This window comes from Stegodyphus dumicola, chromosome 6, assembly GCF_044657685.1.
Source record: "Stegodyphus dumicola isolate Sdum_Otavi_A_Nest chromosome 6, ASM4465768v1".
NCBI classification, from domain to species: Eukaryota; Metazoa; Arthropoda; class Arachnida; order Araneae; family Eresidae; genus Stegodyphus; species Stegodyphus dumicola.
In genome coordinates this window covers 39,683,875-39,972,232 of record NC_140773.1, presented here as the reverse complement: position 1 = coordinate 39,972,232, position 288,358 = coordinate 39,683,875, and the positions used below count along the sequence as shown (strand labels likewise).

At 33.3% G+C, this 288,358-nt stretch overlaps 3 protein-coding genes across 12 annotated transcripts; 1 reads left to right on the top strand and 2 right to left on the bottom strand.

The window, feature by feature from the left end:
• Window positions 1–14,858: 14,858 nt before the first annotated feature.
• MBD-like (methyl-CpG-binding domain protein 2) lies at window positions 14,859–51,240 on the bottom strand. Its single transcript, XM_085818247.1, has 6 exons — window positions 51,028–51,240; window positions 41,554–41,851; window positions 30,379–30,469; window positions 25,111–25,265; window positions 22,494–22,597; window positions 14,859–15,700 (listed from the first exon to the last, which is right to left on the bottom strand). The coding sequence occupies exons 1-5, from the start codon at window positions 51,129–51,131 to the stop codon at window positions 22,499–22,501; spliced, it is 747 nt and encodes a 248-aa protein (XP_085674373.1). The 5' UTR covers window positions 51,132–51,240; the 3' UTR covers window positions 14,859–15,700; window positions 22,494–22,498.
• Window positions 51,241–78,766: 27,526 nt separating this feature from the next.
• On the top strand, window positions 78,767–275,290 carry LOC118179676 (solute carrier family 15 member 2). Of its 10 annotated transcripts, none has more exons than XM_085818242.1 (23): window positions 78,775–78,863; window positions 85,412–85,451; window positions 86,596–86,661; window positions 87,181–87,218; window positions 214,839–214,932; window positions 217,411–217,552; window positions 220,722–220,808; window positions 224,649–224,748; window positions 225,399–225,489; window positions 228,767–228,847; window positions 230,851–230,933; window positions 237,220–237,297; window positions 237,458–237,547; window positions 239,119–239,163; window positions 240,544–240,665; window positions 243,014–243,095; window positions 247,289–247,414; window positions 252,275–252,442; window positions 259,512–259,708; window positions 265,846–265,969; window positions 268,135–268,266; window positions 268,372–268,479; window positions 271,430–275,290. In XM_085818242.1, the coding sequence occupies exons 2-23, from the start codon at window positions 85,424–85,426 to the stop codon at window positions 271,601–271,603; spliced, it is 2,256 nt and encodes a 751-aa protein (XP_085674368.1). In that variant the 5' UTR covers window positions 78,775–78,863; window positions 85,412–85,423; the 3' UTR covers window positions 271,604–275,290. The 10 variants fall into 10 exon arrangements, with proteins under 10 accessions (XP_085674372.1, XP_085674368.1, XP_085674367.1 ...); XM_085818241.1 differs by having other exon boundaries at window positions 214,836–214,932; XM_085818246.1 differs by lacking the exon at window positions 252,275–252,442 and having other exon boundaries at window positions 78,767–78,863; window positions 214,836–214,932.
• A 2,094-nt stretch (window positions 275,291–277,384) lies between these two features.
• LOC118179731 (transmembrane protein 223) lies at window positions 277,385–286,026 on the bottom strand. Its single transcript, XM_035348896.2, has 2 exons — window positions 285,495–286,026; window positions 277,385–278,047 (listed from the first exon to the last, which is right to left on the bottom strand). The coding sequence occupies exons 1-2, from the start codon at window positions 285,895–285,897 to the stop codon at window positions 277,746–277,748; spliced, it is 705 nt and encodes a 234-aa protein (XP_035204787.1). The 5' UTR covers window positions 285,898–286,026; the 3' UTR covers window positions 277,385–277,745.
• Window positions 286,027–288,358: the final 2,332 nt, after the last annotated feature.

Genomic DNA, 288,358 nt, shown 5'->3' with positions numbered 1-288,358 from the left:
GAAGGAGGGGTGCAGGTGCAGCCAAAGTGACGTCAGCACGCATGGATCTACGCATCCGCCGACAAGCTGCAGCAGTCCCGCAAGTGACTTGTACCGCGATTCTGCAACATGTGCAAGATACCCTGGATTTCCCGTGTCGATCAGAACCATTTCCCGTCGATTGGTGGAACGTGGCCTGCACTCACGGCGTCCGTTAAGAAGACTGCCATTGACCCCACAGCATAGATGCCAACGCTTAGTATGGTGCAGGACTGGAGCGATGTGGATGACAGAATGGTGAAATTTCGTGTTCTCAGATGAGTCACGCTTCTTTTTATTCAGTGACAGTTCCCGAATACATGTGTGGCGTTGACGGGGAGACAGATCTAATCCGGCAGCAACTGCGGAACGCCCCACCGCGGGACAACGTGGCATAATGTTTTGGGGGGGTGCTATTGCCTACGATTCCAGGTCACCTCTAGTTCGTATTCAGGGCACTATGATGGCCCAACGATACTTAGATAATGTACTGTGGCCGGTGGCAATCTCCTACCTTCAGGGGCTGCCTAATACAATTTTTCAGCAGGAAAACGCCCGACCACACAGTGCTCGCATCTGCCAATATGTTCTGCAAGGTATACAGATGCTTCCCTGGCCACCGTACTCTCCTGACCTGTCACCCATCGAACATGTGTGGGATGTGATTGGACGCCGTTTGCAGACTCTGCCCCTGCCTTGTTCAGAAGATGAACTGTGCAAATGGTTGAAAGGGAATGGAGAGCCATCCCTCAGGACACCATCTGCATCGCTGTCCGCGGTGGTCCTACATTCTACTGAGCCGACGCCGTTCTCGCTGTGTATTCTGACTATCATTTTGAAACAAAAATCACTTATTGCTGCTTGCTGTCTCTTTTTTCCAAATTTCATCACTTTCTGACCACTCCTTTTTGATGTTGCATTTTCAATGTCGAGCAGTGTATTAAGAAGGAAATATTTTCTTTCTAATTTCTTACTTAAAGAAATATTTTTATAATATTAACTGTAAAGTAAATTGCATGAAAACAATTTTAATAATGTAAGCAAGGGGGAAAAAAAACCACAACTTACTTTGCTATTTGATTATAATGCAAATTAACCATATTATAAAGTTAAATGATTAAAATTGTTTATTTCTGAAAAGATTTGAAATAAGCTTAATTCATTTACTCTTTACGTATTTACCGTTGTTTTCATGGTAAATTTTATTTATTTTGCTTTCATGGTATTTACCGTTGCTTTTGTGCCATTTTTTTCGAACTACAAATGCAGTGTGTGAGTTCGTGAAATAATGGGAGAATATTCTTAGAACTTCAGCCAGCGCGCGCTATAAATTTCGTCACTCGTCTGTACTGCGATTGATCTAAAGCTCCTTGAAGCTTGTCCCCTTTCAGTAAAGTCAAATGAATCCGTCCGCCCACCAACTGAGGACCACAGAATGGCTTTCTCCGATACGTTGTAATGGCTGTCAATACCAACAACTTCATATAACAGGTATATATCTCGTTGGTTCATACCGGTTTTTTTTGAGTCAATATTGTTCGCTTAAGTTGTATACAGATCCAGTAATCCTAGAATAATCCAGCTTCGCTGAATGGTATTGAGTTCCATACGTACTCCTCCGCTCTGCGACCCCAAGCCGTAATTCCATACATAACAATGGGTATAAAAACATTAGTATAAAGAAGTCTCAAAATATTCTTTTATTCAAAATATTGGATGGGTAATTTCTTTTGTACCATACTCCTCCGCTCTGCGACCCCAAGCCGTAATTCCATACATAACAATGGGTATAAAAACATTAGTATAAAGAAGTCTCAAAATATTGGATGGGTAATTTCTTTTGTAAAAATTTAAAATTAGATCAGTTCGTTTTTGGATATAATTAAAATTTAGTTTTGATTCCAAATAAACACTTAAATATTTAAATTCTTGATTGATTTTCAAAATTTTACCGTTAAGTCTTAATCTAGGGGGCCAAACGTGGCGACCGGACGGGGAAAAAAAAATTAAGTTTTGGCAGCATTTGATTTCATTTGCTCCTCAGAGCACCATTGATTAAAAATGTTCATAGTCTTATTAAATTTATTTTCAACTTTTTGTAATGATTCAACTGTAATTAGGAAAAACAAATCGTCTGCATAAGCAACCACGTCGACCCCCAAATTAAATTCTGTCTTTAAAATTTTTTGGACTATGAAGCCCCAGAACAAAGGAGCACTACAAGGATCCTTGTGGACAACTTTTGAAGATACTTCTTTTATTTCAATTATGTTATTCGGTTTATAGACTATAATCTTATCATTGAAAAAATCCCTAATGAGTCCGAAACTATTTGAGCTAATACCAATATTACACAAGGAGGGCAGAAGAGAAGGTCAAGAAACGGCGTCAAAGGCATCGGAAATATCGACGGAGACCACCGCAACGTGTAAGTTAGGTTTATTATTATATCTTATACAATCAACCACCCGGTAGAGAGCGCCCTCTGTTGATCTACCAGAGACAAAACCAACTGTCTTTCTGAAATTAAGTTATTGATAAGTAAATAATAATAAATCCTTTTTGTAATCAACTTATCAAGATTTTAGCAAAAACTTTCTGTAAACAAATAGGTCAAAAACGATTCTCTTCCTTTGGTATTAAAATAATCTTGGCCATTTTCCAAGCATTAGGAAATGTGTGTAATTCTAAACATTTACTAAACAGTATTAAAAGAAAATCAGGGAAGAAATCAAAAAATATTTTAAGAAAAGTCGGGGTGATCCTGTTGAGACCCGGTGTACTCCTTAATCGAATCGCGGAAATAACAGAAACGATTTTGGACCTAGTGAACTGTTTTTCCTACATAGCCAGCATAATCATCAAAGCAAATTGTGTTATCACAAAAAACAAAATCAAGAGCATTATCCAATATATTTTCGTAATAAAGTTGAGGATTCAAAAAAATCGCTTGCCGAGTAAAAAATACTCTTATTAGTAGCATTTTTAAAGGTTTGTCATAATAATTTTTTAAAATTGAATGTATTTAAACTCCCATTTAGATTTACGAATTTGTTTACTGTATAATGCAAGTCCCCTCTTGTATTCAACTTTTCTCTTAAATCTTTCTTCGCAATCAAGATCCCTGACCTGAGATCTGGACTCTCCTACGAGTACGAGCCAGTCTGTCATTCCACCAAGTAGCTAAAGATTTATTTTTCTTCTTAGATTTTAAAAGTTTTTTCATATTTGAAGTGAAAAACTCTTCCAGATCAAAAACAAAGTTATTTAAGTCTTTTTTAGAGTCAATATTTCCAAGAAGATATTCAAATTTCCTAATTTTTTTTTTTTTTTTTTTTTTAGTTTATTACAAAAGGAACGAATTCACTTGCTATCAGCCGAAATAATATAGTCATCAGAACTCAAAATTTCAATTTTTCTAATATCAATCAAAATAAATCGATGATCGCTATGTGATCCTTCATCAAGAATATAGAGCTGAATGTCAAACTGATTCTAGGAGGAGAATTCGATTACAAAATCGGTCCACCCCTGCCCAACCGAGAAAAAAATGTAGGAGGGGAATTCGGCCTATTAAAAAGAATCAAATTCATTTTAGTTATAAAATTAAGAGTTAGCAGCCCCCGGGAATCATTCAATTTAGCTCCCCACATAAAATTTTTTGCATTAACCCTCTGACTGCTCAATTTGTGGACCGAAATCGCTTCCAAAATTGCGTTTTTATTTTTTCCAAAATTTAAATCTATCTATCTATATATATATAGGAGAATTGAAAAATGCACTTTTTCTTTTTAAAACATATTTTTTATATAGATTTTTATCATGAGAAACTTAGTTGCCAGAAAAACCAATTTCAGATGTTATCACAAAAAAAAAAAAAAAAAAAAAAAAAAAAAAAAACACCTTTTAAAATAAATTTCAGTCGAATTACAGTTAATTTCTATTTATTGCATAATATAAAAAAATAAAATGTATAAAATTTAAGAAAATATAAAGCGCTGAAAGAAAAATATCTTAAAAATGCAGTTTCGTATGATAGAGTTCAAACTTCAGTCTTTCCACCAGATTCAATAAATCTAATTAATAATCAAATCAATAATTTAATTAAATAATCAAGATAATAGCTGAACGTTTTCTAGCAGCCATTTCTGTAAGAAAAAAGCGGCAAAAAGTTTGAGCACTAATACCACGTGTCTTCAAATGGCGCAATTTAGTGGACAACTAACGATATCTGTTGGCCAAAACGTAAACTAAACACCTAATACTGTATATAATTTATTTCAATAGTTATGGATGCGCTCCTCAATAAAGGAAGAAAACATATGCCCACGGGATGAGCAAATTTTGCTACATTTGAGTTGCCCGTGGAAATCACGGGATGATTAGCCAGAGGTTAAAACCACAAATTATAAAATTATCAAAAACCCCTTCCAGTTTCAATAAATGTGGGTAAGGTCTTCGGCAGGAAAGAAGTAGACCGAAATTACACCAAGATCAACCCCCTAGCCATAAATACGTACTGCCACTACAGTATCCTCCACATGAACTACCAAAAAAATTAATAGAGCTATATGGAAAAAAAAAAAAAATGGCAGCTCTCCTGCCCTCCAATTATCTGGTAGAAAAGCAGGGAGCTTCTGTACCAAATAAGGCTCCTGGATTAATAAAATATCAATCTTTCTTTGAATTAAATTTTCGACCACTGGAAGCTGACAAGCAGCGGTGCTACAGTGGTTAAGATTAATGTTAAGTATATACATCAAATAAATTAAGATGAGGGTGTCCCATCCACTCAATTTTTTTTTTAAATTGTGTTATATATTAGTGTAAAATACAAATAATCCCTAACTCATTAAAATTTTTAATAATAATAATTAATTTGAAATTTAAACATACAAATTATTAAAAACAAATATACAAGAAAGTTAAATAAATGAACATATAGAAAGTTCATTACACACCTAAAAATCCTCTGTCAAAATTCATGTGTACCTTAATGAAATCTAACTCCCTTTTATAAATAGGACACTCCTTTGAATTGGCATAATGAGCAATATCAGTATCAATGCGAGTCACATTATTACCGTAATACAATTAATACAATGATGTGATTCTTATTTTGGCATTCTCTTGAATTGTGTGTTCCAGCACACCAGCGACAGATTGGAGCATTTCGACAGAATTTGGCAACATGGCCATATTCCTGACAGTTTAGGCACTGTTTAGGTCTTATAAAAAGATTAACTCATAGGTACGCCATCCAATGGAGATACTTGGGTAATCCAAGAAACCAACTTGGCAAGGCAAAATCTGAAGAATCTTGTGGCTCAAATCATTGTCTCTCCTGTTCTGAATTTCAAAAAGAAAACATGCACATTTCTCAGTACCTCATTTGCAGTCACCCTTAGGGCTTTTATTGGGCTTAGGGCTTTATATTTAAATCATCATTTGAAAGATGCTTAGGGACATTATAGATGACGATCGTAGGAGTAATAAATCTTCTTCTCCTTGTACAAATGACCTTATTACATTCTTTTCGACAACGGATTTGTGCATCCAGCATTGAAACCTCTTTGCTGGAGCCTAATCTTAGTACATGATCACCTTTTCTCCTAATATCCACCATTCCTCCTTCACATAAAATAATTTCATCATTACCCTTTGATACTTCATTCGTATCCATTGCCCCGTTCGGTCTCACAAATTCTTTAATTAATAGAATTTCATCATGCAGAACTTCCAATTTCTGCATCTCTCTAAGTTCATTCTGTTTTAAAAAATCGTTAGTAGTTGTTACACATCAAAAGTCTCCTTTGCTGACACTTCCGCTTCAATAACTTTCAAGCATCAATTCGCTGCCAAGGCATTAATATTTTCAAGATTTTTGGATATGGCATCTAAATATTTCCTCCCTACTTTCTTTTCTCTTAGTTCGTTCACAATCTGGAGAGTTTGTCGAACCAATGACATAATAGCATTGACAACTTTGATTCTTTTATCAAGCGATAGAGTGGGCATAACATTCTCATCAGACTCCACTAAACAGTCGGTCATAGACTCCTCTTTTTGTTTCATAGTTGTCATAAGACTGGCAACAGAAATTGACACACTACAAAGTGTACCGATTTCAATTTTCAAACAAGGGATGCAAACAAATACAAATTATATTTCAAAATCAGAGCAAGAATTCAAAACATTTCTAAATGTTTACAAATTTAAAGAATTTGTATAAAAATTATTAAAATACAGAAAAATAAAGCGATGGACTCCCTGTAGAATCTCAATCAAAAGAAAAAAAACATAATGGTATGCAAAACAAATCCCATTGATGAACAAATACACAAGAAATCAAATAAAATGTAAAAAATAATTCATTTAGAAAAGTAAGCTCCAATGCAAAAATTCACCGGCGGGCGAAAAGACTGGTACTGATGCAAAACTACATACAAATGTAAAGAAATGAGTCTTAGTAGGCCGTATTTTGTTAAGATTCAATCACTCACAGAATAGTTTCTAATGTGCATTTATGCGTATATCTTTAAAGTAATGAGAAAATGCACAATAAATCTTAAGATAGAAAGCAAAAACAATTTACACATCAAGCATGTATGCAAAGCAAATTACTATGTATCAACTGTGTAAGCACAAAAACGCAGAATACGTGAAAATGTCAAGATAAAGGATGAAGGGTATGCGAAATTATATAAAATTGTTTGCACTTTTCAGAAAATCATATTCACAGTATAAAGCCAATTAGCAGTTTCACTCACAAAGATACATAAAAAACACAATATAGCCAAAATAATCTGTGCACTAAGCTTGAAACTACAAATAATTCCTCAAGAAGCCAGTTATACAATCTTCACAACTTAGAAAAAAATATGCACAAAAATTAATTTGTTTATACCGGCAACCTAAAAAAACACATAATTACATAACAAAATGAGTGTGCATTTACACTAAACATATAAAAACTGATAATATTCCACAGAAAAAACAAAAGCACACACTTTTCAACCTCAAACATGGGAAAATTTACAAGAAATACAAAGTCGTATCAAACACGCATCAAAGCAGCAAAAAGTATATGCGAATGATATAATAAATGCCGAAAATCACTTCCAGTGCACAGAATAGGAAATAAAACAGAACTTACATACTTTGCACAGTAAAATACATCCAAAACAGATATGTACAAAGTATTGATAGAAAATAAACAGTATCATTAGGCCTACGTAGCAGAGGCGAGTCGAAACATCAGATAATCGAAGAAAAGCCGTATAAACAAAAAAAAAAGTAAACATCAGATAATCGAAGAAAAGCCGTATAAACAAAAAAAAAGTAAACATCAGATAATCGAAGAAAAGCCGTACAAACAAAAAAAAAAGTAAACATCAGATAATCGAAGAAAAGCCGTACAAACAAAAAAAAAAGTAGTCTTCAAGTAGCACAACACATAAACACAATAAAATAGTCATTTGTAGCACAAAATATATAATTTTTACTGAAAAACGAGCATAATTTTAAGAGCTCATCAAAACACGCCCAAGATGTTTGCTGGTGAACGTTGCCCTAATATCGAATATTTTAAATACAATGATGAATAGGTTTCTAGATTTAAGTCAAGGCACAATATTTCTTATCAAACTATACGTGGCCAAAGCTCTGATGTAAATGAATACATATGCACTAATTTCAGTAGGAAACTGCAAGGGCCTTTTTCTCCTTATCTGGCCAAAGATATTTTTAATATGGACAAAACTGCAGTCTTTTTATTAACTCTTGCCAAACAAAAGATTACATTTTAAAAAGGATGCTTACATAGGTGGTAAAAGTAGTAAACAGAGGATTACAGCTTCAGTTTGTGCTAATATAGATGGGAGAGAAAAGCAGAAATTATTAGCGATTGAAAAGTCCAAGAATCAATTGAAAAGTCCTGTGTTTTAAAGCAATTTTAACAATGCCAGCTGATTATATATCCAACAACAAAAGCGTAGATGACATAAGACATCTTCAGTAACTGGTCAAAAGGAACAGATAAGTAGTTTTTGAGGGAAAAACATAAAATTCTGTTATTTGTGGGTTACACAACCTGCCACAATAACTTTTCCATACAAGGTGAATATTTGCCGCCAAATATAACTGCAAAGCTACAACCAATGGATCAAGGAATCACCCAGAATTTTAAATTATCGTAAGAGACTCTTACACAACAAATACTTTTTTTTCTTTAGATTGTGGTGCTACATTACTCAGCTGACAGCTATTAATGATCTATGCACTGCATGGGATGCTGTTAAAGAAAGCACAGTTAGTAACTGCTTTCATCATTCAGATTAAACCTTCCTCTGAAGACGAATTGAAATGTTTACTTCAAATCGAGAAGCTGGCTAAAAAACCTAGGCATAATAAACAAAACCAAACATCCATTTTACAGTTTTTCCCAAAAGCGTAATTCATATTTTTAATTAAAGTTTACTTTCTACTGCATATTTTCTTCTTCATTATATGATTAAGGTAAGTCTTTATTGCTTTTTAATATATTTAATTTTAGATAGCACAATATATTTCCTAGGATTACACATACTGGATTTTTCTTCTTCGATACACCTTTTAAAGTTATAGTTTAACATCAGATAATTCAAATTCTTTTCTGAGAACCTAAGAGTTCAAATTAATGAACGCCCACTGTAGTTCTGAGCAGCACAAAAAATAAAGCCATTTCTGAGCTCTGTATAATTTTTTTTGCTGTGTTTATCTGCAAGTAAAAGAGAATGCACAATTTTTGTTGTTACTTTTTTGCCTTTGAAACCAAATGTTTAAGGCTGAAAACGCCTAACATTAACTATTGATAATTACATTTTATTTCTAAGCTACTAATAAAACATTTCATTGAAACTCTGACAGTTTACTATCTCCTTGTTAGAATTCCTCAAACTTTAAATCTTAAATAAAACACATAAGTTTTAAAAATGAAGTAATTTTTAATGCAAAACTGACAACAAAATTCAACCAAATTTGGTAGCAGTTCTGTAGAACACTGATAAACTAAAAAATACTTCACATCACCACAAAATGAATGTACATAAACATCAAATTTTCTTTAAATGCAAGTACAAAAATCACCGTAATAAAGCATGACTGATAAATATGGCATAAGATGAAATATGCATAAAGCAGTTTAGAAATTGTTACAGATAAAAAGTAAAGTATAATTTATACCAATAGTCTCAAACTCAAACTGGATGCACGAACTGAAGGCAGTTGGCGAGTAAGATTTTTTCTTTTAACAAAATTTGAAAGAAATAACTACATTTTAACTTAAATTTCTGTTACTAAATATTTATTAAAATATACATGAACAATAATAAAGCAAAGGAAAAATTCAAATTTATTGTGCTTATTTTCTACCTGTAACAAATTTTTATTGGCTACATTTTATAATTAGCTAATAGGATAATTTCTACTAGCAGCTAACTATTAAATTTTTTATGATTATAATATTATACATAATATTTATCTGATACTTATTTCAAATAATTCTAATATGTTGAATTAATTAACTTACTTTTAATATAAACATAAAATTATGAAAATACTTACTGAAAGAAAATAAATGGATCAACTCATTAGAAAAAAGAAACCAACACACCAGGATATGAAAGTTCTGCAAACTGTCCTCTGGTGAATAAATTTATTGATTGTATGGACATCCCACCTTAGCCCAGTCATGCCCCCTGCCTTGTGAGCCTACAAAGTCCATAATTTTTTCAATCAATTAATTAATCAGTCCATAATTTTATCAATTAACTAATGCCGTAAATCTATTTTTTAAATTTTTTTATTCAACAGCATTCGTACGTATAAACACAATCCATAGGTCTCTAATGTTCATATTTAAATTTTTAATTATTTTTTGAGATGGGATGACTAATGCCCTTTTTACTCATAGCTTTTATAATGAAGTGCTATTATATGTGTTACATATGCACTTTTGGCTGGGTGCCGGCGTAAGCTTTGAACTCAATTAGGATGTAATGACCGCTGAAATGTTTGCTACCACTTTTTTTTTTTTATTTTCTTAATAAACACTATATTGTAATTCGCTATGCAATGAATTTATGCTATAACAAAATCTATAAGCACTATATTTAAACAACTGAAATGTACTGGTGGGATGTTTACATAACTTAAATGTATTTGTGGGCCACATAAAATACCTTCAAGTGCCACCAGTTTGAGACCACTGATTTATAAAGGAAAATTATGTGGGTAAAATACAAGTTAGACTTTAAAAAAATTTGAAAGTACATAAAATAATAAAAGATGGAAAAAAAATCTGATGACAGATTTACTAAAGCATCAACTGTTTGTTACAAACAAAAACATAAGGTACTTTAAAAGAACAATATAAATAATATGCATCTTAAATTCCATACATAAATTTACTTAAAATTTTTCTAATTTAATAATATATAATACTGTCATACCATAAATAATTTTGATGAGCAAATTCAACTATAAAAGTTCCTCCCTCTATTCCCTCCTTTGGGTACATGTGTAGGTAGTGGTAATGGAGGTTGCATTATGCAGTTAGCTAGCTGCAATTTTAAATCAGACAAATACAGTTCTTTCTTAAAACTTTTTCAAAAAAACAATCTTGCTTGCATTTACTATTTCAATTCATTCGGTTGATTTATAAAAATGTTTATTATTTTACTTTTCATAACTTAATGCAGGGCTCCTTTCTCAAAAGATATTTAAAAACAAACAGAAATATTCAGCTTTTTTAGCTAAATTTAAATTAACAGTCTGTTAATTTAAAACAAAGCAGAAAATAAAAGCAGTTCCTAGATTGTCAGAAAAATCTTAATGGAATTCATTTTATTTTGGTAAATATGACTATTCTACAGTGAATAGTTTAACTTCATGAAAAAGATGGACACTCTCTTACGAGAAAGCACTCAAGAATAAAAGATTTGAGTGATATTTAATATTAAACAAGCACGTTAATGTGACTATGTTTAATATTGTTATACTATTTAAAACTTATCTCTTATGATATATTACTGCAATAAGATATAAATTTGACACAACATAACCCTCTTCTCCCCCTCCCAAAACAAAAGTGCACAGACAGGAGGTGGTGGTGGTGGTGTATTTAATTACGGCAAAGCACACTAGGGCTATCTGCCAAAGGGGAGGGATGCCTTTCGTGGAGGACTTTCTAAGGGAAACTGGCTCGTATACATGTTACACATGGGGAAAACCACGAAAACACCCGTTCGCGGGATTCGAACCTCGGACCGAACTACCAGTGTTCAGCGACTTTACCACTCGGCCGCTGGTGGGCCCGCACAGACAGGAAAGTGGTTATATAATTTTGACTGTTAATTTCAGTTTCAATAGTTAATCCTTTAATGTAAAAACTTAAAAACGAAATATTACTAAAATGAAATCATAACGAAAGAATCACAGCAAAATTGAACAAAGTTTATTACAACTGAACAATATTGATACTTTTAACATAAATTTAAAATTAAAAAGAAATCTGCCTTCAACTTTTTTTATTGTTTTATTAATTAACTTCGGAAAAGGATTCTAGGCAAAGTTTGCTGGATTACATAACATATACAATACAGATACAAGGGGTGATCAAATGAAAAGGTACGACACGACATAAATACGTAACAATTAAATATTTGCATATTCCGCCATGGGAGAACGTAGCGAGACATCTCGGGATGCGATTGGAGTCTCTGACTGGGATCGGAGCATGCGCGGGCGTTCACATGCGCAGGAGAGAGCAAAGGCTCTTATCAAAAGCGGCGTCCAAATGATGCGGCTGTCCGTATGAGGACAGGATGGCGTTCGCGTTGCAAAATTCGACGACTGAGGAACAGCAAGATGCTATCCGATTTCTAACAGTGGAAGGTGAGAAACCGGCAGCTATTTATTGCCGGATGGTGACAGTTTATGGGGAGAAATGTGTCTCTGACTTGTCTGTCAGAAAATGGAGTGCCCGTTTTCGTGCAAGCTGTGAGAGTGTGGGTGATGATCCGAGACCAGGCCAGGCAAACACTGTCATCACGAGCGATCTCATCGACAAGGTGGACGACCTAGTGAGAAGTGATCGGCGTGTTACATTGCGAATGTTGGCTGTGAAGGTGGATGTCAGCTATGGAACCGTGTGGACAATTGTTCACGACAGGTTGCCATATCGGAAGGTGTGTTCCGCTTGGGTTCCGAAGCAGCTCACCAACCAGCAAAAGGAACTGTGCATGGGGCTAGCACTGCAATATCTGTTTCGGTATCAGGAAGACCCCGCTTTCATGGAGTGGATGGTCACAGATGGTGAGACTTGGTACCATCACTACGAGCCAGAGACAAAGTGGGACAGCATGCAGTGGAAGCATGCGTCGTCACCTACCCCTAAAAAGTTCAAAACCATTTCGTCAGCAGGCAAGGTGTTGCTCACTGTCTTTTTCGACATTAAAGGTCCGCTAATTGTGGAATTCCTCGAGCACAGAAAAACCATTAACTCCAATGTGGACTGTGAGACACTCCGATGCCTATGCAGGTCCATCAAGAACAAAAGACCTGGGCTGCTCATGGAGGGTGTGGTTCTGCTCCATGATAACGTGCGTCCACACGTCTCCACACTCACACACATGGAACTGGCCACGTTCAAGTGAAAGACGTTGGACCATCCGCCCTACAGTCCGGACATGTCGCCCTGCGATTTCCGTATGTTTGGTTGGTCCACTGAAGAAACACCTGAAAAGGAAGCGCTTCAACTCGAACGACGCACTCAAGGACGCTGTGAAGGACTGAGTCTCGTCACGGCTACAGGAATTCTGGGAACAAAGAAGCTTGCGGCTTTTTCATCAGTGGAATCGTTGTGCTCAGGCCTATGATGTATATTTTGAATAAAGTCTACATTTGTACCCACCGTGTCGTTTCGTACCTTTTCATTTGATCACCCCCTTGTATAATAAATTTACTAGCCAAACTTCACCCTGAGTTCATTCTAAAGAGTGAAGTTTATTTAGCAAGACACCTGATTTTGTTTTTTAAAACCTGCATAAAGGATTTACTTTTCAAAAATGGAAGAAAAGTTCTAGTTAACAGTTAATGACATTTAGAACACTAGCTGTAACAGCTGTAAAAATAATAAAATTTAATGGAATTATATATAAATACTTCATAAAATAATTCATAAAAATAAAAAATATTCTCATTAAAATACTGTGAATGCTGATTCAGAAAACTTCACAAAATTACATTTCACAGATATTTAATCTAATTTTCTAGAATGGGTTTCATTTTTATAAACATTTTCATACAAATGTGCATTTGAAAATGCACAACTCGCAGCTGAGGTAGGCATTAGAGGCATTCCTCCACCTAAACAAAGACAACGTATTGAAAACAAATGACAAATTTTCTGCATTGGAAAGATCTTAAATATGAAAATTACAGGTTTATGTACATTAAGCTCAGTTTCCCTTAAAATTATTACAGCCTAAACACAAGAGGCTTTAGTGATAAAAAATAAATAAAAAAATACAAAAAATATGACTAGCTTAAAAAAATAATTTACTATTTCAATTTGGAATAAAACAAGTAATTTTTCATGAAGAATGCTATGATAAAATGTTTCCCTACGAACAGAATTTAAAATTTTTTTGTATTCCAAATGTATACGCAAACTGTCAAGTCAAAGAATGCAGTTCATCTACAAATTAACAAGAACTCTGAAATACCAGGATAAGTTTTTTTTTTCCCTTATGAGTTTATGAAAATTTCATATCAATCAATTTTAAAAGAACCAAAAAAGTCTGAAAACCTCTTCTAAAATCAGTAAAATGTTTTTGATATATTTTCCTTATTAATATTTCTTTCTACTTGATTTTCAGAATTGTTCATATGCTTATTAAGTTGACAAAATTTGCATGTGAAAATTCTTCAAATGTATTTAGTTTTTGTTCTGATGTGGCTACTGTTATTTAACTGGGGGGGAGGAGAATAAGAATATAAAATGAATGGAATATAATAGTTAAACATGTTTTAAACCCATACTAGAGCACATAAAATTAGCTACTCAATGTCATTAAAATTACAGTGCACATACACATTTTTTACCAGTATAATTTTGACTGGCAAATATTTAAAATTGTTTCTTTAATAAAAAGTGCATTTCTAAACTAAAACTGATTAAGTATAATTAATATTCTTATTACTTTTAGCTGAAATTTTCAGAACAGCAATTTTAAAATTGACTTTATTATTGCCATTCATCAAACCAGATTTTAAATATATGTGAATTTTTTTATAACTGTAATTTTATAGGTTGGAATAATTGCAGAAGAGTGTCAAAAGCACTTTTCCTGAATTTTATATTTTACTTTCTAAGAAATAATATATACAGCAACTGTATTCATCTTACAGTCAAAACATTCAAGCCTTTTTAACCCCTTGGATAGCATGACCACTTATCCAAGTCATGAGATTTTTTGTTTCTTGGTGTATATTTAGTTTAAAAGATTTTGCTTTCTTACTTTCTTTGATGATGTAAATATCATCTTAATGAATAGAAGTTTATGAAAACAGAGACTAAAATAAGTAATTATACATGTTTAGCTATTAAATGTGGTTTTAATACAGGTTTTCATGAGCAGATCAAAAACCTTTTGCCACTTAGAGGGTTAAATGTGGATATGCTACGTCTGAATGATTTTACTGAAGCTATGAATAATAAAGAACAAAATTTTGCAATTAATAAAATCATAATATATTATAAAAACAGCTGTTTGGAACAAAAGTATATACAATACAAGTTCATAAACTCCTTCAATTTTTATTACCTCTAATAAACTTTGATGTTACATTTTTGAACCAAGGATCACAATAAAAACATATTTTATCCACAAAATAAGATAAAAATGTAATACTTTTTTAAATTATAATAAAAATGCAGAAGACATTTTGAATCCATAACCGTAAACAGAAAATACCTTTTTTTAGTACAGTAAAATACTTTTCCACATAATATTTCCCTTCTCCCATTTGGATATCAATCATAACTGTCATTTTCATATATGATTAACAATCAATCTTTACCATTATCTTAATGAATTGCTCAAAACTGCTACAACACTTATACAAACTGTTGTATATAGAATGCTGATATCCTATACTACACTTTTTTCACTGCATAAAAAATTCTGTAAACTTATATACATTACAAAAATAATAATTACAAATTAATAAATATAAATGCTTTTTAATGAAATAAATACAATGGTAAATTTGGGTTAGTCACAAAATGTAATCTATTACATTACTTCAGAAATAAGCCACTCCTATGAAAAATGTCTTTGTGACTTTTAATTTCTAAATTTTACACAAATCAGTAAATACAAGACTTCCAAAGTCTAAGCACAATTTTAAGCTTATGAACATTAATTAACTGAAGCACAATAACTATTTAATTTTGCAATTAATAAAAATCAAAGAAAATACTAAACAAATGCAGATATACAAAATTTAATAAAATGAAAATTTGCAGTACATGACAAAATAATAATATAATACCACAAAAATAATTCCTGATTTTTAATCTATGAAAGGAAGAATATGGTAAAAACTGATCTAATCCTTATCTGCACTTTCAAAAATCCTGAAAGTATAATTTCAGAAAAATTAACATATACATTTTCATATATACAGTATGATAATAAATTATAATAGCAGTTAATTTTACATTTATTTAAATGGATTGAATGAAAATAAGTACTTAATTATGGAAGTATTTAATTATTTTTAAATTACATTACTCATAAGGGGAGGGAGAAAAGTTAGTTAACAGTTCCAACATGTGAATTCACAAAATTTATACATACACATACACGTCTCTGTACAGAATCAAAATAGAGATTAAAATTTAAAAACAGGAAGAAAGTATTATCGAATTTGAGACATTTATAACCCTTTTTCAGAATGATTTTTAAAATGTGTTAGGAATTTATGCCCAACTTCAGTGTTCTAGATTGTTTACAAAATATGTTTTTTAATTTAATAAATTTTGAAATTAAAAATTAGCAACATGTAAAAAATAATCCACAATATTTCGACATCTAATACTTTCATTTCATACAAATTAAAAGCTTAATTTAAATTGAACAAAGTATTTAGATAACTGCTTGTCATCTTAATATACTGTAACACAATGGTCTCAAACTCAGATTTGCACACATGCCAAATGCACAATCTAATAACTAAGAAGAAACCCTCAAAGACTTTTTCTGAACAAAACAAAATTTGTTAATTAAATTTAAAAAATACTAGAAATTTTTCAATACATACATATAAAAGTGACAAATGATGCAAAGAAAAAAATCCTAATTTATACTTATTTTATGCCAGAAATCTAACATTTGGTACGTGCAAGAGTTTTATTGGTCATAATTTGTAATTCAATCATATTCACAATTTAATATTAATATTTTCAGATTGATATTTATTCAAACAATGGTAATGCAATGAAGTAACCCTAAATGCTTACTTTAATTTAAACTAGAAAGAAATATAAGAAAACTTCGCAAGAGACACAAAACTTCAGAATGAAAACCTATTCTCTTCTATTTACTACATTTTTCTATGAAGCATACAGAAAAAATACATATTTGTATGTAAATAATTATAAACTTCTTTGTTTCTTACTACACTTTTCAAACACCTTGTGACATTTTGATTTTCAATGAGTCTGTAACCTTGGAAGAAAATTACTATAAAGTATTTTTATCACCAATTTGTAGATACTCATACCAATTTCTAGGTCAATGAGCTTCTTTATGCAAATTTAATAATTTCCAAATACAGTAAAAAATGTATGTAAATACACATGAAAACAAAGCTATTATTCTTATTTCACAATTAGTAACTGAAGATATTTATCTTTTGACTATTACTAATTTATCTTTTGACTATTACTAATAAATGTTAATCAAATTTGTATATCTTCACATCCTTGAATAAGATTTATATCAGGATAAATTACAGAGCTCCATTTCTAAATTTTCTGGAGCATTACTCACATTTGTTTGTAGCACAGAAGATTACGTGAAACTGGATTCAAAACCATTAACCTTTTCGCGACGGTGCACCTTTGTTTAAGACGCTCGTGCAGTGCGAAAGGGAATCGAATGCAGTTACCGTACAGGATGGAGGTTTTGCATCGCTAAGCCTAATTTTATAAAAAAAAATCAGAAAAAAAAAAGTTTCACTTCTAGCCTCGTAATTTTTGGTTTCATTTTAGATTATTACTTGAGGTCTTATATATGTTAAAATTAGCACTTAATAACATTTTTTTCTTTATTCTACATGAAAATATACTTCAAAATTTCCTTATCTTGTAAAGTAATTTTCGGAAGCGCTATTCAAATTATTCCAAAGTTTTAATTGATAAAATCCATCAATACAATCTAAAATTAATAAAAAAACACAATAAAGCCTATTTACAGTAAGAAGTAACAAAATTTAAAATGAAGACTGAGTGTGGTAAATCTCGAAGCACGGAGAAGTATCACTTTCTAACTCTTAGAAAAAGTATCACTTTTTAAATCTTTAGAAAAAGAATCATCACTCTCATCTGCGTTAGTAAATGGTTTATTAACCATACGAGGGTATTCTTCCTCCGATAAATAGCGCCTTCGCCCCATAATAGACAAGAGGTGAGACTTCCAGAAATAAAAAGAGAAAAAAAATGGGAATATATCTGAAGTCAATGCAAACTGGCTGTCTAGTAACCCTGAAAGACCCTATGTAGTATAGGAAAAAATAGAATTAAAAAAGTAATTGGATATAAATCAGACACGCGAACATTTACATTAGCATGCGGCGTATTAAAGAGCCCACCTCTGTTTACGCTTTCGCTCCCCCCCACCCTCGCAACAGTTGATGAGTAAAATACCAAAGTCAGACAGAATATATCAAACTCAAGGTCAGGAACCTAAAACTGTGTTCATTTCAAAAGTAATGGACATAGAATGCCATCTAGTGGCCTTCAGAAAAACATTCCAGCTTAAAATGCGTATACGCATCACCCGTCCTCTGAATGCAGTCTCTAGCGATGCATGGATGGGACGCCTGGCTGTAAGAGACGTTTTTAGGAAATGCGTATATGGGACACCCGTCCTGAAAGGGTTAAAGTCTTAAACGTTTTCTTCAAATTCTAGTCATAGTAATGCTAATTAAGTTACAGAAAATATATTTGTGGGCAGCCTAAAATTGATTTGGGAGCAACATGTGCCCACCGGCTGCCAGTCTGAGACCACTGTTTGAGACTACTATGACAGACTTTTAGATTAAATGAAAAATAAAATATGTTTTGTGTCATACACTTATAACTCAAATTTCAGAATAGTGTTAGAATGCTAAATACCTAGACATGTTTTGCATAAATGCTACATTCTTTTAATCACTTTAAATAACTATTACTTTCTGACCATCATACATCTGACTCGTAAAAAATAATGAAAGGAGGGAATTTAAATTATAAGATACAACTGAGAATACGGTATTATAATAGTCCAAGCTTAATTTTAGCCTGTCCTAGTTATGCATTTCACAATAAAAATATATTTTCATCTTCATACTATAAAATAAAATATAACTGAAAGAAGAACATAAACAAGAACATTTAGTATTCATTACACATCCTGATATTTATATCATTATTTTATCCCCCAAAACAAATAAACATATTGTACTGCTATTTTTATTACTTACATTTTTCCTATCAGAAAAACCAAAAAAGCTCAGTTTCTTAGAACCATAATAAAAATGAAATTCTCGTTATTCTAATCCATCAGTGACTCAAAGAATCTTAAAATTTGCATCATACAGTTAGCTATTGTTATCTACTGAGCATACTTTATGTATAATCATAGTTTATTTATTTAAGGACAACCTAATAGTTCTCCTTACTTATCAAAATGATTATCTTTGATTATCAAAAGCAATTCTGGTAATCATGTGGTATGGGAAACTGTTAGTTTATCCTGAAACTAGAATTCATATGAAAACAACAAGAAAAGTACCCCCATTTACATGCTTCAAATTTTCAGAAAATCATGAGCTGCATTCAGTGAGCATTCAATCACTTATAGTGACAACATTATGGCAGCATGAGCAATCTAATAAACACCAGGATTTAAAAAAAAAAATCTACTTTGAAAGTAGTATCCCCTTATTTTGTATAAAATTTATAAGAATTCTGTGATAAGCAGAGCTTTTATTCTCATCACTTCCAGTGCAATAAAGTATTCCAACTGCAGATGACAATTCTTTGTTTTGATCAATATTTTCCATTGCTACCACAGCCAAAAAACACTACATGCACAAGAATTAAAGTAAATGCTCTAGGTCACATGTATGGTAAATTCAACAACAAAAAATTGTGATCATGTTGCAAAATGTGCTATCTACATTAGCTATTGACCATATTTCAGATTACAATATCAGTTATATAAAATTGTACAACATTCTTGTTTCATACTACAACAGGAGTCAAGTCTGAATATCATTTTCATTAATTTCATCATTACGTTACTGTTGGGATCAATCAAAATTCAGGGAAAGAAATTTTCATAAAATGATTTTACTCTGATGATTTATACCTGGGGGAAATTGTTGCTTTATCTGTGATGATGCAAACACTATAGTGAATAGTGTAAAGGAAATTCTAGCTTTCATTAGCAAAGTTCAGCTTTCTATACTTCTGCATGGATGTTCTTGACATTTTCTTCAAATAGCTGCTTAAAATATCTGAAGTTAATGGACTTGAATGCTGAATAGCTTTTGATTCAGATGTATTACTTTTTTTTAGAAAAATCTGAAGCATAAAAAATTAGGCAAAACTGACGGTAGAACCTTAAAAAATGTTGAATAAGTCAGCACACCCTAGCTCTACTTTTTTTAATAGGATAATTGTACTATTAAAAAAAAGTAGTTTGAAGCTTTACAGTATTCTCTTCTAATAAAAATGCTTATTTTTCCATTTCACAAGTTCTTAACATTAAGTCACATAAAGAAAAGTTTGATGCATAAAACTTATTGTTTATTCTTCAGTAATATTCCTAAAACTGATGTAAAATAGCATGACATTTCAAGATTGCAAGCAGGCTGTACAAATTTGGAGAGCTTAGCAAAATATATATATTGACTATTTCATTAGCAACTCATAGTTAACTTGTGCAGAAGAACCACTCAGTTTAAATCCAGTTTATTAACAAACAAGCAGAAAGTCAAATTATTTACTCACAACACTACTTATTACTATTATAAGTTTAGCCTTGAAGCAGCTAAACTTACAAACTTGTTGGCTGCAGCTAAACTTACAAAAAAGTAACACATATCAGGCCTGGGACAATAACATAGAAAAGTATCTTAATTTTCTACCTTTTTAATCTTTTTGTTTCTTGTGCAAAATTGTAGACAACATTTCTTTTATAAGGTATAATTTATAGTTTATGCTGCTGAGGTCTTTCCCTCTTCTGCAGAATATTCAAGAATTACAATCATGATTCAGTTGAGAATTACTGACAGACTTCCTTAAAGATGACATTTCTAAGCGTCAATCAAAATTTCAGTCCATCTTCACTCTCCTTCTTCATTTATGTCACACAATTCCAGATAGTGGATTCCAGGATTTACAGTGTTTCATAACAGTTCCTTCAGACAAGCTTTTTGGTTTTATCTGGCATTTTCCCTTTGTCTATTATACTAGTTACCAAACATATGTTTGAAGAAATTTCAAAGTTTTATTGTCATCCAGTTGAAAATTTTACATTTTGTTTTGATAAAAAAATTCCTACTGTTGGTGTTATTGACTGTCAGTATATACTGACGGTTCTGGAGTTGATGGGAAGTATGGTGCAGCCTTCTGTGTTTTTTATTATGGAGTCGAAACTGATAGTAGATGTTTCAAACTTAATATGTATAATTCCATTTTACAATCAGAATCAGTTTTACTACAAGCCTTGAAATGGATTAAGGAAAAATTAAAGTGTTGAATTGAAATAGATATTTATTCTGATTGTTTATCACTCCTTATGTTACTGACTGCTCCTATTACAGAAAATTACCTGGTTTTAAATATTAAAGATATTTTGAAATCCCTGCAGAAAGATTTTTGTATCAGAATTCACTGAGTCAAATCACATGTAAGATGGTTTGCTAACGAGAAGGCGGACAACCTAGCTAAATTCATCCTTTTTCCCAAATTCGAGATATACAATATGCAAGATACAATAAAATATTATCACTATATTAAGAAATAATTGACAACCTCGAGATTAACTAATCTAGCTTTGGTGTTCTCCCCCCTAAATTCATCTGTTCTCCCAAATTCGAGATCTTTCCAAATTACATAACACTGCTTGAAAAAGGTAATTAAAACTAAAATTAACCAATCACGGCTTAGATTGGCTTAGATTCACATATGCACCTACACAGTATAACTACTGCTTCGCGAGGAACTACGCTCACTTTTTCCTGACTTCTGTGATGCAAACAATTGTACCCCGTTATGCTTCTCTGCCTCAAATGCATCGTATCTTTTTTCTGTTACATAAAAATTTATTGTAGTTGATAATGATTGAAAAGTAATTTGTTTGCCAAAGAGATGATTTGAAATATGTAAAAATAAAGATGGTGATTTGCCGAAATTGGTTTTGTCAACGGCTTTTTCCTGCATTTTTTACTCAACCATAATGACTATGCATGTAAAATATTACATACATACATATTTTTGCAATTAAAATTTCATAATTAATTTTTAATTTATATTAGCTTTTTACGAATAGAGAATATTTGTTAAATTCAAACTTCATTCCTTGCAGCAATGGCACAAGAGAATTATTTAAATTTAGTTTAATTTTACTATATTCTCGTGAAACAATTTTGTTTGTATCTAACAGCTTTTAGTGCTAATTACCTTGTTTGATTTTCTTTTTTCAAATGTAACTACATTTTCAAGTTCTAATAGTTTGGTTTCCTTTTAAATAATTGTTCACTATTTTTTTAAAAAAACTTTATTAAACAATTTTAACTGACAGTATTTTTTTAAATAACAATAGTTCATTTTAAATTTTAAAATTTTAGTGAGTTAAATTAGCAATACCATTTACATTCCCAGTTTCTTAAAATGTTTCTGTCCAAAAATTGAGTTAAGAATTTTTACTTTAAAAATTCACTGTATTGTAGGCTAATTTACATATGCTCTTAGAATTTAAATGATATTGTAAATTAGCTCGCAACAATAATTAATCTTTTATTTTTTATTTTTGCAATTAAAATTTCTTAATTTTAAATTTATATTAGCTTTATACGAATAGAGAATATTTATTAAATTCAAATATATATATATATAAAGAAGTACAAGAATTTATACAGAAAATGTCATTTCATACCTTTATCAAATGCATAATTCTTTAAGACATTCTTGCAGCTTCTTCCTAGCAAGCTGAACCTTTTCTTCCTGCTTTTTAATATCTTCTTCAGTAACTACAAGGGCCTGAAAAGAAATTTTAAGTTCACCCTCTACACTCTGCTTAAAATTATTATGTTGAAATATAGATATTGAAACTGACATGAATTTTAACAACAGGTTTAAACTCTATTAATATTTCTTGAATACTGCTGTTGAAGAGGGAGATATAACATTACAATACGTTTAATTTTGCTCAAACCTAACACCAATTTCAATACTGTCTTGAAACATTTATTAAAACCACAATACTTCAAATTTGTTATGAATTATATACTTCGTGTTTTGTATTATAGAGAAGCAGAAAAATCTCTCTTATATATATGAAAAATTTTTGAAGTAAAGAACTCTTTTTGTAAAAGACACATCAAAGAATTTTCTGCAAAAATATTGTGTAACCATTCAAGAACTAGTTTAAAATTTCTTCAACAGTTTCAAATCATCAAAAACAATTCTTTGTCACAAAAAAACTGCCAGCAAATTTGGAAGACAGCTTATCTCTTGTTAACATTCAGAATAGGAACTACAAACAGTAGTTTTGAAAGTATTTTTCTTATTGTTGTCAACCAAAGCAAGCAGTGTAGATAATGAATGTTCTAGCTTTCTGAAGTGATTATTAAAAATCACTTTGAAGCATTAAATGCTACTGCCAGGAGTTGTTATGGAAAAGAAAGAAACCCTTTGAAAAAGAGTTTTTAATAGTTTGTCAAGTTATCTTTTAGCATTACATGCATTTACACGCTGCACTTTTTTTTTGATATTCAAATTAAAAATGTGCGCTGCAATTGAAAATCCCACCAGTTGTGAGTTGCGGTCTCTGATAAGGTTTTTGTTGGTAAAAAACCTAAAACTTATGGAAATTTATCGGCAAGTGTGTGAAGTGTACGGAAACAATGTAATGAATGAAAGTTCAATCAGGAAATGGTGCATTCAGTTTAAAAATGGCTGAACTAACGTTCATGATGAAGAGAAGAGTGGACGCCCTAGCATTGTGACCGACGAACTGGTCGCTAAAGTTGATGAAAAGATTCGCAAAAACCGCCGTTTCACAATAACGGAGCTTTCGCTTATTTTTCTACAAGTTTCACAGACTTTGTTGTTTGAAATTGTCACACAAAAGCTAGGCGACCACAAATTTTTTGCAAGATGGGTTCCGAAATTGCTTACAGACCACCATAAAGGTCAGCAAACGGGGGGCAGCTTTGACATTTCTGGAGACCTATGACAGACATGGTGATTCATTACTGGATCGAATCGTAACTGGTGACAAGACGTGGGTGAGACAAAATTACAGTCCATGCAGTGGGGGCACACAAGTTCTCCCAAAAGACCAAGAAAATGTTTGCAAACCTTGTTACCAAAGAAAATTATGGCGATTTTTTTTTATTGATTTTCTCGAACGTGGTGCCACAATAAACTCTGAGCGGTACTGTAAAATTTTGTGCGACCTTAGGAGAGCAGTTCAAAACAAGTGCCGAGGAAAGTTGACGTCCAAAATTTTGTTTTTGCACGACAATGACCAGCCTCACATGGCAAACCACACTAAAGAACTCCTTAATTCATTCAAATGGGAGATTTTCCCTCATCTGCCCTATAGTCCTTACAGCTAGTGATTTTCACTTGTTTTGAAGAATGATTAACTGGCTAGCAACACAGCGCTTTGATGACGACAAGGAGCTGTGGGTGCACGTCACTGATTGGCTGAGATCACATACGGCAGAATTCTATGAAGAAGGAATTTCAAAGCTTGTTCACCGCTATGATAAGTGCCTCAATTTGTTTGGTGACTATGTAGAAAAGTAGAATTTTAGTCGCTTTTTCTGATGTATATATAATATGTTTTTCCCTTGTACTTAGTTTCTTTTTAATTCAAAAACTTTCCTTACTTTCTGAATAGCCTACGTATTTACTCATAACATGTGGGGTTGTAAAAAAAAAAAAAAAAAATTCTATGATAAAAAGGGGTCATAAATGAAAAAAGTTCAAGAAGAGGTGTGCTAAACCATCAAATGTGGTAAACAGCTTATTTCACTTCATCAGCAGTTATAGAGAAATGTCATCAGAAACAGGTGACAAGAATGAACATCATTAATTTTCTTTTCAATGTTTTCAGTTGAAGTGATTTAAAAAAAAAGAAAGAGGAGATAAACAAAGTAATCAATACAGATTATGCAATTAGACAGCTGGTGAATGATTTTGAGTCATGATTAAATTTTTGCATTTCAACTGCAGTTAGGAGTGAATTATTCTACAGCTGTTTATTATTCATTCTAATTACATACATTCTTAATTGTTAGCAATTTTATGAATAAACATTATGTACTAATATTGTGATTTTTAATGTTGACAAACTTTTGATAATACATAACAATTATTACAAATTCTGTACCTAAGCCAGGCTTTCTTCCAACGCAATATAAATGCAAATTATTAAAACTAATTTCACTAATGCTTGTATACAAATTTCCATCACTTTTTTAGCCTTAATTAGCTACTATTTCAATAAAATCCATGCTATGCTACATAATATTAAAGATTACCTGAACTAAGGGTTGCTCAGGATTAATATATACACTGGGATTTTTATCTAAAACAACTCTTGAATTTGTTTGCCCAACTATTGGCTGTCCACTGACATGTAAAGCAGTAGCTATACTTCTAAGTAATGTCTCTTCAGTTAGATCTGGTCCAACACCTAAAAATACATTTTAATGAATTGTTCAACAGTTTCATTCAAACAGGAAAATTCAAATAGTTGATTCAAATAGGAAAATTATGTTGTTATAAAAACGGTCCACAGATTCACAAATATAATTACATGTTCTTGATAAAACCATACTTAAAATTTTGATTATTATAAAAAACAAATTGAAAGAGGACATGATGACTAACTATTACATTTATACCAAAATAATAGTGGCTATTTAATGTAATTGCTATGATCACATATCACTTTAAAAAGATTACCTGTGCATAATAGTTATACATAATACTTTCACAATAACTCAATTGAACAGAATCATACAATCAGACATGTCATAAATTTTAACATTTATAGCTATTGCTATATTTTATCATTCTTAATTTTCATTAAGCAATCATGCAAGAAAACTTACATTCTTTTGTTATTTTCAAAGCTAAAAAACATAAAAGTCGTAAATTACCAATTTTATATTACCCATCTCTGAAGATAAAAATTTTCAATCCTGGTAAGAAATAATGATAAATTCTAAAACTAGCAACAATTTATATACTTCGTGTAACTTAAGACAATTACATGTTTTGTTATTGAAAACAAACATTCTTTAGAACATTTTCAGCAACATCTGGAACTTACAGAATCACAAATGAAGTGATTCAGCATTTCCATGCTGTTTGTCCATCTATCTTAAGTAAATTATTTAATGCTTGTTACTTTTCGGCAATGTGGTAGAAAACTAGAATTATTACTATTCTTAAAAATAATGAAGTTAAGTGGCCCAGTATTAAAAATATCATATGTATGAGGAATCTACCATAAAACCTTAAGTAAATGCCTTGGACAAGTTTATATTAATAGACTCAAATGGCACTTTGGAAGCAGAAATATTTTGGAAGAAGATCAATATGGCTCTCAGAGTTCAGGTGAAGATGCATTCTTCTCTTATGTGACATAGTAAAGCAAGGTATACAGAAAAATTATGTCAAGATTTTGATTTTGGCTCATTTTCAAATTTTGCTTACATATGCTGTCCCAGAAGAAAAGAAAGAAAATTCAAGATAAATTATGTTTAAAGTTTAACTTGAGCAACACAATGCATACAGATGACTATAAATATATTTCTACAATTTAAAATATAAAAAAATCAATTGAAATTTTTCAGACATAAATCTTAAAAAATGTGATCATAGGCAAAAATGCCTGCCCCTTTCAAGATTATGTTATTAAATCTCTTTGTTTTCTAATCTAATTTATATTTTTAAATAAGGAAGTTTAATAATTATTTTAAGTGCAGTCAAAAGTTGTTAATCCGGACTCGTCGGGACTTCGGCGATTCCGGATTATCGATTTTTCCTGATTATAGATCATCAGTTTAAATCTGGTAAGATGGCATGCAGAAATTACAAAATTAAAAATATGAAACCGTAATTTATGAAATAAAGAACAATTATGATCTAAAGGATATCAAAATTTACAAAAAGAAAAAGCTTAATATTTGTTTACTTTATTAAACATTTCTTTCAATGCAAGTTGTTTAAGTTGCTTCATTTCATGTGATAATACTTTCTCTTTAATTCTATTAAACAGACATAATTTCTCGTTTAGTTACAAAGTTCCGCTGTTCAAGTCCTATAATTGCTGTGTCGAGAATACCGACTTAATTTGTCAATCGAAATTTTTTCGTTTTCAATAACCTCTGTGTCACTTTCTTCACTATCGGAAGCGAATTATACTGACGAGAAACTTGATTTAAATCATATCAAAGATGGAGTACATCGAGATGAAATACTACATTTAGTAAGGAATTATAAGCCAAATAAAATAAAAACATCTGCCCTGAAGATAAGGATAATGCTGACAGATCAACTTCCAATTCATTGCGCGCCGCGGCGTTTCCCCACCCCCCCTGGCCGCACAGCAGCGTGAAATTGATAAACAGATTTCGGAATGGTTAAGAAACAAAGGACATGCCTTTATCCACTTTTTGCAGCAATTCCACTTTTTGTTTAATGGACTTCGAAACATACTTTCACTTTGTAGATCCTTTACATATTAGTAAATATATATTGCAAATTCAGACATAATCGAAAGTTCAAGCTTACTTTTATAAAATTGCTCTAACAGTTTGCAAAAAATAATAAGCCGGATCCAATTCGAAGATTAAGGAACAACGCAATCTGCAACATTAACTGAATTAGATAATTTTAGCTTAGCTTATACCGTCCGTTATACATTAAACGCGCATGCATAAACGTATTATGCGCATGCGTTCACGCATATTTGCAGCCGTAAAGGTCTTACGTGCACGCGTAAACGCCTATGCGCAGAAAGTTTGTAGCTTTGAGGACCGGATTATGGGTGTCCGAATTAACGACTTTTGACTATATAAACTATTAGTGTGTTATATTCATGATAAATTAATTACATAAGAGTTTTTAGTACTTTTCCGTTTCGCCGGCACAAATCTCGCCAAGCAGATTTTATTGGCCACAACATACAGCATACAAATAAAAAATGTTAACAAATGTTAGTTCTAAGAATTTTTTATTTTGAAGGCATAAACATTTTAATATCGTTTAAAATTATTGTAAAAAAGTCAATAAATAAAGACAATAAATTTGTAAAAAGATAATTATTTAAGAGTTTACTATGCTTTCATGGTTCAATATCCTGATTCGCCTTTTCATATTACGTGACCCCAAGTCTCACGTAAACTACAAAAATCTCTCTCAGTAATTATCTACATTAATTTCAAGTTGAATCTTAATTTGGAATACAAGTTTAAATACTTACTCAGAAATTATGTAAATCTGCAGTGCTTTACTTCACTAGTGCATTTTCACTAGAATTGATGAATTTAACCTTTCACTTTGCCTTTTCTACATTTTTGCCTTCGGGTGAACGGTGTGATCCTAATTTACTTAATTACCACGAATGGCCATAGGGCATAAAATTGAACTATCTGGTAAAAATTCTACGTAATTGTATGCCAGTATTGAAAGAAACAATCAATCTGATAAAAAAAAAAGGGCTGCGAATTGTTTTGAAAATAAGGTGTAAAAGGTTACCAGCGAGGATATTACGTTTGCCATCAGTTGTACCATTATTGGAGACTTTGACGCCTGCGCCAGCAAAAGAGAAAAGTACAGAGTTTTTCTTTAAAAAATTAATAAAAATAAATAAATAAAATAAAATAAAATAAAATTGTCTTCCACTTCATCTCAAGTCTGTTACCTTGAGATTATTTTACCTACAATTAGTTTGTAAATCTGCCTTAAAGGAGCAGTACATATTCAGTGACATTGATAAACTAGTCAAGCTAAGTTTGACTACTTTGAATATGTACTAAAATGAAAAACCATAAATACTAAAATACAGACAGCCATAAAAACTAAACAAAACCAGGAATAAACTACCCAAAACTGGTAACTTAAGATGCATGCTACACTAGGTCTAAAACAGTACAAATAAAAAAACGCACCTGCTAAATCAAATGAAAGAATTAGGTATTTATTTCTCATTGTGCACAAAAATCACATATTGTCATCAGATGAAAAACAATGTCTCGACCACATAATTTGCACTGTCCAGTTTTAAATGTAAAATTTTTTAAATAATTTTATTTATAATTATTGCTCTCCATAAATTTAACCAAGAATTATTATCATTTTGTCAACTTACATTTCTTTGCAGCATTATTATCCACTGTAATTGTAATAACATGCTCATAAAATATAACTTGTATTGATATCTCATGCAATTAGTATTTCAGTATTTAAGCTGTAATTTGTATATACAGTACAAAATCCCTTATCCGGACGTCCATTATCTGGTGTTGAAAATATGACTTGCAATATGTAACCCTTTTTCTGCATCGTCTCTCCTCCTTGAAATAATTCTAATTTTTACACGAGGTTTAGTTTTTCTTTTCTTTTAAAGGGATACAGCAATTACTTCTACTTCTTTTCCCACTGCCACTGTTTGTATTATGAATGGACTTTTCCGGCCTAATTAAGATGCAAAAACAAAACTCGAAGTTACGTCATCTGGAAAGCTGAGTCGTGCCGACAGCTGATTGGCTACTGTGATGACGCCATGCCTACTTCATGTATAAATATCTCACATCGCTCTGGCGTAGCCCTTCTTGTTCCTGTTTTCATTGCACCTGGTGCGCTGTTCTAGCGATCATTGGAAGACGTTATTGTGATGCGTGTCATCCAGCGATAAGTACCGTGGTTCCGGGCCATGTTGGCTTTTCCAAGGTTAAGCGACGTCAAATCTCAAGTTGTGGTTCCTGGTGATCAACTGTCGTGGATGGCATCCTGTTTCCAAGGTTAAGCGACGTCAAATTTCAAATTGTGGTTTCCGGGAGCAACTGCCGTGGGCGGCATCCTGTTCCATGGTTAAGCGCCGTCAAATCTCAAGTTGTGGTTTCCAGTGAGCAACTGCTGAAGGCGGCATCATTAATACAAGTGTTTTTCAGGTCTAGCGGCGATGTTTTTACTAAGCTGTGACTTCCCGTGAGCAACTACAGTCAGCAGCATTTACCAATTAAAGTATATTCAAGGCTTAATTTTTCAGGTGCCTTCTTGGCCAAAAGCATAGACCCCCCTGTTTTTTAGTCAAGTGAAATTCAAATTAATCACATGCACGTAATGTATGCTTTACGCATGCACACGTTGAAAGAAATGTTTAATAAAGTAAACAAATAAATATTAAGCTTTTTTTTGTAAAATTTTATACCCTTTAGATCATAATTGCTCCTTATTTCATAAATTACAGTTTCATATTTTTAATTTTATAATTTCTGCATGCCATCTTACTAGATTTAAAGTGATGATCTATAATCTGGAAAAACCCTAAATCTGGAATTGGCGAAATCCCGATTACAGACTTTGTACTGCATAATAAATATTAAATCTGCTGCTTGAAGAATTATATCAACATTATATAAACAGTAAATAACTTTTACTATGACATATATACACACACATACCATAACAGCAATATTTTACGCTTAACCAACGGCAATATTAACGAACTGTTGAACAACTATCTAAAAATCATACAATCACAAAAACATACAAGAAAGAAGTACATGTCATACCTTTCATATTTCGAGGAAGTTCAAAGTTATTGAATGCTTCTTCATCCATGTCTGATGCCTTAAGTCCTTGTAATCTTTTTTCCCAGAATAACTAAACAAGAAAAGCATTCAATACTGCATTCAGCTTACAAGACAAAAAACCGATTAATTAATCATCTACAAATTAATAATAATCTGATACAGAACAGCATAATGGAATTTTCACATTTTATCTTTTAATAAATATATATTTATATTCTATATTGCATGTGCTTCTCTGAAAATGCTAATACAGTAGATCAGAAATCCACAATGCTTGGGATCAAGAGGTTGCACAGATTTCAGGACAGAAAAGATAAATAGTAATATTTAGACTAAAAATACACTCACTTCCAAAAGTTAAGCACAGAGAGGACAATGCTGATTTCTGGAAGCGGAATTGAAGAGGATGCAATTCGCTGCACAGGTAGATGGAAGTATGAAAATACGTTAGGTAATAGCCAATCGTGATTTCTTGTCATGAAATATGCAAAAAAGGCAGTCTTATAAGAAGCAAGCTTTATGAAGTGTTACAGAAGTTGATTGTAAGTGTTGATTAGAAGGTTTTTAAAACTTTCGTACAATTTATTTTCAAGACATACATGTTTCTATGACTTCTAGAAGACGAATGGAAGATTCTGAGCGCTGGCATGCTGTGGAGCGCGTTGAAGCAGGACAGTCGATCACAGATGTTGCTCTTTTCTTCGGCGTTCATCATTCTGTAATTTCACGTTTATGGAAATAATTCCAAACCACACAGACAATTATCTGAAGGCCTATAGCCAGTCGCCCAAGGATTGCTACTCGATATATTGCTATTGAAGATCGATATATTGCTATTGTAGCCAAGTGGAATCGTAGAGCGACCTCCACACGTGTGACATCTATGATTACAGCGTCCATTGGTAAGGCGATATCTGCAGCTACTGTACGTCGAAGATTGCATATGAGTGGACTGTACGCCTGGGTACCTCAAGTTTGTGTTCCTCTATCTGTCCAATCAAGAACAGCACGACTACAGTGGTGACGGGAAGATGTCTGACTGGGACAATATCATGTTTATTGATGAGTCAAGATTTGCTCTGGAGCCAGATGACAAGCGTACAAGGATATGGCGTGAACAACGAACACACAGTTCAGTGCCAAAACATCACGCATTACGAGGTGGAAGCAGTGTGGTGTGAGCAGGGATTTCATTAGGATACCTCACCGACCTGCAAATCTTTAAATGGGGTTCCTTGACGGCTGTTCGGTATCGAGATGAAGTTCTAGAACCCATGAGATTGTAAGCTGCAGCAGTTGGCCCTACTATTGTTTTAATGGACTATAACGCATGTCCCCATAGAGTTGACATCGTTGATGACAACCTGGAGAGTGAAGGGATTGCACGTATGGCGTGGCCAGCATATTTGGCCGAACTTAATCCCATTGAAAATCTTTGTGATGCTCTCGGCCATGCTGTATCTTCACTTTTCCCACCTCCAGCCACTCTTATTGGGCTGGAAACTGCTCTACAAGAAGAATGGTGATTGCTTAATTCTGCAGTGGTTGACCACCTAATTGAAAGCATGGTCACAAGATGTAAACTTTATATACAGATGAGGAGGGATCACATATGCTATTAATGTCCTTTTTTCTTTCATTTTATGCTGTTTATTTTCACTTTATACATAATTCTGTTTAAGTCTCCAGTATGCCATTATATGATAACTTACAAAAATTTAATATTGTTATTTCTGTATATAATTATTGATTTTATTTTATGCATAAATATAGATGCTACTTTCCTGCCAAATTTTGTGTCAATCAAAGCAGCATTTGTTAATTTTTTTGCATTTTACGAGCTTAAGTTTTGGAAGTGAGTGTACAAAATAAATAAGGACATTAAGGGCATACAGACCAAGACATGGGACATTAATAATGGATAAAAATTTTTTTAAAGAAATTTTTTGGCATCATTTAAGCTTTTTCTTGATAGAAGTTTGTTTTAAAACTTTACAGTGTTCTAGAGTAAGTTTTCTTGTAAATTATATAGAGTCGTAATCTCTTGGTCTATTACACAATTCTACCGTTCTAAAAATTTTAGGTATTTTTCACCACATTCCAAACCTCCATTAAAAGGTATTTTCTCATTCCTATCAATTTCACTATCTATGCCAGTGTTAGAATCGTTATATTGCTACTTTGACTTCAAAACAGAGTTAATAATTTTATCATTGGTCATCTGATATGTGAGTATTGGCTGATCTGGACACCTCATCCATTCAATAAAATCTTATTCTTGCAAAGCCTCCTCATTTGTTCTTTTTTTTTAATACAGAAGCAATTCGCTTTCTTTAACCTTTGCTACACTGACCCTAAAATCAGAAAATTCGCTGTCATTGCACTCAGTTTCAATAAACAGAAGATGACCATACATTATGCCAGCCATTCAGTAATTATATCTATGTTAGACATTCACTACTGCTGTTTGGGAAACAGAATTCCGTGATTCTGCTAATAAATAGATGCAGTTTTTGATGGCAATTTTTAGTCCAAAGAGACTTTGTCTCTGAAGGACTACTGTTTTCGTTTTACGTTGAATCACTATAAATGTCCGTTTCACTTTTCAAACTGTTGCCACCAAATGAAAAGCTGTTAAAATTTTACAGCAACAGTGATTCTAACACCGGAATCCAAAACTGGGAATATTTGCATAAGGTGAAATCAGCAAATCTCGATTCTATTTTGTACAAGTGGCATTATATTTGAAGAAATTTAATAATGAAAAATCTGCATAAATGTATGTATATTTTTTGCACTGTGATAAAACAACGGTACATAGAGCCATCGAATTTTGAATGACATAATCCTCCTATGAATATGGGCATGTGAAGACCAAATTTGAAATTTGTTTTATTATCGAAATAGAGTGGCCTCTCAAAAGAATTTTTTTCAGAAACTCTGATTTATAATGGCATTTCATACAGTGTATTATATATCCTAGTCCATTGGTTGGATCAATGATGTGGTATATTAAGGCAAAAAAGAACAATGACATTATCATATGTTAAAATGGTTACATCTGGATGTGCACAGCACTTGTCTAACAGTATAAGGTATTTCTCCCACTTCCCAGCATGCCTTTGTGGTGTAACGGTAGTACGCTCGGCCGGTATTATAGAGGTTCGTGGTTCGATTCCCGGCAAAACTGTTTGCTATTTTTCATCTTCTCTGCTTCCAATTAATCCTAATGACTCTACAAGTGGCGCCCGAACTAAAAAAGGGTTGTGGATGATGATTCTCCGCACCCAGGATTTGGCGACTAGGTCCCCTAAAACCCTAGTCGCCCTTTAAAAAGGGGAGTATATAAGGTATTTCTCCCGCTTCCCTAGCATGCCTTTGTGGTGTAACAGTAGCACGCTGGACCAGTATTCCAGAAGTCCGTGGTTCGATTCCCGGTGAAGGCGGCTGGTAATTTTTCATCTTGCTTGCTTCCAATTAACCTAATGACTCTACAAGTGGCGCCGAACTAAAAGGGTTGTGGATGATGATTCTCCGCACCCAGGATTTGGCAACTAGGTCCCCTAAAACCCTAGTCGCCCTTTAAAAAGGGAGTATATAAGGTAGTTCTCCAACTTTCCTAGCGTGCCTTCGTGGTGTAACGGTAGCACACTGGGCAGGTATTCCAGAGGTCTGTGGTTCGATTCCCAGTGAAGGCGTTTGCTATTTTTCATCTTTTCTGCTTCTAATTAATCCTAATGACTCTACAACAGTAGTAAAATCTTGCTATTTGATGGTAATGATACACTATTACAATGCCTTATAGTCTCTTTAATAAAATGTTGCATGAACCATTTTATCACAAGTCATTTCGTGAAACAGGAATTTTATTATTCCCATAAATCACAGTATTTTATTCCTTTCAGAGCTCTGGGATTTTACCCACTACCATTGGTTTACATTTATAAGAGTTAGATGCATTGCATACTAAAATAGTATTTTTTTCTTTAGCTTCTTTCACCCCTGATGGTGCACTTTCTTTGCTTGTCACAAATATCCTTCTTGGTAAACATAGCCAAGAAAATTCAGGCTCATCCACATTAAAAATTGGCTCTGAGCTGAGATTTTCTTCCGCCACCAGTACCGAAGATTCATCAATAAATTCCTCTGCAGCATCTGTTTCTGCTGAAAGTCCCCCCCACACACAATTTGAATAATGGATTACCATGTCACTACTTGAATATGCTCCGCCAACTGCAGCTAAAATTGCACATCTCTATTTTTAAATCGGCATGAATTTTTTTTCTATTTTCTCTCAGAAGCGGCCCTGAAATTGGTACTTCATCACTCTGCTGTTGGAACCACTTGTACAAAATAGAATCGAGACTTGCTGATTTCACCTTATGCGAATATTCCCAGTTTTGGATTCCAGTGTTAGAATCACTGTTGCTGTAAGATTTTAACAACTTTTCTATAGATCATATATGGTCCATATTGTAGTTCCTATGATCCTGCTATAAACTGAAAAATAATACCTTCCTCCATCTTTTCCAGATTTCAGCTTTTTTTAATTGCTGTCATTTCCACCTCTTTACATTTTTCAATGTTACAAGCAGTAAAATCGCAAACAAATTTTTTATCTCTTTATTAAGATGTGCTGGAATTAATTATTTTTTTTTTTAAATTTTACCTACAAAAAAAAATCTGGATTAAAAAAAAATGGCAGTACGAAACAATCTCATAAAATAACAAAGCTCAGGAAATACAATCACATGAGTAATGAATTTAAAACAGTTTGGTTAAATTGCATGCTTCTTTACCACAACGCAGATTGGAGTGGGAGGGGAACTTTTATCATGATGTGAATGACTTGGTAAGTATTTCTATTACGATATCATTATTTGGTAAGTTATTTCTCTTTTCTTCGGTATTTTGCTCTCCAAGTTGTGGATCCCTGAACCTATAAAAACTGAATGCTTACATTTTATAGGTAGAATGGATTTCAGGAGTTGGCGGATTTTCGGCATTTGACTGTATTATGTCATTAGAAAGCATATTTGAATTTCTTCCCCAATATTAAAAGCAATAGACAGTATTTTGCAGAAAGTTATTATTATAAGAAATGTGCCAAATAACATAATGTAAAATAATGAAATAATATGTTTGCAATTTATTACATTAAATAAAAATTGTTTATTTCTTTTTCAAAAGGATTACTAAGTCAGTAACAATAATCATAACTGTATGATTATTGCTATCACTGTCAAGCGAGAGCTCATAAACAATATTTGGTGACTTTTCATTTGTCACAAGCTTATACAATGTTTAGATTTTGCCATTTAACCTCAGCAACTGTATGCAATAATAATGTTCATTAAGACATAAACCACACATAAAAATTAGTTGCTGATGACTGGAAATAACTGCATAACAACTCTAAACAAATTCTACAAACAGCAAAAAGAACAAATTATTTCCCTTGAAATGAAGCATGGAGAGTAGACACAAAATATTTGCTTGGATAAATGATTAAAAATTAATATCCTAGACAATACTAAGATTATGCTATTATTGAAAACTCCAGGTTCATAGAGATTTAAATAACAGATCAGACGAACATTGGAAACTTGAAACCTGAGAGGCATAAACAATAGTTTTAACTAGGAAGATAAAGAATTAGAATCAGAATACAGAGATAAGCAAAAATTCTCATTAACAAGTAAGGAATATCACAAATTACAAAAGCTACTAACAGAGAGAAGTTAAAACAAGTAATCATTCAGCAGAAAGCTCAACAATGTGAATATTCTAAGAGCTTTAATACTTCTGACACCACTTGAACTATACTTATATTCCAACATCAATGAAATCCGAATTAAAAGCTCCTAAAAATAATGCATAAGATAAGAGCATATAAGTGTATTCCATGGCCATAAAATCAAGATTAAATAAAATACACAATAAATAAACAAACCATTACCATACAAAATAAAGCAAATAAATAAACAATACACAAAATTAAAATTACAAGCAAATAAATGGAAATTTTTATGAAATTCATAACACTATCAATTGTTTAGTATATCCAGCTACACAAATTAGTAAGTGAAGAAATGCCAAGTCAGTCCACTTCCACAAGGGAAAAAAAAAGACCAGTTTTGTCCCAATTTATCCACATATATATAAAATAATAATAAAATAAATAAATAAATAAAATAAAAAAACCCACCCACATAATTTTCCAAATTCATAATATATAAAAATTTATGGGATATTATGATAAGAGTTAACCCTTTCAGGGGTGGTGGTTTCGCCTTGAAAACGCATTTTCAACATTTTTTTTAACTTAGAAAATTTGGTTTCATTTTCTCAAAACCGCTGCTAAAATTAAATTACGTTTTAAAGCTGATAACAGATGGCAGCACTAAACCTTTTTGCGCATCCATTAATTGATACGAATCGTTCAAAAATAGCTTGTTTTTGTCATTATTCATTTTGGGCTATTTTAAGAACAAAAAACCCAACAATTTTTAATTTTTCCACAATATATTTTATAAGCAGGCATCAATGATTAATGAAATGTCCTTAGTTCACAAAAAAAAGTAATGGAACCCTTTTAATTTTGAATGTTTTCAGCGCGGTTTCATTGTGAAACCACCGCCCCTCTGAGACATTGAAAAAAGGATAAGATGACGCAGTCGTAAGATTTTTTACAGCTGTGCTTATTGCTTTCGGATCACTGCTCTGTAAGCAGTTGCCTCATATCATCGTTTGAGTGTCTTCAAAGATGAGGATTTATGGAGCTTTTGAGAAAGGGAAAACATTTCTTATTTTTTACAGAGACACAGAGCACACTGAAGAACACTCACAGTTGCGTTTTTATTCTGCTTCTCTTAGCCGTCGCTTTTCTCATTCTTCCAGTTCATAGTAAAATATTTGTATACATCTAAATTTATTTTATTTCCAGATATAATTGTCTTAGTTTTTAACATAATTTTTTTAAATATTTCATAGTTTTATGTAAGTAATTTAGTGCATTATTAGTTACTTTTTGTCTCTTCCTGTTTTAAATTTTTTATTTATAATTAAAAATGTGTGTTTATGCAAATATTACTTACTTCATTAGTTGTTCAGTAATTTACTAGTATAATCTGCAATGTAGGTTATGTTCAAATACTTTCCAGTACAGTAAAGATAAATAAGCAAATGCTTAGTCTTAAATGCTCTAGACGGGCGCTGGTTTCAAGGCGAAACTGGTCCCCTTTCCATAAAGGAGGATGAAAAAAATTTTTTTACACTCATTTATGTTGTCTATAGCAGCGGTTCCCAACCGCTGTTCCGCGGCACACCAGTGTGCCGTCTGAAGCACCGTGGTGTGCCGCCGGGTCTCGGTGTCACAGTGCTGTTCGCCCGCTATAACTCCTCCCGTCAGTGTCATAGGTGGTCACGGCGCTGTGCAGTGCTATAACTCCTCCCCCTGCCAATCCTGACAAGTGTCCGCCGTGTCCCCGCCCCCATGAGACGCAGGCAGACGCCTCACACAGTGTCAGAGAGACAATGGCTGCTGTGAGGAGAGAGACACTGATACTGCAGTGATGGACAAGTTTTTGAAAAGGAAAGAACTGTACTCTGAACAAAATCTGGAGCCAGATGAGAGCCCAAGTATGAGTGGGGGTCAAAAGAAAGCAAAGATGGTTAAATTCTCTGGCGCAAGGCAATATAGCGAAAGCTATATTTCAGTTGGATTTACTTTCACTGGAGATGAACACAAACCAACTCCACTGTGCGTGGTGTGTGGTGAAAAGCTAGCTAACAGTGCTATGGTCCCAAGCAAACTTAAACGCCATCTCCAAACGAAACACCCTTTGCTTCAAAACAAGAATGTGGACTATTTTGTTAGCCTGCGTGACAACATGGAGAAACAGGCAACTTTTATGAGAAAAACAACAAACGTAAATGAAAGAACTCTTAAAGCTAGCTATCAAGTTGCTGAACTTATAGCCAAGACAAAAAAGTCGCACACTGTGGCAGAGACATTAATACTTCCTGCCTGCAAAGCTATTGTAGAGGAGATGCTCGGACCTGAAGCAGCAAAGGAAATAGCCAAAGTCCCTCTCTCAAACAACACAATTTCCAGACGTATTAATGACATGTCTGCAGACATCGAAAGTGTGGTTTTGGAAAAGATCCGTATCAGTGAGAAATTTGCATTGCAACTTGACGAGTCTACTGATATCAGTGGACATGCTCAACTCTTAGCTAATGTGCGTTCTGTTGGTGGTGATGCAATTAGAGAAAACTTCTTTTTTTGCAAGGTATTGCCAGAAAAAACAACAGGAGAAGAAATTTTTCGGGTCACATCAGAATACCTTGAACAAGGAGGAGTTAAGTGGGAAAACCGCACAAGTGTCTGCACCGATGGAGCTGCAGCCATGGTCGGGCGCACCAAAGGCTTTGTAAGCAGAGTGAAGGAAAGAAATCCAGATGTGATTATTACGCATTGTTTTTTACACCGCGAGGCCCTCGTAGCCAATACTTTACCATCAGCCTTAGTTCACGTGTTGGATGATGTTGTGCGCATGGTAAACATTGTAAAGTCACGACCCATGAAAAGTCGCATATTTGCAGCTTTGTGCGAGGAGATGGGAGCAAAGCATAAAACCTTGCTGTTTCATACGGAGGTCCGGTGGTTGTCGCGTGCCAAGGTCTTGGTTCGTGTGTATGAGCTGCGGGAGGAACTTAAAGTGTTTCTGACAAATGAGGGGTCAGATTACGCAAAGCAGCTTGCAAGTGATGAGTGGTGTGCAAGGCTGGCATACCTGGCAGATATATTTCATCATCTGAATGAATTGAACACCCGAATGCAAGGCCGAAATGAAAACCTGCTTACAAGTACAGATAAAATAAATGGACTCCGTTCAAAGGTGCAACTCTGGCATCAACACGTGGAAAGTGGCAATCTTGAAATGTTCACACTCACCATGCAATGGCAAGGTGTTCACACTGCTGCACTGTGTGAGATAATAGTTAAGCATTTAAAAACTCTTGAGGAGAAGTTGTCATTTTATTTCTCTTCAGTCTCCACTGAATGCCTTGACTGGGTTAGGGACCCTTATAAGCTCAGCATCAGTTGTTGGAAAGGAAATGACTTTACAGGAGCAGGAGGACTAATTGAACTGAGACAAAATCGTGGTTGCAAGCTAAGATTTGCTGATCTACCTTTGGACAGTTTTTGGTTGGATACTGCCAAGGAGTTCCCCCTTCTGGCAAACAAAGCTATTTTGACATTGCTCCCTTTTTCCACTACATATCTGTGCGAGATTAGCTTTTCAAGCACGATTGCTATGAAAACCAAATACACAGAGAGACTGAGAACTGTTGACGAAGAGCTACGTGTGTGTCTTTCTTCGATTCCAGCCAGAATATCAGCTTTGTGTTCAGCCAAACAGGCCCAGGTTTCGCACTGAAAGTATTTTATAATTTTTCACTATTCTGTTTACTTAATATTTCATAATAAAGTAATTATAAAATACTTTCTTTGTGCTTATTTGATTCCTATTCAACAGAATTACTTTATTATAGTCAATATAGGCAGAGAGTTAATTTTTTAACATTTTCTAATGGTGGTGTGCCTCGTGATTTTTTTCCCCGCGACAAGTGTGCCTTGGCCAAAAAAGGTTGGGAAACGCTGGTCTATAGGACCATTGCATGTCATTATGATTACTTTTTCAGAACTTTTAAAAAAATCATAACATTGCACCTCTGAAAGGGTTAATTCATTTGGACCTTATTTATCTGTTTAATTTAAATGAGCAGGTATCCAACACATTAGCTAAAAGCATCTTTATTAGATGCTCTGAATGCTCTTTTGGAAACTGACTTACCAACCACTCATGTGGCAGGCCAAAAAAGTAAAAAAATATACTCTGAGATTGATGATTTTCAATTTTACAACTGGCATAAAACATTTTAAAACTTAATTCTGAACCAATTCCTAAGAAACTGAAACTTTCCCAAACCAATTGAGAAAAACTGCCCATAAATTAAAATACTTATTCTGGAATTTTTAGATATAAAATGTAAGACTTTTCACGAAGCATTGTGTCAAGATGGCAAACGACAAATATCACTAAGAAGAACAGAATTATGGCTAGAGAAAGACGAAAATGACTATCCAATGTTTTAATGAAGCAGAAATGAAGACAATATGATAGCAGTCATGAGATTCTTTGAAAAGGATGGAGACAACAAGAACAATGATGAAGAAACAAAACTGAATGAACTAAATAAGCAGTAAAGTTATGTCTTTCAGTAAATGGAGAATATGTATATAATCGGCATATTACAGATATTTAAGATAAGAAAGTAACTTGAATGCAGCCTAAAAAGAACATCAGTGTCATCAGTGTCTAATTAGTTGTATACATGACGATTTGGAAAAATCACTACAAGTTTTAAATAACTGCGATTTTCAGAAAATAACATATTTTGTAATAAATGACTTAACATAAAGTTTATGTAAATATAAAATAAAAATAATAGTGTTTCGATAAATACTGTGCATAGAGTCAAACCCATTTTAAATATTTATTCCTGTATTTATATTTTATATACAAGATGTCATACATAACTCTTAATCTAGCACAATTTAAAAAAGCAATAAGTTCTTTTAAGCTATTTCACTTGAGCATTCTATCAACACCTTACAGAGGTAAATTCTGTAAACTTAATTCACATGTTGGCTTTTCTTCATGTTTCCCTCCTTCCTCCTTTTTTAAAAGCATCTTGATATGCAGAATTATTTGTTTTAGACTAAATCTAAATTATGCAAAATTATCTTCTCCTCGATACAAATATGAAAACAACATTAGCAAAAAATGTCATTTATCATTAAACTGTATGCTGTTCACATTTTAATGAACTAAGCGCTTTGTTTATGTGTGAAAATTCATTAGATATGACAAGATATTTACTTTTTGGATAAAACATACGAGCAAAAATTTTGAAATAACATATTACGCTTTAAAACAACACTTTAAAATCATGATGAAAATAATTATGGAAATCTAATATTTAGAGAAACATATTAAGAAGTTTAAAATAATATGCATGAAAAATCTGAAATGCCTAACAATAAAGTGCAATATAATTACTGGCTTCTTTTCTCATACATACTTGTTTAGGTTTATCTTGAGGACCATGTTTGAAATCTGTCCTAACTTTGCCATCAGTAGATCTAATAACTGTCACAGGCTGCTTGAAAATAGAGGCAGTCTGGCGTATAGGTGGAACTAATGATGCATCATTTCGAATTCCACGGTTATAATCAAACTGAGTTCCTCTCTGACGTTTACTTTTCCTGAGTAACAAGGAATTAATTTTTCCTGTTCGGTAATCAAACGTACTAAGATCAACAGCATCTCCCAAAAACCGAGCCAACTGTGGTTTACTACGAAATCTCTTGCCTGATGGACTGAAATATAAAATAAGTGTATTAAACCAAAATACTACGTAAACAGCATAAAAACATTTAAATATTTTTAAAAAAGCACAAGTATGGATTCTACTTAAAAAAAAAACCTATAAGCACAAGTATGGATTATATTTAAAGTATCCTTTTATTGAATCTAGGTAAAAGTATATTTTAGAGCACCCCATTGCGATATTTGGCGGTACATGGATACCGAATTTATGCAAGTCTTTGACTTATTTTGGCTTGTGTAGTGGTGATTTTTGCGCCAAAAATTGCCGCTACACAAAGCCAAAATGAAAAGACAATGAATTGCACAAACTCAGTACCCATGTACACATCGACATATTTTCACTTTAAAAAAAAAAAAAGAGAATTGCACAAACTAGGCTTTGCGCACTCCCTTGAGTTTGTCCATGTACACATCGATATATTTTCCCTTAAAAAGGCAAAGAAACCCCCAATTCTACAGTACAGACACACAAAAAGTACATAATAAACTACATTTTACACCAAACAATAAAATAACATAAAAAAGGATTATGCATAAACTCATTAGCCGCTGGTGTTGTGTTGACGCAACGGTCAAAATAAATGCGTATATAAATATAACTACCTAAGATATTTTATACCAGCAGATGATTTTGTGTAAGGAATATTATGAAGATTATTTCTGTCAAAAAATATTTGTTTTCAACAATCATTTTGTTTATAATAATTAATCTCATACTTTAAGCAAAATTTTCGACCGGGTATTTTTGCTGAAAATATTTAACGAAAGAATAATCGCCGTCTTTATGAGTGATCTATTTTTAGTCAAGGTCACCATTTATCAGAACATTACATCAATCAGATGTTTATATTTGTGTTGGGAAGGAAGAGAAAACAAGTGTTGCGTTGACGCAACATCAGCAGGAAACGGGTAGTCAATCTCTTTTTTCACTCATTCTTTTCGATGTTCTGGTTGTTTAAAAATGCCTAGAACGAGGTATCTTACATAAGAAGAAGCCCTTCAAAGATATTTTGATGAAGAAACAGATGATGATAATGTTAATAATGACCAAAATGAAACTGATATTGTTGTTGTTCCTCCAGAAATTGCAGAGGCTAGTGACGAAGAAGAAAGGAATGGCAATGTTTTAAATAATGATAATGATATTTTACCAAATGATAATGTTGGGGAAGTTGAAATTCACGTAAGAATTAAGTTTCAGCCTTCTAAAAGCAGTTATAGTCATACTATCAAAATTTTAAAAAGCTGAAGACTGGAATCTTGAAATGGATAAAAAAGGAACTGTTAGTTGTGTCTCAGGAAGAACATGAAGAAAGAGATAGAAGATAAATTCTAAAAGACAAAACACAAGGTAAAACTAGTGCACATATTTTTGATTTTCTTTTTGGTTTAGACATTTACTCTCTTCTCGTTGAACAGACAAATATATACATTCAGCAAAAAAAAAAAAAAAAAAAAAAAAAAAAAATGCCCAGAATTTATTGCATCTGAAGCCTATATGAAACGATTTATTGGAATATTATTGCTTACAGGATATCATTCTTTACCTCAAGAAAAATGTATTGGTCTTTTGATAAGTACATTTCTGTTCCTGTTGTACGAGAATTGATATCACATTTGCAGTACAGGACTATGAAGCAGAATTTGCATTTGACAATAGTCAAATTGACAATACTTATAAATTATATGAGGTGAGACCGTATCTAAACTTACTAAATATCACCACTTTTTACTACTGGAAATATAAAGTCTGTTTTAGATTTCAGACATGAGAATGCATTATTCCTTTTGCAAACTCCTTTTGAAAGTGTAGAATTAGCCAGAAATAGATCAGCAACACGAAGACCTATTAAATTCAGCATTCAAAAACCATTGCATAGAGATGGTAGACATTTTATCGTAAAGTCCGTTGATAAAAAAAGACTTTGTTGTAAAGAGTACCATAGCCAGACTGTTTATAGATGCAAAGTATGTAATATAGCTTTACATCATGATTGTAATCACGCTTTTCATTCTTGAATCTTTCAAATGAAATAATCTGTATTTGTAAAAGAAATATAAGGTACATTTTAATATTAAATTGATTACACGTAAAGTGATTTGTAGATTTATAAAACGTTATACATCTAAAAAGTAATCCTGCGCTTCACTCAAAAGAAACATCACACAAGTACAATCCTACTCACTAAACATCTGTAGTCTTATTCCGCTGATGTTGCGCAAACGCAACACTCGCGTTTTCCACAGGTACGAGCATTTTTTTTTAATTTTCAATGTAAATTTATGTTATAAATGCTTAATTTAATATTTGTTATTATTTTCACGAGAAAAGAAACATTCCTTGTAGTTTTGGCAGTTAATGGGTTAACATATGCATTTAAGCATTACACAATGTATATGTCCACTTACCTCTGTGGTACACAGAATTTCTTAACAGCATCCAGAAACTTCCTAAAATTATCTGAACTAGAATCCGTGGTTGATCTTTGGATTATGGTAACTTGGCAATTTTTTGGCGAAAATTTGGCAACCAACTCTGCTACAGCAACCCTCTATTTTTTTTTTTTTTTTTTGCCACCATTTTGTTTTCATGAAGTAAAGATATGTTTCTTTTCTTTTTATTTACTCAACACTTTTTCCAACAATCTACTAGCCGAATTACACTTATGCTAGAAATTTTATCTAACAAAAATTTGATTATTTAAAGACATCACATGACAAATATTCACTGCAAAATTGGGAAAAAGTGCACAATAGCAAACTCCTTGCGTGTTTTTCAGAATAACACATACACATAAACCATGTACACGTCGACTTATTTTTACTTAAAAAAAATCCCAGAATTGCACAAAAATGGCATTGCGCACACTCTTCACTATATCCATGTACACTGCTTTTTTCTCATAAATTAGAAAAATTTCACGAAAATACATTACAATTTTCTGAATCTTTAAACCCGGTAAAAAGAACATATATGAAATTACCTGATCGCGAAAAAGTATATACCCTTTCCAAATATGAACATTTCCACATATAAAATAAATAAAATATCCAAAAACTTTTACCTCTAAATCATCTATTACATTATACACGTCACCAACGAATTCATACCGCAAACATTACAAATACTTAGTGTCAGATATTTAAATTATTTCCATGCACGTTTACTTCAACTAAAACGTACACCAAATTCCTACAAACATAAAATTCATAAAATAACTATCATTTCATTAAAATATAATTAAATTCAAAAACACTACTTAAAATATAAATGAGCACATACATTAAATTAATAAAAATTACCTTACAATCCTAATTACTTTAAACTAAATCATTGCTAATAAACAATTTTCCCAATAATACCAAATTCCTTTCCACCTTTCATTTAGAACAATGCATAAAAATAATATCCTCAAATAATTAAAAATACTAACTTACCTAATCTTCTTCAGAATCTTGATTACGTGGCGGATACACTTTTCTAATTCATTCAATAAAATTATTGAAAGATTTTTTCTGCGAATTTTTCCTCCATACTTCCTCCGCTAAATAAAAAGCAAACTTCTCTTTATCACAATGCCTAAATACCCATTTCGAATTCACTTTAGTTAGGGCCATGGGATCCAAAAATTAACCAACACTGTTTCACACAACACAGAATAAAGCTAAATACAAAATTTCCAGATTTTTTCCCGATTTCCCCCCTTTTCCGATTAAAGAACCGTAATTCGTCCATTAATATCACATGACATATCCCATGATCTCTCATTTCCCTCACGCAAAATAATGCGTAATCGGAACTGAGTACTGCTCACATTATTACCAAAGTCCCAGGCAGTAACCTTTATCGCCTCCAAAATGTCGCCAAACTACCAGTTACCATATTGTAAAGATCAACCAAAGTATCCTTTGATGGATTTTATTTTAGTAAGCGCAAGTGTGGATTCTATTTATAAAAACCCTCTAAATGGCAATAGCTGTATTTAAAATTAAATACAGTTATTCAGGGTTCATAGCCACATTTTAGTTAAAAAAATAAGCACCTATAAGCACTTTTCAAGCACATTTTAAGAAAAAAAATAAGCACCCGTTTAATTACATTATACACAACTGCATAACCTTAAAAATTAGACTCGTAATTTAAAATATGAGAAATGCAGTATTTATTAAGAGAGAATAAGCATTACCTCAACCATGGAAAATAATTACTTTTTTTTAAATTTTAAATAACAGTTCAATTTACAGAACTAGTTTACAATGAGAGAAAAAACACTATGCAGAACTAAACTATATTACAAGATTTAATGATGAAATTTCAGTTCAAAATAGAGGAAATAAATAATAATTAGGCATATTTATTCTATTCGCTTGGAACTTAATAATAAATACAATTAATTTTTCCACTCTTATTGATATTTAACTAATTTAAATCTAAATTCTGAACATTTTCTAAATTTTCATCGTATATCAGTTTTCCCTTAACAGATATTGCAAGCAAAGTAATTTAAATAAAAAAGAGGAACATTTCTGAAATCAGAAGACAGAAATTTGCTTCATGCAGTCATCCTTTAACAGTAAAAGCTTAACTACCCGCAGACTTGAAAATTGGCGAATATTCGGACAGCGGAGCGTAACTTGAAAAAGAGGAGCGGAGGGGGATAGACTGTAGCCGTTCTTTAGATTTTTCCGCTAAATAAATGCTTTTGACATATCGATATGTGCAAGTTCCGTTGGTTTATTTCATATAAAAACAAACAAACCAACGGAACAGAAAAATATTCTGCTCTGCAAGCACAGGAAAACTCTTTTAAGTGTTCATAAACAAATCTGGGACCGAACATCAAAATTATCTATCTCTGCAAAATATCGCAAACGTGCAATATGTGCGCCGTAATTCTTCCCTACATGATATTACGCAATCGGATTCAACAGCTGCCGGTATTGGAAGAATAAAGAACTAAAGAAAGAGACTTACCAATCTGGGATTTTTTCATTCTGATTTTCAACAGACTGCGCTAAATTTCCGGAATAGAATCATCCTTTGCTTGGGTTGGTAGACCGCAGAACTTTTAGTCCTATTCAATCCAGATTGGAAAGTGACCAAAAAAAAAAGTCCGTTGCTTGTTTTGCAGTGAACTATAACAGTTTCAATATTAGAGATTTTGCGGAAAAGGGGAGAACCTCCCAACATTCGTACTGTATAATGTATTGGCCAAAAAAATGAAATTATTTTGACTATTAAATTACTTTCCCTTTATTTAAGCCATTCCGAATATTATTCCTTAGAAAGATAATCTGTGTTAAAACACAACCATTTTTGGAAGTTTACTATACTTCAGTTACTGCAACTATGTTATTATAAACATCCATACATATGCTCATAATAAACAGGAATATGAACTGACCAAGCGGAACGAGAATGCAAATTATTAAGATCTTGATCAAAATTCAAACGTGTGTAGTATTTGGGTGGGAGGAAAAGAATGCCGAATGTACTGGAATTTTCAACTGCTTTTGCAATTCTTTGACCAACAGAACGACGGGCACCTGTCTGTACTCTCCGTGTAGACCAAAGGTTATGTTAATGCAGAAAAATGGCGAAAAGCTATTTCCGGGAGTATGATTCACCATCTGACATTCCATATTAGGAAGAAAAGTTGTTTATTTAGTTTCGGCTTTGGTACGGGGAAAAATTGCGCTTTCATTTAAAAAAAAAAAAGCACTGAAACAAAAAATAAGCACTAAAAACAAAAAAATAAGGGCTTTAAAGAAAAAGTAAGCACCTATAAGGGCCTTTATATTTTATTTTCAAATATAAGGACTTATAAGGACCACTACGAACCCTGTTATTATCATTTTTTTAAGACTGGAAACTTACTTTATGTTGAAATTGGATTAAGATTATTTCTTAGAATTCTCACATTATTTTTGTCAATAAAACAATCTCTTGGAAAAACTTAAAACAATTATAAAATATTTGCTGCTAAGTGAATAAGAAAATTAAAATATTGGGTTAGCAACTAAGTAATTGCGGACTTTTTTTAAAAAATCAAAGACAATTTTTTCATGTAACTAAATAACTTTATTCTGTAATGTATTGCCCATTTTGATCAATGAACTTTTGCCATCTTTCAGGCAGCATCATAATCCCATGTTCATAAAACTTCTAGTTTTTATTAGCAAAAAACTGAATCCGGTACGATTTGACATCATCATCATTACTGAAATTTTTACCATTCAAGGAGTTTTGTAAAGATCGAAACAAAGAGTAATCAGATGGTGCAAGGTCAGGACTATATGGTGGATGTGGCAAAACATCCCAACCAAGCTCTAATAATTTTTGCCGAGTGACCAAAGATGTGTGTGATTGTCATGTTGTGTGACCTTGCATTGTCATGATGGAATACACCACCTTTTTGATTTGTCAATTCGGGCCGCTTTTCTTCAACTGCATTGTTTAATTTCATTAGTTGTTCAATGTAGACATCAGATTTGATCGTTCGGTTGGGTGGTAAGAGTCCAAAGTAGACAATTCCTTTGTAATCCCACTAAACTGATAACAAAACCTTCTTTTGATGAATATCAGCAGCTTTTGATGTTGTTTGAGTTGGTTCACTTGGCCTGCTCCACGATCTTTTCCACTTGATATTGTTGTAAACGACCCATTTTTCATCGCTAGTTATCAGTCGTTTTAAAAATGGATCATTTTCATTACGTTTCTTTAGCAAATCGCAGCTGTTAATGCGTTGCGTTAAATGCGTTTCTTTCAGTTCATGAGGAACATGTATTGAGTTTTTGAACACAGCCAAGTTGTTTTAAGTGATTTTCAATGCATGTATGTGATACATGAAGCTTCTCTACAATCTCACGTGTTGTACGGTGACGATCCGAATCGATTATTGCTTTGATTAGGTCGTCATCAACTTCAACTGGACGACCAAAGCGTTTTTCATCTTTGAAAAATCACCAGAACGAAATTTGGCAAACCAATTTTGACACTGCGTTTTTTTAAGGCTTCGTCACTATAAACAGCACATAACTTTTTATGAGCTTGCAATGCGTTTTTCCATTTGCAAAAATAAAAAAGCAAAATATAACGAAAATGTTCCTTTTGATTTTCCATTTTTCAACGAACGCCAAACGAAAACTACGCAACCGATCAAAACACTTTTTTTACTAATTGACAGTTGAATTGCCAACTATCAAATAACAAAATGTGTTTGTACTACGTCTGCAACCCTAAAAATTCAACTGAAGCCATCTATGAGTGAAATCCGCAATTACTTAGTTGCCAACCCAATAATTAAGAATATCTATTCATTATTCCGTTCATAACAGATCATTCAAAGTCAAATTTCCATTTAAGATAGTAGTAATGTATTTAGATCTGTTGTAGTAACAAACATTAAATAAAATTTAATCACTAACACAGCATATGCACCAGGGAGTAATATACTTTTTTATGATTATCAAGGGTAGAGTAGACTTTAAGGTACCCCTTGTATTATGGCGAAGTTGTTGTTTGATTTATCACCAAGTTGTTGTTTCATTTATGGTATCCTGAGTAGTTGAATGTTATGGAAACCCTATTGTGACGTAATTGGGTGCATGATTCTGGGAAATTTTGAATCATGGGATGCTTTGTAAGCGTTTTTGTGTGTTAAAACCATTTAGATGGATTTGAATGGGTTTGTAGGAAGAAAGGTTCAGATGGTCACTATGTGAAGCGTTCGATCAGAAAGAGTACTTGGTTTGAGAAAAGTCATTTGAGTATGATTGATATTTTGATTTTTACGTGGCTCTGGGTGTACGAAGCGAACTCGAAAATCATGGTAAGTGAATATTTGCTTTTGGTAGTGCTTAAATGTATAACATGTTTTTCCTTTTTTATGTTATTTTATTGTTTGGTTTAAAATGTATTTTATTGAGATTATGTATTTTTTTGTTTGCCTATATTGTATATTGTAGAATTTGGTGCTCCTTTGACTTTTTAAGTGAAAATATATCGATGTGTACATGGACAAAGTAAAGGGAGTGCGCAATGCAAGTTTGTGCAATTCTGGGATTTTTTTTTAAGTGAAAATATGTCGACGTGTACATAGATAAAGTCAAAGGAGTGCTCAATGCCATTTTTGTGCAATTCGGGGGAGGGGGGGGTTAAGTGAAAATAAGTCGATGTGTACATGGATACCGAGTTTGTGCAATTGTTTGTCTTGTTATTTTGGCTTTGTGTGGCGTCGAATTTGCAGTTTCACCAATAATGCCAAAAAAAGGGGACGTCTTCCTGCTGGTCATTGAATGATTGACACGATTTAGCAAATTTTTAAACAAAAAGCTGGACGCAACGTTATCTATCGTTTCACACATTTTTTTCCTTCCATTCTCTTTGTTCAACAGTATTCATATATCACAGCGTAAATTTTACAATATTACTTCTCGAAATGGTAGAACTATATTCTACGGCGGACGCATACACTTTCTACTATATCTAGTGTTCTCAACTTAGGTTGACCTAAGTATAATGTACACCAACTTTTCATACGAAAGACGAATTCTATAACTTTAAAATTTTAAACTGACAAACTTACTTCATATAACAATGAAGGGCCGGAATATTATGAGTATTTTAAAAGTATGTTGCATATTTATTCACAGTAATATAGTTTCTACAATAATACTACTGACTGATAATAAAAACACAATATATTCCATAAGCATACAAATATATTAGTTATAATAATTTTGCTTCACGGATATAAAATAGTTCGCATACATAAAAATTCTTGAATTTCTGCATAATGCGACGTCGTGTATAGACTATAAAACTTCATTTTCCCGCAATTCCTTTACGAAGTGCCAAAAGTAGGTTTTCCACATTTTAAAATGTTATTATATGTCAACTTCCCATTTCATAGAGTACTTAAATGAAATTTTGTTTCTTACAAGTATGATGTTCAAAATATTCTGCACGGGCATTACATGAGCAACTGTTAAAGCGGGAATATACAATGTAACAATAAGTAACTATCAGGAGTTTTGATTTCTCAGCAAAACAGAATTTCAGGAATCATAACATATCACACAATTTTACAACACTCAACAGAAAGAAAGGAAATGTCTTGAAAAGAAAGAAGTTTCATTTTTAAAATCATTTACATAAACACACCTGTAATAAAATACGTCAATTTTACCCGACGACAAACCATTTTTACGAATGATTTCTTCTCGCTTCCAACCTTTTGGCAAGGCAGGACAGTCCGTTGCAGACATTTTTACCTTCCACAAATCCTACTGCTCCACTCGAGAAACAGAAATCACACAGTGAATAATAAATAATAAATAAAATTCGATCATCAAAAGTGTTGCCAATTTCAAAATTCTGGTTGAATCTAAAGTACTGTATCTGGTGGAGAGATACTTGCTGTAAAAAAAAAAAAAAAAAAAAAAAAAATATTTGCAAAATTAAATTTTTTTGGTCATTGTGAAATCTTGCACCATTAATACAAAACTTTTTTCACCTGTAATTTTTATTTAAAAGTGAATTTATGAAGTTATATTTCTTGAACTGTTTGATTCATTTAAATAATAGTAATTCAGAATTAAGGGAAAATAATAATTCGCATAAAAAAATGTCGCCCACATCCTTAAAGGAGCCAATTTTTCGCCACCAAGGTTGTCTTCGAATTATTAATATTAACTTACGCAGATAGACTCTATCTATTCTTTCAAGATACGGCGTAAATTTCCACTCGTAAGAAATTACGAATATCTAACACAAAATCGGCTGTTACAAATAAGAACGCCATAGTAGTGTACCAGTGGAGCAGGATCGATCTTAACGGAGGGGGGCAATGTTGTGCAAGGCTAAATGATTATCAAACGTATATTAAAAAAAAAAAAAAAAAAGCAGCCAATTTTAATTTGTACGTGAAAGGCCGACGATCTAGGATTGGCATTGAAGTGGAGTATGCCTACTTCGGTTTGCCATGTGAAACTAGTCAATATTTTTAAAAAGTGGGGTAAGGCCAACTAGATATCTAATTGCCTTGGGTAAGGTTTGGAAACATGCATCACGGCTAGCAGATATCTGCTAAAATTGCCTGATTCAACAGGACTTGCGTATGTGCCTTGCCTTGAAGCCTAGGTGATATACATGTATACAAGGAGGTTAGAATAGCCTCCTTGTTAGAACAGCTTGCCTTTTCTAACCTTCTTGCACGTATATCATGTTTATATCACGTAGGCCTTGGCCTTACTTATTTAGAATTTTCTGCACACCAACTTTGATTTTTCGATTTATAGGCAAAAACACTTATCGGATGCAAAATGCAATATATATCTTCGTAGCCAATGGATAGTTAATTGTGAATCCGTGTTATGTATTGTTTAATGAATATTTGAATCTCAAGTATTCTCCATTAAATTTTCGGGTATATACTTGTTGAATATTATGTATATTGAAATCAAAAGCATATCTACTGCCCAAATAGAACAAACTGATTTCTCCATGCCATTCACAAGTCATGCCTTGAAATTGTCAACCACTGCCTTAACGACGTTTAAAGAATCGAATGCACTTAGATCATGTTTTTGCGAAATAATGGCATGATTGTAAATTAATGGTTCTCTCTCTGTCCAGAAAATACTTTTCAAATAATTCTGCGTTGAAATGTAGAAACTGTTTAGCATTTTTAAATAAGTAACTTCTCCAAACTGTTTAGTGCTAACAAATCTGGAACACTCGAAACTTGATGTAATCTTAATGAAGCATATATGATATATCGCGTAAATTTACAATTAAGTACTTGAATATTCTTGAGCAAGACATGGTATTTCTGTGAAATGTAACAAACTGATTTTTACTAAAATGTTCCTGGAAATCAAATCATACTTATGTAGCACATTAGATAAGTCTCATTAACAGTATATATTAATATTTTTATCAAACCATGCTTATGTAGTGCATTAGATGAGTCTCATGCACAGTATGTGTTAATATTTTTATCAAGATAATCATATGTATTTGTGCAAGACATATGTATTTATCATATGTAAATATCATATGTATCATATGTAAAAAATCATATGTATTTTACAACACTCAACAGAAAGAAAGGAAATGTCTTGAAAAGAAAGAAGTTTCATTTTTAAAATCATTTACATAAACACACCTGTAATAAAATACGTCAATTTTACCCGACGACAAACCATTTTTACGAATGATTTCTTCTCGCTTCCAACCTTTTGGCAAGGCAGGACAGTCCGTTGCAGACATTTTTACCTTCCACAAATCCTACTGCTCCACTCGAGAAACAGAAATCACACAGTGAATAATAAATAATAAATAAAATTCGATCATCAAAAGTGTTGCCAATTTCAAAATTCTGGTTGAATCTAAAGTACTGTATCTGGTGGAGAGATACTTGCTGTAAAAAAAAAAAAAAAAAAAAAAAAAATATTTGCAAAATTAAATTTTTTTGGTCATTGTGAAATCTTGCACCATTAATACAAAACTTTTTTCACCTGTAATTTTTATTTAAAAGTGAATTTATGAAGTTATATTTCTTGAACTGTTTGATTCATTTAAATAATAGTAATTCAGAATTAAGGGAAAATAATAATTCGCATAAAAAAATGTCGCCCACATCCTTAAAGGAGCCAATTTTTCGCCACCAAGGTTGTCTTCGAATTATTAATATTAACTTACGCAGATAGACTCTATCTATTCTTTCAAGATACGGCGTAAATTTCCACTCGTAAGAAATTACGAATATCTAACACAAAATCGGCTGTTACAAATAAGAACGCCATAGTAGTGTACCAGTGGAGCAGGATCGATCTTAACGGAGGGGGGCAATGTTGTGCAAGGCTAAATGATTATCAAACGTATATTAAAAAAAAAAAAAAAAAAAAGCAGCCAATTTTAATTTGTACGTGAAAGGCCGACGATCTAGGATTGGCATTGAAGTGGAGTATGCCTACTTCGGTTTGCCATGTGAAACTAGTCAATATTTTTAAAAAGTGGGGTAAGGCCAACTAGATATCTAATTGCCTTGGGTAAGGTTTGGAAACATGCATCACGGCTAGCAGATATCTGCTAAAATTGCCTGATTCAACAGGACTTGCGTATGTGCCTTGCCTTGAAGCCTAGGTGATATACATGTATACAAGGAGGTTAGAATAGCCTCCTTGTTAGAACAGCTTGCCTTTTCTAACCTTCTTGCACGTATATCATGTTTATATCACGTAGGCCTTGGCCTTACTTATTTAGAATTTTCTGCACACCAACTTTGATTTTTCGATTTATAGGCAAAAACACTTATCGGATGCAAAATGCAATATATATCTTCGTAGCCAATGGATAGTTAATTGTGAATCCGTGTTATGTATTGTTTAATGAATATTTGAATCTCAAGTATTCTCCATTAAATTTTCGGGTATTTACTTGTTGAATATTATGTATATTGAAATCAAAAGCATATCTACTGCCCAAATAGAACAAACTGATTTCTCCATGCCATTCACAAGTCATGCCTTGAAATTGTCAACCACTGCCTTAACGACGTTTAAAGAATCGAATGCACTTAGATCATGTTTTTGCGAAATAATGGCATGATTGTAAATTAATGGTTCTCTCTCTGTCCAGAAAATACTTTTCAAATAATTCTGCGTTGAAATGTAGAAACTGTTTAGCATTTTTAAATAAGTAACTTCTCCAAACTGTTTAGTGCTAACAAATCTGGAACACTCGAAACTTGATGTAATCTTAATGAAGCATATATGATATATCGCGTAAATTTACAATTAAGTACTTGAATATTCTTGAGCAAGACATGGTATTTCTGTGAAATGTAACAAACTGATTTTTACTAAAATGTTCCTGGAAATCAAATCATACTTATGTAGCACATTAGATAAGTCTCATTAACAGTATATATTAATATTTTTATCAAACCATGCTTATGTAGTGCATTAGATGAGTCTCATGCACAGTATGTGTTAATATTTTTATCAAGATAATCATATGTATTTGTGCAAGACATATGTATTTATCATATGTAAATATCATATGTATCATATGTAAAAAATCATATGTATTTTACAACACTCAACAGAAAGAAAGGAAATGTCTTGAAAAGAAAGAAGTTTCATTTTTAAAATCATTTACATAAACACACCTGTAATAAAATACGTCAATTTTACCCGACGACAAACCATTTTTACGAATGATTTCTTCTCGCTTCCAACCTTTTGGCAAGGCAGGACAGTCCGTTGCAGACATTTTTACCTTCCACAAATCCTACTGCTCCACTCGAGAAACAGAAATCACACAGTGAATAATAAATAATAAATAAAATTCGATCATCAAAAGTGTTGGCAATTTCAAAATTCTGGTTGAATCTAAAGTACTGTATCTGGTGGAGAGATACTTGCTGTAAAAAAAAAAAAAAAAAAAAAAAAAAATATTTGCAAAATTAAATTTTTTTGGTCATTGTGAAATCTTGCACCATTAATACAAAACTTTTTTCACCTGTAATTTTTATTTAAAAGTGAATTTATGAAGTTATATTTCTTGAACTGTTTGATTCATTTAAATAATAGTAATTCAGAATTAAGGGAAAATAATAATTCGCATAAAAAAATGTCGCCCACATCCTTAAAGGAGCCAATTTTTCGCCACCAAGGTTGTCTTCGAATTATTAATATTAACTTACGCAGATAGACTCTATCTATTCTTTCAAGATACGGCGTAAATTTCCACTCGTAAGAAATTACGAATATCTAACACAAAATCGGCTGTTACAAATAAGAACGCCATAGTAGTGTACCAGTGGAGCAGGATCGATCTTAACGGAGGGGGGCAATGTTGTGCAAGGCTAAATGATTAATGAAAGCTAGAGTAGAGTAACCAAGAACTGCTTTGGTAAAAATCAGTTAACCATCCCATTTTATATTCTTGCAGACCACAAACATCATCCTGATGTATGTAGCAAGTAATGTAAGATCAGAGCTTACATTTATCTATATAGGGAAGAAACTTCATGTCTAGTGCTATGTGACCAATCATTTAGAGGTAGCCATATCTAAGAAGAGCTTATGGATATCAATACAATAGAGAAACATTATGTATGTGAGGAATGCAATCAGTTATTCAGACAAAAGGTTTATTTAAGCAAACACATGCTTATCCACACAGGAGAGAAACCTCATATGTGTGAATTATGTAAGAAGTCATTTAGAGAAAAGGGTACTTTAAATAAGCATATGCTTATTCACACAGGAAAGAAACCCCATGTCTGTGAAGTTTGTAATAAGTCATTTAGGCAAAAGGATAATTTAAACAAGCATATGCTTATTCACACAGGAGAGAAACCTCATATCTGTGAAGTATGTAAGAAGTCATTTAGTGACAAAGGTAATTTAAACAAGCATATGCTTATTCACACTGGAGAAAAACCTCATGTGTGTGAAGTATGTGAGGAATCCTTTAGCGAAAAGGGTACTTTAAACAGGCATATGTTTATTCACACAGGAGAGAAATCCCATATATGTGAGGTATGTAAGATGGCATTTAGTCATAAGAGTAGTTTAGACAAACATATTCTTATTCACACAGGAGTGAAACTTCATATGTGTAAAGTATGTGAGATATCATTTAGTCGAAAGTGTTATTTAAATGTGCATATGCTTTTTCACACAGGAGAGAAACCTCATATATGTGAAGTATGTAACATGTCATATAGTCGTAAGAGTAGTTTAAACAAACATATTCTAATTCACACAGGAGAGAAACATCATATGTGTGAAGTATGTGAGAAGTCATTTAGTCAAAAGAGCAGTTTAAAGAAGCATATGCTTATTCATGTAGGAAAGAAGCTACACATATGTGAAGTATGTAAGAAGTCATTTAGTGACAAGAATTGTTTAAACCTACATATGCTTATCCACACAGGAGAGAAACCTCATGTGTGTGAAGTGTGTAAGAAGTCATTTAAACAAAAAGGTAATTTAAACAACCATATGCTTATTCACACAGGAGAGAAGCCTCACATGTGTGAAGTATGTAAGAAATCTTTTAATCAAAAAAATCATTTAAACAAGCATATGCTTATTCATGCAGCTGAGAAACCTCAAGTATAAGTCTAAAACAGATATACTATATTACATATATAACGGAATGGTGGATTAAACATATATAACTACATAGGTGAAAAATCTAGCAAGTTAATTGGATAGAAGATGAATTTGTAAACAAATATTTATCTACACAGAAGAGAAACCTCTTGCCTTTTGAGCAGTAATGCATTTTACTGACCATTACCTGTCCGTGCAGTAAAGAAGCTTCATCTTACAAAGACAAGGCCATTTCAATCACACCAAATGGCAGAATTTAAAAGCAGGAAAATTCTTTGAGTTTAGAGAGGTACTCCGTGACAGAATTTAGGATTTTGAAAGATTACGGTGGGTGACCTACAGCCTTTTGCTGATCCTAAGTGAGGTATCTAAATTCTGATTTGATCAGAAGAAATAATAAAAAATAGTACTTTTTCATTTTGCCGGCACAGGTGATAAAATCACCAAAATGATACAACCTACCCAAACGGTATGTAGCGGCTGGTAACCTTTTACCACCACACTTTCAAAACAAGTCGTGCTATTTTTTATCAGTCACGTCTTTTCCCTAATACGTCAAAAATGGATGAAAAACCAGTGAAAATTTGGGATTTGCTCAGAATCTGTCAAATTTTTGAAGTGAAAGACATTTTGCTTAAAATTGCTACTTGTGATAATAATCATGAAATGAAATTGTATTTCGGAGACAAAATTCAATGGCGCTGCAACCTTTCAATTTGTCACAGTAAAAGAAGCATACTTGCCAACCTATGACACTCAAAAATCAGGATTTTTTTTTTAAGAAATCAGGAGATTTTTCGCAAAATGATAAAAATATAGTTTTTAATAATGAATTAACTTTAAATAGCTACTAATTCTTAAATGCAAGCAACACAAAAGTACCTTACACATAAAAAACATTTTTATTACTTGCATCTTAAAAATAATAACTTTAATCAGTTTTCTTACAAATCTTATGAACAGTGGCAGATTATTATTTTGAGAACTGCCAGTTGAATTGCTGAAGGCTGCAGAAATTACTTTACTTTTCTCAAACCTATTTTTAACAATGGAAGTAGTAACTACACCTCCATTTACTTTAGGTATTTTATAACTTTCAATAGAGCCTTTTATCTTAACACATTCCCTGCCGCGTGGACGTATGCCTCCCACGCTAAACTTTCCGTTCAAGCCATTTGGTATTATCATTGTAAAATGAAGAATTTTTTAGCACTCAATTATGGGCATCTTAATACTACTGCTGATGCCCTCATTTAATTGTGCGGCGTGATGGGCACTTTAATTCGATAAGAAGGCGCTGTAAAATTTGTTACGAAAGAAATGTTAAAAATTTGAGTTCCCAATCGGCAAGAAACTGTACTGTAAAAGTTGCGACATTCTGCGATAGTTGTGTGGATAAAGCACACTTATGTTTGCCATGTTTAATAAAGTTCATAGTAACATCCCTTTGTAATTGCATACAAACTTGAATTTAACTAAAATGTTTTATTTCAAACTGATATACGTACGATAAAAAAAATTACATGTGAAGATGCAACTTGCTTGGCATAGTAATGTTCAGCCAGGTATTTGTTAAACTAATTCCTAGAAAAATAAATTTATTGGTTTGTTGTGTTATGCATGTTAAACTGTACAACCTTTCCTTGATAATTATGATTTTTACGCTATTTTAATTATTGTAAGGCATACGCCAGAAACAAAATAATACAAATGTAAAGCGTGGGGCATTTCCGCCCCACCCGGCCTGAACGGGAAGTCTTCAAAAAAACGGTCTGGCAGGGAACGTGTTAACTCTCGAAGCATTTACTTCTTTAAAAATGCAAGAAGGTTCCATTGATCGAGGATTCTAGATAAGCACTTCTTTAAAGACAGCCAGCGTCTACACACATATTTCAAAATTTTTCTCATTTCAGTATTATGCAGCTGTTGGAACTGTTTCAATTTTCCCTTCCTTTTAGAACTAATTTCAAGATAATAATAAATATCAACAATGTGTTCATCCATATTTATTGATAAAGAAGCTGCACCTTTTTCATCTGCTAAATTTAAGAGGTGACAGGTGTACCTCATAATCTGCAAATCTGAATTTTCCTTTCTTAAGATGCCTGCAACACCAGTCTTCAAGCCTACCATTACTGGTGCATTATCGGCACCAAGTGCTATGCAATTATCCAGAGGGACTGCATTTTCTTTTAAAGTTTTAATAATTAGCTGTGCTATATTAAAGCCTGTCGAATGTCCTTCTAAAGTCGGGTCAGAAAGTAAACTGAACTCAATTTCTGAAGACTCTGGGTTAAAAAAAAAAGAAACAACAACTGGATATAGTTTTGAATCGGTATTATTGCTTCCATCCATAGAGAGGCAGAACTGAGCTGTTTTAATGCAATCAATAACTGAAAATTTATTTCTTAAACCCATTTCTTTAACAATTGCCCCTGTTTTTGTCCTTGCAATTGATTTTGATCCTATGCATTCAGTGGCAGGTTGTGCTCCAGTAAAAAGGCAAAGAACAGACATTCTGCATTAATAACTTTTTGGTCCTTTGTTTCCGAAGAAAAAAATTTTTTTTTTTTTTTTTTTTCTCAAAAGAACTTGCGTTGTCCCTGTGTGTTTGTGTACACATATGATTGAGAACATCTGCCCTTCCACCATGCGAAATCAAAAAATCGCAACGACAGACGGTACACATTGCATATTTAATTACATTTCTTGAGAAAATAATGGAAGGAAAGTCAACTGTGTACTATTTTTGAAACGTACAGGAGTATTTCACCTTTTTTGCAGACATAACAAAAAAAGATAATTTCTAAACTATTTGTCGAAGGCACGTGTACTAACACAACTCAGAACGAGATGAACGAAATAACTAACGAACATCCAAATAACAGCCTTGAGCTTGCTTTGTGCTAATATATGCCAGACGACACGTAGTGGAGCTTGATGCCCATTGGAGAACGACGTTTCTGGATATGTATGCTCTCATTCACAAAGCAGAAATTCTCATCTGATTCGCAAGGTTTTGTTTTAGATATAATCTAGAGAAAATTCAATTGCTTTCAGACATCCAAAATCAGTTTTTTCTTGTTCATATAACAAAGTATTAAGCCAAGTTCCATAAAAATCGTGAGAAATTTTAAGAATAAGAAAAAGTCGGGAGAAATATATTGTAAATCGGGTTGGCGGGAGAGCGGTTGAAAATCGGGAGTCTCCCGCCTAAATCGGGAGAGTTGGCAACTCTGAAGAAGTATCCGGAAAGGCAGATGGTTTAAGTCATCAAAATTGAATTTCTTGAAGTATGTGAGGTTTATTTATGGTTGTGAAGTATGTGAGGTTTATTTATGGTTGGAGGGAACAATTAACTTCAGCCATAGAGGTAGGAAGTAAGATGGAGTAGTCCTAAACAAGTTTCTCCCGTATCCTGCTCAGAAGCGCCGGCGATCCCTACGTGGTGACCAAAACATTGGGTCTGTTTTAATCGTATTAAATTTTATTGATCTATAATTAAGTCATTGCAACACGTTCACATAGCACATTGTTTATTCCACACTAACATTCACTGACTATTATATCACTTCAGTTTGACCAGCAACTAGTGTGTTGCCACATATATGTAACATCTCCCCTCTTTTGGGAAACTCATAGGAATCAATGCATTACATAATTATCATATTTGGATGGTCGATATACATTACGACCACTTCTTGTTTTATATACGCAATCACGATTAATATTATTGCTATTATTTTGATGGTGAGGATCATTATGTATTTTTGGATGTTCACTACTTATATTTTCCTCATTTTCATTACATAGATCATAATAGTCTAATGTCACTAAATTCTGATTTTTAGTTTTTCTTAAATGGAATTTATTCCGTCTAATTACCCTATTATCTTTTGTTCTAATCCAATATGATCTAGGAGTTGAATGCTTTTTTAAAACTATAGCAGGCTCTCATTTATTTTCCCATCTCAACATTACCTTTTCCCCAGGAATAGATTCAGGTCTTTCCCTTGCATGCTTATCATAATAGATTTTAGCCTGTTTCTGCTTACTCCTCACCTTTTCTCTATATTGATCTTTTACAGTTGGTTTCAATTCTGTTTGCGTAATTGGTAATCGTGTTCTTAAATTCCTACTTAATAGCATTTGACTTGGTGATAAATTTATACCTGAAATTGGAGTATTTCTATATTCCAGTAAAGCCTCATTTAATTTCTCTAATCCTGCTTTTCTAAATAAACTCTTGGCTATACCTACCAACCTTTCTGCAAATCCATTGGATTTAGGATATCGAGGACTGCTAGTGATTATTTCAAATCCCCAATCCCTTGCAAAACTCTTCATTTTCCAACTATTAAATGGTACGTTATCACAAATTAAAGTTTTGGGTATTCCATGTGTTGCAAATATCGATTTCAATTTACTAGTAACTTCCACTACACTTTTATTTTTTAGAGGAATTATGTCTACCCATTTAGTTAAGTAACAGCCTATTACTAGATAACTTTTCCCTGCATACTCACAGATATCAGCACCAACCTTTTCATAAGGTAAACTGGGAATTTCATGAGAAACAAGAGGTTCTTTTACTGTTTGAGGCCTGAACCTATCACAAATTAGGCATTTAGAAATCATATTCTCAATGTCACTGTTGATTCCTGGCCAAAATAGTACTTGTCGAGCCCTAGCTTTTGATTTTTCAATCCCACGGTGAGCTTCATGCAATAATGTTAACATACATTTTCTTAATGTAACAGGTACTACAATTCGATTATTAAAAAAAAACTAAATCTTGTTCAACACTCAACTCATTTTTAAATTTAAAATAAGATCTTGCTTATTTAGGAACTTTATCAACACTCAAAGGCCATCCATTTTGCCAATATTGTTTCACTAGCATTAACCCTTCATCTTCTAATGTAGCTTTCTAAAATTCCCTTTTCTTACTCTCAGACATTTGCAGTTGTTTTGTTAGTATATGAACAATCTCTGTCATATCCATGTTTTCATTTGTGTCTGTATCAATAAAGGAACGTTACAGTAAATCTGCAATATACATATGTTTCCCAGGCAAATATTTAAGTTTTAAGTTATATTTTAAGAGCTTAATTTTTATCCTCTGCAATCTATTTGACAACACGTTAGCAATATTTTTGTTCATAATTGAAACTAATAGTTTATGATCAGTAAGCAATTCTACCTCTCTACCATAAATGTAATAGTGAAATTTATTAGCAGCAAATAAAATACTAAGAAATTCTTTCTCAATCTGAGCATAGTTTTTTTTCTGCATTATTTAAACTCCGAGACGAAAAAGCAATTGGTTGCCCATTCTGCAATAAACAGCAGCCTAACCCATCTTTAGAACTATCTGCCTGTATAGTTATAGGTTTACTGCTATCAAATATTCCTAACACAGGTGCATTGGAAATTAATTTTTTTAATTCCCTGAATGCTTTAGAATGTAGCTGTAACCACTGCCATTCTACTTTGTTTTTCAAAAGTTCCCTTAATATGGCTGTTTTCTCTGAAAAATGTAGTACAAATTTCCTCAAATAATTACACATTCCCAAAACACGCTGTAATTCATGCTTATTCTGAGGTTCCTGTAACTCAGTAATGGCTTTAATTCGATCAGGATCAGGTCGCATGCCTGACGCATTAAATAAATGATCTAAATATTTAACCTCACTAACCCTATATTGAAGTTTTTGCTTGTTGAATTTAATATTGAGTTTTTTAGCTCTGTTGATGACCTCTGTTAAAATTTTATTATGTTCTTGTATAGTGCTAGCAGCAATGAGGATGTCATCAAAATAGACCAATACTCCTGGTATATCACCAAAGTTTTCAAGATTGCGTTTTTGAAAAATTTCAGGTGCACAGGAAATGCCCATTGGAAGCCTTAAGAATTTATAGCATCCAAATGGTGTGCTAAAAGTACAAAGATCACTACTATTTCCATCTAACGCTATTTGAAAAAACCCATCCTTTAAGTCTAAAACAGAGTAAATTGATTTATTACATAGCTTTGGTAAAATCTCCTCAATTGTTGGAATCAACACATGTTCTCTTTTATAGCTTTGTTAAGATCTTGAGGATCAAGGCATATTCTTAAGGAACCATTGGAGGTAAAACAATTGTATACTGATCTAACTTACCTTTAATTCATATTCCAACCTTATTTATAAACTGAATTAAATTAAGTTTAACACATGCATCGATTCCTAATAATGGACGTATATGCTTGCTAGAAACAATTAAAAACTCTAGAGTATGATCCACACCATCTGAGGAACATTGTAACATTAATGACCCATCAGGTTTAACCTTGGACCCCCCAAATGCTTCTAATACAACATTACACTTGTTTAAAATAAGTTTAGAGTTCTTAGCACTCAGTGTTTCGTAAGTTTTCACAGGCAAAACATTCACTTCAGATCCTGTGTCCAACTTAAAAGTCACAGTTGTCCCTTCAACAATTAAAGTTTTAGTCCACTCTTTTGTAGATGATGTTGAGCACACACTTTTAGTTTTTTGAACATTTATGGAATTCACGAAGAATTCATTATCAGATTCCCTATATACATCTGTGTTATCATGCTGAGAAACATTTTGGATGTGCTTCAGTCTGCACATAGTCGAAAAGTGATTTAGTTTGCCACAATTAAAGCATTTTTTTCCATATGCCGGACACTGTCCCTTAACGTGATGTCTGTTGCATTTTTTACATAAAGATGTCTCAATATTTGAAGTGTCATCACTCCATCCTCTGTGCTTCCTCGCTGCTAAGGCTGCATTGGCTCCTCCTGTCCGATGTTGCTTCACTTTTTCTCTAGTTACGCTGTCAACATTGTGTTCTGTTAACGTTTGAGCACGAGCTTTGCTCAATTCTGCTGCTTTCCCTAATTCAATTGCTTTTTCCAAACTCAGATTATTTTCTCGCAGCATCCCTCTCCTGTAAACTGGCATCTGATACTCCAAGGACAATGCGATCACATATGACAGAGTCACTCTGCTCACCAAATTTGCAAGATTTTACAAGTTTTTTCAGGTCAGTTACGAAACAATCAAAAAGTTCCCCTTCTTCTTGTTTTCTCTTATTGAATAAAAATCTCTCCACCACAACATTTGTTCTAGGTGTTGTGAAAGCTTCAAACCTCTCAAGCACTTTTTCATAGTTACCCTGATCTCCTGTTGAAAGATTGAACGTGTTGAACACTTCAACTGCTTCCTCACCAGCGGCATTTAAAAATAAAGCAACTTTCACATCTGAATCTTTTGAAGCATTTCCTGAAGCTTTCATATAAATCTGGAACAGCTGCTTGAATCTGTGCCAGTTTTCAGCCACATTGTCGTCGAAACTTAGGCCTTGTGGTGGGCAACAAAATTCCATCTTGCGTCTGCTGAGAGGAAAAACAACCAAGGGGATTGATTGCCTGGCAATTAGTTGTAATACTATTCCACACGACTACGCCATGTTTTAATCGTATTAAATTTTATTGATCTATAATTAAGTCATTGCAACACGTTCACATAGCACATTGTTTATTCCACACTAACATTCACTGACTATCATATCACTTCAGTTTGACCAGCAACTAGTGTGTTGCCACATATATGTAACAGGGTCATTTACCATTGAGTTCAATGGGCTTTGATGCATTCGGATGTAAATATTTTGTATTTATATTATGTCGCAAATATGCATATAAATGTATATATTTTCTTTTTCTACAACACTTCAGAGTTCTAAGTATATGAAAACAACATATTTTTAAACAACATTTCATTCTAAATGGAATTAAATGCTATACTTTTCACAGGACAGTTTTCTCAGAATGGTTTAATTTGAATGAAATATTTTCACAAGTTTTCGTTAGTTACATTAGAAAAAAAAAAGGTAATTCGATTTTATTTGGTTAAAGTACAAAAATTAAGATCAAAGTTTATTGTATTATTAATATTAAAATTATGCATTATTTCTTTTCTATTTATTATTATTTCTTCTTCCTAAATACTTTCTTAAATATGACATGATTTTTTGGCTTCTGAGGCATCTTTTAAATCGAAAAATGTAAGTCAATTTGTAATTAATGCTCTATTCGGTTCATTTTAAATTAGAAAATTATTAGGAATTAGCGAAATACTTTAAATAGTACTTGACTTTCTCTGAACATTTCTGAAAGGGAATAAAATAAGTTTTTTTTTTTTTTTAAAGTATTATTTAAAACTTGTAACTGAGTTATTATAAAATGTAAGGGGAATAATTCTTTTAATAATACTTATCAGAGTTTCTTTACCCTTCATTTAAACAATACATATTCCAAAACTCTTTATTACGTTCTTAACTGCACATCTCGTAGCATTTGCTTTACAATACCTTTTCACAGATTGCTTTCCAATATGAACAATTCTTGCTTAAATAGTTTTATAACGTATTTGTCAACAGGATTTCAATTTATGTTTACAATTCGATATTAAGGTTATATATTTAGATAACATTTATAATCATTATAAATTAGATACATTTAATAATTAGATTTCTTCACAGTACTTTCACAGTTGTTTATAAGTGAATAAATTCTTCATTTCAAATACATTTATAAATAATTTAATGAATATTTATGTATTTTGTCAAAGGCAGATACATGCTTTTTGCAAGCACATGCATAAATACCCATACATATTTCCTATTTTTCATTTCTGGCATGTGCAAATCTTTAATTTCTGTGCATTCACTATATTTTTTGCGTAAAGTAATTTACACTAATTTAGCATACACCCGAAAGTTTTACATAAAAAATATATATGAATATAATTTGAATGAAAATTATATGCATTATTTTTAATACCCACTCAAAGGTCAGTTTTTCTTCAAAATTCCTCCACGATGGCATCTCTCTCTTTAGGCAGATAGCCCTTGCATGTGTTACTCTATTTAATAAAAACTTCATCTGACCTAAGTGCCTAATTACAAATATTTTAACATACATAATTTTATATTTACATTTAGCCATCAAGTTTCAAACTTTTCAAATCTTCTAGAAAATAAATTTTGGCAGAGCACTCAGTATCTCTTTTGGCAATTTTACACAGTTTAATAATTCTTTGATAATATAATAAATAATAACTATTCAATTCCATGTCTATGAATAAGACCTGCGTATGTTAAGAAGCCAGCATAAAACTCGAATTTCCGAGAAAAAAAGACTTGCGTGGGAAACATTTAACAATCTGGAATCAATAAGAGGACCATTCATGATCGGACCTCCTTTGGCAGGATATACAAATGTTTTCACCTCCGTCGATTACCCTATTTTAAAATTCTTAATAAGCTGTCTTGATGATGTAGCACGTCCACATGGTCACATCATCCTGACCGCACATGGTACTTCCGCCAAATTCCCAAATGTATCCCTCTTCTGTTCCACACATTTGTGTAAAACTGTACATAATTTTACACAAATGTGTGGTTCCAAATCAAGGGAAAGCTAACTTATTGGCATATCTGTGTGTATATTTATTAATTTTGACGAGGATTGCAGCATTTGATGGTAATTTTATTTTTAATTAACCCAAATAAGTAAAACGTGTAAGCCCAAAGTGATTATTTTTCAGATATATAAAATTAAAACGATGAGTTTAAAATGAGCAGCAGTAAAGCCTCTCCTCTAAAAAATTCCAAAAGGTACATGTTACAATAATATATGGATGTGAAAAAAATTTGTTTTATTTAAAACATTTTGGCGTTTGGAAAATAAAAGTAGCAAATACTCTATCAAGGGTATTGAAAGACGTATACAATTTTAGATGTACCGTAAGGTATTTTTCGTTCTTTAAGCATAAAATTTTCTTAAAATCTATATTTTTGTAGTTCAACAGCTTAGAATTTTATAAAACAAATTCATAATCAAAATCGCTGTTGTTAGTTATCGAAAAATAACCAAGATGTGATTTTTGCATAAATGTCACTAAACTATACAAATTGCTATTATCCATCACACTATGAATGTTTCTTTCATGCGAAAGTGTCCCTTTTTTTATTTGTATGGAACTGTCGTGTGTCGAAATACTATCAGAGCCCTGTCAAGCGAGCTTCTGAATGTAAACAAAGAACACCCCATCTGGTGACCCAAGCTTCAAAGCAGTGCTTCACTTCTAGTGTCGGTTGGCCCCTCCTTCCTTTCCTACCTCCATGACAGCCAAATAGTGTGAAAATTGGTCACAGAACCGTTGTGGAGTGGAATAACTACATGTGCGAGATTTGTGTGGATTTTTGTTTAAACATAAACAACGGAATATAAGAAGACCTGGTATGATCATCCAAGTGGATGAAAGTATGTTCACAAAGCGCAAAAACAATGTGGGACAGATTCTAATGACAGCAGTGGATCTTTGGTGCAGCTTGCTATAAAACAAACGAATGTTGCCATGTGAAGCTGCCAAACCGATCCATGAGCATTATATTAGAAGCAATTAAGGAAAATATCGAAAAAGGAACTATAATATATTCAGATTAATGGAAATCATACTGTACTGAAAAACTGGAAGAGGAATGTTTCGAACGTTCTCCAGGCGCCCTCTGAAAACCTCAAGAAGTCTAAAGGCTTGCTGAACTTGCCGCCTCTACTGACGGGGATGTTTCTCCCCGGACAACCATGAATATCTGACTATGTAGCTCCACCACAAACAACGGAACAGACAAGACAGTACAATATGGTCCCTGCTGAGCCTGAACCAGTCTTTACCAGCGGTGACTCTAGTTCTGTGAAGACAAATTTTATACCCTTGTGGCCGAGACTGCCTAGGTACAGATTATAACCAGTAGCATCCAAGGTTTTATCTGAGTCGACCCCCCGGGGGATGTTCAAATAAGACAGTGCACCAGAAGAAAGGGGCATCCTGACCTGACATGCTAAGGCAGCCCTTTACACGGTTCAATTGCCCCAGCTCCTGCAGCCCGTCCAAGGAGGCACCATCCCCCTGGTCTATGCAGGAAAATTTTAATGATTTACATAGAACATGGTCATAGTTAGACATCAACCGTCCTCCAGTTTTCAGCAATGGGAGCCCATCCCCCAAGGGCAATCTTCGATATCTGACCATTTAATTCCCCCATAACAAAGAGGCAGACAATACAGTACCAGTAAGCTCCTTGCTGAGCCTGAATTTGCCACCGAAAAGCGATGTTTCTAGTCATTGTGAAGACAGTTTATTTACTCCAGAAGTCGAAGCTATCTGATATTGATCTAGCTAGTCGCTGGGATTGCCAAGACAACCAAAACTGCAGCGTGAAGTCCACTATTTTGCTGAAATTCCTATAGGAGGGATTTAATCTGCAATAAGAAGGGTGAAAATTTTCACAGAAGTGTTGAATCATTTGGGGAATGCTGCATGCTATCTGTGATGCCACATGAATACATTTTAGTATCATTTTAGGCAATGAACTGGAAGTTTATCTGTCAACACTATTCTCATCTTCAGGGCAGATATTTTTATTTTATTCGGTTTATAATTCCTTACTAAATGTAGTGTTTCATCTCGATGTACTCCTCTTTGATATGATTTAAATCAATTTCTTCGTCATTATAAATATCACAAATACACATCAAATAGTTTTCTGGTTGAAATTTTCTAATTTCGACTATGCGTAATGTATGCTTTATGTATGCACGCGTTGAAAGAGATGTTTAATAAAGTAAACAAATAAATGTTAAGCTTTTTTTTATTGTAAAATTTGATACCCTTTAGATCATAATTGCTCTTTATTTCATAAATTACAGTTTCATATTTTTAATTGTATAATTTCTACATGCCATCTTACCAGATGATCTATAATTCGGAAAAACCCCTAATCCAGAATCGCCGAAGTCCCGATGAGTCCGGATTACGGACTTTGTACTGTATTTAACATTAAAGACAAAATACATTTCTATACATGTCAGTTGATTAACTACAATTAATCCTCCATGTTCAGTGGTCCCATCATTAAGTCGATTCTGATGCATGTTAGGGTCTTAATAAAACAAGACCTTGATATCTTTCATCACATTTTTCTAAATTAAGCTTAACAAGAAAATGATTTAAGAATGTATAAACTTCTGTGAAATTTATGAACAATTTATTGTACATACTCACACATGCACTACATATATATTTTATAAAATTAACACATACACATCCTTTAAACTAGCAAGCATGACCAAAAACAAAGGATGTTTGCAATTAGAAATAACAGATCAGCAGTAGGTACTTATTTGGATAATTCATTGTAATATATAACTAACAATTATCATTCAATTATGATCAGAATCTTATTAAAAATACGTATATACATAAGCTGTTTATATTTTCTGGTAAAACTCTTAACTTTTGATCTGGAACATTCAATAACTTTAGTTTAAAATGCATTCTGAGTCAGAATTACCTAAATGCAATGCCTGTTATGTATATCTTTTTCTTTGTTGTCTAATTCCTCTTCAGTTTCATTAGATTATAAATTTCTTTGACATAAATTTATTGCTAAGCAGAGTATCTGTTTGAAGCAATATCTGTATAATACCTGAAACAACAGTATATTCAGCCACTTAATCAGGAAGTATTGTTTATATTGCATGATGCTGCCCTGATTTTGTCAAAAATGCTTTATGGTAGGAATACATATTAAAAAGATGAGGATTTGCCAGCACGTTTGCCCTAAGAACAGAAAAGAAAAATTAAATCCTGCTTCAGAGAACATTCCAACTGGCAACTTTATACTGTTGTGAAACTTTTACTGTTGTGAAAAGATGGCATAGATTAGATCTTTTGAATGAAATTAATATACTACATATCGCATTTATCACCTATATTATCTTCCAATGCACATTTTTGCTTCATGCTAAAAGAATATGAATATAATAAATACAAAACTGCTGTAACCTATGCACAAAAGAATTTCAAAAGCAACAGTAGTGAACTAAAAAGGGAAAAGTTAAGTTACATTTTGCTATCTTCCTACTATCTTGGAGATTAAATACAGATGTATTATAAAATGATAAATGAAATAACTGTACAAAAGGCAAAATTATGTCGCAGGCTGAAACAAAAAGCAGAAACGTTTGCCAGCAGCCTTCTTCCTTTATCAGCCAGAATTTTAGTGAGTGACTCTCATATTCACATCATTTAAGGGCTACTTGTTTTTAAGAAATGATGTGAAGATATACTGCAGACTGAACGGATGTTACTTTATTAACACTTTCTTTCAATTTCAACATGACTTCAGGATGATTTTGATAATTTTCCAACTTTCAGGCCATCTTTATACAAGTTTCCTGTTAATTCAACTCTGTCTCATTTTATCACAGAATATGGATATATTTCAATAAATTTCACTACACATGTGCTTCTTTCACTGGTGTAGTAATTATTACAGAATTTGAGTTCGGCAATTTTGGTTGTTAAATTCCGGGATATTTAACAAATATGATGTGTATCATTTCCTGTAGGAAAGTGTATTAAAATGTTCCAGGACTACCTTACTGTAAAATTACTTATTTACTTTGTTTAATAAACACAAAAAACTGCAGAAAAAAAGAAGATTCTCCAATTTCATGTATTTTGGTAGAAAACTATTAATTACTTAAAATGAAAAATATGCAAATCAAACGCATTCACAAGTCAAATCTCAAATAATAAAATAAAAAATTCCTTGTATAGCCTGTTGTGGGCATTAGTTACATAGCATTTTGAATTGCACATGTAGAATTGAGAGTGCTAATTTAAGTTTAAAAACTGCGAAAAAATTGGATAACAAGGTGGCCAATGTTGTCTTTTAATGCTATGTGTGCTCTAGCTTTAGCTCGAAACAAGGAGAGATAATATCATTTCGACCTAATTTCGACTATGCGCAATTTATCCTTTATGCATGCACGCATTGAAAGAAATGTTTAATAAAGTAAATAAATAAATATAAAGCTTTTTTTTTTTTTTTTTTTTTTTTTTTTTGTGTGTGTGTGTGTGTAAATTTTGATACCCTTTAGATCATAATTGCTCTTTATTTCATAAATTACAGTTTCATATTTTTAATTTTATAATTTCTGCATGCCATCTTACCAGATTTAAACTGATGATTTATAATCTGGAATCGCCGAAGTCCCGACGATTCCGGATTAAAGACTTTTGACTCTATTTGTTTCATTTTGAATTTTATCTCCAATTTAATGAGGCATATTGTTTTGAGTTTCATTAATGTACACACATGATAGGGGCAAATTTTGCGATCATTTCTATACACTTTCAAAAAATCATTATTTCTTTCGAATTATTTGTTACCGAAACCACGAAAGGCTAAGTTTCGTTTATATATAGTACAAAATCAGCTCAACATATTTCAAAAACTGCAAAAAGCGTTAACTTATATAAATGAAAGCGATATAAATAGTATATAAGCATGAACTGCAGTTTTTTCAAACTTTTGGAAAATATGTAGCATTGCCGGTTGTAACTCTATATCATTGTAAACAACATAGAAGTGGGCCGAAAATAATATTGGACATGAACCCTAAAGCATTTTTTGTGCCCTACTGTAATCACAGCTTGAACCTTGTCGTAAATGATGCTGCGAACAACTTATTAGATATGTAAATTAATTTTTTTTTAATTTTAAGAAAATAAATAGTGTTAAGCAGTATATTTGTTATTCAATGTGTTTAGTATATTATTTCTCTTCACTTGCAATGTTATTTTTTGGTATAATTCTTCAATAAATATGTTTGAGTGTGGGTTTTAAGAAAGCACAAAATGTTTTCACATTTAGAAAAATTAAAAGAGAAATTGTATTTTTTTTATTGTTATGTTAATAATACTTCACTTTAAGTATTAACCATAAGCAGTTTCTCTTTAATATGATCACTGCATAAAGGCGCTCGTTAGACATTTGCACGACAGTGCCGATTAGGCTTGGCCTGATGAGTGGTTTTAAAATCATTTCATACCAGAGGCTTGCCGACATTTAAGACTGGTTGCTTTACCGACAATGAAAATATTTTCCTGATTAGGGGGTAACGTTACTCGTATCTGTGATATTCCTAAAGTCACACGTAGCCATTGGTGCTAAATGGGTAACAGGGTAAATCAGAGGCTATGGCTGCTTGATTTTGAAAGTTGCTTTGCAGTAGCATAGCTAGGATTCGCTGCACCTGGGGACAGATGTCCCCCCTTGTCCCACCCTAGCTACGCCACTGTTGCTTTGGTTACATATCTTATTTACCTTAAGTCTTTAATGGAATGCAGGTGGCTTTTTTAAACTAAGTTCCTTAAATTAAAGATCATTGTGGAGAAGGATGTGAATGCCCCAGTTGTCCAAGATGCTAACATCATGGTACAAAGTATAAAATATTATGATATTAAAAACTATAACATGTATGGAGTTTATAAGAAAAGACAGCCTGTGGTATACTTGTTGTGATTAAGTAGAATTTGACATGTTCTTTTTAAATTGTAAAAGAGATAAATGACCATGATTTTGCAGAGATAGTGGATATTTTCCTTTGGAAAGATAAAGTGCCATTTAAGACACATGGAATCTGTTATGCATATTATAATCGCTTCAGAGAAATAGTGGAGGATTATGTGGATTCAAATGAACTTGTTGATCTTATATAGTGAAAAGGATCCTACGACTTTTACAGGGAGTTCGACAAACCCAGACCTGGCTATGATTACTTCACATATTACTGACAACCGTGAAAAATTTGTGCTGAATAGCCCAGGTGGTAGACACAGAATGACTTTAGTGACCTACACTTCAAAAGGGATGACCAATTTTTCCCACCCAAGACCTATGTGGAATTTTACAAGAGCAAATTGACCTGGGTTTTCAGCCGATTTGAAAAAATTTGTGATAGATATACCCCCATATGTTTTATATCCGAGAATCTACTAAAAAGTGAAAAGAAGAATACTCCAAGATGTTCCTTCAAATGTAAACTTTTTTGGAATGCTGAGTTCAAGAAATATGGCCAGAGTAGAAGCAGAGAAGACGGAGAGGAAAACCCCAGAGGAACAGAGGCAGGCTGTTATTAGATGCAGAAGGGAGTGTGCATTAATAAAGCAAAAAGTTAATGAGGCTAGAAGACCATCTTGGAATGAGTTACTAAATATAATGGATAAAAGAACAGACAGAGAGTTTATAGACTTTTGAACACATTTAAACAATAGGAAAATAATTAAGTTAAACCACCCTATGAGGACTGGAGACATGGTGCTAACAGATTCTAGCGACATAGCAGAGAAATTTAATAAAAACTTCCTGAATAAATATACCCACATACCACAGAAATGGTGCAATGAAAATGATAAAAGAGTGACGGTTGATCTTTGGATTATGGTAACTTAATGATTTTTTGGCCACCAACTCTGCTACAGCAAACCTCTATTTTTTTTTTCCGCCGAAGACTTGTTTCTTTTCTTTTTATTTACTCAACACTTTTCCAACAATCTACTAGCCGAATTACACTTATGCTAGAAATTTTATGGAACAAAACTGCTTAATCATGACAAATATTAACTGCAAAATTGGGAAAAAGTGCAGAATCGCAAACTCCTTGCGCATTTTTCAGAATAGCACATACACATAAACCATTTACACGTCGACTTATTTTTACTTAAAAAAACATCCCAGAATTGCACAAAAATGGCATTGCACACACTCTTCACTATATCCATGTACACTGCTTTTTTCTCATAAATTAGAAAAATTTCACGAAAATACATTACAATTTTCTGAATCTTTAAACCCGGTAAAAAGAACATATATGAAATTACCTGATCGCGAAAAAGTACATACCCTTTCCAAGGATGAACATTTCCACGTATAAAATAAATAAAATATCAAAAAGCTTTTACCTCTAAATTATCTATTATATTATAAATGTCACTAACGAATTTATACGCAAACGTTAAAAATAGTTACAAATACTTAGTTTCAAATATTTAAATTATTTCTATACGCGTTTACTTCAACTGAAACGTATACCAAATTCCTACAAACATAAAATTCACAAAATAACTATCATTTAATTAAAATATCACTAAACCATGTACACGTCGACTAATTTTGACTTAAAATACATCCCAGAATTGCACAAAAATGGCATTGCGCACACTCTTCACTATATCCATGTACACTGCGTTTTTCTCATAAATTAGAAAAATTTCACGAAAATGCATGAAAATACTCAACGTATACTACTCAAACGTATTCCAAAATATTACAAATATATAACTCACAAAATCACGATCATTAAATTAAAATATAATTAAATTAAAAAACACTACTTAAAATATAAATAAGCACATACATTAAATTAATAAAAATTAGATTACAATCCTAATTACTTTAAGCTAAATCATTGCTAATAACAATTTTCCAATAATACCACATTAATTTATTTACTCCTTACATTTAGAACAATGCATAAAAATAATATCCTCAAATGATTAAAAATACTAACTTAGCTAATCTTCTTCAGAATCTTCATTACGTGGCTGCAGTACTACTGCTAATTTCTAAATCCTAAATCCAGTAGTCAACAGGGAGTCTATTCACCAAGTAATAAGAAATTAATAAAATTTCACCTATACTCAAACTACTTTCAGCAAACCACGTACCCTTCCTTACACTCCTTTGTCCGTTTTCACCATATTTCTTGCACCGCCATTTAAACTTAACTGTAATATCCTTCCTTCCACACAATCTCAACTTATTATTATTATCAGATAAACACATTAAAAATTTAGAATTCACTTTACATAGTGCCATGCAATCCGAAAATTAATCAACACTATTTCACACAACACACAATGAAGCTTTTCCAAATTAACCCCCTTTTCCGATTAAAGAACTGTAATTCGTCCATTAATGTTACGTTTCACACAACACAGAATATAGCTAAATACGAAATTTCCAGATTTCCCCCCTTTTCCGATTAAACAACTGTAATTCGTCCATTAATGTCACATGACATATCTCATTATCTCTCATTTCCCTCACACAAAATAATGCGTAATCGGAACTGAGTGCTTCTCACATTATTACCAAAGTTCTAGATAGTAACCTTTATCGCCTCTAAAATGTCGCCAAACTACCAGTTACCATATTCCAAAGATCAGTCAAATAGTTGTACAATGCTCAATCCACTTTTTAATACACTGCATTAGAGTTTCCTTACTTCTATCATGCACAGCCACTAAAAATAATCTCCCAGACCCTCTTGCAACCACGTGTCTCATTGCAACATAGGCCATTTCAAAATATGCATGATGCGAACCAACAAGCAATTAAAACACTCCAACAAAAGAGTATTCAACATCAAAAGAGTTGCTATACAACATGCAATCGCGTCAAAAATCAGCGCAGAACACATATCGCCACATTTGGTGATTTTAGGGTGCATATAAGAGAAGAGCCAAAACAGGATCTTTAATAACTTTTAAATAAAAGAATTAAAAGGGGCTATAAAAGACTTAAAGGGAAAGAGGCGAACAGGTCGAGACAATATATTTCCAGAATTTTTTAAAACATCTTGGACCTATGGCCCAAAACACTCTTTTGTCAATCTACAATATATTTTGGAGTAAAAATATATTGGCGAAAATTGGCAGTACAGGGACACAGAATTTGTGCAATTCTTTGACTTTTTTTTTTTGGCTTTGTGTAGCGGCGATGTTTGGCGCTGCTACACAAAGCGAAAATAACAAGTCAAAGAATTGCACAAATTCAGTATCCATGCACTCATCAACCTATTTTCACTTAAAAAAATCAGAGAATTGCACAAACTAGTTATTGTGTACTCCTTTGATTTTATCCATGTACACATCGATGATTTTCACTTAAAAAACATCAAGGAATTGCAGAAACTTGGCATTGCACACTCCCTTTGTCTATGTACACATCGATCAATTTTCACTTAAAACGTCAAAAGAGCACCCAATTCTACAATAGAGCCAAACAAAAAAAATACACAATCTCAATAAACTACATTTTAAATCAAACAACAAAATAACATAAAAAAGGAAATTCATCTCTTGCATCTAAGCACTACACAAAGCAAAGATCCACTTACCTTATTTAGAAATTTCTGCGTCTTCAGTCTGTGGCACACAAAATTCCTTAACAGCGTCCAAAAACTTCCTAATATTATCTGAACTAGAATCTGTCTGTCTGTTTCACAAATACAACAAGTAATATTCTTAGGCTGTTAAGTTTGTTCCTCAATTTTCATATAGTTACCTATTTCTTTTTTTACGAGTATAGTTTTCTATATTTATGGTGCTGTTATTATTCTTATTTGATTTTTCATTAATGATTAGCATTGATTCATTACTTATTTTATAATCCTACCATAAAATGTAATTATTTTTTATCCTTAAAACAGAAATAAAAATTATTCCTATTAATTCTTAAATTATTATTAAATATGATGATTTAAGAATAAAATCGATATGCAAAATCAGAAATTTAAAAGGAAAAAAGGAAGCACTTCCGGAGAGAACCCAGTGAATGTAAACATTGCCAAATTTGGCGATAAGAGTTAAAATCTGGGTATTCATCTTGCGTCCATTTTGTTTCGTTATCACTATGGTTCTTCGCATTTGCAGATTTCTATTATTCTTCTTTTATTTATTACTTTTTTTCTTAATTTTTTAACAACGAATAGATAGAAATATTTTCGTAGATCCCGGTTCTCGGTTCGGGATGAAAGGAAGAAAATAAAGCGGGAGGGGTGAATGCTAATTTGTAACACGGCTGTTCACGTTGTGTTCTTAATTATTAACAGCTGTACGCACGCAGAACCATGAGGTTCGAAACGCTCAAATAATTCGTTTTCGTACTCCGCAAAAATGTGCGTTTTAAATAATTAAGTAATGCTTTTATTTTTATTATTGTTTATTCTCACCTAAAACTATGATAATAAATCAATTTTTATGGCGTAAAATTGTAACAATATATTGTTAATGCTTTTCTTACAATAACCTTTCAGAGGATGGCAGGTGTGACATAAATAGATTATTAAATTTTAATAATAAATACTATTTATTACTGATTATCTGTGACAGAATAGTTTGATGTATTCCCATGGTCATCAAAATTAGCAAACCACTGCTGGTGTAAGGAATATAGTTCAAATGACTCTTGAAAAGTAATGAAATGTGTAATGTTCAAGTTTTATTAACAATGCTACTGAAGAAAATTTGATTACTGTTGAAGGTTATTAGTATTGTGAAATAAATTATGAAAAGGATGGGTATTTGTTTCAATGTAAATTGCTTTAACCTGCATGCAAGTAACATAAAAAAAAAAAAAAAAAATACTGAAAACTGTTAATCAGAGTTCATACACATTTCTGCACACAGAAATTAAGGACCATTAATGAAAAAAAATTCAGGACCTATGAGTAAACGCGAACTATTATTAATAAGTTTGAAAATGAAATAAACTTTAAGTAATTGATCAAGTAGCATTAAATATTTTACACTTATAATAGTTGGGCATATTTGAAAGAAGTGACATTTACATTTTACTAACTTTATGTAACTTTTTTTTTGTCTCATAATGTCACATACTTGGTCAGGCTAGCGGTTTAGTAAGTAGCAGGTTGATTTTATGTCAAATGGCATAGGTTAAAATGAGAAGTATCATAATCAGCAAAATTCATAACAAAAGTTAATAATTTAATAATTAATTTCTGTTTAAATTTAATACCAATTTATTTCCGTATATTACGTTTAACCTGTTAGTTTTACATCTACATGCTTATTATCTGTGAATTTTTACTACCATATGCTTAATATATTGTTTAGTCTGCTAACTAGAATTTACATGCACTAAAAATCACGTTTACAAAGTATCACGTTTACGACTCGCCTCAAGCGTCGATGAAACGCGAGCTTGGCGAGTAAAAATGGAACGGCGCCAACGGGTTCTCTGCGGATAAAAACCCGGAAAAAATGACGCATTTCTTTATGCAAAAATATATTAGGAAACAACAAAAAAAGATATTTACAAAAATGAAGGAACATCATTTACACTTTCTGAATATCAATGAGGGGGAAAAAAAACTTTGATTCTGTAGTAGAAAAAAACTATTTCTGCAGCATTTAATATGCAATACAAACAGTATTTACATATAGACATAAACAACATTGATACATAGCCTGCATAGGGGAACAATATTTACATATCCTGTGTTACTGATAATGAAAGAAATTGTGTTACTGATAACTGCGATACTAATAACTTCTAATAACTTTAAAACTGCGATACTAATATCTGTATTCACATAGTGATAAATCTATAATTGTCATAAATATTTAACTAAATGTACAGATATTTGATAAAGCATCATATAATTTGCAAAATGTAATGTTAGGACTTAAAGCATAACCATATTATTGCAGTTATAAACAAATGTTATGCGCTATGATCACGCTAAGTGTTTGACACTGATTTAAAATCAAAAATTAAAAGGAATATAATAAAACGTATTTCTTACTTTGAAAAATAATCCTTACATAATATTTACATGGAATATACAAATTCAGCCATTGGACGGCATATACCAATATTACGAAATTAATATCAATATTTAATATTAATCTAAGCATTAAAATTACTAATTTCTTAGTCAAATCATTTTCATCAATTAGATTATACAAAAAGAAACAGAACTAACTAGAATTTTTACGGTTTATGTGCAATAAACTACCCGCTACACACGTACATGCAAACTACCTGGCAATCTGCTAGACAACAGTTCAGCATTAAGATAGTGGTGTACAAACATGGGATAACAATCTGATTGAGTTACTGGAAGAAAAGTAAATATAAATTTATTTTTATGAGAAATCATTCTACTTGTTTTTTTAAGAAGGTTTTTCTTGGTATTTTACTACATTTAAATTCTACGTTCAAACTTTACTTATTAAAAATATGTATTTTGATTCTATCTGTACCATATTGCTTGAAAAGTTTTAAATAACTGAAAGTGTACGTACTGCAAATAATATTCATATTCTCTGTGTTTAAGTTAATTTAGTTTTTATTAATTACATTAATCATAAGTTTCTTAAATTACGCTATTTTATCTCGAAAATATAATACGCCTACCTGTATCTGCAAGTGTCAATGCCAGTTAGTACATTAATGTGTAACGCAAATTTAAAAGAAATGACGGGCATTTAAAAATCTCAAACAATTTACTAAAGCAGAAAAATCTAGTTTAAAAAGTATCTTAATAATACTTTTTCTTAGCACGTTGCTGATAAATTTGCTTACCGTATGCAGAAAAAATGGACTTCGAGGGACAAGTAACCAGAAAATAAAATATGTATGTATATAATCTATGTAAATCATCAATAATGACAATTATATTATTTTAGAAAGCATTGTAACTGACAATAAAACGAACTGGACGAACGAGAAGAAATGACCCCTTAAATTTTGGAAAGAATTTGTGATACAATATAATACATGATTTCCTTTCTTGAAGGAATTGAATCTGCGTTGGAGATTAAATCTGCGTTTGTTCGCCAAATGTGTTTCATGCACATAATTTGCGGCTTCGGCCCTATCGAAAGATAAAATGTCAAGTTGAAATTCGCGTGGCGTGCCATTTGTGAAGCTTTCCAGTGTGAAGTTCGCGGTGAAGATGTCGCTCATATGCATGAAGCAAATAAAATGGAGATCTCTTGATGGAATTCTGCCTCGTGGTATTGATGGCCAGTAATTCGCTGGGCAGTAATACATGCCAGTTATTTGAATATTTGTCAGTCACTTGTTTTAATTGACGAAGTGATGCCACTGTTACACGATGCTGTTAACTTGTGACGAACAAAGCGGCATCGTTGCCTGTGCGGTTTGTGGCGATGTACTCCGACAGATACTTTAGCTTCTATTCATGAGATGGCGCCACCTGTCAAATCCAGTTCGTAATCGGAGCAGTAAAGCGACGTCATTACTCACTCGGACTTCTCGTGAGACAACTATACGCGATGATAGCATGAACTGTGTTCCGAGCTCTGCGTTGATTCCTGCAATGTAATTTATAATTGTAATTTTAGTACTTAATATATTCTTTTGTTATAGGAGATTGTCTACTCTTATTTTCTTTAATTATATCATGCATTAAGCACACGATCACCAAAAGTTCTATATTTTTGCGTAAACCGGTATGTGTGATGTGCGATGAATGTAGTTCCTCTTTGATAAATACATACTCAGCTATCGTATCGAAGTATTATGTTGTGATACAGGACATCAGTCACTATATAAGCGGCGAGAGATGCACTGGACAAACATGTTAATGTTTCTGGCTGCGTTTTGTGACAAGTAGATGATATGATCAGCTTATACAACTTTCCACGGTGTTGCTGGAAAACTGCTGCAATAAGCTGTAGGCATTAGCGATTCGGGGGTTGACAATTAGATATTTCTGACATCTTCGGAAATATATTTTATAGTCCCTTTGCATATTAATCATCCATAGCATTGCTTTAAGAGTTTTCGGCGTCTATATGTCCAACATCGTCATGACAAGCGATCGAAGTTTGTTCTGGTATTGTCTTTGATGTCACGACTACAGATTTCGATCCATTGTTCTTTATTCGCACAAGGATATTATTATCGATGTAGTCATTGCGTTTTACCGACATTTACATTTTACAATGGTTTTTCTTCTTTAACTTAACGAAAAACATACTGACAAAAATAATCCCGCTTCTATTTCGCACAAATTTACCTTCCATTAAACATTCAACAAACCGAAGTGCTGGAAAACGTGAAACATAGTAAGCGATGAGATTTTGCTTGCCAGATCGGTGCAGAGTCGTAAAACGCAAATTTCGATTAATTGCGAATTCTGCGAGCTTATGCGGTTGTATAGTGTGTGTAATAACTTGGAACGTGTGATCAAAAATATATAGGCGGAAATTTTCATTGAGTGTTCAATGTACAGCAGTACGCTCAAATTCATGGCTTTCACAGTGTGTTTCAGCATTTTTAAAGCGCGTGATGCAGATTCATTCATGCGACACTTTCCATCCTGATCTTCAGATAAAACTGCATCTGGTCAAGAATGCGTCAGGTTCTACAAAATTTGGTAGTCAAATTTGGTTCAAAGTATGCTGTTATAATTACAGTTTTTAAGGTTTGCAGTGCAGGCTGTTGGTCATCTGTTAAAACAACGACAGCATTGCTGGTATTCTTATTTAATCCTTTTGAGATGTTTATAAGTGGTTTAGCAAAAACAGCATATTTACGAGAGTGCTTTCTGAATTGACTGGCAAATCAAAGGCAACTATGGATTTCCTGAATTGATTTCAGAGTCTAGTAGCGTTCAATTGATGCTATGCGGTCGAAATGGAGACGTTCACCATCTTGAGAAAGAATTCGACCAGAAAGAGTGATTTTTGATATAGAAAATTGCAATTTTTCTGGTCTCAGGTTTATGAGTTGCTTTGAGGACTTTGTGAAAAGCTTTTAAATGGTAAGTAAAGATATCACGTGAAGTTGAGATATCGTCAATGTATGTGTTTATATAAGGTGCTAACTAAATGTAGGCTAATTTAATCGTTCTCATCATTGTAGATGGTCCATTAATGAGACCAAAATGGCATTTGAAGAAATACATAATGACCATTGGGAGTGACAGCTGGTTTTTGTGGGTGTCATCTCTCTTATGCGAATGGTATGAAATGTAGATATTACGTCCATTTTAGAACGGTAGTGCTTGCCTGCGATTAGTTTAATACATCCTCCATCTAATCGATTAGATTCGAATCAATCTTTGTAATGGAATTGACAGTACATGAAAGATCCACTACAACTCATCTTGGGGTACTTTCATAGAAGGGCTGCTCCATGATAAAAACAAGACTGGCGTAAGGCTAGTTGAAAGGCTGACAGATTCCTTGTTTTAAACTGATCTTCCATATTCTAAAAATTATGCAAATATGCATTTAAAAAATTCAGTTATATTAAGATGGTTTTATAAATAAATGACTTACGAATTAGTTGGTTAATCTATAAGTTATTATATATCTAATTTTTCAGGTAATTCACTGTTCGTTAATTAGTTAAGAACCTTAAAGATAAGGTGCGAAAAGAATATCGTAACTCTTACGTGAAACCAGTTCTGCACAGAGCAGTATAATGTACAAGAAAATAAATGCATTTGCATAATTCTATTAAATGCAATATTAGCAACTAGATTACAACACAGAACAATGCAATTCATGTATGGATATTCAATTTTATTTTCCAAAATGTGCGTTCTTCCCCCCCCCTTTTTTTATGAACAGATGGCGTATCTGTAGAAAGGAATTTATTAGTGGCAGTAATTTCTGCGTTAAGACGCTTTCTAATCGAAATGGCTCTGGAGAACTCATTCATGCTGAAAAATCGGGAAAAGGCCAAATTTTCGAAAGATGCTTTAACTCCTTTTGTACTGCAACACAAATTACGCTATCCTAAAAAACCTACTTCATACAGTCTTTCTTTAAGAGTACGTTAATAGTCGAATTAAATTATTGCAATTTGCACGTGACATATGGCTTCCGCAAACATTTTAAACAAAGGAATACATTAACTTCCAGAATAAATAAATCACGGATGATTTAAGGCTGTGTTCAGACGGGGGTGTAATGGGCATAAGTGATTAAAGCCGAGCTGCGTTGCCAAGGCAACCAGTCTGTGCTACGTCACATAATCTGGTTTCACAGGCGACTGTATCAGCCGACTGTTATAGAGTTGGCTGTGATCTGGTTTAGGGCTCGTGGTACAAGGTTCCAAGTTTTCAACTTTACGCCGAGTTTGGGATAAGCGTAATGCAGCGGTTTTTTTAGACGATTTCGCTGCTACATCGAAAGCAACATTTTTTTTTTAATATGGGCATCGTATCCGAATGAGTTGTAATCGTATCCGAACGAAATAAAGAGTTGATCTCGCAAGAAATCTACGATGATGACATACCTTTTTTAATGAGTTTTCACAATAAATTGAAAAATATGGATGAAACTCGTAAAGCGAAAGTTAAGCTCAGGATGATGCACGCTGTGTATGATCCTGTAGATGATTGATCCCATCCATTATTTTTCATTTTATTATCAAAAATCTTTAAAAAATGCATGCTTGCAAAAATTTTATTTTTTCTGTGTAAATTATTATTATTACTTTCTTTCTGCTTATTATTTTTCTATAAATTATTACTATCATTTTCTTTCTGTTTAATTATTTTTGTATTTAAGAATAAATTTATTGAAAAAGCTGGAAATGGAAATATTGTATTGCTATTTGCTTCAAATGCTGATTTTCTCTCCAAACAAACTTTATGAATTAATTTTACTAAAACTTCAAATCAATATCAAGAATCTGCTGGGTTTTTTTTTTTTTTTTTTTACAGTAAAAATAATACTTAATATATATATATATATATATTCACTTATTTAAGAATAGTCACAATAGTCAATTTAATGGTGTAAGCTTTATTAAAAGATTAATCTTTTGAGAAAATAATCTTATGAATTCCAAGAAGGAAAAAATGTAGTGAAATATGTTTAAAACAATAATCAACAGTCTAGACAGTTTTCTCTCCTGTTGATGTTCTGTTCTGTTTTTTAATTACGTTCTCCATGAAAGGAATTTACTTTTAATGAAACTGAATAGCATACATAATTCATAACATGGACTATAATTTAATGAAAAGTATTTGTTTTTATTATCCACTCTTTATTGCTATCATTTGAATGGAATTTTGATCATTAAAATCATGCTATTTCTCTGGTAGAAATTCTTGGATAAGGTATGAATGTTTATAATAATTTTGTTGTATTTGAAGACTTGGCTACCTAAAATTTGTCAATGTGAAATTACTTTTGAGATATTTGTCGTAAATAGAAATGACAGCATATGTTGAAATTAAACTCTTTTTGCTGCTTTAATATGCATGTCTGCCAATGAGTGAAGAATTGTCATAATCTCTCAACAAATGAAAAATAATTAAAAGTAATTACTTCTGACAAGAGACGTGGATAAAACTTACATCTATGACATCTCACAGCCGAGTAGAGTTTAATTTGAATTACTCATATGATGTAAACATACCAGTTTGCAGAATTATCCAAAAAAATTTATGAAACTTAGTGTTTACTATGTACTGTAGTCTCTCGAGTGTAAAATCTTTTTTTTTTTTTTTTTTTTTTTTTTTCAGAAAAAAAGCATATGAAATTCAGGGTTGCGGCTTATACATGCAAATTATTAGAAATAGATATATGCAAACAGCTGGCAACACAGCAAAATGTATCTAATGATTGAGCATAAAATGCATTGTTGGTGAACGTTTCATAGTATTGTACTAGTTGTGGAATACTAGTACTAGTGATAATTGATACTGGTAGTGCAGCCAACTACTGTAGCGATCGACAGTGATAGTGAATAAGGAGTGCTAAGCACAGAAACATGTTCCTTTTGATTAAAAATAATAATAATAATAATAATAATAATAATAATAATGCATGGTAAGTACTGTTTTCCGCTTAACTGCTTTCACACCTGCAAAATGGGATAATATTATAAACAGGCTATCTGTCACTTATCCTCAAGATTTTTTTTTAATTAGGCATATATAGAATATCGTATTTCTCCTAAGAGAAATTATACATAAAAATTGAAGAAGGTTATATATATATACATATGCATGTGTATGTTTATAGTATAAAGAGTACTACAGTACAATGCAGAAATATGTGCCAACCAAGTATTGGTCTTTCCAAAAAAATATCTCTAGACCATTTCGTTCTTTTTCTTTTTTTACCTTCTTCCGTTGCCTCTTGGCTTATAAGAAGGGCAGATAAAAGAACATTCTGTTGAACCAGTAAAACTTTGTGGTGAGCTGGAAAAGCCATGACACAAAATAACGAAAACAAGCAGAACGAGCGCGGGAAATTAATCGAGCTAGAAAACAGCACTCGAAAGGTGTAGACACATCCACGCATGCGCAAATTGGCTTCTCTCATTGGCCACAGCTTAGAGCCCCATCTCGCAGGTGTGAACGGAACTCCCATATTTTATGCGCGCCCTTATAACTATGCCTCTATGCTCTTTATGCCGCCGTCTGAACGCAGCTTAATATCCACAATTTAAAAAGAATTTGTTGTATAAAAATTTACGCAATTTTCAATCGTGTCTGATTGTGAAGCAGAAAATTTCATATTTTAACATGATTTGACGAAGATTATAATTTATTTAGCTTACAAATAATGAAAAAAAAAATATATAATCAAACACAGAGATTTTTGTTGCTTAGGTATTACGTACACTAAAACAGTTACAACCATGTATTATGTATTAATATTTCTTTTTCCTTTCGCAGGAATTAAAGATCATGGGTGTTTCAAGTGGTTCAACTGAAAGTAAGAGGTTTTAGTATTTTAAAATTTTTAATGACTGATCCGTATGTATCTAATCTGTATAAGTCTCTAATCTCTAATGACTGAATCTTTATGATGAACTTAAAACTAATATTGAAATAAAGCAACAATTATTTTTTAAAGTTTTCTGCATGAAAGGATTCAGATGGCTTATAAAGTTATTACTGTTGCAATTTAGATTTAAAATATTTACATTTTTTCATCTGTTAATTAATTATGTTAAAGAATTATCAGCCGGGTATTATTTTTTCTATGCCGTATGAAAGGTAAATTTTAAGTATTTTATTACTATTCTATTTATTACTATATTATTAATTTTATTACTAATTTTAAGTATATTATTACTATTTATCAACCTGTTTGGAATGTATATGAGATATTTTTTACTTTGTTAACTTATTGAAAGACTATTATTATTTTCAGTGATTTCATCTGGCGTAAGTAGGGATTAAAAGATTTTGACAATCGATGGAGTCTAAGCTCTTTGTTCATTTCCCGTATTTATAAAAATGTATTGATCATCATTGCCACAGAGTGAATAATTTAAAAAGGATTTTTTTTTCCTGGACTTCTTAATAACATTTTTTAAACAGATATTATTGTAGTATATCATTAATGCGAAAACTAAAACTGGATTCTAGTGCCTCGTAAAATTTTTTAACTCTTGTGTCCATTGTTATCCTGCATTTAAAATGATATCTAACGGTAATTATAAAATGTTTTAATAATATATAGATTGCAATCCCCTCTTCCTCTATTTAATTAAAAAAATTCTTAAATATTAATATATTTATAGTATTTCGATATTTTATTTTTTATACCATTTTACGTTAGAAAAAATATGCAAAGAACAAAAACTGAGAATTTACAATTGAAATTTCCCCCCTTCCAACCGAGATGAATTTAAATTCCTTAATTTAGATTTAACAATTGACAGTATTGGCTATTATTTTTACTAATTTGATGGTAATACGAAGTTTACGAATTTATGCTAATTAATAATGATGAATAATAATTATTGACAATATGAAGTTTTCAGATTACAATTTCTCAAAATGTCGTTTTGATTTTTGCAATGAGAGGAAGCGTGTATAAATATTTTCTAACATATATTTATGATAATCAGGCACCTGTGAAAAGCGCCATTTAGAAGGAGATGCCTCAGACGTAGACAATTTCACATCTGATGAAGGTGGGTTACAGGATATTTATTTCTTGCATGGAAAATATTCAGGTGCTACATAGCATGCAGTAGCATTTTATGGATAAAGTGTTATTGTAATTTATGTATGTATCTGTAGTCTGAAATTTGCTATGATGTGGATATCCACTTAAAATATTGCTCTTGTTCAAGAGAGACTTGCATCGCATCGTCTTTGAAAATGCAGGAGATATTTTTATTTCAATTAATAACGGTCTATTTTTTCAATTTTCTTTGTTTTAAAAGTTGATTTAAATATATTAATCATCAATTTTCATGTTATCATGTCTTATGTACCATTATTTAATTATAATTAAAACGTGGTTTCAAATTGTTTTAGAGACGTGCTTATTTTTGCCTATTAGTCGCGCAAAAGTATCGATTACTTAGTTCTATTTCGTTTTTGAAATAAAATATTGTTCTTCATAAATAAGTCTCCTTAAAAGTGATAATAATAAAGGAAAATTATGTTTATACTTATGCACTGCATTTGTTTTTCATTTTGCTTAGAGACAAAGCTGCTGAAAGACAGAAAAAAGTCATATTTAGTAAGTTATTTTAACCATTATTATTATTATTTATTAAACTTCTAAAATAAAATTTCATAATATTGCTTAACATTTTTAAAAGAGAAAATGCTGCTTTAGTTACTGACAGATTTGATTGCTCATAGGGAATGTACTTCTCTTTTAACCCGGGGAAATCACAACGCAGGGCGCAGTGTAGATATATATATCACTTTTCGTTTTAAGTTACGTAAGTGAGGCACAATTATGACCTTTATATTAAATTATTTTGGGCTTAAGATTAAAGGCGTAGAACATAAAAGACACTTTAAACAAAGGCAAAATTCAGCCAGAGTTTGACGCTGATGTAAAATGAGGGAGTGAGCCGCCCTGACGGCACAGTGGTTAGGGGAGCCTGACTGCGATACCGAAGAGTCCCGGTTCGAATCCCTGAGAAGGCATGAATGTAAATTGTCTGTCCCTTCATAGGAGGCAAAGGTGGCCCACCTATAAGGTGCCTCCTCCGTAACAAAGAGACCACCACATCTGGCCTTAGTAGTGGCCAATGCCAACCTAAGCAAGCGCCCGCCATTAGAAAAGAAAAGGAAAAAAAAAAAAAAAAAATGAGGGAGTTAAATATATTTTGTTAAGGGATTTAATGCAACTATTTTTTTTTTTTTTTTTTTTTTTTGTTTGTTTAGATCGAATTATTCTGCAAGTTCTTGTTCAGACTGAGTTCTTTATATCTATTTCACTCTTCTTAAATAGTAATTTACTTGCAATTAAATAAGGCTAAGTCAAATTGTATATTAATTTGGAATTAATACCAACTTTAGTAGAAGTTTGCGTATATTTATCTACGGAAAAGTAGCACTATTTGGTATATCTTACATTTACACATTTGTAAGATACTAAAAAAGTTTATACTGAACTTTTCTAGTTTTAATGTTTCTAGTTTAATGTTATGTGTTAACCACTACACAAATTTATGGACAGTGTAATCAGAACTGTATAAAATGAGAAAGATCACACAACAAGTTTCTGCAGAAAAGTCAGTACTCTTCTGCATGTATTGCTTTAATAGGAAATATAGTGACAAATCAATGATTTATCTCCAGTTCTTCAAAGCGTGTCAAGGGTAATGGAGCAAACAGCATATTAGGAGATCTGAAATGTGTCCGATAATACACTGCCTGCCCCCCCCCCCAAAAAAAGCCACCCATGAAAGAATGATTGAAAAAAATAATTTTATCAAGCATTAAACAAATGATTTAATTTCCAATGACATACAGTAGTAAGACATATGCAGAGAATCAATAAGATGTACATCAATGAGATTGCCCCATTTTGAATGATATATTATTATGAGGGTACACTTTTAGCTTTTAGAAACTATTTATTTACAATCTTAGAATGTATAATCACAGAGAACTGCAATACCAGCATAGTTCTATTTTCATATCTGTATCCAAAGTGTTGCCAATTACAATTTACTAAATATTAAATGTTACCATTTACAAATTATTAAATATTACATCTTCCGTTTTTTTAAAGAGGTCAAAAGTTTTAACAGTCTAATATCAGTCCAAATACCTGGCCGGCTTTCTAATCACTCTCCCACTTCTAGTTCTTAGCTCACCGTTCCTTGTTTCTGAGTTAGCAGAGTTTGGTAGTTGATTTTCTAAACTTTGCCCTTGAGAATATCTGGAATCATATCCTTTTATATCTGTTTTCTGTGTATTAACTCCTTGTTCTGTTCCTCTGATATTCTCTTCAACAGCTGAACTGTTTTCTCTAATATCTTTTCTATTTCTTCTCAATACTGATCCACCTGATCTAAGTATATATGATCTAGGCGTCTTATGCACTTCTTCTACAACTGCTGGTTTACAGCGATTGTCTTGATATACCCGAACACAATCTCCTTTATTTAGCGATGGTAATGTTTTTGTATGACGATCATAATATGACTTCTGTTTAGTTCTTTCTTGGTTGATTTTTTCTTTTACATTTTTCACAACTTGAGGTTTAAGTAATTCTTCAGATGTAGGAAGAATCGTTCTTGTTCTTCTACTCATAAGTCGTTGAGCTAGTGATCCTAGCATCTCATTAGTTGGAGTGTTCCTATGAGCTAACAATGCTAAATAAGGATCAGCATGATCTGCTTGAACTTTCTTTAACAATTTCTTCGCCGTTTGTACTGAACGCTCTGCTAATCCGTTCGACTGTGGATGGTATGGACTGCTTGTTATATGTTTAAATTGGTATTTCTTTGCAAATTCTGCAAATTCTTTACTTGCAAACTGAGGTCCATTATCAGATATCACTATCAATGGTATACCGTATCTTGAAAAATGAGATTTCATGTAACTGATCACTGTCTGACTTCGAGTATCCGGTAGTTTGGAGATTTCAAAAAAGTTGGAATAGTAATCTACAATTAATAAATATACATCTTTGTTAATCTCAAATAAATCTGTCGCAACTTTATACCAAGGTAAATTGGGAATTTCATGTGGTATCATAGGCTCTCTTATGTTTTTGTTCTGGTATTCATTACATATAGAACATTTTGAAATTTAATTTCTATCTGCTTGTTCATAAGTGGCCAAAACAAAATATTTCTAGCTCTTTTCTTACATTTTCCTATACCAAAATGACCTTCATGAATTAAATTTAACATTTCCTTTTGCATAGATAAAGGAATAATTACCTTTCCTCCTTTGAAAAATAAGTTATTTTCCATTGTCAACTCATCTCTGTAGTCCCAAAATACTTTGACTTGAGGTTTTACCTGATGTTTCCTTTCTGGCCAGCCTCTCCGAATATATTTCTTTAAGCACTGTAGTGTAGCATCACATTCACTTTCTTTCTTCAATTCATAAATTTTGTCATAAGATGCTGGAATCAGTGTACAAATTTCTGTATCTTCATCATTATCTTCTTCTGTTGTATTCAAATATGCTCTACTCAAAGTGTCTGCTATTAATAAGTCTTTCCCCTTTTTGTATCGTACATTTAGATCATATTTTTGTAAATTTAACAGCATTCTTTGCAATCGCTGTGGTGCTTTAAAAAGAGGTTTCTTAGTTATGCTTTCTAATGGTCGATGATCAGTTTCAACTGTAATACGTTTGCCATATATATATTGATGAAATTTAGAACATCCAAAAGGTAATAGCTAAAAGCTCTTTTTCTATCTGAGCATAATTTTCTGACTTTTTGTTAGAGCTCTGGAAGCATAAGCAATTGATTGGTTTTCTTGTAGTAAAACAGCACCTAATCCTTCAGAACTTGCATCTACTGAAAGAGTTAGATCCTTATTAACATCATAGAATTTCAATACGGATGCTTTTGCAATCAATTCTTTAAGTGTTTCGAAAGCTTTTCGATGCTTTTCAGTCCAGTGCCAGAGAACATTTTTCTGAAGTAACTTTCTTAATGGTGCAGTAATAGTAGTTAAATTAGGAATAAATTTGGCTAAATAATTAATCATTCCCAAAAATCTTTTTAGCGAAGGCACATCTGTAGGTTCTGGCATTTTAACAATCGCTTCCACTTTAGAAAAATCAGGTTTTAGTCCATTGTCACTTAATTCGTGCCCTATATAATTCACACGATTAACTTGTATTTTACATTTAGCCTTATCGAACTTCAAATTATTTTCTCGTGCTCTCTGGAGTACTTTTTTAAGTCGTAGCTCATGTTCCTTTTCATTAGATCCCCATATTAAGATATCATCTATAATACATTCAACGCCTTCTAGACTTTCTATTATTTGGCTTAATTTTCTTTGGCAAATTTCTGGAGCTGAACATATGCCAAAAGGTACTATTTTAAATTTGTATCTGCCAAAAGGTGTATTGAATGTGCCCAAATTCCTACTTTCTTCGTCAAGCTCGATTTGCCAAAAAGCACTATTAGCATCTAAAACAGAAAATATTTTTGCGTTAGGCATTCTAGTGACAACTTCGTCAATGGTTAACATCGGATAATGTTCTCGTTTCATAGCTTTATTGAAATCTCTAGGATCTAAACATATTCTTATTTTGTTCGGTTTGACAACTGTGACCATTGAATTTACCCATTCAGTTGGTTCTCTTACTTTCTCAATAACATTTAAATTTTCCATTATTTGCAATTCTTTCTTAACTTTATCACTTATAGCTATGGGTATTTTTCTTGGAGGATGAATGACTGGTGTTACATCTTGTTTTAACTGGATTTTATATTCTCCATTCAAACAACCTAAGCCTTCAAATACATCTTTGTATTCCTCCAGTAAGTCTTCAGTGTAAATAGACATTACTTTCTGAATCAAACCTAGTTGCAAACATGATTTTAATCCTAATATAGAAGGTACTTCTTTGTCAATAACTTGGAATTCCACTACATATTTATTTTTTCCATATTGGCAGTTAAGTACTACTTTTCCTAAAGTATCCATTTTATTCCCAGAGAATGTAACTAATCTTTTAATTTCAGACTTCTGTATCGGAACATTTAGCAATTTCACTTTGCTTTTAGAAATAACATTGCACATTGCTCCAGTATCTAACTGCAAATTTAGTTTACTTTTATTTACATTAACGTCAACAGTCCATTTCTCTTCCTTGTTATCTGAATTAAGGTTTAGTGTGCCAACATAAAATTCTAACTCTTCCACAGAGTCGTGATTTATTAATTTAACGCGAAATGATTTGCCTTTTTACATTTATGACAGATTTTTCCATATGCTGGACACATTCGATACTCATGAGATGTTCCACATTTAGAACAAACTTTTATCTTTTGTTTATCGGTATTTACCTCTTTGTAAGTATTTTTATTATGTTTACTTAGTTTCTTTTTCACTAAGTTTACAGCAGTTTCCTCACCTTTTATGATTTTCATTTGATGTGCACTTATTTCAGCAGATCTTCATAAATCAAGAGCTTTTTCTAATGTTAATTCTGTTTCATGTAACAATCTTGCTCTCACTACATCATCTTTAATACCACAAACAATTTTATCCTTTATTAAACTATCCGTTAATTGTACAAACTCGCATGTTCTAGCTTTATTTCGAAGGTCAGTTACGTATTCATCTATGGTTTCTGACGCGGTTTGATTTCTAGTAAAGAATAAATGTCTTTCATATGTAATATTTTTCTTAGGAATACAATATTCCGTAAATTTTGTTTTAATTTCACTTAATTTAATTTCTTTACCCTCTTCTATAGGAAATGTATTATATATTTCAAGACCACGAATTCCTATTACATGAAGAAAAGTATTAACTCTTACCTTCTCTTCTTTATTATGTAATCCACTAGCTACTTTATATATTTCAAACGATTGCAGCCATCTCTGCCAATTCGAAGCTAGATTTCCATCAAATTTCATCGGCTCTGGTGGTTTTAAACTTTCCATTTTGAAAGCAAAACACTCCTGACACCATATATTATTATGAGGGTACACTTTTAGCTTTTAGAAACTATTTATTTACAATCTTAGAATGTATAATCACAGAGAACTGCAATACCAGCATAGTTCTATTTTCATATCTGTATCCAAAGTGTTGCCAATTACAAGTTACTAAATATTAAATGTTACCATTTACAAATTATTAAGTATTACACACCCTTGAACACGTCTTTGTATCCTATCAAAGAATGTTCGAATAATGTAGTATGGTATTATGCACTACATTTTGTTTATGTGACCCCGCAATTCATCTTCATTTCGAAAAGCTGGCAAGATATTCATTCGTCGCGGCGGGCTAAAGGATCACGCGTACAACTTGCAAAGCACTCAGGATAAGCCGCGCAGCGCGTGGTTGAGATTATCTTGTTGGGAAATGGCACATAGATGCCCTGAACATAAGGAAGAAGACGAGGCAGCAGCATGCTATCAACATAATGTCGTCTTGTTCCAATCCCTTAACGTGCTCGAGATGAATGGCTAATCACTAATAGCGACCGACTCAATCATTATTTCATGTTGACGGGCCTGTTTCACTCGAAAATGGTACAGGCATCCCGCGCATGGCTACCACACGTCACTCTCCGCTTGTCAGGTAGAAGCAAGATTCATTGCTGAAGTCGCACATTTGGAACCATTTGGAACTCCGCGCTTCTCAGCTGCGACACCATTGGAAACATTCATGACGATGATTCCCTATTGATAGAAGACTTCATAGAGAACGGCTGGGCACCAAACCTGCATCGGTTGCCAGAAAATTATCTACATCGATATTGGAATAGTAAAAACATCGCATGAAGTTTGAAAAATGTTATAATTGTGGACCGTGGTTCATACAGGACATGACATTGTATGTGGCGATTAGTGTTCTTTGACTTCCGTGTCTTTGCTCTAGACCTTCTTTGGCGCTGCATATTTCTTCCATGGGTCTATTGTCTCTAAATACGATCAACAGCTTTAATATCAATCTGTGTTTCATCTACAATATTTCGCAAAAATCAACCGGCGGTACTTGAGGTGAAATCCTTCGTGAATTCATCCATTTGCTGATATTGAGTTCTACGATATCTTAACAGGTTATAAGCCTAGACTGTTTTCTCTTCCTTTCCGTTTGTCGCGCCATATCCGATTTCATCGATATGCTGTGCGCGGAAATTTCTGCAGAATATGGCAGAAGATAGCTATTCCTGCAAAAATTTGCTTTGCAATATTTTTTTCTTGCCTGAGGTAGTATGTGCACTGTCAGGCAGTGTAAAACTCCGGTTTCCTGAAACATGTCAGGGCTACGTTATTTCATGTTTTATGTATAGTAAATACGTTGTTTCAGGTTCCATAGGCTTTCAAGATGATGTCGTGTTGACTTTCCAAGATTACGAAATCGATGATTCATCACTGTTACTAGAAAGCATGTTACCATAGGATTATAGGATAATAGATATGTTATAGGGTTTTTCAGGCTCTCTGACTTATATTTAGGTTTTTTGCATCATGCCCGTCCTGTCAGTTCGTTCGCTAATCTAGCTCCTCTGAAGCGTATCATGGATACGTTGTTTCAAATAAACTAGTTTGTAAATACATTGTTTCATATGTTTAAGATGTCCGCTTCTTTTGCCTAGACTGGACTTTTATATACCGAATCATGAAAAAGGTAGGTTTAATACAATACTGTTTATAATCTGACTTACAACGGAAACACTGTTAACTTCGAAATTTAATTATTCAATTTTTTCACTCAGTTTAAATATTTATTAAGTTATCTAAGTATTGTTGTTGTTATCGTGTCCATATTACATGGAATAATTGCTGCCAGAGCCTACTCCGACGAGAGGTTGGATTTCTATTTTCCACCCCCAATTTTGAGGGAGAGCACCCCGGGGAAATGCGTGGGTCTCCCTTCTCTTTCCATTCCCACCAATCCACACGAGGGGACTTTCCGCATATTTATTTAGAGTGCTGCCATACCGCACCGACACTATACATTTACAAACATCCATGTCTTCTCCGGAAGTCGAACCCGGACCCTTCGGTACCGTAGTAGTATCTAAGTATTTTTCAGAATTAATTACTTCACTTTCAACATCCGTTTCATCAGTTAAGTTCAATATTTCATCATCAGTCAATTTCAAATTATTAATTTTTTCAATTAATTGTGAAAAAAGAATTTTCAAAGCTTTCTAATCATTTTTATTGATATTATGGTCAACATTTCTAATTAGTGATGAATAATTAGTTCTAATTTCTAATGATGCTCTTTTGGGCAGATCTCTTCTTTTTAAATTTATAAATAGCCATCTTGAACAATGAAAACAAAACTTACCTCTTTTTTCACGTATCCAAAGTAAAGAGAAGACGATAGTTTAGATTCGAAATTCATTCATCGAGTTCCGTTTTTGAAAGTTAATAATAGTTCAAAACACGAATGCGTCAAATCGAAAGCCTTACCCGGCCGTTATGCACCATTGTTGAAGATCAAAACTTCAAAATTTTAAAATAGATTATATAGCAGTTTTTACAGCAGTGTTCCCCTGAACTTTTCTTTATCAAAATTGGGGCGGAATTGCAGAGCTAGTGCGGCGGGAGTACACCTGGCTTAGGCAACGCCGTCGCACGCGTTTAGGCTCCTGCACGAGGTCAAACAGATGCGTGTAACAGGTGGAGAATTACATAGCATTTCTTTATGGCGAGCATGAATGTACAGAAAATGAGGGAAGAGCCCTAAAGCAATTCACCATGAGCCGTAGAAAGGCAAATCGAGTCAGTCCTACGAGTTCCACGAGTCCTACGAGTACTGCTGAATCGAGTATGTGGCAAACTTCTCGTCGAGCACAACTGCTAAACAGGAGCGGTGGAGTGGCGTAGGCATCAGAAAACATCGGAACTCTGTGGTGGTTGGTGGTTAATCTTTTACTTTTGACTGGAAGAGAGAGTAAGTGAACATGCCAAATAAACAGGTTTAGAAGTGGGGCAGAGGGGAACTGAAATGAGAGTTATTCTTTTAGAAGGGTAAAGCCGAAACGGAGAGCATAAATAACTAGGAGCGACAATGAATTTCTGCAATTAACTTACAGTGCTTCAAATGGATAAGTACATAACAACTACTGCTCAGATAAGAAATTGGTTAGTGACTCTGACTGCTATACCGAAGAGCCCGGATTCGAATCCCGGAGAAGGCATAGTGGTAAACTGTCTGTATCTTCATAGGTGGTAATGGTGGCCGCCTATTAGGTGCCTCCATAATAAAATAAGACGGCTTCTGGCCTTAGTGGCCAAAGCCTAAAATGGCTAGCTCTCGCCATTAAAAAATTTACATTATAGTTAGTTAAGCTAAATTATATATTAGAAGAGAAAATGAAGTTCAACAATTAAATTGAATTTAATAGTTCAATTAAGCGATAAATTGCTATGAATAAATGCAAAATAATCGATCAGATTAGGTAAAATTAAATAAAAAAAGTTATGTTAGAGAATTTAATAAATTATTTACAGGCGTTGTAATTAATTTCGTTCATGGTTTCAAAGAATATACAAAAATGTCATGAGGATTATTACAGTTTTTCATGTATGCCCTAAATATACTATTCGTTACAAAAATATAAATATTACCAACCATTTTGTTTATCTCGTTAATATGAAGTAGAAATTTCACAATTTCTCTTATTTTGCGAGAGTAGTTAGTTTTACCGTAAACTTTAGCATTAACTGGTTTATCAGTATTAGTTTTTTTTTCTGTAAAGATTTGTGCAGCAGAAGCCTGATACTGATTACTAGCATTTTGAACAATATCTGCTTTAGGTTTTCCTATCTGATTTTTCAGTGCTTGAGAATAGCTGATTCTTTTTCTGGCTGGACTTTCATTCCTTTGTTTGTTGATTCTTGATTTAGGGAACTTAGGGTATCCACGAAAAGACGCAGGATATTCAACCAGTCTGGCAATTAGTACACTAATTAGTAATCTTCTGTTTTTCCTTTAATCGGGCAATCTGCGGTACTGTAGGGCAGAGTTCTACTATTCTTCGCACAACGTGGCTCAAAGAAACAGTCCGATGAGGAATGTTAGCAATTTTGGAAACTGTGACATTGGAGTATCTAGTTTTTAGAAGTGAATTATTCTGCCATGCTTGAAAAGTACATTAGATCCCTTATTTCGTATGTTTTGTTAGTATTTTCGTTTAATATTAGTTGCTAGTATTTTCTCACATGAATAAGAAATAGTGACACTAGAGCTTCAGTTTTATTTCGTGTTAACTGTACTATTTTCTGTACTGCAAAAGCACGTTCCAGAAGAGCTGTTTTGATTCTTTTTCATTGCAGTTGTAGTAAGAAAACCGCTATACTATATTTATTAGTCTGTATTTGAATTTATTTTATAATTTTGTGTACTTTTGTTCCCGCGAAATACCTTACTGATTACTCTGAGATCATCTTTCGAAAATGGTTGTATTTTGAAATATTCGCCTGTAATATTTACTTCGAAATTTATTTATGATGCTTTGTGCCAGCTGGCTAACAAATTCAGAGTCGTAGCTAGGGTTTTCAGCGCCCAGGGACAACTGAAGATTTCGCGCCCCCTACTGCTTGCCAAGGATGGAAAACATTTAATTCTAAAATGTCGTAACATCAGTTTGGCGCCCCTTGGTTTCTGCGCCCGGGGACAGATGCCCCCCTTGCCCCCCTCTAGCTACGCCCCTGAAGAAAATCCTCGAAAGGAGTATGTGCCAGGGTTTACCACAATTAGAGGGATGCTAGAGGTTTTCGCATCTGGATTCAACTGCAGAGCCTGAATATCTGGGCTTATTTCAACCTGATCGCTTTTTAATACATCAAATTTAATTTTTAGATGTAGCGTTTCTTTGTTTTTATCAATTTTAAGTTGCTTTGCAGTTTTAATTGCCAGCTTAAATCCATCTACATCGAGTTTTTAATCATTATCAGTATTTTAAAAATTAGATATTGTTTGCTTAAGAGTATTTGAATTGCTCCTAGTTAATTCTAAACCTGAATTATAAATAAGACAAATTCAATTTACTCCGCAAGCAGCTGGTTTCTTTCTTCACGCTGAGCAAGCTGTTAGCTAAGATCGTCTGTAGCTCTCGTATCTGTTGAAGAACCCGAACTCTTCTTTTTGAGGAGCTGGAGTACGTATTTTGTATTATCGCTGTCGAGATTAAGTTCTTCAATCCTTTCTGTTTGCGATTTTTGTTCAGCCAAGGCCAGCGGGTCCCAAGGCCCAAGGCCGGTAGGCCGGTATATATAACATCGGCCGGAGCCGAATTATCATCCACATACATTATATTACTTTCACTTAACAGTGGACAGTCTTCCCTTAGCTCTGTCATAAAGACAGCTTACATTTATGCTCGCAGGGCAAGGCATGATTGTGGGACTGTACCTATACGACCAATGGTGAAATTTTTGGTATCTCGCCCACTTTAATTACGCGTATTTAATCTTCCTTTCTTATCTTATATTTAATTTCTGCCGTAATTCTCACTATACATGGAAATGAGTAGAAGGAATCTGACATGATATGAATGTAAGGGTATTGTTGAAGAACACACGACTAAATAAATATAAGAAATAGATTTTATCACACGTAAAATAATTAGTCGTTGGGAAAAAAATTCTTACATACCGCTTTAGCGTTTCTGACTATGTTTATCTTTCTATCAAACCCATTTTCGCTTGAACAATAATGCCTTTTACGAAACCCGAGTTAGTAATTGCAGTTACCTTTAAACCTGTAATCCTATTTTATTTGATTAATTATGAATGGGCATATTCGTAAGAAGTAAGAGAGATTCATTCCATCCAGCATGGAAACGGAACAAAACTAATGGGAGTAAAGTTTTATCCTTTCAGTTGTTCCAAAAACTTTGTAAAGTGAGTATCATTTTTTTTTTTTTTTTTGTCAGATATAGTTCCTTGATTATTATTTTGATTTCCTTCTGTTTGAGTTTGTAAAAGTCATCAGAAGATTTTATCGTTGATTTTAGAGAGGAAATTCTGAATGGAAGGCCAAGTTTAGGCTAGAAGTAGGAAAAGAAATTTTTTATGTATAGCGTCGGGATAGGCCACTGGTTTCGAAATTTTTAAAGGAAACTGGACTGATTAAATTTCAGATATTTTGTGTGAAATGCAATGAAATGCGTGAAATATTTTGTGTGGAAGTAAAAAATTGGAAGGGTAGAAAATTCTTTATTATTTGGTTTTGTAGAAAATTTGAATATAAGGAAGTTTGTGGAGATCACAGTCGAATAGCCATGTTTCTTACTTCCCTGTTGAAAGTTAAATTTGAAAAAGATTTAACTTCTAAAACTGTTAAAGGGGAAAAAAACTGGGAAGACTGAGAAATTCCTATGATTAAAATTCATGCATTTGCTGTTAATTGACACGCTTTACTTCTAGTCAAGACGTTTTCACGTTTAATAAAAACATCATTTATGCATTTTTTTTGTATATCTGCTGTGACCACTATTTTTGTAATTAATTTCATGCTTCTAATTTTTGGTGATGTTATCTGATATCTTAAAAATGCTTCTATAAATTTCTTCGCATTTGAGATGGGCATATTTCAAGGCGATACGGGACTCCGTGAACTTTTTTGTCAAAATTCAGGAACTACGAAACAAACAAAACTACTACTACAAAAAAAGTCATTATGCATGTATCATGGTAATTAATGTTTCTATTTTACTAGAGTGAGGATGACTAGAGTTTTATTGTACTTAATACTCGTATAACCGGCTCGAATCTTACATGTGCTTTGATTGGGCAGAAAGAATAAAATATCTGCTGCCATCTGTGAACACATATGGCAAACAAATAAAGTACCTAGAAATATCTTTTTTATTTAAAAAAAAATTTCCTTTTCTTAAAGTAGTATAACAATACTTAAAAGAAATTTTTAAATGAGAATCTAAGAATTTTGCATATGACTGTAAAAAAACAGCAGAGAGAGATAAGAATACTATATGCTTCTAATTAAAAAAGACATTTTCTTATTAAAATTTTTACATAATCCTCAAAAAGAGATATTTTTCAGCATTTAACCCAAAGCTTTAAATCTGATTGAGCAAAAAAGTTATAGACTACACTAAAGATAAATTAAACAAGAAATTTGACTTTAAGTTAGTTACATATTTGAAACATTGATATTTAATTATGAGTAATAACTATAATTAAATGTTAAATAATTTTAATCTTCCACGCATATTTAAGACATATTTTATAAATAAAGATGAGTTCTCAAAGACTTTGAGCTTCCGACAAAGCAGAAAAAGGAAATCAAGAAGTAAAATCATGAGAATTATTTTAAACGAAATATACTATTTTGATACACACTAGCACTTCTGAAAGCAAATAATGAACAGTTTTAGTGCTGCCATCTATGAGCACGTTTAGAATAGAGAATAACAGACAAAACTGAGACATGCGAAAATGTCAAGCAACTACGGAGAAACTAGAATGTTATGAAAAACTACATCTTTCTTGTTTCTAAATATTCCGTTCTCTTAATTTCATTTTTTGTGTATACAGTCATGTGCCATCTAAGTATATGCATTTATTATTTTTGATGGTGAATATTAATTTATCATTTCGAATGACGGTTAGAACACGAAACATTCAAATAAGTATAAAATGAAAGAAATCAGGAAATATAAATAGCTATGCGATCACATTTATATTAAAAATGATCAAATCAAATTTAAGCATGTTGAAAATTTAAATTTTGCTTAAAAAAGTGTATCGAATTTACCACAATTCGTGGACTTTTTCTGTAGTTGAATGCAAGAAAACCAGACGAAAGTACGAGCAGTTTTTTTTTTTTCGTTATAAAATGCATATTTATTAATTCTATTCTTTAAAGCTCCCTCAGGGGGCTCACTTTTGTGAGTACGGGTGTGGCAATCCCGAGGTACCCTAGCCCTTCAGGGGATTTTCTTCTTGGTGAGACGGGTGTCACGATCCTGGAGCCCCAGTGATCTGTCCTCTTTTCCGTCTCCTCTCCTCTTTGCTGGAACTTTTTCCCTTCTCTTCTCCCTCGTGGTTTCTCTCTACGGAGTTTGGGGCTCGTCACGAGAGACTGGAACAGCCCTTGTCTCTAGTCTTCGAGTGGCGAGAAAACTGCCCACGTGTTTGCCGTGCGTGGAGACCCGTGTCGCTGGAAAGGAGGGTCCTGGTAGTTGAGGGGCGAGGTACTGTCCCCAACACACTACTTTGGCCTCTGCTTCAGCTAAACGGGAGGCACCTTAGTCGTCCTCACGGGTGTCAATCGGCTGGTCACTAGTCCTTGTGTCAGTGGCTTGGGGTCAAGCTCTCGGGAGTACCTGCTTTCGGGAAAGCCGACTGTGGGGCTTCAGTTTGCGTATAGGTCCGGCTAGCCCTAACACAGGAATCTGTGTTCCCTTGTTGGGCTCCGTGGTGGGCGGGGCCGTCGGACCCCAATCTTTATTCTTTCACTATGGCTTCTTCTCATATCTACTTAATTAAAGATTTCGAGGTAACTCCAGTCATTCAAACTAGTTCTGAAACGTCTACAGCTAAACCAGTCACTCAACCTAGTTCTGAAACGTATACTGCTAAACCAGTCACTCAACCTAGCTTTGAACCATCTACTAATAAACCAATCATTCAACCTAGCTCTGAAACGTCTACTACTAAACCAGTCACTCAACCTAGTTCTGAAAATTCTGCAAAAAAATTACGGACAGATGCAAATAAAAAAAATCATCACAATAGTCCCCGTTTCCTAGTCATCTCTAGTCCTTCTGGCGAAATGCATAAGATGTCCCCTTTCGTAATAAATAAATACATCCAGTCTTCTATTGGTGAGCCGAGAAACATAAAGCGTCTCCGCTCCGGAGACTTGCTTATTGATACAAACTCAGCCACCCAGTCTGCTTCTTTACTTCAGATTACTAAACTTGGGCAAGCGAATGTCACTGTAACACCCCATAAGTCACTGAACTATTGTCGTGGTGTAATCTCAGAATTCGACCTTCTGTATGTTTCTGAAGAAGAGATCGCTTCTGAGTTATCCGAACAAAATGTCTGCGGTGTAAGGCGGATCAAGAAGAAGGTAAGTTGATAGACACGAAACACGTGATCCTTACCTTCAACACGCCTGATCTGCCTAAGAATATTAAGGCCGGATATCTAAATATTCCTGTAAGACCTTATATTCCAAACCCTATGCGATGTTTCCAATGCCAGCGTTTCGGCCATTCTAAGACGTCTTGTCGTGGCAGCCTCACATGCGCCCGATGCTCACAGATTGGCCACGATTCTGATAATTGTACCGCTGCGCCTTTATGTATAAATTGCAAGGGTGACCACCCAGCATTTTCTCGCTTGTGCCCAAAATGGAAATCGGAAAAAGAAATCCAGACTACAAAAGTTACTAGGAACATCTCTTACGCCGAAGCCAGAAGACTAGTCCAGAGCACACAGCTTCGACCAAATTCATCATACGCCAGTGCTGTTAAATCATATCGTACAGTCGCCACCCAAACATCAATAGGCACACAGACCCTACCAAATAAAACCCAACCGTCTACATCCAACAAGAAAAAAGAAAATGCAACTCATATAGTACAAAAGAAAGAAACAATTATTCAAAGTAAGCCGAAAACTGCCACACAAAAAATATCAAATAAAAATAGAAGTCGCAGCAATAGCTCTCTTGATGACATGATTTCTGAATCTGCGGATTCAGACTTTATGGAAGTGGAAGAGGGTCTGGAATTTCCCAGGCATCTACTTCCACGAAAAACAAAAGAACAGCACAGGAAAAACAAAAACCATTCATAATGGCCACCCTCGTGTCATGGAACTGTCGCGGTTTCCACCGAAATTTGCTTGACATCAAATCTATAATAAATGCGTACCATCCTGTGTGCTTAGCAATACAGGAAACAAATCTGAAACCAGAACACCATGCAAAACTTCGGAGGTTTTCTTTCGTCAGGAAGGATAACCTTGCAGGTGAGCGTGCCAGTGGAGGAGTAAGTCTCCTCTCCTCACTGGATTATCCCTCAAATGTACTTCCTTTGACGACATCCCTCCAAGTTGTCGCTACTCAAATAAATTTTGATATTGTTGTTTCATTTGTTTCTTTGTATTTGCCTCCAAATGAGCACATTTATCAGCAAGATTTAAATAATCTAATAGAGCAGCTGCCTGAGCATTTTATTATAATAGGAGATTTTAACGGCCATAGTCCACTCTGGGGTAGCAAACATACAAATTGCCGAGGAAGACAAATTGAGCAGATGATCGAAGATCACAGCCTTTGTCTCCTAAATAATGGGCAAGATACATACTTCCATGAGCCTTCAAGGACATTCCACGCTCTCGATCTTGCCATCTGTTCACCATCTCTGTTGCCATTTTGCACTTTTAGTGTCGGAAATGACCTGTACAACAGCGATCATTATCCTATTTTTGTGTCTCTTGCACGAAGAGGAGCAAACCCCATGTCGAGATCCCCTCGATTCATACTAGACAGGGCACACTGGGAACTCTTCTCTTCCATTGCAGAGCTCACAGATGAAATGGTAGAAGATGCGCATATCGATGACGCTGTTGAAGCTGTTACTAATACTATTATTCAGGCAGCTATGCTCTCCATTCCTAGAACATCAGGAAAACTACTAAAATATTCAAAACCATGGTGGAATCGCGACTGTCATGAAGCACTGAAAAAACAGAAAAAAGCATGGGGTATTTTTCGTAGATATCCTACTCTGCGAAACCTCATAGCTTTTAAAAGAGCCAAAGCAAATGCACGGAAAGTAAGAAGGCAGAGCCAGAGGGATTCCTGGATTTCATATGTGTCCTCAATAACATCCTCTACGCCTAGTAAGCGGGTTTGGGAAAGAGTTCGAAAAGCATGCGGAATGTATAAAGACCACTCACTTTCCTTTCTGGAAAAAGATGGCCGAGTGATTAGCTCCATAGAAGAAATTGCAAATACAATTGGTGAGACATTTGCTGCCGTTTCTTCCAGCCGAAATTACTCACCTGCATTTCTTTCTATCAAGCAACGCTCTGAGAAAAATCCCATCGCTTTCAACTCTTCCAACTTTGAGCCGTACAATAGAGACTTTACTATGGTTGAACTAAAGAGAGCTTTGTTGCAGACACATAGGTCTTGTCCGGGTCTGGATGGCGTGTATTATGAAATGCTAAAGCATCTGTCCTATAAGTCACTGAGTGCCCTTCTCACACTTTACAATAGAGTGTGGAAGGAGCGTACATTTCCCAGTGCATGGAGGAGAGCTATTGTCATTCCTATTGCGAAGCCAGGGAAAGACCCGAGGAATCCCTCGAACTATCGGCCAATTGCCCTTACCAGCTGTGTTTGCAAACTGTTTGAAAAGATGGTAAACAGCCGCCTAGTCTACTTCTTGGAAAAGAATAATATTATATCGCCTTATCAAAGTGGTTTTCGAAAGGGGAGAACAACCGTAGATAATATGCTCCTCTTAGAGACATCCATTCGAGAAGCTTTTGTAAGAAGAAATCACCTTGTCTCAATTTTCTTCGATATAGAGAAAGCTTATGATAAGGCATGGAGATACGGTATAATTCGCGATCTTCACGAGAGTGGCTTGCGCGGCAACCTACCAATTTTCATTCAGAATTTCCTGAACGCTAGAACTTTTCAAGTAAGGATAGGCTCTGTTTTGTCTGATGTTTTTGAACAAGAAGAGGGTGTTCCTCAAGGCTGTGTGCTCAGTGTAACTCTTTTCAGCCTAAAAATAAATTCTGTATTAAAACAACTTCCTCCCACCAGTTCAGGTTCTTTGTATGTTGATGATCTACAAATTAGCTGTAGAGGTGTGGATATGAGACATGTAGAGAGACAGCTCCAGATCGCTTTGAACAGGATCCAGGAATGGGCAAAAAGACAAGGATTTACGTTTTCGAAACAGAAGACTGTGTGCGTGCATTTTTGTAAACAGCGAGGTCTCCATCCTGAGCCGGAATTATACCTCAATGGGTCTGTAATTCCAGTTGCACCTGAAGTAAAATTTTTAGGGGTGATGTTCGACCGAAAATTGATTTTTCTTCCTCATGTCTTAAACTTGAGAAAAAAGTGTACCAAAGTTCTAAATATCTTAAAAGTCCTGGCGAACACCTCCTGGGGTGCAGAGCGTTGCTCCATGCTTCGCATTTACAGAGCTCTAATTCGCTCTAAACTGGACTACGGCTCAGTTGTTTACGGATCTGCCCGGTCTTCAGTGTTGTTAAAACTAGATCCTGTTCATCATCAGGCTCTGCGGATTTGTTCTGGAGCCTTCAGGACATCTCCTGTGCAGAGCCTTTATGTTGACTGTCACGAGCCATCACTCCGTTTGAGGCGTGAGGAGTTGTCTCTTTTACGCTATTTTAATATTTTATCTCAACCTGACCATCCTTATAACTTGTGTATATGTGAAAATAGCTGTGACCTTTTATTTGAGGCACGTCCATCCTGTGTGCCTTCTTTTCCTGTTAGAGTTCGTCCCCTCATTGAAGAATTCTTCCTGTTTGATATTTCCCCACAGGCAGTACAGCATTTTGAAATTGCACCTTGGGAAAATGCACAAATCCACCTTCTTGACATTTTCCACAATTACGGAAAAACAACTACTGATGAGAGCATCTACAGACAAATTTTTGCTGATCACAGGCAGAGTTACAGGAGTTATGTTCCCATATATACGGATGGCTCTAAGTCAGCTTGCCATGTTGGCATGTCATGTATAATTGGTGACCACATGGAAGGCAGACGTTTACACGACGCTTCCTCTGTCTTAACCTCCGAACTGACTGCCATATATTATGCGCTTTTGTACATCTCAACGCTGCACCATCGAAAATTCATTGTATATACGGACTCCTACAGTGCATTGAAAGCTTTAGAATCCTTTTCTAGCACTGAGAATCCTGTGATAGTGGATGTTCTCAAGTTGAATATTAAATTGACATGTCGTGGATTTGAACTTCTGTACTGCTGGGTCCCCGGACATACAGGAATAAAGGGCAATGAGCTGGCGGATATCGCAGCGAAATCTGCTGTTGAAATGTCCGGCCGCCTCATCCCTTTTAAAGATATCCGTTGTGTCATAAAAGAGAAGATCCGAAAGAAATGGCAGCAACTTTGGGACCTTCAACTTCATAACAAGTTGAGAAGGGTGAAGCCTAAAATAGAGCATTGGGATACTACTAGCAATCGCAGGGAGGAAGTTCTTTTGACTCGCCTTAGAATTGGTCACAGTAGAGTGACACATAACTACCTTCTGAAAGCTGAGAACGAGCCTATTTGTGCAACTTGTAATGTTTGTCTTTCAGTTTATCACATTTTAATTGAATGTTCATATTTTAATAATCTTCGTGAGAAGTATTTTAATAGCGGCGACCTGCCTCTCGACCGTTTAATCGGAAGAGAGGTCAATAATAATTTGTTTCACTACCTCAAGGAAACAGGTTTCTATTATTTAATTTGATTTTTGTCCTGAGATTTTATGTTGGAATTTTAATTAATCAGATGTTTTAGGATTTTATATCTATACTGCATCTCTCATTATCAAAGTTATAATCAGCATTTTCATCCCATCATTTAAATATCTTTTTACTTGCCTCGATTTTAAAAGTGTGCTGTTGTCTTTATATTTTTTGTTCCTTTAGTTTGTATGTTAAAAAAAGAATCCTGTGTTTGGCGCATATGGCCTATTGAGCTTTGCGCCATAAAACTACTACTACTACTACTATTCTTTAAAGCGTTATTTTACAGTCTCATGAATCAGCTAAGACATTCTAGTAAAGATTTTTATTACAGAATATCACCGAAACCGGCTCATATTTGGTTTTACAGGTATGTTTTCATTACGAATTATCCATGCATTTTTCCATTTCGTAATTTAGTGAAACTAGTGTTTAGAAGTATTCGGGAATGGTTCCATAAAAAGAAAGATTTCAAATTATTCATTAATATCCATTATATTCCCTCCCAAATTATCTCATCTAAACGTGAAACCTTTAACAAATATCAGTGATTGCGCTTGGAAAGACACATTTCTGGGAACCTCCACTTTCGGGATAACTGACCAGTTGAATCAGTTCTTTGGCGAAAACCAACGCGAGGCGAAGCTGAAAGTGAGCATTTTTCGCCAGCATGGAACATCACTTCCAACTGGATTGTTTCAGCACTAGCGTCTCGCCCTAGCTTAGGTTATTCTTCGCTGGCTATGAACCTTTTAAACCATTGTTGCGAGGAACTCCTTTCTGGGAAGAGTTTCTTCTAGCCTCTCGCATTGCTACATATGATAATCTCACAATGCAGTTATGCTAGCATTTTTTTCAGTCCTCGAAACAGGTTTAAAGTCTTTTTTATGAAGCGCCTTCAAGATTCGCAGTGAATTTTCTGTTATTGCATCAAGAAATTCGAAGCAGTGAACATATGGTTTATTTGGTTTATTAGATTACGGCAAAGCACTCGAGGGCTATCTGCCTTAAGGGAGGGATGCCTTCGTGGAGGACTTTTTAAGGGAAACTGGCTCGTATACACGTTACACATGGGGAAAACCACGAAAACACCCATGCAGCCAGCCCGTTCGCGGGATTCGAACCTCGGACCGAACTACCAGTGTTCAGCGACGTTACCGCTCGGCCGCTGGTGGGCCCAGTGAACATATGATTTTAACTGTTGGAGCAAAATAAGTCGCATCGTGTCATGTCAACAGACTGTCGAGCTCACGACACCGCAGATATTGAAATTTTGGCCAAAAATTCATAAACAGCAAGAATATTGTGAGTAGGTGCGTTATCATGGTGCAACGTTTATGAGTTATCTCCTTACAGTTTAAATAATTTTCCGTCGATTGTTTCACTCAAACGTTGAAAAACTCAAGCAATGTTCTTTCCTAAGACTTTAGCTAGTTCGTAAAAATTCACAGCGCACAGAGCTACGACAAACGAAGAAAATAATGAACGCTATAGTGACTGTTTGATCCACCATGACGTGATCTTTGCAGTCTTGGTTCTCCCCCCTTTCAAGTAGAATTCATTTTATTTTTGAGTTATTTCTGTATCAAAGGCAGGATCAATGTTTTAAAGAATACATGAGGAGAATTTGCCATGAGAATTCATCTCCTGCTACACTTGAACACATAATTGTTTCGGGAAAAAAATCCAGCGTTTTCGAAACAACACGACGCGCCGCAAGCCCGAATGATTTCAAAATTACTTAGAATCCATATTTTATGGATATATAATGTAGGAACCTATTCAATAATATCCCAAATGTCAAAATCATGTGCATTCGCTAAGCACCGGATCTCTGTCTTGATGGATATGTTGCCCTGGTAGTTCTGTTCGGGGTTCGAATCCTGGCGAACAAGCTGGCTTCATTCGCGTTTTCATGGATTTTCCCACGTGTAACGTGTATACGAGCCGGTTTCCCTTTGAAAGTCCTCCACGAAGGCGTCTCTCCTCTTAAGCAGATAGCCTTCGAGTACTTTGCAATAATTAAATAAACCAAATTAATGATCGACATGTTGCTCTGTCAGGTGAAGTGGTAGGTCTGCAAGATCTTAATTCTTTTTCTATGCAATTTTCCCTTTATTAAACATTTTATACTGCTTAAAAATTCTCGTTTCTGATAATGTGCAACCTTCAAAGGCTTTTTTGCAACATTTTAAATGTTTTTAATATAAATTTAATTGCGAAAATAATAAAATACATTTTTTTCCCAAATTATATTCGTCATTTTGGGAAATAGCGAAGCAAAAATTTGTTTGAGTAAAGATGCGCTACTCATTAATTGAACCGAAAAATGTGCAAGATCTTGGTTCTTCTTTGAAGCATTCTTTGTCTTCCTTAAACATTTTATACCACTTATAAACCTTTGCTTTTGATTAAATGTAGCCCTCAAAGATTTTTTGAAAATTTGAAACGTTTTTATCATAAATTTTATTGCGAAAACAAAACTGAATGCTTGCTTTGCTCAGTTACATTTGGCATTTTGAAAAACTGCCAAGTAAACATTTTTTATTCATTGGAAAGGGTTACAGCCGAAAACATCGCGGCAAAAACATCGCGGACGATAACGTCGCGGAGAAAACAACGCAAGGCGAAAACGTCGTGCTACAAAACATCGTGGGAGAAAACATCGCAAAGAGAAAACATCGCAGTTCTAAAACATCGTGGTACAAAACATCGTCGTCGAAAATAAAGCGGTTCAAAAACTTCGCAATTTAAAAACATCGTCGTCGAAAATATCGTGGTAAAAAATAAAGTATCTACAAATCATCGCTTGACGATAACATGGCAGACATGCTTTTTTCATATATGCTTTTCGCAAACATGCGTTAATAACTGTAAATGGATATTCCCATAATGATTTGTGAGCGTAAAATGGAAAGAAGGATAATTTTTACTTTCACATTTTTTTATTAACTGATAATTTTTTTCTGAAAAAGTAAGAAGGAAACTTAAGCATAGGAAATTAATGCAACTTATAGCAATTAATAGAATTTTAAACCGACATAGTTAACTAACAAAGGCCATTAATAAATAATTTTTTATAAAGTTTTTACTGGTAATTTTTCGTGAAAAGTATAATCTATAAGTTGCATTTAATTTTCTATGCTTAAGTTTCCTTCTTACTTTTCCAGAAAAAATTTATTAGTTAATAAAAAATGTGAAAGTAAAAATTATCCTTCTTTACATTTTGCGCTCACAAATCTTTATGGGAATATTCATTTACAGTTATTAAAGCATGTATGGAAAAAGCATGTCTGCGATGTTATCGTCATGCGATGATTTGTAGATACTTTATTTTTTACCACGATATTTTCGACGACGATGTTTTTAAACTGCGAAGTTTTTGAACAGCTTTATTTTCGACGACGATGTTTTGTACCACGATATTTTAGGACTGCGATGTTTTCTCTTTGCGATGATTTCTCCCACGATGTTTTGTACTACGATGTTTTCGCCTTGCGTTGTTTTCTCCGCGAGGTTTTCGTCCGCGATGTTATCGGCGGACACCTTGGAAAGGAATTTATTCGTAAAAGTAAATGAAATATGGATACTAATCATATGTCGATAAACGTTGTAACAACTTCTGAAAATCATCTTAAGTGAATTTTTGTACGTGCATATTTTAAACAAACCTCTCCTAATATTTTTTTATCGTAGTAGTTAGTATTCAGTGTTTCATGGGAGTTCGCAAGTATATTTATTATTTGTTATTAATTTTATGGTTATTAAATTATACCCATATTTACTTATTTCCTCGCGTATTCCTTTTTTTATAACTAATTTTATCGTTTGAAAATCGAAAGGGGAAAATTATGTGAGTAATTTAATTTCCGAAGAACGCAATTACAGTAAAAACAGAACAAGGTAAGTAATCATGGAAAATTTCCTGACAACTATCACAATATGATTTCGTTAAAAGAAACCTACATTTCATTAAGAATACATAGTTATATTAGCATTACGATATCTGTCGGATATTGAACCGATATCTGAGAGTGTTTAGCGACGTGTCCGCTTCGATTATCTTGTTAAACCCCAAAACACCTCATATTGTTAAGTCTTGACCGCAGTTCTCAAGAGGAACATCCGAGTGATCAAGAAGAAGGGTTTGACGAACAATAAGACCCGGATTTCCAAAGATCGAATACATCAGCAAATAGATAAGGCTACTATGAGCTGGAAAGAAAATAAACGAAGTAAGGTGAAATCACATGTTTGGAAAGTTTCTTAAGTCAGAGAATACTTGCCACGTCCGTGTAGCTTAACAAAGAATCTGCACAAAATATGGTTCAAATAATAAATGAGAAGCAAAATAAAATGGATGAAATGCTAATGTAAAAATGGAAATACAAACTGAATGCATCAAACAAAAATAAAAATAACCAAGCAAATACAGTTTATTAATAAACCAGCTCTCAGACAGAAAAACTATTCACAGTAGAGAAAGGGAAAAATTATGGCAATATTAAAAAGACATTAGAACCTAGCACTAAAAAGCTGGGGAGAAAAATATAGAATTAAGCTAAGCTTACTATTATGCTTTGTGATATTTTAGTTGTTAGAAATAAAACTTGACAAGTTATTCTGAAGTATGAATTAATTAGTTTGGTGTTTTTCATTCTCTTATAACTGCTGCTATGCTAGCCACAGATAATCTTCAAGAAAACATTACCTTAGGCGCTGAGTACCTGGAAATATGAAAAAACATTTTTATATCCTACTGACCTACATTAGTAATAAGGAGAGAAAAAATCAGCAGTCGGGAGGTAGAACAACAAACCGCTCGACAGCTGATAACTTTATAATCAACCCCACTTCCTAAATCGTTCCATTTCGTAATTTGTTTCTAAATTCTTTGAAATGACATTTACACTGATCATCAAAATTAAAGGATAATGACCGTAAAAAGTAACTGCTACTTAATGAAAAATTTTTAATACAAATTTGTTCAAAATCATTAGTTAACATAAATTACAATGTTTGACAGTTGATTATTCTCAAAATATTGAAATTAAAGCCAAATTTATGGAAACTGGAGTATGAAGAAGAAATTAATTAACCCCTTGTGGCAAAGAGTTTTTTAATATAATGTATGGTCACTTCGAACACATATGCATACCTCACATCGTAATTTCATGGACTTTACAAGACAAGTGTTGATCAAGTCTTGTGGAATTGCACGCCACTCTTCTAAAAGTGTACTTTCAGCTCCTGGAGGATCCAGGAGGGAATTTGGCACTTCGAAATTTAGCGTCCTAAGGCATCCTCCACATGCTCAGTCAGGTTCAAATCGTATGAGTAAGGTAGCCAATCCATTCGAGTGATAACTTCTGTTTGCTGGTATTCTGACACTACACATGCTCGATGAGGCAGCACATTGTCATCCTGTAGCAAAAACTCTGGGCCAACAGCATCCCTCAACAGTGTAATTTGGGGTTCCAATACCTCGTTCACATACCTCCGAGTGGTTACAAAACCTCCTTGAAAATTATGCAGCGCGGGGAGGCCATTTGTCATGATTCCTTCCCAAGCCATTAAACCATGGTCATGGAAAAGGGATATTTCACGGACAAGGGAAGACAAGTTACGTATTCCTTCCTCTCTGCGGATCAAAACACGTCTAGAATCACTGTTCAGACTATATCTGGACTTGTCGGTAAACAGTACTAAGGCCCAGTCTTGGCTCTATTGAACATAGAGCCGGTGCCAGTTTAAACGACCGCTCAGGAAGCTGGAGCGAGTGGAGCACAAACCATTCGTTTTCTCGCATACAGTCTAATCTCCTTAAGCCTTCGTGCAGCAGTAGAATGGCTAGTTCGAGTTCTGTCTCTCTAGATTGGCAACAAATCTACTATTCTGCTGTTTCAAATGTAAACAAACATGTCCGCCATGTTATTTAAAAATTACGCTTAACCGTACTTAAAAGCTTTAAAATTGTTGATAATTCTACAAATATTGCTTGCAGAATTACGAAAGGCATAAAAACTTTAACCGGAAGATTAAAAAAACATAATTAAATCATTTTTAAAGCAAAAAATGTACAATTTACAAACATATAAGAGTAAAGAAACTGAGATCACTGAGCCGGGTAACAGAGTGGATATATATATAAATATATTTATATAAGTTTGGTGCTGCCGATTGCAACCAAAATATGAGGTGCACATCTACATGTTATAGCAGTCCTATATACGAAATTTCAACGTTCTGAGGCTACTCGTTTTTGAGTTATGCGAGATACATACGTACGTACGTACGTACAGACACCACGAAACATTCTCTTCAGAATTCATTTTAAAGGAGTTTTATATTTTTTTTTTTTTGGAGGAAAAGAGTCTTTTATTCTGTCTTTACGTACAGATATCACGCAATAACATCGTTAAATTGCATTCGATAGCGGTCAAAATGGATATTTTCGTTGAAATATGCTGCCTGAAACGTTTCGCGATTACAATACTTCCTTTTTACTTCGTACAAGGAAGTAATAAAAAAATTAAATGTTTTTTAAGTTGTTGAAAAAATTAATAGAGATTGCAGTTTAAGATGACTTAATCAAAAAAAATCTGATGTGGATACCACATGACTTCCTTTTACGGTATATTAAATTATACAGATATTTTGGTGCATATCATGTAAGCTTGTTTCCTCGAATTTCATTAGATATGCTGCCTGAAACTTTTCGTGATTACAATACTTCCTTTTTACTTCGTACAAGGAAGTAAAAAGGGCTCAGTTTTTCTTAAAAGGTGTTCCTATGGTATAGTATTTGTATGTTTTCCCTCAATGAAGTAATTCAGATCCATATTTCTGTCGGCGAACCTTATGAATACACGTTTTTACTTAAAGTTACGCTTATATAATTGTGTGAAGAAATTAGTTCCTGTAAATACATTCTGCTTTTAACTATATTTTTCTTATTTATTTACTGAAAATAAGTGGAATATCTATTAAGGACTAGTTCGTAATTTATGTTGAAATAAACTTCAGAAAATGCAGAATTTAAGCAAGATGATTCCAGATGGAAAATACTGATATTTCTGTTACAAACCATCCGTTTTTAATTATTCGACAATTGTTATACATAACGGCTAATCATTTCGGATATACTGAGTTTTTGTATAAATTTTGATTATGATCACGTTTCTAAGGTTGTGTGATCGTTATTTTTAATTATAATCAGGATTTAACAAGGTTATATAATTACCAGGGACAATTTATCTAATTATGTAATTATATTTATCTGCCGCAATGAGATATATAGTTATATTGTAATTAGAATGTAATTGCAATTACCTTTTGCCCAACAATGGCCAGCCAGGTGAAATAATTCCTTTCTCTTTCCGATTCTTTGCCGTCAAGTAAAGAGAACTGTTATGAAAATACGCAATTAAACTTGGAATACGTAATTAAAGTAACACAAATTAACCTTACCCAGCATTTGTAGAATACTAGTCACTTAGCCTTTTAAGTGATGTGTAAAAGCGAATCGCCGCGCATCATAGCAGAAAACTGTGCGCATTCTGGTTTTAAAGACAATTTTGATTCAATATCGTAGGCGATAATCTTGAACGATTTTCAGCTGCGTTTTGACAGTATTATTTGGCTGAAAATCATGAGTATAAGCTAGCTTATCCATCAATATAGATACAGTAAAAAAATATCTTAAAGACTGAAGTGTCATCTTAATGCGTGTAATGTGCTTTGAAAGATTTTAAAACCATGCCCTTGCTGCATAATAATATTGCAAGAATTTGAGTCCCTAGGTATGTTACGCCTTCTTCATATTTGTAAGTGGCTTATTTTGTTCCGGACAACGATGGTATTCTATATAAGACGATTACGAAAGAAGCCTTGTTTTACCTCAAAGAATATATTAATGGAAAAAAATACTGCATTTATTGACCAAAAAGTGTTAAAACTCATAAAATGGTTAAGGAATTAAAGTAGAAAAATAAATAATTTTTCATATAAATTAATAGGAGCAAGAAAATTATTTAATCTCTTGCTTTCACTAAATTTTGCTTCGATTGATCTCCATTATCAGTTCCAGTGATACATTAGAAAATGGTTTTATAACTTAATAAAGAATTATTAATTATTAAGTTATAAAACCATTTTTAAACAATAAAATAAACTCTTTTAATTCCAAAATTATTTCCGCCAAATGATCGAAAACATCTAGTAAATTTAAGGAAAAAATAATAAAATAAATAAAAACCCAGATATTACGTTAAAAATGTCTTGCAGACTTTATTAAATTTTTTTTTGGCTTTATTCGATGGTGCAAATAGTAAAACTCTGAAATTTTTAGTTTGTTACCTTAAATGAAGATATGTACGAAAAATCATTTCAACATTAAATTAAAAAAATGTAAATAGAGTTTTGGAAAAAAAAATCGCTTCATTACATATTGTTGCTTCTAAAAACTAACGATATTCGTAAGTATTCAAGACTGGGGATCTAGTATTTTTACTTTACAAAATTAATTTTACAAAAAAAAAAAAAAAAAAAAATCTGAAATGTTTCAGATTTTAAATTACGTCCAAAGGGGCGTTTTTTTAACGTTTTGAGTGTTACCTTTATTTATTAAATATCATGTTCTTTGCACTTAAACCATAAAATTCAGTTCAAGAGCAATACGCAAAATAATGTTAAATTAAGCATATCTTTAGAATTTCCGATATACACAGTCTCGCGAGCTGGAGATAAAAGTATTTTTTTTTTCTATATAACGTTGCGATTTCTCGCTTTTAAAGCATTGAGTTTGTAAATCAAAAATTCGTTAAAGTTTTACAAAATATAAAATCTATAATAAAACAAATTCCAAATTTGGGATTTCAGATGCCCATATTCGCAGTAGGATTTCGTCATTCAAAATTCGATGGCTCTATGTACCATTGTTTTATCACAATGCGAGAAATAGACAATCATTTATTCAGATTTTTCATTATTTAATTTCTTCAAATATAATGCAGGACTCTAACATTTTGTGGCAACAGTTTGAAAAGTGAACCGACGTTTATGAGTCCGACGCAAAATCGCAAAACGAAAACAATAGTCCTTCAGGGACAAAGCCCGGACTAAAAATACAAAATAGTAAATTTACAAAATTAATTTACTTTACAAAATTTTGGTAAATCCCGTTCTATCTGTCAAACTGGCTGTTAAACCGTGGTTTTACAGATGGCATATTCTGTTTCTCTGGCAAGTAAGTTTTACAGATGGCGTATTCAATTTCTCTGGCCAATGTTTCTGAATATTTTAGTGTACATATCAATTAAGCAGGATAAATATGAATTGAAAGTAGACATTTTTTTTACCATTGAAGATCGACTGGGAATTCAGTTCAACAAGATATTGAATCTCTATGTCTATTTCTGTCTCCTATCCCTTTATTGAAACAGAGAAGCTAAGCGAAGTTTTCTTAATTTATCGCTTACGTAATGTAAAAAAAAAGGGCTCATCTTCCCTTAAAAGGTTTTCCTATGTTGTATTTGTATGTTTTCCCTCAATGAAGTAATTTAAATCCATATTTAAAAGATATTCAATATCACTGAAGTATTACTGAATAAGTAACGCACTTTAATAGTATGTATCTGTGACAAAGCTGCTGGTCGAAGATGCCGGACAGCTGGTGGGCTCCAGAGCGGCATAAGTGCGTGTTTAACTGAGGTTATGCATTACAAATCGAAAGTTGCTAAGTAGAGAAAAGAAAATGAAACAGAATTTCCAACAGAAGTTTGATCAGAGATGACAATAAAAACTCCTAAATTTATGATTAAATTTGTCATCAATATTAGGTGCAAGGTGTGAAGATACTTGCATGTAAAAATATGTGTCTTTTTGACTCTTTGTTTGCAATGACCACGCGTATACTGTTTATAACAAATAGAAACTTATTAACTTTCGTGTGTTGATAAAAGCAGATAAATTTTCATTAGTACACCGTTTATTATACTAAATAGAAATTCTCTTCGCCGATGTTCGTATGGTAGCCAAATGCTTTGCTTTCGTACGTAAGTAACAGATGTGTATTCGCATAGTAAATCAATATGAATATAAATTCAGCTATGATTTATTACTCGCAAGTACTAACCTCACAGTCAATTATCTCAAGTTCATTGAAAGTTTGTTAATGTAAATGTTGCTTTTTCATAAATGCTTTTTCATTATTCAGGGGATGCAACGCAAAATTTGGACATCGCCTTTATCACATATTTCACATAATATTTATCACACATACTGCCAAGCTGATACAGAAAGCCTAATCTTGGAAAAAAAACAAAAAATATGTTCTTCATGGATGTTCATTCCGTTTAATGTCCACGCTGTTATTCAGGTAAATATGGTGATCATCTCTCCAAGTTTGATTTCGACGGCCGTGAAAAAAATTCGGAATGCATAATAGTCCATTCACGTTCTTCCCGGCGAGAGAACCGAATACTAAACAACCCCTTGAGGCTGCAAGCTCCTGCTCCACATAATCACTTTGAGGTCACTGACTTTCTTACCTGCTCAGTCAGAGTAGCAGTTGTCTGCTCTCCGAGTAAATGTTCTAGTCGCCCAATTTGCGCTGGAGAAACGTGAAGAGAACCGAAATCTGTCGGCATAAACTGTTACGTTTCCTGAGCTGACTTTTAACTTGTTGTTTCCCGTGGACTCATTTCTTGTCTTTCGTTCTATCCTCAGACTTGCAGGCTATGCTTGTGATGACGGCTGAATAAGGTCACTTGAGATGAAGTTACCTCATGTGATATTTAGGTGATAATAAACTAAATTCATGGAACAGAATAAAATCCGTTTGCTTCAAGCTTTACTAGTGTATGTCTCTGCATTGATATTTATTATTCCGTTGGATAATAACATGTAATTAATTCATTCTCAGGAAAAATTGCTAAAAATATCTTCCCACCCCATAGTTTCTATCTATACAAGATCCAATGATTAAAGAGTCAAAGATTCGAGGTTCCAACTCGTTTGATTAGCGTGAAACTGGAGGTTTCACTACTGATTTTCCCCTTATAAATAACTACTACTGATTTTCCCCTTATAAATAAGGGGAAAAAAGTACAATTATACTTGTATTAACATGCTGTCGACCAAATTTCCATCGGAGGTCATCTGCTCTGTTATTATAGAGCAGATGATGATGATGTGTGTCTCTGAAGGACAAATGACAACTCATATGATATATTTATACAGATGCACATATTTTATTGGGAAACCATTGCTCTAGTCAAATTCTGAACTTCAACTTACTACTTCCGGCCAGCACGTAGTTTTGGAATCTTTCTGAATACTTAATGAGGAGGAGCGATATTTCAACCGCGAAGTCTACTTGCAGAGTTAGAGAGAATCAGAGTTTCTGATTTACGCGCGTCTGCCTTTTGGCTACTCTCTCTCTCTCTCAAGCTGTTATTACGCTCAGCCGTACTCAGGCCCTTGATAAGCTTCGTAGTCAAATAGAGTTAAGGGGCCAACTCGATTAGAATCTGAATAGCATCGGCTATATTTAGTTAATCTTAGTTTTAGTTTAATTTTTAGTCTTTTAAGTTCAAGCCCGAGTGTCGACTTTGATTGTACACTCCAAGGCGGAGTTTTGTAAAATCTTATTGGAATAATAAAGGGTTAGTTACCCTTCCATCTTGTTGTTTCTTGTTACACGATTATTCGCTAACTAGTTCTTAAGGTTCGTCACTTTCTTCAGTAACTGAGAAATACACTAGTGAGAATCTTACATGTACTTTACTTTGTGTAAAGGCAATTAAAGAAAAGCACTGTATTTTTTATTAAAATAGTTTTACGTAAAATTGATGTAATTTACTAATTTCTAGCATTAACTCGTACTTCAAGTGTCACCTACACTTCCTTAGAAAAGTTATTTTAACATAATGCTTAACGTAGCTCAATATGTTATAGGTAATTTACTTTATGTAAAGACAATTAAAGAAAAGTACTGTATTTTTTATTAAAATAGTTTTACATAAAATTGATGTAATTTACTAATTTGTAGCATTAACTCGTACTTCAGGTGTCACCTATACTTGCTTATATTTACTAACTCGGCTGTGCTGGCACATTTTATGCAAACTGTTGAGGCTTAACTCTACAGATGTTTACGGGGTTTAACTGTACAGTCGCATTTCATACTCTGCCTTTAATTTGTTTCAATATTTGTTTTTGTTGCCATATGCGATGAGAAAAATTTTCAAGGTCTTCATTCAGAATGTTTGTTATATTTCTGAATTTATGAGAGTTTTTATTGGACTGCACTCACACCTAAATATAATCACTATTAAAAGTGATAAAAATGCATTATTTTGGAAATTTTAAACAAAAAACTTACATCGAAATTAACAAAAACATCAACCATCGCTGACAAGAAAATAATGATGATAAAAACATATTTTTGACTTTATATTACATAAACTAACCATAAGCATGCAGTGAATTAGAATAACTGGAAAATATTGACTCACTAGTAATATATCGCAACATGTATTAGGGAACATTCAAATATATATATATATATATATACAACATATATATATCATACAACATATATATATCATATAACATATATATATATATATATATATATATATATATGTTGTATGATCTTAAATTCATTTAGTGCGAAAACAAGTTACAACTACTTGCGCAATTGCTGCAAAGTTAAGTTAATAATAATTTATTTCTTAAACAATATTGATTAATTGATTATATTATCTCCTAAGTTTAATTAAAGTAGAATTATTTTAAAAGAGTGAATCAATACTAGTAAGTTATATTTTGAAAGATGTTTTGAAGTAATTTGAAATTAATGTTAATAATGTTTTAACGGGGATTGGAATTAAATCATCAAGAAGAACAAAATTTCAATTGTAAAAGGAAAAATTAAATTAAAAGCATGTAATCATTGTCGTTGATCGGAAATTAGTTGACTTTTCAAGGGGAACAAACCAACTCCCGTTAAACGAACAATAATTAATAAATAAATACGTAAATTCGAAGGTGTTTCGTCTTTACTCGAGTAATAAGGTTAAGCCAAACCGGCAATTCTAGTCAAGCCAAATATTTCCGCGAATAGAAGGAATTATGAACCAATGTTGATACTCAAAGAACTTATTCCTATGAAACATTTAAGCCAGTTCAATTTTGAGTGAAAAGCAATTTCTGTAGAGAAATCCGAAAAAAATCGAGTAACCGTCCCCGACACCCCCGTGTTTATGCATTTAAGTTCTATATTATTTGTAAAAATTAAACATTGGAAATTGTCATTATGAAATAGAATTCAAAGTATAAAGTTGAAATAAACATAGAAGATTACAAAATAGATAAATAATGCAAACTTTGTAAAAACAAATCATAAATATAAAAGTAAAAAATATTAAGAACAGTGAATGTACATGAAGATATAAAGGCCAGAAAAAGTATTAAGTAACTTACATTCTTTCTAGTGGGGAGTCGGCAAAGTGTTCTCTTCGTGTCTGACTCAGAAGTGTAGGGTGTCCGAAAAATTCTTAGCGGCAGTGGGGGCTTTGATTAATATCAGTCGGTAAGACTTGCGTGAAGTAATTTATGGTAGTGGGTGGGACTCGGAATTCTTGAGGGATGTATTATGTGGAGTTCTTATTTTAGTGAAACTGTCTGTTAAGATTTTTTTGAAGATACTAGTGAATGGAAATTAATTAATTTCTGGTTAATTGTCGTGTCGCAATGATTAAGAATTTAAGAAAGGGGTGAGTGTGTATTGAGAATACGGCAAAGCACACTAGGGCTATCTGCCTAAGGGGAGGGATGCCTTTCGTGGAGGACTTTCTAAGGGAAACTGACTCGTATACACGTTACACATGGGGAAAACCACGAAAACGCCCATGCAGCCAGCCCGTTCGCGGGATTCGAACCTCGGACCGAACTACCAGTTTTCAGCGATTTTACTGCTCGGCCGCTGGTGGGCTGAATTTAAAAAAAGGAAAAAAAGGGATTTTCACTGTCTAAGAGCTATTAGACAGACTAAAGATTATGAAATAGGCCCATTTTTTTAGTAACAGCATAGCAACAGCATAAGTCTGAATACAATTAGCTTTTTAAAATATATACAAATGGGTAATTACACTATATACAAATCTTTCAACTGATAGTCATCCAACTTATACCGCCTTCTCAGGTTTAGGAACAAATTATCATATCTCTATCAGTTAAATGATTTAGAGTGAGTATTTAACGCCTGCTCTTTTAAGGCAATGGTTAATAAATTGAATGGGTATTAGATTATTTTTGAGAATTTTAATAAGGAGCAAAATTTCGCATTGTAAACTTATTGTATCTGTGCAGATAATTTTAATTCGTTGTATTTGATTTATTATTGTATTGTTAATTACTTTTTTGGAGATGTTGGAGTTCCAATTTATTAATTTGTTAGTATTAAAATCGATATATATATATATACATACGCTTTTGAAGGAAACATTATATAATTTAAATTCTTCAAGGTTAATTTTTTAAGTTCTACTCTGCATCATGCATAAGAATGTACAAATTCTGTGTGCAAAATTTCAAGTGATTCTATTGGAAATTTTTAGAGTTATCCAGAGTTAAACAGAGGGACTAGTTCATTCTTTTGTGTGACTCCTCGTAGACGCGATTCTCATGGGAGGGTTAACAGGAAGTGTTGCATCTGCTGTGACTTTGCTTGTTTAAAACTAGCAATGTGCACATCCCAAATTAATTTTAATCACATATATTGTTTTCTAGTAAAGCAGTGTCAAAGTCAAACTGGCGTCCCTCAAAGTAATTTTATGCTGCCTACGAATATGTTTCCCGTAAATTAATTAACATTATTACTCGTACGAGAAGAATTTAAAGAAAATGTTTAAGATTTTAATGGTTTGGAGCCCAATTTTAACTTATTTTCCTTATTAAAAACGAATGTAATTCTTCGAAAAAGGTAGAAATAGTGATAACTAACTTACATGGTGATATAAATCTTGTTCAAAGACTTTAAGTTACAAACTGGATTAACTTTTATTAGTACTTGCCAAAAGATAAATATCTTTAAGTTACGAATTTTTGTAATAAGAATACTCGCTTTGCTTTTGAGCACATTTACATGAGAACAGTTTCTTTTTGTAGTTGAAAATTAAGAAGTCTACGAAAAGAACCAGACTGCTGATGAGTATCTACAATTTGTGATGATACGCTTTGATAATTTCCTTCCAAGATTACAAATTTCATGAAAATCGAAATTTGTAGCTGAAAAGTGTAGTAAAAGTCAAAGATATCTAAAGTAATTTACATACAAATGTTATTTTTTCTGTTTTGCGCCAGAGAAAAATCTAATAAATAAAAGAGAATAGGTTGTCATTATTTATTCTCAAGTTTTAACCCTCTTGGAAAGCTTTCGTATATTTCTTTTTAGAGTAAATTAAAAGTAAATTACTTAGTAATACAATATATTAAAATTAGTTAAATAAATGCCAGTATGAAAGTTTTAATATTTAGCTGTCAAATTTCAATATTTAGCTGTCTGTTTGAATTCTAAATTGTGTATTAGACAATTATTTTTAAAATATTTGTTATTATATCAAATAAGAAGAGAAATACATCAATGTAAAATTCATAATTAGGTCAAAAAAGCAATTTCAGATTAAATTAAATTTTGAATAAAACTATCGATTTCAAGAGCAGTCAAACATAAGTTCCTCTTCTTTAGCTGCAGGGGGGGGAGTCGTATATATTTAAAATTACGCCAAAGTAAGTTTTTTTTTTTGGGGGGGCGAACTTTAAAAAGTCGTGATTATAGTTATTTTAGAAACAGTAATAGAATTCTCTCACTTAATATGCAGTTGGGGCGGAGAAGCTGTATGAACTAGCGCTTCTCTTTTTAAGTCCTGAGAGTTATCATTGTTACTGTGAATATAAATCGTTAAAAATATTAACCAAAAATCGCATTTTAAAGTTTTTAGATTAACGTTAAAGGGCATATATGCACAACTATTTATGCTGTCAAACGAAAATGGTGTGTGTGTATTTAATTATGGCAAAGCACACTAGGGCTATCTGCCTAAGGGGAGGGATGCCTTTCGTGGAGGACTTTCTAAGGGAAACTGGCTCGTATACACGTTACACATGGGGAAAACCACGAAAACGCCCATGCAACCAGCCCGTTCGCGGGATTCGAACCTCGGACCGAACTACCAGTGTTCAGCGTCTTTACCGCTCGGCCGCTGGTGGGCTCAAACGAAAATGATAAAATACGTAATAAAAATACTTTGCCAAATTCTCCAGACATATTGAAATGCTTAAAACTGTTTAGTTAAAAAATAAAATAAAAAAGGAGGAAAACTGAATCTTTAATTTGCCCTTTAAATTTTGACTTCCGGATGGTCGTGTCTCAGAAAAACTGGTATATCTCCACTTTTAATCAACATATCAAGAAAAGAAAAGTTGTTTTTGATAGCTAAGAATACGGCTTTTGAAAATAATAAATTAAAAAATTTGAAATTTTGAGCTAAAATTGGCCTTTGTTTTGGCGACTGTGTCCCCAAATTTCGCGAGAAACCTCCGAAAGTCGTCAAAGTTGGCGAGCATTTGGTGACATTTTTTTTGGTCTGGTCCCTGTATAACTGTAATTGAATAACTAACATTGATCCCTATGTGTAACTGTAACCGTATCCGGCACTTATACATAACTTTAACCGTATAACCTTCCAGTAGTTTCAAGAAGTAGAAGGTACTAGAGATTTATCAGCAGCCGGGGAAAACCCCGGACCGGAGCGAGCATCAGTTCTCAGTTTTTAGTTCAGAGTTGAATTCGAAGTATTGAGAGATCTCCCTGAGAGATCTTCGCCCTCTAGATGGGCTTTGCATTGAGTTGTGTCTAACTTTACTGTTAATTTGAAGTAGTAATTACTGATACTGAGAAGAACTATGCGAGTACTTTTGTGGAAAGCTCCAGGTCTGTAAAGCTGCTTTTGAGAAAATAAATTTTATAAATCTATCATCGGTTTTTGTGCACATTCAATCCATTACAAGCCTGTTGCGCAATTTATTCCGCAACAGTATATTTATAACAATACTATCAACCGGACTACATTTGCTATGATGTAAAAGCAGTCATTTTCACTGGTTGTTAGTGAGAAAATAAATAAAAGATTTTCACGTAAGACTTAAAATATACTTTATCTTAAGAAGGTTATACAGATTTTTTAACTAAATAGATTTACTTTTAAAATTACCAAATGAAAGCCAACAAATGAATTCTCTGGCTTCAGAGGACGCTAAGGCAGGCAAAAGTTTCAAACTAAAAAATTGATATTCGCCGGCTAGTTTAATTTAAAGGCCAATTACGTTAGATAGTTGTATCTAGCTTCGGCTAAGTCTGTTTTAGTTAATTATAGTTTAGTTTCTTTTTTCTTATTCTGAGTTAAAGCCAGCCAGCTCTAGAAGGGGCCGAATGTTATTCTTATTTGAGGAAAAGGATATTTTAACCCTTCTCGAGTTTACGTTTTAGTTGTTTGAACTTAACGATACTTCGCTACACAGTTCATTAGGTTCCTTGATGTTGCATCTTAGACCAGGAGTTAGGAACCCTACATTCGGCGCCCGGAAATGTTTACGGATTATTGCGTTAGAACGTGGAAAATTTGCACTGAACCCTCCCACTTTTCAAATCCCTCAGGCACCAGTAAACCCGATGGAAGGGTTCGGTTTCATATTTGGGCGGGGGCTATGCAGCAGAAATGAAGCCAACTTGTATGTTCGACGGCAAAGGTTCGGTTATGACGTTTTTGGAGCAGTTCGAGTTGTGTTTTACATTACATCTCATCAATGAACTTCAAAAAATCACAATGGCAACAGCCGACTTAAAAACCAAGCCCTAACTTGGCTCAAGGGTATCGGAAAGTTCCTGCTGGAGGATCCAGGCTCCATAGGAAAACTTCAAAACCACACTAATAAAAGCGTTTCCGGTAGTCAACGACCGACCAAAATTGGAGTCAGAGCTCTTCAGTAAGCACTAGGTGAATGTGGAAGAACTGACCGATTTTATCTTGCGAAAACTTCACCTATTTAATTTACTATATGGAAAGAGGACAGATAATGAATTAATTAAGGTAGTTTTGTCACGTCTATTTCCTACGATTCAGCATTGCATGGAAATGAGAAATCCACAGTTTATTTCAACTCGCCGTGAAGTTCTAAAACAGATGAGCAGCTGAAAACGCGTCTACGGCAAATTTTTGCCAGGGCCAGTATTCGAGGTTTTCGTCTCAACAAAGACCTCAAAGCAGGCAGTATCCTGTCGGCAGTCGGAGAAGTCAAGCGAAGTCATTTGGCGATCGCCCAAAGAAGCAATAGAAACAAGGCGGCTGATAAACAAAATGATTTAAACTAATTAGGGTGTCTGAGAAGAGGATCCGGTCACACCCAGTGAAGGGAAATCCCTCAGACATCAAGTTAAATTCCATAGTGGTACAAAAATTTGGCCTTGCCAGAAATTTACATAATGTTAAATAACGTGCCTACCACGGCCTTACTCGACAATGGAGCTTTTTGATGTAGGATTATTTTAAAAAGAATCTCGACGGTTTAGACTAGTGCTCCGCAACCGGTGTGCCACGGCACACTGGTGTGCCATGAGTAGGATATAGATGTGCCGCAATCAAATGCATGTATTTGACATTTTGCAATTTTTTCTCATGTATTTAATACACAATGACAATTTTTTTCCTTAATAATGTCTATTTTAAATGTTTTTTTATATTTCACTGTTGTGTGGTTGTGTGTGTGATTGTAAGTGTGTCAGCATTTGAATGTTTTCGGCACTTCCTTGATAACTCGGAACTCTTTGGTGTGCCACGAAATTCCAGAAAGATTTTTTGTGCGTCGCAGGTGAGAAAAGGTTGCGGAGCACTGGTTTAAACTATTTAAAACCACAATGCAGAAAGTAATTGCCGCCCAAGGTAAACAGTATGTGTACACTGGAAAAGTAGAGAGCTAAGTTTTTCGGAGAAGACTGTGGAACGAACTGTGCTGTATAATGACAATCAAGTGCATTTAGTGAAAAGTCCAGTTCGTCACTTTTGAACAAAACATACTGATACTCGTTTTCATTTCATTAGCGAGTTATATGACAAAAAGGAAATTGACATTAAAGATGTATTTACCGCAAAAAGGCTCGCCGATATTTTAACAAAAAATCGTGGCAGGAACAAACGTAGAAAATATGTGAATTTATTAGACCTTGAATTTTAATTAATGAATGCTTTCTCTTTTCAGCTCTGCGAGGCAGAATGTTAGGAAATTTACATTCTCCCTTGCGGCTGTGATGAAGAAGTGAAAAGTTCACGCTATACTTAAAATTCCGCGATAGAAACCAAGAATGTGCGAAAACTGTCCTCACGACCTATTCGGGGTGTGTGTCACCCTGGTTATCGACGTGGCTAGTAGCCGTAATTCTCTCCAGGATGGGCAGCGATTTGATGCAGGTAATCTTGATATGGAAAACAGCTGTCGAAGACTAAATTAAGAATAAATATCTAGAAAAATGTGCTAGACAGCATTTACACTGGTGTGCAAAAATTAAGGACGAGACGGTTTTTTCAATATTACTTTGTACAAAAGCTTTCCAAATCAACACATTTAATACCGTAAGATCCCCAATACGTAAGGACATGAGTAATGTAAGCAACACTTACTAAAAGAGAAATCAGAGGGATAAAAAGAAGCTTTATTGAAAAAGTAGCATGGAGCGCAATGCGACTGAAGGCCGAAACATCCCTGTGATGGGTGTGCAGCAAGAAACATCCGGTCTTTAATAGGGGATATGAGCTCCCCTGACTGCTAGGCAGGTTTCACAGCGTCTGCATATGCTGAGAATGAGGGTGTCAATGAGTTGTTGAGGCATTGCTGCCCATTCGTCTTGCAGCGCCAATCGAAGCTCCGAAATCGTTACTGGTGGTAAGGTACGAGCTGCCAAGCGTCTGCCTAGAAAATCCCATACATGCTCGATGGGATTGAGATCCGGAGATCGTACCGGCCAATCCATACGTTCAATATCCTCACTCTCTAAGAGCTGTTCGGCAGCTACTGTGCGATGACATGGTGCATTGTCGTCCATGAAAAGGAACTGCGGACCCATAGCGCCTCTAAAACGACGCACATATGGAAGAAGAATCTCTTTACAATAACGGGTCCCGTTGACTGAACCTGCGTCGAAGATGTGAAGGTCTGTACGACTACCAAGCATGATGCCTCCCCAAACGAGAACACCGCTACCTTCATACCTGTCCCTTTCAATGATGTTCGAGGGATGATTGCGGCTTCCCCGCTCTCTCCAGATGAGTATGCGATGAGAATCGCTACTCAGACTGAATCTGCTCTCATCTGTAAAGAGTACTCGTCCCCATTCATTGTCTCTCCAATTCCGGTGTTCCCGGCACCACAGAGAACGCCTTCTCCGATGGGCAGGCGTTAGAGATACACACCGTACAGGGCGTCGAGCAAACATACCACCACCGTGCAGTCTTCTGGCCAGGGTAAAACGCGATATCGGTCTTCCAGTAGCCTGTGTCGTGTGTCTAGCGATTTCTCCCGATGTCTGCCGCCTGTTTCTTCTGGCCTGTAAGGCAATATACCGGTCATCTGCGGGTGTGGTTCCTCGTGGACGACCACTACTAAACCCCCGGATAGCTGTTCCTGTAGTTTGAAATTGTCTCCAAAGTCGTAAAACGATGCTGTGAGCAATTCCGAACTCTGCAGCCACACTTGTCACACTGCGGCCTTCCTCCAACTTCTCAATGATTCGACCTCGGGTAAAAGCATCCAGATGTCGTCTAACAGATTGATTATTCGCCATTTCTCGCTGAGGCAGCAACTCGGTGTGATTTTAACTGCTATACGGCGTGCAATCTCTTTGCCAGAAATACTGATCTTACACCGACAACGTGCTTTATACTACTCAGACACTCCCCCATTACGTCTACCTGCATATCTGCGCATGTGCTACCGTACGTCACCTTACTTAATCTCCTGATTGGTCTTTCTGTCCGCTATACCTCTTCGTTCAGCTGATATGCTAATTTTTCGACTTCGTCTTTAATTTTTGCATCAGTGTATATGAAGTATCGCAGGGAATGTTTGCTGTCAAGTAACCTGTCGACCTAAATCAATACTCAAGAAGGTTCTGCTCACATAACGTAGCATTTTATACCACTCAGGTTAATCATTTGTTCTTCTTCATATGTTTTTCTTTACATGCCATAGGTTAACATATCTTGTTCATCTATTTTGTTAAGCTGCAGAGGCATGATTAAAGTTCTTGCTTCGCTTACAGCAGGTGTGTTTATTTGATAGGCACTACGCAAACAATCTCAAAAGCGTAAGAAACTAACTCAAGATCGATTAAGAATTAAAATAAGCAAATGCTTTAGAACAAACATATCTGACAACAGCTTATTATTTCAAATGAGAAGTATTATCTTCTACTTTTAAATTTATTTTTCTTTCATAATATCGCATGTAAACAAGCTGTGGGTTGCAGGATAGGTCTTTGCGGCTTCCGAAGAGAAATATTACTATTCCATAATTTAAAAACGTCGTGAAATGCATGGTGTTAAACATTTATAAGTACAAAAAAAAAAAAAAAAAATCTGAAATGTTTCAGATTTTAAATTACGTCCAAAGGGGCGTTTTTTAACATTTTGTGTGTTACCTTTCTTTATTAAATATCATGTTCCTCGCACTTAAACCATAAGATCCAGTGCAACAGCAATATCGCAAAATAGTTTTAAAACGAGCATATCTTTAGAATTTCCGATACAGAGACTCACGCGCTGGAAATAAAAATGTTTTTTCTGCACAACGTTGCCATTGCTCGCTTTGAAATCCTTGAGTTTGTTAATCAAAAATTCGTCAAAGTTTTAAAAAATAGGAAATCGATCATAAAACAAATTTCAAATTTTAAATTTGGTCTTCCACATGCTCATATTCGTTGAAGGTTTACGTTATTCAAAATTCGATGACTCTATGTACCGTTATTTTATGACAATGTGAGAAATATACATACATTTACGCAGATTTTCATTATTTAATTTCTTCAAATATAATGCAGGACTCTAACATTTTATGGCAACAGTTTGAAAAGTGAACCGACATTTATCCGTCCTACGCAAAATGCCAAAACGAAACTAATAGTCCTTCGGGATTCAAATCCCTTTGGACTAATAAGTAAATTTATTAATTGGATAAGGGAAAACCTTCAGTCACTATTTCTGCATGGAATGAAGACTCTAAACGAATACCTTTGAAACATAGGTGCTATTTCTAATGTTTAATAACTGGTTACAAGAGAAAATCCACTGTTGCAGATCTGAATTGCAAAGTCTTCAAATACATCTGTAGTAACAATAAATAAAATAATAAACCAAGATTTACAGCTTAAAAAAGCTAAAAATCAGGAGATTCACCAGCTTTTGCCGAAGCATGTGGTTAACGTAGAACAAGTAGAAACCTGTATAAAAGCTATTTAGCAGGAGATAAATCGAAATATATTGTGACCTCTGGTAAAACATGGGTTTACCTAAATGACTGCAATAAAAGATGGTCCATTTATTATCGAAAACGGAAAGAAAAAATTTAGAAACCTGGTTTCGTCAATGCGAAGAAAGTTTCAGTAAAGGGTTTGTGATTTTCGCAGGATCCTCTTACAGTGTGAAATTAAAAATAAAGAAAGTGGGAAAAATGTTAAAATCAACTCCACGTTCTATCAAGGGAAGGTTTTGTCCTCCATGTTTTCAGAATAAATTCCATTTCTTTATCTCAATGATTTTCAAAGAGTGAAACTTCATCGAGACAAAACACCAAGTCATACCTCAAAAAGTATTACTGCATTTCTTGAAAAAATGAAGATTGTTACAAGTTTAGTTTTTTGTATGATTTTTTTTATTTTACGCTAGCATGTTTTCTCTTCCGACCTCGTCCAAATCTTCAGCAGGGTATGAAATCCAAGATTTTGATATCAATGTCTTTTCCTTCTCTCATTGTTATGTTTAAGTGTTTCGGAATTACTTAAAGAGCGGAAGACGGACAATCCGTATTCAAATTGAGATAAATATTTGCTTTAAGATAACGCATATTTACTGATAATGATAAAAGCTATCTCTTCTTTTGTATAGATTTCCTTTCAATGATGATACACAAAATTTGTGGCTTTTATAAATAGTATCTTTTAATGTGTCTGGCATTGCAGTTTCCTGATGTTATGAGTTCTTGTGTTGAAACTTCTGTGTTTGTTTATTTTATCAGAAAGCTAAGAAGATGATTTTTATTATCGAATCTTATCAGAACTTTATTGTGTTCCTGAAATATCTTGTAACATTTTCTTCTTTCTGTAGAAGAAACAATTTAATGTTTGTGTTTTGTCGCTTGCATTTTAAGAAGACACGATTTATGTTCGTCTAACCTCGCGTTATTATCTTTACAAGCTGACAAAAATTATCTAATTCTTTTAGAGGCAAGAGTAAAGGTTTATACATTTTTTATCAGAACGAAAAACATTTCTGGACTTTGAAAAATATGAGAAACTTAGCTTCATTTTCGTTGTCGCATATGAGTTTCTTGTGATGTAAAATTGTAATTTCCTTCGCCAGTCGCACATTAAATATAGCGAATGGTGTGGACACAACTTAAACTGTATTGCTGAGATTCCAGGTAAAGTTGTAAGGTATTTTCTTTCTCCTTGCCGCATACTTTCGTGATGTGATTGGACGACAGCACATCCGGCTAGCAACTGGAGGTCCGGTGTTTGAATCACGGCGAGGACATTGCATATTTTTCGTCCTCTGTTTTTTTTTTTTTTTTTTTTTTTTTTTTTTTTTTTTTTTTAGAAAAAAACCTAATGACTGTATAAAGTTTATACAGTCTGATTTTCCCATCAACACTTTGGCTGCCTTCATATAAAATAGCAACGATTACCTAAGGCATTTTCTTCCTTCTTGCCGCATCCTTCGTGGTACAGTTGAGTAGTAGGTCCGACTGGTAGCTGGAAGGGAGGGCACTGGACATTTTTCATGTTTTCTGTATTTTTTAAAGAAAAAAATCCATAATTATTCTTCAAAATTTATGTAGTCTATTTTTTCCCATCAATACAGTGGCTGTCTTCATATAAAAGAAAAACGGTTATCTTTGGGACACAATAACAATTTCAGGCAAATCTACTTTTGTCAACTGAAACAAATGGCAGAGCATATTTACAAGTACACTAAAATGTACATAAAAGCTTTTAATATTATATGGCCTTAACTTAAGTACACGAAAGTGAACAAAATTTTGTTTTGTATATGTCATAGCATTCTTGCTCATATGCGCCTAAAAATAAAATTCTTTGGCAACCTGCATTGCCGGATTTTAAATCAGTTACCAAAGAGAAATTTAAGAGAATTAAATGTAATAAATGCTATCACTTCTATTGTTACTTAACTTTTATTATTATCCCATTACCATGTATTTATATGTGCCCCGAGTGTTTATTTGTGCATAAGTTAGAGGTTATTGTAATAGCTTTAGCTATGGCAGCTTGTTAGCCATTCCAAGATCATTATTAGCAACTCGATTTTAAGAAAATCTCAAGAAATTGCTAAACGAAAAAATTCTCAATGAACTTCCCTTTTAAGATTATTTTACGTTGAAATTTACAATTATTTACGTTTATTACTGATAAAAAAATTAAAGGGAAAAAATAATGAATAAAAATCTGAAAGGTTTCAGATTTTAAATTACGTCCAAAGGGGCATTTTTTTAAATATTTTGTCTCTTACCTTTATTTATTAAATATCACGTTCATATATTAAATATCACTTAAACCATAAAATTCAGTTAAAGAGCAATATTGCAAAATAGTTTTAAACTGAGCATATCTTTAGAATTTCCGATACAGAATCTCGCGCGCTGGAGATAAAAATGTTTTTCTGTACAACGTTGCCGTTACTCGCTTTGAAATCCTTGAATTTGTTACTCAAAAATTCAATAAAGGTTTACAAAATATGAAATCGATAATAAAACAAATTCCAAATTTCGAATTTGGGCTTCCACATGCCCATATTCGGAGTAGGATTACGTCATTCAAAATTCGATAGTTCTAAGTACCGTTGTTTTATCACAATGCGGGAAATATATATACATTTATGCAGATTTTTTATTATTTAATTTCATCAAATATAATCCAGGACTCTAACATTTGGTGGCAACAGTTTGAAAAGTGAAACGGACATTTATAATGAACCAACGCAAAATCGCAAAACGAAAACAATAGTCCTTCAGGGACAAAGCTCCTTTGGACTAAAAAATTCAGAATTCTGCGAAAATATTCATTTACAAAAAACACTAACATGGATAAAGTCATTTAGAAACACATGGTATGCTAATCAAAAAGTGTTAGCTATAGATAAGATGTTAACAGAGACAGTGCAACACCATCTGTTATCAAGCGTAGTTCGTCCCGAGTTCGGCTTCTCGCGAGATGACATATAGGATATTCTGATTTTCCCATTTCTAACAGTAAAGCGAGAGAATTCCTTTATAAGGATACTCTCTTACAAGGGAACAGGAATCTTTATACAACGACGCTATAATACAAGCACTCCATCAAGGTATTCCATGTAAGACAAATAGCTCTTGTTATCCCATATAAGGCAAATAGCTCTTGTTATAAAATAATTACAAACCAATAAAAATTTTTAAAAACAACCTTGTATTTAGCGTAGGTATAATGAAACACTCAATCGATTTCGAGGGCAGCTAAAGGTCCCTCCTCATCAGCAGAAAGAAATACTCAGAAAGAAGAAAATAAAGGAGAATGAGTCTCAGAAACACGTGGTCCTTATCCAGCACTGCACGTGGTTATAACTGGATTTTTAATCTTAGTTGCACTGGCCGCCTACTTTTACTGAGCCAGGCTATCTGATCAAGCATAAAGGACAAGAAAAATTAGCGAAGTTAAAATAGGGAGCGAGGGGCAAATGCACCTTCACGCTCAAAATCTGAACTTCAAAAAATAGAAAGCAACCACTGAACGGATTTTTATACCCTCTGGTAGTACCAAACGCGAGGAGGTAACGCCATCTATCGGAAAAAATAACTGAATTAAGATAGTAGAATTTTAAAGGCATTAGGAAGGACTGGATTGGACTTCAAATCATTAACTAAACCTGCTAAATCTTTGTGAATGTGAAAAGCCTCAAGAAAATCCAATTTACCTATGGAAGAAGCCTTTTGGATAATTTTTGCAGACCCAAAGTCAAAATTATGGTTAAATGTCCAACTATGATACACTATTGAAGACTTGTTAATTTCGCCTTTTCTGACATAAGATTCATGTTCCTTGATACGAAACTTCAACGCTCTTTTTGTTTGGCCCAATATATCTTAAACCACACTGACACGATATACTATAAATTCCCCAAGAATTCGACACAGAAACGCAATCTTTTAGAATCGAAGGGTGAATTTTATTAATAGGGAAGAAAACAACTTGAAAATTGAATTTCTGAAGAATCCGTGCAATTTTATAGCTAACAGAAGGATAAAATGGAAGCACGACAAGGTCATTAATATTATTTCTAACAGTGGAATGTCTTCTTTGATGGGAATCTGAAAATTTTCTAACGGCTTTATCAGTAATCACGGGAGAAAATCCACGGTCAATCGCAACTGCTCTCGAATAATTAAGTTCATTGGTAAGCAAAGATTCAGAGGAACAAACTTTAAGCGCGCGAAATACATAATAGTAAAAAGAAGCCATTTTTTTGCTTAACAGGGTGGCATGACTTGGTATGGGATGGTAAACAAACTGCAAAGGGTTTACGGTACACAGTGGTGCTAAAACAACACCTTCTATAAGGAGGTGTTGGCTAAAATCAGTTTCATTGCGGATTATAAGAATATAAAGGAAGGGGAGGGAATTGTTGGATTCAATTTCAAGTGTGAAATGGATGGCTGGATCAATTGAATTCATAATAGATAGAATCTCGGATAAATCCTCTTTATAACCGTCAAAAAGTGCGAAAGTGTCGTCAGCATACCGAATCCAAAGACGAAAAGATAGTTTATCAAATAATTTCATCTCAAAATAGTGCATATAAATATCAGCAAGTATCGTACTGAAAGGATTACCCATAGCCAACCCTTCAACTTGACGAAAATATGAATTTTGGAAAACAAAGTGGGTTTCCCTTAGAGAAACTTTAGTAAGCGAAACCAACTCATTAATTTAAGTATGTGTGAAGTGAAATTCCCAAAGCCTAGTTTCAAGACAATTTAGTTCTCCTTCGACCGGAACATTAGTAAACAGTGATTTGACATCAAATGAAACCATAATGGAACGAAGTGGAGAAATATTTTAAAGTTTATCAATGACTTCAACAGAATTTTTACAGTGTGAATATTGTTAGCAATTAGAGGAGAAAATCTGGAAACTAAATATTTGGCCAAAGGATATGAAGCAGTACCTATGTTGAAAACAATTGGTCGAAAAGGAATACCGGTTTTGTGGACTTCTGGAAGAGCATAAAGCCTAGCGCAATTAGTAATAGGTGAAATAAGTGATTTCTTCACCTGAGTTGGCAGAATATGGGAAGATTTAATAGCACTTTTAACTTTCGTGAGGTCCGAAGTTGAAGGATCTTTAGGGATCGAGCAGTATGGGCCTTCATTTATCAGTTTAGAGACTCCAATAATATATGTGTGTTTGTCCATAACAACGATCTGTCGGCCCTTATCAGCTTTAGAAATAATGATATTAGTATCAGAATGAATTTCACGTAAGATCTCATTTTCCTTTTTGCTAAAATTCGAACCCAAAGATTTGTTGTTAAAATTAACGTTATGAGTAATTAGGTGGCGGATTGTATCCTTCTGCCATTTCGAAATTTGGGAGAATTTAAAGGCTTTCTCTATAGGGGCGATGATTTGAGGAATTGAAGGTTTAGATGTCTTTGAAAAGTTGAAATTATATTTTAATACTTTTAACTGATCCTCCGAAAGATTCCTATTGGAGATATTAACGATGGAGTACTGCTTCATATCCTTTGGCCAAATATCTAGTTTCCAGATTTTCTCCTCTACTTGCTAACAATATTCACACTGTAAAAAATTCTGTTGAAGTCATTGATAAACTTAAAAATATTTCTCCACTTCGTTCCATTATGGTTTCATTTGATGTCACATCACTGTTTCCGGTCGAAGGAGCACTAAATTGTCTTGAAACTAGGCTTCGGGAATTTCACTTCACACATACTGAAATTAACGAGTTGGTTTCGCTTACTAAAGTTTCTCTAAGTGAAACCCACTTTGTTTTCCAAAATGCATATTTTCGTCAAGTTGAAGGATTGGCCATGGGTAATCCTTTCAGTCCGGTACTTGCTGACATTTATATGCACTATTTTGAGATGAAATTATTTGATAAACTATCTTTTCGTCTTTGGATTCGGTATGTTGACGACACTTTCGCACTTTTTGACGGTTATAACAGGATTTATCCGAGATTCTATCTATGTTGAATTCAATTGATCCAGCCATCCAATTCACTCTTGAAATTGAATCCAATTCCCTCCCCTTCCTTGATATTCTTATAATCCGCAATGAAACTGATTTTAGCACCACTGTGTACCGTAAACAATTTGCAGTTTGTTTACCACCCCATCCCAAGTCATGCCACCCTGTTAAGCAAAAAAATGGCTTCTTTTTACTATTATGTATTTCGCGCGCTTAAAGTTTGTTCCTCTGAATCTTTGCTTACCAATGAACTTAATTATTCGAGAGCAGTTGCGATTGACCGTGGATTTTCTCCCGTGATTATTGATAAAGTCGTTAGAAAATTTTTAGATTCCCATCAAAGAAGACATTCCACTGTTAGAAATAATATTAATGACCTTGTCGTGCTTCCATTTTGTCCTTCTGTTAGCTATAAAATTGCACGGATTCTCCAGAAATTCAATTTTCAAGTTGTTTTCTCCCCTATTAATAAAATTCACCCTTCGATTCTAAAAGATTGCGTTTCTGTGGTGAATTTTTGGGGAATTTATAGTATATCGTGTCAGTGGGGTTTAAGATATATTGACCAAACAAAAAGAGCGTTGAAGTTTCGTATCAAGGAACATGAATCTTATGTTAGAAAAGGCGAAATTAACAAGTCTTCAATAGCGTATCACAGTTGGACATTTAACCATAATTTTGACTTTGGGTCTGCAAAAATTATCCAAAAGGCTTCTTCCATAGGTGAATTGGATTTTCTTGAGGTTTTTCACATTCACAAAGATTTAGCAGGTTTAGTTAATGATTTGAAGTCCAATCCAGTCCTTCCTAATGCCTTTAAAATTCTACTATCTTAATTCAGTTATTTTTGCCGATAGATGGCGTTACCTCCTCGCGTTTGGTACTACCAGAGGGTATAAATATCCGTTCAGTGGTTGTTTTCCATTTTTTGAAGTTCAGATTTTGAGCGTGAAGGTGCATTTGCCCCTCGCTCTCTATTTTAACTTCGCTAATTTTTCTTGTCCTTCATGCTTGATCAGATAGCCTGGCTCAGTAAAAGTAGGCGGCCTGTGCAACTCTGATTAAAAATCCAGTTAATACCACGTGCAGTGCTGATAAGGACCACGTGTTTCTGAGACTCCTTCTCCTTTATTTTCTTCTTTCTAAGTATTTCTTTCTCCTGATGAGGAGGGACCTTTAGCTGCCCTCGAAATCGATTGAGTGTTTCATTATACCTACGCTAAATACAAGGTTGTTTTTACGATTTTGATGGTCACATTAGCGTGTTTCTCTTGTAGTCTAATTACAAACCAGTTTCCTTCATGGACAACGCGCTATCTTTAACTATCCGTTATTTTGCATTTGCACTGATTTCGTGTTTAGGGTCGTGGAAGGGTCTTGCACGTATTACAAAGCAACTGAATTATTGATAGACGTTAACTTATTTCTAACATTTCGTAGTATGTCTTTATTGGTTCATTATTATGTGCATTTTATTTCATATTTTGCTCTGCTTAAAAATTCTTCACCTGAATGAAATAAGCAATATCCCTTAATATAAATATTAATTATCCTAATAAATAAATTAACCAACTTCCCGTTGCCTTCTCTCAATAAACGTCCAGTATCCAAGGAAAACATGAAATTTAAAAATTGCACAGAATTATTGCCCTCATTTTTCCAAGTGGTAACAGTGCTTATTTTTAACAGTCAGCAGTCCAGTATACAGATGAATGAAAAACTGTTGCCCAAACCACATTTCTAAAAGAATGAAACTATTCAAAATGATGCGATAAAATCGGAAAAGTAAAATAATAATAAAAAAAAACTGATTCGAATTTTTAAAAAATCGCTTGGAGACGCACTGGCTGTTGTCTAGATGCACCTGTATACCAAATTTCGTAGCCCTGAGTCTGTGAACTAGCGCACAGTACGAACGAAAAGACACACAGACTCTTTCTTTTATTATATGTAGACATTACACAATACAATGAAATTGAATTATTGACATATATTAATTTATTTGCAGGTTTAACAGTATATCTTAAATGGTTCATTTTTACGCACATTTTATTTTATATTTTGAATATTCGTAAGAATTCTTAGCGCCAGTTTTTATTGCTACTTGTTATTTTGTTTGGAATATAATTACTTTACACATCACGCATAATAATATTTTGTCTATGCAAATGCGAAATCCGGTTCAGCCGATGTTGTCAAAATTTCAAAAGCGTGCTTTGTGCGATTCTTGGAAACGTTTCTTTTCTTGACTTGGATTTCATTCTTTGTACGTGGAATGAAATGTTTTTAGTATTATGATTAGTATACATAACTACCCCAATTTCTGTAAAATGCAGGCCATTGCTGTATATTTAACCCAAAATTCAATTAATTGTGAATTGGTGCTTTTAAAATTATGACTTTTGAAATAGAATTTCAAGATCTTATTCACAGGAAATACATTTGTAAATAATCTGGTTCAAACAGACATTATTATTAAGTTTATGCTGTAGAGTAAAACTCAACGATCATCTGTTAGCATAAATTCTGTGAAAAAAGTGTCCTGGGTTATTTCATTTCGTCAAATGTTAGCGTAATATTATAAAGAAATTTTCAAGTTTATTTCTCAAAGAATGCTGGTGGCTTGTTCCGAGTTCGGGACATAAAGGATTCAAGAACTGTCAAAAACAATAGGAGAGAAAAGTTCTTGGAAAATTTTGCTACAATTTTTTGCTCTTCCTGTTGTCATAGTTGATGTCCACATCGTCCTATGAATAATCTTGAACGGAAGGAATGGTTGCATCTGTATTGGTCATATAGCTAGGGCATAAGTTAGTCATAAACAGTTTTATGCCCAGTAAACTGCAACTTTTCAATTATAATGTTCTTTGCAGTCTGGAGAGAAAAATCTATATTATTTTTTAAGGTAATTTAAATACTTTTCCTGCATCTTGTCCGTCTCTGTTGGTAAGTTTCGACCTTTTAACTCCAGTAACGTAAATTTGCAAGTCTTTCTCTGCACTCCAATACTTCACTATATGCCAGTTTAAATATGAGCTTTAAGTGCAGAGTGGCACACGAAATGTCATATCCTTTGTTTTGTTTATTACACATTTATTTATCATAATATTACATAATCGATGCATAGTTAACTGTCTGAGCTTGAAAACTGAGTTTAGTGCAAAATGTGCTTAATAAGTCCATCACTTTCATAACCTCTTTCAAACGAACAACCTCTTTCATACGAACAACCTCTTTCATACGAACAACCTCTTTCAAACGAACCTTTACATTTGTCACAACCTCAGCACACATCTTCCGAAGCTGCATTGCATAACTGTACGGCAATAGGTTTGAGTCACGCTACATTTGCAGGCTTCTTGCGAATAACTTTCAAAAAAATCCTATAAAAGGAATCATATAAGTTAATATCGAGACTATGCAGAGCCAGTATCTCCGATCTCCAATCTGGCATTACACGCACATTAAATATTTCATACAAGAATTCAAAAACAATATTTGAAGTGTATGGGAGGGCTCCGTCTTGCATGAATTCCTGTATGTATATAGGAAGACCTGTTCCCATTTTCAAGTGTATGGCCACTTGACGGTCTCCGTGGATTCTTCTCCAACACAGATACAATAACTTCCAGTTGCTGACATAATTTGTGAATGGCTTGTTTCCAAGGAGCACATCTTGTACCAAACTGTGCACAAAGCGTCTTTGTGTCTCCATCAAACTCTTTGTTCCTTCAAAGAATATATTTTCTGTTCTCCTACATTGGTTGGGGGTTGAGTAGATCTTGGTAGTAAGTTTTCTTCGCACTCACAAAGCTGTACCCGGTAGTGGGTACTCTGTTCTGCGTTGGTGATGCTCGTAATAAGATCATCTTGTCGGGAAGGTCTGGGTGAGTGGCATTTGCACCGGTGATAGGACGTACTTTAGTATTGAGACTGGTTATTTCCATTTGGCGTTCAACACTCAACTCGCTGTTATACTCCATTCTGCAAACTGCTGTTTTGCGGCAAATTACAGTCAAATACTGTCTTCTACTGGACATTTTCAACATCAATTCCTGACATCTATCGGATTTTCTATGAACAAAAGCACCAGAATAGAGTTTTTAGTTTCAAAATATAATGTTAAAAATTTTATGAGAAGATTGAATTATATGATATTTCGTGTGCCACCCTACATCTTCTTTGCTATGCATGCACACTCAGAAAAAACCTGCGCTTGGGGGGGGGAAATCAAGAAATGTTTAATTTTCTTATTTTCATATTTTCATCTTTATTCCTTTCATTTAAATTTTTTCTAATTCTATAGTTCACCACTTATTACTATCTTCCCCTCTACTCAGTGTAGATTTTTCAGCCAAAGTGAAGGTCTTCTACATTAAGCTTATCTGTTTGTGTACTGTCTGCGGCAAAGCATTCCTCTGACGGTACTTTATTGTTCTCAGCCTTCGACACAGCTGGAAGCTCCAACTTTTGAGTCCAGGCACTTCTGGGAGTAAAACGAAAACATAGTTGTGGTTTGTGTTCTTGGGAGAGTGTTCCATAAGTATAGTGAAATCTTCCTAAGAGTGAAATCTTCCTATCTTCTTTATCGAGTTTTTCTGAGAATATAAATTAAATAAAGGTATCGAACATCACTGATAGCCAGGTTCTGTAAGATAACAACTTCATCAGAAGACCATATAAGAATAATATAAGTGTATTTAAGAAGTTAAATTCAACTTAATTGATAGGCAGAATACTTACGAATTCCTTCCATCTCTCCCGTTTAATGAACGTTCTTTAGTAATCAATATTCGATGACGAAATGTGAATTCACATTAGCTTGCTATTTTGGAAGCGTACAGAATCTATCTTTCTGAGTATTTTTCTTAAACCATTAAAATCATTCTTTCTAATAATCTTATTAAAGCCCCTAGCATTGATATCCCATTCATCTTTATGCGTTTTATAAAAACTTTTTATTACTCTCACTTGAGGAACAAAACGTCACCAAACAATGTGATTTATCCGATTAACGGATTAGTGTGATGTCACAGCATACTTATAATATATTTGCCTCTATTTTACGTACTTCCAATCAGTTTTTTATACCCTTTACCCGAATTCGATATCTGTTGCTTATTTAATTGAATGAAAAGCTATCTGTTTCTTCCACATTTCCGCCGGAATGACTGACCTAAGTTTGATGGGATCTCCGCCATCTTTCATAGTCCACGAGAAAATAAGTACCGCAAGTAATTTTTAAAATGTTTGGCGCAATTTCTCATTTCGCATTGCTGTCCGTAATATGTGATGAGAATTCGTTTCTTTCTTCAGCATAGCTGAATCCAAGTTATCAGTTATTGGTTCCGTGTTCTTGGTAGATTCACATATTACTATTTTAAGTTATCTCGCTGAGAATAATTCGCTACCATCAGACGCAGAGTTTCTGTAAACCACACTAATGAAAGCGTTAATGCTAAATTTTCGGCTCACTTGAACTTAATTATAACTTTAAGTGAAATTTAAACTCTAAGTAATACTTTGCCACCTACGATGATAAGATAAAAAGACATAATACCGCTAGATTAAATTATAACTTTTAAAGTGAAATATAAACTCTAAGTAATGCTTTGTCACCTACAATGATAAGATAAAAAGACCTAATCCTCTAGATTAAGTGTTTTAGCTATTTGTACCCTAGATTAAGTTTTTTAAGTATTTGTACCGCTAGTTTAATTTTTTTTTAATTATTTGTTTACTGAGGAGCCTTCTGAGATAGGTAAGATGCTTGATAATACTTTTTCAATCAGATGTAATGAATTAAGAATTCTGACAAGAAAGGCAGTTTAACAGGACAAGAAGGTGACTTTTAGTTTAGACGTCAGGAGAGAGGTTTAGAATCATTTCTCGGGGGAAAAAAATTACTTTTGTTTTGCAAGTCTTTTTTTTTTTTTTTTTTAACTATTGAACAATGCTTTTGAATTCTACCTTCAATCCCGTGACGTAGTGCTTTTTTCTTTTCCTTTCATTCATTGCTATCCTATGCCTAATCTTATCTTATCTTTATATAAATAAATGAAAAATATATAATCAAACACTTTTGTACTGTTTAACATATCAGTCAGTACAAATCTTGTGCGAATATTCTTCTACAACCTAGAGAAAATACTGCTCGAGTTTGTCATCTAACTACCCCTAAAATCCCACTGGATGTTCGAGAAAATGTGTGTGTGTGTAATTTAAAAAGTGTGTGTGTAGATATAATAAAATAAAAATTAAAAAAAAGTTTCAGTACAGTTTTTTTTAATGGACGACCCACAATTGTATTTTTAGACACATGCAGGCAGGAATTTATTACATTTTTATAGCTTTCAGTGTATTTTCATTTAAAACCGTGTAACTTAAAAAGTGTTTGTGTAGATATAATAAAATAAAATTTAAAAAAATTGTTTTTCACTTTTATCGAAATTATAAAGTGGCTGTTTGCACTGTTTTGATGAAATTTCCATTTTGTTTTGCTTTGCTATACCTGCATATGTTTCCTGAATTTATTATCAATTTGAATTATGATTTAAAGTTTTGACATAAAATAATTTAACATTTAAAAAAAACTTTTAATTTATATCAATGCCGTTTATTAATTGTTTACATGGAACGAATTTCTTTCTTTTTTTTTTCTTGCCTTACTTTTTCTATCTAAATATATATATATATTTTTTTAATTTGCTTTTTAATTTAATTGTGACTTACATATCTAGGGTGTTTCCAAAGTTCTAGGAACTGAATTTTAGTTCAGGTCTTAGAATACTGACAACGCTATTGGCCAGAGAGAAGTTTTGACGTCATTTCTGTAGCTGTCCCATGCTGTATTCTTTAGTCTGATTCAGTTGTTTGACTGATACAGGCGCATTTTTTGCAATATTTTTGCATCCGTAAATTTTTGCAATATTTTGTGGAAAGGGAGTGTGAAAACTTCAAAAATTGTTCAACTCGTGCGGGAAGTATTTTGTTACAACATTTGAAGTAAATTTTAGGGAGTGCTCAATTTGCGAATTTAATCATGCCATAAATAGGTGAATTGAGTTAGAAAACATTGTTCTTTAAGGACGGCTTAAAAAAATTAGGTTTTCTATGGAATGAGTTCTATGGAGTTTCTATTGAATGGATTATGTCGAAAACTGCATTGTAATATTGATGAAAACTGACGAAGTAAAAACATTATATCTAATTTCTAGAGGTTTGGAAACATCCTTCTTATATATACACTCTATAACCAAAAAAAAAAAAAAAAATCGACGTGCCAAGAAGGAATCATCCAATCGCTTTGAAATTGCGTATGCATAAATGTTTTATCAAATATCCAAATAATTAAAATTTGGTTATAAAATAAATTATCCAATGAATGTATAGTGCGATCTCCAGCGCATCGGAACTGCGCATCCAGCAGATGTGTATAAGGAGCTCTTCTTGAACTGTTGAAAATTTTTTGTTGCAGATCGATTTAGGATATCTTTCAACGACTGAAAAAATGCCTCGCCGCGGAATTCGAGCTCATTACGAGCAATTGTCAGAGTTTGAAAGAGGTCGTATCATTGGATTGAAAGAGGCAGGTTGGGCGAATCGGAGAATCGCTCGTCATATGAGTCGAAGCGATGCGGCGATTAGAAGATGCTGGCAAGAATGGGTGGACAGTGGTAGATTTCAGCGTCATGATTGTAGCGATCGACCTAGGACCACAACAGATCGGGAAGAAAGAGTAATTGTCAGTTCAGCTGTCTCAGCGTCTGATTCATCGCTATCAACCATTAGATATGCGATCCCATACGAGTGTTTACCATGACTATTCACAGACGGCTGATAGAGCGAAATCTACTCTCGTACCGACCGTTACGCCACCCTGCCACTCACGCCTACACATGTCGAGCCAGATTACAGTGGTACTTGGGTCGATCAGGTTGGAATGATGCTGATTGGGGACGTATAGCCTTTAGCGACGAATCCCGCTTTCAACTGTGTCGTGACGATCATGGAAGCCGTTACTGGAGAAGCTCAGAACAGCATGCCGATCCTGCTTTCACTGCACGCCACACAGGCCCTCAACCAGGAGTTATGGTCTGGGACCTTGATATTTTCCTTGATAGCTGGACTCCTTTGGTCGTCATTAGAGGCACGCTTACAGCACAGCAGTACGTCGACGACATTCTGAGACCTGTTTTACTACCGTTCCTTTTGCAGTACCCTGGGTTTATTTTTCAGCAAGATAATGCCAGACCACATACGGCACTTGTTGCTATGAACTGTCTTACAGCGTGTTAAACACTTCCTTGGCCAGTCAAATCAATAGCAATCGACAGATCTCTCTCCCATCGAGCATGTCTGGGATATGATGGAAAGGCGACTGCATCTACTAGAGAATGTTGATGACCTACCCCGAAATTGGAGCAAATTTGTCAAGAAATACCGCAGGAGACCATCCGGGAGCTTTATCAGTCTATGCCACGCCGTGTGGCAGCTTGCATCCAGGCTAGAGATGGGTCAACACCTTATTGAGCTCGTTACGTTGTAAATATGTAACTCTGAAATAAATCATTCAATTGTTCTGAAATTTTAATCATTTTTTATTCTGTACATAATCTTCCTATCCACCAATTTTTGTCTTCATCGGACAACTCCTTCTTGGTGCGTCGATTTTTTTTGTTATAGAGTGTGTGTGTGTAAGATAAATAATATATAGGTCAAAATTATAACCTAAATTAGCAATAGCTCCTTAACTACTCATTGTAATTTGGGTATTTCCCCTCTATGTTTTAAAAACAGAAATTGCTGATTATAATTTTTTTCTGGCCTGCGTCATTTCTGTATTAATCCGTATTATATGACTTTTACATAACGCTGGTGACGTAAAAGTAACTAAAACTCAAACAGCCAACAGTAACTTTTGAGCATTATTAATTATCCAATCGAAATATACAAAATGTATTGAAACTGAAACTAATCCATTCTGAATTAAGATTTCATCCTAAACATTTCACTTTACCTCTTCTTTTCAGCCTAGCTAAACTGCAGCTGCGCTGCTTTCTTCTTACCGCGAATGTATCAAAAATGTAAATGTTATGTTCGGGAACGGACACGATGCAAAATTATTTGTGCCGCAAAATGTTTAATTACTATGAAAAGAAATATTAGTTAAATATGCTTAGTATTCTTCAACATCTATATGCGAGAATTCCGTTAGAAATTCTGGTAAACATTTTCTTGAATGATAGCGATTTATCTTTTCGTTGATGTAGGGATCTAAATCTCGTCATGATTAGCTTGATCGTTATGCAAGATTATGCGGAAAACACTGACCTAAATTTTAAAATATTAGAATAGAATTTAAAAAAAAAACTCTCTGGAATATTTTTTTGTTACATTTACATATGAATATACAACTTCAAGGAAACTGCTGTATAGCAGAGAATCAAAAATTAATTTGGAAACTTGACCCAAATGAACAAACGAAGAGATATGAGAGGCTAAGTTAAATAAAGCTTTGTAAAAATATGTATCATATATACGTAGTACTTCATGAATTGAAGCCTAGAAGAAATAAAGCTCATTGCTTGATATGCATGATCCTCGAAATTGTGGTCTTTTTCCTTCTATCTAATAATTTTTTTCCCTCTTTTTTTCCGGTATTTTTTCAATCACATGTTTAATACTGAATTTGCCTTCTTCATGTCTCTGACAATGTTTCCTTTCAATCTTTCATTATGAGTGAAGAAAATAATTTGATTCGCAATGTGTATTAAAAAGTTTTAAATATTCGTGTTAAATAAGGAAGAAAATTACGGCTTGAAAAAAAAATTTTTTTTTTCATGGTTTGTCAGGGACTTGTACAGCGAGTTGCATGAAATGTTTCTCTTTTGTTTTTACTTTTGCGTCTTGGTCTTTGAATGGCGTTTCTTTTTACAATAATGTAAAATTTCACTTTTTTTATTTTATTTTAGTCACTGCCTAACTATTCGATCCTCTGCGTGTATCTGAATGAAGTACGTTTCATTTCTTGCACACAAGATTCTAGTTTAACTAAATGAAATAAATGCTATAATATTTATAATAAATATTTTTAATCATTTTAAACAAATGATATTCAGTTGTACTGAATTTTTCTGAATAATTTTATGGTTTTATGGTTTTCTGAATAATTACTTTTATGGTTTGATTCATATAAAAAATGACATTTTTCGTTGGTTGGTCAGAAGGATGTTTTAGGTGATTTTGAAACAATCGTATACCTATTAATCTTCCATTAATTGTGGATAAATTACTTGAATCGCTTAAGCGAAAGAAGTAGTATTCATCTCTATTATGAACTAGTTGCATATCATCTGAACGCATTATGTACGTACGCACACTAAATAATTACAATAATTAAATCAAAAATAAATAATTAAACCAAATGGTTAAATAATTAAACCAAATTTTATGTGCCATATAATTCCATCTTTCCTGCCATTAGTGCAGAATTTTAGCTTTAATGGCGAAGAAAGATTAAAATTACCTTCCATTGCGTTACTTTCAGGGTATCCTAAAAGATACTGATGAAGGGACAATAATGTATTTTAGTATGGACTATAAATCTTTTAATAGTTCAAAACCAACATAAAAATATGTTAAGAAACAATAAAGCTATAAATAAGACCTTAGAACACTTGAGAAAAAATTCTCTCGATTTGGGTTACATTCTAAAAAACTGGACTACTACTACTGAGAATCTTTGATCACGAACGCCTCACTTCACGAACAAATTATGTGAATAAAAAACGCTTCGGATGACAAATAATGTTTCGAGCTGCATACGCTCAAGTCAGCATTATATAATTTTCAAACTACTTTAAGGTAACCTTGTAGAATCTATTTGAGTTATTTCTGTGAAGAAAAGGAGAGAAAATCTGCCCTTGTTGGGATTCGAACTCCGAACCATGATTGCTAGCCGAACGAGGTTCCAAGAACACCACGAAGGTGCATCTAAAGAAGGAGAAAGTACCTTACAACAACTCTATGCAACCAATATTCAGAACTTTCTGCAAAACTTACACTTGTACTTACGTCTTTCTGCAAAAATCATTTTAATAATTTCCATTGCTTAACTCTCATCAACAAAGCCTGGCAGCAAGTAAATTACAGGACCATGACTTCGGACCAAAAAAGTGATCTGAACAAGAAGAAACTGCGACTTCAGAAGAGCCACTAAATGCGATTGCACACAAGATATCTTCAGAAGAAGAAGAAGAAGGAAGTAAAACGACTCTAGTTTTCTGATCCGCGAAATTTGTGTAAATTGCGGTAAGATGTAAAGTTTGTCACTTAACGATAAAGCCGAAGCAAGATACAGCATAAACATTTCCAATGATAATATCACGCTTCACTTTAGAAACATTTTAAAATGTAGGCAACAACAATTCACAGTGGGCAAATTTTATGGGAAATAGATTCCCAGTGAGTCACAAGCAGTGTTTCTTTGCGCTTAAATACAAAGAAAAGGTGAAAGAAGATGACGCAAAGACAGTTATCTGATATTTTAACGGAAGGAAATTTCATATCTGAACCATAACATTTTTCTGTTTTTTCAGTTCTATAGTTAAATATAGCTTTCGGTTATTTTATCTGTTTAATTTTTTTTTTTTTTTTTATGTATTTAATGATTTTCATCTGTTTTGGGTTGTGAATTGTGCACAAAGTGCTGCTGTGAAGTTTAAATAAGAAATCATCCGTGATTCATTCGAATTAATCTATTTTACGTTGTTTTCCTATGGAGAAATTTCTTTCGGTTTGCGAATATTTTGTTTGACGAATAGGCTTCAGAAATGGTTTAAGTTCGTGAACTGAAGTTTCACCGTAAAAGATTTACATTTTTTTTTTCACATGATAATTATTTGATGAAAATGTCAATAGGGTTACGCGAAAACAAACAAAAAGTGAAAAACATATATTATCTTTTACCTTCGATTTGGTAACTTTAGCGATGTTCATCCACTGTATATCGTAACTAGAAATTAACTGAAGTTATCAAATTGTGCATATAATTTTATTTGAATTATTCAAAGCGTATCAAATCATGCCTAGTGACTGGATTTCTTCACAGTATTGTTAAATGTTTAGTTCAAAAGCGGAAAAAATCGAATGAAAAATCCTCTTTTCTGTTTTTATTTATTTTTTTTTATTTATTTTTTTTATTTTTTAAACAACATGTAATAAATTATCTTTTCCATTTCATAAAAAAAACTTTTCAAAGCAATCGAACTACGTTCATTCTTATTCCACAACAGACAGGGCATTGAACCTTACTAACTCTCTAAAATGAATAGCTTTGGATTTTGTAAACTTACTACGGTTATAAATAATCCTTCAAATTTATTGAAATTAATATCTTAGCACACGTGTTTAAAAAAAAAAAAAACAAATAACATGCTTAAGCGTTTTTATACATTTCTTTTCTTGGAAACTTATAATTTAATTTTGATAATGGCAACGATTATAAATTACGGCTGCGTTTATAATATCTTTTACTGATTATCCATAAAAGTTTACGTAATAATGGTTTCATATGGAAGATGAAGGAGATGAATTTGCAATTGTGAAAATAGCCATGTTTCATTTTTATATCCAGGTTTCTATGAAGAAATTTTTGGAGTATAAGATTTCAAGAACTTGCATGACTTTGAATCTAGTTAGACTGAATCTTTGCTTCTAATTTGTTGTTTTTACTATGAATTATGAGATCGTTTTGGAGAAAAAAATCATTTTGCATTTCTGCAAAAAGAAATGATCCTGAATTCTCATTTCTTCACGCTTTTTTTTCACCCAAATACGACCTTCTAAGAGGCCACTTAATAAAACGTTAACATCTGCAGAAGAAAGGTCGACGAATTCGGTGTTAAACGAAAAGGAAAAAGAAGAAAAATTTAAGCAAAGTTGTCATTCGCAGCGCCCTCTGTAACAGGTAAACCCGGTATCAGTTTTGCAAAGTTGACAGATGAATTTTCGTTTTCCTTTCGCTCGGATGATCTTTTGCGTATGGTGGATAAAATTAATGTCATTGCTGTAAAACAGCTTAACTTTTGAAGATGACCGCAGAACCTGGGCATAGCTGTAAACAAGTAAGCTTTTTTTTAAAGTCATCACTTAAGCTGTTTTGTAAGTCAAACTTCTTCTTTAAATATGTATTGTCTTTAAGATTGCATGTTCGAGGTTAAAACAGCAAAACAAACACAAATGAAAAAGATCCATTTAGTGTTATGAATTGTATGGACATTTTTTAGACAAGAAAACTGGGTTTTAAATTATATTCAGAAGCTTATCTTTCAGAGAATGTAGAAACTTATTGAATAAAGCGGCAGAAATGTTTGATTACTATAGATCAACAAAGTGTGTGAAGAGAAACCGTGGGTCTGCATGCAACTTATCTAAGGGTATTTATCACAAGTCAAAATAAAAGTTTGGAGGAATATTTGAATAGTAGTATGTGTATCAGCAAAACTAAACACACAAAAAAAATTAAAAATTAAATAAAGTTTTTATTTCCGTTGCTACTGTTACATAAAATAATATGAAATAGATTTGTTTCTGTGAATAAGATTATAATGAAATAAGGATTTTCTTTTCATTTTTACTCATTAAGTGAACGTAGCATTAATATATTTTCAATGCTTTTTTAGGATAGTAGAGTTACAATGAAAGAAACAAAAAGAAATTATGGGCTCCTATAGTCGATAAATTTTAGCAAACACTGCCTTACATCCTATTAATATGCAGTATTATGGATATAAACTCATTATAAGAAGTTCATTTTCAAATAAATTATTTATATTTCTTTCTAGAATTTCCGCCATCATATTTACGTTCGTAAAGTTAGTAATTTTAGGATATGTTTAAAACTTAAGCATATTTTATTTGAGAACTTACACTTCCTTTGCAAATTATAAAAATCTGTATTTATAAGGTATTCCGCAATTCATGACGCAACAGGATAATGCAAAGATGCGAGGATCAATGACTTTTACATTATGAGATATATTTTCAGACTAAAAGGGCCATTAATCCTGAAACAGGATTTTGCGTATTCACTTTAAATATCGTTCGGTATAAATGCGTTGTTTCACTTTTCATTCGAGTGTATTGCTATTCCATAAAGTATAAGATATTTAGCTTTCAATTTGAATCTGTTATTGAGTAACAGACTAAGCTATTTGAAAGCAATAGATACAGTTCTTGATAATATTAATTTTTAAATTTTGAATCCAATTGGTGTAAATGCAAATGCATTAAATTCATCATATATCTTTTAAAAATATTGGAATGACGTTATGCATTTTTTCACTTTTCAAATAAACAGACGATATATAACGTTTCTCTGTTAGTCTAAATGTATATTCATGTAGCATCCTGTAAAATGTTTCGCTGTATCACCTGGCCATCTGTGCTGATAATCTCTACTAAGAAACCATATTAAAGTTTAAGAAAGCTCCTTTTGGCGACCGTTAAAATCCGAACCTTTTTAGATTTTTATTTTTTATTTCATTTTTTTACACTCGTTTATGAATTAAGTGTTAAACATCATAATCTTATTACATAGTATTATTAATTAATTCTTTTTAAATTTGTCGGCGTTTCGGAAACGCTGTAGTTTTTTTAATACCAAGGCGTTTGGGAAATGGATATTTAGTAAAAAATGGTGAGAGAATAAGATCTGTAGATTGCGTCAGCCTTCATTTGTAGAGCGTCAAAACAACGTTCTAAAATAATTACATTATTATGCCGTGTGTGTTTACATAAATCTACATAAGACAGCTTTTTAGTTATTCAGTGTTATAGTAATCTCCATCGTATCTTACTTAATCCAACGGTTGAAAGACCACGTGTGTTTTGCCAGACCTCTGAATATTAAACTTGCATAATACTTCTTACTATCATTTTCATAATGAAATCAATTCTCGCAGTGTTCCTCTACGAACGCAGCGGGAGTACCATATATATCTCTCTATATATAGATAGGTAGATAGATAATGATGTTATATAACAAATAAAATTTTAGCGTGAAAATTCACTTGCTCGAGGATAATAAATTAATTACTAAAATGAAAATTCACTTTAATAATTAACTTATGTTCCTCAAACCATACTTTAACAGTTTCTATCGTAATCGTTTACTACGTAACATTCCCAGTTGAGAACATGTATCAAACATTATTTAAATTATTTTATTAGAAAATTTTAAACAACGACTCATTTATTTCAATCCAACTCATTTTTAATGTAATTTGTTTCATAATAATAATAATATAGTATTTATAGCTAATAATCCTTTGAAGGCGTTTCTAACTATAATTAACTATACAGAATAATTTTAATGTTTAAATTTAAAAATAAATTGGAAAAGTTAAGGAAATTTTAAAACTTCTTAGTGCAGGAACTACAGAGAAAAAGATCAAAATTTCAAAATAAAATTATTCGGTTTTTGAGTAATGATATGCGCCCTATTCTGAGTACTGATAGGAAGTTCCCGGAGATGGCATAGATTTTTTTTAATATACGTATATATATTTGTATATCTTTGTGGCACTTAAAATACCGTCCAGTCTAAATTTTTTTCAAGTGTTTGGTGTTAGGGAAAGGTTGTGTGAAGACCTTTGGATTCGTCCCCTTGGGGGTTCTCCATCCAAAGCAAGACTTATCAACTCGTACTGCCATTTTCAAGGAGCCCAAGGCGTTGTCAAATACAGGTTCTATCTTCTCCCTCTTGATGATCTCACGATGAATTCTGATTTAGACTACACTCTCATCAGGAGGATTAGTTTCAAGAAAAGCGTAGTAATATGTTAAAGGTTGATTTATAGAAATGAATGCAATTAAATTTGTTAATGCAAGAGTGCATGCGAAGGGTCACTAATTTATTAATGAAAAATTAGAGAAAATTTGGTATACCGAGATGGGAACATGAAAAGAGAACCGACAGAGTATGCTTTTTTTTTTTTTTTTTTTTTTTTATCAAGATAGATGTATTTTCCTTCAAAATAATGAATAGTTAAATGAGCAGCAGATATGACATTTATCTTTTAAATTACAGAGATTTCAGTTACCTATTTCAGCGGTTTGTTCGATTAATTGAGTACGGCAAAGCGCATTAAAGCTATTTGTCTATGAAGAAGGATCTCTTCGGGTAAGACTTTATAAAGGAACCTGGCTGGTATTTATGTTATTCATAGGGATAAACACGAAAATTTCCGTTTAGCTAGCCCGTTCGCCGTAATTCGATCTACTAGTCTTGACGGTCTTACCCACTTGGCCGTTTTTAGGTGTGGATATGGAAAAATAAAATTTAAATAGACATATTTAAACGAGGGAAAGATCAATTTAAGATGAGTTAAATTAAAACAAGACAAATTTAGAAAAGTGACTTCCGTGTCTCATTTATATAAAATATTTTAATGTTCTAATACAGTATGATTCGCAACTGAATTTCCCCTGGGGTTACGAAGTTTATAGTAAATTAATTTTTGATAAATAAAGCAAAAAGGGGTACATCAGTGTATAAAAATCTGTCAAAGTTTTGTAGCATTAAATATGTATACACTCTATATGTACATCCCTTTCTTATGCGACAAACTTCGATCTCAATTTCAGTCGATAATTCCCACCTACCTGATAATTTTGGATCTCGCAGGCAGTCATGAATTTACTGTGGCACGTATGAACTGCCTTGTCTGTAAGTGATTCTATTCGATATTTCGTACAAAAACTTACTCAAACTTGGTGAATTCTTTGGTGCTTTAAACTTTGTATTCACTAGTGAATGCCATGCTTTCGCTACCCTGAGCTGTAACAAATAAAGTTATCATCATGTGATAAGGTCTGTTACGATGGCAAATCTGGAGAGATTTCTTATGCAGTGCTATGTATCTTTTCACTGTATTTGCTATAGTTATTTTGTAACATAGTTTTGGTGTCCAGGAAGAAGAGGCGATTCTGTATTTTATCATGTAGAGAAAAATGCTGACTTATTTGCTGCCTAGTTAAATATTTCCAAGTTTTAAACTACAGAAGGATTAATTATTGTCAATTTCCTGAAGTAAAATAACACTATAAAATGAGATTCCTTTAAGGCACTTCGAGATCCTTTTCAAAAGATGTGTCAAAGTTAACTTAATTTTTGTCCTTGGTGGTGTAGCTAGATATTTTGCCATTCCCAATGGTCTTTGAGTTTGCCATGTGGGATGGTCCCGAGATTTTCCGCCCTTTTTGATAAACAAACATATAGTTATAAGGAATATCAAAACTACACGCGGGGAAATAAATAAAAATTTTACGTTTTTTGAAAAAAAAAATTAATTCAAAATATTTAAAAAATATATTGTTAGAAATTTTGCATAATGTAACATGAACCGTCTTAAGAAATGAAACTTTGCCGGAAAAAGCAGATTACAGGGCAAGTCTATTCAACATTGTGGTAAATGGCTATGTCATAAGTTGGCGAGATATCGCCAAAAGTCTCCAAACTTGGCGACATTATGGTCCGGTCTTAGTATAGTTGGTAATGTAACTGAATAACTGTAATTGATCTCTATATGTAACTTAACCGAATACGGCCCTTATATGTAACAATCGTATATGCCTTCCTGAAAATTTCGCGAAATGAAGAGTACTAGAAATTTTTCGACAGCCATCGAGAAACCATATAAGACCGGAGAGATCATCAATTCAGAGTAGACGTCGGAGTATTGAGGGATCTTCGATCGAGCTTTACATTTTTAGGTGCGCTTTGCATTGCGTAGTGTTTAAAATTCTTAGTTGTTTGAAGTGGTAATTACTGATTGTGCTTTGCTATATTGGGAAGAACTGTATCAGTACTTTTGTGGAAAGTTTCAGTACTGTGAAATGTTCCTTTTAAAGACAGATGGAAAGGGCAGCCCATCATTTCTTTTAAAGAAAAGATGGATAGGGCCGTCAGATCAATTCAAGAAAATGTGCAAGCTCGCCAAGGAAAGATTGAACAGCCAAGAAGGAATTAGAATAGAAATTACTGCCGTAATGGAAAACAAATTCGAGGCTATGGAGGGCAGAATAAACATAGGTGAAAATAAAATTGGAGAAACTGAAGAAAGATTTTTCGCTGTCAAACAACAAATCCAAGAAAGAGTTTCTACTACTGTTGAGCAACAAATCGACGACAGAATTTCTGCTGCTGTCGCAAGGTAGTTAACAACTTCTAGAATCCCATAGCGACAGCTGGATACAATTCCGATGCCTTTAAATCCGTACCTGTATCTTCCCGACCCTCTCTAAAGCTGACCACATATCATGGGAAGACCTCCGGTAAGTGTGCAAGATTTAGTTCTCTATGTTGGCAATGCAAATGAATGTGTTTCCGAAACTAAAGCCTGCCATCTCGCCGCTTCTCTAAGAATAGACGCAGCGATCAGCCTTCGTACTCTAACCAAAAATCAGAGGTTAGACTTCAAGGCTCTATTTGGCGCGTTGGAACTGCGCTTTCGCGAGAAGCGTTTAAAAGACTTCAGTCAAATTCTCACCAACACAAGCCCACCGAAACACTCAAAAAGCTACCCACGGATATTGAAAGGCTGTTTCATCTCACCTTTTTGAACTGCCCAACAGAAATGAGTGAAAAATCCTGTCCCTGCAGAATTTCATCAATAGCATCCGGGATCCTGAGATACAGAAAGTCCTGAGAGTGGGGGGATGTCAAGGATCTGGAAAGCAAGCGCTTTAATTTATTCCATGAAATTTAAGACAGGCCAGCAGGAGCCAGTGGATCAAGTGACTGCTTGTCTAGAATATTTAACCAGGTAATTTAATGTTTTAAAGCGAAATATGATTTAATTTATCCGTATATGTCTTCCAGTAAATTCGAGAAATGGAATTTACTAGAGATTTCTTGGCTTCTGGGGGCAGACTATGAAAGATCGAGGAGAGTAGCAGTTCTGAGCTTTTCAGTTCAGTGTAGACTTCGGAGTATTGATAGATCTCCGTGCGAGCTTCGCACTTTAGATGCACTTTTGCATTGTTTCTATTTAACGTTGTAGTTTGAAGTGGTAACTACCGATTGTGCTTTGTAAGGCTGTACGAATACTTTGGAAAGTTCCAGAACTATAAAATATTTCTTTTGGGAAAGTAAATTATATGAAGCTATGATCGGTTCTACGTGCATTGAATCCATTAGGCACGCAACTATATTGTTATTCTTTTCCTTGTTTCTGGTTCACAGAGCCACGTAGGACATTGTAGAGGTCTTTTTTTGATTGCTTTTGTTGTTCTGTAGCCAGTAGAGAGGAATTTCTTAAAAGCAAAATATACATTTGTATAATCTTTAAACACTCCTTAAATGATTTTTATTTAGGAATCGTTTCTCACAACTAGGTAGCAATAACGGAAGTGAAACCTCTGAAATACTTCATTCTTAGCAAGGAATTTTTCACCGGGAATAATTTTGTTGTTCGTAATTTGCATTCGATTGTTTTCGACGGAGCGTAAAAGGTATAATATAAATGTGAATGTGTAGCTGTTGAAATCAGTTGTGATATCTTTGAATACATTATCCAAAGTAAAAACTATTCCTTCTCAATTTAATTCTATATCGCAATTTAGAATGAAATTATTTTTCACCGGCTTCTACAATCCACCTAATTAATCCCGGAGATCGCATGGATGTTTGTAAATGTATTGTGCCTGTGCGGCATGGGGGCAATGTAAATATATCGCGAGCCGAAAGTTCTCTATTGTGGTCTGATTGGTGGTAGGGGAGAGGAGTGGGAAACCCTTACACCTCCCGGGGGTTGTTTGCCCTCGAAATTGGGGTAGAAGTTCAACCTCCTTGAGACTCTGACAACCATTCTTCCGTGAAATTCATGAACAAGACAACAACAACAATCCTGAGTAATGTTTCATTCAAAACATGGCGCCCCTAAAAATGTCTCGCCCGGGGCTGACAGCCTCTCTCTAGCTACGTCATAGAGGTAGGAATTATTCTTACCTTCATGAGCAACATCTCTATTTGTGCCACGACTCTAATGCATAATGTATTCTTTCTGAAACGCACTTACTTTTATTCCATGCAGTATCACACCATTCATCACTGCAGCTTGATAAGGGCTAATGAGTTTAAACTACCAACTAATAGTTTTTTCCGGGTTTGATTCCGGCAAACGATCGAGAGCTGATATCACATGCCAGCTTGTTGTGATCATTGTGAGTGCGCTTTATAATTTCCATACCTTTCTTGTTGGGTAGGTTGACAGCAATAAATTACATTCTATTTTAAAAAATTTTTACAACGTTATTTGTATGTATAATTTTTCTTTCGTGTGAAAATAGAATCTAATGATAATGTTATTCTAAGTAACCATTCTAGAATGCACTTTCTATCAGTGATTTCAAACTGGCAGCCTCGAAGTAGTTTTATGCGGCCCGCGAATACATTTCGATGATGTAAATACGGTACTACAAAGATTTCAAGATTTTAGTTATTTCGTTACTTTCAACACCATTAAAATTGAATATAAACAATGCACAAAAAATTTGCAAATACGCTAATTAATTTACAATGTGATGTAAATCTTATTAAAAGGTTTGAAAGTACAGATTTTATTAAATTTTATTCGTGCTTGTTAAAATATTAATGCACACAGCTATACATTTTTGCACTAAGAATAAGCTCTTTTCTTTTCTTTTTTTTTTTTTTTTTTTTTTTTGAGAATCCATTTATATGTGAATAGCTTTTTTCACAGTTGAAAATCAATAAGAAAGTAATCCGATTGGCCGATGTGCATCTACAATCCTTGATGAAGATATAGTAATTTATCTCCAAGGCTACAAACTTAATCAGAATCGGAACGCCATCAGTTGTCAGTAAGAAATAAAGATGTTTATATTTACATGTAAAGATACGCATTTTTACTTCCTTGTACGAAATTAGAAAGGAATTATAATCATCGAGAAAAATTTCGACTATCATATTTCAACAGGAATATCCATTTTGACCATTCCCAAATCCATTTTAACTATATCCAAATCCATATATATTGTTACGAAATGTCCAGGCCTGGTAAAATAGCTTCCCCGCAAAGCAGGTTTAGGGTTGCCAGAAAATGGCAAAAAGGAAGTCAGGTTTGCCATATTTGGCGAGAAATCGCCCATTTGGCGACATTTGACGACAAACTTGGCGATATGCTATGGAAGGATGGAGAACCTTCTGGAACAAACCGGTTTAGCCCAGAATGTTCTCGAAAACAAGGTAAAAGCTATATAAACCCTGCTGGTATGCGGAGTGTGAGTGTTTCGTCAAGTTTGTCCTATCTGGAAAGTTTTCATCGATTTATTTTAAATCATTTTTAAAAATGATTTAAAATAAATTGTATTAAATAATGAATTGTTTTAAATAAATAAATTGTTTAAAATTTTAGTTAGTCCATGCGGAGTCGATCGAGTTGACAGTCGGTCAGCGAGTGCCGAGTTGGTCGTCGAGTGCACCGAAAGAGTCTCTTAGTGTATCGCGGTTAGTGCATCATCGAGAGAGTGTCTTGAGTTCCGGGAACGACTGAACCAAGGAGTCGGGAGCTGTACTCTAGTGTATCGCCGAGTGCTACGTGAGTTGTAGCGTGGAGAGTCTCGAGAGTACGTGGAGTTCCCAGAACGACCGATCAGAGTTGAGAGCTGTACTCTGGTGCTTTGCAGAGAAGCTGTCTTCACCGTTATAACCTGATTTCCTGAAGACTGTGTCCCTGATCGTTGTTGCGTGTTTATTGTAGTTCTTCGACGACTGTGTAAACGTGTTATTGGAACTTTCTTGAGAACACTGGCCAATAAAGTGTGTTTTGAAGCTTCATCAAGTAGTGTCGTCATTACTCACTCCAGATCCACATGATCCCCGTACGTAACGTAGGTAAAGAAAATAACGTAACAATATATATATATATATATATATATATATATACCCAACCCATTACCCGATTTGAAAGTCCTTAACCAGTTTTTATGATCTCAATGGTTGCTCATAGTCATGTATTTCCATTTATAGAAGTGTTTTAAACGAGGAAAATACTTATGTTTCGGCATGTCAAAAAAATAATGCTAATAAATTTCGACAAATAATGAAATTTAACTTTTAATGCGATGTTCGGGTTTCTTTATACTCGATATGAAAAAAAAAAAAAAATAAAGTTAAAAGAAGTTTGAATTCAGTACGACAAAAATTCACTGCGATGTCTAATTTCAAAATTTGTAATTTTTTATGTCTTTTTTCAAGTTGCCCCGATATATCTGTTAATTAAGTTCGAATAATTCGAGGAAATAAGTGTAAAAGAAGTGCAGCAAAAGTATGCATAACTTGATGTGCCGTACGAGGAAGTCATATGGTGCCTACATCAGATTTTTATTTAAGAAAAATTCAGTAAATAAAAGAAAGAGACTATGTTGTCATTACTTACTCTCAAGTTTGTCCTATCTGGAAAGTTTCCATCAATTTATTTTAAATCATTTTTATTTTAAAAATGATTTAAAATAAATTGTATTAAATAATGAATTGTTTTAAATAAATAAATTGTTTAAAATTTTATTTTAAATCAAAGTAAGTCGTTAAATGATAAATTAAACATATTAGAATTATTTGAAATAAATATCAGTCTGAAATATTAATATTTAGCTGTCTATATGTTTGCATTGCATCCAATAGTAAAAATGTCTTGCAGATACCAAACTTTAGATTTCAGTTCGAAAAAATTATAAATTTGAATTATTGATCGTGTACTTACAGCCCCATAACCATTTTGCAGGAATCAGCATAGCATAGCGTTGCATACATAAACCATATATTACTGAAATTGAAGGAGAATTGTTTACACATATCTAAATATCGTGGGGCTATACGTTGCACACTACGAGTTAATTTAGAGTTGTTGATATAGGAATAACATAAAAAGAAATTAAATTATGGTGTTCGTTTCGAAGTATTTATTTTAAATATATTATAAATACTTAATTTTATTTAATTAAGCACCAGTTCAATCATATGTTAGTCAACTGCCTAAAAAATACGATTTTTAATAAAAAGGCGGAAAGGAGCAAGCATTTCATTATTTTGGTTTAAATAGAGAAAAAACAGTTTTTATACACATGGTCAGTACCTAATAGAGTATAATCTGAAATTTCATATGACAGACCTTTCTTTTCGTTGGAAAAACAAATTAGAGATTTTATTTACCAAACGCTCAACCGACAGTGCAATTTTATTTAAAGCAAGTTGCTATTTAACACGTAGAGGTGGCGGGAGATTATGTGGTGACTACATCAGATTTTTGCCCGTAAAATGCTTTTGCATTCAGATTTATCGAAATGGAGTTTAATAAAGAGAATATTGCAGAGATCAAAACAACTTGACACGAACCGGAACAATTTAAAAGATTTTATTTAGTTAAATAACTCCAGTTGCTTGAATTCTTAAATAGAATGAATCGGTTTTACTTGTTGAATGGACATATTTTGCCTTTCCTTAACCCAATCCTTGTTTGAAAAGTAACTTTGGAAACGAAACAGTAATATAAAATAATTACATCCTATAAAGGTTAAATGGGTAACTAAAATATATAATTCTATCAATTAATGTGACATTTTATTTTTGTGCAATTACTACCATGTGAAAGTGAAAGTGCCGTCATTTCTGTCTGCTGTTGATCAAAACACCTTCGCCTCGCAGTAAAACAGTTCTTCCCCCTCCTCCCCAGTCTATAGCTACCCAACAAGTTTATCGTGAAACTATGGGCATCAACAGCAATAAAATCGTGATTATTATGCAATGCAATAGTCTACGTAAGCTATTACTTTAATCAGATTATTTTCGAAGACGACAACGATATAGTTAGTGAAGAAGAACACATATATGTGTTACATAAAATTAACGTAACCAGATTTCGAAGATATATATATATATATTTTTTTTACAAATAAATTATTTTTTTATTAATGTTATTGTAGTGGAGGTGGTATGTAGGTCAATATATATATATATATATATATATATATATATATAAATATATAGTATAAATCAAAATAAATAATTTTTGTTTTATTTTTAATAGTGATATATAGTATTTTTTAATGAATGAAGATTAAATCGAGACGCGTATTGTTTTATGAACAAAATAATAAATTTGTAGCCCTTTGTGAAATAGCCTTGTGTTTCTCTAAAGCATGAATAATTCTTAGAGTATCTTTTTCTTTTTTGATATTCTTATAAAAGTCCGTGCAGGTGATTAAGATACCCTTCAAAATTTTTTTTTTCTTCCGTGATATATTGTTTAAGGTAAACACATTCCTCTTATATATCAGTTTTAAATATTTTATGATTTGGTATTGTTTTGTTAATTAACAAAAAGGCTATTTCAACTTGACTCCTAGATGGGATTTCATTTTGTATGATCCAACTGTACGTTTCCATCTCCTGATACTTTTTTGTCCATTTCTCCAAATAAGTAAGAGCAGTCTTATAAAACGAAACAATAGCTTCTCGAAATTCAGTAACTTCATATTGTGACAGGTTTCCATTCAAATTTTTCTAGTTTTTTTTTAACATTTAATGGAATAAAGTTATCTTCTACCTTGCTCAGTATTGAAGCTTTCAGAGCATCCATTGAACCAATTATATCAGATTACACATGCAGTTTGATTTCCAGTTGTTGTAACAATAACTTTATGAAATACTGAAGCCTGATTGTTAAAAAAACAGCCAATCTTCTGCCAATGGATATTTAAAAAAACTTTTAAATGAGCATGGGACGCTATTCTTGAGATTAAAAATAAGCCTTCAGTGGTAAAAACATTTGAAGTATCTTCTCAATGGCGAGAAAAAATGCTAACCATCTTGTTTGTGAATACCCTAGTATCATTGAAAAACCGGTTTCTACGAAGTTGCAGACATTTTTCAGTGTTTCTACTCTAACAGTATAAGATTTTTAGTATATCTTAGAAATAAAGTATAAGGTCAGTTTGGAAAGAGGGTCAGTTTGAACACCTAGTTCTCCCGCCTTCCTAGCGTGCCTTCGTGGTGTAGTGGTTCTGCACGCTGGGCCGGTATTCCAGAGGTCCGTGGTTCGATTCCCGGCGAAGGCGGTCGCTAATATTTCATCTTGCCTGCTTCCAAAAATACCTAATGTCTCTACAAAACATTTCGATATCAACTGGCAAAACATCATCTGATATTCTTGTAGTGTTATGGATAATACGCGCTGCACATCCGACTCCAATTAAAACATGGTTAAGGTTTCGTTTCAGTTTAACAAAAACATTATTTTCTCTACGTAGCTCCTCCAAAGTTAGAATTTGTATTATCGGCACAAAGACCAATAACTTATTCTTTCAAATTATTTTCTTCAACATGGTACTTTAAATAGTTGCTGACAGTATCGGATATTCCACCAGATAAGGATTTAAATTCTAAAATTTTTACTCTGACTCCATAATTGCAATCGCTAAATCTAACAAATATTGAAAAAGTTTTATTTCTATATCATTGGACGCATGATTTACGATTGAAGCAAATGTATATTTTTCCTAATTAATATGCAAAGCTCTTAAAGCGTAAGACGTGAAAAAATTTAGCATTATTTCTTCGGCCTTGGTTCGCGCACATGTAAATTTAGGCTCAAATGCTGCTTGAAGCAGCTTGGACGTACAATCCATAGACCTAAAGCTATGGTGGTGACAAACAGTATGGTATGCAAAAAGTACCTTCTACTGCAGTTAATTCTTCTTCCTTATCGCACACGTTCTCTTGTTTGAAGAAATTCTTTAATGACGAGCTAGATGTATTAGCAGAGTTTGACATTTTATGTTTATTACTATTTATATGAAGTTTAATATCTGTACGTCCGCTATGGCTTATTGAAAATTTTGATGAATATGTATGGCATCGTATTTTGGAATCGCTTATAGTTTTTAAATTAACTGGTATTCCTTCTGTAGGTCTTCGTTAAAAGTACACTTTCTTTTTATTTTTTGAACGTATTACTAAAAAAATCAATGGTAAAAATAAGTAATAAATTAAACTGCTGTAAAACGTACCCTTGGCATGTATCTAATGCACCGTTAATAATAAAAAATGTCGTTACTAAACAGGAAACGTCATTACGTGGGCCCGTGACCAGTGAGGAAATACGTCATATAATTGCTATTAGTTTGGATTGTTGTCTTGACCTTGGGAATGAGACTGTAAACACGTCTCCCTGACCCTGTGGAGGCTTGATCTCAACGTTCTTGCCATATTCTTAGGAGCTGATAGAATGTCCGACTCATTAGGTCCGAAACTGGCCTAAGGGTCGGGACTTCTTGCAAAGTGGATGAATCCGCTGCTTCCTTTGCGACAATATCTGCTCTTTCATTTCCTTCTATTCCCATATGAGCGGACACCCAGATAAGTGAGTGTCTTTGCGAAGCTGGCATGTGGGTTAGAATGTCTCTAATGCTGCTAGGGCTGCGAGAACGAATTCCAGCTATCGCAGCGAGGCTTGAGGATGAGTCTATGTAGATGATATTGGGCACTGTGGGATTATTCCTCAGGTAGAAAAGAGCTTCTCTGATTGCTATGAGCTCCGCCTGAAAGACAGAGTTTTCAGAAGCGAGCTTTCTTTACGGAACCGAAGGGCCCGGTTTCGAATCCCGGAGAAGACATTTATGTTTTTTGAATGTTTAATGTCGGTGCGGCATGGCGGTACTCTAAATATGCAGCGAGCCGGAAGTCCTCTCGTGTGAATTGGTAGGAGTGGAAGATCCCCAGATTCCCCCGGGGTGCTCTTCCTCAAATCGGGGGTGGAAAATAGAAGTCTAACCTCTCTGCGGAGTAGGCTCTGGCAACCATTGTTTCATATAATATGGACAAAGACAACAAGAATAACATCTTAGAAGGAATGTGCTTGTAAAATAACATTTTAAGACCTCGAGCCTGAGCTATACGTCACTGTCAATATTGGAAGTGATTTTCTGATTAGATAATCAACGGTTATCTTCAAGATTTTCATTAATCATCTTTGTTGTTTTTTTGACTCGTCGTTTTTCATCTTTAAAAACAATTCAGTTCAACGTATATTGCCTAAAAGGCCAATAAATTTTCTTTGAAAAATGTGTATATTCGGATTTTTTTATCAAATAAATATGGTTTATTAAAATTTGACGAAGCAATGTCGTTAAATTTTGATTTGAGAGTATTAAATATTCTCGATGCTCCAGTAAGCTTCTTCTGTAGGTATCTGAAGCATTGTCCATATCGTAGTCATCGGTTCAGTAAATACAGTAAAAGTGATTTGGAAGTAATTTAGAATTTTAATACTGGAGCAAATGATGTCTCCTCAACAGATAGCGAATACCACATCTGGCCTGCGAACCACTGGTAGCGCATACGTGATTTAATATTTTATTTATTAGTCATTTCCAATAATTCTTAAAATATTTTTGTACTTTAGATCGATCAGTCATCACTTAAATATAGAATTTCTACAGCTCACGATAAATTTTGTTGCATGTGTTGAAAGTTTTAAAATTAGTGTTTTGGTTTCATAAATCTGCACTGAAATAAAGAAAAGGACAAATCAATAATCAGCCTAATTTTCCTAATTTAAGTTTTCATCATTGAGAGGAATAATTAATGCTATTTGATTGTTGCTATCATTGAATTTCATTTAGGTAGATTATACTGTATTCAGTTTTCCAGCTATTAGTAAAATTAATTTCAAGCAACTCATGATTACACGAAGACGAATTAACTAAAACCTTTCAAAAAAAAAAAAAAAAAAAAAAAAAAAGAATTAAAGTTTGCATATTGCGAAGCAGTGGAAATATTATTCTCACGAACCACCAGCGTAAAACGAAATTATCTTCAAGAAATATGAAAAGGAAAAGAAAAAATGCATGGAACAACAACAGTGATGGCAAATGTTATGTGAATACGGAAAAGCTTACGATGCAATTGGCTTATATTCCCGTTATACATTTCTCATAAACATTAAAGGATAATGACAGAAATAAAACGTATGTGATACTTGATGAAAAATTAAGAGCATACATTTGTTTAAAAGCGGTGTATGGTCACCTGGGACAGATAGGCTTACCTCCCATCTTGAGTTCATAGACTTTACCAAAGTGTTGATCAAGTCTTGTGAAATTGCATGATACTCTTAAAAGTGCAGTTTTCATCTCCTGGAGGGCTCGAGGAGGAATTTGGCGCTCTGAGAATCAGCGCCACAAGGCATCCCACACATGCTCAATCGGTTTCAAATCGAGTGAGTAAGGTGGCCAATCCATTCGAATGATATCTTCTGTTTGCAAGTATTCTCTGACACCACATATGCTCGATGAGACCGAGCAGTGTCATCCATTAGCAAAACCTCTGGGCTAATAGCATCCCTAAATAGTCTAACTTGGGGTTCCAGTACCTCGTTCACATATTTCCATCGGTTCCAGAAATCTTTGAAAGATCTGCAGTTCGGTGTGGCCATTTGTTATGATTCCTTTCCAAACCATTAAACTGTGGTCAAGGAAACGGGATATTTCACGGACAAGGGAAGGCAAGTTGCGTGTTCCTTCTTTTCTCCAGACGAAAATACGTCTAGAATCACTGTTCAGACTGTATTTGGACTTGTCAGTAAACAATACTCGGGCCCAGTCGCCTCGGCCCCATTGAACATGACGACGGTACCATGTACCGCATTAATGGAAACTGTGCTTTGTGAGTGAGAGACGTTGGAGTCAGGACGTTGGTTGACTTTGATCGAGAAAAGCAAATCTTGTTGTAAATTAACCTTAGGATTTTAGAAAATTAGAGGCCTCGACCGTCTTCCGCAGACATTAACTTGATTAAGAGGCATACCAAAAAGGGAAAATGACTTTGAAGCGCCTTTATTAAAGTAGCATATTGTAATGATGTATATTCGTTTGTTGTTTTTGGTGTGTCCGTTTTATTCTGAATACTGGTTTAGTTTATGAAACCAAATGATTAAACTGCCTGAAAAAGCACGTAACTTGCTTTTCGAAAAGCACTTTTTTATTAATACAATGTTTTTCTTTTTCCTGTGTGTGTTTTAATTGCCGTTAAATCAACCATTATTTTTGAGCTAACCGCGGATGTCGTGCCCTGTATTAATCAAGTAAACTGGGAGTTGACTGCATTTAGTGTTATAATTTTATAGTTTAATTTAAAAAGCATACCATACTATATTACTTACAAAAGATATTAAAATAGTGTTACATACGTTTTTTAACATTTACTTTACTGCATTAATATATCTTTGGAAAAAGGCATTTTTTCTGCTCTTCTCTTATCTTGAGTGATTGCAAATTCACAATATGATTTTATAGTTTAATTTAAAAAGCATACCATATGTTAAAGATATTAAAATAGTGTTACATACTTTTTTTAGCATTTACTTTACTACATTAATATATCTTTGGAAAAAGGGATTTTTTCTGCTCTTCTCTTATCTTGAGTGATTGCAAATTCACAATATGATTTTATAGTTTAATTTAAAAAGCATACCATATGTTAAAGATATTAAAATAGTGTTACATACTTTTTTTAGCATTTACTTTACTACATTAATATATCTTTGGAAAAAGGGATTTTTTCTGCTCTTCTCTTATCTTGAGTGATTGCAAATTCACAATATGATTTTATAGTTTAATTTAAAAAGCATACCATATGTTAAAAGATATTAAAATAGTGTTACATACTTTTTTTAGCATTTACTTTACTGCATTAATATATCTTTGGAAAAAGGGATTTTTTCTGCTCTTCTTTTATCTTGAGTGATTGCAAATTCACAATATGATTTTATAGTTTAATTTAAAAAGCATACCATATGTTAAAAGATATTAAAATAGTGTTACATACTTTTTTTAGCATTTACTTTACTGCATTAATATATCTTTGGAAAAAGGGATTTTTTCTGCTCTTCTCTTATCTTGAGTGATTGCAAATTCACAATATGATTTTATAGTTTAATTTAAAAAGCATACCATATGTTAAAAGATATTAAAATAGTGTTACATACTTTTTTTAGCATTTACTTTACTGCATTAATATATCTTTGGAAAAAGGGATTTTTTCTGCTCTTCTCTTATCTTGAGTGATTGCATATTCACAATATGATTTTATAGTTTAATTTAAAAAGCATACCATATGTTAAAAGATATTAAAATAGTGTTACATACTTTTTTTAGCATTTACTTTACTACATTAATATATCTTTGGAAAAAGGGATTTATTCTGCCCTTCTCTTATCTTGAGTGATTGTAAATTCACAATACTACATCGTGATGAAAGCAATTATGGGTTGCAACACTATAGGAAAAATAAGATTAAAGAAAATGCGAAAGCGGCAAATTTCAGATTTCTTCACAGACTTCATATGTTTACATAATGATAATATTGTTGCGGATTTGGTATTCAAATAGCTAATGTTAGTAGAATTATAAATTAAATTGTTTTATTTCCCGTGCAGTGCAGCGCGTGACGAATATTAAGAGAAAGCTAAGCCGGAAAATTAAAAATACAAGAGCACATGCATTTAACATTTAATAAATAAATATCTCTTTTTGATTTCGAGAAATTGCTAAATCATTCTCGTGCATTTAAAAAGCTTATATAAGCGGTATAAAAACCTCTCCATTCGTTATCAGTCTCAAGAAGAAGATCTATACCAGCTTAATAAGACCCACCCTACTTTATGCAGTGCCTATCTGGGCCACTGTGTACAAGACTTATAGACACAAACTACAGGTCTTTCAGAACAAAATACTCAGACAAATTGTTGACTCCCCATGGTTCGTACGTAACCTGCAGATACATAAAGAACTAAAAATAAGACCCATAGCTGATCAAATTCTCACCACGAGCCACAATTTCTATGCTAAAATAGAACTTTCTCAATACGAACATATCCGTAATCTGATAAATTATGATCCTACTATAGAAATTGCAGCAAAGCGCCCAAGAGGCATCTTCCATAATGATGAAATGTGTATATATTGTACATAGTACTATTATCTTTATTTTATCATCATTGTGTCATTTTACCAGTGTCTTTGAAACTTTATAGACTTATGGACATGATCCGTGTACCTGGATCTTCAAAGCTTTGATTATTTATTGCTAGTGTAAAATGTTTTTCACCATTTGCTACTTCGCTCAAATACCGCCGTCCCTATATGTACATAGTGTATAGTTTCAGTAACTCATGTGCCTCAGTGTTGTACAAGAACTTTAGTGTTTAATTTCTCAGACCAAGACTTCACTGAATTGTGATATCTACTATTTCAAGATGCATTGGCTGTGGACAGTTCACGGGAGGGTGACCCCCACGTGACTACCACTGTCCAATCTGTGTTTTACAGCAAGGATGAATTTGAATATTTTGTTTAATTAATCTGTTGCACTTAGTTGTGCCATTTGTCTTCATTTAGATCGCGATATTAGTTTAATTATTCCAATCTGGATAACCCGTTTCAAAACTTGATAATTATTAATATATCCAATATTTCTCATTGCACGCGTAAGCTGCTTTGCTCGGAGTCTGAACTTGGATGGGTGATCACTCACGTGACAGGCTCCTGCCAATCATCTCCCTCCACTCCACCTACATTTCACAAAATTTGACAAGTTTCGCCTAGTTGGCGCGGCGTAAATCACCTTAATTAAAAATTAAGTACCAACGCCTTAGGGCAATTTACCAACAGAGACGGTTAAAGTAGCGGTTGGCTACTAATTGCCGCCTAGCCATTGACTCGATTTTGATTTCGATTTCTCCATTCGTTAGTTAGTTAGTAGTTGTTTTATGAGTTTTGTTTAGAAACTGCGATTGTTTACTGTAGAGAATTCGCGGATTAACTTTCTTCACGTTTCTCTGTTTTGAATTAAGTTCTGTTGAACGTTTTTAGTAGTTTAAAAGATAACTACTGTGAGCTATTGAGGTATTGTACGATTATCTATGAAGAAATTTTAAGCATTTTGTTTTATTTGTTGTGATAATAACAAATTTTATTCATTTTTCATCGGACTTGTGCATTCAATTCATAACGAACCCGTTACGCACGCAACAATATTTTCTCTTATATAAAACTAGGTGTACCCGCCCGGCGTTGCCCGTGCATTTAGAAAATGCAGATAAGTGAATAGCGCAGGAATAGTAGTGTAGGACATGTAGACTGTCTCTCTCTCTTCCCCCCCCACAAGCTACAAAAAAGAAATGAATTGTAATTAATCGATTTAATGTATCGTCAAAACAGCAAACTAACGCTAGAATAAAGAAATCAATTGTTACAATCGAACGTTATTTGAAAACAAATAATAATATCAGTGAGTCAAAAAAACCGTGATTAATTAATTATAAATAATTTTTTTAAAATTTTTCTAATTCAAAAATCGAAAATCGGGCTTCGAGGTCTGGTGGCCAGCCCCTTTGTGCTTCCGTATAAAAAATTCCAGGTCCCTGCGTGCGATAGATTTGGCTGGAGAGCTCGGTCAGACAGACAGACAGACACATTACACTTGCTTTTATTATATAAATAAAAATGACTTTACGTGATGTTTGTTTTCTTTTTTTGCATTGTTTTCATAATTTCGGACGTTATAGTTTTGTGACTATTGCATGTAATTTTAAGGATATTATTTCTTAAAGTATACTTATTATGTTGCAGAGTATTAATTAATTATTATGATTAAGTTAATTAATTATTATGATGATTTCGGCTCTTTACTATAACATCTCCTTTCCGACTTCCTCAAGGGAGGGCAAATTAGTTGTTCGAGTTTACGCTTTTAGATTTTGAGCGAGTGTGGATTTCTGGCATATTCGCGTTACTTGGTTAGTTTCTGCTCAACTTTAGCAATTTTTTATTATTCGGTTTCGCGGTCTCTCACCGCCAATACTCTAAATCTGACACGCCGGTAAATTATTGAGCCAGCTTCTAATTTAGTATTTAATTGCGTAATCTTAGATTACTGCTCAACGTTTAAATTTATTGACTATTCTTATTTTAGTTTGCATTTGAACAAGCTGTGGTTATTGTAACAGAAAGTCATGCTTTTGTATTCAAAGTTTTGTTTAAATAACAACGTCGTTTATAACTTTAGTAAGACTTTGCCGTTTATCTAAGACATAACGATAATTCCCTTCACGTTTGTTAGGTTTTGGGTTATAAGACTATTTTTTCAATCGTTTTATATTACAGTACTATGTTTTTATCACGATGTTTTAAAAATAAGATGTTTTCTCCTTGCTTTCCTTTTTCCCACGATGTTTTTCACTTGCGTTATTTTCTCCGCGATGTTTTCGCCTTTTCAGCATACTCCCTATCAAAGTTACGTTTTAAGCCATTTGACAACGCAGACCTTTTAATGTCCTTGCATTCCTTATCTCGTCTATGAGGGGGTGATTAATCGCAAAGTTTCCGTTAGTAAAGTAAAAATAAATAAAATAAAAACTCTTGGCATTATTTTATCCATTAAAAGAAAGTTTTCTTTAGTTAAAAAGCATACTCTGAGAAAGTTACAATATTTTAAGTGATTGATTTTAATTTTCCCTTTCTTTGTCTGTTTTTGTCTTGTGGAAGTAGAGTGAGAAAATATAACAATTACTTTACTTTCTGAAACTATGCTTTAATTAAACACTGTATTACTTTTTCTTGGCTTCTGTAGTACTTCATCTGACTCATATCTAATTTATCCGAGTGAAAAATTTAAATGCTGTTGTAAGGTTTTATATTAATTAAACTACTTATCTTAATATTTTCTGCTTTTTGACTCTCACTAGAATGCAAATTACTTAATGCAGAGCTTTTGACAAGTATGGTTTACCGGTTCTTGGTTATCCACCACTGATATTTAACTGATTCGGTAGCCGCATTTCCTTCTGGAATATTATTATAATTTCGCTCTTTACTATAATTTCTCCTTTCCGACTTCCTCAAGAGAGGGAGCTAATTAGTTGTTTGACGCTTCTGGATTTTGAGCGAGTATGGATTTCTGGCATTTACGCGCTACTTGGTTAGTTTCTGCCCAACTTATTTAGCCAAAGCTTATTTAGGCTTGCGTCACTGTACTGTAATATTGTAATTTGACTGGAACATTTCTTCTACATTTCCCGAAATAGGCGGCCATTAAATTGGTTGGGTGTTTACTAGAATACGGAAACGCACACTAGGGCTATCTGCCTGAGGGGAGGAGTGCCTTCATGGAGAACTTTCTAAGGAAAACTGGTTCTTAGTTACATAACACATGGGCAAAACCACGAAAAACAAGCCAGCGCTTTTGACTGGGATCGAAACGGTTCGAACTCCCGGTATTCAACGATCTTAATGAGTCGGAACTGGTAGGCCGCGGCCATTGCTTTTCTGTGTAACCATGAGCTTAACGTGTTAACAAACAGGTTTATATTAAATTTTCATCCGAGCTGGTATTTACTGTAGAAAATAAGTTGAGGCGATAAGTCGTCTGTCGATCTTTATAGTTCTAGGATTTGGCTTACAGAGTAACACAGAACCGTACACTACATGTAAAATACCTTCATACATCAGGGTTCTTTCTTAAATTTCTTTCAGGTTTAAATTGTGTACTTGTATGTGCATACGTATATACTTAACTGAGACACAAAAAGAAATAAATAAAGCGAAAAATATCATTAAAATTAAAACTACTATTGCATTTAATATAAAAGAGTAAGAGATTTTTTGAAGAAAATATATACAGGTAAGTCAAATTCTTTTCCTTATGGAAACAAAGTAAAAAAAAAAAAATTAAAACAATGTTCTGCTTTTGGTTACTGAATGAAAAAAACCCAGCTGACACTCAGTAATTAAAATTAAGAACTGCAAAAGGGACAAAAACCTAAATAAATAAATATAGAATAAGGAAAAACGTTTGATTTGCTTTTGCCGTCTTCGTCAGGAAGGAGGTGCAAGGGCCAATAAAGTAAACCAACGAACTACTATACTTTTTTAATCCCAAGCATTGAAGAATTAAGCTTTGAAATAATAATACGTAACCAAAACATTTAAACTGTTTTAATTGTTTAAATTGTTTTTATTGTTTTAATTTTTGTGTGAATACTTTTTATAATTTAAAAACTGGTTTTATAAAGCAAAACCGGTAAAAGTATTTATAAAGTGGAATTGTCTTGTTTTTGTTTTGATTTTGACTTACGTTTTTCATGCTAACTATAGTGGCTACCATTTTTTGATTTATTTATTATGTCTTGGTTATTTAATTAGTTTCGCAATATGCTGAGCGAATTTAACGATTAATAATTTTAACTCTGAAATTTCTAACCTCTTGGTTACATATTATATGCCAAAGAAAGTTTCTTTAATTTAAGCGTTTTGCTGAAAAGTTTTCTTCAGTGAAGCATTTCAGTCGTCATGCCCTATTTATTTTTCCGCGCGTATCATTATTTCCTTCCTGCTAAGGTAAAAGTAAATTTCTTTCATTCTTCTAAAAAATGCTTGGTGGTATATTTTCATGGTATATTTAAATGGTATATTTCCAAGCATTCAGAACTAAAAAATATTTTTTTGATAAGTTTTTGTTTATTTCATTATGACAAAGCACTCGACGACTATCTTTTTATTCTTTGTATAAAAATGTTTCACATATATCTTTTAATGATAACAAAATTTTAATTACGTTTTTCAGGTTCAAACTTTCTTTTGTTACTTGAAATTACCCACTTATGACTGTTTACTTCGATGACTGTTCATTTATGACTTACCTTATTACTTATACGAAATTACTTACTCTTTCTAACAAACAAGACTGCAGTTCTGATAGTGAAGTTTGTGACAGTTTGTGTTGGGTATAGCAACTGCAATTTTTATCTAGTTTTATGAATTTTTTCGAGAAAATTGCATATCTTATCTTTCATAAACTCATGAACTAAGCGACTGTTATGTTTGGAAATCAGTGTACTAATAAGGCATTATCTTAGTATCCTGCGTTTGGCGAAAACAGAATAATATTCTCACTAAATGTTATTGTAAGCATAATAAGCTTTTAAAACTTCAGTATGAGAAACGATACAGACTCGATAGATATTAGGTTGTTTGCGTGGTTATTACGATACGTAACTAGAAACTGGCAATTACTAGAATATTGGCTGTCACAAAAGTGAATTAATTTCTTTAGGACAGGAGATCCCAACTAGATTGGTATTTGCTGTTTGGGGTTCGATGAAATTTTAAAAAAGTGTTCCATGATGATCAAGTGATTGATAGCTGAATATGCATCAGCAATTGGTCGGCATACTCAAGATCCCACTGATTACAAGAAATTTATTGATAATTAATTGTTTGTTAAATAAATATAATAAATAATAATAAAATAATAATAATAAATTGATAATTAATTGTTTATTGATATATACATCACGTATTGATATATTATTATATTTGATATTTATTGATATTTATTTATTATACATCACGTAATAAGGAAGAAATTTAAAATAAATACTTATACACGAAAATTGTTAAATATATTTTTAAAATCAGTAATATTTTTAAAATATATAAGTTTCTTTTTTTTTTTTTAGTCCAAAGGGATTTGAATCCCGAAGGACTATTAGTTTCGTTTTGGCATTTTGCGTCGGACTCATAAATGTCGGTTCACTTTTCAAACTGTTGCCACAAAATGTTAGAGTCCTGCATTATATTTGAAGAAATTAAATAATGAAAAATCTGCATAAATGTATGTATATTTCTCGTATTGTGATAAAACAACGGTACATAGAGTCATCGAATTTTGAATAACGTAATCCTCCAACGAATATGAGCATGTGGAAGACCAAATTTGAAATTTGAAATTTGTTTTATGATCGATTTCCTATTTTTTAAAACTTTGACGAATTTTTGATTAACAAACTCAAGGATTTCAAAGCGAGCAATGGCAACGTTGTGCAGAAAAAAACATTTTTATCTCCAGCGCGTGAGTCTCTGTATCGGAAATTCTAAAGATATGCTCGTTTTAAAACTATTTTGCGATATTGCTGTTGCACTGGATCTTATGGTTTAAGTGCGAGGAACATGATATTTAATAAAGAAAGGTAACACACAAAATGTTAAAAAACGCCCCTTTGGACGTAATTTAAAATCTGAAACATTTCAGATTTCTTTTCTTTCCTTTTTTTATTTTTATTTATTTTTTTTTTCCAATATGTGCAGTATGCAGTGGGAGATTCAAGCCAGTAACGTTTCTAAGAAAAGCAAGGAAAAAGTTGGCTGAACGAGGGAATTTAACAATTAAAAATAAGCAGCTTTATGTCAAATATTAAAAAAATTAAATCAGTGATATTAAATGTAGCCATCTCATTAATTAAAATCGAACTTTTGTGCAATTAGAATCTGTGATGCTGTTTTTGAAAACTTGTTTATATTTGTAAAATTGAAAAATAATAATAATAATAATAATAATAATAATAATAAAACATAAATCTAATAAACCATTTTTTTCCAAAACTTTTGTTTATATTCTTAATCTATCTGTAATCTTTCCATTTTTTATGGACAGTTAATTTGATTATGATTAGGTTGCATGCAACATAATATAGGGAAAAAATGTTAAAGGTAGATAAAGAAAATCATTCTTTTAAAAGGGGTCGATGCAGGAAAAGCATTGGGAATTCCTTCTCTAGAACCTTACAAAATCTAAATCAACTGATAATTAAGAACCACGTCTTTTGTTTCGTATCCTTAATTTTTAGACTTCTAAGTTACTCGGGTTTTTCTTTCTGATGTTTTAAATCTGCTTAGTTTATGCATACGTCTCGAATTCCGAAGAACATCTTCATCTTTTAGTCTTAACATTAGTAATCTAGTATTAGTAGTTTCTCCAACAACACCATTATTCCGGCAAGGAGGATGGTTGTATGGGATCTCCGTAGTTTTCTTAGTATGTTAATATAAATTCGAGCCAGGTTTCGTTTGGAAGAGATCTACGAAAGCAGTCATTTCTTAGGCCTTGTTGCTTTGTCTTAATTTGCTAGCTAATAAACGACTCTTCACTTGAATTGTAACTATTTTAATTCTGTTTATTAATGTTGAAATCTCCTCAGTATTAAAATTCATTTACTTTCTTCAGATTCATTCTGTAAAAGTCAGTGACTGGTTGACTGAATTAAGGAAAAGCACCCGATGGCCAAGAGAAGGATGTTTTATGAGAACTTGTTAATCCGAAGCTTTCTTGCGGCTGCTTACCATCATTTTGACGGCATTTGTTCATGTAAATGAATATTACAAATTACAAACTTACAAAATAAAATATATGTAAAAAAATGTAGAACTTAATGCAGGGTTCAGTGTATGCCATCCTATATTTCAACACAAATACTTAGTGTTCCACTTTTAAGGTCTATTCCTTTTAGGATTTCTTTATCTGTGTTTACAAACTACTCGTATACAATATTCTACGAAGAGTGTAAACAAATTTACTTCATAAAGGTTTTTTATATTTTTCTTTAGAAGGAAATTTTGATCGAATCATGAATTAATTTCTCACTTTCTGTTAAGACGTACCGCTGTCATATATATATATATATATATATATATATATATGTATATACAAATATATATTTTCTGGCGTAAGTTTATTCTGTCATTATAATACCACTCGTATGCCCTCTCAGGAAAGGAGACATGCCAGTGGTATATCAGACTTCCGATATCTCTTCAAAGATGATAACTTATAGCAAAGAGTTCAAAGAACTTGCTGTCTTTTAATTCTTTGCACTCTTACATTCATGCTACAGTACACGAGAGAAACCACGAAAACCCTCCTGCAGCCAACTCTTTTGCAGAGATTTCGAACGAATAGAACTATTAGCGTTCAGCGATTTTATCCATTCGGCCGCTGGTAGTTCCAAATATCAGTTAACTGAGGTCAAAGTATTCCACTGGATGGAGATACGAACTTGGATTTTCTCGCAGACTGTCGCTGTTGAAATGTTTTTCGCATCAGTTACGCTACGAATACTGTCATCATTTAAAATCAGCAAACACATTTTCTCCTGAAGAAGAACCTATGTGTGATTACCTTCGAAACTGGTAGGGGTTCATTCGAAATCTATGCCAGTCTAAAGTTGTCTTTTTCATAATTTTATATTTCTATATTCGCGCACTTCTTTTGTAAGAAGTATCATCTTTTTAATTTCTTCCTGCCTCGAAAGTATCACATGATTAGCCAGTTTTCATTACACAAATTCATGAAAATTTGATCTCTTCTGTTTTCTAAAATCACAATATGAAAATTAGCAACTTTTGTAAGCCGTTATGCAAATATAACAAATTTGAAAATAAGAAAAAAAATCCTGGTTTCATCGCATTCTTAATATGATAATTGTTGATGTTTTAAAAAGAAATATCTTTAAATGGTACATAATCTATTATATTAGAGTATACGAAGTTTATCTGGCTTGGGAACGTGTCTTTGTAAGTTTATCTGGCTTGGGAACTTAAACAAATAATAAAAATATAGACCAATACAATTAACCCTCATCCTACTCAAAGGATATTAACCCATTCTACTCAAAAGATAAATAACTCAGTAATCTGGAGTGAAATTCAGCCGTTCACCGGTTACTCGCTCAAAAGCCTAGTATCGAATGAAGACGACTGTTTCGGTTCAATATTTGAATTTTGAAATCTAGCACAGATATAAATTAAATCTAGCAAATCCGATAATCTAGCACAGATATAAATTATTTTTCACTTTATTGTGCAGGTCTTGTTTCAAAACTGTTTGCACTTTGATTATTTCCTTAATGTAAGAAATAGGATTATATGAACATATGAAGGAAGATTCATTCGCGCGTAATGGAGAATGGCTCAAAAACTAAGTGAATTTCATCCCCCCAGTATTCTCTTATTTTTTTATACTGAACCAAATATTCTGCAGCTGACTATCAAAAGGTTTTAGTTTAAGCTTATCTGTCAATTCGTTTTTCACAGCTGTTTGAGCGCAGTCTAATTTTCCTTGTTGGAAATAACCATCTGTCTTCAGGTAGACTCACTATGGCTGCCTGTTTAAATGGAAGAGGAAAAGTCTAACCTTTTGTGGCTTTCATATCAATTGTCTTTTCTTATAGAGATTTTTCAAACGCTATAAACAAAACAGCTGCTCGAATGGATTTACCAGATGTATGTCGTTCGTAATGTAAGCGACCTTCTGATGCACTATGCGTGTTTCCCTTCTTTACCTGGCCTAGAACTTCAAAACTCAATAAAAACCTTGGAGAAATATGTATTGTTCTGTTTCTACTACTCGAGAGAAGACTTTGGAATGTTTTATTCCTAAGCTTTGTTGTGACTGCGAATCTTACCATGTCAGTGATTTTCACACTATTTGCAGATGTCGTTTATCCTACTGTCACTAAGGTTTATATAAAGTATATACTGTAAAATCTTACTGTGCATATTGCTTTTCCCAACTGAAGTTATTAGTTTTTGATTTTATTTAAGACACAAAATATTTGGAAATAATTATCTTATCTCTTTTCTGTTGTGATGATACACAAGATTTTGCAGGGCAACTTAAAAATTAAATTACTGCTTTCTTCAACACTCAAAAACTACGGTTGCTATTAATATCTTTATAATTAATTGCTGCTTTAGAAATAAGATAAATTTATTGCTGAACATAAATTTCACCCAATTTTAATTACATTTTTCATAATCGATTATTTTTGGAAACTCTTAATGTTTTGTTTATATTTAACATATGATTATAATCATTTTAATCGTAAATGATTATTTTTGGCAATTCTTAATGTTTTTTTTTTTTTTTTACATTTAGCATCTGATTTAGCAAGCAGTTTTCAGCGCGGCCATTATACTTCATTAGCTAGTAGCGCATACAGTCTATTAATGAGACACTACACGAATCTTCTTGCGTGCGATGTGACAGAGATTTGTACCTTAAAAACAGCTTTTAATACTATAGTAATAATAAAATAATATGTAAAAAATAATACTAATACAAAGAAGATATGATACAAAAGTAATATAATACATTAATTAATAACGTAATCATACGCAAATAAAAAAATAATAATACAATGCTACATAAAAAGATAATAATTCAAAGATATATAAATAGAAATAATAATAGTAATAGTATTAATAATAAAAGTTTAAACAATAAACCGAGTTCCGCAAGGCAACAAATGCTTAAGAACTCCCGACAAGGTCAGAAAAAACAAGGAAATGTTCTACACTCACCTTAACTGTAGTTCTGGTAGTCGCATATCTGACAGCGGAATACGATATCTTTTGCACCTTCTACAGCTTTGACGCAAAATGGCCTAAAATAATTGATTAAAAAGAAAAATAAATGAAATTAAATAAATCTTTCAAAGATTTATATGTTTATGCATGAAAATATATTCAAATTAACATTAATTTTCGAAAATGATTTGTTAAAAAAGATTCAATTTTCATTTCCTGTAAAAACAGAGTTACCTATCTCTTATTCGAAAAGGGAATTTAATTGTGTTTGATTATGGCAGAGCACAATTTAGGGCTATCTGCCTGAGCTCACTTGGAGGAATTTTTATGGGAAACTGGCTGGTATTTATGCTACACATGCGAAAACAAACAGGAAAACAATCATTCAGCCAATCCCTTCGCTGAATCAAGTGTTTAGCTATGTTATAAACTTGGTTCTGGTGGTTGCAAAAATTATTATCCGAAATTAGATCCGCTGTATTTCTTTCGGGAAAACTAAGATTGCATTTGATCGTTTTGATCACGTCCAAGCCACAGAGCTGTGTGCTTAAGGATGAACGGTATTCTCTCGTTTACAATTTCAAATACCGTAATTATTAGTTAAGCTTGTAAAACTTTATATGATCTTACAGTGTCATGAAAAATGGAAATTCATAAAAATGTCATTTATATGTTAAATTTATAAATATGACAATTGTTTTCTGGGTATGAGAATATTTTTAAGAAATTAAATTTCTTTTTAACGCACTTATGCGCTTCGAATCTGTCATATAAAATTAATTCTAAAACTGTACTTGTAGGATTACCTTTGAGAGTTCACATTTTCAAAGATCAGCAACTGGAAAAATGAGTGTTTTTTCTATTATACTAAAACCTGACAGCGCTTGAAAGTAGGCAAGAAAAAGCATCAAAAAGCATCTATGAAGAAAAGGATTTTAAGGAAAATTTATCTGACAGAAAAGGAATACATTTTTTTTTAAATAAAGCATCTGCACTATTTAAGATTCCTCCTTTTTTTTCCTTTCATTTCCTTAAATTTAATGAAATATCTCTGTATGTAGATGAAATCACTCCCGTTTAGTGAGTTTTCTTTAAATTTGGCTTAAACTTTTGCTTATTTGTTTACTACTTCTTTAAAATTTTATCATACTTATTTTGTTTGAATTTCAGCTACTGTGAGGAATTTTGCTTAAATTGAATATAAAGTTTGTTCATAAAACAACGTTTGTGGTTTAAATAAGTTTAATTTAATCCCTTATTTTGCGATTAGTTTTCGAACAACCGCCCCATTTCGCACCATTTAATTCTAGTGCATTCATTCCTTTACAGAATAATTACAAATCCGAATTTGAGTGCATTGTAAAAACAAATTAGCGAGAATTATTCCCAAACGTGATATTTCAGATCTTTTTAATATTTTGTCGGATGTAATTATTTGATATGCATATGTATTTCAGTGTTTGGTGCAGAGTATAAAATTTGATAGTTAACATAATTAGTTATTAATAATCAGCATAATTAACTCTGAATAATATACTTTTGATGTTGATATAATTAAACTTCAGGTAGAGAGTGACTGACATTTTCTTCAAGACCTTGCAAACCAGTAATCATTTCAACGTCAAGTTATAAAGAATCGTCGTTTCCCCCCGTTACGTCTTCTCATAATGTTATAAGGTATTTTCCCCCTCCTTCCAGCATGCCCTAGTGGTGCAACGACCACTAGGGCATGCTGGACCTCGACCTCGATCTCACGAATAAAGCACACTCGGCTCATATTCGTGAGGTCGAGGTTCGAGTCCCAGCGAGGGCATTGCACATTCTTCGCCCCTCCTACTTCAAAACAACCTAATGACTCTAGAAGTAGCTCCTGAACTAAAACGTTGTGGACGGTAATTCGTCACCACCAGCATTTGGCAACTAGTTCCCCTAATCTCCAGTCGCCCTTAATAAGGGGGAATATATAAGGTATTTTCTCCCGCTTTCCAGCATACCTTAGTGGCGTAACGCTAGCACACTCAGCGCGTATTCGAGGGGTCCAAATTCGAGTCCCAGCGAGGGTATTGAACATTTTTCACGTCTCCTGTTTCAAAACAATCTAATGACTCTAAAAGTGCGCTTGAAAGATGTAGGATGGCAATTCGTCACCACCAGAATTTGGCGACTGGGTCCCCTAATCACCAGCCGACCTTTGAAAAAGGGGGGTATATAAGGTATTTTTCCTCACCTTCCAACATGCCTTCGTAGTGTAACGGTAGCACAATCGGCGGCCCTTATTTGAGAGGCCCAGATTCGAATTCTTGGCGAGGGCACTTCACATCTTTCACGTCTCCTGCTTAAAAAAATAAATAAATAAAATAAAAAATAATAATAATAAAAACAAAATCTGAAATGTTTCAGATTTTAAATTACGTCCAAAGGGGCGTTTTTTAACATTTTGTGTGTTACCTTTCTTTATTAAATATCATGTTCCTCGCACTTAAACCATAAGATCCAGTGCAACAGCAATATCGCAAAATAGTTTTAAAACGAGCATATCTTTAGAATTTACGATACAGAGACTCACGCGCTGGAGATAAAAATGTTTTTTCTTCACAACGTTGCCATTGCTCGCTTTGAAATCCTTGAGTTTGTTAATCAAAAATTCGTCAAAGTTTTAAAAAATAGGAAATCGATAAAACAAATTTCAAATTTCAAATTTGGTCTTCCACATGCTCATATTCGTTGGAGGATTACGTTATTCAAAATTCGATGACTCTATGTACCGTTGTTTTATCACAATACGAGAAATATACATACATTTATGCTGATTTTTCATTATTTAATTTCTTCAAATATAATGCAGGACTCTAACATTTTGTGGCAACAGTTTGAAAAGTGAACCGACATTTATGAGTCCGACGCAAAATGCCAAAACGAAACTAATAGTCCTTCGGGATTCAAACCCCTTTGGACTAATAATAATAAACTGATGACTGTAGAATGTAAGTGGTCAGTACATCCATTTGGAAGATGGAAGAACCATGTTTCGAATCCTGAAGAGGGTACAGTTGATTTTTCATGCATCTTGGTACGAAAAGTCCTAATAGTCTTTACAATAACGCCCGAACTAAAATGTGATGGTCGAGAAACTCGTCACTATCTGGATTTGGGAGAATAAGTCTTATGCCTGTAGCCATTTACGTATAAATGGCAAAAAATGTTATTACATGATCTCCTGCGTGTTGTAATAGTGTAAGTGATTAACACATCCATTTAGCAATCGGGTGATCTATAGTTCGAATCACACAGTTGATTTTTCACGCATCTTGTTCCAAATAACCTTATAGTTCCTGCGACGCATCATACGTGGATTTGGGGAAAAACTCAAACCTACATCGCAATTTATCAAGGAAACCCCTGTGTTAATCAACAAAGACAGGTAGAGATAGAGTATGGAAAAAAACTTTAAATTCCCATTAATAATAAAAGAATTGCAATAGTGTTATCAAAGTTATGATATGATAACACTATAATGTCTCAAGAATGTATATTGTCTTATACAAGGTTCCCTGGCATACACGATCAACTTGTTGGCCAAATATGCTGTATCAGAGCGTCTAAATTTGTAAACAACTTCGAATATGTATTTTTATTTGTATTGAATTAAAAACAATCCTTCATCACTGTAAAATAATGCCTAAAATTTATCAATCTTACACGCTACCATTGTTATTATGAAATTGCAACTCAGCATTCAAAATATCGAGAAGATTAAGATAACCTGTGATATTTGTTTTTATGATTTCTAAGCTCGAAAGTTGTTTATCAAAGCGCGTATTACGCTGAGTAAGTGAAATAGCGGAGCTTTTTAAATGTTCCTATTATTTAAGGAAATCAAGAAACGAAACGAAAATATTTATCTCTGATTACGATGGTATGTGGAATCTGGTTATAGGTATATTTGATTTTGGTGTGCAACTATTATCTCTTTCATTCTTCTTCATCACCCCGTCCCATTTGAGTTCTTTCTGTTCCAAGATCTAGTGAAATTGAGATATAATTCGATGTTTCCTTTACTTGTTGCATCAGTCTGTACTTTAAACATCGTGCTTAAGATATTTGACTGCATTGTTACGCCTGCATTTTGCTTTCGTAATTTCACGAGGTAGGGAAAGATAAATGATAAACGTCTGGATTAACTACTCATTGTTCCTTATCAAACAGAATGAAATTGATTCCTAGGAATAGTGCGTTTCACAGAACTTTTTTCCGGCTAAGAATTCATTTCAGGAAATATTATAATGAAGCATTTTTTTCCCCGTATTTGCAGTAGTTAAATATCTTCCATGTTGTGGAGTTTCTTCCCGTAATTTTTAATAGTTTCTGAAATAAAATTTGAAGAATTTTCTTCAAATGAAATTACAGTTCCCATAAACTTTAATATAACTTTGTTTTAAATTTTTACAATCACAAAAATATTAGTGGTTTAAAAAGGTTTGTCTTAAAATTTAATGAGTTATATTTAATAAAAATATCCATAGAATATCAACTTCTGTTGCCATGCCAGCGATTCAGTTTAAATATCCTCAATTGTTAAACGCATTGCTTCGTTTTTCATTCGAGTCTGTTGCCATTCGTCTAAATGTAATTTATTTATCTTTCAAATTTAATCTGTTGTTGATTAACAAACTAAGGTATTTAAAAGCAACGTTAAAATACAACGCAACACACAGTGTAATTTATGAAAAAGCTAAATCTGATAGCGCAGTTCACTCAGCACTTAAACAACTCGCAGTAACAGTAACCAAGAAATTAAGCTGAGATGTGAATCCATTTAGCAAGTAAAAGATTTATAGATTGTAAAGGCAAAAGCAGAGTTATATGCTCATGTTTATCAGCTCCGAAAAATTTAGTGGTCTATGATGAACTGCATTATCAGTGCATTTGCCATTTAGAGCAACAATTGTCAAATTTCCAGATCAGATGTTTTGCCATTTCATGAGTAATAAGATGTTTAGCTTATCTTTCAAATTAAAACTATATTAGTTAACAAATTAAGCGTTTTAAAAATGATATGCCTACTTCTTATTAATTTGTGCTGTTATTTTTACGATGTAACTTATAATATATTTAAGTAGGAATTAATAATTACTACAAACATTACTATTACTACTGCAAAAGATATATATATATATATATAATGCCACACATTGCAGTTCTTAATTCGCATAATTCTTTGAACTTCACCTAACGCAGGGTTTAGGTAATACTATTTTATAATGATAATTTATTATCATTTTCACCTGAATCTAAACCAAGATCACTCTTGTCATTAAAATCAGAATTATTTCTATTCAACTTAATGTACATCAGCTTTTTTTTTAAATATTTTGCTTGGTTAGCATTCGTTTTCTTTTTCGTGTGCATGTTTTTAACTACTATATTCAGTTTGTTCTTTACAATCTTTTTGATAACCTAGATTTCCCTAATGAAAGCGAGTCAATACAAATTAGGCTTCTGATATCAGTCTCATGTTTGTGATTTCAGCCTTTATTGTGTGAGGTTTGCATTAATTAAGCTTCCACTTTTCACTTGTGACGCAACGCAAAAAGTTTGAATACTTAGTCTGGAACGTCAACAAGCCAGATTATGTCAACGGAGTGGTACAAGTGTTGAATACGACTTAATAACTAGAAATAAGAAAAATGAATTGATACATATTTAATGTTTATGACGCATTATTCAACGTTTGCGACGCGTACACATTCCGTATTTTTGCTCCAGAAAGCTTGTTATGGACATGTGTTTCTTCTTCGTTGCGCAATAACGTATATATGGTCACAAATAAAAATACTAATTATTATTTAAAAGATGAAGGTCAATTTCGGGATATTTTTCAAGCTGAAGTATACACGCAGTTTAATTGCATTGCGTGATACATTCTAAAGCAAAGTCATTTATGCTATAACAAAACAATTATAGTAACTTTAAATCTTTGCCCTGATTGAAATTTGCCCTTATTTCGTGGGTTGATAAGAGAAATAGACTATTTGACTTCCTTCATGTGTCCCATAAATTCAAATAAATTTCTTTTAGAAAGCTCTTGTACGAAAATATTACCTTTTTAAGCAGATTAACCTTGCAAGCTTAACCATAATTAACTTATAAGGTTTCCTAATTAACTATCTACTATTTGATTCGTTTAACAGATCCTATTTTGAAAAAGTTTGAATTTGAAGAATTTTCATTTTCGAACCGAACAGAAATCTAACTATGTTTTAGTATCACAGGTAAGAGGTACAACTGAAGTAAAATATTATTTATAACTGTATTTTGTAGTAGTATAACTAAAAATTCCCAAATACTATCCAATGTGGGGGATACTTGCGAGGTTTCCGGAAGTGTGATATTTGACGAAATACAACGGAAAACCTAATTTTCAACTACTAATAACGCGGCTTCTGCTTACGGGGATTGCAAGATATACAATTATTCGCCAGATACACAAGCGGGTCAGGATTAACAGCACTCTCTTCTAAACTACAAATTCTCTCGCTGTATAAACTTAACCTAATCTGCATTCTGGTAGTGGCTGATGGAAGAAATAAAAAGCACAGAAGATAACTAATTTGAAAATAGTGTGTTAGCTAAACTGAAACCTTACAAAGGAAAAAAATAAGCCATTTAGTTCTTTCCTCTTTGTTAGTGCTCAGTGGTGTAAATACAGTTAAGTAAATATCGTGAGCTGTCGTCTTCAGGCGGACCTTTTAATTTACAGAAGGCAAGAAACCCGTGGAGCTCCACGCAGACAATCTGCTTAACAACAGGGAAAGGAACCTGGCAGAAACTAACAATGTTCTTTGATCATTTTTACTAGATTATTATTAGGCATACGTACTAAAAGTTATCATGAGTATGTTAAACGATCTAATAATAAATAATAAAGCATTACGTATAGCTAAATAATACAAGAATTTATTACAAATTAGTTCAAAATTTAAAAAATAATAGTAAATATTTTCATAATTAGAAATTATTATATTTAGTTGCAACTCTTAAGAGGAGTCATTACATCGAATTGCAATTTATCTGTTTTTAAAATGCTTTGCCTCTAACATCATAAGAATTAATTGGAAGCTCGCTAATGTACTGGATGGAGGCCTAGCCTAAATCTTTCATTGAGATCGATTATCTGCTGGTCTTAGAAAGTCTTTGGTTTGGTTTATTCGATTATGACAAAGTACTCGAGGGCTACCTGCCTAAGGGGAGGGTTGCCTTTGTGGATGACTTTCTAAGAGAAACTAACTCGTAAATGTTACACATGAGTGAAACCACGGAGTCGCCCATACAGCCAGGCCGTTCGCTGGGGATTCGAACTACTGACTGAATTCCCAGCGTCCAGCACTGGTGAGGCTAGAGAGTTGCGCAAAAGCTAACGTACTCATGTCAACTCTATGAAAAGTATAAGGTATTTTCACCCTCCTTTCAGCATGCCTTTGTGGTGTAACGATAGCACACTCGCCACGTATTCGAGAGGTTCAGATTCGACTCTCGTCGAGGGCATTGCTCATTTTTCACGTCTCCTGCTTTAAAATAACCTAATGACTCTACAAAAGAGGAAAAAAGTTAGAGTCGAAAATATCAGTGTATTGTACTTATAATGCACTCTCTTACTGAGAACAGTTGCGGATATGTGTTGAAACCAGAATACCTGAATTGAAATTTTTCTTAAATTGATAAGCTTCAGTTCTTAGAAAGCTACGTTAAAAGTCAATGTACTCATGTTGTATCTGTAACGTGTTTTCATATACAAAAGCTTAAGTGTAAAAATTTATTTAAAAGTGTTTGAACTGAAATGTTTTGTGAAATGATGTAGCGACAGTTCTTAAAAATCTGCATTAAAAGCCAGTGCACTCACGGCAATTCTGCAAAAAGGAAAGCTCAGTTGAGACTCGAACCTGGACCTCTCTAATACGCGCTGAGTGTGCTACCGTTACACTACGAAGGCATGCTGGAAGGAGGAGAAAATATCTTATACTGGGGAAAAAAGACATAATCATGTAAACTGTACAGTTTTCAAGTGCTTTTTGGTCAAATTCCATTGATTTTCTTCTAGGATTAATTTTATTTAGATTCAGTTTGGTTGCTTCCATTGCTTATTAAAACGCTTAATTTTTTGCTGCGTCGGAGTCAATTGTTGCCTTTCAGCAGAATTTCCAAATTCTTACCAAATCACATAACTTTCATTTTGTAAAAAAAGTTAAAAAAAAAAAAAACATATTACTTTTCTCAATGATATTGCAAAATAATTAGAAACTGAAGAAGAAATCTCTCTGGGATTCGAATTCCAGACTTTTCGAATACACGTCGGATGTATCCAGTTACGCCATGAAGGTATGTGGAAAGGAGGGAGAAAAACATCTTATAATGTATTTTTAATAAATCGTATATTTAGCATTTAGGACAATTTCTTTAAATTTCATATTTATTTCAACACTTACTATAAAATTCAGATTTCTCATTTTTTTACTTACTTTAAAAATGTCCTTCAGTAATTTCAAAATTTACAATAACTTCCAGGATGCACTGAAGTTGCGATATTTTGTACTGAATCAAACCCGAGAGGACAAGAAGAATAACGAAGTAGCATTGCAAAACAAGCCAACAAAGCCTTCGGTGTCATGATGCATTTTCCGTATATTTCTCTGTATACCCTTTCTGTATATAATGCTATACCATGTAAGTTTTGTTGCTCACTATTCACATTTCAGTTTGTATTTAGGGTAAAAGTTATGTAATATATTGCAGTTTTCATTCAATCACATGACTTGGGAAAATGATGAGAGGGTAAATCTGGTATGTTAGATAACACTTGAGATGTTAGATAACACTTGAGATGTTAGATAACACTTGAGATGTTAGATAACACTTGAGATGTTAGATAACACTTGAGATGTTATATAACACCTGAGACGTTTCGAAAGATATCGAAAATATTTCCGTTTGTCACAGACTTGTTCCAGATTAAAACTAAAATAGTGAAAATCAGATAAGAGGGATGAAAATCAGACGTCTTTTAGATCAAACAGATGAATCTTCGTTAAACAACTGAATGTATTGGTTTTAAAGTCATACTTCTGAATGTAAATGACTGTTTTTTACGTTGTATTGTAGCAAGAACTCAATATATTGAAACATCTGTGGGTGGAATTTGGAGGTAATGACTCAGTGCTTTGGAATTGGAATCGAAAGTCACAATGCACATTGATCGAAGCATCCGATATCATACAATAGTGGCCCCATAATCAATAGTTGTCAGCATTCTGCAGAGAAGGGGAGTTTAAATAATCTAGTATTGAGGCAGACTAAAAATGAATGATGCTGAATAAACGTGTGAACGTGATTTGGCAAATGAATGATACTTCCTGCCACTCTTTAATCTCTTAGAATTTGTCAACTTCCTGCTGTTGTTTAGCATACTATCAACATCAGTAGCTCACAGCGGTTACACTAAACATGGAGATATGCTGATGCGATTCTGCTGTTCGTTGTATACCTTGTGGTCCAGGCGTTGTTTCTCGACAACACATAGCCAAAGAAAGTCTATGTAAAGAAGGTATTGGTGTATTTAATTACGGCAAAGCACACTAGGGCTATCTGCCTAAGAGGAGGGATGCCTTCGTGGAGGACTTTCTAAGGGAAACTGGCTCGTATACACGTTACACATGGGGAAAACCACGAAAACACCCATGCAGCCAGCCCGTTCGCGGGATTCGAACCTCGGACCGAACTACCAGTGTTCAGCGACTTTACCGCTCGGCCGCTGGTGGGCCTATGTAAAGAAGGAAAGGCTCCATAGACGTAATGTAAACCAGTTTGTCTTCTACGCCGCTAGAAGGAAGAGGGAAAATTCGCCAAGGGATTTGGCGACGGAACCCGTTGGCGAGAATTTCCCCTCTGTGATGTACTGGACCTGGCCGAGATTTTCCTCTTTCGTCACGTGTACAGAAAATTGAGGAACACAGATTAAGATGAATAAGGTGAAGTTTCACTTTCACTGGCTGTTGAACTTGCATTAACCATATCGCAGTTTGATGTCTGATTTTATATCCGTCAATATGGAGAGAAAAAATGGAGTCACACAGCTTTAAACTCTTGATAAACGTGACCGTCGAACCTGTTCGAACTTCGATATAAGCTTCGAGCTTTGGCACTTTTTGGCGACAGATATTTTACGCATGACGCTGTGTCCCTTTTCTTTCGAAGGGAGCCACTCCTGCTGCTACGAAGTTTTCCTTCTTAACACTACATATTCTTTGACATAGCTACATGCACCTAACATCAGCTGGAAGGCTTCGCGAATTACCGAGATGAATCCTGTAATCAATATGGTTATCTGGTTATGATTTGTTGCCATTCCAAGATAGAATGCAAGCATTCATTGATTCAGCGAAATGCTTAGTTAATGACTCCATGACCCAATATGGCGGCCTTAATTCTAATTAATTGTCCTGTAAGCTAAGTTATTGAGAATATTTAACTGTTTGGAAATAAGATATTTTTTCATATTCATAGCATATTTCTCTATCGGTAATGATGTGGTGTGCGATCTACAGCTTTTAATTAGTTAGTTAGTTTTTAAATTGCAACACTAAAATTGGTTGTTGTTTCAATCATCTTTTTCATCCCGTTTCATCGCATGTTTAAAATTAAAAATAATTTTTAGTGGCTCCATTTTATAAACAAATAAGTAATTGAAACCAGTAGATTGCATATGACATGATTGCCTCTCTAATCTGTATGTTAAGTTTTCTCGAGTTCTCCAGAAAGTCAAAATCCTGAGTATGTAAAAAGTAATCGTTTCCCAGTATCAATATTCTACTCTTCAAACCGACACTGCCAGTGCTAGGGTCAAAAATTTGAATATGTCAAACAAGTTAGTGTATTTACATATATTACAATAAAACATATATTATAATGAAGAACGATGCACATTTTAAATGAAACAGGATTCGCACGGAAAAATGTTGTTCGTAATTGTACAAGTTTTCGATAAGAGACATCACGAATAAAGTATAATGATGAAGATTTGGGAAATTTTTTACCTAGGCTCAACTTATAAAAGCCAACGTAAACAGGAGTCGTATAAATTACATATCCGGTAGAAACTTTAGATTTTCCTATTTGTTAATTCACTGGCAAATTTGATGTCAACCGAGAATAAAATGGAAAATATTTCAAAAATTTTCTGGTGTTTTCTGAGGTTCTGTTCTCAAACGCATCTGGTGAAACGCATCTGTTCTCAAACACATCTGGTGAATTATTTAATATCCAGATCACTTCTGCATATTTTATGCTGTTAAAGTGGATTTTTAAGCAGAGTTCCAGAATAAATTTTATCTTAATATGAGGTCCATATTTTTGTCATACGATGTGAGTCTCATCAAAAGACTTTTAAAGACCGCGAGGTGGAAGCGCTGATGCTTAAAGCATTCACCTAAGGGTCAATGTTCTAAACTTTTGAAATTAATCCATAAATTTTGACCCTATATGGATTTGATTCATATCCTTTTCCAATTTTCTAGAGTTATACACAATTTCACCTTGGAAAGAAATTTTGTACCCTTTTATTGAGAGCACATTAAGAATAAGTTATTTTACCATGCAGAAACAATCATGTCTTCGGTGCAGTGAAAAATTAATTAATTTAAAAAATAATTAAAACTAAATTAATCTCCGGTATTCCATCCACGGACCTGCCAAATGTTAGTTGGACACGATAACCACTTAAACCACGATAGACCGCACGAGGAGTGTTTTCGTCCTTGTTAAAGGGTGACTGGGGAGAAGCGCAATATCCTGTCAACCAAATCAGATGGTAATGACACAACGACCGACCATCACAATTTATCAAGTACCACAGTACAGACTGTCATGTCTTTCAGCGGAAGCATGAAATTAACAGTACCCTCGCCAGGATTCAACTCTCATTTTCCAATTTGCTAGATAGCTGTTTTACGACGTAAATCCGAGAGCCTGCATTTGGAATGCGATAATTTCTTGCAACCGCACTACATGAATATCAGTTATTTGCAGAATATGGCAATTCTGCGCTGTGGCTGAAACAGAAAAAAAATCTGTTAAAATGAAAATTTTACGTTATCTTTGAATAGCACTATTCTATAGAGAACATAATGTTATGATATTAATAGCTAGTTTTTTATTCTTAAATAGAACTTTTTAATGTGTTAGAAATTACATAGGTAAATGAAGTTATCTAAAATTGAAATCAATTAAGCGTTTCGATTATTTTTAATGCGTAACTTCTGAATGGCAGCATTCTGTAGAAAGGTTAATTTTAGGCTATCTGTGGCTAGTATTTTTTTTAAGTAGTAATATTCAGTGCATATAAGTATCCTCGCATGTTATCTTTTATTATTAAAAGTCATCAATTGATTGGAAAAAAATAGCAGTTAATTACAAGATGCACAAATAAATTATTCATATGATAACAAACCTATTAATTTATTATAGTCATAAAATAATCAATTAGGGTAATAATGGAAGTTTATATATTTTTCAGTTTGATTCCAGATATGAATTAATTACTGTAAAATTTGAAATGATAACATGTCGTTCCTGGGAGGCGGAAGGGATGAAATAAAATATTTTTTTTCCCACTGATAGATCGGTTCACTCGTGGTTGAACGGTAAAGTCGCTGAATACTGGTATTTCAGTCCGGGATTCGAATCCTGACGAAAAGGCTGGCTGCATGGGCATTTTTGTGGCTTTTCCTATGCGCAACGTGCATACGAGCCTGTTTCTCTGAGAAAGTCCTAAAGGCATTCCTTCCCTTAGACAGATAGGCCTGGAGTGCTGAAGTGCTTTGCAATGATTTAATAAACCAAATCAACCCACTGAGGGAACGATAACGAGAGAATGATTATTTTTTTTTCATCCAACGAATATAACAACAAAAAACGAAAACGAAGGATCGAAAAGAACTTCAATTGTTTGAGTTGCTATTGCACGCCAATTAATGTAGGGAATAACAAAAGAGTCCTGTTAAATGCATGATCCAAATACTTGTAAGCATTGTTCGAAAGGCGAATGATTAAAAAAGCTGCACTTTATTGCATTTATATTCCGTTCCTCTGATTCTTTTGTAATAACAGCAGAAATTTGCTTATTATCACTGCTCTAGTTTCAGATTTCAAATGAATAATATACTCGCCACTGTTTAAAACCTTAAAGCGGTTTGCAGAGGTGATCGGAACATACTGAATGACTGTTTTCATGTTACATCCCTGGGTATCACCGATATCTGAATACGATAGTCAGAGTTTTCTGTTTTTTAAGGAGTTATATAGTAAGCATTAGTAATGTAATACCATCAGCCTCTTTTTCCGAGAATCGGGTGACCTCGAAACGACGTTGAGCAACCGGTGATTGTGACCCGCTTGCTTGTTCAAATAAAGACGCGGAAGCAAATCTTGTATAATTGTGTTTTCCATTGATGTGCGCCATTAGCGAATCTTTTTCTGTTTCTTGGTATTATATCAATGCAATGTCGATAGCCGGTTTAATCAATATTATGTCCTAAAATGAGATCCTCAAATTAAAAACAAATAAATTACCATTATTTAAGCCGCGAAATGCCGTTCAAAGACGTTTGTTCGAACTGGGACAGGAGGCAGGTACTTGGGATTGATAACAGTGATAAATCAATGATGCTTTTCAAACATGATGTCAAAATATGAGTAAACAATTGCCTTTAATCGAAAGCAATCCGTCGTTATTTTTAATGGTTGATCTCTTTCTATTTATTCATTTATTTATTTTGTACATTTTAGATTATTATTGATAATAACTTTCAGTCAGATAAATTTTGATATGGAACAATACTTCTCAATCACTTTTCTCCTCACGGCCATGAAAATAAGCAAATGTTCAGTAACGATCGCATAATGTTTTATTTATTAACACGCTGGCCCTTGTAACCCTCTAGTATGTCATTTGTGTGCTATAATTTTTAGTGTGTATTGTCATGTGTTATAACTACGCTTTGTTTTATGCTGCAGCTTTTTCATCTATCAAGAACTTGGCTAATTAGTGATGCAGCAGATAGCATTAATCATATTTATAAATGTATCTGGATGAAGTTCTAGTCTGTAACGTCTTTCAAAGCCCTACAGTCCTATTCCCTTTCGATTCGAATCCTTCGCTTGCACAATAACTTAAATGCCTCGCACAAATATTTTAAATGATAGACTAGATTCTGATTTTTAATTCGGATGTGCCATCGGATGTTTAGATGCCGAATGTTTTAGAGTTACAAAAGTGAAAGCGCTTCATTTTGGAATGTTTTGCTGTCCATTTTGGAGTGTTTATTTGTTGCATGTTCACGATTTTTAATAATTTTGTGATGAAAGATTTAAAAAAAATTTATTGAATTATGTTGCGTTATGATTTCTAATCCTGATGAGAAGATAATCTAGATCGAGTCCAGAAATCTATTATGGCAAAGATTAAGCAAGCGAATGTCGTCTGTTAAGGTCTTGAGCACGGAATCCAAAGAACCCTCGTCCATTCTCCCTCTTACGAACTTCTAACGGAGACTTTCGGCTGGACGGTTATTTAAGCTCCGAAAGGGCATTTTACATTGACCCGCTCTATGTTTTGCCCGGGTTTGAGCCATACCCCCAATGTTATTGCAAACAGCTGTTCTAAGCATCGTAACCAAACAGAGTGACATGTTTAATTACAAATAATTTAATAATAAAAAAAAGCAAGCTAAAGAATTTTTTTGATGCAAATTAAACTAAAAAGTTTCAGATTACTGCACCTTTGATTGTAAATAAAACAGTAAGTAAACCCGAAATAGTGACATGAGTTTCTGCTGCAATGAACTGCCCTGAAAATATGCATTCTGCCTTAGTTTAAGGAATGAAGAAGACACAGTTGAATTTCAAGATTCCCTCTTTCTAAAAGCCTAATAACTCTATAAAGAACTGTCGCATTTTTTCATGCTTGCTGTCGTGATGTCAGTGATCGGCACACAAAGTGCGAGATCCGTTGTTCGAATCCTGGTCAGAGCATAGCTGCTTTTCCACATTTCCTACTCCGAAAAAGCCCTATAGCATATTGGTCTGAAAATGCCTGAAAATGACTGCAGTTAAGCTGAAGTCTTCAAACAGTTCACAAACGAAACGAATTAGCTAGATGCTCGAAATATTTTCGAAATAACGCCCCTACTTGCATTTTCTTTTCATAGTCCATTGTTTTAAGTGTATGTATATCGCCAAAGATACCTGTAATCGTATTTTTTTCAGTTGTATACATGTTATGTTTATATGTAAATATTACTGTAGTTAAATGATAATGCTATTTTTATTAGTATTTATTTATTGTCTTATCATTTTGTATTTGCGAGTCAAAATAAGGTTATCACAACTGGAAAAAAATATATGGAAAATGTTGCATTATTTATAAGTTTACTTCTAATTTTATGTTTCCGATAAATGGATTTTAGATTAAAGAATACAATTCGAAAAGGACGTCAGAAGTTTTATCACTTAAGTGCAATTATCCAAGCAGTAGAAGACGACTACAGCTTCTTGCAAGCAGAAGAAACAATATAACATTTCTTCTTTTGTACCTTGATACCCCATATTTTGCAAAGTCACTAAATTATTACATTGCTTCTCATTACGAAAGAAAATTCTTCAAAACTAGCACGGCGACACCTGCTTTTCAGTTTTGCTGTAACGCCCATATTTAAAACGAAAGCGTATATATTTCTTTTGTTAATTTTGTGTCCTCGGAATCCTGCGCGGTGACATGACCATCTGTTCGAATTGCTTCTGTAGATAATCAATATTTACTTCTGATAAGTCTTACCGGAATCTCTGGATGATGTACGAACGAGATATAAGTAATCAGCAACAGCATTCAGGCAGACGATTTCCTTTGACAAGCATCCTTTTCTGTACCGTTAACGTACATAAATAAATATTCTCGTTTTTTAATGCGCGAATAGTCTTTTCATCATGGTTAAACAGTCTTTCGATCTGGTAAGTTTGTACTATAAGTATCCTTTCAATTTCCGTCCTAAATAAATTTTTTTTTGGCATCTATTGTCTTTGCGACGTAAAGTTATAAATGTTAAGTTGCATTGTAGTTGTGAAGAACAGTAAAGTTCATCTTACCGCGTAAAGCAATAAAAGGACTTGAAATTTTGTTAAGTGAATTAACTTTAACTTGCTTCGTGAAACGCTTAGGCCAACACTAAATCCGTATTTAGTAAAGATGTCATTTCGATAATTTTACTTATTTTATTTAATTTCTCTGAGAAATATTGCTTTCACTTAGCGAACTTTATTTCACTTTGTTGGATAAAAATTAAGATTATCTGATGTTCTTTTATTTAACTTATTATAAAGTAAGGTAAAAATCATCGTAGTCATTTATGAATTAACTGTATTTACATTACGTAATAACATTTTGTTACAAGAAAGCGACTTTCATTCTATTAGTTTAATAAATGAAATAAGTTCCTAATATCTTATATAGTTTGCCAAATCAAAAATTTTTAGCTCTTGTTCCTGGGTAAATTACAGTTTGCGTCCAGGATGAAGTCTAATGATGATGATTAAATTTTGTTATAACGTATATATTATCGAAATTTTTCTCTATATGTCGACCTTTTACCTATATTTCTTCTTCATTCATCACAATGTAATGCGTCTATTCTACATTTTAAATTCAGTGTTACTGCTAAACTTATTTTTAGCAGTAACATTATATGTATTATTATTTTACTTATTTTCTCAAGCAAGAAACTTCTTTGGAACTTTGGAACTTCTTTGATGTTTAACTATTTATAACATTTTACATCCCTTACCCTCCAAAAAATGCAGAAACAAAAGCCGGAAATTTGAAAATTAATATTATCCTCTCCCTTGTTTTGAGATAAATTTTAATTTCACTTAAGGGTAAATATCTAGTTTTACCGGCCGGCTACACTAAGTATTTATATTTATCCCTTTTTTACTTCTTTGAAGGAAGAAAACGAAATATTCCCATCGCTAAAAATTTCGGGTATCATACGAGTATTTCAACAGAAATATCCATTTTGACCATTCCCGAATCCATTTGGATGATTTTTTCCGTGACGTCTGTACGTACGAAAATAATAAAGGATTCTTGTTTTCAAAACGAACTGTAAAATGGATTGAAAAACAAGTGATTTCTGACGTCTCTACGTACGTATATATGTATCTGGCATATCTCAAAAACGATTAGCAACCCGGCTTCCATTTTCGCAATCGTTGGTTGTAGAAGAAGTGTTCTAATACAGAAGTGTTCTAAATGGCGAAAATATTCATGTTCTGGCACTATCATATTAAAAAAAATGATTTTCGTCAAATAACGAAATCTAATTTTTAATGTAGTCACCTGTTTTCTATATTTATATCTGGAAAAGTTTTATACTCGTTATAAAAAATAAATTCCGTACGTAAATTGACCGGGATATTTAATTTCAATAATAAATAAGTTTAATAAATAAGTTTGCAATTTTTGATGTTATTTTCAATTTGCCTTGAGAATTTGGTTATATAAGTTAGAATAATTAAAGGAAATGAGTTTAAATGAAGTGCAGCAAAAAATATTTATAATTTAATAGGCCGTATCTGAGTGAATAATTCTTCATTAATCACAGTGTAATGCGTCTATTGTACATTATAAATTCAGTGTTACCGCTAAACTTATTTTTCATTAATGTTGTATGTAAAAAGAAAAAGAATTTTAGTTCTGAGCTATTGGGTGTTATTGACTTCTTTACTAAAACCAAGAAATAAAATCAAGTACTTATTTGAATCATCATCAGGGTTGTCTGTCAGTCTCGAGCAATATATAGCATACTTGAAATAATGTATATAAATCCTCAAAGAAAAAAAACTTGGTAATATATTTAAATTTTTAGATTTTTATGTTGAATAATAAAAAGATATTTTTAGCGCTTAAAAATAAAATAGTCTGTCTACAATAATGTAAACAAACTGTTAAAATGTAAAAAGTTATAAATTGGCATGGAAATCGAAGTTGGCATTTTTTGCTCTATGTCTGTGCTCTTTACACCTCTGTTACAGAAATCTCTGTTATTTGAAGTTACAAACTGACGTTAAAGTTTTAACGTCAGTTTGCTTGTTTGAAAATTTTCTAACGCAAAATTTCAAGTTTTATTTGCTTTAATTTAATTAATTTTGTTTTAAATTTCAAGTTTTAATATTCTATTCATTTTTTACTTGATGTTGATAAAGTACAAATATTCGGTATGCAAAAATGCTTTTACTCCCACATTAACTAAAAATGATTTCTCAACTAAAATGCATTCTGTAAAAAAATGGAAAATTCAGATTTTTTTATATTGATTCTGCCTTTTCCTCTTTCTCCCTTTTCCCCATAAATTGTAAAAACTGATAAAGCAAACTGATGAGGTCAAATAAAAACCGATTTTCAAAAAGCTGATAAAGAAAATTTTATATAAAATAAGCAGTTATTTAAATCTCATAAAATCATTAATGAACTGAGAGGAGAAAAACACATACTTAACTGACTAATCACATACTAATCACATACTTAACTGAGAATAGGAGAGTTTGCAAATAATTTATGTTTTGTAAATATTTCTGTTTGCAAAATTCATATACAATTTTATATCACGAACAGGTTCGCGCCGACAGTAGGTACGGAGCCGAGTAAAAAAAGGCGCCGTTCAATCATTAAAACAAGCAGTTCATCTCGCTGCCTGCCTGAACAGTTGACAGCTGAGAGCAGAATCTGAACACCCGTGCGGCTTACTTGCCTGAACAGGAAAATTCTTGTTTTATTTTAACGCTTCTCCGGGATCGACTCAGGTAAAACCTGGGAAACTACTGATTCTAGGCAGTCTCGTCCACGAGTATTTAAAATCAGTCTCAACAGGACTGTAGTCATCGCAGGCGATGGTATTTTCAGGTTCGGCAGGGACCGCATGGTACTGTCTTGTCCGTTACCTCATACAAATTGATATCAGCTCTTGGTGGCTAGCATTAGGGGTACAATCAAATAAAATAGAAAAATTCTCTGCCTGTTCGACTTTATTTAAAATAATTTGCTTTATATTATATTTATTTATATTTAAAATAATTTGCTTTTATATTATCCTCTAATAAGCTTATTGTTTTATTTTGAATTTTATTTCCAAGGTAATGAAGCATAATTTTTTAGTTTGAATTTTATTTAATAATTTGCTTTTATATTATTTAAAAATTATATTATTTATAATTTTTTTATATATTATTTAAAAATAATATATAAAAAATTATAAATAATATAATTTTTAAATATTATATTATTTAAAAATAATTTGCTTTTATATTATCCTCTAATAAGCTTATTGTTTTATTTTGAATTTTATTTCCAAGGTAATGAAGCATAATTTTTTAGTTTGAATTTTATTAATATATACAGACATTGATAGTGTCAAATTTTGCGATCATTTCTATAAACTTTAGAAAATTATTATAGCTTTCGACTAATTTGTTACTGGAACCACGGAAGGCTAAGTTTTATTTCGCTAAAAAGTGAATGGCATAATTAATTCTTTCAATAACATCGCGCCAATGCTTAGTCTCTTTTTTAATGAAATTTGAAATTCCGAATGAACAGGTTTACTCTTTCGTAATAGTTCTAAGAAATCGGATAAGTCTTTCGTTGTTTGGCCAGATTCGACAGAAGTATATCCAAAAAAAACAATTAAATCTATTTTTGTCTTTTCGGAAACTGAAACTCGAAACCAAGTTTGGGTAATATCCAGAACAATTTTATGTTAAGGCTTGAACTTGGGATGGCAATAAGGGACTTGGGCATAATCCGAAATCATCAGGCACAGGCAAATGCGTATTTACTGCAGATATTGTAGATTTCAATAGTATTTCCTCTGTTTTCCTCTGTTCGACAGGCTGGCATTGAAGTTAAAGGTAATTCTCAGGTGAAAACACTTTCTTTCTTATTATTAGGTTCTTTTAGTAATTTCAGTGGTAGCTGAGACGTTAATGGACAACTAGTACGAGTAGCGTCAGGTTGGGTGTTCTTTGGGTTTTGGAAAAACTGAGTAGTTTTAAAGTTCTGGTTTATCAAGTCTTCCTCTCACCTTCTTGTTCTTCATTACATTCTAATACTCAGACAGTTTTTTTTTTCTGTTTTTCTTCCGACATCTGAGGAAAAATGAAAACAGAAAAAGTGGAAGTAAACATAAAAGTAGAAAATAACTATTATAAGAACAATTGCGTGAAAAACGCTTCTTGAAAACACTCAGAAAGTCACTGTTTGAAATATTTTATCTTACTTCTGAAAAAGTAAGTATATCTTAAACCGTTGCTTTGGAAAATATATGAACTATTAGATCAATACCAAATAATTCAAGCAGGTGGTGGTACTCGTTTGTTTATTAAAGTAAATAAATCAATTTTAAAGTATGTATTAAAGACGTAATGAAATAACGAAACATTTTCCTTCGATTTCTCTTATAGCTAAAAATCGGAAAATGGACAATTTTTTAATTTCAGAATACCTTGTACATTTTTATTTCACTTCAAATCTCAAATAGGTATATTTTAAATTCTGTGGTACTCCATAAGTATGCCAATCCTTTCTTCTCCAAAGGTAATAATTTATAGTTTAATAAACAAATGCTTCATGAAAAAAAAATCCGAGTAATTATGCTCGAATCATCGCTTTAATTAATTATGCTCGAATCATCGAATTAAAAAGCTAACCCAAGTTTAACATAATATATATCTGCCCTTACCTTTTTATGTAGAATAAATATAACATCAAGGAATCACCAAAAAAAATCACAGAAAAGATAAATTTGCACAAATTACTACGATTGCAACAGTAGACACAAAATAAGGACTAAGCAATTTGTCGAACGCATCTACGGCTTCCCCTGTACTCTTGCATACATATCGGCATCACGGATTTTCGTTCACATATATTTACGAGATCAGCTCAACTTTTGTCAAAAGCTGCAAAAGCATTATTTGATAAAAATCAAAGCGATATACATAGTATAGATCTTATGCATGAACTGCAGTTTTGCAAACTTTTGGTGGAAATATAGCATCGCCCGTTGAAATTCTAAGCTATATCGTTGTCAACAATATAGCGGTGTGCAGAAAAGAATTTTGGATATATCCCTAGATATCAGCCCTAGAGCATTTTTTGTGCCCTTTTGTAATCACAGTTTGAACCTTGTCGTAAACTACGTTGAGAACAACAATTTATTCAGTGCAAACTTATTAGATTTGTATATTACTTCGTTTTGAATTTTAAAATAATAAGAAGTGTTCAGCACTGTATTTGGTATCCAGTGCGTTTAGTATATTATTTCGCTTCGCTTGCAGTGTTACTTTTTTACAACATGTTGCTGTTGAGAAATGCTTACTTGTCTGACCTATAGTCAGCCCAAGCCCACAAAATTCCTCGTGGCAAGCAGCGCAAGATACGCCAGTCATTGGCAACATCCTTCATCACCTTACCTTGATTTAGCTCAGTTTCGCCTCCAATTTTGATGGAGAACGCCCTGGGGGGGGGAGAGGTCCGAGCGTCTCCTACTCCTTTTCTTCTACCACCAACCTTTCGAAAGGACTTTCACCTCGCATATTTAGAGTGCTCCCATGCCGCACGGACATTATACATTTACAAACATCCATGTCTTCTGGATTTGAATCCGATTCCTTCGGCACGGCAGTCAGCAACGCTAACCATTATACCGGTTGGGCGGCTTTTAATAAAATAAATGTTATAAATGTTCAATAAATATGTTTAAGTGTGGGTTTTACAAAGCACAAAATGTTTGCATATTTAGACAAAAGTCTATTATTTTATTTTTGTTTTTTTTAATTAAATTTTTTTTTAGATATCGTTACTACATAAAGACGCTTGCTAGACATTTGCACGACGGCGCCGATTAGGCTTGGTGCGGGCCTGATCGCGAATAATAAAAACGTGCGACGCCCTTGATAAGTTGATAAAGATAATGGCTCATACTTTTGACAATGCAATTCGATTAGAAGATTTCGTTATTTAGACGCCTACGCTTTTATTTTCCCTTATATAAAATTTTAGATGCATTTTGTAAAGAAAATTATTTAATTGATAATTCCCAATAAACTGCATGATAATTTTTTTCTGCTTTTAGTTCACTAATGATTTTATAAATTTTAAATAAAAGTTTAATTTTGAAAACTTTCTTTATTTAATTTTATTTTCATGTTTATCTCTATGACATTTTATCAATCAAATTATTCTTTTAAAAATTGTTTTGCGACAATGAATAATTACTCTTTTTCTTCCAACAATTCTGTAACTTAGAACGGTGAAAACAAACCTGGAGTTCGCTAAAATGTTGGAAATTACATTAAAATCTTTCATAAACTCTCTCTCTGTATCAGTTTTCCTCTGTATCAGACGGTACAAACAGTGAATTTCTGAGAGTTTTAGCTTGTTCCTTAAACATTAAATTTAGCAATATCTAAATCGAATTTTGAAACATAAATGACCTCAACACATTGCATTGTCATCTACAAGCAGTATGAACACAACATTTAAAGTTGTTAGCTTATCAGCAAGTATTTAAAAATCGATGACAAACTTTTGACCATGCGACAAACACCACGAGTAAACTAAATAAACGCTTTACAAGAGAGGGAAAAGGAAAACTGTATTCCTAAAAGTGACGGATGCCACTTAGAAATACAGATACCATATTATTTCGAACTAAAATCACACTATTTATGTAATCTTTAAGACGTAAAATTAAGGTGCGCATTAAATTTAAAGGGAATATCTAAGAACTTAATTTCTGCCAATTTTCCAACACTCCAATGATCGGATCTTAAAAATCAAAATGATTTTTATAATAAATGTTGAAGAATACCTGTCTTAAAGTCATTTTACTATTTTCGCAGTTTTTCCAGTTTTAAAATTCTACTCGGGCTTTAATTCGAGGGCTGCTTACATTCGAAATAATACTGTATTTAACTCTGTGTTCCTTTTAGTGTTTATGAAATTTCATAAGTTTGATTTAATTCCAGATTCTGAGCATGTTCCTTGTTTTCCCAATTATAGATGAAAACAAAGTTTTTCTACGTATTTACTATTGTAAGGTTAATTACCGCTTTTGTTGATCACATCATATTTTCGTAACTTTTAAAATCGTATTCGTAGAATATGCCTAAAGGAAACATCTTGCAAAACAATCACAAAGTTAATTTGCAGGAAAGAAAGGTAACTCGTTTGCTGCAATCAGAATGATGACGATGAATTTCAAATGTGGTTCTATGTTTATCATCTAAAATAAAGTTATCAACAAATAATGTAAATATTAACGCTGTGGAGATTAACACATTTATAAAACTTAAACGGTTTGAGAATTTAAATGACTGAATTCAAATTTCAGTAAATTTACTACATTTTCTGGAATGTGAAATGCATAGAGCATACGCTGACACTGCACATTGGAAGGAGTTTTGTAAGAAATACAAAGTCTTTTGCAAAGAAACAAATGTTGGTTGATGTATCGGTATATCAAATCAATACAAGTATTACAATTGCATCATAATTATAACAGTTCTGACGTAATTGTTGAAAATGTTGGAAAATTAATCAAGTAGTCTTAAAACAATGTTAAGTAAATATGGTTCCTTTTCGTGGACATGCTGAGAGAAAAGTAACAAATTAACTTAATGCACTTATTGAAATAACAAGGTTTTTAATATAAAAAGGAATATTTTCATTTCTGGATATTATAATGACCTTGCACCAATATGGTGTGTACATTTTTGTCAAAGTGTTTGTTTTGTTATAGAAGCGTAATGCTACTTATCAGTAAGGAACAGGAATGTTCTTTCCGCATTATAAATCATGGCAGTTTCTTAATATATGAAAGTAAATTTAGCACCAATACACATGATTAAAAATTATCAGAAAAAATTCACAACATATCAGTTTCATCAACGTGCAAAAAGACAAAGGGCATTTTTGCATCTCATAGAAACTCACCTTTCGGCGATAATTTCTTAGTAGATATGTATAATGTGTGTTTTCTATTTATTTCTATTCTATTTAATACGGCAAGAAGAGAACAATAATTTGTTTCTATTTACGAAACTGAAACTCTTATCCCGGCCATTATTTTTTTAATCACAAAGTTTGCTAGCTGGCTATTCATAGACAATAGATTTTAATGTGTTATTACATTTTTCCACTATTTCGTATATTTCCCTTAAAATGCCAAATAGCAGAGAAACATGAAAATGTAAAGTATAAAACTAACCCCCGGGAAAATATGCATTTTAATTGTATTGATTTTGTGTAAAATTCTTTTAGTTTCGAGGACAAGGGATGCATATCCTTCTCCTTCAGGAGCAAAAATATTTTGCATGCTTTTGAAAAAGAAGGACCAATGTCATTTGCACGATTTCTCTTTCACACATAGGTGTGATTTATATTATATATATATATATATGTGATGTACCAGCTTTAGTCGTAGCTTAAATTATCAGGCGATAAGTTTAAAAAAAAACAGGATCCATTTATTATTATTCAGGAGAAATAGCAGTTACAAAATCAGATATCCGGAGTAAATAAAAATAATTACTAATAACTTTTTGTATGAAGTTTACTGCATCGTGACATTTAAGAAAAAGCCCCGATATTCTTTTGCGAGTCCTTTTATAGTCTCTGGAAAGGCGGAGCTTCCAAGAAATGACGTCAGCCAATCCAGTTCGCTTTAAATATCTCCAGAACATTCTATAACTGTACGTGTAAAAAAAGGCGGGAAAAACAACTTGACTACGGGGCTGTGCATTTAATTCCACGTACTTTCAAATAAGAGAACGTCGCCATTAAAAATGAAAAGAACATACAGTTAGAATTTTAAGTGTATTCTTGACTATTGAATTTTATTATTACATATGTATATATCTATAGATATATATATTATATAAAAATATAAGTGATTTATATAATATCTGCATCAAACTCAACTTGCTCTTTCGCCTACTTTTATACAAGTGAATAATTCATACACTCTGTGTAAAAACTAATCATTGAATGGAAAAGACAAAATGGCTTAGCCATATGGGAAAAAAGGAACATATCCCCCCCCCGTTGAACTCCAAGCCATCGGAAATGTTCATGCATTGCAAATAATTATGATACATTTAAAAACCCTTTAAATTACTAATTACTAATTTACTAATTTCGTTGATATTTTTAAATAAATATGTGGACACTGACGTATAGTTCGATCGAGATTCTTCGTAATTTCACGCTACCGCTAATAAGTTCTGTTAACGAATAGTAATGCATAAATATGTTAATGAAAAATTATTCATAAATTCTGCTAGTGAATGAAGGAAACGAATAAGCAAGAATGTGGATTTAGGAAACCTCCAGTACATTTCGCTTATTTTACTACCTTTGTTGATGTTATAATTATTAAAACCTGGGATATGTTCTAAATAAATCATCAAAAGCTGGCCTTTATGTAAGAGATTTGAAACAAACTTCATCTAAACTTATTTTCTACTATATAAAGGCCTAAAGATTGTCTTCGATGATTCTTCCTATCATCAAATGTTCGTAACGGCGAAAAATTGTAAAACAGTTGCTTTAAAGTTAAATAAAAATGTCTGATTCGAAATTCGAAAAGTTTGCTTCGAGATGCATACGAAGTTCACCTTAAATGTCTGTGCCGACTTCCGTAGATCTAAATCTACGGAAAAGATGTATAACGTAACGTAACAACAACTTAGCAAGATACACAAAGAAACTGAGAAACAGAGGCAAATTCTTTTAAAAAGAGGCTTAATATGTCATTAAATAATCTATTAATAGTAAAATAATGTTATATAATTTAATAATATTATTGAATTATTTATAACTATATATTATACGTTATTATTTTCTAAGCACATTAAAAGGTAAAATGAGTTAATAGATAACTAACTTCTTCGGCGGTCCCAAAAGATAAGAAATTCATGTGTGCGGTCCCCCACAAGTTGCAGTCTTCGAGCTGTTACGGGGTGTGAGACAACATACTCTGACAGTGCAGAGACAAAAATTCGTTCTGTAACACCTGCATTTGACAAAAAATTCTGACCAGTGTCAAGAGATTTTAGCGATCTACATTGTGTCTGTCATCAAAACCTCGATTTCAGGGAGACTGACGGACCAATGATCCTATTGCTTATCTGATATCGTTTCAATTATAACGAATTAGAGGACGTAAAACACAACGAAGTTTTGAGATGGCGTGACTAATTCAGTCTGCAGATTGTTTCAAACAGAGCAACAGATTAGAATGCTCTTGAACTCTCGACTAAGAAAGACTTTTGCCGCTAGATCTTCACTTAATAAGAACAAAACTTACAATAATTATTTCTATGCCTTCAATGTGATGTTAATAGAGCATCTTATAGATTTATAATAAATATGCTTTAGTTCTATACAGTAGAACGATTACGCAACCTAACAGATCGCAAATTAGCCAGTTACCAGTCGCCCCATCAGCACAGCGTGCCGGCACCATCATCCATTTTTGATGTAGTTGCGCCACTGCTAAATTTTTTTTTTTTGTGCTATCTTTTGTATGGATGATTGGTTTTAGTGGCTAAAATCCGTTTATGATTCCTGTGGATATCATACTCATCACTGTCGCCAAGCTGCGTGAAAATGCAAAAATAACAAGAGAGGAGAACAATACTTGCTGCTTTTTAGTAGCTAAACTGGCTTCTTATTTTTCTAACGACTCACGAGCAGCTTGGACAGGAAATTTCTACGAAAGCAATAAATTTTAATGCTTCGATTGTTTCAGAAATTTCAAAGTAACTCAGTTTTGGATTTTAGTGTTTTTGGCTTTAAAAAAAGCTCGCAGAAAATGCCATATTTAGTTATTTAGACACAAAAAATATAATTTTTTAGAATCGCAACGATTTAGGGAAAACAAATGTTAGTCCTGGTAATATTTTCGCATTTTTACATGATGAAATGAAGTTTTATTTTACCGTTAGGATTATTCGATGGGCATAATTTAGTAATGCGCCTGAAAAGCTAAAGCGATAACAACATATTTGTTGTGAGTTGTTGTGTTTCCTCCGCTGTCGGAAGTCAATATTAGTAACTTGATGTTTTCCGTTTTATCCGTAGATTAGGAAAAGTAAACGAGAACATGATAGAGGACAAACTAATATATCTTGAACATTTTGTTTGATTTTAGGAAATCGGCGTAAAACAAACACGACTACAAACACATTGGAAAAAAAAAAAGCTCTTTTTTTTTCAGTATTTCTAATAACGTCAATAAAAACAATTGCAGCTGCTCGCGTCCGGCCTAAAAAGTGGTATACTAGAATAGTTACTGCCAAGATTTTGGCCATTGGGTTCCTTCCTCTCCGGGCGCTTTTTAATGTAAGGTTATTTTCTATCTCCTTACTGCGTCCCTTCTTGGTGTAATTTGAAGCATGTTCGGCAAGTACTGGAAGATTCGGTACTCGAATTCCGGTGAGGGCTTTGCTCCTTTTTTCATGTTTTCTTCTCTGAAATAAATGAAATAAACATAATGACTTATAAACTTAATATAATAGTTTCATTCTACACTTCCTTTCATAATGGCTGGCAACTGCTACACTCGGTGTGTTTGGCGGCTTTTTTTTTTTTTTTTTTTTTTTTTTTTGAGCTCAAGTTATTTTGTCTTATGTTATAATTGCAGACATTGTTTAAGTACACTGGTTTGCCTTTTTATCAATGTTTTGCATTTATGTAAATTTTTTTTTTAAGATATGAGTACAATAAGACCCCGCTTAACGCTGTTTCGTTTAGCGCTGTTTCGGTTTAGCGCTCTTTTATTTCAACCCGGGGATTCTCCGAAATTGTGCGCAGCGCTAGGTTTCCAAATAACATATCCGAAACAGTGTAGTTGTGTTTCTTGCTTTTTATCATTTGAAACAACATTTGTTGACATTATTGTAAATTTGATATATAATACTATAACGATTAATAATACAGTGACAAATATTATGATCTTTAGTTTTTATCATGGGTGATAATACGAGTAAAACACAAGAAAAGAAAGCAACCAGAAAAAGCATTTCACTGGAAACTCAAATGCAAGTGATTAGAAGATTAGATTCTGGTCAACGTCAATCTCAAATTAGCGCTGCATTGATTTTGGCAACTTCAACAATAAGGACAATTCTTAAGAATAAAGAAAAAATACTGTCATCGGCAACTGCAACTACGTCAAGCTCTGCAACTAGAATTACCCGTTCTAGAAATAACATTATAGAGGAAATGGAAAAACGACTGTCTATACGACAAAATTGAACGCAATATGCCATTAAGCCAATCTATCATAATGCCTTCTTGACAAAAAGGCAGAAAATTGGAAACCCAGAATAGACTGAATGATCTGGCTGAGAATTTTATTTGTTTTTAAAAGTATATGCGTTTATATTGTTTTTATTTTTGTAAGAAATAAATGTTTGATTTTATTTTTATTAAAAAAAACATTATTAAATTTAATGCCTAACCATTTTTTATCCGTCTTCCCCTAACCCCATTATTTACATGTTAAGATAGCCTCGCTTAGCGCTGTTTCGCATTACGCTCTACTTCGATGGAACGTATCCCCCGCGTTAAGCGGCGTCTTACTGTATTTAAATTATCTAGCTGTGGTTGGGCCTGGTGAGGCAGACAATGTTTACATCTGAATAATTTTTTTTTTTTTTAGTAAATAGACAGCACTGTATGTTTTAAATGCATTTATTGTTTTACTTAAGTGCCCTGATTTGCATTTTTATCAATGATTTATATTTGAATCCACTTCTTTTAAAAAAGAGAGAGTTTAAAAATTATAATTGCAGTTAGGCATAACGAGGAGGACAATGTTACATTTAACCAAGTTGAAGTGAAGTGAATTCACTCATTGAGTTGCATTTGACTTTTTTCCTTGAGAGTGGTTTCAGCGTAATCTGCCCGCTGGGCGAATTTTTGAAAAGTCGCTACTCCAGACTTGAATTTTGTGTGAGTTATTTACACTTCTCGCGAGCACAGAACATTCTATATTCAACTTAAAGCACAGAACTTTGTATTTGTAAAGATAAGAATGACACAAAGGAACTTCATGAACAAAATTTGAGGAATACGGTATATGTTAGGAGCAGGAAATTTATCTCACGTAGAGTGATTATGTATAATGTTCCTTATCTTATAAAATTATAAAGAAATTGTGGCAAAGTTTAAATTTTATTGTACCTATTCCGGTGATTATGTCCGTTTTCTATTTTGTATGAATAAAGAAAAAAGAAAATTGTGCTAGTCACAGAGTTTTCGGCATTAATGCAAAATGTCAGTTGGAAAGTAACAGATTGACAACTGGATAGAAATCTTACCCACTCAGGCCTTTTTCTTCAGGCCAATACCTATTTAAAAAGGTCTAAAATATTCGGACACACTAAAAAATACTAAAAAAATAGGGTTAGCTGCATACGATGTTCATACATGAATGATATCACTTAACGAAAGAAAAACTTTGCTGTATTATATATCGAGTTTCAAATTAGGAAACTCAATGATTTCAAAGCGAGCAGTGGCAACACACTGTACGGAATAAAATATTCTTATCTCCAACGCGCTATACTTTATATCGGAAATTTTAATTATATGCTGTTTTTAAATATTTTTAGCCCAAATGCTCTCGAAAGGCGTATGTATGTGTAAATGAAAAAATGCCCCCTTTTGGAGTAGTATAAAATCTGAAAGCTTTCAGATCTTTTTATTATTTTTTAAATTTTTGTTTTATCCCTATGAAATTATTAAATAGTATAATCATTGTTCAGTTTCAGCATGCCAGCTGCAAAGTACAGAGAAATTATTGGGCTTGACTTAACCCAATAACTGTGCAGGAACTATATCTTATTGAAAATAAATCTGCCTGTTTGAAAAGGGTTGGAGAGCGGTAATGATGAATGGTAGTAGATCTGCTCTTGAGTGTGCCAATGAAAATATTTGATTTGCGGCAGATTTGATTTCAGATACAATTGTTACGGTTTCTGTTTCTAGCGAGAATGGTGTAATTAATTATTTATTGAACTAGAGGAGTTATGGAGCAATCATAAATATATTTCTCTTAATTTGAACGAAATATGTTTCGAATATAATTAAGAAATAAGATTCTCCATCGCGCTATACTTTCTCTGCAGTATTCCTCCTTAAATTAAATGCATCCTTGCTTACAATCTTCATTTTGCTCCTTAAAATTTTAACATATCTTTCGATTCTTTCTCCATCACGTAAAGAGTCGAAAGATATGTTAAAGTTTTAAGGAACAAAATGAAGAATTTAAGGAAGGATACATTTAAAATAAGGAGGAATATTGCAGAGAAAGATGAGCTTGATAACTTTATAGTTAAATTGGAAAATATATAAGTTGATAGAACCAATAGGGTCTAGCAAATGCAAATAGGAAAAGGCCAATGGTCATGTTAAGGCACATTACATAATCTTTGTACTGTTAAATTAGCTTACCTATGTTTCTAATGTCATTCAGCACCACTTTTATTTTGTTACACCTCTCATGTTTCTTTCCTTATATGCATTTATTGTTCTTGACTGCTCTTGTAATGTATTACGCTATTTTCACTGACTAATTATAAATATGTTGGCATTTCTTTGAAACCTGCTTACACTGCTGATTCGCACATTACCATCAACGCGCCTTCTGTGCTTTTGCCTTTTTCTGGACCTGTTGCAGCATTTGTTAATTAGAGCAAAGTTTCATTCGTGTTTACATACATCGCTTGATGAACTATGACGTTGAACTCTTCTAACTTACCTCGATCCCTTCTTCCATGTTATATGGACTTCACCAACCACTAAGTGAATTATGAACTCAAACATGTTCGAAAATCTTGAATTGTTTTTGTACTGGGATAGCGAAAATCATCGCGGGTACCTAAGAGAACGTCAGCATCGCGCCTGAACCGAAGAATCTTAAGAGGAAAGATAAGAATGTTATTCTGTAGTGGACAATTGAAACGACGGATTCGCGCATTTAGAAAACTGTATCCGATTAAAGATGTTGATGAATATGTTCTTATAGAAAGAAATATCCTATATAAAAACGAACATGTTGCATATAAGAAAATTATAAAGATAGTAAATCAAAGTAAAATAAGATTCTTTGTTGAGAGTGCAAAATATTAGGGAGGATTTCTTCGTGCGGCTAGTGGTAAAACACGTGTCTCGAAAATGATTATGAGAGAAAAATGTAATACTGATGTGAATAATTTTGAGGCTATTAAGGGTCATTTTAATAGGAATTTTGACTGTGGCTTTGTTGAAGATGGTTTTTGGGGTGCGGATAGGTTGCAGGATGATGGATACGTTTTGGATAATTTGCCGTTTAGTTTGGAGCAAATTGGCAATGTGGTTAAGAAACTGCGTAATCGTAGTGCCCAAGGACCAGATCGCCACTATGGTAAAATTCTTATTTTGGAAATACTCTAATTTCTTTGTGTTATTGTGTAATAAATGTATTGATTTATGCTATTTCCCTTAAGTGTGGAAAGTTTCTAGAGTTTTGCTTATTCCAGAGTTTAGTGGGGCGACCAGACTTATATGTTTGTTTAAATTTCGCACAAAAGTTTTGGATAAGTTATAAAACCAGTACGGATTTACACCATGCCGCTCCACTGAAAATGCTGTTTATGGCCTTGTCAATATTATTCGCTCATAAAAAAATCTGAATTCCATATGGCTATGGCTTCGGCGTCTCGGGAGCCTTTGACTCTATAGATGGACATCTTTGGATTTAATAAGAATATTTGCATTGAAAGAAGGGTTTACAAAGGATGTGCACAGGCTTTCTGAAGTGTCTCCGCTGTCTTGGAGCATTGTAATGTATAGATTGTTAAAAAACAGTGTCTAAGCTCTGTGAGAGTGTTATGTTATACTGATGATATTTTATATGTAATTCGCGAAAATTCTTTGGAGGAAGTAAAGAAACTATTTTCCAAGATGCCCATGACCTTGGAATATCCACTCCATTGGCGTTCTATAACGCTACTAAACTTTGCGCGGTGCACCCTCTGGTTCCCTGCAATCGGAAGAAACCAAACATATGGAGTTAGCCATCTTTGAGACTGAAAGTTGCTTGATTTTAAATTATATTTTACAAACACAATACCCGTTAGCTGTGGCAAACTAATTTTCATTTTTAATTCATTAAAGTATCAGAGGTCGCTCTTTGGCTGAATTTAGAGCTGCGACAAAAACTTTTACCACCTGAGGCAAATCTCAGAGCTGGGGCCCTAAATGCATACGTATCTTCTTTCAAATTAATATTTAATTTGCTGTTTTTCATTTCTTCCTCTTTTCATCTGTTGTAATAGCCTCATTTACCCCAACTTTGGCACATCTGTAATTGGGAATTAGAAAATGTAAGCAATAATTCACTATATTAGGTATTTAAGATGTTTTATATTATGCATTTAAGATGTTAAGTATTTAAGATTTAAGATTTACAATATTAAGATGTTCGTATTCTCTGAATCAAAAGTAGTTCTGCATATCTACTCGGGCCCGCAAAATGGCTACTATTTAGAATTGTCAATTTCTTTTAAAGTAGTTGTCTAATAATGTTAGATATTATCTTACAGTGGATGCAGTAAAAATCCAATAATTCAGTATCCAATGATCATCCCGACATATCTAGTGATCCGCCACATCGAATAATCCGACATGCGTATCTTCGACATACATGCAGCCCGAGAACGTTACGAGACGATCTTTTTGCACATTATTCAGAAACATTCAGCTGCTATTTCACTCCGAACCATTTCTGCTTGTCAGTTTCCTTTTACGGTGTAACAGATGTTACACCGTAAATAATTTTGAAAAGCATGGGTTTCATAAAAACTTTCCCTCTGGAGATTCCTTAGACCCCCAAATTCCAAAGAACTTCCGTAACTTCTTACTAACAACCATTTTTCTTGGATAACTGTACGGCCATATTTCTGGCTTCTGAGTGTACGATTGGTATATTCTACAATATATCAACCGCAAATATAATAACTTCGTTTCATTCTGAGTATAAATACAGGTGTTTTTTAAGAAAATTTTATTAAATTATCACTGCAGTGTCAAAGAATCGCAAGTTCAGTTCATATAAGTAACAATGTTTGATATGTTTACTTCTTGGAAGCATGCGGAAATCATAAGTTTGCTTCAAGTTTAACGAAAATTGTTGCCGAATGTAACAAACTAAGATTCTTTTGGAGAAGAAGGCAACATATGGAAAGAAATATGCCTCCTAAATGTATGAAGTTAGTAAACATATTCTAATTCTGTTTGGAAAGCTTTCAAGCAAAATGAATGGATCCTCATGCAAAAATAGTGCAACTATGTAAATTATGCAAGTAGTTTATTTTCTATGATATTTTCTGTCATAAATAAAAATGTAGGCTTAATACATCTATAATTTTGTTAAAAATATTTTGTTAAGTTTGTAAATATCTTGTAATTTTGTTTAAAATATTTTGTATCTGTGATGCCGAGAACAGTGTGAGTCAATAGACATCCTTCTGTTATTATTTATTATTCATCTATTTACTTAATATTTTTTTATTTCTTGTATTTTAAGAGTTTTTATGTTGCTTCATCTTCTGTGTTTTCTGCTTTAGATTTTCTTGTATTCCTAGTTATTTTTGGAGAGTGGTGAGACTAATGGGAATAAAATTTACTAGTTGAAAATAGTATTGAGACATGCTTGTAGTTACCAAAATATCTGGCTTCGTCGGATGCAAATTTTATCGGAAAGAAAAGTATAATTTTAAGACAAGACAATTCCGCTTTTTGATAATATATCTTTATTTTTACTATCTTATCGCCGTATTCGTGTACATTCTGAGCCATTATGTGTTAAGTAGCAGATAAGACAACAAAAAAGAAATATAGCAAATACGTATTTCATGACATCTTTGAGGTGTAAAGTGAAATTAGAAGAGAAGAATGAGATAAATTTTAATCTAAATTTACTTTGTATGCTTCAATGTATTGTCATGTCTTATTTAAGCAGCTGACATTTTATAACTCCTACTATTTTTTTAATTTTATTTTATAGTAGTAGGAATGAGTATGTTTTAATTTTTCATATTAAAATGTTAATTTTTAAAAAGTGAATGGCCTATATTTTAGTTTTCATGAAGATTTATAAACAGAAATCTTTGATTTAATATTACTGTGTCCGCTGTAGTAAAAACACATTTATATCAGCACATTTAAAATGAATAATACTTATTCTAAATTTTAAAATAAGAATGAGTTACGCTTGCAGGTGTTAGAAAAAGTTCAGCATTACATTGGTACTGAGTTTAGGAAAGTATCTGTGTATATTTCGAGAGAACCTGATGCACATCTTTTCTGAGCCAAAAAATATTCAGTACAATATCTGTCTCTCTCTCTTAGTAGTTTTTTTTTTAAAGACCAAAGGGCCAATTTGCCCTGAAGGACTATTAATAATTTTGTTTTGGCATTTTGCGTCGAAAACTTTAAAAGGTTGCATCACTTTTCAAATCGTTGCCACCATATATTAACGCTCTGTCTTAAAGAAATTAAATAATGAAGAATCTGCATAAATATATGTATGTTTCTCGCATTGTGATAAAAACAACGGTACCTAGAGCCATCAAAATTTCAATAACGTAATCTTCCATAGAATATGGGCGTGTGAAAGCCCTAATTTGAATTCTAAAATTTGTTTTATTATCGATTTCATATTTTGTAACACTTCAACGAATTTTTGATTAAAAAACTAAACGATTTCAAAGCGAGCAATGGCAATCCTGTACAAAAAAAAAAAACATCTTTACCTCCAGCGCGCGAGACTCTGTATCGGAAATTCTAAAGATAAACTCATTTTAAAATTAATTTGTGATATTGCTGTTGAACTGAATTTAATAGTTTGAGTACTTAGAACGTGATATTTAATAAATAAAGGTAACACACAAAACGTTAAAAAACGCTCCTTTGGAAGTAATTTAAAATCCGAAACCTTTAAGATTTTTTTTTTTTTTTTTTTTTTGTATTTAATTTGTTTTTGGTGCGAGTATTTTTTACGTGTGTATGTGTGCGAGTAAAAGGGGTGTTATCACCGGAGGGCTCGAACTCAATGTCCAACCTCCATTGAAACTGATTGATTTTTATGAAATATTGTACGGTCTGAATAATTGTCGATTATAAAGAGTTACTTGAGAATTAAACGGCGTCTAAGGACATCGTTGCGCGCATAAAATTTAACAGGTGGTGATAAGCTAATGACATGAGGTTACCACTAAAAGTTCCTTCAGTACAAATCAAAACACATTTTTACATAAGCAAGTGAAACAATTTTAGGCAACATTTTACAAAATGCTTTAACACGGGAGCAATAAGAAATGTTACAAAATTTGTACAGTGCAGGAAATAAAATACAGAAATATAATGAATTATTTACAAATTGTTACTTAAGATGGCCACTGGTCGCTTCACATGTTACGAGAATTCATAATTATGGATAGGATTGATGTTATTCTTTGAGTTCCTAAATATTGATGTTATTCTTTGAGATTCTAATGGAAACTGTGCGCCTAAGTGATGGAAGTAGGCACGAAATTGTGCTATTCCCAATTTTTCATGGATTATTATATCATTCCTGACAAACCACAGAGAGCAAGCGGTTTGTATGAGGCTGCAGTTTTGCAGTCTCAAGTTGCTTTCGGTTGGTTTTGCAAGCGTATACCCAAACAGGGCAGGCTAACTGAGCATGGCATGCAATATGGTTTTGTATATGTGTAACATATCTAGAGATAAAACGCGGTTTCGGGCAATTAAGGGGAAAAGTTTAGCTTGACGGAAATTCCGGGTAATGGATTGTACGTTTGGTGACCATGTTAGATTTTTTTCGAGGATTACCCCGAGATAGGTGACACGCCTAGCGCAGGGCAAGAAGGAATTATGCAGTTTTATATTTCCATCAATCCTCCTTTTCCTTGTGAAGAGAACAGCTGGAGATTTGTCGACATTGATTTCCATTTTCCATCTAACTAGCCTAATCTGAAGTGCTTGGATGTGGTTTTGTAATGCTTGTAATATCGAACAAGTGAGGATTGCAGTGTCATCAACGTAAAGTGCTAATATAGTATCAGCTTTCTGTGAAGTGTCGTTCACTTACAAATTGAAAAGTATAGGCACTAGGCGTGATACCTGGGATACACCCGCTAGGATAGCACGATAGAACGGTGGGAGAAGTATGTGTTTGAGATGCGAACGACGAAGTATCTACCTGTTAAGTAAGATTTATTGATATTCGTGACGTCCCTTCGAAAACCCAGGGTGAGAAATTTGCGAATGAGGCAGTCCAGTCAGATACTATCCAAATCTTTGGCTATGTCCAGGAAGAGTCTCACTGTAAACGTTTTCTGTTGAAGGTCTTCAACAATGTGCTGAACTATTTGATAGAACTGATGTATAGTGGAAAGGCAGCGGCGTAAACCCAATTGATGCTGAACTATCAGATTTTTTTCTTAAGTTTATGAAAGTTAGTTAAGTTAAGTTTTTATGAGTTTATTCTCGATAGAATTGCAGCTTCAAGGATCTTGCTTACTGCATATAGCAGGCTTATGAACGATAGTAGGTGAAGCAGGAGGCTTGTTCGGTTTCAGGATCGGTATAATTAGTGCTGTTTTCCATGGTGACGGGAAAATGCTCATATTTCAAGAGTAATGATTTTAATAAGGAAGAAAACTGTCTCAAGGAGCCGATATAGTGGTTAGTAACCCTAACTACTGTAGCGATGGGCATGGTTTCGAATCCCAAAGGAGGCATGTTTGTAACTGTCCGTCCCTTCATATTGAGGCAATGACTACCTTTTAGGTGTTTCTACAATGAAATGGGCACCCCTTCCGGCCATTGTAGTGACGCAAGGCTAATGCCTATTAAACTAAGGGTCCTGCCATTTAAAAAAAGAACTTCTTAATAATCTTGTTTGTAACTTCTCTTAATCCTGAGTTTTTCTTCTTCTTAATTTTCTTGATGTAGCCAGAGACTTCCGATGGGAATACTGGAATAATGTTGTTCGCATGTGGGTTTCTCACGAACTGATGTATAGTGTCTGATACTTTGTTTTATGTCTGGTCATCTTGGATGCGAAACTGAGACTCCAGATGCGAAGCTAAAAGTTCTGTCTTCTCAGTTTCGGTGACCTGGATCCTCGTTGCGCCTTTGAGGGGCAGAATAGCTTTTCGTGAGATGCGCCACAGCACGCCACATGGAACTATCAACCTCAGTGGGAGAACTTATATTAACTGTTCAGCGATGTTCTTCCTGTGAGTTAGAAAGAGACCTAATTGCACAATGAAGTGTATTGAAGTTTGTACTCCCCCCCCCAGGTAGCATTGCACGTTGCCATTTCCGTCTTGCGACATTCCTTTGCTGGATACATGATATGAGCTCCGGAGATCTTATAGTATTTTACTTTGGAGCCTTAGTGGAAGAATTTTCATATGCTGTGATGATGATGATGTTAGTGAACTTCCTAATCAAGCTATCAATACCATCCCCCTGAATGTATCGTTGGAAATGTGTACTGAATGTTGTTAGAGAGCACAAGTTTGCCAGTTTGTAATAAAGGCTGTGTTGTCTGGTGCAATAATAACAATTGATACCCAGGTAGATTCGGACTTGGTTGTGATCTAAGGACAATTCATCTAGTAGGGAAATATCGAGCAGGTAAGTGGTATTCTGTAGTCGGAAGAAATTAATAATTCAACTGAAGCCAGCGTTATATAGTGTACGAGTTTCATAAGTTCAAATACGGGAGCAAATTACATGTGACTCCATCTATTGAACAGAATCGTTTTTTTTTTTAAATGAGAGGATCCAATTATTACCATCATGGTAACTATGAAAAGTTGATATAAATTATTTGAGGATTTGAATACTATAATTTGATAAATCTGATCATTTAATCCAATTTTCTATTTCTAATTAATAAAACTTTAGAAAATTTTATCTAACAATCTACAATTTGTTCTTCTTTTCCCTTTCTTATTATTCAATTAGTAAAATACAATTACAGAATATTTTGGTTCATCAGAAGAAAGATCCATTTCCTGTTTCCTTTAAATGCCTTTTTTTCAGCTTCAACTTACTTATACTTAATTCCTCCTAACTTAAGTTATAGTTTGATATTTAATATTTATAATTAGAAAAAAAAATGTTTGTGTTTTTTTCAGTAATGGTTGCCTATGACAACGACATCTGGAATTTGAAGGCCAAAATTCAATGCATGAAATACTATGCACCAAATTTGACACACCAGTACATTTCGTATCTGAAGAGATAATAATGCTCCCTAGTTCTAATGAAAATTATTAGAAAGTTTATATGTTAAATGGTTTGTCATTTTGTAAGATTTATGTTTGTTGCTTTGAACTGAGCTTTGCCGTCATGATATTTGTAATAAGGGGACGTTTTAATTCGTTCAGAAAGTTTAGATTTTAGTTCAGGTACTGAATTAATAAATTCAAGTATTGACTAAAATATACACATTAAAATATTGAATTTATAAAATTGGAATAAAATAAACAAATTTTTATCAGAAACCACTCATTTAATTTTCGTTCACTTATTTGTGAAGTAAAATATATTAAGCTTAACACATAATTCATACGTTAATCTTTATATGTTTCTTTTAGCAGGAAGAAGGAACTGAAAAGAAAAAATATCCAAGAGCTGTATTTTTTATCATCGGAAATGAATTTTGTGAAAGGTTTTGCTACTATGGCTTGCGGAGTAAGTATTTTAGTAATGTGTTCATTTTAGTAACCGTGTGATAAAATAGTTTCAAACTAGGTTAATTATTAATTATTTTCCTTTTTTAAAAATAAATGCGAAATTATTTATAGAAAGAGCGAAGCTATATTTTCTCTTGCTCATCAAGTTTTTATAGAAATAGATGATGTAATAAATAATGAAATAGAAATTAGTATACTTTATGTTTAACCCATCGCAATAAAAAAACGTTGTTTCTGATGGTAATTTGAACCGAAGATTTGTTTATCTACATACAAGCGGGTTAGTGCGAAGCCACGAAACCGTTTATTAATGTTTCCTAATTTTGTAATTTATTAATGTTTCCTCTTTAAATAACATGAAACCTGGCCCACTCTCACAAAACCTATCCATTTTTATTCATATATCGAAAACAGGTTTCGGGGGTCTGAGATTCAGCACAAAATATAGAAAACAACTGTTTGCCTCTCCAAAGTCGAGATTTTTTTCAATGATGTTCCTTGGTACAGTTGTAGAATATGGCATACAAGTATAGAAACAGTCAAAAGAATAAAAAGAACGGCGCAAACTTTGATATTTTTCTTTCCTTTAAAAATAAAAAGGGAATGCTGATCCAAAGAGAGATAAAAGCATTTTTTAGACTCTCAAGATATGTCACAGAATATTTTAGGCAAGTTTTCAAGGAGTCTTTCTATTAAGCTACCTATGGAACACAAAAGAAAGCATGGCTAGCCCAGTAAATCGAAATTTCTGTGCTGGGATACAATTTTTTCACAACTGCCAAATGAAAGAAACAAATTTTTAGTCGTATATTTAGGGCTGTACAGCGCCACGTGGATGAAATTAAAGAGAATACAAGAAACGCATCCGATAAAAAATATTCACAGCTCACTGGAATGGATTCGTACGCAGACTAAATTCTAGTTAGTCCTGGAGAAAGTAAACTTCTGCAACATGGCATCTCATCTGATGATTATTTAATTCAGTAAATAATGAAAACAAATAGGAATTTAAAAATTTTAAAGTATCACAGCAAACAAAATCAATATTACTTTTAGAATTAATGCCTAAGCATTAGTTATGATTTTAAGTACTTAACGTCCTAGCTTTCTAGCCGCTTTCTACTTAAATTTTAATATAGTGCTGTTCTATTTTAGGTTTTGCCAACGGTATGGTGAGTCGAAAAGGCGTGGATGTTTTGAAGCAGAAACTTATATCCATGCATCTTCATACAAAACTCTAATTTTTAGTTAACTAATATTTATAACTTAGTTAAATATAATGTGTTTAATTTACCAGACTATTATTTTAAGAATTATGACTTCAAATTCAGTTCAATTTTCGCCTTCCCAGGCCTTTTAATAATCTCAGATAAACTTCGTCTAACTCAATTATCTCGTTAGCTTTTATTTGCTTGGCTAAACTGAATTAATTTATGATACTGGAAAAAAAAAAAGAAATCAAGGCAAAACTAAAAGACTTTATTGCTATCTAGAGCTCACAGACAAGAATTAATTACAGCTTAAATCTCCCTCACTGCTTACAAGGACTAGTTATCTGTCAGTTTAATGCATTCGGATCAAAGTACAGCTGCAAATGGAAAGAATACCAGAGTTTTACATTCGACTGAACAAGTATAGTCTCCCAACACTAACTATACAGCGTTATCCCAATTTTAATGAATGACATCTCAAAAAGGATGGCTTGAGGGTTTTCCATCCCTTTTCCACTATAACCAGATTATTCGAGTAGACGTTCGTCTCGCAGTCTTTTAAAAAGAAAGTAATGGCATTCCGCATACACTATACATATACAAACATCTATGATTTCTCCAGAATTACAGCCTTAGTATATCGATTCGGGAGCCAACGTCGTTAACCACTATACCGATCAGGGCAGCTACCAACTACGAAACAGACTGAAAAACGTATTCTCACCAGATTTACAATTAATTAATTAAATTTATTTACTGGTACTACGGGGATCTAATTCTAATCCCGCACAACATGTAGGTAAATGATACAAATAATGAAAGTAACAAGAATCTAATCACGCACTATAGGCTGCGAGTATTAACTGAATATATTCAGACATTTATGAGCTCTCAAATGCTGATTAAACTTGCATGGCTTTTTGAGGAGAGTGGATTTGATAGAAACGAAGAGCAAATCATAACATAGTTAAAACGAATTACATATTTACTATAAAATCTTACATAGTTAACACATTTAATTACCTGAAGTATAAAAAGTAACTTTTGGATAGTGGGAATACATTTAAACATGCAATATAATTTACTTGTGATGAAGAGTAAAACGAAGAAAGCAAAAATCAAGAAAATGTGTTGTTGAATGTATAATAAATCTCGGAATGCAAACAGTTACATTGCTTCTGCGTATAATTTGGTATTATATTCATACTGCATAACTAGTCTTGAAATTTTATTACAAAGTTTTAATATTTCTTTATAAATTTCAGCCATCCTTACTATTTATCTCACACAACGTCTTCTCTATTCTGGAAATCATGCCACCGTACTTTTTCATCTTTTCGCCATGCTCGCGTACTTCAGTCCCGTACTTGGTGCTATCATAGCAGATTCATGGCTAGGAAAATTCAGGTAAATATTTGTAAATTATTTTTTGTAGTGTATTTTAATTTAGATACGTTCAGTAATTTGGATTTCGTAATCTGCTTAATGTTTAGTCTTATCGCATTTCTTTAATGTGCCAAATATTTTACTTCATATTATTTTCACTTTGGTACGCATTGATTATTTTTTATTGTAAATACAGGGTATTCTGTTTAGATTTATTCTACAAAAATATCTGGCATTCTGAAATCATCATAATTTTTTTTATTATCTATGATTTTCTAGGTACCAAAAAATTCACAAAAAGTTTCTTTTCTCTTCCTTTCCTTTTGATTATGTTAAATGTATAAATTTATATGCCTAATACTCTGTATTTGGGGATGTTTTCACTATGGTCTAAATGTCATTATTGCCATAGATATAAGTTTCTAAGCATCATAGGCACTTTCACATTTGCAAAAGTTCGGGGGATTATCCTCTAAACTGTAGTCATTTCAGGAGAATAACCTTACTTGGTATATACCGAAATCTCCAGCGAAGTTCAAATTTCATTTTCAAGCTGATATTTGCAACGAAAATATGTTCTAATGTCATAACGCAACGTTATGCATTTCAACTAAGAAAATGTTTTCAAAGTTAGTCGATTATCTGCAGAGATCTGAAAAACAGATTTTTGACGAAATTTGATATAGACATGTACCATTGAAGAAACATAAAAATGCTCAACAGCGCATGCTCGGGCTGTAAAGCTCAACGATGCAGGAAGGTCTAAATTAAAACATATGTTGCAATATGTGATACAGGCAACATGACTTCATAATAGAAATGAGGTAGGTCTCTGTGGCAGTCACTGCCACTCCTGCAGCAACGCTGCTTCTAGAACTCGAGGATTCTAGGAGAGGCAAAGCTAGTTGCATTTACTCTCTCAAGTGATAACAGTTTTACAAGCAGAAGTACAAGAACCCCTAAAGAACCTTCGTCTGGTTAGGAGAATCTCAATTTCAAGATATCCAGTTACCCTCTTCACGGATAGTCTCAGCAGCCTTCATAGCGTTAATAGCCTAAAATTTACAAAAAGAAGCATTATAAGCTTAAAATAAATAATAAAAAATTCCCATCGTGTAGATATAATTTGGGTAAATGCGCTTTAATGAGCATCAGCGGACAGACACGGAAGTGAAAAGTGTAATACACTTCGATACGGTAGAATGAAAAATTCCACTCAGAAGAGACAACAAAGCATCAAGCTTTCATAGAATCTTTTAGATTTTGGCAAGACCACTGGGATAATGAATTAACAGGAAGAATCACATTCGCGTTCTTTTCGAAGGTTCCAGCAGCAAGGCTCTTCACTGATCACTTCCTGAACCAAGTCCTCATAGACCACTAAAATGTTCCCTCAGTACTTAAAAATATTCCACAAAAAGCCGTACGATGCTCGAACCAGCGGGGAGCTAGCCGGCGCCTTTCACTATATAACATCTTGTCCGCGCCTTTCTAAAGAAGGAAAATTCCTACTTCCGGTTCCATCGCTATCTCTGGAGCCATTAGGAAAATTTCCAGCATCTCTTATTAGAGGTATGAGGACGATTTTGCAGCTTTTAATAGACAAAGAAAAAGATTTCATCAAAGAATGTAACTCATGAGCTTTTTCCGAATTTTGTAAATACATTCACATATTTAACTGGTCACTGTATTTGTATATATTTGTATACAATTTCTTTATATTTTGTATTTCAGCTTTGTTTTGTAATTTTTTTAAAGTAAAAGATCAGTTGTTTGAAATCCGTATAAAACGATAGATTGGTTACTAATGCCCGATAAATCTTCCAGTCAGATTGATCGTATATAGTGGTTAGAATCTTCCAAGACCTAGCCAATGGCTTCATCCTTCTCTTTTCAAACGAAACGCCACTTCCCCAAATAGTGTTAGCTCATAACAGCTCTCTGTCGCAAATTTAAGCCGAAAGGCGTACCTGTAATTTTACTAAAAGCTCCCCCCTTTCAGTATCCAATTCTTTAGCCAAAAGCCCCATCCCGCTTATGTTTAGCTGCAAAGTCGCATTGGCCCACTTAAGGAAACTTAACTATTCATCTCCCGCTGATTTTTTTTTTACTAGTTAGTAAATACAAAAATGTCTCTTTACTCTCCTTTCAGTTAATTCAGAAAAACACTGAATATTTTATTTTGCTTTTTTCCTCTGGAACGATTGTACCTGTATAGTATGAATATTTAACTTCTCTTTTCATTTTTTAAATTTACGATATTTTAATTTTTTTAATAAGAAGAAATATTTTAGTAAATTTTTATCAAAGTTGTTAGCGTTTAAAATTTATGTTTTAGAAATAAAATTTGTTTGATTATTATTAATGATTAGGTTTGATTTAGGTCAAAGGAACATATTTTTATATAATATGCATATGTTACGGGGAAACACCGAAATCTGGAGAATGTCGACTTTCACCGGTGAATGTCAACATTCACATAGTCTCTTGGTGTATGTCCGAAATATTTTCCAAATACTCTTATTTTTGACTTACACCGGTCAATGTTGAACGTATAACAATATTATATTTTCTTCTCCGTAATTCAATCGCGAATAAACACACTTTAAACTTGAAATAAGAACTTAAGAACATAAGAACCTAAAACACACAATACATTCAAAATGAGAAAGGAAAGTAATAGAAGTTAAAAACTTACTTAATTATACAGTACGTTCAAAATGAGAAAATAAAATAACAGTAATAAAAAACTTACTAAATTATATGATTCAAATCTTATATATTGCAACAACTTAAACTATTATGGCACTTTATGACCTCTCTTTTCGACTTTCACCAGAGCATATCTGTGATTGTCGACATACACCGGTGAGGGTCCGAATGTACAAGAATGTAGTGAAATATTCGGTCTTTCACCGACGTATTTGGTGAATGTTGATATTCTCCGGTGAAAGTCGACATTCTCCAATTTCGGTCTTTCACGGTAACACATGTTATTCACAGAAATCTAAATTGCTATTTCAAAATTGTGAAATAATTTGCTAATATTTTACAAATATATCATTAGCTTTTATTATTATTACTTATACTGAAATTTTATTTATTATGTTTTATGATCTGTTTGCTTATCAGTCTGTAAGACATCTTTGTTTAAGTATTTTCTGAACAATAGTATTTTTATATTTTTCAGAACAATTCTGTATATTTCAATTCTCTACCTAGCAGGATGCATCGTTTTAGCTGCTGGATCTATTCCAGCAGCTTTGGGCGATATGAGGTAATGTTATGAGGTACCTTTCTCAGCACCTAACATTTTTTTTCTCATGACTAATTTATTATTGAGCTTGCCAATTTGTCGTATCTAAGCTATTGATAAATATGACTTAGTAATCGGTAAAAAATGCATTAAGAACTAATTTATAACACCTGTATATAATACAGTCAAACTTCCCATTCGCGGACACTCGCAGAATTAAGGCTTTTATTTGTTATCAAGGAGTGTCCGTTAAATGGGAGTACACTGGTGGTCTGCTTTGAAGATCCAGAGATTTAGAAATTATCTTTTAATATGGAATGTTTGGTAAAGTGGAGGGCTTATTAATGGAGGTTGAACTATATGTATAGTTACTTAATCATTATAGTTCGTTGTATTTCTTTTCTCTTTCAATCATCAGACGAACTTCTCAGAGCCGATAGGACAATTACATAACACTGGCATTTCGTCTTGAATTGGGTTCTTAAATGCTGGACGAATGGGCTATATAGAGTTGCGTATTTTCCTTCACGTGTAATTTAAATGCAAGCCGATTTCTTTGAGAAATTTCGCTCTGAGCTCATTCTTCCTGAGACAGTTCTCAAGTACTTTATTTATTACCTAACCTATAACTTTTACCATGAAGAATCTATAACTTTACCATAAAGTAACCTATAACGTTTAGCATAAAGAAAACTATTTATTTCTCTGAATCGATAATACTTTCATCGAAAATCATTTTCTTTTCTTTCCTTTAACAAATACCAGAAGTTCTATTAGTTTCGATCGTCCCTTTTTTTGCCCATATCACTTTTCAAATAAAGGATGTAGCCCCCAAATGTTATCCGCATGTATTATTTTGAAAGAAATAATGTAGCGAATGTATAAATCTAAGAAAAATAATATGTAAAAGATTAAATTAGCAGCGTAAATTAATTTCCGTTCTCTAATCTAAAAATAGCAACATCTTTTTGCACTGATTCATTTCGAGAAAAATCTATGTCATATGACTCTTACTTAATTCTGTTGATGTAAATTGAACTAAAACTCAACCAGCCAATAGTAATTTTACAGCAATATTAACTGTCCAATCAAAATGCTTTGGAAACCAAAACTAACTCAGTCTGACTTCATCCTGAACATTACGCACTTGTTTTCTATGCTTTAGCCCAGCTGGACTGCTGTCTGCTCCTCCTTTCTAACTGCAAAATTATCTTAAATGTGAGCTTTTTGGAACAAGCACATTTAATGTGCCGACTTGTGTGTAGCTGAAAATAAAACTGAAGATTTAATTTGTCTTCGCCTCCAATTTCCTAGTCGTTATGGATCAGCACTTCTACGCAATCAAAATTCCTCCTCCTGCTCCTGAATATATTACATATACATGCATACAATGCATATATATATATGTACAAATGTATATCAAAAACTGTGGCTCCGTAAAAACTCCAACATAAGCATATTTAGTTGCTATGATATGTGTGAAAGAGGATAAAAAATGATTGAATATTTACAAGTTAAATTGATAAAAATGCTATATGCTAAACAAATTAGATAATTTTTAACACAGTAAAAAAGCAAATCAGTTGAACGAGGTAAAATAAAGATAGTAGCCTATATGCTAAACGAAAAAAGTAGATTATAAAACATAGTAAAATACTAATTAATTGATCAAGGTAAAATATAAAAAATATTAAAATTAAGAAACGGTAAATGGTTAATTAGCCCAATTCGAAGTTCATTTTGGCTTGTCAAGGGAAATTTTTTTTTAAATGAACCAAGCTAACTCAATTACGCGTTTCGCCGAAACAGACAATTGAAACTTTGCGCGACAAATTTTTAATGAATTAATTAAACTATGTCAAAAAACTTTAGTCTCAATTCTCTGTTCCAATTTCTCGACGCGTCCGCATATATTGACACATTAAGGCGTAAAAAATGGAAAATACATTATATATATATATATATATATATATATATATTCAAAATGTATGGCAAAATGGCAAAACTTAACAGTAAGTCGGGAATTCTAAGGCTATGCTGTGCTATATACTCGTATATATATATTATGATTTTGCTGTTGAATTTTATGGCGTACAGATTTACGCACAGAACAAATGAGTCTTTTTTCCAAGACAGATTTCAAAATGAATTTAAAATGGATTCAAAAGATTTTTTCGTGACGTTCATATGTATGTAGGTATGTGTCTCAAGAAAGATTGGCAGCCGAACGTCGAAATTTTTTATATGAGACTGCTATAGCATCTAGTTGTGCCCTTCCTTTTTTATTGCAATCAGTAGTACCAAACGTATATATACCCATCCCTTTACCAGACTTAAAAGTACTTACCAGACCTTTATTTTCGCAATTGTTGGTCCTAGTCATGTATTTCGAACTATTGTTATTAATACCAGAAAGGACTTAGAATAATTCGCGAAATTAAGTTTAATTGAACTGCAGCAAGAATATCTATAATTTAATAGGCCGTACAAGGTAGTCATGTGGTGTCCACATCATACTCGTTAATAACATGCAAACCAGATTAATTAGCGTGTAATCCCTTAGCACAGAGTGCTAATTTGCTAAATACCTTACCCTACGGCCTGCTGTGTTGAGTCTTCATATTAATTTATTTCACAGTTAACTAGTCGGCGAGTTCTTGATCCTTAGTTAATATATAATAAAATTTAAATAATGAGTATACCATTTTAGCACTACTTTTGAGTGTATTTGTTAACTTCTGCTTCTGAGAAGCAAATTATATTGATCAGCTATCATATGATACTTTGCAGAGTACCTTACCGAAAGGCCTGTTGTGTAACTCTACTTAATACTAGCTTAATACTAATAAGGTTAACTAGTTAGCGAGTTATTGCCTCGCACTAAATACGCAATAAAATTTAAACACTAGCTAAGCTATATTACCACCACTTGTGAGAGAATTAAATTAATTTCTGTTTCCCATCATTAGTAAACTAGATTGATCAATATATGATTTTCTAGCTTCTACTACTGGCATCGCTCCGTAGTTAAATAATTACTATAACGGAATTTAGTTAAGCTATATTACCACCATTTGTGTGTTGCAGAAATTGCCCCTGGCAACAGATTTTAAATAATAGTTAAGCTATATTACCATTATTTATGGGTTTCTGAAATCGCGCCTAGCAAATAAGATTACTCAACTTAAAACTTATACTTCAACAGTTCGAATTTATTATTTGAATTTTTAGGAATCCTGGCGGATGCGCTAGCTGTATGGGTATTTTCGTGGTTTTACACGTATGGTAATGTGAATATCAGCCCAGTTTTGTAAGGTTTTACGCTTACTAACGAGTTATTTTATGATTGCTTGTACTATTACTTCAAGATTCGTAGGCCCCCACCAAGATGCTAATTAATTAATGTACCTGCTTTAAAGCCTTCGACTGCTTTGTCTTCATCAAATAAACAATAAACTGATGGAAATGTCCTACATCGGACTATTAATTAACAGATATAAATTCTAAATTTACCATATAAATTCAAGAATGGTTTTTTATATGTGCCATAAATATGAATACTAGCTAAATAGAATATTTTTTTGAACCTCATTTTGGCTTCTAAAGACGAAATTAGTTATTCATTTTTTGGCTATTAGACGGTTGTGCTTTTAAGATAAATTTCATTTAGGGAGACACTATTTTAAAATTGCTGTAACAAAGGCAAACTGCATGCTTTTACAAATTCATTATAAAATGCATTTCAGCTGGAAAAGCATTTTCAAACGGTAAAAATTATTTTTGCCTCTGTTGTTTTTAAATTATTATTCTAGTATTAAATAACTGTACTTTTTTATTTATTAAGACTATTATACTTTACAGAATAACATCGTTAATAGGCCTTTTCATAATTGCTCTTGGAACTGGAGGTATAAAACCATGTGTTTCAGCATTCGGCGGCGATCAGTTTGCTCCAGATCAGGTGAAATTTCCTTTTCTTTTACTTTTTTCATTCCACTGTAGAGATTTACAGTTTAAATTAATGAAGAATCTGGTTTTTGTGAATTTGTTTGAAAACAGAGAAACAAAAACTTTAGACGCGTGTAAATTAAGAAAGAAAAGTCTGAGTTATAAACAGAGATAACAATCAATGGAAAGGACGAATAAGCACTTTTTTTAACCAGGGCCACGAGGAAGCCTGAGAGAAGTTTCTTCTGGTAAGATAGAGGAGATTACAGAGTCCATGCTTCCTGCAATTGTCAAGAATCTTATGAAGAAGTAAAAATTAAATTAACTCCATACTTCTTTAAACGAAAGTTTATTTAATTACAAGTGGGAAAAGGTTTAGATCACAGCCAAAGCAGTAGCATCCTAAAACGGCGAGATGAACAAAGTAACTGATCTTTGTTGATGAACCAAAAAACTGTAAGACACTTCTGATCTCTTCTTGTGTTACCATTATATGAAATCATGACATTCCTAAAAGTGAGCTTTAAAAACACAATGCTGACAAATCTGCTTGGGAATGTTTTTTTTTTTCTATTATTATATTGAATGTGAACAAATTTTCGTTCATAATTCCATGCCGAATATTATATTGTCATTAATATAATTTATTACATTTTCTTGCAGACCAAGGAGATCCAGAGATTCTTTTCTTTTTTTTACATTGCAATAAATCTGGGTAGCGTGATATCAACGTTTCTTACCCCCATTCTCAGAGGTAATAATTCTCATTGTGTTCCTCTTTAGTTCTTAAGTTTTATTACTCAGAAGTTGTCATCTACTGTTTATAATATACGAGGGGAGATCCAAAAAAAGGTTTACAAGGCAAATGAAAAAGTATTTATTAACAAAAGAAACAAGATACAAATGGGAATCAAGAGACAAATCTGGCCTTCACTTTTCCACATAGTCGCCAAACCTGTTTAGGCATTTGTCAGAACGGTCGACCAACTTGTTTGTCCCGTCTTGGTAGTTACCAGGGCCCTGCTCATTGAGCCATTTCTCGGCAGCTGTTTTCACTGCGTCGTCTGAGGTGAAACCGTGTTCCGGATAAGTATCGCTTCAACACCGGAAAAATGAAATAGTCACTTGGAGCCAAATTGGGGCTGTATTGTGGGTGGTTCCAGATCTCCAACTTGAACCTTTGCAGCAATTCCTGAGTCTGGCGAGCTGTATGGGGCCTGGCATTGTCATGCAGAAGAATAACGCCTTTGCTCAGTATTCCAGGCCGTTTGCGTCGGATGGCTTTACGCAATTTCGTTAAGGTGGCACAATAACGACCGTCCTTAATGGTATGGCCACGCTCCAAATACTCGATTAGGATAACACCAGTCGTATCCCAGAAACGGTTGCCATCACTTTACCGACAGAGGGTATGACCTTAAACTTCTTCCTCGCCGGTGATCCAGCGTGTTTCCACTCCATCGTGGCTCTTTTGGATGTGGGGATGAAGTGATGAAGCCATGTTTCATCACCGGTAACGATGCGATCAATGAAGTGTTGGCCGTCTGAAGAAATGTGAGGCTGCACATCATTCGAGTGGCCTTATGCTCCGTGGACAACGCACGTGGAACCCAGCGGGCACAAACTTTGGAATATCGCAACTCATCGGTTACGATACGCTGAACGTTACCATAGCTCAGGTCCAACTCTGAGGCAATCTCTCGCACGGTTACTCGTCGATCCCTTTGGATGATTTCTTCAACACATGCCGTGTTGATATCCGTCCTTGAAGAACTTGGACGGCCGCTCGCTTCCATATTGTGGCTTTCCACATGCTCCCTGCCCGCTTGGTAAGAACGACACCATTTCGCTACCTGTTTTCTACTCATTGCTTTGTCCCCGTATAACCTCAACGATTTGTCTGTGAATTTCGGATGCGGCCACATTCTTGGCCCATAAGAATCGAAATACGGCTCGCGAATTACGTCTATGCGAGACCACTTTTCTAGACGTCGTGCCATTACTGTCGCTCTTAAGTTCTGCGTACTGACGCTACTTACTCGTAGAACCGCTGTATGACAACTAGCACCTAGTACGCTGTAAGACTAGGTGTTCACGCTGTAGGACACTTTACTTGTCAACCACCCTGGTAGGAAATATTCGCTCCACAATTATTACGTTTCAAATGCTTCTGCTTGTAAACTTTTTTTTTGGATCAACCTTCGGAAAATCTAAAGAAAGCAGTAAATTGATGTGCAATTACTTACTTTATCATATAATTACTTTCATAATATTAGGGAATGTTAATACATCAAATCACTTAAGTTATTGTGAAATTTTAAATTATTAAAGTTACTATTTTTCATTTTTATGACTTTTTATTAGTAAATAATTTAGGAACATATTCTATGTGATTTTTCCAAAGTTTTAGTATTTATGTTGAATGATTAATGATCAGGTTTTAATCAGCGATATTTTTTAATGTTAAAGTAATTATTAGTTACAAATATTTGAAAATTAAATTTTATATCAAGTATTAATGTTCTAAATTAAGAATATTGCTTACTGTGTAATATATATAATAACAATAAACTTTTATATTGCTACAAAAATACAGACAATCAGTCATGTGATTACATTTTGTTACATTTTATGTTTCGAGTTTCATTGCAAAGTTGTTTTAAAAATGTTAATTCTATTTCATTTATGGAGAATTTCTCTCGCCTTCTTAGCGAGTCTTCGTGGTTGTAGTGGTTTGCACGCTCAGCGCGTAACTGAGAGGTCCGCGGTTCGATTCCCGGCGAAGGCATTTCATATTTTTCATCTTTCCTGCTTCCTAAAAATAACTTAACGTCTCTACAGTGGCGCCCGAACTGAAAGAGTGTTGGATGATGATTCTCCTCACCCAGGATTTGGCGATTGGGTCCCCTAAAAAAAAAACCAGTCCCTGTTTAAAAGGGGGGTATATGAGGCATTTCTCCCGCCTTCTTAGCGAGCCTTCTAGGTGTAGTGGTCTGCACGCTCAGCGCGTAATTGTGTGGTCCGCAGTTCGATTCCCGGCGAAGGCGCTGCATATTTTTCATCTTTCGGGCTTCCTAAAAATAACCTAACGTCTTTACAAATTGTTCAAATCCATCTGTACCATGCAAACTTCTTTCACCACTCATAACAAAGATCTCAGTTTCCTTGGATAGTCAGTACCATATTAGTACCTATAATGTAGAAATAATGTTTCGTGGATGTAAACTTCATACTTTATTAATATGCTTTTGAGGAACTAAGATATCGAAAAAGCTAAATTCACCGTTGTGATTTTGAGAACACTATAGTTATTAGAAAATTAATTTCACTGTTTTAATTTGAGAATATTGTTGCTAAAATTATAGTATCACATGTCAAAGCTTTTTCGATCGCATGCCATCTTTTTCGATTTAAAATTTTCGAGCTACTGGAAATTCAAGCAACATTTAACTTTGATTCCTATTACAATTTACGAAGATATTTTCAGACTTTCGATTCACTATATCTTTTAAGGACACAGTTAAACTGCTGTAAGAGTGAGTTTACAGCTTATAATTAAAGATTCGAGATCTATAAATGATAAAATACCTTCATAAGAATGATTTGTTTTGGATAAAATAGGAAATTCTCTCTAATGTATAGAGGAACAGAAAGGAGATAGGACATTTAAGTTATTTTTTTCTCATGGTAAAAGTTATCTGCTTGCTGTCTGTAACATTATAAACTAAAAATTCTTTAAATAGAATTTTTTTTAAAAGTACGAAATAGTTTTCGTTTTTAACAAAATTTTACATCGTTTCCTGCTTAATAATTAAAATGGCAAAATTATTTTCGATTTCGTTTATTTTTGCAAAATTTCATGCATTAGTTAAGGTAGCTTAAATTTAATCCATGTTTTCATAATACCAGCAATAATCATGTACCTAAAATTTCTAGTTTTAATTTTTATGTTATCTTTAGTTTTTAACACAAATATTAAAGATTTCACTGATCCTTAGCGGGCAGTTATTAAATTCTGTTCTCTTTCTTAGAGGATGTCCACTGCTTTGGATCAAGGTCTTGCTATCCATTAGCATTCGGAGTTCCAGCTTTTTTGATGATTGTTGCCTTAGGTAAGTCTTAAACACTACTGTACTTAGCATGTTCATGATATTTTATATAATTTGAATTACTCCTGTTGGTTAGAGAAATCATAATTTCATTAGGTGTCACAATTTAAATGATGTTCTGGCACTAGGTTGTAGTGACTCTGAATCACACAAATCAAATAATGCTATAAATAGCATGTGTTTTACTGTGTCTCGTGTAACATATATTTTAATAATAAATAAGACTGATGCTAAAAATAGCTGCTGAATACAGAGTGGTTCAAATTAGACTGGCCCTGAAAATATGGATAAATCTGACCCTAAATTTACCCATTTTAATGAAGAGCGAAACTGTCTTTCGCTACGGATTCCGTTTTGTGCCATTTTGTCACAAAGGTTTCCAGTGCATATTTTGCTGGAGGTATTGCCAAGATACTTCTGTTCTTAAAATCTTGAGCAAACAGTTCAGTACAAGTTCTTCCCAAATTGTGCCTTACGTAACACTCAACAATGAACATCCACTGTTTGGTTGTCGGCACCTATTTTGTGTTGCATTCAACTGTTAAACGCGATCTACCTCTTTTGCGATCGTATTATATAATAGTCCAACTATAAGTCAGCAAGAGAACTTTGTTAAGTCCTGCACGGGGCTCTAATAGTAAAAAAACTCAATCGTATTGGGAAATTATGAAACTAAAGATTCTGCACAACATGCAGAATACCATACCGCAAATGCTTCCGCAGATATATTAATAAAGGTGCTGACTATTTCTTAGCCATGCTGGTGGCATATGACTGAACGACTCATAACAAAATTTAACGGCCATTTCTGCTTTTATTTACAGAATTAAAAATTTAATAAACTAATAAATTAATTAATGGAATTAATTTCATTCATTTCTTTTTAATTATTAGTCCAAAGGGGCAATTTGTTCAGAAGGAGTATTAATTCCGTTTTTGGCATTTTGTCTTGATTCACTACAAACGTTGTTTCACTTTTCAAATTGTTGCTACCAAATATTATCGCCCTGTATTATATTTAAAGAAATTAAATAATGAATAGTCTGCATAAATGTATGTATGTTTCTCGAATTGTGATAAAATAACGGTACCTAGAGCCGTTAAATTTTGAATAATGTACTTCTCTTGCGAATATGGGCATTTGGAAGCCCAAATTTGAAATTTGGAATTTGTTTTATTACCTATTTTATATTTTGTGAAACTTTAAGGAATTTTTGATTATAAAACTCAAGGATTTCAAAGAGAGCAACGTTGTACAGAGAAAACATTTTTATCTCCAACACACGAGACTGTGTATCGGAAATTCTAAAGATATGCTCATTTTAAAATTATTTTGCGATATTTCTCCTGAACTGAATTTTATGGTTTAAGTGCGGAGGACATGATATTTAATAAATAAAGGTAACACACAAAATGTTACAAAAACGCCCCTTTCGACGGAATTTAAAATCTGAAACCTTTCAGATTTTAAATTACGTCCAAAGCTACGAAATGAATGATACACACTTAAGTATATATTTTCATTGTTTTTCTAAGTCATTAAATTCACTGCAGCATGAATGTAGACTTGAAGATACAGGTTTGTCGTATGAATTGGTGAACTTTCGTTCTATTAGGGTAAGCATCGATACGCATTACGATGGAAAATATGGAATATATACTGCAAATTCTGGTAGTTGCTTTAAATGATATTTACATTTTTAAACATGGAGATCCATTATGAAATATTATGGATATATTAAAAAAGTTCTCGTCTTACCTTTATGAAATCGAATATGAATAGATGAACTGACTTGAATTAACAGTGCTAAATTTTCATCAACTCCGAAATTTAGTAAGCATCTTATGTGTTATTTCTGGTTCAATTTTCCGCTTTTTATACTCTTAAAGAAAATATAAAAGTTACAATATTTAAATTTAAAATGATAAAATATTTTCATATCTGCTGCTTGTTATGTGCAAAATGTAAATTTTGAAAATTAACAGCTAGTTTTTTCCTCTTACAGTTATATTTATTGTTGGCAAACCTCTTTATGTGATGCATCCACCAGAAGGGAACATCATTGTCGAGGTGTTTAAATGCATCTGTGTAAGTTTTACATATTATTTTATGAAGTTTCATTTAATAACTTTTAATTTACTACAAAACATTTTTACAATTGCTACTTAAAAATGGTTTCAACTCAATATTCTATTACCAGTATTTATATTATTATTTTTTTTCCCAATGGCGGGCCCTCAGCCGACTTTTATATTATTATTCTATTACTAGTATTATTTGTTGCTACCGATATTATTATACTACCAGTAATATTCTACTGTCAATATTGTTATACTATCAGTATTAATATACCATCAATATTATTTTACTATCAATATTATTCTACCGCCAGTATTTTTATACTACCAGTATTACTATATACCAATATTTTAAATTACCACATATTGATGAACAATTTTTCTTCACTGCTCAAAACAATAAGAGACATTATGGTTTTGGATATAAACAGTGAAGTCGGAAAAGATTTGTTAGCTCGTGTAGGATCCATAGACTCTGCAAGTTGTGAGAAAGAAAACGCTTGAAACAATGATTGATTATTTTTTTATCTGCCAGGAAACGAAAAAGTGCACATTTTATGCATATCATAAAAAGAATAAAAAATATCATGTCTCGCATAATAATGAGTTTTAACAAGGAATATATTTTCTTTTTACCAAAAGTAGTGTTACACACGTGTAACACATTGAGTCAATGAGGTTATCTACTCGTAAAACGGACTGGAGTATTTTTCACTGAAGAAAATAAATTCATCATCGATTGCTGCAGCATAGGAGACCGTAAAATGTCTAAAGATTTCATCCCTATATCCTTCAGTATCCTATATCTTCAGCCATTAATGATCCATTTCTTATAAGGCGCAAAGCATTATGTCATGCCTTGCGCAGTTGTTTATTAATAGGGATACCAGCACCGGCCATCACTCTGCCTTCTACAAATCAGACACTTATCTTCGCAAATGCAAGATTATTCTGAGTGTCACATTCTTTCTAAACGATAAGTCATCAGGTTGTCAATAACAGCGGAACTTGTCTGAGAATACGACATTCCTTTATAAATTTCATCTCCGTCTGGGATGCTATAATACCCACTTGCGAACAGTAGGGTGACCTGCTGGTAAAAAAAACACAAACTATAGATTCGAAAACATGCAAATCAACAACAGGGAGGAATTTCAAACAACTTGTGTTGAATCATTGATGATAATAGGCATCAGAAGTTGCTGCTGCGAAAGAGTGATGTTCATGTAGCGATTTCTTCCTAGCCGTTGCTGCTAAACAGCGGTCTTTATGTTGTAGCACCCCTACGAACTTAACATTTACGAAGCTGTGCCTAGCATTTCCAGTTTTCAAAATTCGATTCTATAGTTTATAAATTACACATTAGGACGCTGCCCAAACGGGATAGTGGTTAGCAACGCTTGCCGTAACGAAGGGCCCGAGTTTGAATCCCGGAGAAGGCATGGATATTTGTAAGTGTATAGTGTCTTTGAAGCATGGAGACATTCTAAATATGCGTCGAGCGGAAAGTCCTCTCGAGAGGTAGATGTAAGGGAAAAGAAGTAGGAGACCCTCGGACCCGTCTCTCCTGGGGATGCTCTCCTTCAAAATTGGGAGCAGAATTGAGCAAAGTCGTAATGTCTTCTGTATGATGCTCAAGGCTCTTGCCAACGACAGGCGCAATCTTGCACTCCTTGTCACAATCAATTTCCTGGATTTGCTCTGATGTTACAGTGAGATAAGTGAGATAAGTCACAACAACAGTACTTTAAGACACTTCAACGGCTTTCGCAATAAAAGGCAAAGGTTGGGCCGCTTCTAAACAATCGATGATCTTGCAGACTCCGATTCGGCAAGTCATGGTATTGAAACATCGTATTCGCTGCTACGAAATATTCAGAATAGGACAGTTGTTTCTTATCGCCTCCTACATGAAGGATGTTGCAGGTCGCTCCCATTCCTTACATAAAATGCGTGATTTTATAAGTATTTGTGGTTGTTTCATAACGAACTCATTATATCCTGTAATTGTTTTCAGCAGCATATGCGACAATAACAGTCTACGCAGGATTTGAAAGACAAATTATAATTTTTTCTCTTATGTATAAATATGTTGTAAATTATACAATTTGTATGCTTATAAAATAGTTATAAATATAAGTATTTGTTGTTTTGGGGGCAAACAATTCGCCAAAACTCCGTTAGTAGAACAACAGTCTAAGTACAAGAAATTTTCATCAGCATTAATTCTGCAATTGTAGCAAGAACAGCTTCAAAAAAAATTCTGCGGACTTATATTTCCGTCAAATAAATTCAACGCTATAGGATTTCAAATAATATAGTATTTTGAAAATTTTAGCGTCTATTTTAAGCATTTCAACCAGAAAGTACACTTTGTTTCGCGTCAGATGTCCCCGAATATTCCCGGCATTGGTTTTTATGAATATCTGAAAAATAACAGTAAGTCTTTATTAACAGTCGGTTGGACTAACCTTTTACTGAAGTACACATTAAATGCGACATGGGATGGATTCTTAAAAGTCTTTCACAAGTTTAAGGCAATATGAAGCCATTTTTCATGCACTATCTATGGAAGTGTAACTCGAGGTAAAATTCGAATTCGAAGTGTGAACCAAATATTCCTAGAAATATTCAATAACGTTGAAGTGAGGAGACTAAGGGAACCAAACGATATGTTTTCCTTGTCAGGCTTTTCGAACCAGGTTTAAATACACTTAGCAGCGTGGATAGGAGCGTTACGTTAAAGTGAAGATGAAAAGATGAACATAGATGATGAAGATGCTCTGATATGGTTCCCCTTTGACCTTCCTTGCAAAATGACAGATTGAATAAGATATCACATCCCATCTTAGTAGAGAGGTCAAATTGAAACCTCCATGATTCAAAGTCATCTAAAAGGCGGACAGACGTAATGCACGCTTATATTTGAAATAAGCTGAGTGGTGATTCTTCTGACAAGGGCACTTGTCGCTTTTAATGTGGGCGCCCATCCTTCGTGAGCTATGCTGTATTGCGATGACTTGAATGCATTACGTTATGTTACCAGTGGTTTACAAATTCCCACTCTGCCATTAATGGTCGCAGTATGGAATTCCCCTTTAACACTTTTAGTTGAAATGTTGTCCTGCGGATGAGTATTCATATCAGATATTATCTAAGGTAGAGATTGTTCTTGCTTTCTCGCCGCTATTCACCTGAACATCCGTCTGTCTTGATCATTAGCTTTGTCTTTCGTCCCACACTGTTGTTTGAAAACACCATTTTACCATCTTTTGTGTATACTGGCCTAGATATAGGACATGCTCCTCCCATATTTAAAACGTTTTGCTAATTATGTAACCGAGGCTTCAATGAACTGCGTTCCAACAATCATACTTTTTTGAAAGTTTATCAGGTGCGACTTTTCAGTATCTATACGATATGCATGCAGTATTTTTCACAGTTGATGAAAGATTAGTTCTTTTGCTTTTACGAATACTAGGTTGAAGATTCCTGCAACGTGTACATCTGGCATTGCGGGTGTGAAAGGCAGCATATATTTCGTTAACATTATTTTGTATCCCATGCATAAATAAAACGTAATGCGGACAAAAGAGGAATTTATGATGCATGAAAGTACTTTCCGTCAGAGATATTCTTATTTTTAGGCTTTACAATGTTTAATTAGTGGTTCTTAAAACTACTAATTAAGCATTGTATAGCCTAAAAATAAGAATATCTGTGACGGAAAGATAGTGTAAAAAGTCTTGCGCAAATTTAAGGCAATATGAAGCCATTTTTCCTGCAGAGCACTATCTATGAAAGTGTAACTTGAGGTAAAATTCGAGCTCGAAGTGTGGAATTCAAATATTCCTAGAAATATTCAATAACGTTCAAGTGAGGAGTCTAAGGGAACCAGACGATATGGTCATCAGTCAATTTTTAGCCCAAAGGGCGTTAGCCCAGAAGGGCTATTAATTTCGTTTTTGCATTTTTCGCTGAACCCTTTAAAACTCTAAATGACTTTTTAAATTATTGCCATCAAGTATTATCGCCCTGTATTATATTCAAAGAAATTAAATAATGAAGAATCTGTGTAAATGTATGTATGTTTCTCGCATTGTGATAAAACAACGGTACTTAGGGCCATCAGATTTTGAATAACGTGCGTCTCCATCCGATTATGGGCGTCTGGAAGCCCAAATTTGGAATTTATTTTACTATCTATTTCATGTTTTTGTAAAGCATTTAAGCATTGTTGGTTTGCTCACATATTTGATTAAGAAACGGAACAATTTCAAAGCGAGCAAATGGCAACACTGTACGGAAAAAAAAAATCTCCGGCGCGCGAGACTATATATCAGAAATTCTGAAGATATGTTCTTTTTAAACTACACCGGTGGACAAAATTAAGAGATGGAAATCATTTTCCCACATTTCTGTTATACAACACAAAACCTGGACAATTGGTTGCCATAAAATATCACTGTAGTGATGGTGTCACCGAGATGAGTTTACGCATTACTGTGAGCGTTGCTACGCCAGCAGGAGTTACAAAAAGCCCATGTCCAGCTGCTCAGTGTTTTTTTTATCGTCCTTCTTGAATAATCTTGTGTTTTTTTGTTGTTTGTTAGGTGAAATGAGTACACATCATCACTTAGACGAAGGTATGAGACGGAGAATCATGGGTAGGCTTAAGGCAGGTCAGTCCCAAGCTCAGGTTGCATGAGAACTGGATGTAACACCAAGTGCCATCTCTAGTTTGTGGAATCAGTTTAAAAACACCGGGACAGTGTCCAGAAAACCAGGACAAGATTGCCCGAGAGCCACAGTGACCAATGGCGACCAGTATTAGGTACTTTCAGCCAAGCTCCGGATGACGTCTACAGCCACACAACTGTCTCGCGACCTTACTACTGCCACATGAACATCAATTTCAAGGAAGAGAGTTGTCAGAAGGCTCTTGAAACAGGGCTTGTATACCAGAAAGTACGCTACTTCCATACCTTTCACTCACTCTCACAGAAGAGAGCGTTTACAATGTTGCATATAACACCAATACTGAGCACATCTGTATTCAGCTATTGCTTCGTTCACGGATGAGTCCATGTTCAGTCTACAACCTGATTCTTAGAGATTATTGAGGGAACCGGGTACTCGATCATGGAAAGGTACCAATATGGTGGTAGAGGAGCGATGGTCTGGGTAGGGATCATGCAAGATGTCCTCACACCGCACCATGTGTTTGACACTGGTTCCATAAATACCCAGAAATCTTAGAAACCTATGCGCTACGTTTCAGGGCTGCTGTTGGCCCCGAGCTCATCTTTATGGACGACAATGCGCGACCACACAGAATCTACCTGGTTGATGACTATCTGGAAAGCGTGGATACTCACCGAATGGATTGGCCAGCCAAACTTCCTGACCATAATCTTATTGAACATACTTAGGATACTCCTGGAAGGACTATTGTAATACGCCAAACCCCACCCAGAACCATGCAGAAGTTAAAAAATGATCTGGTCGAGAAGTGGGCCTGACTTCCACAGGCACTCCTGAACTCTCTTGTTAACAGCATGGCTACTCATTGTGCATGCTGTTTGTCTGTCATGGGCGACCACACACCATACTAGCCACATTTTCACTGCCATCTTTCAACCTCAAGTTTGGACCACATTGAATTCTTGGCCATAACTCATGCTAATGAATGGCATTTTCATTGTTGCTTTGCGCACATTATTGTCATACAATACACTATAATCGTACCTAATTTCATTTATTTCTATCCAGTATTTCTCGAGATATTTGGTAAAAAGTGTTCCATCTCTTAATTTTGTTCATCAGTATATTTTGCGATATTGCTGATGAATTGAATTTTATGATTTAAGTGCGGAGACAATGATATTTAATAAATAAAGGTAACACGCAAAACGTTAAAAAACGCTCCTTTGAGCGTAATATAAAATCCGGAAGCTTACAAATCTTTTTGCGAATGTAACAGAATCAGAATTTGTCCATGGTGAATTTTCTGCATGATTGGCATAGATTTAGGTGACTGTTCTTTCCTCCGTTATTTGTCGACTATATGTAAAACTAAGCATTATTTTTTATCTTACTGTACATATATTTTATTAAAGAAAAGTATAGTTTTATTTATTGTTCATATTTTGAGCAAGTTATGCATATGGGGGCACCTAAAGTCTCTTAACTTTTTATTTTCGGAGCATCTTAATCTGGCCTTGAAACTTTGATAATTCTGTTATTTATTATATTAAATTCTGAAATAATTGTTTTATGAAATGTATTTTTCTTAGCATGCCCTTGGAAGGAAGATGAAAAGTTCGGAAAAGAAGAAAGAGCATTGGTTAGATTATGCTGAAGACAAATTTGATGTAAGTTTAAAAAATCATAGATTTTATGAAAATAGTTTAATGTGTATTTATTGAGTATGTAGATGCACTGAAGTCCTGTTTGTGTGCCATTATTTTTCAATATTTGTTTCTGTAAGTGCTAAAAATTTAAATGAAGTATCTCAATGTTTTCTTTTTTCAGAAAAAATTAATAAACAACATCAAAGTTATACTACATGTGCTTCTTCTTTTCATACCACTTCCTGTTTTTTGGGCTCTTTTTGATCAGCAGGTAAAAACTTTTATTTATTTATTTATTCATTTTTTGGACGAAAACGTGAAATTGGTTTTGCTTTTAAAATGAAAGCACATGTGCTGTTGAGTAGTTTCCTGAGATATTAAGCCAATAAAAATAAGGAAAGATGTACTAAATGTAAGAAAATCACATCAATATGAATAATTAATAATATTCCCCTTTTTTAAGTCCATTATTTAGATAAGATTTTTTATTCCAATATTTACTGTATTTATGTCCTCCTCCTCCTTTTTTTTTTTTTTTTTTTTTTTTTTTTTTTTTTTTTTGTTACTAGCTAATGTTTTAAGTTTCCGTTCCCAATCTAAATGATTTAGGTGATCTGGTCACTTACCACAAGCTCCAGGGTATTAGTTCAATCCTGTGTGTAACATTTGTAGTAAAAAGATAGAAATTATTGTGGATGGTAGTGACGCTGGAATAAAAATTTACTCCAGAAAATGAAACAAATACTAACTCAGGAAATCAATGCGAAAAAAAAAAACGACTCCAACTCCAACTAGAAATATATGGCGTGATTAGCACGCATATTGCGTGTTGTGTTCCGGCTGCCATAAATTATTGTGCTATAAGCAGAGCTTCAAGTAGGCAAATACAGAATCGTGGGTCCAAAATGACGTGCTTGGATGTAACGAGGGCTTCGACCATAAAACCTACTGAATAAACCAAGAAGGAGGAGTTGTTGCGGTTAGCTATGACATCAGAAGCAAGAGTTTTCTATTGGCTGGAAGTAGAGTTAGTATTGTTTTTTATTGGCTTTTAAGAGTTTTCTATTGGCTGGAAGTAGAGGAAGTAGATTGATTAGCGGCTATGTTAAGTGGATGAGACTAATTTCAGAGCCATGCTTGATTTAGAATAAAAAATAAAGAGCTGAAAATGAAATAAATTGTATAAATATTAACTTGTTATCCCAATGTATAAAATATTATGACAATCCATCTTATTGTACAAAATTTTATCTTATTATTTATTATGCATTTCGGAGAGCTACTCTGTTGCACAAGGCAAAGGGAGAATTACTGTCCGATCCTGAAAGCAGAAGAAAAATTCATTTATTTTTCCTTAACTCTTTTCCCCATATAATTTTTCATACATCTAGGTTAATCTGTAAGCAAAGAAATAAATTAAAAATAGTATATTTGTAGAAGGGCTCATTTATGGTTAGAAATTTTACATTTGTTTTAAACTTAATGAACTATCCAAACTGTTTATTTATGAAGCCTTAGGGAAAATTACTTAAAACATCTTTTAAGTGAATGTGAAACTGAATGACTGAATGTAAAAATCCAAAACGTAAATTCATTTGATTATAACTTAACAATTATTGAATTCACTTTTAAAATTACTTTTTCATTATCTAAATTTGACACTAATATGAATAAGACACTGCTAAAAAATTGAAAAATGTTTTAACTGAAAAATTTAATGCAAAATTTTGCAAATGTAATTTTATATGTTTTAATATTGTAAGTATTTATATGAACAACTATCTGATATTGTAGTATTATGAAAATAAATAAAAAAATACCTAAAAATAAAATATATTTTAGGCATCAAGATGGACTTTGCAAGCAACAAGACTGAATGGAGAATTTGTATGATATTTCTCATTTTCTTTAACTAAGTATATTGATATGTTAATTAATGCTGCAGATTCACTAAAATATGAGTTAAAATTTTCTGTTTAAAAACATATTTTAGAAAGCAATTTTACTAATATTAGCAGATACTGCATTTGGTTTTAGATATGGTAATCTGTAATGGTACTCTTTACGTGTAAATAGCATTTATAGAAAGGAAAAGAATCTCTGTTACATAAATTATAATCTCATAAGGTTAAAAAACATTATTAATAGCAATATTTCACTTCCTGTTCATTGCAATACAGCAATATTTTATTTTTCCCCTCGTACGATAAGAATAAATTATTATCATACCAAAATTTAAAATCTTCGATATGGTTTTTGTTATTTTGTTAAAATAAATAAATTGTTATAAATGCAAATTTATATTTAAAGCATTTAGCTGAAGAGAATTTTCATAGCGAGCAATCGAAAGCTGACAACTGAAGTGTAGAAATTAAGCAGGGAGCATAAAGTGGTCAAGGGCACTTTTCTTACTAACAATGAATGCGAGATGTCATTGTCATTTTTAATTGTGTCATCAGTGTCATTTTTTAATTTTTATTTCAAAACAAAGTAAGTTATTTAATAATTGATTAAATATATTAGAATTATTTGAAATAAATTCAAATCTGAAAATTTAATATTTAGCTGTCGATGCGTTTGAATTACGAAGTGTAATTAACAGAAATTTCTTACAGATACCAACTTTTAGATTTCAAATAGAAAATAAATACATATTGTAATTTTTTTCCTTTTCGTTATTATTATTATTACTGTTAATGTATGTTTTGAAAAACGTTCGTAAATCAAATTTAAAATTTAGTTTATGGTATGTCAAAAATCTTTTAATTTGGGTAAAAAATAAAATCAAATAGAAAATAGCCCGGTAGCTGCTTTTAGTTGGCACATTCGGCCCGCATGCAGTTTGAATTTGAGATCACTGTTTGCTGATTCTCATCACATATTAATTTAAATTTTAGGTTGCGTTTTAATAATTTGGTATCAGAGTTTTATTACATAGTAAATTTTATTATAATATTAGAGTCATTTCTGTCTCAAACCTCAGTCAGAATAATGATATATCCGTTTAATTATGATCTATGACAGGATCAAATATGAGGCGTTGTAAACTAAGTTATACATTTTGTCTGCTTCATAACATTTGGCTTCCATTTACGCTAGTATAAGTTAGATGTTTTCTCATTATATGTTATCTCAAAATAGCTATGAATTATATCTCCATTTATTTGTTACAAACTTTTAAGGTAACATTTTGAGCTTTTATTTATTAAGAACGTTATATTGTAAATGCAATGATATGACTATTGAAGTACTATTTTCCTTTTACAGTATGGGTATCATATCAAACCTGATCAAATGCAAGTTATCAATCCCTTTCTGATTATCATATTTGTTCCACTATTTGAATATTGTATCTACCCCTTAGCATCCAAATGCAATTTACTTAAAAAGTAAGTCCATTAAAATACATTATCTTTGCATCAAAATGATCAAGGAATATTTTTTGTCGATATGTTTTCACATTTACATAGTGTAATTGTATTATAAGTCCTTTAAACATATTTAAATAAAAAAAAACCTTATCTTGTAGACTTTCTTTCAGGTGGAGATATTTTCAGTTTAAAGTCCCATTAAATTAAATAAATTTGTATTAGAAATTATTGATTTAAATAAACTGTGTAATATCTTGTAATTGAAAAGAAAACTAGTAGCTAAAGTATCTCCCTTTAATAGAAATTAAAGGGAAGTGTGTTTACACGATAAGCAGAATTCAATGTTATCAAATACTGCAAAAAATGCAAAATCATTTGCGGCCAGATGCTATGTCCAAAATAAATAAATAAATAAGCATTTTCCCAATGTTGCATATTTTCTATTTGTGGATGCTGATGGTTGGCGAAGAGAAACGTGCAGGTTAGAAAAGTTGTATTTCAATTGAAAGAACCTTCGCATTGGAGCTGATGGGCTAGCTATGACAGTCGCTCATTCTTATTTATTATCGCTATTAAATATATTAATTAGTATATTTTATTGTCTCTTTATGGTTGTCGTAACTCTAAAAATAAGCATTTCATAAAGCAGACGATTTCAGTTTATTGGTCAATATTTATTACGCTTCCTTCAAAGTTATTTTCTCCGATTGCAATGAACTTAGCCCAAATTATTTTTCAATCTTCTAAATGTATATTAATGTTGGTTTTCGCGAAACTCTTTCATGATTCATAGCGAATTTTCTTTTGTTGCATTAATAAACACATGAAGGTGGTCACGAAATAACAATTTTAATCGTGGAGATTTAAAAAAAAAGCACACACACAAGGTGATATACCGTCTCAGAAGTTTTATATTCATTGTATCCGCTGAATACGGAGCTTATGGAACGGTATTTGTTTAATTTTTGGCTACAAATTCATGAACGACATGAGCGTTATAAGAAAGTGCAAATGCGTTATGAGTAGAAAAGCAAAAACAGCTTTACTAGGGCAAAATTCATGAGTCATCTCGCCACATTCAGGTCGCTTTCTGTGAACCGCTTTACGCAAATGCTGTAAAACACTCAAATTTGATTCGTTATTAATAGTTTAGTTCGTAGGAGTTCATGGTGCATGGTGTACAAAAGAACGACAGTCGAAGGGAACAGTATTACATTAATTTTGACAGAAGGTGAAGAGTTCTCTCCGGTTATGGTTCATCTTTCGAGTTCTATTCACTTGATTCATGAATTATTTTCAGGGCCCACCAGCGGCCGAGCGGTAAAGTCACTGAACACTGGTAGTTCGGTCCGAGGCTCGAATCCCGTGAACGGGCTGGCTGCATGGGTGTTTTCGTGGTTTTCCCCATGTGTAACGTGTATACGAGCCAGTTTCCCTTAGAAAGTCCTCCACGAGGGCATCCCTCCCCTTAGGCAGATAGCCCTAGTGTGCTTTGCCATAATTAAATACACACCACATGAATTATTTTCATGCCACGTTTTGTAATGAGTAATAATGTGTTAAAAAAACTGGTTTTAAGAAAGTGTTTCCTTGGATACTTATTTTATTTATTTATTTTTTTAAAAAAAGTTCAGCATTATCGGAACTACTCAAGATGGGACACGTCGCAAACCTAAATGATCTTTCAGTTTCGCTTGACAGGATCCAAGTGAGAACAGAAATTTATTAAATGTTATTCTTCGATTCATACGATCGCTAAGCATTAGATCTTCGACTTCGTCGGCACTTGATCGACGAGTTGTTCATTGGTTGAAATGGATAATTTATCAGAACGTGATTCATTTTCGACGCATTTTCTGTCTTCCTTAATAATGTTTTATACCATTATAAAGTCTTGCTTTTGATAAATTTATTGTTTATGACTCTTGCCATTTTGCAGCATTTTAAACATTTTTGTAGCAGAAATATGCTTCGAAAATAAAATTTAATGTATGTGCTTTCCACGATAACATTTCGATCAATCGCCAAAAAATTCTTAAGAAGAGACTTCAGTAATTAATAGCTGTCGTCTTCCTCAGCTACAACCTTTCCCTATTGCCTTTTTCAGTTACAACTGAGGGAGGCGATTGTGTTGAATCGCTGAATGCACTTTTGTCAAAATAAAATTTACGTCAGTTAACGAAACGTTTTCTTTTCGTTAGTTTTTTTTTTTTTTTTCTTGTGTCATTCTTTCCCAATTTTTATCCTGTTTAAAAATTATTCCTGTTAAAAATATTACATACTTCACGCCAAACATTCATTTATAAATGATCAAATTTATTTATTGCTTAGATCCTTTAATAAATGTTTTCCTTTTGTAAATTTAGACCTTTGCAAAGGATGGCAGTAGGAGGTATACTCACTGCAGCATCATTTGTGATTGCTGGCTTTCTAGAATTGAAGCTTGAAGTAAGTTTGAATTTGATTTAGTTACAATTTATATATTTTGTATGAGTAAAATTCAATATATACACTGCGGAAGAAAAAAAAAAAAGAAAAGAAAAGAAAAGAAAAGAAAAGGGGGGACAGTTTAATATCTTCCGTTCTACCGCGCCGATTGAAGAAATTCAACCTGCGTTTTTCCTGTCTCGAATGCGCGACTTAGGATATGCATTAGATTTATATATAGCATTATTCTAATATAGGCATTTTGACACAAAATCGGACTTTTTCTGAAATAACATACCAATTTTTTTTTCATATTTCGATTCTACGACTCAAATTACGCCAAACTACCAAGTTTTGTAAAAATCGTACGAGTAGTTTTTAAAAAATTAGCTCTCGGAATTTTAGCTCCTCAATGTTAATTGAGTTTGCTATATATTTATTAATCTCTCTTTTTTTTAAATTAAACATATTTGATTCTTCCTTTCACATTTTAAAATTTAGGTTCATTCCAAATAAAATTTACTCATTTTTTATGATTTATTTTTAAAATTTGTATTTTTAAATAATTTTTATAAATTTTTCAAAAAACATTTTGAATTATAATCTATAAAAGTTTTACCTTCATCTTAAAGTAGACGTATTTCTAAGCATACCTGTAAAAAATTACAGGTTTTTTATTCAAAATTTCCGAAGATATACGTGAATTTATGTATTGGCGCGTTTTAAAATTTGGCATGTTTGTTGAAAGCGATAAAATATCAAGTGTGGCTTAGACACTTTGCTAAAATTATTTAGAAGCAGAAAGGCTGTGACTTTTTTTCCGTCATGCACAATGTAAAAAGGTAGGAACAATGTGCCTTTTTTTCCGCTCCAGCATAATGGAAGGGAAAGAAAAATTGGTTGCCACATATTAAAAGATTCGCCAAGTGAATTTTTCTCGGCGCAAACTAAAAAAATCGTGCCAAGGTAAATTTTTGAATTTTTCCTTAAATTTCGCACCAAATTTTACAGAATTTAATATCTAGGCATAATTTGAGTCGTAGAATCGAAATATGTAAAACAATCGGTATGTTATTTCAGAAAAAGTCCGATTTTGTGTCAAAATACCTATGTTAGAACAATGCTATATATAAATATAATATATATCCTAAGTCGCGCTTTCAACAGATGAAAAACGCAATTTGAATTTCGTTAATCGGCCCAGTAGACATTTTACTATATATATATATATATATAATTGTTATAACATTCTTTATTAAATACTAAATAAATCACATGCATATATAAACTACATAACTACCGCCATTATAACATCCACGTTTAGAGTCTGTTACTTTAAAATGGTCTCTTTAAAACCGTTGCCAGCCACCCCCCAATTTGCGATTGTGCTGTCTTCATCGCACAGCATTTTTTTTGCCACTTTGCTTGAGACTGTAGGTTAAGTCAGCCTTCATTTGCATTCTTTTCGTGAAGCAAAACACGCTAAACGGAAATGAAATGGATGAAAAATGTTTACCGAGTCGACTTAAATTCCGCAGCTGTTTTTCCCACGGTTACGTCATGGATTCATATCGGGCTAAAAAAATAATCTTGAAATTTTACAGACTACAGTTCAGAGATTTCAATTCACGCCTGCAGTATACTGGTTATTGATATGTCTGAAAATAAATACATAACAATGTATCACTGACATTTCCTAAGTTTCCTTTCTATACAGTAACAGAATAATCAAAGTAATTATACTTAATTAGCCAGATTTCCTTTAGTTCTAACCAGAATATGTTCTCGTCAGCTATTCACTTACATTTCTATTGCGACAAATTCCAGGTAAAAAGTATAGAAAATTGAAAATGGTATATGTATTGTGATTATTATCAGTTGTCATTCATATTCTGATTTCGTAATGGTAAATCGATAAACCTACGTAATTTGTTTTACCTGTGAAAGTAAGTACCAATTACTTGCTTTAGTATAAAAGTCTGAAAAATGTGCAAAAAATTATATTAATCGCTTTGGTTTCATGTCTAATTTTTTTAGTTAATTATTTGCATTTTATTTGAAGACTACGAATTAAGAAGAAAATTCCTCTTTTTCTATCAAAGGGAACAAAATGTTATAAATAAGGTAAATTTAGCATTTGGAATTTTTTTGACAGTTTTCAAGTCAAACCCAGCTGTAGTTATTGGTGGGATACATATTGTTACGTTATTTTCTTCCTTGACGTTTGTACGGGGTTCGTAGATTTGGAGTGAATAACGACGACACTTGATGAAGTATCAAAAGACACTTTATTGGACAGTAATTCTCAGGACAGCACCAAAATCACGTTTTTTTACAGGCGTCAAAGAACTAAACACTCTGTAACAATCAGCGACACAGCCTTTAGGCAGTCAGGCTATAACGGTGAAGACAGCTTCACAGCAAAGCCCCAGAGTACAGCTCCCGAATCTGCTTTGTCGTTCTCGGAACTCTACGTATTCTCGAGACTCTCCACGCTACAACTAGCGATGCACTCGACGATACACAAGAGTACAGCTCTCGACTCGGTTAAGTCGTTCCCAGAGTTCCACACACTCTAAGATGAAACTCGACGATGCACTAACTCGCGATATTCTAAGAGATTCTATCGATGCATTCGAAGACCAACTCGGCACACACAGAGTGACTTATCAACTCGGTGGACTAACTAGCTCTCCGCGTACCAAGGTTTATATAGCTTTCGGCTTGTGTTCGAGAACATTCTGGGCTAAACTAGTAAGAGTTCGTTCCATATCGCCAATTTTGTGTCCAAATGGTCGATTTCTCGTCAAATGTGGCAACCTTGCCTTCCCTAGCAATTTTATGGCAACCCTAAACCTACCTTGCGGTAAGCTATCTTACCGCGCCTGGCCATTTCGTAACAAATCTCCCACACGTAGTGATCGAGTTACTATAAGCACACCTATTATCATGGAAAACTTTATTATATGAAATAGATTTTACATCGTATAGTACAGGGTAAAACATTCTTTGCATAACCCACCATTACACATTGCACAATTCATATTTGTTCTCTGTGTTCATTTGTATACAACGAACACAGCGGCGTCTTGAATTTCCAACTACCGGAAGATGATACACAACATTCAGGATATTCTAAGTAATTTTTAAACTTTTAGTTGGACATATATGCCCCATTAGTAGTCAAAGGGTTTAACAACGTTATATCATAGTTATACAGATAAAATACATACAGATATAATAGATAATTTAGTTTTAATGCCTGTGGTGTTAAGAGCTGTTTGTTATGAAGACAAAATATCAGTGAATGCAAGAAAACTGAAGAATTATTATTTCTTATAAGGATGGGATGTAAGAATAGGTAGTATGGCTGTTTAGATATTTGTAAGTGTATACTGTCTGTGCAGTATGGAGGTACTCGAAATATTGGTGACCAAACCACTCAAAAATCTTATCGAGTGGTTTTGGGGTAGGAAAACATGGAAGGGAAAACCATCGGATCCTTCCTTCGTGGTGCTTCTCTTCAAAATTAGGACGGAACTTCCCCGTTCGTACGGGGGTCAAATTGAATCTGTCCTGTGGTACATCTTAAGCAACGTTGTCGGTTATAAAACGGCTAAATGGTGATGAATTTCTGATGAATGCAAGAATCTGGTCATTTGGAAAAAACAACAACAAATTGTTATTTGCAATTACCGTCGCATAACTTAAAATTATCGTCGGTGATATGATCACTGCATCTGTATAACGTATGAAAATAATGAAAGGAAATAGTAGATCATTATCTCGTTTCAGATATTTAGAAGCAAGAAAAGAAATTTTTAAAATACTTATCATGTAACCTCGAATAGAGGTACAATACAAGCCAGTACTTAAGTATTATTTTTAATTTTAGGCTTTATCTTACAACCTGTACATGACACAATAGAAATTATATTATATTAACTGGCACTTATATTATATTAACTGGCACTTATATTATATTAACTGGCACTTATATTATATTAAATTATTTTATATTAACTGGCACTTATATTATATTAACTGGCACGTAGTGGTTTTCTCAGGGATCGCTTACTATTTTCTGTAGTTCGACAAATTGCTAGATTGCTAGGTCTTACGTTTACCAAATAAAAAGATAAAACTTGTATAATTTTGTAATGAAGTAACATTATTGTTTTTATAACAGTTTTTGCATTTATTATTTCTTTCAGGGATTAGATCCCGTTTTCCCAGCACCGGGCTATACGGAGATGACCATAATAAACAACTCACCATGTTCGATAAAAATAGACAAAGTCGGAAATTTAACAGTTGACACAAGAATTGAAGCTTTTGACGTAATAAAAATTTCTTTATCATTTTGTAAAAATATGTTATTAGATAAATAAGAATTCGTTTGCTTATTTTGTTAAAACCGTTTCTCTTCATTCGTCTTTAGATCTCCATTACGTAAAGGTAAAGTTTATTTTATCTATAATTATATGATTATTAGTAGGAGTAAAGCACGTACTTAAGCATTTTTATATATTTTATCGCGAAGAACTCACAACTTTAAGTTTTATTTAATTTTTTTTTTTTGGTAATTTTACTCTTAATTTTTATATATTAGTAATTATCTAAAACTAGTAGTGAGATTCATTTATTTCGTACTTGTTCTTAAATATTTGCAATTCGGTTAACAAATTGTTAAAACTGAATTGTAATATTCAGCAATTTATCGCCTTTTATTAGCTAATTTTACTGCTTATTTAAGAGAGAACTGATTTTAAAAATTTCTCAATCCCACAACTTTCTGAGATGCATTTTGACACCATAATTTAAACCCTTTTATTTCATGATACAACTTGTTTAGTTTTTATCACAAAGCTTTTTAAAACTTAAATTTATCAACAAAATCTGTTCAAAGAGAAGACCTTCGGTTTAAGTATAATTAACAAAAGCCTCTTCGTCTCTTCTCCCATCTTTGCGGTTGCATGGCTGCTGAAGAAAAGGAACAAAATCGCATTTGCATACCAAAATACTGCTAGTGACCAAGCTGAGTCCGTAGCTAATTAATTTAATTTCTAAGTTTGCCCTAAACAACGTCTTTGGCCAACAAATAGACTACAATGTATTACAAAACACCTAACAAAACCATCCACAGACAACGTTATGCTGTCTGTGGATGGTTTTACTAAGTTCTGCTATTACTAAGTCGCCTGTTAGGCTCGGCTGTTACTAAGTATCCCAGTCAAACCGTCAAGTGCACTAAGAAACAAGAACGAGCCCTGGGATTGACCGGACATGTAACAGAATGATCAGAATAATTAGGGAATGATCAGTTATGTCGATTGACAAACATTATCAATCTCTCTATCCAGATATGTTGTTTCCCATTATTGAAGATAACAGCAGTAATCGGTGCGATATCGAAGCCAGGAACATCATCACATGACCTTTGTTTCATATCATTCGTCGAAGAGTGCTCGACCACGCCGTGAAGAAAAAGTCCTTGCCTTGTAACAGCATGGCTTCTGTGGAAAACACTCCATCTTTCAACAGGTATTGAGAGTAATAAACACAGTCTACTATATATATCCTATAATATCTATACGTTGGAGGTTTTTTCCTTGGCATCACAAAAGCTGTTCATTGTGTTTGACTGGATGAGATAATTTACTAATTATTCTAGGTTCCCCAGCCTACATTACACACATCATTAACTCCTGGCCACAAATAAAAATGATAGGGAGAGTACTAATTTCTTTCTAAATTCAATACTTGAATGGGCACGGCCCATTCCCAAACGCAGGGAAAGTGGAGATTCTGATCCCCTCTTTGCAAATCTCCGCTGTTATTTTCAAAATGTTCCAATGTTATTGTCAAATATCCGTTAATGACTGTACATCACAGCGAGCTCCATACGATAGACGTATTATTTTTCAAAAGATACTTAGTAACAGCCGAGCAGGTGAAGTGTAAAATAATTAAAACAGTTATTCTTCTCCAGTCCTACGGTACTGAATTGTGTCACCTATAGACAATACCCAAACAGCTCATCCCTCTTCAAAACCATGACCCATTCCTTACAGCTTATTGATATAATACTTTATCTCATAATAGCAGCTTTGTAAAATGAACAATAAGTTTAATAATAATACCAAATCTTGCTGCGAAGGAGAAAATTTGCAAAAGATAAGAAGCCTCATCAAATAAAGAACACTCGCTACTCATTATCAAATTCAGTTTCCAAAGTATAACATCCCATTTCCATATTTAGATTCGATATTGTACACTGACTACCAATAAGTATTTGGACACCTGTGATAGAAAAGAAAAACTAACTTTATTCAAAATCAATAGCTAGTAGAGCCTCCACGAGAGCTAATTACAGCGTGGACACTCCGGTACTTTCCACAAGTCTTTGAATGACAGCTAGTGGTATTTTCTTCCACTCGGCTTGGAGAAGACATAGAAGTTCCTTCAATGATTTTGTATGGGTAGTGCACCTCTGAATTCGGCGATGCAACTCGTCCGAGAGGTTCTCGATAGGGTTCAGGTCTGGACTCTGGGCAGGCCAGTCCGTTCGATGAATTAATTATTCTAGGTTTATTCTTGGCACCATACCAAGCCTTGGTTAACGTCGGACAACTGGCATTGTCGTCCTGAAAGTAACAGGGGTCCAACCCGTAAAACTGCCACAACGTAGGAAGCACACTGTCATCCAGAATAGTGCAGCAGGCATCGGAGTTGAGCTTACCATTAATGGGGACCAAGGGTCCCAGCCCATACCAGGAGAAACACCCCCAGACCATAATTCCACCTCCGCCGAACTTGACTGTTGGCACAATGCATTCTGTCAGGAGACGTTCTCCAGGTAGACGCCAGACCCAGACCCTGCCATCCGAACGGTAAAGGGTGAACCCAGATTCGTCACTCCAAAGAATCTGTTTCCACTGATCTACGGTCCAATTTCGATGTGCTTTGCACCACATTAACCGAGCAGCGCAGTTGGACTTTGTGATCAAAGGCTTATGGGCAGCAGCACGACCATGAAAACCAAGCAGATGTGCTTCCTTACGGATGGTATTCATTGAAACAATACTCGCGGATGCCTGTTGAAACTTCTCGCGGATGAGGGCCATTGGTTGGGTGCGGTTCTTCCGAATTTCTCTGGACAGCACTCGTCGGTCTCCATCTCCCAGTTTCGTTGGTCTGCCGACTCGGGGCACATTCCGACAATCACCGCTCACCTTCCACTTCTTAATCACATAGGCCACTGTCGATTTTGGCTACTTCAGATCGCTAGATATGTCCATTAAGGATCGGCCACATTTGTGATACCCGATAATTATACCTTTCTCGAAATCAGAGAGCTCCGAACTGCGAGGTATCTTGCATGCGACTAAAGCTGATGCTGTTTCCTACACGATAAATACCGGCGGAGTGTGACGTACCTTAGGACCGCAGATATCGTCATTTGCACAGGTGTCCAAATACTTATTGGTAGTCAGTATATAAATGTAATGAACAGAAAGTCATACAATGGAATGCAACTCATCAATTAGTGTTTTGTCTTAGAAAAATAATACGGAGAAATGATACCTTTTCGTTATTGCGCATATTAGGTGTTCCCCATACTTCTATGTGTCTATCTATCTGTTGACAGAACCTTTGTTGTTCGCCTTCATACACAAAATCCACACCCAGCAAATTAATGCGGGCTTTCCACATGCATCTTTATTGGGCCCTGTAATATTTCTAATTTATGTGATGACTTTCTCCCAACATTACTGTTGCACTATAAGCTGATGAAACAGCAATCCTCCCACAAAATGCGTCAAAAAAGTAGTGGTCATGTTTACCAGACGTCCCTGTAATCATTATAATATAGTTATTCCGTGAATCAAGCAGTCAAAATATCTTGGATTAACAAGAAAGCTCCATATTTCACTAGTGATCTTCTATGTTCGGGAAGTACAAACCTTCACTCTTCCCCTTAATTTGTCGGAACTGTGTTCCTTCCTTAGATAACCAGTTACTCATCTATAAGATCATATTGCAGCCCATTCTTACCTATGCTTTGTCCCGTCTGGAGTTTTCCTTACTCAACCAACTTCGAAATATTACGAAGGAATAAAAACATTATATTTAGATTAATTCCTAGATCATGATGGTTACATGGTAGCATCACCATACATGAAGAATTAGGACTCCAAATCTTAGCTACTTTCATGGCAAAAATTACTAAGAAAATTTTGAGAAATAGGTGCAGAGCTAATGATACTTAAATTCCAGTCCTAAAGTATAAATATTATTCTAAATCTACAATTCTAATTCTAATCGAAGGCAATTCTCAGTGTTAAATTAATATTTTATTATTTTCCGAAACACCCTCCACAACGTATCAGCCTTTTGATTTCCAAAAAAAGTGTATGGTTTTTTTGAATTGAGTCTTCCTTCTTTCTTGCAAAGCGTACTCATTTCTGTATCCTCTTTACTTTCAATCAACAGGTTAGCTTTCTCCAACGTACGAATCTCCTGCATACATGTGACCTTCTGACCAGAATTAACTCGCCTGGCTTCCTCCGTCACAGTTATTGCTATCGCTGCTACCATTCTATGTGATACGTTAGGTTCTGCTGAAGCAAATCTGGTGCCTAATACTTATATGAAATTTTACTGAAATTTTGCTACCCAGACATCCTTCCATCGGGACATGCGGCCACCAAAGAAAACGAGTATAGATCTCTCAGGAGTTCTCGAAATTAATATCTACATCAATCTAATGTCTTTTTTCCAGAATTTTAAATCAAAACCTTCTTTAGATTTATTTTATTACTGAGAAGAATATAGTAGTAAATAAATTTCTTTGTTAGTAACGAAAACTTTACATTTTCTTTGGAAGCCTTATAAGAGAAAATGACAGAATAAAAGACCACGAACACTTGATTTTCAAATATAATTTCGTTATTTAATTAATTTTAATAATATTTTTTATATCTTTTATCATGGCTGTATACAAAATATATGTTTCAATGCTTATGATTTAAAATTATGTTTGTGACATTACTTAGTACTTACGCAATTTCTGTTGTAATGAATCATGATTTCAAGCTTCTTATCTTCGCAATGTGTTATTTGTTTACTTTAAAGAATATTTTCAAATAAAATAAATAAAATATTAATGTTTATGATAATATAACTTCTTATTCTAGAACAAAATTGTGGGTAACATTGCGCGAAATACACTTAATGACTGGGAATTCGTTACAGAAAATTGTACCGAATTATCTGAGCCAGAATTCAAGAAAACTTTCAATTCCACTAGTGATATTGAGTCAATGATGATAACTATTTATGATAGAAAACTTGAAGTTTTGAAGGTAAATTTATTTTCTTCACATGTTATGAAAAATTTTTATCCTTTACAATTATTTTATTTCACTGATAAGTCATGACATCATTACACAGTCATGGCCTCGCCCGGTATTCTTCTTTGTACAAAATTGCAAACTTCTAATAATAATTCACTTTTATTACTTATCTAAACGTGGAGTTTTTACAACTCTTATTGTTGAATAATTATTAGTAATTTTAAAAATCATTCTTTTTATTTTTATCTAATTCAATCTTTAAGCCTCTTATATGTTCGATATGAGACACCTGTGTTAATATATGAGCTATGAGACACTCAAGCAAATGTATACATCACTATAAATTTTAAGTGCGCGTAAAAACGGAGATTAAAATAGAAGTTAAAAGCAAAATAGAAGGTCAATTGAAGCTCATAAATGATTTCTTCTACTGACGTATTCTCAGGAAGACAAAAGCTGAATCAAAATTTGAGTTTTGGTGTCCCTCAATCACGGAAGTTATTGCTTTCCAATTACATAAAAGAAGAACCATCCAAGAAGCAACACTTGCATACACACGTCTTTGTATCGAAGGCTCATTTTAAGCATCCAGACTAGAGAGAAATTGACTCAGATCCAAAGTAACTAATGTTCTCAGAAACCATCGTAGTAACATTATGGTAACTACACTAGTGTGCAAAACATAAACAACTTTTCTGATTTTTCCCGCCATGCCACAAACTATCAACTGGGACATGAAATACATACTACAGAGGCACAATGCTGTGTTTAAGGGATGTATATAAAAAAAAAAAAAAAAAAAAAAATTAAAGGCCGCATACCGTATGGAACGAATAGAAAAAGGGCTTTTTTTATAAACAGAGCGGCACTGGTGCAAAAACCTGTCTAGCCAGTCAGTTTTACTCACCATTCCTGCAACTTAATGCAACTGTGGGAAACCTATAGCTCACTCCTAATCTTGGTAGAAGGAGCAGGTTGAGAGGACTGAGTGCAAACTATCACTTTGTTTCAACTCCATAAATTAGGCAGGAGGAAACGATCTGTAAGACACTGGGTGTTGTAAGCAGAAATCATAAGGTGCGTTTTGGCAAAGTGAAATTATAAACAGAGGGCCAAACTGGGGAATTCTCTATCTACGATAAACCAGCCCTACGATCCATCTGACTGAAAGATTCGTCGGGGATAAAAGTCTCGCCAACAGATCTTTTTATTTTATGGACCTCAATCTCAATCCATTTACTTTCAGGAATTACTTTTATTTAATTTTAAAATTACAATAGAAAACAAAGTACAAAAGAAAAAGGTACAAAAAGAATATATAGACAATATTTACATTAAAGAATGAGGATGTAATGGCTGTGCTATACATTTACATAAGTCGAATGGAATTTATATGTTTACATAGATTCTTTAAGTTGATGCTCTTTGTCGTTATCATTTTGATGATTTGCATGATTCGGACGAAATTTGGATGATTACATGAGTTCTATAAAGTTTTGCTCTTGATCCGTTAGTGTTCTGATGAGGAGTTTAATTCCCTTAACGCCTACAGTTTTCTAGGTGACTCATCTCAAGTGACGTCAGAAATGGGGAGAAAACACCTTTCCTTTCCTGTGCCATAAGAAGACAGGTTGTTATGTAGTAGGAGGCGTTTACCAAGGAGCCACTTGTGCCGCAGACGCATCTGACTTTTTTCTTGTGTATTCTCTACAAGTAACTGGAGAATTTCCTATGATTTGTTAATCCCTGGTTTTTCATAGAAGTCTTTTTGTGGAGACTTGCGGGGAAAACTTGATAGGTAGTTTTGCCGATGGTTCATTCTGTCCATCTTATCTGCCATATATTTAGCATATCCTTTTGTAATCTGCTTTTAAATACTTCTTCCAATAGTGGGACTTCGAGATTTATTTCCTCGTTTTGTTTGGCTAGTTTGGCTTTTTGATCTGGCCTTGATTTGATCCGTGTTTTGGAGCGTTTTTATCAATTTTTTTTAAGCTTTGTATACTTTTCTTTGAGATCTTTGCGCTGTTTAGACTGTGCAGAGTGCTCTGTCCAAGAGGAAGAACAAAACACCAAAGAGCTTTAGTAAGAACCTGGTTGCATTGCATTGTCTTTCGATACTCAACACCAGATTATCTAACAGTTCTAAAAAGCTCTATTCTTCAAGGAGTATGCTTCAGTTGTCTGGTGTTCTCCGGAGGATAATATAGTGCCACCAGGCGTCTTCCTCAAGTATCCCACATACGTTCAATGGAATTTAAATCCTGAAAGCACTCTCGCGAATCCATTCTGTGACCTCATCACTTTTAAGTAGCTCCTCAACAGCATAAGTCCTGTGTAGCCGTGCATTTTCATCCATAAAAAATGAAGCCTGGACTAATGGCATCCCAGAAAAGACGCACGTGGGGCAGGATAACTTCATCAGCAATCGTACGTCAAACTGAAACAACTCTCATGGGTAAAGAAGAAATAATTCCATTGCTGAGATCCACGATTCCATTGTTGAGATCTACGATCTTTGGGCTCTCTACACCACTGTCGACGTGCTGCGCATGGATAGCTGTCAGTGGTGTGCAGCGTTGACTGCGGGCGAATAGGCCACCATTATGAACTCGTCTAAAACTCGTTAAAAATGGATTTACTGGTAAGTTTCGCTCACTAGTGTATAATGATATAATGAAGGCATTCTGTAATCTGTTTAGGATCTTTCAAAACACAAACATGGAAAGGATTGTTATCATAGCAGCATTACATAAGCAGAGCGTTGCAGTGATAGAGCATCATTTCAGAAGATCTCTTTGGACATTCTGGAATCATTGCTTCGCACATTTCACAGGGAAAAATACATCTAAGTTGACTTGGATTAGTTGGCGACTTATGTTTCCTTTCTAGTAGCTTTGAAGATAATCACTTTGGAATATTCCTTCTTATTCACTTAATGATGAGTTTTATGTCAGCCATTTTCAAAAGTTTATCTAATGTCCCTTGTCGCAGAAAATACTTCAGACTTTTCTGAAACCATTAGAACATGGTGAAGAGATTTAATTGTGTGAGCTTTCTTTCTTTTTCGCTATTTGTAAACCAAAGACAACCAGACTCAACAAAATTGTCACTGCTTGCGTGCTGTAGCGTCGTCCTTCAGTGAACCGAAATTTCTTGATTCCAAATTATCTTCTTTGCTCTTCTGCCATATATTCCGTTTTGTTCGCCGTTGTTTTGATTGCTATGATACTTAAAGCGCAATGAATTTATTATATGGATGGCAATATCTACTTTATCTCCTAATCAGAACCTGCAAAAGCTGCAAGCATATTAGATGTCATTAGTCGACTTCCCTAAGAAAAGATTAATACAATTCAATAGATAAAGATTTGGTATAGTGGAAAAGTGATAAAGGAGAAAGACATGGTTTTGAGGAGAACTTAAAATGTCTACAGACTTTAATACAAGTTGTATATATTTTGGAAAGCACTATATGCTAAATAATACGTTTTGTTTGTTTAATTAATTCCCGAAAGCTTATAAAGGCTATTTGCCTACGAAGCGATATGCCTTCGTATAGGGTTATCATTCATGTAGGACGTCAGGAAAACCACAGAAATTTCATGCAACTGGCCCATTTCCTGGGATTTTAACCGAGGTTGGAATGATGAACGGGTAACTATTCCGTAACTAGTATCCTAGGAATGATTATTGCAGTATTTTATATAGCATAACAAAAAATGTTTTCCATTGAAATAATATCGAAGTTGTACCTTGTTCATGATATTAATTTATAATTTGTCTAACGGTTCTCATTTTCAATGTTTGCGCTTTAGGGTACTGCTTTAAATCACCATACGCTACATCTTTTTATTTAAGCAAAAAAATGTATAAATTATATGAATTAATAGTTTTATGAAGTTCCTGTTCAGGATAAGTTTTTCAAAAGCAGCGAATTAGTTTCAAATGTTATGCTGTTACACGGATAAAAATTGTGGTAGCATTTCCCCAAATATAATTAACTTATTTTCTGGAGTTTGGCAAGACCTTACGATATAAATCAATTCACGAAATTTGACCACCTTCGCTGATACTCTAATGCACTTAGATGTGTGTGAGAACAGTGACTAATTTAAACAGTTCAATAACATGCTTTCATTCATTTGTTTACGGAGAAGTGAGCTGATATTGTTACTGTGATCTTTAATGTTACTATTGATGAATAATTTTAGTTCCTCTTATTAAGCTACACTCAATTAAAGAAGGAACTAAAAATATTAGAAAAAGATCCTTCATCATGGATCACACACATCCATTAGTAAATATTTCGATCCTGTTCTTTTTGGAGTGTGTGTTCACATGGTCCCGATAACCATTAGAAACATTAATTAAGAAATTATCTCAGTATCCCACATTTTTTGAATTCCTTCACTGAGATTTGTGAACATTGCAGCACCATGAAGCAATCGGCAAACTATAAATAACTTTATGCTTCATTTTGCTAATGATAATAAAAATAAACGACAAAAGTTTAACATTAATACAAACACATTTCTGCCAAAAAATCAGTACTTTGTCAAGCTCAGGCGAACTGCAGTAAAGGATTCTATATGTGACGGCATCAAATATGAAATTAAAGAGGCTTTTGATATATTCCAAAAATACCGCCGATCAGCCTGCTTTGATACAGCTAAACAATTTATTGGTAAGAACCGCCGAGATATAGGCCAGTGACTGATAGATATAGGCCAGTGACTGAGTGATCATATTCTATACATATTTAATCGGAGATAAGTCTGGAGAACAGTGGCGTAGCTAGGAGGGAGCAAGGGAATATGTTCCTGTATGAGATCTTAAGTGTGTATATAACATCATATCATCAATGCTAGTCAGAGCAGAAAAAAATCAGCAATTTCTCGCCGGGATTCGAATTTTGAACCTCGCGATTACTAGTCGGACGTGCTTCCAATTATACCACAAAGGCATGCGGTAAGAAGGGAGGAAATACCTTACATCTTGAACGTTATAAAAGTGGAATACAGAGGCCTCACATATCCCGGACATTTATTAATATATTCCTTTTTATAGGATTTTCTAAAGCATTAAAGTATTCACAAGGAAGTCAGCAAATGTAGTGCAACACAAGGCTCTTACTGTGCAGTTTCAAAATCTGTAATGAACAAACTAATGGTATGACATTTCGCATGCCATCTTGTACATTGTCAATACTGTTATTTAAGGTAAATCGAGACTCGTCAGAAAACATGAGCTTCTACAAATCCACATACCATTGTCTGTGTTCTTGTACTAAATGCACTCTAGCGTTGATGATCAAGGCAATTCTCCAAACAGGAACGCTTTATGCAGTGCCTTAGCGCAGCAGATGCAGTCTAGTTGAGGAAATAGAGTATATTGTACTTGTAGCAGTGTTCTGTTGCTGCCTTAAAAGTTGAGAAGAAGATGCAGGTTTAGTTACTGCAGTATAGGTAAGACATCCATTCTCTGCGCATAAATATGTGCTCTGTAACTGTCAAAGTTGAGTTGCTCGAAGCTCGATTGTTTCGAAAACATGAAAATAAATCCTCTTCAGGATTTTTCATTGTGTTCATTAAGGGGACTTATACACCTTAAACCCCTTATGATCTTCGAATATGTGACTGTTGCAAGAATTGGGATATTTTATTTATTTTAAAAGCAATTACTTGCAACTTTTACAGCTGACTACATAATATAGCTGGTTTGGAAAATAGTAACCAGAAAGTTTGTGGAGCCACAAATAGTTTTGTAATTTAATCCTCTTTGTGACAAAATATTTCGCCATGTTTCCACCTTGCGCGCAGGATATTTTAAAAATGGCTAATGGTACATACTTGAAATTGGGTGGAATTCTTTTATATGGGCACTACTTTCTAACTGAACCAACAATCTGATGAATATTTTAATATTGAAAAATTTTATGGACGAAAACATTAAAAATTTTGTTAATAAAATACATTTTATAAACTAAACTCTAAATAAAATAAAAATTTAACATGAAATTTTTAGAATTTTAGGTTCACAGTAGTTTCCAAATGTTATAAAAGCTATATATTAATCATGGAATTAAATTATGAAACAGAATATTTTAAACTGTGCGCCCAAGTTGGAAGCATGAAGAAAAATGTTGTCAGAAAGCGGATTAAATTATAAAAATATTTGTGGCAACACAAACTTTCTGATTACTATTTCAGAAAGCAACTATATTATGTAGTCAGCTGTAAAAAGTTGGTAGTAATTGCTTTTAAAATAAATAAGTTATCCCAATTCTTGCAACAGTCACCTATTCGAACATCTTATGGGTTTTAAGGTGTATGAGTCCCCTTAAGATATGTACTCTTGGTGCCTATGCTTTTGGGGAAAGACATATACAAACTAGGTTTTTAAGACTCTACCGGGCGGGAAGAACTAGGATTTAATGATATTCTGTCATCTACATATTCTTAAGGAAATGAGAAAACCTGTTTCATGGGTAGTGAACGAGGCTAGAATTTTAAGCATAAAAATGCAAATCGATATCGTCTTCTCCTGCGACATGGATGCTATGTAATTGCTTATTTAAAATTAAGAGCATCTGTACATTATTATTATTATTATATTATCTTGAAGTGTTATTCTATTTCGTAATCCACTGTCGAATTTTTTAATATCTCCAGTCGATTGCTTTTACAGTTATATTTTGTCATGGCCTTCTGGCTTCTCACTACCTCTTATGTTGTTTATATGCCTCATACGATTTTTTGGAGGATGCTGTTAAGCTCAGACATTCGCGGGATTCGAACCTCGGACCGAACTACCAGTGTTCAGCGACTTTACCGCTCGGCCGCTGGTGGGCCCCACATCTTGCTTTGTATTTTTCACGAGTTTCATTCTATTCTAACAGTTTCTTCTTGGTGTTGCAATTTTCACAAACACAAGCTTATTTAACGTCATTCCTGCTATCTTATTGCACATTTTATGAGCAAATATTTATTATAAACTCATTTACGTTTCTAAAATTTTATTGAAATTACGTCTATGTATCACTGAAAAATATAATTTTATTACTGTTGCTATTTAGACAAATGACACTAAAATAAAGGCAAAATCAGGAAAACCAAGAGTGAGAATTTTCTTCAATACGAAATACAACTTTTCCAACCACCCGAATTCTTCTTTTATGGTCAAAAAGGAAGGTAAAAGGTACTTGATTGAAATAGAAAACTCTGAGTTTCCAACATTGGGGTTAACTTCGTATTCCGAATTTGCGCCTGGAAAGTAAGGATTTAATTTTTTTTATTGATATTATATTTTCATGTACATGTTTCTAATCTGTAGATTTTATTTGTTTTTAAATGATGTTGAATTAAAATATAGTTTAGCTCCGTATTTTAAAACTGCACTGGTAAAAGAGGATGATTAAGTAGCTGTTTGTAGCAAACATTATGTCCTCTCTACCTATGACTGGCCTCGCATGTTTAAAATATTGCCGTCCAGACAATTTTAATTATACCTCCGTGGCTTATATAAGTACTTCCAAGTATAAATACTTGGAAGAACTGATTAAAGAAAGCTTTTTCTCTGTAACAATATGTATGTCTCTGTTTCTCTGTAACAATGTAACAAGTCAAATTTATGGAAATTTTAAAATGATAGAAAATGGTGTCACTATCTTGCAGTACATATTTTTTATTTGGTGTTCTGTCGTGTCTAACAAATCTCACGCCTTGACTCCATATGATTTGCTAAACTGATCAGGTCTAAGGTATTGCACTACTCTTCCGAGTGCACACTTTCAAATCGTGTAAGGTACAGGGAGGCATTTAGCACAGTCTAGATTTCCGGCATAAGGTATCCCATTCATGCTTAATGATGGATCAAGTCTAGTGGGTAAATTGACCAATCCATTCAGATGATATTCTCTATTGTGACATCACAGCTGCTAGATACGGACAAGCATTATTTATTCATTTGCAAAATATATATGAGCCAACAGCATCCCTAAACGGCCTTACATGAAGTTCGAAGACCTCGTCCACATATCTGTGACATATCTTATTTGTAAGGCGTGACCGATTCCAGAGCCTCTATCAAATATTCATCTCATTGCAGGCAGTTTTGATAATTTTACTCCAAAACTTGGAATAGTATGTATGTAATAATTTAGATGTTGAAGTATCGCCGACTACCATAGTTGCTCAAAATTGCTACAAGGTGATTTTTTTCAAACGCAGATTGGTTTGTGAAAGAATGCTTGAAGCTATAGCTTATGATGATGATGTGTTGATAATAAGGACTAAAACATATTTCTGTTTAGGTGATTATCTTGCTAAGTAAAAGCATAGATTTTAAGAAGTAGGTAGAACTCAAGGTAATACACTAGAAACTTCTTCATATTGCTTAAGTTAGAACTTCATAAGATGTCAGACAGACAAAGTAGTCAGATGACTTGTTTTGCACCCGCTAAGTCTTCCTACCCGCAGGGCGAAAAATCAAGCTTAGATAAGGAGGAAAGGCAAATAGAAAGAGTCACGTTGAAAGAGTTTACGTTTGAGAGAAAAATAATGTCGTAACATTTTGAGACGCAATAGTTAAAGCCAGATAAAAAAAAAGTGGGTTATAAAAAAAATATGGTCCAGACTAAATAAAAATAATAATAATTACGGGCTAAGTAAGATAGAGATGAAAGAGAAGCGTGAAGAAACCTAACCATGAATGTATGCTAACATGCAATGAACGATGCATCAAATATTGGAGAAGTCCATGTGACCTACCACCTAATCATGAACGCTAAGTATATAGTATCTTTAGTGAGGTGTTGAAAATACTAGCTTATAAAAAAGGGTTTAAAGAAAGAGCGGGATGCTTCGTTCCAATAATTAAGCACTCCTGAACATTTGTTTCTCATCAGAGGGAAATGCGAGTTCTGATCAGGCGTTTGAAAACCGATTTGAAACCTCTTTAAGTATGCTTGAACTGGTTAAAAGCAATGGGAAAAAAGGGGGAAGCCTAAGGAAAAAAAGGGGTGTCCAGTTTGATAACAATTTTAAGTCTAGTTAAGAAGTTAACTTTAAGCTAAGACAGGAAGGTATAATAATAAGTAAAAAAAATAAATAAATAAAAAGAGGAAGTACAAACATGGAATACAAGACAAAGTGCTTTCTTCTACCATCAGACACAACAGCAACAAAGAAACACAACATCAGAGAAAAATGGATTTTCATACATTTTTAAGAACACAGCAGCAAACAAAAATATTTATGCACATACAGTTTCAGACCACATCATAAAAAAATGGGGTGGAGATATGCGTTCAAAGGAAATAGCAAAACGTTGCAGTAAAACTTCAAAAAAAAGTTTAAATATTTGGAGTAAATAAAGAAATGTTACGAAACAATAACATAGTCTTAAAGAGCGGAATCTTTAAAGCAACAACGATTCCTAGGAGTTACAGTAAATAAATAAAATTTACATGATATGATCAATATGATCAAGAAAAATTATCCGAAACACTTCCACGTAAGACTTATATCATCACTAACAATCATACAAAAAAAAAAAAAAAAACCCTCTTGGCAATAAATTACGAATGCACAAATAATCTATAGAAACGGTGCTAATTTTTAGGGAGCAAACAATCATGCCTGCGAAGGGAATAATATATTTAAATCTAAGTACTGAAATTTTTATACAAAAAGTACATGAATAAAAAAAAATCGCTTCACATTCGCACGCATCCCTAATTTCAAAGAGCAAAATTCTCTCTTTTCCCTCTATTGCAGCAAATCTTTGTAAGGCGTTTCGAGGGTAGTTTTACATCAACTTTTTGGATCGACCTGAAAGAAACACGGCTCCAAGATGAAGCTGCAACTCATACGGCGACAGCTACAATGCAAATTCTGAGGAAAATGTTTCCCAAACATATAATATCATATTTATCGGGTCTGGAGCGGGAGAGGTGCGGGAACTCTTTAGGCGAATTAGATTTAAAAAGACTGGATCAGATTTGCCTCTGAGGAGAAACTGGATTGATAAATAAAAGTGGCTTTAATTTTAAATGTTATGATCCAATAATGCAAAAGATAACTTCTCTTAAAGAGATTAAAGTTTAACATTAGAAAGTGCATGCGAACCCTTTTAACAGAGAACAAAGAAGTGTTTAAGTTAAATTGCAACCGCTTACCGCTTTACGGGTGAAAGAGACAATAAAGCCCATTTACGGGACAAAGAGAGTAACCATGAACGAAGCTGAAAGAACAGCAAATTCGCTCAGGCGGGGGAAGGGGGGGATTGCATCTTAGAAAATGGTAACGCACTATATGCGTTTTTTCAGAGTAGCGCTGGGTGTTTTCTTTGAAGAAGCAATTCCAGGATGATAAGCAGGCAATGCATGGAGAGCGAGGTTTCCGATCGAAGGAATCTTTTTGAAAACGTTTACCGAAAATCGCTGAATAAAACGATTCAAGGGAAAATTTTGGCAGCATTATAAATATCCTCATTCGTAACAAACCAAGGAGCATTGTAAATTTGCCGTTAGCATTTGGAATGCTCCTTGGTTTCCTCTTTGCCGTAGCATTTGGAATGCTCCTCCTCCATTTGGGAAATTTGGATATGTTTCCTGTTAGTAATTTCTGCTGCACCCCATTCGGAACTTGTGTATGTCAAAATAGGCCTTATCACTGATTTATAGAGCAAGATCTTGTTTTGCGTAGACAGGTCGCTTTTTCTAGCGGAAAATGGTAATAATTGGGATTTGACAACCTTCTCATTGGAAATTGTTTTTTTGAATGCGAGGTTGCCAAGTTAATTTAGAATCAAGTATCACTCCTAGATACTTGTAAGTAGGGTTCAATCGAGAGAAGGATAACATGATTTTCCATGTGGTACGTAATACCAGTGTGTCCGGGGACTTTCTCCAAGTAGGAACACAGGGTAGTGGTTCTCCGAAGAATTGCAAGTTACGTAAACTGGGGACAGTTCTTCGGATGAATAAAGTGGCAGCACGTTTTGCGACATTAATTTTGATTTTTTAATTAAATTAATTTTGATTTGCGACATTTTCACAGTCCGAGCCAAAGTTCCAGGCTTGAAAGATAATTCTGCAGTGAAGAATCACCAAATCTCTTCTGCAGAATCACCAGAATTCTGCAGTGCAGAATGATGGCCGCGTCGTCCGCATATAAAGCTAGATCGACATTATGTGATTTAGGAATATCGTTAACAAATATGTGTTGAACAGTTGAGGTGAAAGTAAACTTTCCTGAGGGATGCCGGCATAGATTGCTTGGGGAGTAGACTATTCGTGGCTAACTCGCACTCGAAACGTTCTACCTGTCAAATACGAATCGAGAATTTTAATGAGTTGCGACGAAAAACCAAGCTGCATGAACTTGTACATAAGCCTCTCATCCCAAGTCCTGTCAAAGGCTGTGGCAATGTCAAGATAGACAGTTCCAGTTTTCTCTCGTTTACGAAAGCCCTCGTGAATGAATTCTACTACACGGAGTAACAGGTGTACCGTGTAGTGTTGAGGACGGAAGCCAAATTGTTGCGGGATTATTAAATTTCGATCATGGCAGAATTCATTCAAGCGTTTAAGTAAAACAAACTCATAAATTTTTGAGAGAGTTGATAGTAGGCTAAGTGACCTAGAATTGACGGGAAGATTTAATTTTTGTCCCGGTTTTAGAATATGAATGACTGCGATTTTCCTACAGTCAGGAAAGTAACACTTCTTAAGCATTAGATTAATTAGGACCGTAATCCACACTATACATTACGGCGAAGTGTTTGATCATGCGATTCGATATTGAATCTATGCCTGTTGCCCTCTTGTGTTTCATTTTATCAATGAATTTTAGCATCTCAGTTGGGTCAGTAGGCCTAACATCAGGCGTGATAAGTTGTGTTAGAAAATGTTAAACACGTAAGTGCATGCGCTCCTCTGTGACCCGGCGGTTACAGTAGGCGTCGTTATTTGGACTGAATTCTGTAGCAAGGCTGTCAGCTATAGCTTCAGCCTTTTCAGTGTCTGTAAAAGCCAGCTGGTTAGCATTGCCAGTTCGAAGGGGCGGAATGTGTTTAAATTGTTTGCGCAATCGGGGGGGGGGGGTGTTGCGCGCCAAACCGATCCGTCGTCAATCGTTAAGGGCTCAATGTAGTGTTTCCACTCCGCTTGTTGACCTAATCTTGTCCTGTTCTCTGCGAAATTGAACACGGATGCTGGGATCGCGTGTTCTTTGCCAAACTTTTCGCAGGTAGTTTCGCTGCTTAATTTTGGATTTAGTCTCAGGCGGGAGCCTAGCGCCCGTATGAGTGAGAAGTTTCGAAAACGCAGCTGCCGCTTCTTTCACTAAAAACTCCAAATTTCTGATACACCTGTGTCAAAGTCCGCATTGCTGGAAGTTTTGATAGTGGGGATAGCTGTACGTTTCAAAATATACCGAAAATCGTCCTAATTTGTAGAGACTTGCTCTTGTGATTTTGAGTATCGATTTTGAATATCTAGGGTAATCAAAACAGGATAGTGATCAGAGTCCAAGTCTTTAATCACTTTACTTTTATGCCGAAAATATACATTATAGAAAGCAGCCAGATCAAGAACTGTGGAGGATCTCTAACTGGGTGATAAGTGGGGACACTAGGCAGAACCTTTTTGAAAGCTAATAGCAGAATACGCTTGTCTACTGCAGGGTCGCGAGAGATGTCAATCAAGCATTTTAGAGTGAAGGAGAATATATCTTCCGAGTCTGCTGAAGTAATTGCTGGGGTTACAGTTTTTGATTTAGCCGTAACCGGCAGTGCTGGATCTCTGGAATCACATTCGAGCTCCTTAGTTTTATTCCCTACCGCCGCTGCATGACTCAGCGGGTTAACACCACTGGGACGAGCATGTGTGGGATGTGTTTGAACGGCGTTTATCTAGGGAGTCGTAGAGCTCTGAGTTGGAGTTGCCGGGGCAGCGGCCCTAACCTTAAGCGTAGTATTCGTTCTACGGGACCGTTAATGAGCAATGCCATCGCTGGGACTCGAACCTGGCCCTCTCGAATACGCGCCGAGAGTGCTAACCATTACATCACGAAGAGATGAACTTCGCAACAACAAAGATAATATTATAAGTAGAGAGAGCTGTTACACCACTCTTTCCCCAGTAACAACATAGTTACGGTACACTCTATAGATTTCAATAACAATAAAAAAAAATTTCAGTGTATATGCAATGAATATAAAGGAAATATATGTATATACAAGTGTAGAAAATCGCCTAATCAATGCTTTTAGCCAATCTTTGTTTTAAAAGTGGGCAAAACGTTTTAGGAAATTCATCTCTCTCTCGAGTTATTTTCCACCCAAGCATCCTTTTATACATTCTGAATATTAAATGTTAAGGTATCTAATCTATTTTTATATTATAGGTATGATATACACACTCCATTGAATGCTACATCCCACAACGAAATCCCAGTGGGAAATATACGAGTTAGATCTGGAGGGGCTTATATAATCAGTATTTATCAAAATTCACCTTCAGATGGAAATGTAAGTTTCAATTTTATGATACATTATTATTGAACATTAGATTATTCAGTTTTTCAAACATCTAGGCTATTTTTCTTATTTTGGTTTTAAAACATTATAAATATTTTTTCATTCATTCATGGCATGTCAAAATTCTGTAAAATTGCTTTACTCATGTCTAGTAATTAAAAAAAAGTTTTCCTTATTTTATTTTTATTGTTAAGATATTTTTAATAAATTTATTCATCATATACATAATTTTTTCCCCTTAGTTTATCAACTCTTCATACAGAAATTCTTCAATCTTTATTTCCTTTGGGAATATCATTCAAAGTAATATTGCAACAATTAATCAGCTTTTTCATTTACAACTTAATATAGATATGGCATTTAGTTTTCATGATAATATTATTACTATCGCAATCTAAACATGTGCTTTCACCAAATAAAAAATATTTCATCCACCTTTTCCTAATCATGCCAATAACTCAAAATTTGAATTTTGTTAACATTTCAAAACCAAGCCACAGAGACTGTTTATGCAATTATAGAATGATTTTTAGAGTGAAGGGAAAATAAAAATGTTAAATGTTCCAAAAGTATAATTAAGGCAATTTCTTATTATTTTGAACCTCAGTTATCACATGAGGAAATTAAATATTATTCTGCTAAACTGGTTCCTCTATGCAAATTTTATATTGCATATTACACATTTTCTGTTTACAAAGATAAATGTACTTTGCTTAAAAATTCTGTTGAGACCATAGAATTAACATTTTTACATATAAGAATATGAAATATTATTTATAGTAAGGGAAAAATTTTCAAGCATTGCTCTTACATGGAGAGCAGCAGCAAAATAACATTTGAAAAAGACACTTTCACATCTCTTTCAAATAAAATTTCTAGTCTTAAAAGAACCTACTGACTCCAAGAAAAATCTCAATGATTTCAAAATCTCTTTGTCAATAGAAAACAAAACCATAAATGAAGATTATGATAATGAAGACTTAAAAGAGCTGAAATTATAACCTTCACTTCCTGTTGCCTGAGCAGTTGAGGCAAAATACTAACCATGGTGTAGAATGTTTTACCAATTTCATCTAGGGAGGGAAAAAAAGAGGGGAGTTTTTTGGGGGGGATTTGCCCAATTGACTGTTATAAAAAATATCAATTTATAATTAGAAAAAAAAAAAAAAAAGGGAGAGACGAAGATTTCCAGACTTTGTGTTGAAAATTTAAAGAAATAAAAATAGTGGATTAACAGTTGTAGTTTTCATTAGAAATTTAAATTTGAAACCATGGAAGATGTTAAAAATGACTCTTTCATGTTATCAAAATAATGTTTAGGAGAAATTCCTTCTCTTTATCCGCAGATGTTTCAATGACAAAAATATGCATCAAAATAAAGTTACTAAGCATACAATAAAACTAACTCCAAATCTTTTAGAAGGGGAAAATGATGAAATCAACAGACATTATATCCAAGTCTTTGCTCATATTCTTTCAAAGACAATGAATGTTTAATGAAGGAATTTTTGTACTTTGATGAAAATAGTGCTTTCTAAATATAGACTAAAGTCACTGGATAAGACAGTAGAAAGTAATGCAGGAAAATACTGCTGCTATCTGTAAGAAACTATCTGGCAGCAGTAATCTTAATTTTGATTTTGAAAATAAAGAGGTTGATTGATAGATAAAAAAAGAGAAAGAAAAAAAAAAAAAAAAAAAAAAAAAACAGAATATTTTAAAAATAAGTACTTTTTATTCAAAATACTAATTTATCATTCAGAAAACAGACTTAAAGATATGTAAACAACAGTTGTAATCACACTTCATGCAAATTTCAAGCATATTAATAGAAGTGAAATTAAATCTGTATTATGCAATAAAAGTATTCAAAATTTTAGTTAAGCTCCATATTTCCTGTTATTAGAATTACAAATTTTAATGGTGTGCATTTACACTTGTTTCTTGTTTCATTAAAAGAAAATTCTTAATTTTAGCAAAATATTCACACATAAGATTTCTTGTCTTTTTATATTTGAAAAATGCTTTATAGATAAAAATAATAATAATGTAATTCTATAAAATTAAACAAAGTTATTCTGTAAACTCCAAATATAAAATAATCATTTCAATTTATATGCATGTTGCAGTTAAATTTTTTTTTTTCTTTTTTGCAGTTTTCTGTTGGAACTATAACTATGATAGAAGAAAACTCTATGCATATATTCTTACAAATACCTCAGTATGTGATTATGACCGCTGGTGAAATAATGTTTTCTGTGACTGGACTAGAATTTTCATACTCACAAGTAAGTGTCTAGTTTAATATTTGATACATCTTGCAAATGTGAAGTATGAAATTTATGTCTGATTTAATAGCAATTTTAGAGGCTAAATAAACTCTTTATCTTTAGGCTCCTAGCAGTATGAAATCTGTGTTACAAGCAGCATGGCAGCTTACTGTAGCATTTGGAAATTTAATTGTGCTTGTGATAGCTGAACTCAGCTTATTTGACAAAATGGTAAATATATAAAATGAGAATAATTTCATTGTGAGCTAATAATTTCTTGCAGCATTTTCTCCTTATTTCAAATTAATTAAAATAGATACTGAAGTAAATTTCATCAAAAGTGAAACACGGGATTTTAAAGAGAAATAAATTATTTTTTAAATACAATCTTAATCATTCGGCTAATACTTTTAAGGGAATTTTTGGACATTTCCTGATCTATTTAAGAAGGCGGGAGGGAAATTCTGTGCCAAGTACATGTATAATATAAGATGCATCTTTTATTAATTAAAGTAATGCTTAAATTATGCTGATTTATGTTGCCTTAGGATTTCCAATGCTGCAAATGTTAAAAAAAAATATCAGATGGACATATTAAAAATTAAATGTACTTAAAATTACATAACTTAAACATATTATTAAAATAAAATTTAAGCTGAAGATGTTTATCAGTCTGTTAATCACTGATTACATGTGAGTTAACAGTAAATGTGTAGGATTATATAGTAAATTTGGATAGACTATTAAAATTAATCTGAAAGCCAGGTGACTGTTAGGATAGTTGTTAACTGGTGTAATATGATACTACAGTTAACAACAGAAAATTATCAAGAAATATGTTTTACTACTTTTAAATTGCTCATCTTCAGTTTTGTACAGTCATGTTTTGGACTTAGTATGTCATATGGGTGATAAATGCATAATGTAACCAAACAAAGCATAAAAGAATGAAACAGTTTAAAAATATAAGAGATGATTCTGCTAAAGATGCTTCTGCATCAAATTGATCTTCAAAGCCACTAGTCACCAATGACTTACTGGCTGACAATGTAGAGCAATGCAGTAAATTTAGACACATTGTTAAAATAAAATTAAACTAAAAGACAATGACATCTATCAGAGCAGTTGGCCATTGATGACCCATGAATTGTTAATAGTTACTGGGGTAAAACTAGAGTTGGATTAAGACCTCTAGAGGTCTTAAGCATTTAACCCTTTCCAGCGCAGTGTGTTCAGTGTGAACACACTAAAAATATTCCCTCTAAAAATAATCGATAAATATCACAAAAACTACACTAATGGTTACTTCTAATCTCTTTTATGAATAATAGATGGCAGCACCACACAAGCAAATCATTAATATTGAGATATATTCTGTTTTTAAAGACACTAATTTTTCAAAGAAATGTTTCAGATTTTTTTTTTTTTTTTTTTTTTAATATAAAGAATACCAATGAAAAAAAATCTTTATATAATTTTGTCGTTCATATGCCTATTCTGTATTACTTTTAATTTTTATCTTTGAAATATCATGTATAGTGAAGCCTTCAGTGTATGGTGTGTTCGGACAGAATACACTGTACTGGTAGGCCCGTCACGTGGGAGTGAGTCACAGAAACTAGTCTTGTTCTTCAAACTCGGGGAAGGCTGAGAATGCAGATTTATTTATATTTGTTTTTATTCTTTTCTGTTTTTGGTTTTGAAGACCCCGCTGCTTTGTTTTCACTTAGCTGTTTGATTTTTAGCGAGAGCAAACCCTTTTTTCTCTTGCTTTCATTGTGCGTAGTTTGCTTAGTTTTGATTTCTGTAGATTTTTATTTGTACATATATTTAATAATTACTCTTTTCTAGTCAATAATTAATTGTAAATATTAATAGTATTTTAATTATTTTTCTTATAAATTTTTAAATTGTGTAAATGGCTTGAGAGGCCTCAGCATTTCCGAAGCAATGAGAGTTTTCTTTTTTTCCCCTGGTTTTTTTGAGGGGGTGTAGAGTAGCAGGCCTCCCCGTGGTGCATCTTGAGTTATGCTAAATCTGCTACAGAGATCAAATTCTACTGTTTTTAAATCATAGACAAAGTATTTTACTGTAATACGTGCTTCACAGCAATGCTCACCTATCGCAGCTCATGTGGCTCAGTGTGTTCACTTCGGACACATCCACAAAATGGAAACGGTTTGTGCAATCTTCGTAAAATTATACCTGCATACTCTTCTAGGCCTAAATAGACTGCCTACAAATTGTTTTGATAAAATTTTAACTTTAAAGAGTATCATGCCGGAAAGGGTTAAAAGATTTTAGTGCCCCCACATATGCTTATGCTAGTTTTACCCATTGCAATGGCAATGGGTTAACTGCATCTCTGGTAATACTGGTAGTGCAAGTTTTTTTGGTTCCACCTTTTTTGAATATCTAAAGACCTTTCCTTGATGGCATTTTAATAAAATTAAACTGAAGGATACCAGCTCCCATCAAGGCAGTTGATCACTTGTGATTTTTAGGTTGACAGTCACTGGTGTGGATAAATTGATTATTCAAATAAAATTTAACCAAAGGACATTGGTGTCCATTCAAAGCAATTAGTAACTGTAACCTATGAGCCTATTGATCGTTGTCAAGCAACCTATGAAAGATAGTACATTAAATAATTATTTAAATGAAATTAAACTGGAAGACATCAATGATTATTGAGGTCATTGGCCACCAGCAACCTATGACCCTATTTGTGTAAGAAAGTGCAGCATTTTGTGCAGTGATGACACATACCAAATTTATGGATGATAAAGGCATGACAGTATAACATAATGGCCCCCAAAATGTTTTGTCTGTTCCTTTTAAAAATCCTTCAAACATTCCTAATTGTTTATGTTTATATCCTTTAGTATTAACATGGTTTGGCAGTATTTTTTTAAATTTAGAAGTATTTAAATGCATTGTTTTTAAATAAGTATAAAATATTTCTGATTACTTTTTATGAAACATGGTATGATGAGAAACTGATTAAAATTATGTATTTTTGGATAGAAACTATTTTCAAGTATTTGACTGAATTTAGTAAAAGAGAGTTCACTGAAATTTTTTAAGCTCTATTTACCAGTTTCTAATGCACTGAATTTATGCTATGTGAAATGAATGAATGAAGTTAACATTTAAAATATATGTCTTTTTTTCTTTTCAGTCACATGAACTATTTATGTTTGCCATAATGATGTTTATCGACATGATTATTTTTGCTATCATGGCATACTTTTATAAATATGTGAAACGCAACAATACAGAAGAATCAGAAACTAGACCTGAGAATGGAAAATCCAATAAAGCATATGAAGAAGAAACAGACTTCAATAAGTGAAAAAAAAAAAAAATCTGTTGCTGTAAAATGTACATAATATATTACAAAATACAGGAATGAGAAAGGATATATTTCTCTATACATCCTGTTCAGCAAATTTTGGTACAGCATTCATATGCAGCACAAACTGAAACCATAGCGACTTTGTGCAACTGAGTTATTGACTTTGTGTGTAATATTTTTATAAAAAGTTCTTGTTGCCGCAGAAGTAGGGTAATGAATGAGTACTTACAAAATGCAAAGACTGAGGGAATTCATTCTCATACTCATAAACAAATGCAAATTTTATTTGCATAACTTGTGACTTATTAAATTTTTACCTGCAGTTTTATTACTAAAACTGCAATGAATAAGAATCCATTATAACAAAAAATTAATTTATTACAAGCAACCTTTAATAACCTATAAAACTTTTGATTTTCTTTGATATAAAATATCAATGATTTTATGATTTAAATTCTTTAGGTATTAAGTTCTAAATAGTTGTGAAAAATTATCCAAAAACAGTAGAAAAAGTAACCAAAATGGTATTAAAATGCAAAATAATTTTAAATATTTATGCATTTGAATGCTTTGTATATTCTCTTGATGGATAATATATATATATTTGTAAAAAAAAATAGCAGCTATTTATTATATTTTTTAAGAATGATAAATTTTATGTCATTCAGAATTACTGTAAATTAATAAAAAAATAATTTTTGAACATTTAGTATAATCCTGGTTTTATGCAATTAGTTTAAAGGTATTTTTCAGGTTCTTATGCAGGATATCTGTATGCACACAGTTTTAAATTTATATACAATACCTGTTGCTTATTAAAATCATTTCCATTTGAAGCATATTTATGTTTATTAAGTGGATGAGTTTAATAAACAGCGATTATAATGTTGCAAATTACATTATCAACTTTGAATTTATTTTGTAAGATAGTCATTAACATTTAATCTAATAATCAATACCTATATTATTAAAGTTTATTTTTACATATTCACAAAACTTAGAAATTTATTTTGTATTTATTTTTCATAAAAAAATTTTATGATTACATACCTGAAGAAATTTTAAACTTTTACAAAGAACTTCTCTATCCATATTTGTTTCACATTGTTCGTCAACAGTCTTTTACTTGTATTTTCAAGTTCATTAACTGTTGGTAGCTTTTCTGATGTTTCCTTTTGAATTCAAGAGTTCACAGTGCTTTTCTCGATTCAGCAGAGCCTGGCATTTCTGCAGCTCTTTTAACACTTTCTATACTATCATAGTAAATGTTTCCAAAAGGTGTCTCAATATTATTGTCAACTGCAATGTATTCTAAAAAAGAATCTTTGTTCCTTTCTCTAACTGATGTTCAAAATATTAAAAATAGCTTACAATTCCTCTGTGGCTTCTTCTAAATAAAAAGCATATTTTCCAAAGCAATTCATAACTGTGTTTTGGGAGACTGCTTCCCATGCACTATGGGGACTATTATATGCATAGCCTTTAACAAACATATCAATATAGTTATCTCCTTCAAAGTGTTTACACTTTCAAAAGTTTAATTTCGTTTATCTTTTTCTGAACGAGACCTTTTCTGTAATTATATTTAAAAGCTTTTATAACACCTTGGTCTAAGGGCTGAATGACATAAGTCATAGTTGCAGGATTCAATACTAATTTAATGTTTTCAGAAAATGATATCAGAGGGATATGCAGCAGTTATCTAATAGTAAAGCTATTTTTTTCATTTTTCAGTTCTCTGCCCCATTTCGAAAGGAATTTAGTAAAAATACTCTTTGTCATCCATGAATTCTTATTATTATGGTAAGTTAAAGGTAAATTCTTGACTCCTTTTAAATACAGGAGGTTTTCTACTCGTTCCAATAACCACTGACATCTTTTTAATCGTTTATATTGCACACACCAACTCATTCTTTAAAGTTTCTTAAAACCAGCTGCTGTTTTAAATTAAAACATTAATGTGTGCTCCGGTAATGGTCTTCAAAACAAATTGGTTTCATCTGTGTTATAAATTTCATGTGCCTTGCATTTTTTAGAAGCTTGGGTGAAACATCTTTTTATCCATTTCTCAGCCAACTGATAATCTGTCCTATCTTCTCACCATGTAGTTTCCAAAAAACAATATTTCTCTCTTTTCATCTTTACGCCATCCAATAGCACAAAATTTTCTCCTAGCGTTTTAGAAAATTCTACAGCCTATGTAGTCAAAAAAGCTTCAGAAATTGGAACATTTTTTAATCTCATAGCTTGAAACTATTCTAGAAGAGCAGTTTCAACATCTCTCAATTTCCCATTCTTTTATCCTTCCTGAAACTTTTTTTCTGCTTTTTTATAAATTTTATTTCTTTGTTTAAGTAAAGTGCACAATGCTACTTGGGAAATCCCCATTTTTATTACTGCTTCTCTCTGGCTGCATTTATAAAATGTAGCCTAATCTTTCAGCAATTTATCCTTTTCTTTCAGGCTTAAATCATTTTAAGCATTTTTGACATATTACAAGTCTCGCACACACTCCAAATAAAAAACATTTCTTCCAGTGACTTTTCAAAATCTAAAATTCTCATTTCTTGCCAGCAGGCTGCACTTTCATCGACTATTTATAGGCATAATCAATGATTTCTTTTCTTTTTTCTTCAGCCTAATCAAAGCCTGATAATGCAAGGAAGCATTTCATAATGTTTTCTAAGAACACCTCCAAACTTAATGTGTGTATGCACGTTCCCTGTCAGCTGGTATTCAAGGAAGGAGACCAGTGTTCACTTAAGCACCACCTATTCTTTAATCCTAAGAAACAGTCATTCATTTATAATCAAAGAACTTGTTTCTAATGCCTCTTCTAGAGGGTTGCTTTTGTTAATTATTGGTGTTGGACGGTTTTGTTTGGTTTATTGTGATTAACACTAGAACGGCGGTAGGGATCATTTTGACCCCTGAACACTTTTGACAATTGATTACTTTTGTTTTATTAGAAGAAATCGTTTGGAATCTTTTGACTTTTCCTAACTAGATAACAAAAATTTGTAAAAAAATGTTCAGCATTCTAGGTTTGTTAGTTTTTGAAATATTGGCATGTATTCCTAGAAGGGCAAATGAGGGTGATTTTGACCTCTTTACTTTTATCCCTCTTTAAGCTCGAGGTATTGTCAAATAACTCATGAAAAGCATACATATTGTTTTTAATATTTTGGATCACGCAGCTTTGAACGTCTGGATAATTTATAAAAGTGTAACAGGAAATACCATTAACAGGAGAGATTTTCTACTGAAATTAGGAAAAGAGTTGAGTGGTACATATGGCTTCAAAACTCCCAAAAATCCTTCCTGAGTCTTCAGAAAAAGCGCTTGAAAAGAAAATGGATAGAAAGAGAAAAAAGTGTCAAGTACAGAGATGCAATGGAAACAAATATCAAGAATAATGATCATCTTGTTCCAAAGTTGTGTGCGGAAAATGCACTGAAAAAATTGTTAAAAATTATTTTTGTATCAGCTGTATTATTTCTTAATACGTATGTGTAATCTCTAATATTTTAAACATTAAGTAGAATTGAAACGAAATGCTTTACATATTCCCATTCAGCTACACATGTAATGATATAACTGAAACATCAGACAACATTTCTCATTTCTGGATTTAGAGAGTGAATCATCCATCCTCCGAGTGAATACATAAAAAATATTATTATAGATATTGTGTTTTATTTTAGTTAACATTAGCTTTAATTTATGAAACTATTTATTTGAAATCAATTCTTATATCAAATTAATGAGTTATTTGAGTAAATGTAGTATGATCCAATTGATCGCCATGTACTCAATACATTTACAGTATTTTAAAAAGGTTGATGAGTTATCATGTGATATTAAATATAAATTATGAAATACATATAAAGTACATTTTTGTGTTACAGTATTGTTTTACAGTTGTTATTTCAGTACTTTCATCAAAGGATCAAAATAACCCCTTACAGCCGTTCCACATATAAAGAAGAATGTCTGTTTGTGTGTTTGTTCACATTATTGATTTCTGATCAATTATGATAAAATTTTTTGCCACATTTAATTCACTAGAATTTAATATAGGTGAAATATTGGATGAAACTTGAGCCTTTATGACCATTTGATTAGAAAGACTAAAATCATTAAAGCTACGTGCCATTGTTGCTGATGTAATGAGGGAGAATTAGTTTATTTTTCTATCGAAATTTTTTATGTGGGTTCCATATCATATCAAACTGAAAAATGTATGGTAAAAGTTTACAACTGGGTGCTCCTTGTTTTTTGGTGATTCTTTTTTGACGCCAAGATCAGCACCAGGAAAGCACAATTTCAAGATGGCCGGTACACAAAAGCAAAATAAGAAGTCAAAGATTCGCACAAAGTGTCCATGTGCATATTGATCTATTTTCACTCAAAAAAACATCAGAGAATTGCACAAACTAGGCATTGTATACTACCTAGTTTGTTGCTATTAGAGGGGCACTCAATTCTACACTAGAGCGAAATGTACGACTGTCAATTGTACTTTTTTGCATTGTTATTAGAGAAGGAGGTACTATTCGGTTTCGAGGGCCGTAAAAGATCGCCAAACTTTTGTTGATGCCAATGCTGCCAAAAGTAATTGCGGCAACCCTAACGCAAGAAAGGAAGTATAATAGTAAATAACTATCTAATATTAATGTTTTAATTTAGATGAAAGTTTAAGTTGATATAATATTTCGCTACCGAGTTATCGCTAAAGCATAATGTCATCTCGTTGGTTGTTCAAACATAATTTTCTATAATGAATGATGCCGTTTCTTTGAAAACATTCTCAGTAAAGTGCAGAATCGCCCACTTATTTGTTTGCCGCTTTTTACAAGGGAAAAAACAATTGGATTTTTGTCAATTTTCTTTTACTTTTTAAGTGACAATAGGTTGATGTGTACATAGATAAAGTCAGGGGTGTGCGCAGTGCCATTTTTGTGCAATTCTGGGATTTTTTTTAAGTGAAAATAAGTCGATGTGCACATGGATACCGAGTATTTGCAATTCTTAAAAACGCGTCAAGCAGTGGGTGATTCTGCACTTTACCCATAATTCTATTGCAGACTTTTCATCATAGGCAATTCCCAAATTATTAAATCCATAGGTTATCAAAAAAGGAATTAAAAATTAAACTAGTATTTCAATGGCGTGTTAAGAAATATAGAACTATATAAACTTATGCAATCTGAAATCAGCGCGTACGCTAGATTTGGCACGCTGTTAAATGGGCGTGTTTGCTAGATTTGGCGCTTTCGCACATACATTTTCGCTGGAATTTTTTTACGGCCCTCAAAACCGAATAGTACCGTGAAGGATTACAGCAGTATCATTTTCTATGTTGTTAAATGCATTACTCTCAATCTAACTTAACTGGCATCGGGTACTTCTGCTAATTAAAGATTAAGCAAAAAATTTTGTAGAAATACAACAATATAAACAAAAAAGACTGTATATATTCACATTTTTCCATTATTCAAATTATATGCAGACATAAGCAATAATTATTTTTTTGTTAACATATACTATTAAGACATAAACTACATATTAAAATTAATTTAATTAAATATTAAAAATATTTTAAATATGTTTTGATTTTTGGCAACTGTTAACACTTTTTGCAGGTCAACCACTAGTTATGAACAATCTCTGCCATTAGCAGGGAAGAAACAAATTTTCTGCCTACAGAAAGCCATCAGCCCTAGTACATATATATTGATTAACATAACATTTGTAATGAATATTTATGTAATCAAATTTAATAACATATTGAAACACTTTTTATTGATTTTTTCATTGTAAGTTACATACTATCTCAAACTGAATACAATCTAAAAACAAGAAATGCTTTCCTAATTTTTACAATAGCTTAGAAAGCAGCATTTTAGCACATAAAATAATGAAATTCAGAAATAACATTTTTCAATTAACGATTTTTCTTTTTTTCAAAGACAAATACAAATTGCTATGACATATTGCACAATAACAAAAAAGCTAAGATTATTGTTATCACATAATTTTAACACCGTGTTTTTCTTCTTTCACATTTTTTATAAATAATAATTAAGCAATATTACTGCAACCACATATTAATTAATCTCAGAAAATATTTTTTCACTTAATTCCGCTTAAAAGATTTTGTTCCAACTGTGAAGTCAAACAGAGATGGTTGGCAAAAGTGTCCTTTACAATCTACTAAATAATAAAACCATGTATTTTTTATTTTTAGTGGTATATAAGATGTGGCTTCCTTTCGTGACACTAAGCAGCTAAGTTGATGCAATGGAACTTTAAATTCTCTAGTAGTTCTACCAAATGGGGCATAAGTAACTATAGAAGCCATATTACCTCCTTTACATAAAGTTAATGCCTTTATAACCCTCAAAGGTAGAGTATAAGTGATAAATGCAGTTCCAATACCTGAAATAAAAATTCAACAACATTTAATTTAATGAATTTAAATATACTCTGTTGTAATCAAAATAAATAATTGCATATGAAAAGCACATAATGTACACAGTCAACAACAAGCAACATCAAATGAACACAATTTACTCATAATTTATGTATGAGAATATGTATAAATTAACATATTAAGTATGGCTAGCTATTTCTATATATTAACATTGATCATGTTATAGCTATAACAGAATTTAATCATGCACATCTATGGATACTGCCATTAAACTATAATACTGCACTAGTTCTTGCCTTTATTGAGGTATTTCTAAGGAAATCTGGCTTGTATCCATGCTATATATGGGAAAAACAATGGAAACACCCACACAGCCAACTTGTTTGCCAAGAATCAAACCTAGATCAAACTACCAGCATTCAGTGAATTTACCACTCAGTTGTTGGTAGCCTTAGTTATAAGAAGAAACAAGTAGTTTACAAAGAAAAGAATAAATTATCAGGGGTGACTGGGATCCTGTTTCAAAATTTCATACGGTAAAAACCTGTTGTAATTTCAAATAATTCAAGATATTAATATGAAGCACATTCGTACATTTTCAAATAATTTTAGAAGCAAAAATATGTAATTTTTTGAAATTTATTAAAAAATCAATTTATGTGTCATAATACATTGTTATTTACTTTTTAGTAACTGCTGCATTGAATTTTCTTTGCTAACAAGAATTCAGTGTAATCAGAATACACTTTGGCTTTTTGCTTAAGTATATTGGATTAGAACTTGAAATACACACATTAATTTCAGTTATCTCCATACTACAGTCAACCGTGTATGATGCATAATAATAATCTTTACATTGATACTCATAAATATGAAATGTTCTGCATAAATTAAATATGTTACACTTTGCCTAATGGCCACACTGACAAGTAGAGGATAAAATAGGTATTTTATTTCAGACAATGGCAACATAATTTTTTTAAACTGCAAAGTTTGATTTAATTTGAAAGGGAAATATTTTCTGCTTTGCCCAGTAGCAACAAATTTCTTTTAAATCATTAAAGTTTCTGCATAAATTTATAAAATATAGCAAATACAGCATATATATAAATATGGCAACACATTGCTTTTAAATCTCCAAGTTTGGTAATCAAAATTTATTTAAATTCACATAAAATAAATTTTAAAAATATTGAAAATTTGAGATCATAGATGTACATATTTGGGTGGAGAACTACATAACTTGAAAAATTTAGTGGCTTTAGGTGCCATCGTTTTTTCACAATGCAATGCACTACAAATAGATGGAGAACAAAATAATATGAACACCTGTGAAATAATGGAATATCTTTATTAATAGGGGGTTGGCCCACCCTTTGACTGAAGTACAGATTGAATGCGACATGGGATAGATGCATAAAGGTCATGGACAATATTTAAAGGAATATTAAGCCATTCTGAAAGTCCGGATGGAGGTGGAAATCGGGAATGAAGTTTGGTCTCCAAATATGCTCATAAATGTTTATTAACATCCAAGTCCAGAGACTGACGGGGGTCAAGCGAGATGTTCAATTGCATTGTCATGCTCTTCGAACCATTCTTGAATACACCTAGCAGTGTGGATAGGGGCATTGTCGTCTTGAAAAAGCAGTCATTCCCCAGGGAATACAGTCTGGACATGATCAGATAAAATGCTTAGATAGTAATAATTGGATGTGATCCTTCCATGCAGAATGGCAAGCGGCCCAAGATCGCGCCAAGACAGCGCACCCCATAACACTACATTTGCAAAAAAAGTACTGATACAGCATGATACATGTAATTTAGAAAGAAGCATTTACAGAATGCAAAACCAACACCAAAGTGGCAAGCGGCCCAAGATCGCGCCAAGACAGCGCACCCCATAACACTACATTTGCAAAAAAAAGTACTGATACAGCATGATACATGTAATTTAGAAAGAAGCATTTACAGAATGCAAAACCAACCCCAAAGTGGGAGATTGCACTAAAATGCAGTCTATGTGCACAGTTTGAAATATCTAGTTCAAGGATTACTAACAAGGTACCTTACACCTTACCCAGGGGTTAGTTACCTTACACTAACCCCTGGGGTTGATGAATCTTTTAAAGGGGTCACTGATGATCAAAGGATCAACTAAAGTTTGATAGCCAAGCATGCAATGGCAATTGATCAACATAATCAAGATCCCACTGATTACCAAAATATATATATATATATATATATACAGTCAAAAGTCTTTAAACCGGATGTCCATAATCCAGAATGATCTATAATCCAGACCTCAAAGCTACAAACTTTTTGCGGATGGGTAAACGAATAATGCGTTTACGCATATGAACACATAATGCATGCGATGAACTGGAAGTCACGGCGCGCAATGAACTGGAAGTTGATCTGTCAGCACTATCCTTATTTTCAGCGCAGATGTTTTTATTTTATTCGGCTTATAATTCCTTACTAAATGTAGTATTTTATCTCGATGTACTACATCTTTGATATGATTTAAATCAAATTCTTCGTCTTTATAAATATCACGAATACACATCAAATAGTTTTCTGGTTGCAATTTTCTAATTTCGACTATGCTTAATGTATGCTTTACGCATGCATGCATTGAAAGAAATGTTTAATAAAGTAAACAAATAAATATTAAGCTTTTTTTTTTTTTTTTTTTTTTTTTTTTTTTGTAAATTTTGATACCTGGAACAGCTTTAGTATTGGTCCTTTTGGCAATTTTTTGATTTGGCGACAAACTTCGGTCGCCAATGTACACCCGGCTTTGAAGATGGGAAAAAAAATGGCAGATTGTCAACAAAACCCGATCTAGACTAAATAACAATCCTAAAAAATAAGCTCTTGATCAGAATAAACAGTCTTTCTCTAATTTTCAACATTTCTAGTACTGCTATGATAAATTCTTGAAAAACTACTGTACATGAATTTATGGCAATGATTATGTTATGAGTAATGAAATTTACAAAAGGTTAATATTTTAAATTACAAAATAGTATAATATTAATGTATTAAACATTAATATTTTAAGTAGTTAGTTAATATTTATATTATATTAGTACTTAGCTAATATTTTTAATTTACAAAAGGTTAATTTTTATGTTATGAATAATGAAATTTACAAGAGGTTCATAAATGCATTTCAAATTAGTAGTATATGTTACTTTAGTTTCTTAGATTCTGTTATTAAAAGAAAATAAAAAAAATATTTCAAAGTGAAGGAAATCAAATTAAATTATAATGAGCAAGTTTTGTAGCAGCATTAGAAATACTTTTCATGATTAAATTTTGTAAATGATAAAAATATCAAGAAGTGTGTATTTTTTAATCCCTAAATTTATTACAAGTAATTTATGTTTATAATTTAAAAGCTAAAATTAAATTATCATAATGAGTAAATTTTGTACCAATGGTAATAATACAATAATCATCATAAATGATGATTTCTGTGAAAAATTCGAACAGTCATTGGAATCCACTAGTGTTGGAGTGATAAGCCACTGAATAGTGGTAGTTCAGGCTGGCTATATGGGAGTTTTTGTGGTTTTTCATACATGTAATGTGAATCTGAGCCAGTTTCTCTTAAAAAGTACTTTATGAAGGCATCCTTCTTCTGCTAGCCAGCATATATATTTATTTTCTATTCATAATTCTCTCTTATTTTCTTATTTCTTAATTCTAAATCTTACTTCTGAAGTGAAGAAGTGTTGCATCTATAGGTCGAAAAATATGGTCAGTATGTTTGCAAAATCCTGTTCAGTTTTGGACAGCATTTAAATAAAATAAATAATTTGTATCTGATGCAAACAAAAATGCATTCCACTATTTCATGTAGTGAATAATTAATCAGGGCACAAAAGTATAATGTAACATTCTTTATTTTGTAACCAGAGTTATTTTATGCTTGGGATCTTTACTATCAATTTCCTCCATCCATTTTCCCACCAGAATCTAAATGAAGTTTTTAGTTTGTAAAACAAACCGTGTTTTGCCTTTCGAGGCCACGTTAGATAAGATAAGATTTGTAGTCTTGAGTCTTGCATTGTAATTGCTGATAGTTGAATTCCATGCCAGTTAAGTTTTTAACCAACTTTGCATTAAATTGATTTAGTTGAATTTAAATTTTACATTTGAACCTTATTGTTATCATAAGTTATCTTGCCCCAAGTAGTTGACTGAGTTGTGAGCACAAAGTGTGCCTTCTGTTCTGTACATCTAAACTTTATAAGAGAATAAAAGTATATCTTAATAAGAATATATCTAAACTTCATAATAATAACATTTAAAGACATTGAAATCAGTATCTAAGTGCTTGCCGTGTAGTCAAATTTTTATATATAAATTGTACTCTTACTTTTATTATAGAGTTTTTATTACAAAAAATTCAGATTTCTGTTAGATAAAATGTTTAAGTAATGTAGAAAATTGGCATAAAATTTAAAATAAAAAGTCGACTGTTATGTCAACATACTATTAATAAAAGTAATAATACTCAGTGAAGGTTATTCATATACAGCTATTAGGTTGTCAGATTTACAAAATTTGAGAACTGTAAATTATAAGCAATATATTCCATAATCTAAGCAACATTATATTTTTTATAGTCAGTCAAATTATAAAAATGTTATAAAAGTAATCATTTTGGTCCTGATTTGAACCTATGAATTCATGCAATTACACATCCCTATAGTTCTAATATGAGGCAAAAAAGTATTTTTAGACCATGGGAATTTTGATTTCCTTAGCAAAGGAAACACAAAGAGTTTACCTTATGCTACTGAAAATGTGGGGGGGGGGTGGAGTTCATAATAATATGCAGAGCTGACATATAAAAAAATGTCAAGACTCATGTGATGTAATATTAAAAGCATCAGTTTTAACTATCAAATTTTAGCTTTTTTAAAAATATTTTAAATGTTGTGCTTTCCTAACACAAATGCAACTTTAAGAAAAACATGCAATTTATCCCTCCTGCCATCAAAGCTCTGATACCTACCAAATTCGTTATTAAAGTTACGTGGACAGAAATGGCGGCATGATTTTCAGCTCAGTATTTAGGGTTATCATACTTTTACATTTATCGCTCCAAAATGTCGCCAAACAAATTTCTCGCCAAAAAGGACTAATACTAAAGCTGTGCCCGATACCCTTTAGATCATAATTGCTCTTTATTTCAAAAATTATGGTTTCATATTTTTAATTATAATTTCTGCATGCCATTTTACCAGATTTAAACTGATGATCTATAATCTGGAAAAACCGATAATCCGGAATCGCCATAGTCCCGATGAGTCCGGATTAAAGACATTTGACTGTATATATATTAGTAAAATTGATAATTAACCTTTTAACTGTCATGCCCGAGATACAGCACTGGTGTTCGAAAACGTCACGCCTGAGTATTTCTCGGGGTAATTTTTTTTTTTTTTGAGTGCTTCGTATTGTCATACCCAAATATATATCGGGAGATGTTTATTTCGGCTACATTTGGTTTTTCCAATAAAAAAATTTGACAATTTGTGTACCCAAATCATGAAAATAACTTGACAGTTAAAGGGTTAATTGTTTATTGATGATGCTGGCTGCATTACATAGTAAGGAAGCAACCATATAAAATTAATATAAGGGAAGAAATACTCTAAAATTATTTAATGTATTTTAAAAATCAATATTTTTTTAATATGTAAATTTTTCAAATAAATATAATATAAAAAAGTAAAACAATAAAAAATTATGAAGAATGCAAAACTAGAATTGAAATGAGGAAACACATTGAAAGAAGCTATTTAAAAATTACATTAAGTAATTTTATATCAAATATTAAAAACAAAATGCATTACTACATTGATGACAGTGATCACATAAATTACAATCAATATTTTGTGCAATTAGAATCTGTGATGTTGTTTCTGAACATATGTATACACTTGTAAAATAGTGCTTATTTTTAAAAAATTATTAAAAAATTAACATAAATCTAATAAACCATTTTTTCGAAATTTCCATCATAAGCTAGCTGTTATCTTTAGCTATATGCAATCATTTAAAAGTACAAGGGAGTTGACGAAGAAAACTATTCCTTGAAAAACAGTCAATGGAAGGAAAAGGTTGAGAACTCTTGGTCTAGTCACCGCATTGTAATTACGATAACAATAAGGCAAAATATGGTTAGAGTATAGACTTTAAGGCACCCTTTGTATTATGGCGAAGTTGTTGTTTCATTTATTGCCAAGTTGTCTCATTTATAGTAGCCTGAGTAGTTGAATGTTATGGAAATCCTATTGTGATGTAATCGGGTGCATGATTCTGGGAAATTTTGAATCATGGAATGTTTTGTAAGCACTTTTGTGGCGTGTGTTGGTTTTATTGTTTAGATGGTAGAATGGCTGAACATAGTAAGATTAATTTGAAGTTTCTGAAAGATTTGGAACAAAAGGGGAAAACGGCATTAATTTAACTGGTGTGTAAATGAAGGTTTTATTTAGTAGCCATTATAAGTGTCCTGTATGAAAGAAGGATATGCATCTAGTCAAACGTAAAAACCATTTAGATGGATTTGAATGGGTTTGTAAGAAGAAAGGTTCACATGTGGTGATGCCGATATATAGATTCGAGTTCAGATAACTTTAGGAAGTTTTTGGATGCTGTTAAGGAATTTTGTGTGCTTTAGACTAAAGAATTTCTAAATAGGGTAAGTGGATATTTGCTTTTTGTAGTACTTAAATGTATAACATGTTTTTCCTTTTTTATGTTATTTTATCGTTTGGTTTAAAATGTAATTTATTGAGATTATGTATTTTTTATTTGCCTGTATTGTAGAATTGGGTGCTTCTTTGACTTTTAAAGTGAAAATATATCGATATGTACATGGACAAAGTGAAAGGAGTTCACAATGCAAGTTTGTGCAATTCTTGGATTTTTTTAAGTGAAAATAGGTTGACGTTTACATGGATAAAGTCAAGAGAGTGCACAATGGCATTTTTGTGCAATTTGGGGATTTTTTTTAAGTGAAAATTGGTCAATGTGTACATGGATACTGAGTTTGTGCAATTCTTTGTCTTGTCTTGTTATTTTGGATTTGTGTAGCCACCATTTTTGGTGCAAAAATCGCTGTTATGCAAGCCAAAATAATAAGTCAAAAGAATTGCACAAACTCGGTATTCATGTACCGCCATGTTTCGCCAACGGATACCCGAAAATATATGTTTGAGAAAAAAGAAAGCATAGGAACTTGCAGGTAATCATAGACAGGACTTAAAAAAAAAAAACAAATGGAAACTTGGATTCGCATTACATATACAATAAAAATTCAAAAAGAGACTGTTTTACCGAGTATCAAAGGCGTATTCAAAACTACCTACGCCCAAGAGTTTTCTGCTCATACGAATAAGATTATCTAATAAAATTATTGCTTACCTATACTCAAACATGCTAAAACAGCTACTATTCGATATCTAATATCTCCTAAATTAATTCGCTTCCATAAACTACTTTTAGGCATTTCAACGACAGGTCCTTCAATTTTACTTACGTCTCTAAGGTTGGTGAATAATGTACCTGCATAAAAAACCCATACTGCTAACTGAGCTATACCAAATATAGAAATATATTTATATACACGAGTCTTTTCCAATGAATACAGTAGCACATCTTTCTTCAAATTACTTATTTTGTCAACAGGAAAATGAGTACTAGAAAAACTGTGGGTCAGCTGAATACGAGTGGGAAGTATTACTTTTAGCTTCTGACTAACTAAGGCATTAACAATAGAATACTTTGTTACGAATTTTATTTGGTAATTCAATACTTTGGAGCACATATTTTCTTATGTTTACATTGCCTAACGGACAGAAGCAGACTTGGGTCGGCGTTTAATTCCCGAACGCGCAGGAAGTCACGTGGTCGCGACTTGATGCGTAATAAAGCGGACCTCTTTCGGAAGCGGACATCACAACGAAGCTCTGCCCAGCGTCCACAATTTCGGTCAATTTGGTTCTATGAAAATACCTTGGCAGTTTCAAAAGGCTTCATTTAAAATTTGAAAGACTTCATTTAAAATTTGAGTGTATTTCACAAGATAAAATTTTTTTACTCAAATTTAGTGGGGGCGCAATGTATTTTTCAAAACTATTCAAAACAAACTTATATACACATTATAAGTTATGAACATGTAAAACTATTTAAAAGAATTCTCCAGTAGATCTTCTGGTTAAATGTACGACATGATAGTTCTTCCATCCAGAGACTAATTTGTATTTAAACCAGATTCCTTTTAGGTATGCAATAAAATAATACAAGATGCCACATTTATAAAAAAAAGGTTCGTAATTTTAAATTAATTAATTCTTCATTTCAATAATATATAAAGAAGAAAATGTTAGTTTCATTTTCTAATAAAAGGTAGAAATTAAAACACAAAACATTGATTATTGGGTGAAATGTATTGCAAATATTAACACAATTAATATTAAACTGAAATCTCACATATTTATCAGTGATTTAAAATAAACACAAGAGTGTATTGAAAAGATATACATGCTAAAATAGTAATATTTAAAGAACTGTAGTATTTTCAAGAAAATTTTCTCTACTTCTGAAACCCATATCGCACAAGCATATTTCAGTATATGTGCAGAAATTTAATGAGCCTAAAGGGCGTATTTTCTACGTATTTTGATGTCACGTGACCTCCCTGCGCGTTTGGGGATTTAGCGCCAACCGCATCCCAGCAGACGACAATTTTTTTAATACGTTATGATGGGAATGACGTCGTTTGAGTGCATAGATCGTTAGTTACCTGATAAATAATCAACGAAGCAAATTTTGTTCTAAATTAATACGATTTCTTCCGCTTTAGCAAAATACATTGCTTATTGCTCGCGGTTTTATGTTTGTTTAGCGGTTGTATTCAAATAACCATTCTTCAAAATCAGAAGTTCATGTAATCGTAATATAATATATATGATATAAATTGATAAAAACGCATGTACTAAATACATCAAGCTATTATTTTCGAAGTGTACCAGAGGATCATGGCATGCTTACATTACGCAAAAGATTAAACTGGTACGATGTGTTACTTATTTATAATTGCTTGTTTTTCCGCAAGATAGCCACAGCTAGTGCGAAGCGAAGCGTGAAAAAATTACTTTGCTCAAAATTTCTACTAAGCCACCGATTTACATCCATGCACAACGTGTGACAAATCGCTTAATATCTAGGCTTTCAACTTACATTTAGTTGTCTAGGCAAGAAATATGTCTAACAAATCATTCGTAAAAAGAAATATTTCAAGAGAGCTCATGCATATCCACGCAGTAGCGAAACCTCATGTGTGTGAGGTATGTAATCGATCATTTAAACTAAAAGGAACATTAAACAGACATATGCGTATTCACACGGCAGAGAAATCTCACGTGTGTGAAGTATGTAGCAAGTCTTTCATACAAAAGGATCATTTAAGCAAACATATGCTTATTCACACAAACGAGAAACCTCATGTGTGTAAGTTATGTAACAAGTCATTCAGACTTAAGGGTCATTTAAATGAACATGTGCTTCTTCACATAGGAGACAAGCTATATGTATGCGAGTTATGTAATAAATCATTTAGACATAAGAGTGTTTTAAATCAACATGTGCTTATTCATACGGGAGAGAAACCTCATGTATGTGAGGTATGTAACAAGCCATTTAGACGAAAAGATCAGTTAAGTAAGCATGTGCTTCTTCATACAGGAGAAAAGCCATATGTGTGTGAGGAATGTAACAAATCATTTAGGCATAAGAGTGCTTTAAATAAACATATGTTTATTCACACAGGAGAGAAACCTCATGTGTGCGAGATATGTAGCAAAGCATTTATACGAAAGGATCATTTCAACAAACATGTGCTTCTTCACACAGGGGAGAAACCTCATGTGTGTGCGGTATGTAACAAAACGTTTAGACTAAAGAGTAGTTTAAGCAAGCATATCCTTATTCACACAGAAGAGAAACCTCATGTGTGTGTGGTATGTAGCAAAACATTTAGACTAAAGTATCATTTAAACCAGCATATGCTCCTTCACACAGGAGAAAAACCTCATGTGTGTAAGGTATGTAAGAAAACATTTAGACGAAAGAGTAATTTAAGGAAGCATATGTTTCTTCATGCAGGAGACAAATTCGTAGGATAGGCAGCAAATTATTTAGACAAAAAAATGTGATCTAAACATGCATATGTTTATCACAGTAGAATGAATAGCTTATGTGTGTGAAGCATGTACATGTCATTTACA

Bases quoted from the DNA above. Each gene is read 5' to 3' on its own strand.
- LOC118179676 (XM_085818241.1), top strand. From the start codon at position 85,424: ATGGGTGTTTCAAGTGGTTCAACTGAAA. The intron at 85,452-86,595 runs GTAAGAGGTTTT...TATGATAATCAG, and splicing joins TTCAAGTGGTTCAACTGAAA to GCACCTGTGAAAAGCGCCAT. The intron at 265,970-268,134 runs GTAAGTTTCAAT...TCTTTTTTGCAG, and splicing joins ATTCACCTTCAGATGGAAAT to TTTTCTGTTGGAACTATAAC.
- LOC118179731 (XM_035348896.2), bottom strand. From the start codon at position 285,897: ATGTGCTCCAAAGTATTGAATTACCAAATAAAATTCGTAACAAAGTAT. The intron at 278,048-285,494 runs GTAAGCAATAAT...TTTTTATTTCAG, and splicing joins TTTAGCATGTTTGAGTATAG to GTATTGGAACTGCATTTATC.
- MBD-like (XM_085818247.1), bottom strand. From the start codon at position 51,131: ATGTCTGCAACGGACTGTCCTGCCTTGCCAAAAGGTTGGAAGCGAGAA. The intron at 30,470-41,553 runs GTATGTATGAGA...TTTCTTGTTTAG, and splicing joins CTCAAGATAAACCTAAACAA to TTATTCTGGGAAAAAAGATT. The intron at 25,266-30,378 runs GTATGACATGTA...ATGTATTTTTAG, and splicing joins ACTTCCTCGAAATATGAAAG to GTGTTGGACCAGATCTAACT.